The following is a 288,358-nucleotide window of genomic DNA, read 5'->3' on the forward strand; positions in this document are numbered from 1 at the left end:
GGAAAAATCCATTATTTAGTGTAATTCCTAAAGTGATAATAATTATTAAAAATGTATGAGGGATGTTTGTGAATATAAAGATTAATTATACACTTCAATTTTGTGAGTTTTTAAATCATATTTTGACCCAAATATACCAAGCTACTTACTAACTGCTTGATAGCCTGGGGAGAAAAGAACAGTCATCATTCATGAAAATCAATTTAAATAGTAGAACTTGAATATCTGGCTTAAAAATATAACCCGTTGGTTTGTTTAATTATAGATTGTATACTTTGCTCATCTTCTTGTACATATAAGTTAACAGAGAATTTTAAGCCATAAAAGAAATATAAAACAAGAAAACAAATGTAAAAATATGTTTATTCCAATCAATAATTAAATTCAAATTGGAGCAAATTAGAATATATATTTAGGAAATGATACTTGATATCTGCAGGAGGCTGAGCCAGGGAAAGTTCAAAAAGGATGAAGGTAATTAAAGTTGTACAACTGTTTTGTCAATAATTTGCTAATAAAATATGTAAAATTGTGTGTATTTATTCTTCCAAAGTTTATAACTTGGGATTTAGGATAATAAAATCCTAAAAACATGAAATAAAAGAATTAAAGAAAACAAATCCTCATAAACAAATATGTTATTAGCAATATTATTTATCATAGCTAAAAGATTTTAAGCAAATTGAATGTCCAAGGACAAAATAATAAATGAGCATTGCTATATTTACTCAAAGGGTTATTATGTGACTATTAATAATCTTAATAACACAATGTTTACATTGTAATTTTGGAGATAAAACTAGAATTGGAAAATTATATGTATAATTGAACAAATATGTTAAGATAAAAACATTATGCATAGAGAATATAAAGAAAATATTTAAAACTGCATTACAAAATTTTGTCCCTCAGTAATATCAACAATAATTTTCATTATCCTTTATTACTCTTTAAGGTTGTCATAAGTTGTTAAATGTTAAATGTTTTCCTTTACAACCAAAGAAAGAATAAAAATGCAATTACTTTCTTTCAAAGAAATGGTGATTGTGAAGTTACATTACTTTAAAAATTGTAATTTTCCATACCTGCTGTTTCTGTTGAAACTTTTGCAATAGTAGAGCTATTCCTCAAAGATAACATAAAATGTTTATAGGAATGAGCGATAAAGCTGTAAGCCACATAGAGGATGAAATGCTTCTTGAAATATTCCCCATAAAAATGTAACTGTATAATTTATTACCCAAATCTTCCGTTTAGGATGAAATCGCTAATATCAACAATGATGCTGAAACTAAGGCTTACATTAGGAAAACCAGGCAGAATGTTCACATTATACATGAACTCAAATTATGACAAAAACCTGAATACAAGAATATTAAGTATATTGTAAGTTAATTACCTTAATTTTTTCCTATCTTTATTTTCAACCATGATATTTATTTTTAACTTTAAAAATAACTTATAATAAAAAGTATTATTTTAGTAAATATGATAAAAAGTATTTCCTTGTCAATTCACAGAAAAGGAATTATTTTTAAAATCTTGGTGACTCTCTTCTCATTAATTACTTTTAATTTCACATTGTTTACCAAGTACTCTGATCATACTTATTAACATTAAATCATATATTTATTTTTAATGTAAAATAATATTTTAAATAATGTTATACCTTTTGAAGTGCATATTAGATATGTCTGAAAATCTCCATAAAAACAAGAAAAATACTTTCATATTTAATCAAGCATGTGAATTATTGAAGCATTTGGAAATATTCTTAAACAGGAATTATTTTATAGGCAGGCGGATGGAAAGCAGTATAATTCTGACCTTGTCTTTGATTGTTAAAACTGAACGTTTAACTTGCATGGCAAAATATCAAGCAGGATGCCAACTTAACAAACGTTATTGTCACTGATTTTCTCTGGAATGGAAATACAACAAATGAAAAACCTAACTCACATTGTTTTTCAATAAATTTTAGTTTTCTTGTAAAATGTGTTCTCTGGGGGCATCTTAGTCAGTTTAAATTATAATAGTTTGACTGCTGACTATTGCTGCAGCAACTTTTAAAACTGTATGTGTTGCTATAAATTGCCTATGAGTCAGATTCATTGCAAGGTGAGGAAGGGCATTCTGAATGTCCTATATGTTTCTCTTATCTAATCCAAATCTAAAGCAAAGTAGGCACTCATGCATTTTACTTTCTGCATCCAGGTTAAAAAAAAATACCTACCGCTACTTTCTTTAAGAAGTTAAAACCAGAGAAAAACATGTTTCTATAAAAAAAAAAAAGCAAAGTTTTCAGGAATAGCTAGCATTCTACATAACCTTGTGAAAAGTGTTCTGATTAGCATTGACCTTCCTTTTCACAGGGTGAGAATTGTGCTAGCCAGGTAGGAAATGAAGTCTCAAAGGTAAAGTAACAGGTCAGTAAAGTCAAGTGTTTAATCAGATAATGGAAGCCTATGTCATTAATAAGGGTGTCATTTGCTTCAATAAAGGCATCACTTTGAGAAATCAAATCAGTCCTTTAATACCCCATATAACTCCCATTACCCCACCCCACAAACTCTTCCCTGATCAGCTGCTCCCTTCCTCTGAACTCTTGTATCACTACTGTCTGTATTCTGCATTTTGACTTTAAATAGAAAATTCTATTATATTGTCATGTATATATCTTCCATATGCTTATTTTGCCTAGCCAGATTATAAGTCCCTTTAGGAATGTAAATGTGTCTTATTGCCAAGACTAGTGGAAATAAAAGTTTCTAATTTGCCTAATAACATTATTAGCACTTAATGAAGCTAAACTGCTGCGATGAACAAAGAAACTTTAAAATGGATATAGGAAATGTGTAAAACTACAGAAATTATGTATTATAATGCATATATTATCTTTTGTCAGCTGATTATTAAACCTGGTAGTTGTTTTCGTTTAAATAAATATTGATGAGTGAATAAATTATATGAATAACAATTTAACTATTACTTTTGTCATTATAGGATATGATCAAACAAAAATGAACAAAATACAAAGTATTCCTGGATGTTCTGATATTCAAAATTCCCCTGTTCAGCTATATATAAATTTTATAAGATCCAGTTCAGTGCTTCATATGCAAGGGTAATTTAGAAATAGACAGAACACTGAACTAAGGGCAAAAACATCTTGATCTTGTTTCCATTTTATGATCTATTGTTGGATGGGTTGTATTACCTCCCATGTTTAAAAGATAAATTAAACAGAATTGTTTCTTAATATTCTTTTAGCTTTAAATATTTGGAGTTTTCTAATGAATTCCTTTACATTTATGGCTTAATTTTCTTGTATCAAAGGATACATTTAGTGTCCTTTGTGTCCTATTCTATTACAATAGAACCTGACATTAAAATTAAGGTGCATTTGCTCAAAACTAGCAGCCACCCAAAAATATGTTTGAAGCTGTGAATATATGTACTTCTCCCCTACTATTCTGTGACATCTCTAATGATGATCCATCCTATCTTTTGGTATTCCTATTATAAAAATAATTTTCCTGTCTGATTTTGTGTTAATTATTACCCAGTTCTGTTACTGAAATTTACATGAAAATCATATTTAGCTTTCTAAGTCAAATCCCACATATCAACTCTTTTATGAATATCAGATTTTTATATTATTGTCTGTTCAATACTATTGATCTCACATAAACCTTATTCTGGAAAACATGAATATATTTAATGATATATATCCATTGGCTAAACTTGTAAGTAGTACAGATATTGAGCTATCGATGTCCCTACCATTTTATTATTTATTAATTTATTTATTTAATTTATTTATTTTGAGACAGAGTCTCCCTCTGTTGCCTGGGCTAGAGTTGAATGTCATGGTGGTAACCTAGCTAACAGCAACCTCACATTATTGGGCTCAAACGATCCTCCTGCTTCAGCCTCCCAAATAGCTGGGATTACAGGTGCATGCCACCATGCCCAGGTAATTTTTTGATGTTGTTGTTTCTATTTTTAGTTGCCTGGCTAGTTTTTTCTATTTTTAATAGAGACAGGGTCTCGCTCTTGCTCAGGCTTGTCTCGAACTCCTGAGCTCAAGCAATCCTCCTGCCTCGGTCTTCCAGAGTGCTAGGATTACAGGTGTGAGCCACCATGCCCAGCGCCTACCATTTTAGAACTAACACCAAATGCCTATCCAAGTGCCTACCCTAACTCCAAGATCTTTTCAAATTCTCTCATTCAAATATATCATTTTTACAAAAAATAAACACACTGTATCTATGGTGCTACACCTATTGATTGGTTAGTTTAATAACAGGAACAAAATTGAAAAAAATCACAAATATGTAAAAATTATCACACTTCTAAACAATCAATAAGAGAAGAAATAAAAAAGGAAATCAAACAATATCTTGAGACAAATGAAAATGGAAGTACAATATACCAAAACCTATAGGAAGCATCAAAAGTAGTTCTAAGAGGAAAGTTTTAGAGTGATTAGATGCCTACATAATGAAAAAAGAATAATCTCAAAAATAAAAAAACCCTAACTTTATACCTCAAGGTATAAGAAAATAAGAACAAAGTAAGCCTAAAATTAGCTAAATAAATAAAAGAAAATAGAAATAAATAAAATAGAGACTAAGAATGCAATAGAAAAAATCAATAAAACAAAGAGTTGCCTTATTGAAAAGATAAATACTGACAAGCAATTATTAATAGCTATACTACAACTAAAAGAAACAAGACTAATAAAATTAGAAATGAAAGAGAAGACATTACAACTGTCACACAGAAATTATGACAGTACTATTAACAATTCTAGCATTCTGTATAACCTAGAAGAAATGGATAAATTTCTAAAAGGTAAAACCTACAGAAAATGAAGTAAGAAGAAATGGAAAGGCTAAACAGACCTCTAACGAATAAGAAGACTTAATCAAAGGCCACAAACTTCTCAACAAAAATAATCCAGAAGCATATGGTTTCACTGGTGAATCCTATCAAACATTTAAATAATATTTAAGGCCTATCCTTCTCAAATTCTTCCCAAAACAGTAAAGATAAAATAAAACTTCTAAATTTATTTAATAAGATCATAATTACCCTAATATCAATGCCAGACAAAGACATCACAAGAAAAGTACGGACCAATATCCCTAATCAACATAGATGCAAGGATCCACAAGAAGATACTAGCAAACTGAATTCAACAGTATATTAAAAGGATCATACCATGACTAAGTAGAGTTTATTCCTAGGGTACAAGGATGGTCCAACAAATGAATACAATGTTATACATCAAATTAACAGAATGAGGGACAAAAATTTCATGATCATCTCAATAGATTGGTAAAAGCATTTGACAAAATCTAACACACTCTCATGATAAAATATCTCAAAAAACCTAAGTATAGAGTTGAATTATCCAAACATAATAAAGGCCATGTATAAAAAGCTCACTGCTAACATACAATGAAAATCTTTTACTCTATGATCAGGAAAAAAGGCAAAGATGCCCAACATTTCTACCTCTCTTAGCATAGATATGAAAGTCTTAGTCAAATAAATTAGGCAATAAAATAATTAAAAGCATCCAAATTAAAAAAAAATTAAAATTGTTCCAGATGACATGGTCATATATATAAATATTCCTAAAGACTACACACACACACACACACACACACACACGAAGCCCAATAATTGTTAAAAGTAACAGATAGATTTTGTAAAATTTCAGGATAAAAAATCAACATACAGAAATGGATCATAGCCCTATGTACTTATAACCAACTACCTGAAAAGGAAATTAGGATTTGCCAACCACCATCTAGGATACCTGCAAACCAACTACTTGCTACTTGCTACTCTAAACATATCATGTGTTCCCTTCTCTTGAGAGATTTCATTAATGCATTTGGTGGCAGTGACTAAGGAAACAGCAGTATCAGGCACCTGTAAATTAAGCTTTCTGTAGGAACAAAATCAGGGGAAAAATAAGTACAACAATTAGTTTTGTTTAACACCATAGTCCCCCAGCTTGAGTAAGAAGCTGCATGATGTTCCATTAAGTATTTTTCTTGAACATGTACGCTATCAACTACCTTCAGAGAGTAGCTTCTACCTGTATAAAACTCTGAGAGGTCTGACTGGCTGCATAGTCTAAGATTTTTCCTAATTTACAGGTAAGCTTTAAATTCCACACAACTGGGACCCCACTATCACCAATAGTGAGTGCACAGGAACCCACTGGAATCTCTCCTCAGTGGAAACTAGCTTATCTTCATCTATTTCAAAGATAGTGATAATTTTACTTATTGACTGTTTTGGCTTCCAATCATGGGAGCTGCTATGATAATTTTCAGGAGAAGCTACGTGATAGGCAGGAGCAAACCAGGCCAAACAGCAAGACCCGAACCAACAATGAGGTAGTATAGAATAAGCAGATTCTCTGCAGACCCAATATAGACTCTCAGACATACTGGTAGGAAGAGAAGGCTACCTAATTGCAGGTGAGAAGGGGTCAGTACATTTTAATCTTACTGAACTCCTGTGTCCCTGTTTAACATTGCGAGTAAGGGACTCTGATTCCTTCTGTCATTTGGATACTTCTATTGTGTAACACCATCATTTTTAATATATAATTTTTAAGGTAACCTTGGGGAAAAGAATAAGAATAACTGAGTGAGGTTGTTTACAGGTTAGGCACAACAATGCTGTACATTAATTCAGTCCACATTCCATTGGTAAGAAAGACCCAGTGAGACTCTATTGGAGGTATTGTTCATAATGTGAATGAGGATTAATACTGGATCATCTTTAAAATTCTCTTCAATTTGGACAACCAGTTATTTGGATTTTTTAACAGAAGTCTGATCTTTGGAATTTAGATAAGAAGGGGGTTGGCATTAAGATAAGATACAAAAGAAAAGAGTGCAGGGAGATCACCCAAGGAAAGTTTATCAAGGAAAATTAAGTTGGAGGTATAAACAATTTTTTACTACAAATTGTACCACAAGAAGAGGATATCTTCAAGAAGGTTCAATCAAACAATTTATAGAATGTCAATGTAGAAATATACTGAATGGACATAAAATTTAATAATGGTAAGAACTGTTTACTTGATAACAATTAAATATTTTCACCTATATGACATTGTATGAATACAAATGTTTATCAAAGATAAGTATGCCATCTCACTATGGATTTGAGATTACTTAAGATTTTTTAATGTATTTCATTAGAAAATAGTTCTGAAAGAAAAATTATTTTCAATATTTATGTTACTATATAGACATTATTTCTATTTAAAGGACCTTGATACTGGGAAATAAATATCCCTCACCTCTCACAAAAACCAACTCATGATGGATAACAGACTTAAACCTAAAGCATGAAACCTTAAGAATTCTAGAAGAAAATGTTGGGAAAACTCTTATAGACATTGGCCTAGGCAAATAATTTATGAAGAAGAAGGCCCCCAAAGCAATCACAGCAGGAACAAAAATGAATAAATGGGACCTGATCAAATTAAAAAGCTTCTGAATAGCCAAGGAAACTATTACTAGAGCGGATAGACAACCTACAGAATGGGAGAAAATATTTGCATGCTACAAATCCAATAAAAGGCTGATAACAAGAATTTACACAGAACTTAAGAAAATTAACAAGAAAAAATCAAACAACCCCATTAAAAAGTGGGCAAAGGACATGAAAAGAAACTTTTCAAAAGAAAACAGAATAATGGTCAGCAAACATATAAAAAAGTGCTCAGCATCTCTAATCATCAGGGAAATGCAAATCAAAACTACCATGAGATATCACCTAATTCCAGTGAGAATGGCCTTTATCAAAAAATCCCCCAACAACAATTGCTGGTGTGGATGTGGAGAGATTGGAACACTCTTACATTGCTGGTGGTACTGCAAATTAGTACAACCTCTATGGAAAGTAATTTGGAGATACTTCAAAGAACTAAAAATAGAAATATCATTTGATGCAGCAATCCCACTATTAGGCAGCTACCCAAAGGAAAAGAAGGCATTCTACAATAAAGACATCTGCACTCAAATGTTTATGGCAGCACAATTCACAATTTCAAGGATGTGGAAACAACCCAAGTCTCCACCAATATATGAGTGGACTAATAAAATGTGGTATATGTATATCATGGAATACTACTCAACCACAAAAAACACTGGTGAACTAGCACCTCTTATGTTATCCTGGGTAGAGCTGGAACTCATCCTCAGCAGTAAAGTATCACAAGAATGGAAAAACAAGCACCACATGTACTTGCCATTAAATTGGTACTAACTGATCAACACTTAGGTGCCCACATGGATATTAAAAGGATGTAATACTCATTGGGCTGGGGAGGTGGGAGGGGGGTGGTGGGGATAGGTAAACTCACAACTAATGGGTGCAGAGCACACTGTATGGGGGAAGGACACACTTGTAGCTTTCACTTGGGTGAGACAAAGGCATTATATGTAACCAAAATGTTTGTAACCCCATACATAATATTCTGAAATTTAAAAAATAAATAAATAAAAGAGTCAAAACTAAAAAAAGATAATATCAATTTCTGATCAAATATATGTTTCTGATAGAAGTAATGAATCTATTTTATTAATACTTGAGTCATTAAGTTTTAGAAACAATGGAAATGACTACAGTTAGGTCGGGTTTTGATGTATTTTTAATTTCAATTTGGAGATGATCAATGCATTGGTTTTTATAGTCCTCAAGCTTTTTAAACAGGTGGCCAGTTTGCTGTTTCTCAGGTCATTGGAGAGTGTGGGGTACTTTCCACACATGTGCACTGTGCGCCTGGGATCAGTAAGCTGTCAAATAAGACGGGCAGCGGTGGCAATTTGGAGATGATCTATGAAATCAGGTGTTTAGATATGCTCTTAGCAAATTTACATAAACATACGAAAAAGCTCCTCTCACATAAATACAGCAGCTCTTTCCAAAGTAAAAGGTTAACTGTTTTTCCATCAATGTTCTTTCAATTCAATTATATTTTAGAAGGATGCAGGTGGAAAGATCTCTTCATAGCCTCCAGAAATAAATCAAGAAGGTCAGGCTTGAAAAGTTCACAATTATATTGAATATATTGGCATCCAAAAAAGACTAATGGGATGGAATAATGAAAGCTATAACAATTATAATGGAGCGGGCAAAGGAAATTAACAGTGATCATCACATGTTAACAGAGTTAATTCAATAGCAGCTTCTTTTTGAAACTATGAAAAATTACATTGTATATCTATATCTAAAATTGTTTATATATGTGTGTATCTCTATTTGTGTGTGTGTAGAGAGAGGGAGAGAGAAATTAAATATGTAGAGAGATATACATTATATACAACCCTATATAATACTCAAAAATGCATTTTGATCAAATTTAGAAAAATAATCTTCTCTTCAAAACTCAATCTCAACTGAAACATTTAAAGGATAAACATATCAATTTTTATAATAAAAAACTTTGGACTTATAAAACCCAACCCCTTATTCCTTCATGCAATAAATATGTGGATATATTTTACAGGCAAGGAAATGTCTTAAGGCTTATGGAGTATATAAGGAAAAATAAAAGTTACAAATTACTACAAAAAAGTAGCAAAATTTCAGAAAATGTTAAGACTTAGAGTTTGGCAGTTTTACCAGTTTAAACTGTATGTACACGCATGTGCACAGGTAAGTGTTTGTACAAAAGTATATATACATGAGCACACCCAAACATATACATGCATATATACAACCATATATATGTTTATACACAAATACTTTTGCACACATATGTGTTTGCTTGTTAATACTTTCATATACACATATGTGTAATACTTCTTGCAATATACAGGGCTTTGCACTTATATAAAAGACCTTGATGCTAAAGGTATAGCATTAAAATGAAAGGTAAATCAGTATAGGGTATAACAGAACATGAAATTAAAGAAGTAAAATCTAAGAAGTAAAATCTTTGAGTAGAGGGACCATGCCTGATTCCCAACACCTCTTGTAGGTGTTCACAAGATAGCTGTTGATGGCATAAAGATTTTTTTTTAAAGTAAAAAAGAAGGGTAGGGGCATAGAACTGCTAATTCTATATTAAAATGTAATTTGAATTATTTTTCCCCAAAAGACAACTCAGTATTAAAGTTTTGCAAATATGTTCCTTTTGCCTTCTCTACCTGGAGTGCTCTTCACTCCTAATATATCTCATATTTTTGATGGATAACACACAACTGATTATTTCAAAGTCCACTTGTCCCCAATGTATCCTTATGCTATTTTTAACAAAAATATATTTCAAGAAATAGTTTTATATGTCTTCATTGAGAAAGGGGAGCATAACACCCAAAGTAAGGTATATGCTATTATTTATTTGAATTTAAAAAGTCAAATTCATTCAGTCCATAATTAGCTTATAAACTACTATGGTATTTGATCATACTATGGTACACCTAGATTCTTGTATCAATCTTGAAGTCTAATATAGAAAATGTTTGGATTAATTGTTCTAATACATTTTTTATATATTAGAAATTCTAGGTATGCTTAATTTAATTTTATTTGTTTTTATTTCAAAAATTTAGGGCATATAAGTATTTTGTTACATAGATGAATTTTTCCACACTGAAGTTAGAGCTTTCAGTATACCAGACATCAGAGTAGTGTACATTATACCCAATAGGTAGATTTTTATCCTTCACCCCCTACCCCTTCGCCTTCTTACTTTCCAATGTTCATTACACTTCTTTATGACCATATATATCCCTTGTTTAGCTCCCACTTATAAGTGAGAATATGTGGCATTTGTTTATACATTCCTGAGATACTTCATGAATGGGATAAAAATAAATGTTTAGTTCATATAAATGAATCACCTGAAAAGATTCTAGTTGTTAAACAAAGCACCTCCTATGAAATTGAATAGCTCATATCTTATACAAAGCTTAATCTAAATTTCAAGGTAAAGTCTTGGATACCATCTAAACAAAATATGTAATTAGGTATATGGACAATTTTTCTACACTATGAACTAGTAAATAAATGAATTGCTTGCTCTAATGTCATGAATATGTCAAATTGGCCTACTGGAGTATTTTTGCCCTTTTATGAAAAATAATTCCCATTTTTAGAATTAGCAATAGCTAACGTACCTTGTTTTGAGTGTCATGTTATACTTTTTGGTGTAAACATAAGACTCTTGAAAAAAACAGAAAATTTTAACTGACTGTGAAGAGTTAAAAAAAAAATCACCAACTTAGCAATGCATCAATATGTTAAAAATGGCTAAAAATTGTGGGGAAAACATCAGTGGTTTATTTAAGACCAGAGCTTAGTCACCTGTTTTCTATTCTGTAACACAAATGCAGAAACCTATACAATAGTAAAATTGTGGCTTATTTTTCTGATTTCTGTTATAGTAACTGCAATAATAGCTTTGATGTCTTGCCATCTACAGCAGCATTTGTATGATGCTCTAATGTTAGTGCTTTGTGTTAAGCATCTATAGCTTCTATTATAACTACAAGCATCAAACTGAATAGATTTGTCTTTTAACATGATGGAAGTTAATATAGTGAATATTCTTAATATTAGGCATTACCTAAACTATTGAAATACCTTTATTTGTTTTCTCTTTAAATTGCTGACTTCCAAGCTTTGTAAATATAAATAATTACTGACTTTAAATACTCTGCCAGGTTTAAAGACTTACTGGAGACTTAAAGGGGGCTTTATTGATCAACACTATAGTGACAGCTGACTACAAAGTGACACACTCCTGTTAGTCAGATAATTAATGTGCACTAAAGCAAATTGACAAAACTACAGGTTGGAGAGTGTTGAAAAAAAAAAAAAATCACACCTCTTGCCTGAAGAAACTTTAGTACAATTAGGCTAAGTTTGCAAATACCCAAGATTTGCAGCAAGCTTATTATAATCTCTGAGAGTTACAAAATTCAGTGTAAAGATATTTTATGTTTCCAGGACACCCTGCACTGATTGTATAAAGCATAATCACAATATCTTACTGTCATGTTCTAGAAATTCATTTATTCTTCCTTGTAATCCTCGTAGAATATAGAAGATAATTATCTTCTTGTCTTCTTTCTTTTCTTCTTAAATTCAATGCTTACTAACTTATTTCAGAAAAATTAAAGTGTGGAAATGAATAAGAATAAAAAATAACCTAATATTGATTTAAAAGAAAATATATTATTCATATAGTTTTAAAAGTTAAAACAAGAAACAATGTTTTTTCAATGAACAACCAAATGTAGGATTTATCCTGTATTATGTATTAATATTATACATATATAATTATATATGCAGATATAATCATATGTTCATATAATGTCTTTTATAATCTGCTACTTATCAATTGTATTTCTTCTTATCTAGCTTAGATTCTCTTACCTTTCATTAATACCACTCCTAAGTATATCCCTTCAACTGCTTTATTCTTCTTTAACATTTGCAAACCGAAATCCTAGTTAAAGCCAGCTTTCAGCCTATTCCATGTCTGCATATATGCATCTGAATGACACTGGTGAATAGGCTACCATGCAGATTTGCCTCATTTTAATCTTGTGATCAGTGTTCTCCAGTGAGCCCTTAATCTTGACAGGCAATCATACTACATTTCTTCTGTTTGAGTCACTCTCCTTTTTTCCTACATTGTTGCTCTATACCTTCTGATCCCCCTTAAACCTCCTCTACTCTCCTCACAGATGATGACCTTGTTTTCTATTTCACTGAACCATAGAAGCAATTCCCAGAATTATGCTGCTAATTATATGATCGGAAAGGGAAAAACAAAACAGACAAAATAAACAAAAAACCCTCTTAAAAACCATATCCCTTACATCAAACCAAATGTTAAAATCAACAAGAGCATTCATATTGAAAAGTTCAATGGCCATATTTGCTCTTTATCTCAAACTATCAGTAGTGTTTGATACACTTGATCATATTCTCCTTAAAACAACTTCTTTATTTAGCTTTCAGGATATCATATCCTCTTGGCTATTCTGCTGCTTTACTACACATTGACTTACAATATCCTTTCCTAATTCTTTTTTTTTCTTTCTTTTTCTTTTCTTTATTCCTGGATAAGGAAGAATTTCCTAATTATTTTAATTTGCTTGAACTATTAATTATGGCAACTGAATGACTAACTCTATGAACATTTAAAAAATGTATCTTCAATCCATGTGATGGTTAATTTTAGTTGTCAGTTCAACTGGGTCACGTGGAGCTCAGACTTTGTTTAAACATCATTCTAGGAGTGTCTATGAGAGTGTTTCTAAATCAGTTTAACATTTGATTGGTTAGACTGAGTGAAGCAGTTGATTTCCCCAATGTGGGTGGATCTCATCCAATCTGATGGATGAAAGGACTGAATAAAATGAAATGAATGAGTAAGAAGAATTTACTATGGTTTACCTAACTGACTTTGAGCTAGAACATCAGTCTTCTGCTTTCTGACTCAACCTCAGACTAGAACTTGCACCAGTATGTCTCCTCATTCTTAAGGCATTTGGACTCATACTGGAACTACATCTCTACTGGCTCTACTGGATATCCAGTCTGCCAACTGCAGACCTTGGAAATTCTCAGCCATGTGTGGAAATTACTTAGACTGTCTATCTATCTATCTATCTATCTATCTATCTATCTATCTATCTATCTATCTATCTATCATCTATCTATCTATCTGCCATGTGGGGAAATTACTTAGTCTGTCTATCTATCTATCTATCTATCTATCTATCTATCTATCTATCATCTATCTATCTATCTATCTATCTATCTATCTATCTATCTATCTACCTACTTATCTAGTTATCTGCCTACCTATCCTATTGGTTAGATTTCTCTGGAGAGCCCACACTGATACATTCCCTTAATGATTTCATAGAGTTCTACAATGAAGTACCATTTGTCCATAGATAGTTCTCTAGATTATACTCAGAAAAAACATCTCCTGTAACTGCAGGTTCATATTCAGCTGCATGGTTTATGTTTGTGCTCTGGTGTTCTAATAAGAATCTCAATCATAATATGTCCAAAACCAGAGTAAACAGGTCTTCCTTCTTTATGACTGCTATTCCTAAAATTTGCCCCATTTTGTCTTCCAGTTTCTCTGGCCTAAAGTCATCAGTGGAGTTGTCTCTTTTTCTTATAAATCATCCAACACCTTAAGCAAATATTTGACTGTAAATTCAAAATATATCTGGAGTTGACCCATTTTTTAACCTTCTCTACTTCATCTTTTAGGTAAAAAATATTCATTTCTCTATTATTGCAAAAGTTTTCTAAATTTCTATGTTTCTTCTGTTCTTGCTCCATAATAATATCTACTCTTAATGTGGCAATCAGAAAATACTGCGAAGATTTGTAAAATCACATTTTCCCTCAATTCAAAACTCCCAATAGCTATTTATGGCCATCTAGGTAATTTGAATCAACTTTCCCATTGATAAAATCTGGGTAAATGTGGAAATAGACATGTAAAGGCATTGAAGACAATGGAAGTAGAAGGAAAGGAAAAGGAAGTAGAAGAATTCAAGGTAAGACCCAAAGAGAAGAAAACTCAAGACTTGAATGTGTTATTTGGAGTCATTTTTCATTTTTGCTGATTTCATAAATGGTGGGTGAAAGAAAGAGAAGCTAAGCAGAGCTTTGTATAGATTCACAAAACACGTGGGTCAAAATTAGACTTCGATTTTGACAAACTATGGGGTCCTGGTAAAAATTTCTGGCTTTAGTAAGACAATTGATATCATATTATAGACAAAAGAATAAAAAATCATAGATAGGTCTCTGAAAAGATTGGATAACAACTTTGATGTCAATTTCTGATATTAAATAATAATGTGGTTACCTGACTGAATAACTCCATGTCACCTGCAAGACACAAAGGTTAACATCTTTGAAGGACAATGATATCATACAAGGTCTTAAATTACCTTCAATTTTTCTTATATCCAATATTTCAAGCTTAATTAAAAGTAATTTGGCATACAAGAAGACAGCATGATAAAAAAAGAAACAATGGATAATAGAAAAGCCATCTATAGGAGGTCTAAATAATTATAGAAATGAAATTAAAACAATTATACTTCTATGCTCAAGAAATCATATATGATGAAGCATTTTAGGAGTGATCTAGAAATAATAAAAATCATCAAAAGGAAATTCTACAAAGGGAAAGTATAACAATTGATATCAGCCTGTTAGATGGATTAAGCAGCACATTAGTAACAGCTGATGAAATAATTAGTGAACTGCAATGTAGATCAGAAAAAAAAAATCAAAGGGAAGCACAGAAAAAGTAAGACAAAAAATCATATAGAGAAAAATGTGAAATGAACTACTATATGTGGCATAAGACCCAAGTACAGAGAACAGAATTAATAGAACAAAGACAACATTTGAAGAGAAAATAACAGATAATTTTACAAAATTGATAAATATCAAATGAACAATTAAGTCATAGTTTCATTTATCTTAACAAGGGAATCCTTAGACAAGTGGTCATATACAGGCAAATTATTTGGGGAAGATATCTAAGAGAATTGAAGTGAAGAGATTGGTTGATCTACAGAAAAGGAAAGAATGAGAATCCAAGACTGATTATTTGTGATGGTTTCTATATTGAATTGATGCTCTATTCTGTTGGGGACCATATGAGGAATCCTATAGAATATGCCTCAGAATTTTCTGTTTAAAATATGGAAGGTACACTATTTATCTGTTGGGTCTTTTCACCTATTGTCCAAAAAATTATCACAGAGCTGCTATCCCTTTGCAATGTGTGAGCCAACATATCTGAGCACCCACCTACAAGTTACCCATGCAGTACCACCAGGAAATTGCCAGGTAGAAAGTAAGACACTTGTGGTACAGTTGAAGTGAGGTACTGCCAGGTTATAACTATGAAAAGCTCATTGCTGTAATGACAGCTTGAGGGGAAAAGAAAATAGAGGGAGGGAGGGATGCAAATAAAGTTATTTTAATAGATTTAGGGAATTTACCATTTAGGGAAATGCTTTCTAATCCAAAACAAGGTATCAGTAGACATTTATCAAAATGGCTGAAATGAAAGTGAAAATACCAAATGTTGTCAAGGATGTGGACCAACTATTGGTGAGAGTATAAATTGAAAACTGAAAATGCTTTGGAACACTTAGCACTATATAGATGTCAAGTTTCTCAAATTCTGAAAAATTGTGCAACTTCTTAAAACTTCTGCATTTTCTAAAATTATGCAATGTATTTTGTACAAAATGGTATTGGATATTTTTACAGAATTGGCCTACAATTCTAAAGTTTTTAGGAAAAAACAATGGGACACAGTTAAAGGACTTTGGAAAGTGAAAACATAATAGGGCATTCACCCTCCCAAATCCTAAGATATTACAAATCCATGGTAGTTAAAACCATTTTGTTTTTCATGCAGAAACCTACCACTAGAAGTAGAAAACAAAACATGAAGTCCCAAAACATATCCATGTATAAACAGGAACATATTATATAATTGCATTAATATCACAAATAGAGAAATTATTTAGTTAAAATGGTTCATCATAAAAAGACAAAACCCTAGTTTATGTAACATAAAAAATTAAATATATAAGACAAGAATATACTACACAAAACTTATTTCTTAACCCATCAACATAAAGAACAAACCAAAAGGGAAAGAAAAATTAGTAACATCATAGTGAAAATATTAGAAGTTAACAAAGGCATTATAGAAAAGTAAAAAGATAAGTGAAAGTAAAAATATATATTTGCAAGGTATATATACACACGTATGTATATATAACCAACCAAGATATAACATAACCAACTAAAGACTGGCGTATAGAATGTAAGAAATTCCTGCAAATAAGCAAGTGAGTGGCAATGAAATATAAAATGTGCAGATGTACATACACAGGTTTGCAAATGGGGAACCTATTATCTAATAAGCATATGAAGAAGTGCCCATCCTTTTTAGTAATATGACATGCTAATTAAAATGGAGCACCATTTTTTTCCCTACCAGACAGGCAAACTTCAAAGGTAAATGATTTAATATTTAAGCAAGTGGAAAAAGATATGACACTATGTATTAATAATTAGTACATCAATTGTATCAATTTGGGAAAGTATATGATGCTATCTACTGAAATAAATTGTTGCCCACAGGCTAAAACCCAGTAAGTATCTCCAGTACTTACTCACCCCTAGAAAAACCTGGATGTATTAAAACTGAGAATAACTTTTATAAATGAACAGAAAGACGCATAAATGAAGTTGTTGAGAGCAGTATGATTTGCTATAACTTCAATGTATATCAATGTGGAAACAGATATATGGATATTTTTATGTATGCAATGGAATGCTCAAAAATATTTAAAAAGGATGAGTATAGTTTTCATATGTAACTCTGGGTATAGCTCAAAAAGTATAATATTTAGTGAAAAAGTAAGAAGAATATATGTAACACAAAACTGTTTATGAGTATTTAAAAACACACAGAGCAATACTATATCTTTCCTATGAAGATATATCTCAATAAAGATATAAAATATTACTTTTAAGAATCCAAGTTAAAGTTATTAGTGTTTTTGTTTATTTTTTGTTTTGTTTTTTACCCATCTAAGGGTTTAGTGAAATTGTACTTTTTAAAAATTTTAAAAATGTTTAATCGTGGTAAATATACAACCAACTCTAAGTGTACATTCACTAGTGTTAAGTACATTCATATTCTTGTGCAACGATCACCACTATTCATCCAAGAACCCTTTTTATCTTTCAAAATTAAAATTCCCAATAAACAATAATTCCCCATTTCCGTGCCCTAGCAACAACCACTCTACTTTCTGCCTCTATATATTTGACTACTCTTGGTACCTCATATCAGTGGAATAATTCAGTTAGCATAATGTACCCATGATTCATGAATGGGGCTTATGACAAGATATCTTTCCTTTTTTAAGACTGAATGATATTCCACTATATATTTGGACCATGTTTTGTTTATCTATTCATGCCCAATGGACATTTGGGTTGCATACATGTTTTGGCTATTGTGAATAGTGCTGTTATCATCCTTTTTTTTTTCATTTTATTCATTTTGATTTTTTTTTTATATTTGGGGGATTCAAATCTATCCTTATCATCAGTTTTTAGATATTCCCTAGGGTAATTTTTTCTTTTAATGCTTACAAAGTAAATTTTATAACTTTAATTCTTCAGTTAATTTTAGCTAGTTTTACCTTCTTTGTCAATCACTTTATTTCAACATATTTTTCTTTTATTTTAGCCTTATTCTCTTCCATTGGATCTTATTTCTGAATGATAGATGCCATGGTTTTTGTAACATGGTTTTGCTATTTAGAACAATAAATAGTTTGTTAAAATTCCCTTCTGATTCAATGGTAAATAATTTTCATATTTTACACTGTTTTTAAAGTATTTAATATTTATGTTTTGATTCTATTTTTTCTATGTTTTCATACTTCTTATTTTGTTTTTTTTATATATCCTTAGCATTAACTGAAATTTACCAAATTTTTTATTTCAGGAACAAAGCATGCTAATGATTTTTTCCCTTAATCATTCATTTGTCATCCAGTTTGCAGGCCATTTGCACAGATTTTAACACATTTCATTTTCTAATAGATATTCATCTGGTCTAAATTATTCTGGTAGTAATTTTTTCTTTTTTTTTTTACTTTTTCCTATCAGACTCTAATGTATTCTTAACATTTAGTATACATGCGAAGCAGAAATCCTAAATACATATCTACAAACATTGCAACAAGAGATCATCTCATCCCTTTGAATACACAGATTAAATATTCATTATTCATAAATTCCATATTTGAAAATTCTCCTATTATATTAAGAGCCTAAATATATTGTAATCCCCAAACCAATACTTAATGGTGATTTCACAGTCATTTGTGAACTTGTGCAGTGGTGAAAAATTTGAGTCACTGACCTACATGTTCCCAGCTGTGGTCAAACAAAGCAGTGCTCTACCTTCTTGTTTCAACTTTCACACTGTAAATGTGTCATTTTTAGATTTTTAAGTATAATCTTTTTGCATTGTTTTGAATTTTGTTGGTTATTTTGCTGTTTAAAATGGCAGCCAAACATAGTGCTAAAGTGCTATCTAGTGTTCCTTAAGCACAGAAAATGGTGATGTGCTTTATGGAGAAAATATATGTGTTAGATGAGCTTCTTTCAGGCATGAATTATAGTGCTGCTGGCCATAAGTTCAATGTCAATGAATCAAAAATATATATTGTAAAGTGTCTTTAAACAGAAACACACATAAAATAAGGTTATGTGTTGATTTGTTGACAGAAATGTTATAACTAGATGCTCGCAGGAATTTAACCCTGTATTTCTCCCACTAGCAATGATTCAGTACAGACAGTCCTTGATGTACAGTGGTTGGACTAACAATTTTTCAACTTTACAATGGTGTGGATGCCATAAGCATTCAATAGAAAATATACTTCAAGTACCCATACAACCATTCTATTTTCACTTTTAGTACAGCCTTCAATAAATTACATGAGGTAGTCAACATGTTATTATAAAATAGGATTTGTGTTAGATGATTTTGGCCAACTGTGGGATAATATAAATGTTCCGAGTACATTTGAGATAGACTAGGCTAAACTATAATGTTTGGTTGGTTAGGTGTATTAAATGAATTTTCAACTTACAATATTTTCAACTTAAGATGAGTTTATCAGCACATAACCCCACTATAAGGCAAGGAGCATTTACATACTCAAATTCAATATTCACAGCAATTGTACAGAACCTAACTACCTTGAATAAACAGACTCATCTGTACTTTGCTTTATTCATAAATATTATATCTCCTGAGATGCAATAAAGTCCTACTTCTTTTGACTAATTATTTTTCTTTGAGGGAAGGGCATTGAAGGAAAGTTGCTTTCTCCCACTTAAGATAAAAATAGTGATGTTCAAAAAAATTAGTGGTGCTCAGATGAGAGAAGTAAAATGTTCTAATTTTTAAGACATCAACATAAAGGCAGATGTACAGTTTTCTGATTACTAAAATTTGTGTTTCTATGAAACAATGGTTAGAGGATGGACCTTTTTTTTAAATGTCAGATGAACAGGTTGGTCCAACTTTTGGCAGTATTATAAGGGTGAGCTACCAAATCTGTTTCAGGTCACTACAGTTGTCTTTGTTCTTAGCTGATGTTACTCATAGATAATTCACTGCATATTTCACTATCATTATCTTCTTTCATCATCTTTTTATGAATCTCCATCATATTTATGGGGAATATGAGAATTTATTTCAAGAGCATTATGTTAGAAAGGTAATGTTTTATGCTAAATAACTTTTTTCCTTATTTTATAGTATTAAAAGCTGGTATTTTCTGGAGATTTGAGTCAATACACATGATTTATTTAGAAAAATTAATTTTGCCTTTTTTATTTCTAAATGGTCCTAAATTTTTTTTTAATTTTTTTTTTATTTTGGCATATTATGGGGGTACAGATTTTAAGGTTTCAATAAATGCCCATTTCCCCCCCTCCCCCCAAAAGTCTGAGTCTCCATCATGACCATCCCCCAGATGGTGCACATCTCACTCATTATGTATGTATATACCCGCCCCCCTCCCACCTCCCCAATACCCTATTACTGTAGTACCTATGTGTCCACTTAGGTGCTACTCAGTTAATACCAGTTTGCTGGAGAATATATCTGGTGCTTGTTTTTCCATTCTTGGGATACTTCACTTAGTAGTATGGGTTCCAGCTCTAACCAGGAAAATATAAGATGTGCTATATCACCATTGTTTCTTAGAGCTGAATAGTACTCCATGGTATACATATACCACATTTTATTAATCCATTCTTTGATTGATGGGCACTTGGGCTGTTTCCACAGCCTTGCAATTATGAATTGTGCTGCTATAAACATTCGAGTGCAGGTGTCTTTTTTGTAGAGTGTCACTGGATCATTTGGGTAGATGCCCAGCAATGGGATTGCTGGATCAAATGGTAGATCCACTTGTATCGCTTTAAGGTATCTCCATATTGCTTTCCACAGAGGTTGAACTAGTTTGCAGTCCCACCAGCAGTGTAGGAGTGTTCCTCTCTCTCCGCAACCATGCCAGCATTTATTGTTTGGAGATTTTTTGATAAAGGAAATGGTCCTAATTTTTAAAGGGATAATTTATAGAAGTTAGAGACCAGACTGAGCAAGAGTGCAACCCCCATCTCTACTAAAAATAGAAAAAATTAGCTGGACATGGTGGCATGCAACTGTAATCACAGATATGTGGGAGGCTTAAGCAGGATGATCACTTGAGCCCAGGAGTTTGAGGTTGCCGTGAGCTAGGTTGACACCACAGCATTCTAGCCAGGGCAACAGAGTGAGATTCTGCCCCCCCCCCCAAAAAGATGCTGTTTCAAAAGAAGATGTTCATTAATACAGAAAGATTATGGCATAAATATTTCTATCACTAAATTCATTCAATCAATCCCAGATAGTTTTCAAGAGCAACTCTTTATATAAAATAAGCAATCCAACAAAGAAAAGAGATAAGCATGTAAGTGCAGTTCTATATAAAATAAAGCTTTATTTCAAATTTACCTCACAGTTTTATCTTTGGAATTTAAATTCTTCTTACTTTATTATTAATCCATATCTATATGTATACTACCACAGTCTGTGTCTTTTTATAAAGGAAAGGAATACTACAATTTTCATAGACAAGTTTGGTAAATAAAACAAAATGAGTCAATTATCAAGGGAAAAATAAATTCAAAGCCCTGAAACCTAGAAGATGTGGTTAGTTATTCTATCATAATTATTATTTTAGAAGAATATTTAACGTGATATCTACCATCTTAGGAAATTTTTAAGTGTATGATACCATATTGTCAACTATAAGTAGGATGATATACAAATCTCCAGCTAACTTGAATTTTGTACCAGTTGAATGGCAACCCCTTATTTCTCTCCTTTCTCAGTAACTGGTAACAGCCATTTTGCTTTTCACTTTTATGTGTTCGACTATTTCATATACCACATATAAATTATTGTTTTAAAAAGATATTTTTCATCCACATTATTCTTATTTCATTTACTTCCCTAAACAGAACTTACTATACTACTGTGTCAGGGAATATTAAACACATACTACTTCAGTGAATGGCTAAATTACAACATCTTTAAACTATTTTGGCGTTCTATGCCAAACAGATATATATTTTAACTTTAATTAGGAAGACAAACATTTTCTACCTTATCTATTAAAAGTAACTTAAATTAAGAATTCAGTCAATTTGGAATATTCTAATTTCAAATCTCTTTATATAGATCATTAAGCATATACTTTTTAAAAAAGAAAAATGTAGATTTATAAAATTTATAGTATTACTTCTTTTTTTCAGAAGACAACAGTTACAGAAATTTAATCATTTTATGTGTAGATAGATGTCCATGCTTGTAATAAAAATATTTTAAAAATAGCTCTTTGGTCTGGGCAACAGAGATGAGATGACAAGGAAAACATCATCCTTTGAAAAGTGTCACAATAAGATACTCATGCTGTGTTGCTATGTGGCTTTAATGACAACCACCTTGAGAATTCGACCTGTGGCAAATGTGGCTAACCTGCTAAACACAAGAGAAGATATAACTGGAAAGGAAAGCCTAAACAACAAAATATCATTGATACTGGTTGAATAAGACACCTAAAATTGTGCAGTGCAGATTCAGGCATGGATTCCCTGAAGAAACTACATAAATCAGAAAGGGCAGCTGTTGCAGCATCCAGTTCATATTAAAGATTGGAAAGATTAATCACAAAATAAAAGTTCTGGTTTTAAAGGTATTTTTTAAAATGTGTGTGTGTGTGCATGTAAGTCTGTGTATATCTTCAAAGCACTTCTGAAATATTTTCTACTTTACACTTCTATTCTGCATATTAACTTAGACACTAACAATCATATTGAAAAGAACACATTAAAATTTGAGGTTTAATTCTGTTAAATTTCCTTGCCATTTTATTTACATTTAAATACCAAAGTACTCATAAATGATTATCATGAAACATATTTTATACTCATCATGGTCAAAATAATATTGTGTATATTCATTCTCAGGGATAAATACAGTTTTAAACTTATCTTTTGAAAATTATAAATAATACATTCATTTATCTTAACTTTATATAGCATATTGAAGATAGTGTCAGTCAATATGTTCAGAGGTCACAATTCCATTTTAATATCAGTTTAAGATAAGCTAATTAAGTAAATCTCCTCTCAGTAAATCCATTCCAAATCACATATTGGTGATTATGGAAATGACCATACTGTAAAAGGCATGTTTAAGTTTGTGTGCTCATTTTTCAGTTCTGTTGTCATATCACTTATAATGTTACTTCATAATATAATTGGTTATGTGTAACTCTGTGGAGCTTTATATTCTTCTTTCTTTGGAAAGGCATAAAAATAATAGGATAAGTGTGGGGCAGCTAGCTGTTATATGGGTCTCAGAACAAGTAACCCATAAAATAAACAACACCCCCACTACCCATTACTTCAAAATTTCTCCACAGTGTCACATCATCTCATTTAAGATTTTTCTCACTTCCATTTATTGAACTTCTGTAGGTTTTGATAAAAGAAAATTCTTGTGTAAAAATGTTAGATGTAAAAACTAAAAAAAAAAAGAGAGAGAAAGAGAGAGAGAGAGAATAATCCACTAAGTTTACTGACTCCTTGAAAGCTAGCTAAGGAATGTTTTCACTCTTATCATTTGTTCTTATGTCTAAATCTACAAAGCATTTAACATAATACATATTAATATGTCAATATACTGTCTGTGGTATTTGAGACCTAGTTAGCATTTTTATTGAACTTCAGTGTTAACATTTTCAGAAATGGACTGTTATTAATTACCAATTTAAATCCATATTTTTATACCATGGTCACTATTAAATGGGTCATTTCAGCAGTAATAGCTCTCACTAAGAGCAATACTTCAATTTCAGCAGAATTCAGTGTTAAAAATTAAAGTGTGCATGTACCACAACCCATTTGTCATGGTAACTAGACAGCATAAGACATTAACATGATTCTGCTCTTGATGAAAGACATCATTCCATTCCATTGCTGTTTTCAAAGCATTTCACTTCTCTTAATCTAGCCTAATTAAAGAATACTTGTTATTTACCTGTCATGTAAAAATAATAATTTCATACCTTAACAGTAATCTGGGGAGGTATAATTGCTAAATTTGCTTTTTCACTGTGTAGAAAATGTTACATATAATTTATTGTAGTTGTTTTGTTAGTTCTGCAAAATCTACTATCACTGGCATCATTAAAGGGCTAATAGCATTCCTCTGCGCATATTCTTCCTCAAGAAATCTAAAATGTAAAATGTGCAAATTTCTTCTCTCCATCTCTAATTTTTCTACAGCCCACATTGTTTTTCAAGCTAACAAACTTGAACAGCAGGTTATGAGATAGCAGCTCTGAGACTGTAGTTCTGTCTCAATTACTCCAGCTGTGGGATCTAGAAAGTTATTTATCTTCCCTAAGCCACAGTTTTCTTTTGAGGGTTTTATAAACTGTTCTCTTTCTGGCTTTGGAATTCTATAATGCTATACTATCTCTAATAAAGGCTAGAATTAAACAAAAAGTCTCAACTCTAGAAAATTTAATGTCACAGGATAAATATTATTATGTAAGTATATATAAAGAACTATGTTTACCTTAGATATGTTAAAAACTACTATTCTAAAATATAAAAGGAAATGAATATTGAATATTTTAAATCTCATTCATCCAAAACTCATTATTTAATATCTTATATTAAAAGCATAGAAAATTTGTGAAGAGGATAAGTGGAATACAAATAAGAATGGTCCATTTACTGAAGAAGTTCACATCTTAGCCTCTTTGTAGTGAAGAATAATTTTCTTTTAGATTCACATGCACACCCACATAAACATACAGAGTTTTCCATTTTAAAGTATTGCTGTGCTATAAAATGAAAAAGAAAATTATTAATGCCTTTTCTAACTGAATTGCCAATACCTTATTAGTGCTATGAAGTTAACACTACATGTTTTATTGTCTTCTGAATGTATTTGAAATCATTTTTATGGCATGCTAATCAAAGAATTGGCTAGCCATAACTAAAATATCATTAGGTCAGCCATCACAAAATTTATGTCACATTCCTCAAGTAGAAACTGTATTTATGCTGGAAGGTAAAAATAAGACTGTAAAATTGTTAGTATTATTAGTGAGAGAAGGTAGTGGCATTGTTGTCTATCTGGCTTCATTACACCAGCTTGCTCCTAAACAGACTATAATTTTCTTTAAGTTTTGATTCTTCATTCATACATATGCTTCACTAGAAGCTGATATCAGCTCAAGGGATGGTCTAGATAGGTCTATGAGAGGTTTTCTCAACCTTGGCAGTATTGATATTTTGGTCTGGATATTTGTTTGTTGTGGGCAAGGGTTAACCTGTGTTTTATAGTTGTGGTCCCCAATCCGCTGGCCACAGCCTGGTACCAGTCTATTGCCTGTTAGGAACCAGCCACACATCACTGCTTGAGCTCTGTCCCAACCCCTTCTGTGGAAAAATTGTCTTCCGTGAAACTTAGGGAAGGAGGAAAGTGGTGCACAGCAGGAGGTGAGCGGCTGGCGACTGCATTTCCAGCAGCTCCCCATCACTCCCATCACTACCTGAGCTCCGTCTATCCCCTCCCTGTCCATCTGTGGGAAAATTGTCTTCCATGAAACCTGTCCTTGGTGCTAAAAGGGCTGGGGACCTTTTTTAAATAGGATATTTAGCAGCATCCCTGGCCTCTATCCACTAGATGCCAGTAGAGCTACCCTAATTGTAAAGACCAAAAAATGTCTACAGATATTGCCAAATGTCTTCTTGAGGACAAAATCACCTTCCCCCACACACCCAATGGAGAACCACTGGTCTAAGAACACTGGTTCAGAATGGTCAAAGAATAACATAGAAGAGGGCTTCTGGAAAGGTTCTGGGGAAAAGTTTCAGCACTTCTAAGAGAAAGTAATAAGGAGAAGCCAGTTCTCATCTTCCTTTGACTACTGTAATATCTGAATATGGTACCTGGAACTACCGTGGCCAGTGTTCCATATTTCTGAAGATAAAGGCAATGTAATGGATGGTGAGGGAAGACAGAGAAAGATCCTGGAATACAATAGCCATCAGGCAGCTGAATCAGCAATAGTTCAACCCCACCATTTGGACATTTTCTAATGTAATAGAAATTATTTTTTGAGTATTCAAGCCAATATGAAAGGCTGTTTGATATTTAGAGAAAAAAATGCCTAAATGTCACAATAAGGAAACATTATGACATTTACAGAGGGTTTTACAGATCTTTTCTTTGGGTTTCTCCCCACTCCACACACACATTCCCTGATGGTTTAGTAGTTTCAGAAATCTAAAGCAGAACTATTTTATTTTCACTTTATTTGAGTAATTGTATTTAGCAAAATGAAAGAAATCGTTTGTTACCAAAAGTCAAGCTGATTAACATTAACTTGAAAATCTATGACTTATATGTATAAGACTAATTTTTTAAAAATATGTATATAAATACTGAGAAACAGAAAATACTAGTTTCAGTTAAAGCTAATTAGGATACTTTTTAGTATTTACTTATGATGTAGAGAAATATTTTTTTTTGTTGTTTTTTGTTTTCCCCTCACAGAATTTAATTTTTTTCCCAAATGACAGGTGTTTTCAATCTGACTTCAAGGTTTGTAACTTACTTTTCTGTATTAGTTCTACCACATATTGTTAAAATTCAGATATATCTCAAGCCAGTCTACCGTAACAACATGAATCATAACTGTTCATGGTCTCTAAGCTTAAAAAAGTAATTTTGAGGAAAAAGAAATTCCCTTGTCTATTGAGTAAATTGTGACCTTTAACTTAAAAGAAATGGTCTCCTTGAGATGATATTTTTCATCTTCTTTATTCCAACTGAATAAAGAATAAAAAAAATTATTTCTCATGTTTCTAAAAAGGACTCACTTTTATTGTTTTTAAATAAAATGTTTTATTTTATTACCTGACCAAATTATCCCTTTTGAAAGAGATTTCTGATTCATCATCTAGTCAATGCCAAAATCTAACATGAAATCTCAGGAATGTGGAGATCCAGATGCATAATTCCTTCTTTATTCCTCACCTTCTTCAAATACGTGTGTAAACTCAGGTATGTTCACAAATACAGTTAAAAAAGTTTAAAAAAAACGATTTTACCCTCATTTTTAAAGTATTGCTTGAAAATCTCTAATGAAAGATAATCATTTTCAATAATTAGCATGGATTTACAGATTTAAAATTGCTCACACTGGGTAACAGACTGAACCCTAGGTGTGAAACTATTAGAATTCTAGAGGAAAACATTGGAAATACCCTTTTAGACATTAGCCTAGGCAAAGAATTTATGAAGAAGACCCCAAACGCAATCACAGCACCAACAAAAATAAATAAATTGGACCTGATCAAATTAAAAAGCTTCTTTCTGCATAGCCAAAGAAACTGTCAAGAGAACACACAGACAACCCACAGAATGGGAGAAAATTTTCGCAAGTTACATATTCGATAAAGGACTGATAACTAGAATCTATTTAGAACTCAGGAAAATCAGCAAGAAAAAACTCAAACAACCATATCACAAATGGGCAAAGGACATGAACAGAAATTTTTCAAAAGAAGACAGAATAATGGTCAACAAACATATGAAAAAATGCTCAAAATATCTAATCATCAGGGAAATGCAAATCAAAACTGCAATGAGATATCACTTATCTCCAGTAAGAATAGCCTTTATCAAAAAGTCCCCAAACAATAAATGTTGGCGTGGATGCGGAGAGATAGGAACACTCTTACACTGCTGGTGGGACTGCAAACTAGTTCAACCTCTGTGGAAAGCAATATGGAGATACCTTAAAGCGATACAAGAAGATCTACCATTTGATCCAGCAATTCCACTCCTGGGAATCTACCCAAAAGATCAACTGACACTCTACAAAAAGGACACCTGCATTCGAATGTTTATAGCAGCACAATTCACTATTGCAAAGTTGTGGAAACAACTCAAAGAGGGAGGGGAGCATGGGCAATATACATAACCTTAACATTTGTACCCCCATAATATGCTGAAATAAAAAAATAAAATTGTTATATTAAATTGTTACATCTGTTCTGATCCCACATCTTATCCTTTCAGATTATACCCTTTAGTGCCCCAACACCAACATCATTTTGTCACACAAGACTTCTGCATAATCATTCTATTTTTCTTGTCTTCCCTGTTTGACTTCTCCTCTTTTCTATATACAATATATGCCATGGTCATTGATTATAACTTCCCTACTAAATAGCATCAGATCCCTTGCCCTGTCTCACTTTTTTATATCTGCTTGGCAAAGTCAGAATTTTAGCTACATGCAATACTTGGACTCTGCATTAATGCAGTGAAATGTGAATATATCCATATATCATGCTATTGTACTTTATTTTATTGTACTTTGTAGATATCACGTTTTCCACAGAAAATTTGTGGCAGAGAGAGAGGCAGAGTAAGACGGCTGAATAGAATCCTCCAGTGATGGTCCCCTCCAGATGGTCCCCCAAACTGAACAGCTACTTATACAAGAAAGCACCTTCATAAGAACCAAAAATCAGTCAAGCAATTACACTACCTAGTTTTAAAATCATATCATGGAAAGCGACACTGAAGAGCATAGGAAACATAGTTTTGCATTGCCCATGCCATCCATCCTCCACCCCCAACAGAACTGTGCCAGCACCATGTGGAACGAAAATCTTAGAATCTGTGCGCTTGGTGGAGGGAAAGTGAAGTGATTGTGAGATGTTGCATTGGAACACAGGGCCTCCCTGTCACAGGGCAGAACAACAAAGGGCAGAATTTTGCCAGTGCCCACATGGGGAGCATTTTGAAACAGACCTGGCTGAGAGAAACTATCTGCCCTAACAGTAGGCACCTATGTATGTTCTGGCTAGCTCCAACATGGGCTGACTAAAGTGGTCTAGGGTCCATAATAAATTTCAAAGGCTGTCTGGCCACAAAGACTACAATCCTTGGACAAGTCCTGTTGCTGAGCTGGGATAGGAGCCAGGGGACTTGGGGTGCACATGACCCAGTGAGACACCAGATGTGGTGGCCAAGTGAGTGCCTGTGTCACCCCAGTCCCAACTCCAGACAATGCAGCTCTAAGAGGGTCTTCTTCACCTTGAGGAAAAGAAAGGGAAGGGTATAAAGAACTTTGTATTACAACTTTGGTACCAGATCAGCCACACTAATATAAAGTACCAAGCAGATTCTAGGGCTTAGATCCTTGATGGCATTTCTAGATCCACCCTGGAAGAGAAGAGAACCTGCTATCCTGAAGAGAAAGACACAGTACTGGCAGGATACATGACCTGCTGATGCAAGAGCCCTTGGGCCTGGGCAAGAATGTGCTGGCTTCAAGTTTAACCCAGTACAATGCCAGATGAAGTGGCCATGGAAGTGCTCATGTCACCATCCCCCAACTCCAGGTAACCCACCAGAAACTGAGATTCCTTCTGACTGGGGGGAAGTTGGGGAAGAGAGTGAAACACTTTGCCTGACAATCTAAGAAATTCTCCTGGATCTTACCTAAGCCCACCAAAGCAGTATCACCATGAGTCTGCAAGAGTCTCTTTGTTATTGGAATTCGGGCGCCCCCTACTGCTGATACAGCTGCAGTGATCAAAGACTTGAATACCTAGAAAGGCTTTTCTCGTTTTTTATTTTTGTTTGTTTGTTTGTTTGTTTTGTTTTTTTTTAATTTCAGCACATTATGGGAGTACAAATGTTTAGGTTATGTGTGTTGCCTTTCTCCCCCTTGTCCCCCAGAGTCAGAGATTCAAGCGTGTCCATTCCCTAGATGGTGCACATCGCACTCATTATGTATGTATATACCCATCCCCTCCTCCCCTCTCCCACCTGCACGATGCCCAATAAATGTTATTCCTATATGTCTACTTAGGTGTTGATCAGTTAATACCAATTTGCTGGTGAGTACATGTGGTGCTTACTTTTCCATTCTTGGGATACTTCACTTAGTAGAATGGGTTCTAGCTCTATCCAGGAAAATACAAGAGGTGCTGTATCACTGAACAGAAAAGGCTTCTTAACCACTTATGTAAGGAGCTCACCGCTGGGAAACCTTGTGCACAGCCAGCACTTATAGTCCGCAAGATAGTTTGTGCTGTGCATTGACGACGAATCCATTTTGCTCGTTTTACTTTACAGGCAGCTTTACTTGTAATGTAAATCAGAATAGGTAACATATACATAGATGTTTTCATTATGTTATTTTTAAATGTTCACAATTTTATTTTGATAAATGAAAAATTAGAAAAGCCATATCATGGCTGTCGGCTAAAGTTGCTTTGCACATTCATCTGGTGGCTGTTGACTATAGCCGAGGCTGCTCATATTGAAATGGTTAAGAAGGAAGGCTGCAGAAAAGCCCAGACTGCAAAAATCAGAATAAATGCCCAACTCTTCAATGCTCAGCCATCAACAAACATACAAAACCATTAAGACATCCAGGAAAACAGGACCTCACTAAACAAACTAAACAAGGTATGAGTGAACAACCCCAGAGTAATAAAGACATGTGACCTTTCAGACAAAGAATTAAAAATAGCTGTTTTCAGGAAACTCAATGAACTTCAAAATAACACAGAGAAGGAATTCAGAATATATAGGAGAAATTTAACAAAAAGTTTGAAATAATAAAAAATATCAAGCAGAAATTATGGAGCTGAAAAATTTAATTGACAGACTGGAAAATGCATCAGAGTCTCTTGAAAGCAAAACTGAATAAGCAGAAAAAAAGATTAGTGAGACTGAAGATGAGCTATATGAAAATGCAAATGGAAACCAAAAAATAACAGGAGTAGCTATGTTTACATCATATAAAAGTATTAATACTACTTCACTGAACATGTAAATTTTAATAAAGCAAAACAACATTAAGTTTGAAACTAGCCAAAGTTGGTCCAGGAGATTTAAGGAAAGAATCCATATCCATAACATAAAGGTGAAAGGTGAAATATCAAGTGCTGTTGTAGAATCTGCAGCAAGTTATCCAGAAGATCTAGCAAAGATAATTGATGAAGGTAGCTACACTAAACAACAGATTTTCAATGTAGAAAAAATAGCCTTCTACTGAAAGATGTCATTAGGATATTCACAGCTAGAAAGGAGAAGACAATACATGCTTTCAGAGCTTTAAAGGGCAGACTGACTCTCTTTTTAGGGGATAAGGCAGTTTCTGACTTTATTATGAAACCAAAGCTCATTTACCATTCTGAAAATCTGGGGGCCCTTAAGAATTTTATTAAATCTAGTCTGCCTGTGCTCTATAAATGGAATAACAAAGCCCAGATAACAGCATATCTGTTTGCAGCATAGTTTACTGAATATTCTAAGTTCACTGTTGAGACCTACTGCTCAGATAAAAAGATTCCTTTGAAAATATTACTGCTCATTGACAATGCATCTGGTCATCCAAGAGCTCTGATAGAGAGATACAAGGAGATTAATGTTGTTTTAATCCCTGCTAACATAACATCCATTCTGCAGCCCATATATCTAGGAGTCATTTTAACTTTTAAATATTAATATTTTAAAAGTATATTTTGTCAGGCTATTACTGCTACAGATAGTGAGTCCTCTGAGGGGTATAAAAGAGTACACTGAAAACCTCTGGATGCCATTAAGAACATTTATGATTCATGGGAGGAGGTCAAAATATCAATATGAACAGCAGTTTGGAAGAAGTTGATTCCAACCATCATGGATGACTTTGAGGGGTTCAGGACTTTAGTGTAGGAAGTAACTGCAAATGTGAGGGAAACAGCACAAGAACTAGAATTAGAATTGGAGTCAGAAGATGTGACTGAATTGCTGCAATCTCATAATAAATCTTGAACAGATGAGGAATTGATTTTTATGAATGAGCAAAAAGTAATTTCTTGAAATGAAATCCACTTTTGGTGAAGATGCTGTGAACATTGTTGAAATGAAAACAAGTGTTTAGAATATTACATAAACAGTTGATAAAGCAGCAACAGGGTTTGAAAGAATTTTCTCCAATTTTGAGAGAAGTTCTACTGTGCATAAAATGCTAATAAACAGCATCACATACTACAGATAAATCTTTCATGAAAGGAATAGGCGATCTATGTGACAAACTTCGTGTCTGTATTATTCTAAGAAATTTCCACAGTCCCCCCCAACGGTGAACAATCAGCAGTCATTTACATCAAGACAGAACCTTTGGTGGGGGGGGGGGAGGTGGCTCATGCCTGTAATCCAGCACTCTGGGAGGCCAAGGTGGGTAGATCGCTCAAGGTCAGGAGTTTGAAACCAGCCTGAGTGAGACTCTACTAAAAATATAAAGAAAATAATTGACCAACTAAAAAATATATATACAAAAAATTAGCCAGGCATGGTGGCACATACCTGTAGTCTCAGCTACTCAGGAGGCTGAGGCAGTAGGATTGCTTGAGCCCAGGAGATTGCAGTTGCTGTGAGCTAGGCTGACGCCACCACGGCACTCACTCTAGCCTGTGCAACAAACCAAGACTCTGTCTCAAAAAAAAAAAAAAAAAAGACAGAACCTTCCACCAGCAAAAATATTACTACTTGCTGAAAGCTCAGATAATCTATAGCACTTTTAGCAATAAAGTATTTTTAAGTTAAGGTTTATATATATATATTTTTAGACATCATGCTATTGTACACTTAATAGACAGTATAATGTAAACATAGCTTGATATGTGCTGGGAAACAAACAAACAAAAATGTGTGGTTAACTTTATTGTAATATTCACTTTATTTCAGTGGTCTATAAGTAAATCCACGATATCTCTGATGTATGCCTGTAGGGAGAAAAAAAACACTTAACCACTTTATCTGTTCTCTCTTCACTTGCATTATTGTGAACCTCAAGTGAACACTAAATATTTTCCACTTGCCATATAGCATTTCTATATTCCACTGTCTTCTCTGCTGTACTAGAAATTATTTCATACTCTACTTTCTCCCCAAACCTGCATCACTTCCTCTATCCTTCTCTCAAATGATGGCTTGGTTTCCTACTTTTCCAAGAAAATGAAATACAATTTCAGACAGATGCCCACTATCACTTGTATTCATCATGTACTATCATCAGGCCTCCATACCCTTCAAAATTATTCATTTCACATTCTTGCACAGCTATGTTCATGGTTGCTATGGTTTGAATGTGTTGCTTAAATGTTCATGTGTTGGAAACTTAATTCTCAATGCAACAGTGTTGGGAAGTGGAGCCTCATAAGAGATGACTGGGTCAGGACAGCTCTGATTACTGTGTTTATTATGGCAGTAGGTTAGTTATCATGAGAGCTGTTATAAAGCAAAGCCACTCCTAGTGTCTCTCTGTCTTATGCACTCCCTTCCACCCTTCCACCATGTGATGAAACTCACCAGATGCTGGCTGCATGCTACTGGACTTCTCAGCCTCCAAAATCATAAACTTCTTTTCTTTATAAGTTATATAGGTTGTTGTATTGTTATAGCAGCAGAAAGATAGCTAAGATGATGGGAAAGCCATGCTTTCAGTTGATTAGTCCAGAAACCTTAAAGTCATTTTGGGGTCTCTTCCGTCACACCCTGTACTGCATTCTTCAGCATATCTTATAGGCTCTACCTTCAAAACACACATAGAATCTGACTCTTAATTATCACCCTCACTTCCAGCAGCTCATTCTCTCACTGTATTACTGAAATAACATCCAGCTTGCTTTCACCTTCTATATTCCTTCCATTTTTTGTAGCAACTCAGATTCCATAAATATATTTATATAAATCTTCCTCAGACTTAATGAGTTTACTCAATTTCTAATATTGTTTTTCTGTATTCTTTATAAATTTTTAGGATGACTTATAAAGAAAATTAGTTTTTTTTTTTGTTTCTTTGCTTGCTTGCTTTACAAACAGCTGTCTCACTGAGCACTTTTAGGATTTAGTCATGAGATTTTTCTATTTTCATTTTTCTCATTCTGATTCCACTGTACACATTTCTGGGAAAAAGTACTTTATGTTTACAATATTGCAGGTCTTCAGCTCTACTTTCATCATTAGTAGCAAGTATTGTCTCTTTTAATTGTCTCCAATATCAAGTTGTATTTTATCAAGATATCAAACCTCCTCTTAATTTCAAATGTCATAAAAGAAGGCAAATATTTATCTTTTGATTACTACATATTTACTGAATTCTAAGTGTGTGCCATTATTGTGCTATATATATTCTGATATATTCACTTACAATACAGTAAGACTGTTTTAGAAAAGATATGTTAATGATTTTAGATTATATAATAAATATTATGATTCATGTATTTCAGTGGAGGTAATAAAGTGTTAGAGAAGTTGATTTTTTTTAAAAAAATGGCTTTTAAACTCCACACTAAGGAATGATTTAGGCACACAAAGGAAGAAGAAGAGGAAGGGGATCTTGGACAGACACCAAACAAACAAAACTGTACTGGGGAGATGACACAGTGTGTAGGGGTGCCAGGGGATGAGATGTGAAAGACCAGCTATTCTAGCTCATATCTGTTCTCCAGCAGCCATTAAAGACTGAATAGCATAATGAAAACTCTTCTTTCACTGTTTCCTATCTAATTTCTTTATTGTTTTCAGAGACAATAGCTTGTATTTCTTCTCTGTGAATATTTTTCTGTTATCTATTACATGTTACATTCATTTATTTCAGATTACAGCCTTAACAAAGCAGTTTTCTGAGTTCACAATGAAACACATGGCTCTTCCCATAATCTTTACTGTTAATGCTCATAATTAGTCACTTTCTCCTTAATGGATTCACTAAAAACTAGCACTTTAATCACTGCAAAAGAAGTGCCTACAAATAACCCAAAGCAAAGGGGAAAAGTTGTAAGCCACAACCATTTTAACTGACGAAGGAGGCACAAGGGAAATACAATTCTTATAAGTTATGAGCAACCTGTTTTCGCATAACTCATTGTTTTTATTATTAATTCAATAAACATTAATGGCTAAATTGTTACATTTATATCATAATTGCATTATATATTATTATGTCATTCCATCCCAAACTACATATAAAACACTTTCTTAGCACCTGAGATAGTACAACTACTGTTTCCTCTCAATAAAATGAATACCTAGAAGGAAAAATTGTATCATATAGTTTGTTTTTCCATTCTGCTTCTCCTAAATGTTGAAATGAGAGGTTCAGAGAAATATAGTCCTTCTTATAAAATATACATTAAGGAAAAAAACAAAAGGCAGGATCATACAATGTTAATTGGAAAGTGACCAAAAGGTTAGGTTCAAACTCTGGCTGCATTTCTCACCATAAGTATAATCATTGGTAAATTGCTTAACATTTCTAAATTGTTTAAATCTGTAGAAATATCATTATCATCCTTCTATCATAGTATTTTATGATACAGTCTATATTTTACTCTGTGACACCCATTATTTTTCTCCTTTAAACATCTGGTCCTTTTCTACTTGCTTTTCTCTTATTCTTCTCTTCACCAAAATCATTTGATGGATTTTAAGTCAGGTGACACAACTATGTTAATTCGAATTATAAAAAAGGATAGAACACATTCTATTCATATCCAAAGATATAACATGAATTATTGTCTCTCTTAGAATATTAAATATTGTACATTTTTATTTAAAATTCACATCTGACATGTCATAAAATGTATTTTATTATTCAGCATCTCTATTACTTATAAAATAAATATCACCATAACAATTCATAACTTCTGGTTAAGAAAAATATATTTTGGTAATAATAATTTGTGTAAGTAAATCTAGTAATATGAAAAAAATACATCAAAGATTAGTGAAGGCAAAAGGCATTTGCTTATCTAATTCATTTCATAAAGGCCTGCTATTTTCAATATTTATTACTATTTAAGTCCTACATTTCTAAGTGAAGTTGTTTATGATAGCCAAGTAGCATTTATTTTTTAATCTTTTGTAAAAAAAAAAGTACTTTTATTCATCATGTTGCATATTCTGAGAAGTTTTTCACCAATTGGAATACAAAAAAACTAATCAATATTTCTTGGTATAATCTTTATTTTGTTACCATTTTCAGACTAATGTTAATTCTCTTTGACAATTACATTTGTTTGATGTCCTTTATTTTCGAATTGGATTAAAAATTTGGCGTGCCACTGGAATAATGAAAATGACACTGAGAAATTAGATGCATTTTACTTTGGACTTTCTTAAACACCATACTTAAAGTAACTATTTCTTTAGCAATTTGATTAACAAATTTTAAAAGGAAAGACACAGGAAAGAGTAAGAAAGATATTAGAAAATGTACCTTATTAACACATATCATTTATATAATACAGTGCCCAATTTTAATTCACAGACTTATAACCAAAGTAGAAAAATTTTATTAAGACATGATAAGTTTGAGCTGTATTATCAACATTTTTATCTTTTAATTTTCTGTTCACTGAAATAAAATTGCTATTGTTTGAGATATGTTTCTTTAAAATCCTGTTGTCATGTAGAGTAGACCAAAAAACCCAAAACAAAAATGCTTGTCTTTCTTTTGTATTATACATAGTGACAGGTATTCAGTACCTTATTCCTTTTTGCCTAATATTTTACATAGGTTTAGTGAAATGATACTTCAATATTTTTAATTTTTTTTCCTATTACTGGTCTTCCATCTTTATCCCTTTCGTAGTCTTACATGAATCTGATAAAGATCGAGCTGGTAATCCAACTAGCACCATTACAATCTCAAAATTGCCCCTCTTCTTAAAGGATATTAAGTGTTCTCTGATTGGGTCACACCAATCATGCCTGGCTCCACAATCATCATAAGAGACATCTTAGCACTCATACAGTGAACTGTAAGTGCACCTTATTTTTTTTTTTATTAGGCAGGATTAGAAACATCAAACTGTAAATTAGTTGTTAGATGAGGCTAATAAAACAATCAGATCAATGGTGCTGAAATAGCCCTATACATTTCTGTGATCTTTTTTGTATCATGTATATTTAATCATATGGATTTTTGTGTATTTGTACATATAATATATGCAAACATATCTAAATTTCATACTCCTTAAAACCAAAGGTACATAAGAGAAAAGAGAGTTGCATTTGAAATAATAAATATATTTTCTGGCTCACTAATATAGCTCACAGATTCATTGGATCTTTATCCTGATGAAATATTCATATATTTTTCAGAATTTTATAAAATTAATAACTTTTTACATGACTGAAAATAATCGAAATTCAGTCTCTCTTTAAATAGAAACATTATTTCCTACTTCTACAAAAGGACTTAACTTGCCTATAGTATTGTTTTGTATTATAGTTTAATTGTATTCTGTTTTAAGATTTAGAAAATTATAATTTAAACATGATTATTAGATCATAAAATGATTCCTGCTGTTTATAATAAAGATTTTTACTACATGCATGATTAATCTTTATTTTTAACATAAGATTATTATCCAAAATGTAAAACAATTAATAATTAATACACTCTGGGATTTTATCTCTTGTGTAGACTTTCTGAATGTATTGACTTTTTCTCAGTGCTGATCAGAAAAAATTTCAATGAAATTGCTTTGAAATAATTAATTGAGAATCAAATTTTTCCTACAGAAAATATTTCCTCTGGAATCATCTAACTTTAAAGTACCCATGTCTCTATATTTACATAAAAATATTTTTACTTTTTATTAGACTTACGAAAACAAATCAATAATTGGGTATGACATAAAAATCCATGTAGTAAAATCACAGTACTTGTATTTTCTTACACTATTTCTAAAACATGCATTTTTCTCTAAATATAATTAATGTGTCAACCTGTGACTTATGTTTATTTATGAATGTACACATATATAGTGTTATTTTTTAGTTTAGTTTTCCTTGTTTGTTAATATGGTATAACAACATTGTTAGTACAATTTTAGCATAAACTGATTATCTACAATATTCATTTAAAATATAAGTGATCATATCGAGAACTGCAAGTGAGAATAAGGAAATAATTTCTCAAAACAATACAAATATGAATTAATCATATCTTCTGAGTATGAAATATTAGTAATAAAACATATAGTTAATATATTCTCTATACTTTTATGCGTTCAAGAATTTTGTTCATAAATAGTATACAAAATATGCAATTCTGATAGATTTAATCTGCAAGGAAAAGCAAATGAAATGTTTTTGTATTGCCTTATTTATTCATGTACCTTTTATTCAGCAAATATCTATTAGCAGCCACCTTGTGCCAGAAAGTGCAAATTGATACAGTATTATCTGATGATCAGAATATTAATAAAGTTTTAAGTGGATTATCATTTTGTTTCTCTTTTTAAATGTTTTACATTCTTTTTTCTAGTCCGTCTCTCCCATTAATCATGAGTCTCCACCTGATCCTCTGCCTTTTCTCTCCTAGTATTGGGAATTGGATACTTCCTTTAAATATTTAAAAAGGAAAGAATATCAAAAGATTATGTAGTTCATTGGGCAAGTAATTGATATGTATACTCTCAACCTCATGGTTCTTTTAAAGCTATTTTCTATGTCTGACAACCTTATCAACTGTATTTATTTTTAAGACTAATGACTTTTTATAAATATATTAAGAATACTTAATGACACTCTTTTTGTGAAAATAAACCTTTAGATTATGATGATGAAATAGAAGGACAAGCTTCTATGTTTGCTGAACTGTTGGTGACCATTAGTAATTGTGTTACCCACCTCATTTCATTCTAGGCTCATTAAGCTCAGTATGTTTTTAATGCATGGCTTTTCATCGTGTTTAGCAATTCTTTTGTTCAATAAGGATGTGAGTTTCTACTCAAAGCTCTAGTGGAATGACTGACTAACTAGCATAGGCTAATTATTTCCTTTACTTGAGGCCTAAAATTAAAATGTGTGCTGAATAATATAGTTAAATTGCAAAAGAATGATTAGAATATGAAAGAAAAAAATCTCATATTTGAAAAATAAGTATCAAATAGTATGCTTAAAATATTTTAAATAAATGTATACTTCATACAGGACTTTCATATAATGTAGCTAATTTAAAAAATAAGAATTTTAAAATTCAATAAATTTGAAAAATAATCAAAACAGTTTGGAGATCATTAGTTTATGAATTGAATGTGATTACCTTCTGGGTGCCAGGTACCCTTCTCAGAACTACAGAAATATTAATGAACAGAAAAGCAAAACTCTTGTTCTTGATGCTTATATTTCAGCCATAGTAGATATAATAATTAAGTTATAGTCTACTAAGAAGTCAGTACCACGGGGAAAAAAATAAAAATGATAGTCCTAGATATGGGAATAATGAGGCCTTCAGACATATGAAAAAATGCTCAACATCTCTAATCATCAGGGAAATACAAATCAGAACCACAATGAGATATCCCTTAACTCCAGTGAGAAAGGCTTTTATCGAAAAGTCCCAAAACAATAAATGTTGGTGTGGATGCAGAGATATAGGAACACTCATACACTGCTAGTGGGACTGCAAACTAGTACAACATCAATGGAAATAACTCAAAGAACTAAAAGTAGAACCAACCATTTGATCCAGCAATCCCACTCCTGGGTATCTACAAAAAGAGAAAAAAAGACGTTCTATAAAAAAGACATCTGCACTTGAATGTTTATGGCAGCACAATTCATAATTGCAAAGATGTGGAAACAAGCCAGTGCCCATCAATACATGAGTGGATTAATAAAATGTGGTATATGTGTACCATGGAATACTACTCAGCCATAAATGAATGATGAACTACCTTTTGTATTATCCTGGATGGAGCTGGAACCCATTCTTCTAAGTGAAGTATCACAAGAATGGAAAAATAAACACCATATGTACTCACCATTAAATTGTTACTAATTGATCAACTGCTATATGCACATATGGGAAATAACATTCATAGGGTGTCTGGCAGGTGGAGGAGGGGATGGGTAAATTCACACCTAATAGATGCAGTTCATGATGTCTGGAGGATGGGTATGCCTGTAGGGTAGTGCAAAGGAAATTTATGTAACCAAAGTATTTGTACCTTCATAATACTCTGCAATTATTAATACAGAAGGGAGTGCTTTGTAAAGAGGGTTTCAATAGTGTGAGATGAATAAAATCACTAAAATAATTGTATTAATGGGTACCCTAAACATTAATGTGAACTGCTTCGTTCTTTTTTTCTTTTTTTGTTTTCCGTTTGCTTGTGTTTTTAATTTTGGTTCTGAGTTTTGTTCGTTCGTTTGTTTTCAGTAAGATAGGGATTGCCCTGCATTTGAGTCAATGATTATTGGGTTAAGGGCCCCATATGACAGCTCAGCAGTTTATTGACCTATACTGTAGATCTCCTAAAGCCTTGAAGGAGAGTTAAAATCTTCCAGGTGGTAAAGTTTAACATATCTGAGGTTTCTGGGTATAGATTTACAATTTGGAAAGGAAAGTTGCTCTGGAAAACTTTCTACATTATCCTATTTCCCTTGTATTTTCAACAAACTTAATTTAGAAATGCTATATTTGGTTGCATTGAAATAATAGTAATTCTATTTAATTATGTGAATAATTCAAGATTTATGAGATTATTTTTAAAATGATACTGATAGCCCATTGTTATTAAGAACTTGCCATTAAAATTATACTGCACATGTTAAATTAATTAAATCATCTAATTGTCAAAATAGCCCTTTGATTTGGTAATACTACTTCCCTTTGTTTTTTAGATGAAGCACTAAGGTTTAAACAGATCAAGGAAAGCTACCAAGTTTATACAATTAGTAAATGTTTCACACTAAAGTACTACTCATAATGTTTCCCATAAATTCCACTCAACAGTAATGATTCATATTATTAAATATTTTACTTAACACTTAGTTTTTCAGCTAAAATCTTAAATTTATATTCTAGCCTCTAGTTCAATCTTTATAGCTAGCTTCTCTTTATATCTACGAAATCTATAAGCAAATACATGTGAACATTCCATTTAAGACAAACCTCTGAAAGCAACTTAAGACAATGTTTTTAGTAATAAAGATAATTAACAACCACAAGAAAATATGCATCATCTCTGAGAGGAATATCCTGTAACTGTGGTATTTCGATACAGAATTTTAAAAAAACGAAAAAGAAAAAAATTGCCAACATGTGATTCACTCTCTTGAAAAAACCAACACGATAACCTGGCTAGTCAGGCAGTATGATAGGAACAGATTCCTTAGTACCTGCTCTTAGCTACAAACTGATAGCATATAAAACCGTTATCCAAAAATTCTGACAGAAAGTTAAAATGTTCTCCTCTTTTCTGCCTGTTAGCGCTATTCAAGAAGCATGGTTGAAGTCTCTCTTCACACTGCCATCACGTCTAAGGCAGTCTCCTAAAGTATGGACAGCTGCAGAAACTCCTCAGAGGATCTCACAACCAGTGAGAGTCTGAGGAGCGATTCTGAGCAATGAGTAATGTTCGTGCACAGACTGGTAGAGAGAGATCCAAACACTTAAGCACTCCAAGGGCTTTGGGTTTGTCATGTAGGCCAATGCAGAGGAAGTGGATGCAGCCAGGATGCAACATGATACAAGATGGGTGAAAGAGTTGTGGAACCAAAGAGAGTTGTTTCAAGAGGTGTTTCTCAAAAACCAGGTACCCACTTAACTATGAAAAGATCTTTGTTGTTGGCATTAAAGAAGATACTGAAGAACATCATGTGTAATAAATTAGTTTGAACAGTGTAGGAAAATTGAAGTGATTGAAATCATGACTGGCTGAGACAGTGGCAAGAAGGGCTTTGCTTTTGTAAGCTTTGACAACTATAATCTGTGGATATGATTGTCATTCAGATATACAGTCCCATGATCAGCCACAACTGTAAGATAAGGAAAGCCCTGTTGAAGCAAGAAATGGCTAGTGCTTTATCCAGACAAAGAGAGCAAAGGAGTTCTGGAAGCTTTAGTGGTAGTCTGGGAGGTGGTTTTGGTGGAAATGACAACTTCGATTACCAAGGAAACATCAGTGGTTGAGGTAACTTTGGTGCAGCCATGGTCGTCCTGGATATGGTGAAAGTGGGCATAGATATAATGTATTCGATATTGATGGAAGCAGTTTTGAGGGGGTGGAAGCTACAGTGATTTTGGCAATTTTCAAATTTCCAATCAATCTTTAAATTTTGGATCCATGAAAGATGTAAATTTTGGAGGCAGAAATTCTGGCTCCTATGATGGTGCAGGCCAATACTTTGACAAACCATGAAACCAAAGTGGCTATGCTGGTTCCAGAAGCAGCAGCAGCCGTCAAGGAAGTGGCAGAAGGTTTTAAGTACTGCCAGTAAACAAAGGTTACGAGGAGAGCAGAGCCAGAAATGTAACAGGGAAACTATAGGTAACAGCATATTTGTGGACTCAGCCAAGATCAGTGGTGGCAGTTCTTACCTGCTATAAAGAAGACATGTTTTAGACAATTTTCATGTGTATGGACAAAAACTTGAGGACTGTATTTGTGACTAATTATATAATAGGTTATTTTAATTTCTGTTCTGTGGATAGCATAAAGCATTCCAACAAAGAGTTTTAATGTAGATTTTTCTCACACCAATGCTGTTGATTGCTAAATGTAATAGTCTGATCATGACACTGAATAAATGTAACTTTAAAAAAAAAATTAAGACTTTTCTTTAAATCCTTCATTATCACTGATTTTTCAGCATCAATTCAGAGCACATAATTTCCAGAACTTAGCAAGGACAAGGATAGATAAAATACAATGTGCTACATTGTACCTGGTGGTATTGAAAACAGGGCAGACCTGTAAGAGTAGTGGTGAAGCTAATTCCATACTGGTGAAACCTGGAAATTTCTAGAAAGAAAATAGTTTCACTAATAATTATAAATAAATAATGAAAATTACTTCAAAAAAGCAGAGAACTTAAGGTTTGCTCAGACTTTATTTCCACAAAACTAAGTGACAGATATTAAAGATATAATTTGAGATATGAGAATTGCATTTCTTGATAAATTGTCATTGATGCAACAGAAAGCTATTTTTAACACATATTTTTAACATGACTCGCATACTAGAAATTTTTCCCCTTTGGGGCCACAGTGTTTTATTACAAAAATAAAATACAAACTTTGAAAATAAAATGATCCTTTATAAGTTAATGGAAAATTCGTTATTTTTAATTGTTTTCTGTGTTTTTTAATAAAAAATAATATAAAAACTTGAAAAACATTTCGTAAAGGTAAAGTGTTTTTCTTCACTCTTCAGGCTTAACTGTAATTTAAAGGTAAACATAGATAGAAAATGAAATTTATTGACTTCTATTCATTTAATCCATGTTTTTAGAATTAAATTGTCAATATTAATTGTAACAATAAAAACAACAATATTCTCATGAACCATCTGCAGGGTTTTGCCTAGGTTTTCCTTCATGAGGCTCTGGGCTCAAAACTAGTGTGAGTTAAATACAACTCACATGGCAGTTAATTTGTTAAATATGTGAGAGCTCATAAAATAATGGCACATAGAATATGAGATAATAGGAATCTTTCTTGCTTTGCTTGGGCTTTAAAGAAAATAATATATTTTAGGAAGTGCCAATTTTTAAAGCTAAGTGGGTACAGGATATAAAAAAAATGTTCTATAAAATAATGGTTCCAAAAACACAAAAATAATATGGAATCACATATAATATAGGTACTTCAATAAGTATGATGAAGTTTTAGTTTGGTTTTAGGAGGTTAAGGAACTTCTCTTCTATTCTAATTTGCTGGGAGTTTTTATCAATAATGGGTGTTGGATTTTTGTCAAAAGTTTTCTCAGTATGTATTAACATGCATTTAGGGTTTTTCTCTTCTGTCTGTTATTGTTTAGTTAACCTTATTACATCCAAAGAACCTGATTTTCTAAGTAAAGAATATGAGATAAAAGGTTGATTAATCAGGCAAGTAACACTGTCTAACACATCTCCAGATTAGCTTCATGAAAACATTGTTCAAAATTTTCCCCTTATTTCCCAAAACCACTGGTGCTTTCCCAGGAGATGTGAATGCACAAACTTTTAGTGATGCACAAACTTTTAGTGATTACTTTGTCCTTCATGTTAGAGCACGACAGTTTCTTAAATATGCCAGAGTGATTCTCAGCTCCAGCTGTGATCAGGGTTTAATTTCTGAATCACAAATTTGGATTAAGGGATGAATGCTGGCAAATTTACAATAGTTAAAAATTTGCTGATTATTTATCACAATTTTTTTTTTTTTGGTTAGCACACTTGGGGCCATAGAGAAATCTAACTAAATAAACAGTATTACTTGAATACGAAAATGTTCCCATTTTAAATCAAAATTTCTCTCAAAACTAGTATGTATAGATTTTCCTTGGAGAGTGGGCCTATAATGCATATAGAAATAAAGACTGTGTGGGGACAAACTGTCCATGCTGCAAATCAAAGGACAGTTAAAAAGCATAGAGCAATTTCTTCCATCCAATCAGTTTTAAGTTTAGGAAGGAAAAATTTAAATAGACATGCAAGAAAACTGCATGTAAAATATTCAGTTTTGTCTATTAATATGTTACTGACAAGTAACATATACACATTTCTAAAAGTTCTTGGCCTTTTTCCTGATAACATTGATATTTTTTCTGGGTGCAAACTTCTAGGTTTTTTTTTCCAGATTTTTTAAGCATAATTTAAAATATTCAAGATTTTTAGACATACTCGTTGCTTATCTATCCTAATATGTTCATAGTGACAATGGTTTATAGTGATCATCATCCCAGTAGCATTTTTATTTTAATACACAGTTTTCATCAATAAAGATTAAGCCATTGAAATCACTTAAAAATTGAGTTCAGAATATTTCTGTAGAAAATTTTATATGAGAAATTATTTCTTTAAGCATCCACCAAATTATTCTGCAATATATATGATAAGCACATTTGCTCAGAATTTTTTGTTGTTGCTGTTACTAAAGGCTAAAGTATTAAAATGCATGTCATGCAAGAATGTATAATCATTTAAATAGCAAAATAATCATGTTGTATTTAGATAGATTATATTTTACTTTTAAAACCATAATATACTTTTCAATCTGTTATCATACTGAAGGTCTGTAAAAGCATGTGGACAACAAGGCCAGCATCTTTTCACATATATTATCTATTACAGCAACCAGAGAATATTAGATATAACAAGTTCCCAGTATTCACAGCTATAGATACAAATGTGACATTAGTAAGTGTGGAAAAAGGTGAGGAAACAAGCTGTGAATATGCCAAAATCATTGTGGTGATAATTTTTTAGTCTTTGTCAAAGGCTATACTTTCTTTTAATGCACAGAAACATTAAAATATTAATCATTTCTTAAAAATTTGCAGTGTCAATATATATATTCTAAAAAAATTCCAAACAAAAATCGAAAACATTATTCTCCAAACATACGTAAGTTTGGTTTGCTAAGGGCCACAGACAAACTCTTCTGGAAGGGATGCTTTCATATTTTCCTAACATTACCTGTGGCCAGGTACCTCAGTATGCAATCACACCATTCTATTTTAGGAAAATAACATATTTGCGATCATTAACCATATTTATGCTTATACAGTATTTGTTTTATAGCTTGAAAATATCCCTAGGAGGCAGTGCAGTTTTTATTTTATCCCTTTCAAGCAACTTACTTTCTATTTAAAAAAAGAAGAAAAAGCTATGATGAAATGAAGGCCTAAAAATTCAAGTCATTAATGACAGAATTTAGGTTTCTCTACTATTCATCAAATGTTAATTCTATTCTAATTCTCTACTATTCATCAAATGTTAATATACATCTTTTAAGAAATAATTTCCAAACTTTAATTCACAATGCTTACATTATCCATAAATGTTCTACTAATATTTTAAGAAATTATCTAAAAATACAAGTCATTTTTTAGTTTTTGTCAAAAGATGGTCACTTCATAGGTTGCTAATATTTAGTAGCCAAAAGGTTGATTACTAGTACCCTACAGGTTAGTGAGGGCTGTTAAGTATTTAGATTTAAAATTTAAATCTGTGTGTTGCTAAAATTTATGGTAAATAAAAATGAAGTTTTTTGTTATTATTGTTTGTTTCTTTTCTTTGCTATGATGTCTGATCATCACACAGAGTTTGGCAATACTGGAAAGCTTCATATGTACATACATAAAATGGATGCACAATCAGGATGAAATTTCTTCAAATTTGATATAGGCCTCTAAGTTGTATTGAGTTAGACATAGTTTATAATATTGTTTTAAGTAGAAAAGACATTTATTAGAAAGATATCATACAGCTCATGGAATCATCACACAGCATAGACAACCAGGTATATTAAAGGAAAGAGGCGAGTTATCTCTGTTTAGAGGTAGGAAATATTGACAGTTTATTACTGCCTCTGCAATGCTCATTTCCATTTATTGTGTATTTTTATGTTCCTCTAGTTTCATACACATTAGCTTTTCTCCTAATCTTAATAATGAGCTAAAACTCCCTCACCTGAAATTTAATTAACCATTCCCAGCCTTCCTTGTAATCATTGTAACCATGTAAATATGTTCTAGCGAATTATATAAGTGGAAATGCTCTAAAGAAAATTTTGGAAAATTTCTTAAAGGGTACTGTCTCAGCTACCTTCTATGCATCTGTTATCCTTCTGTCATTTCTCTGTGCTACTATATGAAAAGAAAATGGGGTACATGAAGCACTGTCCTTCATCCTGAATCATTATTGAGAATGGAAGTCATATGCTGAGGAGGGCAGATCAGAAAGAAAAAGAAATTGATTCCTGAGATTTATGAAACCACCATGCCAAGCCCAGTCTTCTATCTACAAACTTGTTTGATTTGAAAGACAAATCTTTATGTCTTTAAGCCTTTCCCATTTCAGGTTATCTGATACACATTCCAACTCATCTCCCGGTCAGGACTCAAGATTCCAAGAAAAAAAGTCCAGTTGTTATACCCTTCGTGAAGGCTTCATCTTACATACAATAAAGCTCCTTTGTTTATAGTCCTACTTAGACTGAACATAATCAGGGAAAGATAATATCTCTAATAAAGTTGATGAAGTTGTCATACTGTTAATATAATATGGGAATGGATACTTCATAGGCCAAAGAACAGTGGACATCTACTAAACTCACAAATACACACACACACACAGTCACATCTTTTCAGGGAAACAGAATTATAAATTGTCATTTTAAAGTATCCTCAAGTTATTTTTAAATGAAAGAGAGGGAAAAATCAGATGGGACACTTGGAGTATTTTGATTGCCTAATTAGTTTTCAGCTACATAATCTGAGAACAACACATAAGATAGAAATATATTGATTATGAGCAATGGTCTAGAATCAAATGAAGCTAGATTCACATCTCAGTTCAAATATTTACTGAGTATTTACATTGGATAAACTATTCAATATGTATATGTATATGTATATCTCTGACCTTAATTATTATAAATATCTACAAATAGGCTAGTATTAATTAGAGTTGCTATGAGAATTAAGTGACATGATATACAGTTATCAATTAGTTTAATTATTTGCAAGTAAGAAATACACTTGTGCAAGTTTAAGCCAAAAAACATTTATTATATATTAGGATATTCACAGAAACTTTTGTTTCAAAAGGTTTAGGGCCACAAACTACAGATTATAAGAACAAATGAAAATTTAAAATAAGAGGCTAACTTGTTCCTTTTGAAAATAAGGCAAGAGAGGAGAGGGGTGGAGCAAGATGGCTCGAAAGAGCCTCCAGCAATCATCCCTGAGCACAAACACCTAATCAACAACAATCCATGCATGCAAGCCCTTTAGAAGAATCAAAAGTCAGGTAAATGATCATACTGGTTTTGACATTATATCAAGGAAAAAGACGGTGCAGAATAGGGCAGAAAAGATAGTCTTGCATTGCCTAGACCACCCTTCCCCCAAACCCCCACAGTGACAGGTCCCACACCCAGTGGAGAGAGAACCTGTGTGCCCAGGGGAGGGGGTGAATGAAGTGATTATGGGACTTTGCATTAAAATCCAGCTACCAGAGGGGAACACAGTACAGGGCAGATTTCTGCCAAAGCCCACAGAGGGAACATTTTGACCAGCCTGGTCAGAAGGAAATCCTCTGCCACAAAGCCCAAATTCCCACTTGTCTCACCACCAAAAGAAAAAGAGCAGCTTGGGGTCTGAATTAAATTCATTAGGCAGTTGAGCCACGTGGGCTGCAGTCCATGGGCAATTCCTCTGGCTATGCTGGCTCAGAGCCAGTAGACTTGGGGTACACATGAGCCAGTGAGACACCAGCAGCTGAAGTCAAGCCAGTGTGTGTGTCAACCCTCTCCTAACTCCAGGCATTGCAGGTCAGGGAGAGTCTTCTTTTACTTGAGGGAAGGAAAAGGAAGAACTCAGAGGACTTTGTTTTGCAACTTGGGTACCAGCTCAGCCAGATTAAAATAAAGTGCCAAGCAGACTCCTGAAGCCCTGAGTCTAGGCCTTAGTTCCTGGATAACATTTCTTGACCCACCCCGGGCCAGAAGGAAACATGCTGCCTTGAAAGGAAGTACCCAGTCCTGGCAGGATTTACCAACTGTTGACTAAAGAGCCTTTGGGCTTTGAATGAACATTAGAGGTAGCCAGGCAATAGTCACCACTGACTTTGGGTGAGCCTGGGCTGGCTTCGTGTGTGACCTGGCACTGGTGGCCATGAGCAAATGCCCATGTCATTTCTCTCTCAACTCCAGCAGCCCAGCACAGAGAGTGAGGGAAGAAAGTCAAATACTTTGCCTGGTAATCCAGGGAATTCTTTCATATCTTATCCAAACTCACCAAGGTGGTACCACCAGGAATCTGCAAGGGTCACAGCATTACTGGGTGTGGGCCACCCGCTGTGCTGATACAGCTGCAGTGGCCAGAGAGAGGCCACAACACTCAATTCCATTTGAGTATCTGGAAAGCCTTCTCAAGAAGTATAGGTTCAAACAATCCAGACTGTGAAGATTAAAAGAAATACCTAACTCCTCAATGCTCAGACACTGATGAACATTCACAAATGTCAAGGCACATCCAGGTAAATATGACCCTGCCAAATGAACTCAAAAAGGTACCAGTGATCAATTCTGAGTAATGGAGATAGGTGAATTTTCAGACAAAAAATTCAAAATATCTGTCCTGAAGAAGCTCTGTGAATTACAAGACAACACAGAAAAGGAATTCAGAAGCCTATAGCACTTTCCTACACTCACAAAAGAGAAGTTCTTGAGCATTTGTTCTAGTAAATATTCTAAATATATATATCTTGAACAAATGCATCTGATTGGTAAGTGTAAGTCACATTTCTGAGTTCTAGATACAAAGAAAGCTGGAAGAATGTGTCTTATCTTCTTAACTTGTAGGAAGCAGTACAAAATGTAGCAGATAAAAGGCTCTAGCTTTCCAAAAAACATAAACAGTGTCTTTTAATATTCACATCTTTCACTGTAAAATAAAAATATCTGCCATTCTTTGCATTTAAACTTCCAAACAATAATGCCAACAAAAATAACTACTAAAATAAATCAGGCTAAAAATGCAATTAATGCATATCTACAAATTAAATGAAAATTCAGTTCCACATTTGGACCCCTTCTTTCTCCATTTGTACTGTCAGGGAAATGGCAACAAGTGAAACAACTTTGGGAATAATGTACAAGGAGTAGAATGGCCATCCAATCAGCCCCAGACTGCTTACCCTGAACTGTTATGTATAAGAGAAATAAACTTTTACTTTTTGTAAGGCCATTATAGATTGGGTCTTCTTATTACAGTAGCATAGCCCATACTCCAACTAATAGTAGCTTGATTGCTGTAACAAGAATGGGAAATGTGTAGCATTCAGTTAGTGTTTGGTAGCATGTGATGAGGTAGCAGATATCATAGCCAGAAAAAGCAGCAAACAAAATTGGAAATTTTGCAGATTAGAATTATGCCCAAGAAGGATCTTTGGGTATTGATATTTTCATGTGACTGACTGAAAATGAACAAATCATGAGTTAACATTTTTTTAGAAAATTGCATTGTCAAGGATAAACTACAGCATAAACAACAGAAGCTTGTGATATTTAATTCCTAAAGTATGCCTCAGTCCCCTAAACCTAGAGCAGCTGGAAGTGAGCTTTGAATGCTATGAAGCCTCAGGAAAAGCATACTTGATAACATCCACTTTTGATATGGTCATAAAGGATAATACTAGGTAAACTTTCCTAAACAGAAGGAAAAATCCAGGGACTATAAATGGTAACATATACAGAGGAGTTATACAAAGGAGCATTCTGAGCCATCATATGAGACACCAAAAAACAGCTCCATTATTAGTCAATTCTACCCTTAGTCCTAGTCACGGGAAGTCTTTACACTCTCTCTCTCTCTCTCTCTCTCTCTCTCTCTCACACACACACACACACACACACACACACACACAAACATAAACACAAACACAAGGTTCTAAAGAACACATGGGCACCAATATAACTGAGGGTGCTAACCTTAGTAAACCATAACTGCACTTGAAATACTGTGAGTGGTTTTGAGGCTAGAGGACTAGAGGACATTGGTTCTGGGGCCAGAAATAAAGTAAGAAGTGGAGACATGTAAGTAACATAAAAACAATTAATACTATTGTCATATCCTTTCAGATGGTAAAAATTCAATAGAGTCTTCTATAACAAAAGTATCATTTTAGATAGTGCCTTGCTTTCAATTTGTTGCCTCTTTGTATCTATTTCATGAGTTTGGAAGTATTTATAAATTAAGGTAGTACTATTCCCAACAATTTCACACAGTAATGGTTATACATTTTGAAATACTAAAAAAATTATATTAATTTAAATACAGATGATGATAGGTTGATCAATTGAACTAGACATAAGAGCTATGAAGTGTGATACTATTTTTTTCAATTGGTAAATTCATGGACAATAAGAAACATAGAGTACATAGCTTTATTTTGCTAATAGGAATGAGACACGATCTCAAATATGTTTATAGGAGTGGCATTTTCTAGAATAAATCAAAAAGCAAATATTATATTTTCTGCATCTGCACGAAATGAAACATCTTGCTGATGTTCTACCACATTTGGCATTAATGCCCTAAAAGAAAAAATATTGTGAATGTTGACTAAATGCTATTAAAATGAGTATGTTTAATTTAGACTATTTAAAAATTTACATAAGATGTAAGAGAAGAGGTAAAACATATAACAAAAAGCTCTTATAGTAAAATGATATTTTAGCAAGTGGCAAATATAAAAATTAGTTTTGAATGTTCTTAATAGCTATTTAATATGAAGTCTTGATTTTGAGTATTACTACCAGTAGTATTACCAGTATACTATAGTAATGAATATTACTAGTAAAAGCTTACAATATGGATTTATATTTAGTTATTCTATTCTTAAACACTATTTAACAATTTTTTTAAAATGGTTTCTCTTAATCAAAAGAATGTGCATGTGAAACATCCAGCTAAAGTGAAAGCCCAATAAAATATAGAGATCTTAGAACAAGGAATTGAAAATATACCAATGAAAGGATTCACATATAAATAAACTCTAAATTAAGTTCTATGAAGATTATTTATAGGGACACAATAGTTCAAGATGTAGTCTTGATTGAGGAGAGCATAAAAGACATTAAGTACCCACAATAATTAAAAATTTAAAAAAATTAAATAAAAATATAAGATTAAAAAATTAAACACTATATAACTATTCTCATTTTAAAGCTATTCCAGGCATGACTATTTATTTTATTTTATTTTTTTTAATTTATTTTTTTCATATTATGGGGGTACAAATATTGTTAGGGTTACATATATTGCCCCTGCCATTCCTCCCCACGCCCCCCTTCCCCCCCTTACCAAAACATCAAGCATGTCCTACTCTCAGGTGGTGCTCATCGCACCTATTTTGTAAGTGTAAATTATTCCCCTCCTTCCCCCTCCCATTTGCCCACCACCTGATAAAAGTTTGTTTGTTTGTTTGTTTTTTCCCTTTTTTTGACCTTTGGGTTACATTGTATATCTTAGCCTTTCCCTTGGAAGGTTTAGATGTATTCCCTCTCCCCCTCCCCACTATGCTCACCACAATAAGAATTATAGTGTGGCTCTGGATGTTCACTTAAAAATCATCACAAAAATGGTATAAGTAATAATAATTTATATGATAGACTCAAAATATTTTTGTAAATCTTTTTGCAATTATAAGACATAATGTAAACATATGGAAAATTCATGATTCATTTCTGAATATAAATACTTCTCTACAAATTCTATTAATAATTCCAGTTGGTACTGACTCAACAGGGACTTTTTTTCCAAACTGATTTTAATCAAAAACTACAAACTGAAGTGATTCAAGAATAACTGTTTAACAAAGCATACTGCCAACAGAACACAATTTATGATATTTGATTGTTCATTCAAACATCAGTGAGCCATTAGCAAAACACCCAAACCTGTGCACTAATCCTGTGTTATATTTTATAGTTTTATTTTTAATAATTAGCTGCCATTCAGCCTTACCTCGCTTATAGGTTTGCATTATTTTTAAATGTTCTTGTAAGAAAAGTGTATTTTTCAAGTATGTCCATGGAACATATTTTATTTAACTATTATTATATATAACTTTTAAATAGCTATTTAGTAAAACTGTAAAATAATTATATATAATTTGATATGTGGTCTTGGTACTCTTGGTACTACTGCTACTCTTGTCCTTGAATCGACACATTTTAAGGATGTGTTTATGCCATTTCTGACAGTATTTACACAACCTGACCATCAATATTTTATGACTGCTGTAAATATCTGACTACTGTGTGTTTCCTATTTTTCTAGACAATGAATAAGAGCATTTATTGCAGTTATCCTGTTTCTGCCTCTTTTTGAATATTGAATTAAAAGAGAAGCAGACAACTTACTAAGTTATAGTAGCTGGATTTCAAAAAGCCACATCCATGTGCAGGGGAGAACACTTGGCCTTATGCAGATATCCCAGATTTCCAACCAGATGCAGTAACTGAATGAGATTTTGGATCATCTCCCTTAGAGAAAGAATAAAGGTCCTCGAGGTGAGGGATACATGGAATGAGGCAGAACCTGGTAACAGCCTCCCAATATCTATTCTCCAATTCTTCCTTTTAGTTACATGGTCCTGGATCTTTCCTCATGCCCATGAGTGCCCAGTTAGTCTCATTCGATTGGATCACTGGCTAAATATGAGCCTGGGGTAAGTAAGTAAAGAACATTGGAGTCTTCTCCTTACAGACTATTGCTTTAGACACTCTCTTCTTCCCTTCCCCACTACAGATAAATACTTGAGTGATTTGCTGGTATTGGTGATGTCTGGAGGAACCACAACAGCCTTGTATTGAGCATGACAAAGCTGCCCTGTCAGCCCTGGCCTGCTTTTCTCTACATCAAGTCGGCCAACTACAGCCTGCAAGTGTAATTTTGCCTGCAGCCTGTTTTTGTAAATAAAGTGTTATTGGAGCACAGCCATGCTCATTCATTTGCTTATTGTCTATTGCTACTTTTATGCTACAACAGCAGAACTGAATATTTATAAAAGGGACCATATGGCTTTTACAGAAAAACTTTTCTGGCCTCTGTTGTAGAGTATTAAATAAAAATAAATACATTTTGCACAAACTATTATATCCTGAGTACCTTTGTCTAATGATTAGCATTTATCCACATTAATACAATCACTGCAAATGAAAAATATTCATGACTTTACTGGAGAGTAAAGTATCAGTCTTTTGGGGGGGGGCAGCAATCAGTCCCCCCCACCCCTGAAAAAAAGCACAGAATTGGAATATAATTTAATTCAAGTTTTAAAATACTCTGGGAAGTCCAGAAGGGTAGAAGACATGAAGGCTGCTGTGTGATAGGTGCCAATTGTTGCAAGAAATACACCATTATTTAATAGCTATTATAATGCTAGACACTAGCACAGTGAGAAAATGTTCTCATAGAATTTAAGTTTACCCAATTAAAAGAAAATGAAAGCATATTGAATTCAAGCTCTGAAATACTCCAGGAATGGAATATTGCCTAATGTGGAAGCTAAATCAAGGTAGAAAAATAAAAGACAACACCAGCAACAATGTATGACTAGCAGTGTATTAGAGTTTCTAGGAATATGCTACACTTACTCAAAAAACTATTTAAGATAAAGCATTTAAAGAAAAAAAATGTGTTGTAGAGTAGTACTTAAGTGAATTTCCTCTTAACGGTTTAAGTGGGGTGTATGACACAAAGGTATTTCTCACTAATAGTTTTTGTTATATACAAAATTGTTTCTAATATGTGACTTAGGTGATTCAAAAGCTTTATGGATTGCTTAATTCTCCAGCTTCCAACTAGAACTATTTCTTTAAAATATATTCAGGTACATGGAATCATAAATGTTAACATCCATTGATTTAGAAATAATTAAATTATTTCTAAAAAAAAAATTTTGTTAAAGCAATTGTGACCTGTAAATGTTTGTGTCACTTTTAATATCTACATACTGCAGAAGGAAACTATCTTGAAGTTTTTGAGGTTTGTTTGCTTGTTTTCTTTCATAAATTAAATATACTTACTGTAGCTGTGGCATTTGCTACAGAGACCACAGTTGAGCTGAAGGGGTTTGGGGGTAGGTTATTTAGAAGATGACAACTAGGTGGTGTGTGAACCAATGGAAGGAGCAGTGCCACAGCTGGCAGGCATGGCACTATCTCTGTCTTGCATGTGAAGCTCATCTGATAGTGACCCCGGCACCAGAACTTGACCAAAACCACAAGAATTTAATTCCAAGGAGGAAGAACTTAATTCATAGGAAGTAACCTTTGATTCAGTTTGAAGATGGGAAGTAGGCAAAGGGTGAAAATTCCAAGCACCTATTCCAGATACAGTGCCTGAGAGTAAAAAATTGTCATCCATGAATCTTGCAAATACAATTCAGAAGCTACATGGACAGAAGTGTTCATCAGCATCCATCACAGAGGGATATACTTAATGGACGCCGTAGACCGAGAAGGTATCTGAGCAGCTTGCTCCATTGCAGAAAGATGCCATCATTCCATTCCAAAGACAAGAACTCCCTCAGAACAACTCTGCAACAGGTAGCCAGTTGGGATTCAAAGGACCTTTATGTACTTTAAGGAGTTATGTTTGTTTTTAAAGAAATCCAAAGGGACTGACACGATTACGATAAGGACAGTCATAGGACTTCCTGATCTCTAGAAAATTAAATCTGTCTCAGAGCGATGCGGGCAGCAGCCACTCAGAAGTCTCCACATGTTTCCAGAAGCCACAACCTGTTCCAGTAGAGATGCTGTCTACTTCCCTGTTTCAGAAAAGGATTTGGATTAGATGGACTCTTTAATGAATAAAAAAGCTCATCTATTTCACCTCATATTGCAAGTACCACTGACACCGAACGGTCATTTAAATCTCACCCGTGAAGTATCTGCTGCCAAGCGGTCTCTGCATTCTTCCAGCAGGGGCTGCCTTTCCCATTTCTCCACCTCGAACTTCACCCCACCAGCCCTTCTCAAATTTTCCTCCAATTATAAATTGTGACTCCAATTCCCTTAGTACTCCAGAGGCCAATGGACATAAAACCCACTTGCCAACAGTTTTAATCAAAACGAGGGCGCCGGTGTGCCGCCGCACTGCATGGGGTCGCCATGGCGGAACTGTGGCACCTTCCTGTCCGGGCGCAGGAAGGGGTGGGCTCTGTGGAGAAGGGTCTGGAGAGAGAGGGAACGCCCCACCCGGAAGGCCCAGGAACTCGCCTCCGGACCAGCGTGGGCTGCTGTGAGAACAGCCAGACGTCCATGAAGCAGGTGCCCTAGTGCTAAGAGCGCGGCCATGCTCCTCTGGCTCAAGCTCAAGTTTTGGTGACCAAGGAGCTGGAGAAGTTCCAGGGCCGCCTGGCCGGGTGCACCTTGCATGCGTTGCAAAGACAAAGCCAAAGACTGAGTAGATACAGGAAGTAAGGAACTTCAGGGTGGACAGATGTGTGACTAAGTGTGCGGATGGTCACATGCACCTCATCCCCAAAAGATGAAGGAGTCTGTCATCCATTGGGAAATAAATTTGTCTTTACCAGTCTCTGTTGGGGCTCTGAGCTAAGGAATGTGAATTTTAGTCTTCATACATAAACTTTGCTAAAGTTTATGACGTTAAGGATGGCAATGAGTTGAAGGCATATGTCGCTTGCCTCTGGACACTGGTTCCTTTATGCTTCAAACCTGAAAAGTGAAATGGTGCTAAAATTTGAGTCAGAGATAATACAGGAGAATGTTTATAGGCTATGTTTTATGTAGCAAGTGCTTGTACCAAGACAGAGGCCTCCAAGGCACTCAGGCATCCTCAAACTATGGCCTGCAGGCCATATGCCACCCTCCTAGGACATTTATCTGGCCTGCCAGGGTGTTTATGCTGCTGCTGCCTGTCCTGCTTAGCAGCCGACCTGGTTCTGGGTCCACAGTGCACACTCTCCAAAGGGTCTGAGGGACAGTGAACTGGCCTGGCCCACTGTTTAAAAAGTGTGAGGACCTCTGGACTAAATTCTTACTCCACAGGTACTAATAGGCTAGCAGGTGCCTCTAAACTGCCTACGATCTGGGGGAGTTTAAGAATTGTTTCTGTTTGCTACCAATCCCCTGTTTTCCAGAAGTGTCACCACGCCATTTTCCAAATCCATAAAGTCACTAATTTAAAATGATCTCTGGGTCTTTGTTTTATACACACACACACACACACACACACACACACACACACACACACACACAAACACAATGGCCTGAAGTTGATTTAAGATGTGAAATTGGGAGGGAGTGTAGTTTGTATAAGAAGTTTGAATGGTTCCTTGTGAGTATCCATTTTGGCCATCAAGAAATGAATGTACAGTTCTTAAAATTATTACACACTGTAAGTTTCAGCATGGAGACCATGTGAAAACATGAGAGGTGACTTCACACTGACAGTGGGAAGAAGAGCTTCCCTTTCACTAGCTAATGGGCCCTGAGGCCCTCTGCAGCAGAATGACAGGACAATCCTCAGTAACACTTTCTCTTTGAAAAGAAAGGGGGTTTCGATTGTGATATATATCAGTATCCAGGGAGGACCAGTAAAAGAGGAACTGATAGATATCTGATCGGAAGAGAATTGTAAAGTACTGGATTTGGAAGAACCTGGCTTTCAGAATGGAATCAAAACAGAATGGAATGAAAGCTTAAACCCAGCATTGCTCATTTAGCCCCCTGAATTAACGGAGTCCTATTAAGACAATCCCCTGGCAACGGGAAGTTCAAGGGAGAGAAAGTAAGCAAATTGGGATACTTATGTCATGACTCCCTTAGAGCAGAAGAAGGGTAGTCCCTCACTACCAATACCGCTTCTGCCAGGTACCTTTGCAACATGCAATGTTCCTGCCCAGCATGCCACGTTATCATTTTGATAACCACCTCATTGTCTTTTCACCAGTTTATTACCTGAAACGATAATACAGCCTGACTGATTATTGTTTCTAGGCCATTATATATTTCCCTAGTGGTTTGTTTTTTTTAAAAAAAGATAACGTTTAATTTTCCCTTCTCCCCCCCAAAAATATTATCTCTGAGGACCAGCAAGACGAACTTCTAGAATTTTCTGGAAATGTATTTTCTGATTCTGCTCTACTAAAGTGTCCAAAGCCTCTACAAGAAAACCATTTAATGTCTCACATGAATTCTAAAACAAAATCTTAAAATAACTAAGGAAAGGGACCAAATAAAAAAACCTCATTTTGAGACTATTGATGAAAAGGAAGAAGACTTTAAAAGAAAGAAAATCACCAAACTAAATAACTACAGTCTGAATTCCAATAAACTTAAATAAACCCTCTGATTCCGTGGAGCCTTCATTAAAAATTAAAATCCCAGATTATTTGATAAAATATATTGCTATTGTCTCCTGTAAGCAACACTAGAATTCCAAAGATGATTTCAATGATGAGTTTGATAAGCATGGGACCTTGTATGTCAGGACGGAGACTGTAACAAGATTTATTAAACTTGATTCACAAGGAAGTCACCTTTCTCCACTTCATAAGAGTGCCAAATTGTTTATAAAGAAGTCTTACTTGTACATCAAAAGATCAAGCAATCTAGTCACAATTATAATATAGAAAATATGTGTATCTTCATAGTAAAGTGGCTCAGATTAAAAGACAGATTGATTTCACCAAAGAGCAAGTTCATAGCAATAACAATCTTCTGCTTTTACCAGAAGATGTAAATGCCACTTAAGCTTATGTATATCATATGAAAAAGCCACAAACAGTTAAACAAATTTAAATGGACTAAAGTCATGTGTTTTATAATATTTTATAAATGTGTTGACAGTAGTGTTTCTTATGTTTAAATAAATTTTAAAAACAAAATATCAACTGATTTTATGGCTGAATAGTTGAAACACAAAACATCTCAGAAGTCATCTATGTAAAATAAACAAAATAAGCTACCTTGAGGTAAACACTTTAGAGATTATTCGAAGATATATGGCAAAAAAAAAGGATTCTACCAGGAAAATAGTTCAATTGAGACTGATATATGCCTCCTCATCCATAAAACATATGAATTCTTCACTAACAAGATAATATAGTAAGTTTATGTCAAGTATGAATGTATCAATGGAAATATATAAGCATACAACTTTTCATATTTTCACTTTCATTCTGAGTCAAAAAATGATTGAAAATATCCTGACAGAGTACATTCATAATTGGATTTAGATAATCAGTTAATTAATTAATTAATCATCAGTTAATGCATAGCATAGCAATAATCTAAGAAACTTCTTTCTCTGATCAGAACCATTGAGAATATATTTTTCCCATGTTGTTAGAACACTCTTTGCTTGCCTAGTTTCCAGTTATTTTGTTATTAATGTGCATATTTTAGTGAGATTTCCTAATATCTCCAGGTTAAAACTGCCCATTCCCTAGGCTCCTCATCATAGCTTATTCTATTCTTCCAGTAACACCTAGAATTCTTCGTTTTCTAACCTCTCCTCAAGACATTATTCTCACTAAGGGAAAGAAATACCTATTACATGTACTATTTGTACTTAAAGCTCAGAAATACAAGATAAATCACAGGAATGTATCTTTTTTTTTTTTTTTTTTGAGACAGAGTCTCGCTTGTGGACCAGGCTAGAGTGAGTGCCGTGGCATCAGCCTAGCTCACAGCAACCTCAAACTCCTGGGCTCAAGCAATCCTTCTGCCTCAGCCTCCCGAGTAGCTGGGACTACAGGCATGTGCCACCATGCCTGGCTAATTTTATATATATATTAGTTGGCCAATTAATTTCTTTCTATTTATAGTAGAGACGGGGTCTTGCTCTTGCTCAGGCTGGTTTCGAACTCCTGACCTCGAGCAATCCGCCCGCCTCAGCCTCCCAGAGTGCTAGGATTACAGGCGTGAGCCACTGCGCCCGGCTTCAGGAATGTATCTTTATGGAAGGTATGAAAAAAAAATAATAATACTTTGAAGTTCTGCAAAACTGAAAATATCAATGGCATATAAATATTAAGAAGCAATTTTCATAAGACTATGCCATTTTCTGAATAGAAATTATCTTATAGTAACAATCAGGATAGTCTCGGGTGTGTATTGATGTCACCATTTTACTATAACATTTTAAATAAATATTTAAGTTATATGAAATCAAAATTTGGACCCATATATATTGGTATAATTATTTTAAATGGAAGCCTTGTTTCTAGAGTTTTATCTTCAAAATATCTAAAGTATATCTTACCTACTTGCAAATAAATAGTATTAGACATTTTTATTGTATTCACTCCAAACATTCATGAAATTAGAAAAAACTAAAAATCTTTTGAGATGGTAGGTGAGAAATCTACTCACCTGTTTGGCACGGGAGAATATGATATGGATTTAGTTAAAAATATAATATCAATTCATTTAAGATTTTTAAAAATGTATAATGCACAATGATTCTAAATAATTATATAATTTTAAACAATTTTATTTATGAATTAATGAAGAAATTAATATATCATCTGGTATTACATTATAACAAAAGGCATTCTTTTGTTAGTACTGTTATAGCATTTGACATTGTTCCTCAGGCATTTTTCAAAAATCTGCATTATTCTGGAAGTATTTATGCCTTATTCCCTGCTTTACAAATTTTATGAGAACCATTAAGTTACTCTTTCAGTAAAGGAAGTTTTGGAATCCAGTGATATTTTCCTACTACAGTGATCTTTCCTCCACTTAAAGCATCTTGATCAATTTTTAGAGCAGCACAGACGTCCTTTTCGGAAGTATGAAAAAATTAATATTAATGAAACAATTTCATGTAGAAGGTTATTTCTGCACAATAATACATAGTAGCATGAGACTGTATAACTAAGCAACCAGCAAAAATTTTTAAATAACATATACCTCATTAAAAAGTTCATAATATAGAAAATTTTTAAAATGGAATGTTATAAATAGATTAGAACAAAATGTTTTACATACCTGATACAGCTTTGTTTTATAGATAGCAATATAGTCATGAGTGAGAAGGAAACTTAGAATTTTTCAGAGTTTATGAGAAAAGAAATGAGAAAATAATGTCACATCATTTTCAGTTTTCAAAATTCTGAAAATCAGAACAGAACTTACCTTTGAAGTGGTCTTTATCTTTGTTCTGGAAAAACTCAAAGCTAGTTGGCCTTTAGTAATGTTAAATAAAAGTAAAAAAAATCATTATTAATAAAAAGTTTCCCCCAAAGAGTTAAACGTTTCTACATGATAATATAAACATTTTAAAGTTATGAGCAGACTTTCATTTCAACAAGTTGTGTTCCTAAATGTTTATTTTAAAATCTGAATTAAAACAATATTTTGTCTAAATATTTTTTTTTTAATTCAGAAAGATTTTCACAAACAAAAGCACAGATTCCTGATGATTAGAGTAAAATATGAAAACTCTTTCACTTTTTACTGAACAAGAGACTGAAAATGAACTAAAATGAGCTGGATGCAAATAAAGGGAAACATGATTTTTATTTCCCACAGGTAGTGTGATTTCAAATTAAGTAATTGAAACCTTGCTTTTATCACACTGAAAGTGCTTCATGATGTTTTTTTGTTGGTAAGGCATTAAAGGAAAACCATATTCTTCAAGAATGAGGGAAAGATCTCTGCCATGCTGGATATAGAAAATAAAATGGAAGAGGATTGTTATCTTTAGAAAAGTGAGAGTGGGATGCTTACTAACAAAGGCTAACTTCATGTAGCTCATGAAGTTTATCAACAGCAGAAGTGGGGTGTTATGATGAGAATGTCTTAGCAAAAGAACTTTTCTGAGCAAACATAACCTAAAATACAGGGTAATTTTCTTAAGTCCCTGAGAAATATATCGAGAATTATCATTTTCTGGTAATTAAATCATGTGTCTCTGAGCATTCAGAATTTGAATATTATATTGCAATGCAACCTATATTTAGTCACAAGGTTAGTGACCAAGGCTTTGATAGTCCTACTTCATACATCTTGCTTCATCTGAGCCTTATCCCTATCCCATATAACAGCTTACCTGTTTTTCTACTTGTTCCAGGAAAATTTTAGAAATTGAGGTCACTATTCATGACTGAAACAACAATAACTCTGAGTATCAGAGTGGCATAAGAAGAATCTGTTAGAATCAGGGATGCCAGATAATATACAAGATGACCCATAAGAACAAATAAATATGCTAATATTAATATGCCCCACATATTGCTTGAGACATGCTGTACTTATACAAAAAACATTCACTCTTTTTCTAAAATTAAAATTTAAGTATCTTTTATTTTTATTTGATACATCTGGCAATCCTAATAAAATGCCTAAGAAATATATTCCAGTAAGTATAACACAGTGTTTTGCAAATATTTGCACAGGATGACACAGAGGCTATGGCATATGTATAGCACATTTGGTAAATGAGAGAAGGTATCTGTGTGTAGAAGCAGCAAGCCTAGGGGCTGTAGCTATTCCAGGGTTCAAGCACACCAGTAACATATCATAGCCCACTGTGCAAGGGTGAGACTATGCTCTCACAGATGCAGAATACATTTCTGGAGGAAAGATATGTAACTTGAATTGCATACATATATAACTTCATTTCCATTCATAAAATGCCAATTCCTGAGAACCTAGTGTTGTTTTCTATATTTTCAAATATTTTTTTTCTCTAATCACCTAATAAAATACTTAGGAAGTGTTTTAATAAAGAGAGCGGAATTTTTGTAATCAAATAGATATAAGTTTGAATTTTAGTTCCTTTACCTATGAACTGTGTGACCTGGGTAAAATAAAAATAGCCTACTTTGGTCTGTTTCCTTATGTATAAAAGATACAGAAAAAATCAACTAATATTGAATTAATGTCAAAATATATGTAAAATCACATGTGTAATGACTGATATAGGCACTCAGAATTGAAAGATATTTTCACTAAATACCGTGGTATGGTTTTCTATGTAGTTTTCTTTTTTTAGATTTTTTTAGATATTTATTTTTATTTTTATTTTTAGACAGGGTCTTCCTCTATTCCGTGAATTAGTGTTCAGTGGTGTCATCATAGCTCACAGCAACCCTGCAACCTCAAACTCCCGGGCTTATATATATATATATTTTTTTTTTTTCTCGGCATATTATGGGGGTACAAATTTTAAGGTTTCAAAAAATGCCCTTTCTCCCCTCTCCCTACAAGTCTGAGTTTCCAGTGTGACCAGCCACCCAGATGGTGTACATCTCACTCATTATGTATTTATACACCCGCCTTCCCACACCCTCCCACCTGCCCCATACCCTATTACTGTAGTTCCTATGTGTCCACTTAGGTGCTACTCAGTTAATACCAGTTTGCTGGTGAGTATATGTGGTGCTTGTTTTTCCATTCTTGGGATACTTCACTTAGTAGTATGGGTTCCAGCTCTAACCAGGAATATATAAGATGTGCTATATCACTGTTGTTTTTTAGAGCTGAATAGTACTCCATGGTATACATATACCACATTTTATTAATCCACTCTTGGATTGATGGGCACTTGGGCTGTTTCCACAGCCTTGCAATTATGAATTGTGCTGCTATAAACATTCGAGTGCAGGTGTCTTTTTTGTAGAGTGTCATTGGATCTTCTAGGTAGATGCCCAGTAATGGGATTGCTGGATCAAATGGTAGATCCACTTGTATTGCTTTAAGGGATCTCCATATTGCTTTCCACAGAGGTTGAACTAGTTTGCAGCCCCACCAGCAGTGTAGGAGTGTTCCTCTTTCTCCGCATCCATGCCAGCATTTATTGTTTGGGGACTTTTTGATAAAGGCCATTCTCACTGGAGTTAAGTGATATCTCATTATGGTTTTGATTTGCATTTCCCTGATGATTAGAGATGTTGAGCATTTTTTCATATGTTTGTTGGCCATTCTTCTGTCTTCTTTAGAAAAGTTTCTGTTCAAGTCCTTTGCCCACTTTTTGATAGAGTTATTTGATTTTTTTCTTGCTGATTTTCATGAGTTCTAATTAAATTCTAGTTATCAGCCCCTTATCAGATGCATAGGATGCAAACATTTTCTCCCATTGTGTAGGGTTTTTTTAATGACTTTCATGACTATTTCTTTGACTGTACAGAAGCTTTTTAATTTGATCATGTCCCATTTATTTATTTTTTGTTGCTGCTGTGATTGCCTTTGGGGACTTCTTCATAAATTCTTTGCCTAGGCCGATGTCTAGGAGAGTGTTTCCAACATTTTCCTCTAGAATTATAATAGTTTCATACCTTAGGTTTAAGTCTGTTATCCAGCGTGAGTTGATTTTGTGAGAGGTGAAAGGTGTGGGTCCTGTTTTAGCCTTCTACAAGTGGCTATCCAGTTTTCCCAGCACCATTTATTGAAAAGGGATTATTTTCCCCAGCATATGTTTTTGTCTGCTTTGTCAAAGATTAGATGGCTATATGAGGATGCTTTCATATCAGGATTCTCAGATCTCTTCCACTGGTCAGTATTTGTATTTTTGTGTCAATACCAGATTGATTTAATTTAATTTTTTTTTTTTTTTTTTAAGACAGAGTTTTACTCTGTTGCCCAGGCTAGAGTGCAGTGGCATCATCATAGCTCACTGCAACCTCAAACTCCCGGGCTCAAGTGATGATCCTTCCTCAGCCTCCTGAGTAGCTGGAAATACAGGCACATGTCACCATGCCTGGTTAATTTTCCTATTTTTTGTAGATATGGGATCTAACTATGTTTCTCCAGCTCGTCTCAAATTCCGGGCCTCAAGTAATTCTCCTGCCTCAGCATTTCAAAGAGCGAGGATTACAGGCAAGAGGCACCACACTTGGCTTGTAGCTTTCTTTAAAAGGTTTTATGTCACCATAGAATAATTTTATTCCTCATGGTGGGCAAGTAATACAAATTGGAACTCTTAGTTTAGATAAATAGTATTCATAAACATTTCTTAAAGAAGATAGGTCCTCTAAAGTCTAAGAAATTAAAACAATTTCTCATATTTTCCTCTTTGGGGCATATTATAGCACTGTCTTCCTCAGACTTACTCTTACTGAAGGTCCTTTGTGGTAATGACATTGGCCTTTGGTGAGGACTAGCATAAGAAAAAGATTGTTAAATTAAAATTCAAGAATGCTTTTCCAAATCCTGTTATTTAAATAGTATTCTCTTTATGAGGATCCTTGAGGTACATTATCTACCTCTTATCTATTTATCTATCTTCCATCTATTATCTATCAAATATATAGATATATGCATATATATGCTGAATATTTATAGTATGTGTAGAGTATATAGTGTGTATGTATATATATAGTATGTACGTGTGTGTATATATGAAGTAATTATGTGCATTGAAAACATTTGTTCTACTTTGGTCCATATTTCTTTTATAGATAACATAGATTGGATAGCTATTAATAAATGTGTCTTTATCTTATCAGCATTTAGAAAGTTTGGGCATATGAATACACATAGATTGTGGAAGCAGTTGGTGGTGTTGTCCCAATATATGTCATATTTCATCTATGATGATAAAATATTTGCCAGGCACATGAGCTAACAGACTAAATATTGCATTATTTTTCCTAGTCTCGCTGACATTTGATGTGGTCATATAACTCAAACTAATGTCATCATGTGGCTTTTGGACCATGTCTGGAAGGAAATATCTCTGAGGAGCTTTGCTTCTTCTCCACTTCTGTTTCTCCTTGGAAAATGGATGTTTCTATGCTGGTACATGAAAATGAAGGCCATAACCTAAAGATTATGAAATAATGAGGGAAGTGAACTTGGTTCCCTGCCTACTTTGTAGCATGGAGTTATCATATAGCTCATACATATTGGATGTATGTATGAGTCTAGCTGGCCATGTGAATAAGAATGAAACTTTTATCTTGTTTAAGCTACTGTTATTGTGTAGTTTTCCTCCTCACAGAAAATCAACATATTAGCATAATGCTAAATAATTCCATAGAGGATTATCTCCCCCCTTTTTCTTTTAATGCATACATCAAAACAATCTCCTTTAGAGAATTATAGTCCAGATAAAATTTCAATACTACTCGAGTGACAGTTACACTAAAAGCTCTGACTTTGCCACTGTGCCATTCATCCATGTATCAAAAAACCACTTGTACCCCTAAATATATAAAAATAAAAAATCTATTAACTTTAAAATGAAATTTAAGGGTGAGGTGAAATATGCTAAAAAATTAGTGTTACAATAGTATTTGTGCACATATAGAAGTCAAAACCTACCTAGGAAATTTAGCAAAGATCTTCAGAGGAGTATTTAAAACCAAGATTCTTGTTTCAAGTTCTGACTCCCCCTCTTATTGTAATGTGATATTGTCAAAGTTATTAATATCTCTACACCACAACTCTCTTTACTTATAAAGTGAGGATAATAATAAAAATATGCAAAAGTGCTGTGAAGACTAAAAGAATTAATACATGTAAAGGTTTTACAACAGTAATTGACATTCATGATAGATACTTTTTTTTTCATGATAGATACTTTTTAAGTAATAATGGTATGATTAGTTTTATTTTACAATCAATCAAATAATTACATGTGTTGGGACAAGCAATGAATAAAATTAAAAAATATGGCTCAAAAGAAGTTTTCCTCATTCAAATGAGTTGTCCACTGACATTTCATATCTTCAAGATAATTTACAAACAAATCATGGATATTATCAAAAGAGTTTGATAAGACTTCTGGATCATGAAATCAATCTATACAAAATATGTTCATGCCTGTATATCCCCAGAAGAAAAAGCACATATAATTTTAAATATGTACTACTTATACAACTGGCAAACATATAAAGCATTTAAGAATAGAAAACAACTTTCTAGATTGTTGTTAATAAAACTATGAGAATTTATTGGAATAGATTTAAAAGTCTAAGAAAATGGAAGGATATATAAAATATCATTGTTTAGGAAGACTTAATAGCATAGAGATATCAGTACCCACAGATTTTTCAATGTAGGCAGTGCAATTCCAATAAAGATACTGAGTCTTTATTTTTGTGAAAATTTTGTAAATTAGTACTAAAATTTATTCAGAGGTATACATTTTTTAACAATAAGCAAGACATTTCCAATGAAGAAGATCACACTGTGAAGATTTGCCATGTCATGCATCAAATGTAATTTTCAAATGTGTTGCAAGTAAAATCATTTAATATTTGTATAAGGCTAGAATGACTGTTGAGCAGAATAGAGAACCCCCAAATAGACTCAAATCTATATGAAACTTCCTGTATGACACAGGTGACATTACTAAGAAAAGTAATATGAGAACCAGGGGAATAGCACTGGTGTTACTAACTGCATGGTTATTAGTGCCTTTTTAAAAATTAACTTATGAGGAAAAAAACTAGATTATAAGTTCAGAGAAGAGTTGAAAATGAGGAAACAGAGAGGCAAGTATAGACTTAATTTTTTTTCTTAATATCAGAGTGAAATAGTTTATGTATATTATATGCCAAGTATTGTTCCAAATGCTTTCTAATAAGTGATGCTGGGTTTCACCATTAAATTACCCCAAAACATATAATTTTATAATTTATAAATGGCTGTTTCCTACCTGGAAACTGATTCCATATCCTGATCAATAGGAATCTCCTATATTATAGATATTTATCTTGTGACTGAAGGGAGATCTTCCACCTAAAACCTGACCAATCCCAGTAAATTTACAAGTAAATGTAGCCTAGAGATTTAAGAATGCCTCTCTTAGCAGGTGATTTCATGAGGTGGATTCTGAACATTTTATCCACATCCGTTTTTTCTGCAAAATTCTTCACAATAAAGCTAATAGAAACAAAGCTAATACTTTTCAAAGATGACAGGAATTCAAACAGAAAGAAACTGCCTGAAGCAATGAGTTTTCCTGATTTTTTTTTTCTAAGTCTTTCAAAAATGTTAGCCACAAGAGAAAATGGTGTCCTTCAAAAGGCTCTGCAGCATTAGAATTCTTACAGCCTAATGCTGTAATGTTGCCAGGGCTGTTATTCCTAAAATGTAAATAAGAAACAGCAATAAAAGAGCAGTTCAACCAAGGAATAAAACAGGCAAAAAAAAAAAAAAGAATATGTTTATGAACAAAAGTAACAAATAAAACATGGCACGCTGATGGGAGACTAGAGTTGCACATATCAGTGATCATTGAAATAAACCATTATTCCATATTTAATAATGTAATAATTTGTGAGTAACCAGCACTCATTAAAACAACAATCCTTTTATGTGTCAAGCACTCTACTAGAGCAATAATTTGCCTGCCTATGGGGGAAATATTGCCTAGTAAGGGAGAGAACTTGACTGAGCAAAGAAATCATATATAATGAATAACCCTACCTGGAGCAGATAAGTAAGGTTTCCTAGGGTTGGTGCTAACATATTGGAGCCTTGCAGTAAGAAGAGAAGAATGCCAGGTGTCTATAATATGATATATACATACATACCTACACATGCACACTTACACAAAAAAGGAAAAAAAGTGCAAATAATCTAGTCATATTTAGAGAACAATAAGGAATTTAGTTTAACATAGTGTTGGATATGCTTATAGAAAGAATGATGGGGATGCCAATTAATAAGTAAGGTTAGCATTATATTTTGCTAGGTAAATCTTATGTAATATTACATGTAAGGCATTATTTTAAACATTTCACATATATTAACTCATCTAATCCTCACAATAATAAGATATGTCAAATAAAATGTGCCCCAAACAGTTAAGCAGGCAATGAAGACTTTATTCAAGATTATTGCAATAGGGGAATGAGATTGGACTCAACTCCACTGAAACAAAAGGCAGGAGAGTTTTTAAGTACATATGTGAACTTGCAGAAAAGTACCAGAGGAAGTTGGGGGGGGGGCTTGGTCAATGTGAATAGGTCATCAATATTCACTAATTGGCATGAATGGAAGTTAGCTTTTTATCCTTCCACAAAAACTGGGACATAGGAACACTATTTATCTTGATGATTACATTTCAAGAGGATGATTCTAGGGTCTTGAGAAAGACATTCCTGAGTTGGAAAACTGGCAAGAGGCTGAGGGAAGACTTTCATCCCAGTGGGGAGAGTGGGTGCAGAGAGAGATGAAATGCTCTAAAAAGTGGAAAATAAAGGACAATAGTTAAGAAGAAATCTCTCTAAAGTTTAGTCAAGCTGAAAAAAGTTAAGATCATCTTCGTCAGGTAAGTGCTACTATTTTTCCCATTTTATTGATGAGAAAACCAGGACACAAAGAAGGTAAATATATTGCCCAATGTCATTTGTTAGTATATGATGGTTCAGAATTAAATCCCAAAGTGTCTAGCTTCAGAATTCACTGTCATTTTTAACATACCACAATAGCTACTGTATGCTATTGGGTGCATTATTAATCATTGTTCAATTAACCATTTGTGGAGCTATTAGGAAAATAGTGACATTTATGTTCCAAGAAGATATATCTGGAGTTTTGGATGCTGGATGGAAATGCACTGAAGTTCATGACTCTGGCATAAAGAATTGTAGGTCATTTGTATCAATCTAGGTCAATTGTAGGGGGAAAGAGAGCTAAAAATTTCATTGAAAATGCTGGAAATAATGATCCATGCTACAGAGTTTAACTTGAAAGTACAGATAAAAGATGGACATGTCTTTAAAAGGAAATAGTCAAGATCCATCATAATTCATTTGCCATGTTTGAAATTCATGTGGAAGAAAAGGAAGAAAGGAAGGTAGGGAGGAAGGAAGGAAAAGAGCAGATTGAGACAAAATCCTTGAAAACTACATTGATAGATGCAATGAAGCTGTTTTTTGGTTTACAGCATTAATACTTCACTCATCATTGGTTTAGGAACCTCTCTGAGACTGAAACTCTGGTAGACAACAACCTTACACCCATTCTAATCTCCTTCCTTATGATCACAATAGGAAATGTGTTCCTTCTCCAAGTTAAAGCCAATCCTACTACCTATAATTTGACTTTCATTTCTTCTGCCTTCTTTGGATTCGCATAGCCTCCATTTTCCCTTTACTTCTCTTCCATTTTACCTAATTCTTATAACTGGATTTTTACTGTTGGAGGATGAATATATTCAAGGATGTCCCCAATAAAAAATATACACAAACAAAATGAAACAAAATTACTAGACTAATAAGTATGAAATGTCCAATTTCCTTAAGTATTGTTTGACAGTTGATCTTTCTGACATTTTACCTTGACACTTCTTGTTTTACTTTAATTGTGAAGGTACACCCTCATTCTTTCAAAGGCGTGGTTTGGTATGCAATTATCTTTCAAAAAAATTTTTTAGAGAAATTTTTGTGAGATCATGGATAAGTCAAAACTCCTTGTTATTTTCAAATATAAGTTCCATCATGGAACCAATGCAGCACAGACAGCTTGAAATATCAATGAAGTGTTGGGAGGGATGCAGCTAATAAATGTATTGTATGCCATTGGTTTGAGAAGTTCCATTGTAGTGATTTTAATCTTGAAAATGAGCCACGTGGGTGACCTGAGAGCAAGATGGATAATGATGAGCTGAAAGCACTAGTGGAAACAAATCCATCTCAACCTACACATGAATTAGCAGCAAGGTTTGACATTACTATTCTAGCAATATTAGACCATTTGAAACAAATCAACAAGGTAAAGAAGCTGGATAGATGGGTACCACATGAATTAAATGAGCATCAGAAGAGGAATCATCTTGAAGCTTGCCTTTCTTTACTGTCATGACATAAAGGCAAACCATTTCCACATCATATTGTTACATATGATGAAAAATGGATTCTTTTGGATAATCGCAAGCATGAGACACAATGGTTGGATAAAGATGAAGTGCCGAAACACAGTCCAAAATTAAATATTCATCAGCAAAAGCTAATGGTGTCTGTTTGGTGGTCCAATGGTGTTATTATTCATTACAGCTTCATGAAACGTGGTCTATTGATTACAGTGGATATCGACTGTAACCAATGGGACAAAATGATCAGGATGATTGTGATTAAGCAATCAAGATTGATCAATAGACACAAGCCAATCCTCTTGCAAGATAATGCTCAACCACATGTCACACAAACAACACTGCTCAAACTACAGCAGACGGACTTGGAAACTTTCTGTCATCCACCACATTCACCAGACCATGCGGCAACTGACTACTACTTCTTCCAGGCTTTGGACCACTTCTTGCAAGGAAAAATATTCACTTCTCAACAAGCTTTGGAAAACACCTTTTGTGGTTTCATCACCACTCGCTCTCCAGGCTTCTTTGCTGTTGGCATAAATAAGCTATCATTCAGATGGCAAAACTGTGTGGATAGATCAGGCACATACTTTGAAATTATACTGTTCTTTGTTTGGGATATTATAAACTAAACTTTTGATTAGAAATTGGACATTTCATATTTAATGACCTAATAAACTAAAATTTGCCTTGATTTCACTTTCTCCACCGAGCATATCATTCCTTTCATCCCATTATGAGATGAGAAGAAATAGCCATCTATTTAAAATGGTTAATGATATATCCCTATTTATTCAGGCCCAAGTCACTCTTTGACCTATACTAATCTAGTTTGTCCTTGTGACCCCAGCAATTTCCTTTCCCACCAAAATAATGAATATCTAAATTAAGTCAATAAATTTCTTAAAATCTCTCCTAATTTTACCTCTTAGCAGTACTCAACCATTTTGATCACTTCTAAATACTTTGTACATTTTCTTCCCTTGTTTTTTATGACACAACACTCTTCTTTTTTTGGTTTCCCTTGCAAGCTAAGATTCATTTTTTTTCCATCTATTAAATGCCGGAAATTTCTCAAGTTTCTATACAAGGAGTTCTCTTTTCACTCTATATTTTCTCCCTAGGAAACCCAAATTAGATTCAGAGTTTCAAATAGCAGTCACACACAAGAAAGTCATATGTCAGAAATTTACATCTCCAAAAAAATTCTCCCCTGACCTTCAGACTTATATACCCTACTAACAAAATTTTACTTCTTATCTTGGACATTAAACTAAACATGTCAGAAAGTGAATATCACATTTTCTCCACCAAAAATTTTGGTCTTTAATATTGTTCACAATTCAATGATGCCACAATCTATTCAAATATAAAATTCAGCTGTCATCTTTTACCCAGTCTTCTTCTCTACTTCTCATATGGAAAATATCCTTTTTTCCCATTATGTTACTTTAAATATGAAAGCAACATCACTTTGGGCACCTTAATTGCCTAAAGCAGAAAGAAATGCTGGATTTTTACTGTTTCTTGTCCCCATAGTCTAGTATAAAAATGCATAATTTTAATCATTTGTGAATCATTATTTCCTCTCATAATCAGTCCATCCAGGGAACAGAAACTTGTATTCTACAAGACAAAGTGTTTAAGTCAGGTCTGTATGTATGCTGTGCATGACCTATTCCAATGCAAACACAGGAGCCCTAGTTATTGATATTTCTAGGATTTGAGCACAAGTAGCTTTTATCCAACATTTTCTCTCAGTGTTGAAAAATCTATGGTAAGAGGTTACGACCAGGTCCCTAGTTAAAACTCCAAACTCTGACACAAATCCAAAAGGGGTGAAGAATGCAAGACTTAGAAATCCTGGCCAATAACTATCAGCACCTCACTGACCTCTTCTGACTTGTACCTATAGTATTGCAAAATGTTTGAGAAACATTTTTTCAAATAGAATTTCCTGGTTAATTATTTTTCTTAAAAGCACAATTAGTTATTTTTCTTGTAATACTTTTTATTTTAAAAATATAAACTTCAGGTTGAAGCAATAAAAATAGTTTCATTCCACATAAGTCTTTCCTTTCCCACCTAAACCTTCACATTTAAAACAATGCATTAGGGGTTTCTTTTGACTACACTAAAAAATGTCAAAATATTAGCAAGGAGGTTATCTATCAATGGATTTAAGGGCTTGACTATTTCCTTTATTATTTTATGGATACAATGTTCAGAAAAAGAAAATTTCATTCAATTAAAATTTTTAGGTTTATATAAAATAAGGTAATTATGGGTAAGATTAAAATAAACCAGATTTACTTTTTTAAAAAGTGATATTTAACACATAACTAATTGTTTTGCCATGATGATATGCCTATATCCTAACTCCATAGGGAGGATAAGATGTTCTAAAGATAAAATGATGTTTCTTTCTGTAAATCATCCTCAGAATAATATGATATTAATTAAATATTAAGACTGTGTTTATAGTGGCTTGAAGTAGAGAGGAAGAAAAAAGGTCCTCTACCTTTTGGGGCAAAGATCTCTGCCCTGATCTCTGAAGGAGCATGGTAACATCCCCCGCCCCCAAGAGGAAGGATTGCCTTTGGCTTTTTAGAATAAAGGTAGGACTGAACAGAGATCTAGTGTAGTAAATTAAGATTTGACTCTCTCTTTTATTTCTCTTTCATATCTCTGAAACTGTAAGAAATATAATCTCTAATTGAGGCAAAACTAATTATCTTTCACAAGTAATTTGGGAACCATACAAATTTTACTAAAGTTTTGTTGTATGACACAGAAGGTTTAAATCACATATTAAAACAAAAACAAACTAAAGTAAAAGAAACAAACAATCTATAAAATCTCTAGTAGGTATCTCCTCTTCCAATATGCTCCTTAAGCACCAGTGTATCTCTCTGGACCAGGATTTCCTCTATGAAGCATTTATATCTTAATGGCCTGTTTTTAGCGGCAAGGAGAGGCTACCATGAACTTTTTTGGGCTTGTCCAGAACTTTTGTTTTTTCTTTATATCAATCACTCCTCTCATCAAACTTATCATGATCAAATGTGATTCATCCCAGGGATACAAAGATGGTTCGGCCTACTCAAATTAATCAATGTGATACATCATATCAACAAAACAAAGAACAAAAACTATATGATCCTTTCAATTGATGCTCAAAAAGCTTTTGTTAAAATTCAACATCCTTTCCCGATAAAAATCTCTCAAAAAGCTGTGTATAGAATGAACTTACCTTAACACAGTAAAAGCCATTTTTGACAGACCCACAGCCACTATCATACTGAATGGGGAAAAACTGAAAGCCTTTCCTCTAAGAGCTGGAACAAGATAAGGAAGCCCATTTTCACCACTGATATTAAACATTTTACTAGAAATTCTAGGTAGAGCAATCAGACAAGAGAAAGAAATGAAGGGCATCCAAATTGGAAAGGAAGAAGTCAAATTATCCTTGTTTACAGATTATGTGATTTTATATCTAGAGAAACCTAATGACTCCACCCAAAAACTATTAGAACTGATAAACAAATTCAATAAAGTTACAGGATACAAAATCAACATACAAAAATTAGTGTTTCCATATGCCAACAATAAAAACTCTGAAAAAGGAAAGTAATACCATTTATAATAGCTACAAATAAAATACCTAGGTATAAAATTAACCAAAGAAGTAAAACATCTTGTAAGGAAAACTATAAAACATTGATAAAAGAAATTGAAGAGGACAAATAAAAAGATATTCCATGCTCATGGACTGGAAGAATCAACATTGTTAAAACGTCCATACTACCCAAAGCAATCTACAAATTCAATGCAATATCCATCAAAATACCAATGACATTCTTCACAGAAACATTAAGAGAAAAAATAATCCTAAAATGTATGTGGAACAGCAAAAGAATACCCAAAGCCATCCTGAGTAGGGAAAACAAATTGGAGGAATCATATTACCTGACTTCAAATTACACTACAGAGCTGCAGTAATCAAAACAGCATGGCAGTGCCATAAAAACAGACACATAGGCCAATGGGACAAAATAGAGAACCCAGAAATAAATCCACATATCTATAGTGAACTTGTCTTCAACAAAGATGCCAAGAACATAGATTGGGGAAAAGACGGTTTTTTCAATAAATGCTGCTGGGAAAACCGGATAACTATAGGCAGAAGAATGAAACTGGATAGGCCCTTCTCTCCATATATATAGAAAAATCAAATAAAAATGGATTAAATATTTAAATCTAAGACCTGAAACTATGAGACTACTAAAAGAAAACATTGGGGAAATGTTTCAGGACATTGGTCTGGGCAAGGACTTCTTGTGTTACACTCCCAAAGCCCAGGCAACCAAAGCAAAGCAAAATTGCACAAATGGGATCACATCAAGCCAAAAAACTCCTGCACAAAAAAGGAAATTGATCAACAAAGTGAACAGACACCCCACAGAATGGGAGAAAATATTTGCAAACTACCCATGTGGCAAGATATAGCCTTTAATGTAAACAATGTTTCTTCAGTGAAAAATTCCCCAATAATTCCAAACAGATTTAAATAATTTCTCCATTTCCCTATTCTGCAAATTAACCCAAGTTTATATAACACACATAAACAGGGGCAATGCTGAAAAATGTTATAGCCACTGTCATGGACATGATCTTATTGGTATCCATGCCTTTATTTCTATCTAAATAAGTTCCTATATGTAATTTTATTTATAGTGCAATATGTACCTGAAATTGTAGGTTCCCCTAGTTCTCTCCACTTTCTTTTTGTGTTCTGACCTAAAATCACAGAGTCCCTTGCTGCTCTGTAACGCAGCAGGTGTAAACCCAACCAAGGGCCTCAAACATGCCATAAAGGTATCTAGGTTGTTACCCAAAACACTGAAAGAGAATGGACATGGCCCTTAGCCAAATTTCTTAAACACTTATATAAACTCCATACCCTGGATCGCTGGCCATGGGCAAATCTCTGTAGAACATCCCTTTCTCTGGCTGTCTGTCCTAAGGATACACTACAGCACTCTGTATATAAGTTGCCCTAATAAGGCTTTGCACTGATGACTCTGGTGTTTAGTGCTTCTTTCTTTGGAATTCCAACGAGCCCCATCTTAGGGTGGTTTGATGCACTCCTTGTACGAATTCCCCTGCTGCTGCTTTGGGGGCCAACTCCAGAGTGGGTCAAACAGTACCAAATAGCCGTTTAACCACTTCGGAACCAGCACAGATGAACACGTACAGCCACTTTAGCCAACAGCCGTGATAGGACTTTTCTAATTTTTCATTTATCAAAATAAATTGTGAACATTTAAAAATAACGTAATGAAAACATATATGTATATGTTCCCTATTCTGATTTACATTACAAGTAAAGCTGCCTGTAAAGTAAAACAAACTTTCAGTACTTTAAAGCTTTCCTCATCACACAAGAGCAAAATGGATTCATCATCAATGGACAGCACAAACTATCATACGGACTATGAGTGCCGGCTGTGGGCAAGGTTTCGGGGCCGATGAGGACAGTCCCGAAGTGGTTAAAAACTTTCGTCTTCCATGAAATCAAAGATTTTAAATATAACTGTGTTTATTTCTCAATGGTAATGCAAATTGACACCCACTGTTATTTCTAATACTGATAAATTTGTAGTGAGATCTTTTTATTGTAGAGATTAATAGAAGTAATTCTGATGTTAGACTTAAGTTTGGACTATATTCCAACTTTTAAATTGAATACCTTTCTAAAATAAGTTAAAATTGGTATTTCCCCAAGTTAACAACACTTTCAACCATAAAACAAAGGGCAAACACATTCTGCTAAGCATTGCAGTAGGTCAGGAATGCTTTAACTAAAAAAAGAAAGTCCATTTAAATTATCCCCAACCCTAATTAAAATGGCCTTAAGATAATATAGCTTATAGTAAGAAAGAGTTTATATGATTCCTATCAAAAATAGAAAGTAACAAAAGTGTCTTTAACATAAGCCAAAGGAAATATAACCTAAATTATCATGAATGTAAATTTTTTTTTAGTTTTAAGGCTAATTAGGAAAAGTTTCTAAAGGTGAATATAAAGTAATATTAACTTTTAATGAATAACTGTAGTTAAAAGAGAAAAGAATTTGATGAATAAAAGTTTGCAATTAAAATATAGCACAGAAATATACAAGTGGAGAATAAAGTCCTGCTTAGCATGCCTTATGGCTTTTTCATTCCTTTAAATATTGGAAATATGTTCAATATAGTAAAACATTTGAAGGTAAAACATGTATCTAAAAAGAAGAGCAATATAAATTTGTGCTTTCTTCTGGAAAAAATATGGAAAAGAAAAAATAGTAAGAGAAAATTTCTAAAAATATTCATTTTCCATAAACTATGTGCCAGAAAATGTGCTTTGCAATAATAATTCAATAAGGATAACTTCTGTGGTTACTATTAATAATTCTTGTTAAATAAAAGAAGACTACTTCAAACAAATTATTCAATTAGAATCATGATGATTGTATGATTTGAAAGAGATACATGCAACACTATTAAAGCCTATAATCGAGAATAGGACCTGATCTCTGTGAGGGATATGAAATGGATCCAGATATTATTCTCTGGGTTAGTAACATGTAAAATAAATTGGAAGGTTTGGAAAGAATTAAAAACAGCAAACAGTTTGTTTTCAGAGATTATTAACATAGCTTTTGAATCATTTTGTCTTTCCTGTGAATCTTCACTACTAGACTATAATGCTTTTGTAATGTATGAAGAGTTTGAATTGATATTTCCCACCCCCTTTTCCCAAGTGAAGCCACAGACCCATCACCTCATAGTGTCCCACGATATCAGAATTCTAGCTGATATGGAGAAAAATATGGCGAGTAACAGGACACATGAAGAAAAATATCATTCTCCTCTCTCCTGTCTTAATAAAGATTACAGTAGAAGATGAAAAGTTCAGAAGTCCTCATGTCCCTCTAAGAATAAATACCATAATATCCGAATATCTTCTAGAGCCCTGATACAAAGGTGTAAAGTTAGCAAAGAGATAAGAAAGTGATTGAACAAGTAGGAAGGTGTATTTTTTAATATAGAGGACACACATACATTAGAAAATTAGTTTGCCTTTTGATAGAAGTATGGCCCTTCACATCCTGTTGAAATGATAAATGACCCTAAAAGGCTTAAAATGTTTTATTGTGAAACAATGAGACTGAGTCTCCTGACAGACCAAGAGGCAGGACTGTAAATGAACATGAGGACTATAATTTTCCACGATGGCCTTTGTGTGAGGTTGGTCACTGCACTTGTTTCTCCCAGCCTTCTCTTGTGCTTGACCTTAGCGTTCGCCACTGCCCTACTCCTCTCACCTTGCTAAACCTGAATAACCCAATGAAACAAGTGTTAAACTTCAAGAATCTTTTCTCCCTCTTTGGAGAACCATTTTTAACTGACTATTCCTGAAACTTGTTGAACTTTGACACCTCTTGCTAAAGCCTTGTAAAAATTGATTCTTTTCTTTCCAAATTAGACCATTCCTTTGCATCTTCTCATGCTGAAATATTGTGAATAAAGGCTTATGCTTAACAATAGTCTGGCCGATTATATTCCACAAAATATAGTTTGGCTCATGCTCTATCACCAGGTCATGCAATCATTGCTCACACATCTTATTTTTCAGCTGGAAAATCAGTAAAAGTAAGAAGATGCCAACTCTGATCTTATTCATTACTGTCCTTTTCTTTTAGTCTCTGAATTTTTGGTTTCTAGAATGCTAAGATATTAACAACGTACTGGGAAAAAAAATCCTTAATTTTTTTTTGTTGTTGTTGTCTGTGTGTTAATAAGTATTAAATAAACTGATATTAATTTTAATAGTGCTGAAAGTGTATTTGCCCTACTGACAATTACATGTTTTTTATAGTATAGGGAGATGGGAATAACAGATCCATAAATTACAAATACTGATATCCTATTAAATTCTACTCAAAATATTAAAGCAGTTAAAATTAACATGCATAATTGTTACTTTAAAATGTGATTAATAATAAATTATTTTCATGATCTGTACCACAGAGAAACTTTTTTATAGTATTACGGATTCAAGCATTAGATTAGGGGATGTGGATGATATATAAACGGGCTGGTTCTCAATCTCTCAAATGCAACAAAGAATGGATCAATGGATATCACATTTCACTAAGAAATTTTTTTAAAAGTAAGTATTTTGTGATGTCTTTACTTTTATGTTTGCCTTTAATTTGATTTTTTATAAAAGATCTGAATCCAAGCCTTTGTTTGCCTTTTAAAGTTATATTTTCTGGATTAGAACTGGAGTTAAATAAATAATAACATTTTAAAATTGGTAAATAAATTAAATTTAAATGATGCTACATTATGTTTGGCTGTTATAGAAAAGTAAATAGCTTTTATAATTTATTTAGTATATTATTTAATGATCATATTAAGACAACTGCAAGATCTTTTAAAACTATACAATGTTAGTGTGTTTATATTTAAGTTATAGGGAAACATTTTATCACCGACTAAATTTAGTGTACATGAATCTATATCCAAAAAATCGTTCTTAGTCTATTTGCATAACAAAGCCTTTCTCCATGCTTATGGTTGAATACATAGTTCCAAATTAGAACAATAAGTCAGGTTCTACATAATTTCGATAGAAAGCTCTTCTAAATAACATTCATAAAGTTAATAAATGTTATTGTTTTCAATAAAAAATTATCAGCAAAAGACTATTCAAAACTAAGACTATTGTCTTCAAGTAATAACTGTGAATTGGCCTTAGTTGCATGACTCAGTTAATTCTGTTTTCATTTTCTGTTCATTCCTATATCTATCTGAATTGAAGATAATGTGACAGGAGTTACATTGCTAACTAAAGCACTTCACTGTTTTATTTTTTTTCCCCAGTGCATTATTTTCATAAATTAAATTCTTGTTTGCTACAAGGTCAATAAAATTTATGAAAAGCTGTGAAATTAAATATACAAAAAAGGCTCTTTCATTTAATCCAAATAGGAGCATTACATGATGAGGTATTGTGTGGATGGGAAATGGTGCAGAAGGCATACAAGGTTCTTGTTGCAGAGAACTGAGCTGGAAATCAGGAGACGATTATCTTAGCACCAGTTCTGCCAATAGCTAACTGTGTAGTGGCAAGTCCTCTAGACCCCTTTGTCCTCACTTTTCTAATTTGTAGGAAAAATATATGAAAAAATTCTATTTCAACATTTCTCAAGGTAGGAATACTATTGATATTTGGAAAGAAGAGTTATTTGTTGTGATAGTGACCTTGAAATCACAGATCTTACAGAATAAATTGTTGCATTATTCTTGGTCCATTAAAAGGCACAATAAAGCATTTTGTATTACATAGTGCTATCCTGTTTTTCTTATGAGAGACATGTAGCTACCACATGAGTAGATGGGCTCTGAATCCAGGCTACCTTCCTTCAAACCTCAGCTCTGGCTTTTATAGACAAATAATTTCTGGAAAATTAATAAATAATATCTACTTCATAGGATTATTATGATAATTAAATTAAATTATTCAAAGTGCTTAGAATAATGCCTGTAAAATATAGGTATTAATACTATATGAATGTTAACTTTTAGTATTATTTCATAATACATTGAGGTAAATGTATTCCTCTTTCTCATATTAACAAGAAAATATAACTTATTGTGCCACTATTCCAAAAACCTATGCTGCACAACAATGTCCTACTTGCCAGCTTTGAAATAGTCCTACCTATCACACATGACTTTACTAAATAGCCAATATTTATTAAGTTTATTTGAGCCAGGTGCTAAATCATTAAATACTTGAAATACATTGTCTTAATTAATCCTCTCATCAACTATTGGATATATATAGCATAATAATTTCCATGTTAAAAATGAGGAAACTAAGTCAGTGAAAGATTAAGCAATTTGTTTAAGATGAGAGAATAAAGAAATTAGCAATTTACACCCAAGTCAGGATAATTTCTAAGCCAGGACTCTTACCATTTTTTTTTTTTTTTGGTGCTTGTATCATAATTTTCTTGATCTTAAGCCCCATATCCATTAATCAGATTTTTGCCTTAATTTTTTAAAATATTGCATATATTGTATTCATGATTGAATCCATATATGCTTTGGTTTCCAGGACAAGATGCTGTGACATTTTTTTCTAGGATGAAACTTTTATAGTGTTTCTAGGCCCTATAAATTTGTTCCCAAATAGTCTTTGCAGCTGGGTGACCTCTGTAATTTTTTTTTCTAAATTTGATGCCAATTTCCATTTTTAAAAGTTCCAGTTACAATCAGTGATGTATTAAATAATGCAGATTCAGAATGTATCCCAAAATTTCATTTTCAATTCATACTTACTTCACAACTTAAATATAAGTTGCTTAGTAATAAATGTATTAACTTACCAACCATTCAATTTGGAGACATTATGAAGAGTCAAATTTTGTCTTTATTATTTTTTCAATAGAAGATAAAACACCAATTTATTACATATAGTCCAGAAGTTTTTTTTTCAATATTTATTTTGGTCAGGTAGAATTTTAAAAGCAATTTTCCTGAAAAAAGCAATTCAACACACATATACAACAGAATTATGGTGTCAAGATTCTATCAACTAAAAAAAAAAAACAGTTGAAATCCAAAATTCTGAAAATAGAAAATGTATTTATTAATTAAATAGTGCCTGAGTCATAGACTTAAGAAATTTCTATAATCACAATACCACTTCTCATTTTTAAATGTAGATGTAGATTTAGATTTATAAATTGACAGAAATCTTAGGTCTAGATGAAAGTATATGGAGAGAGTAAAGATGATCCGCAGTTATATGAAACACTTTTTCATAAAAAGTAAGTACTTTGTATAGAAAATCTGCTAATGTTTCATATAACTTGGATATTTGAATTTCATTTCATTAAAATTTGTTCAATAAATAAGCATTTAGTCTATCAAATGACATCATAGAATTTAACTTTCAAATAGCTGAGAAGATTTTAGGTTCTAAGTTCCTCAGCCAAATCATTTAATACCAGCAGAAAACTCAAGAACTCTGGTGGTGCAGGCCTTACTGACTTCTAGCTCTCACGCTGCTCAATAGGCAAAATGCCCCCCTGTTGGCTTTACCTTAACTTTTGCAGGCCCAGGACAAACGTATAAAAATGGAGGCCCACATACTACGAGTCAAATTATTGAAAAGTTTTAAATAAAGTTACAAGATATTAGATGAAATGTGGTTTATCCTCTCAACTTGGAAAGGGCATAATTGTAAAAATATAATTAGTAAGAACAAAATAGAAAAATAGATATAAAAATATGTTTTTTATTTTATAAAAAGGTATAAGCCAATCAAATAAAATTATTATTATCTATGAGAAGTGTATTCTAGTAATAGATCAAATATATTTGGGATTACAGTAACAGTGAGAAATTTATAATTCTTAAATTATTATATATCTAGAATACAACATTTTCTCATCTTTTAAAAAATGTTAATGATTTAATACCGTGTTTCCCCCAAAATAAGACCTACCCATAATATAAGCCCTAGCAGGATTTCTAAGCATTTGCGCAATATAAGCCCTACCCAGAAAATAAGACCTAGTGATGGGCGTGGCTACGCAGCGTCTGTGCACAACCCATGCATTTCCTTGCAGAGTAGTAAAGAAGAGCAGCCCTTCTCATCTGCCCCATCGTGACAGCTACTATCCCAGAGGTGACCAGAAAGGTGCAGGCAGCCCCACCAACAAGGTCCGCTCCCCCTGTCAGGTCCCGGCCATCCTGTGCATGCTGCAAGCTGAAGCTTTGAGGGGAAAGTCTCTTCAGTGAAGTGAGGAGCAGGATACTCCGCTTTAGGTATTGTGTGTCCCCAGGGGGAAGAAGGAAAGCTGTGGTTGCCATTTTACTCAGCATTGTGGGCCTCTCTCACCCCCCACAAATACCAGGGGATAGGGGAAAAGCTTCAGCAAGCAGTCTCCTACTGAGCCCAGAGAGATCATTTTTGCTCCACTGTGAAGATTGGACCCTGCACTCCAAACAGGTTACATGGATAAGAGCTGCTCATTTAATGAGAGCTCTACATGCTCGACATGAAGAGATTGGGTACAATGGTTCTAAAGGAAATAGAGTTGCAAGAAATTCAAAGTGGAATTCGGAGTTTGGAAAGTTATGATGATGTTCCAGAGGAAGATGACTAAACTATATTTGAATCAATGTAGATTGTTGTATCATACTTAAAAAAAGTTAACACATCTCCTGAAAATAAGCCCTAAGGTGTCTTCTTGAGAAAAAATAAATATAAGACCCTGTCTTATTTTGGGGAAACATGGTATAATCAGTAGTTTTACATCAATTGTATTCTATAGAAAATAATGACTTTAAAGGTTAAAAGCAAAGTGCAACTATTTCTAGTGTGTGCATATATCAACATATTATAATAAAAATATAAGTCCAAAAATGTAAAAATTTTTAAAAATAAAGTTATTTTTCAGACATGTTTTCATATAAATTGTTGACTTCTAAAATGTTCTGAATTATCTATTGCAGTTAAAAGTAAGATAAAAATTATATTTAATTAATATCAATGTAGACTTTTTATTTTAAATTTAACTGAATCTTACTAAACATTGGTAAGAACATATTTGTAATTCTAGCACTCACTTTCAAACTAGTTCTTTCATATCATGTCTAGACTTACACACATACACATTTAAGAGTAGTATTATGAATTGTTCAATACTGCAAAATACAGCTCAGATGCCCTGTGCAAATGTTGAGAGTACTGAGCTGAAAATCCCTCTGTAACAAAAAACTGGAACACAGATAGATGCTCCTAGGAAAGATTACTTTAATAATCTATTGCAGCAATACAAGCTAAGGGGAGAGATTCAACAATTTATTTAAATTTTGTTCTTCCTACATAAGTACTTCTACTTTGGACATCATCCCTATACTCTGAAACATTGGTAATGAAGAAACTCACAAATTTTCACAAAAATTGGACACAGTTACCTTTTGTTCCAAATGATCAGGGTATGCAAAGACCCATTTCCCTAAAGTCCTGCAGATGCTAATGTAAGAGGGATATTTAAGGTTATCGGTTTGCCCTGCCAATGCATAACACTAGATCTCCGGTAAGAGAGACCACATTTGTGATTAAATATATTTACTTTTGTGTATGTTTGGGATATGTGGAGTCTCTAAAATGAAGAGCTCAAAGCAAGAGCCCTTTCTGCTCAATTTTAGGGTAATACTATGCCTTAAAGTAGAACATCTTCTGCCTAGAGGAGGAAGGACATTCTTTTAGTCTACATACACAAAGAAACATCTCACTAAGGCTTGAGCTTATGGGTTGCATTTGCCCAAAAGGCATTACCTTTTTCTAATTTGCAAAATTATATCATATGAGCTAATGAAGTTCCTCAGAAAACCAAACACTGTGCTTGCTTTTAAAAATCTAGAAAATTTTATTTTGGTACATATATAGATTTTTAATTAAAAAATTGTTCAGAATAAAAACTTTAAATTGACTGAATTAAAATGAAAATTTTCAGTTATCTTTTCAGAACAATATTTCATTTGTTAAACATCTTTTTTTCAGAATTGTTTTCTATTACAATAAAACAAAACTACTTTATATTATAATACTGCCTTCCTTAAACTTACTAAAGTTGACTCAAAGGAAAGTTGCTATCTAGAAAAGTACAATTCTAATTTTTTCCCATCAGTCCTGCTATTTCATATATTTTTTTCTTTCTGATATCATATGATCTGCAAGAATTCACATAAAATTTTAAACTATAAAAATTCAATATGGGATATGAATGGTGATTGGTTCAGATCAGTTTTAATCCTCAACTCTAAGATTTGTGTGGACATGATTAAGTTGCTTATTTCTTTTAGTTAAATTTTGCTGTTATTATAAAAATAGTAATTTGGGCAGATTCATTTAATGCATGCAAGCAGACTGTTCCCTTGATTCCCCATATTACAAAAACATTCTAAGTAGAAATTCTGATTAGAATTTGCTAGTGTATTAGTAAAATAAGCATGCTTTTGAGTTTGGTTAAGGCTTCCTGCTCTATATTTCTAAAGCACACTAAGCCTACCATGTGTTTCATAATAGTCATCTAAGTCTACAAAAATCCCTCATTTAGAATATGCTTTTCTGCCAGGCTGTAATCTTTGCGAAGACAAGAACAATGTCTGTTGTGAACATTTCTTTATTCCCAGCCTCTAGCACAGTGCCTAGTACTCACAATAGTTGCTCAATAAATATTTCTTGAATTGAGGAACAGAAAAAGAAAAGTGCTGAACTGAGGTTAAGTTGCAATTGACAGGAAAGCAGCTATTTTAAGAGTCTATGGCCGCAGGCTTATGCTCGGGGTCGTTTTGGTCTGCACACTTCGGTTCAAGATTGCCTTTATGGAGAATAGGCATGCCTGCCCAGGCCTTGGAGCCAGAGAGATGATTTCTTCTGTCTATTATATGTCTGACTTTGCCATTCCTCTTACCTAACCTCAGCATCAGCTTCTTCTCAAAGGTATTAACGTGAAAATGTCCTCTCCCCCAAGGGCCCTGTGACACCTAAGAGGCAAATCTAGTAGCCAATATCAGCACGTTTTGGATTGTTAGCTAACACTTTCATCCACTGCTTAGTGCAAGTGTGAGTTGTACACGTTAAACACCCCTGCAGAAAAGCCAGCTGTGCTTCCTGCTGATGTCCCCTTCTCCGAGATGCTCAGTTCCAAGAGTCACTGCTATATAATAAATCACACCTCCATAAGATGCAGTTGTTTATAGGCACAGTCTAAATGCATGACAGTTAAAAACCTATTTCACAATGAAGCTACAAATCCTATGTAGATGTAAAACTAGATAAACCATACAGATTTTTGTCTTTGCTTTTTTAGTTTTTTAAGTATCAAGGTAGTGATTTTCTTAATGTCTAAGCTACTTTGCAGATTTCATTCACAGAACAATTGGGCACCTACTTTAAATTGGTTTAACATATGTCACCATTGAAAAGATTTTCTTAGAGAATAATCTGCTTCTGTGATAAATTCAAGGCTTCATCTTTTTCTTATACCCTCCATTTTCCTCTCGTCTGGGTTTCTAAACATTTAATGACTCACTTGGCAAGCTGGATATCTTATTTTAATATAATTATCTTATTTTATATGATATACATTTTTCATACTTGCTTATGGGTTGTATGCTTTCTATGTTATACATGCATTTTATTATGCATAATTTTAGAATTTTAAGTGAAAAAAATCAAAGTATATTATATAGTAAGGCCCATTCAGGTCCACAATTTGATTCACCTGCCCTGGAAATAAATGTCAATTGTTTTCTAAACATCTGTAATACAAAATTACATATTTCAGTATATGTTCACATGTACAATATGGAATTTTTACAAATCTCTGATTTGCACATTTGGGCTTATAATAGATCATTTCTATTGAAATAACCATGTTAAAAGTCTAACCCTGATGTAAGGCCAAGTCAGTAGAGGTTCTCTATTTGCCTTCATGCTGTAATCACTTTGTTTCATTTTTCTTATTCTTTTATTTGGAGCAAAATCGGTTGGCCTTGTACTACTGGTCTTTCTTTACATTCTCTCCTTGCTTCATGGAAAAGTGTGGGAAGATGAAAAAGAAGGAACTGTACATACTTTGGGTTACTAAGCAACCATTTTTAGTCCTGCTACTACTATGCCAAAAGTTCTTATCACACCTTTTACCTTTTATCCTACTTCCCATTTTTCAAGAATTACTAAACAAATTTTAAATTATACTTTTTATTTTATGAAGCTAATGATCATTCATGTACTACCAATGCTCCAAAATATTCTTTATTTAAACTTCTAATTACAAAAGAAAAGGAGTCTCTGGAAAGAAATAATATTACTGTTTACTTCTTTTTACCAGCAATAGATGTATATAGAAATATCTGTATACTTGGCAGGGACAGAACAAAGGAATGAATGCTGTATAATTTTCCACAATAACTTAAAGAAAAGCATACTGTACTTTGAGTAAAAATGTGAAAAATAAAGGGAGCAGTTGATTTTGGGGGGATGACAAAAAAAAAAAAAGTCAAATCTCACCCTCCACCTCAGCAAAAAAGGTAGAAATGGTATCTATCTGAAGATGTTTCCATAATAAATTCCTGTTCATGCTCTTCACCAGAACACACTCATGTCACCCAATGATAACCTCTATTCTCAAATCCCATCTTGCAGGAAATGCTTTTATTATTTTTAGGAAAATTCTTGATTCATGTACTAAAGAAAGCTCTTCACTGAAAATTTCTTCCCACTTGCAGGAATCCTCTTTGTATCCTTTGGTAATAGGAAGTAGGATGCTGTTCTCTAATGATGGTGGTGGGGGTTGGGCTTTTACCTGGATATGTCATTCTGCACAGAGGCCACTGTACCTCCAAACCGTGACAGACACCACATGCTCTATGACTGAAAGAGAATTAACTTTGGGCGTGATGATCAAATCATCATTCATTACATAATATTTACTGGGAAAATATGTTTTAGGATTTAAAGAATGTCCTAAAATATTTCAAAATATCACAGTTGGTTTTTCATTTGGGGCAGCCTATACTTTATTCCAAAATATGGACTTTTAATAACCTTTTTAAAAAGGTTATTACCTTTTTTTTCATACCTCTGTTTTCAATTGCTAAAGTTATGTTGTTATAATTTGTTTCTCTGCTTTGCCTTCATCCTGGTTGGCAGCTGCCCAAAAGTTTCCAGTAAATTTGTTTTAGTGACTTACTTTTCTTCCCCTTTTACTTCTCTTCATCTTTTGCTTACTTCTTTGGTTCTGGCTAGATGCCCACTATACTCTGGTAAGCTGTACTGAAAGAACAGGCCAAAAAAGTCTGTCCATGGTGTTTTAGACAAGGGTTTTATTTGGTTCACACAGTTGATAGGGTTTTGCAGCTTCTTTCTGTGGTAGATTCAATCCATTCCTTTCTCAAATGCCGAGTTTAGCAATTTTACAAATTTAGATTTTTTTAAAAAAAGTACATACAGAAAGGCTTTTGTATTTTCTTTAGATAATCTTCATTATTCTTACCATCTTTACTTAATCTTCTGAATATGAAGACAAAATAGCTTCCTAGTAGAAGTATTTATGTGTGAATTATGCATATATGGAGACATATAACATAATGAAATTACTGGAGCAGATGATTTAAGGCAGAAACTTACTAAATATTGTAAGTCTTAGGTCTTCAGAGACAGTTAATTCTTAAGGATTAATAGGCAATCCTAAATTAAGAATGATGGTAAGTGATTTTCTATTCATGTTGTATATATGAAGCATGCATGCATCAAAAACACATTCTTATCATTATGATACAATGAGAGGGGTACACACTTTTGCTGTGTCCTATACAGTGGCTTTGCTTTTCAGTGACTCATAATGTTTGAACTCATGCATTTACATCATTTAATATTCCAAGGGTTTGATTTGAAGGGCTATAAAAATAATTCAACTCTATTGTGGTTCATTTTATTAAATGGAGATGAATAAAGTGAAAAATAACTTCATCCAGTTTGATTATTGAGGTTAACTCCGCAAGCCTGTACTTTATGTAAATCCTGTAGGAAATAGTGACAGGCAGAGTTAAGCTAAATTATATGAAAGAATATCGGGTCATATTTTATTTTAGGCAAAGAATTGGGAAAAAAAACAGACAACCTTTTTTTCATCCCCTGCTTAATGTCAATGTCTGATAAGTGTTGGCATTAAAACTAAAATTATGTGTACAATATACAATTACAAAATAGAACAAGGAATTGATAAGCATGAAATGAGATTGAGAAAAAGGGCAATTTCTTCTAGCTTTAGCCTACATATTAAAACTATATTTTCTGTTTCAGAGTAGATAGCTTCTATAATAAGGTATATATCTATATATAGTTTTTATAATATAGTTACATAATATAGTTTCTGTAGTAAGTAATAAGTTTCTATAATTGGGTCCTAGAACAAAGTGGCAGATGTACTAAATATTGAGCCTAAATCTTTCAATGGTCATCCCTGTGACCTTGAGCAAATCATTAGGCATATACTCTGATAAATAGTGAAAATTCCTTTGCCAGTATTTTGATATCTCTGTTCAAATAGTCCTAAAATATATAATCTATATCTGTTTCCATACTCTCTTTTTACAACTAACTGGTTATTTTAAAACTGCAATGTGACACATAGCACAAAAATTGTAGATAGTTAGAGGAAGAAGGGGCATTAAGCATTATGCTATTTGAAACTTTAGTCATTTTTATATATAGCAAATCTTCAGCAAATGTCAGAAGCTATCCATTGCCTGATGGATCTGGTATACTGTTTCACTGGACCTAAGACTAGAAAAAACAGTCTTGTGCTAAGATAAGAAAAATCACAGCTGATAGGTTCCCTGCCCCCACTAATTCTGTAATTTCAATATGAATAATCCCTAATTAAATAACAAGTAATTACTATTGCTTATATAAGAAATTGTTAATATCTTGTCGAATGAAGTCTGACTTTCAACCCTTTATTTCTTTAATCTAGTGTTAAATAAAAAAGAACAATGCTTTAAATTGAGGCCATGTCATTCTTAATCAGAATGACAATTGTGATTTATATAATTTTTACTCAACAAGCATCCACTCAGTGTGATTGCTCTTTTCCAAGTTTTATTAAGTAGAAAATGTCAGTTTTTATCTTAAAGGTAAAATTGAGAGATACTGTGGCAAATAATAGAACATTTAACACATTTGAAACAGTACCAACTAATATGAGTTTCTTTTTAATACTACTAAGTTTTAGTGTAAAAATTTATTTGAACTTTTTATAGATCATACTTATCAACTCATTGTCTTTACGATCAATAGATTTTTATTTTCCAGTAGCAACACATTAGTAAAAATATGTCTTTAGATGAAATTAAACAGAACAGAATTATAGCTTTCAGAATACATATGTTTCTAAAGAACATTGTGTTTCTTTACATAACTTTCTGTTTGGGAAAGTATTATGATGCGTTGCAAAATGAACTTTTTATTGTGTGTCATGATCAGAAAGCTTGAAAAGCATGGATTCTAGAAGAATTTGCCTGTAGGAGAAATGGGAGAGAAAAAGAATGGTAGATATTAACCTCTAGGGAAACAAAGTGAAATCAGTGCATTTTAGTTGTGTCTGCTCATTGTAATATCCTTGTGTCCCAGGGAAAACTCAGAACAGAAGCAAGCTAGTCTTCTGAAAGAATATTGGTGAAAATGTGAGAGCTGTTAAACCTAATATGTATCCCAGCTTCAATGAAAACAATTGTAATTGATAATTATGGATAAAATTAACATCCATAACCAGATAAAATTAATACCCAGTACATATCATTTATTGAGGGTTTACAATGTCCCAAGATCTGTGTTAAATTATTTGTGTTTATATTTACTTCTCACAAAGATCCTATGTGGGAATTACAGATTTACTTATTTTATCATAGGGCATTTTTGGTATGACTATCCTGATTTGGTTAGCTGAGGAGACTGAAGTTAAGAGACATTAGATAAATTGATCAAGATCATGGAACAAGAAAATGGATATTCCTTGATAAAATTCATACCCATCTGATGCATCCATATTGATTTCAGAAAGTACCACAGGTTTTCTTCTATAAAAATCTTTTAAAAGCCCCCTGATGATATCATAGGCTAATCAGACACCTAAACTTCCTTTTTCTCCTGATATTCTATGATCGTTCTCTGCAATCATTGCTAATAGGATGAAATAGAAGATATTTTCATCTGGAATACTTCTGTTATAGTTTTCTTTCTCCAACTCTGCAGTGCTGGAGTTTTAGGGCTTTGGGTACAATCTATCAAATCTACTATGAATAAATCGCAGTACCCAGTGTTAATCCTATGTACAAATATAATTTAGTAAAGTAAGACCTGGATATATTTGATCACTTTTGTAAAATGTAAAGTGGAATTCCTGCATTTCAAAACTTTTAACTACTAAGGAAAAGTTGATGCTCTGGCACATTTCATGCATTGTTTTGTATTTGATGTGGGTTTAGATTTCAGATAGTAACTTAAAGAAGGATCTCTTTGCTTTCTGATAACCAATCACATATTGATTTTACTTAATGACTATTTATACCTTTTCCAGAAACTAAATTTGGTTATCCTTTGGTACAATGCTGAATTCATTAATACAGCCAATTGCATTGTGATGTCTTTAGATCATGAGTTCCCAGGCATGACTCCTGTCCTTCAGCCTCACAGTAAAAATACGATAGTTCTTTCTTTCTTTCTTTCTTTCTTTCTTTCTTTCTTTCTTTCTTTCTTTCTTTCTTTCTTTCTTTCTTTCTTTCTTTCTTTCTTTCTTTCTTTCTTTCTTCCTTCCTTCCTTCCTTCCTTCCTTCCTTCCTTCCTTCCTTCCTTCCTTCCTTCCTTCCTTCCTTCCTTCCTTCCTTCCTTCCTTCCTCCCTTCCTTTCTTTCTTCCTTTCTTCCTTTCCTTAAACTAAAGATGTATTCAACTGAGTCTTGTAGCACAGTAGTTAAATTTTATGTTTGTTATAATCATGGCTCAAATACATGTGTCTTTAAGTATAAGTGAGACCTATGCACCAATAACAGAGGTGGTTTCCTACAACAGAGAAAATTCTCTCACATAAAATATAGTGAGCCATTCTCATTCTACTTATGGAAATAAGTGCTTTCATTTTATTCTCTTGCTGCTGACTTAAAATCTACTTATTTTATACCTTTCAATCTTTTAGATGCAGATTCCAAGTTCCTTATATTCCATTTCCAAATTAAATATCTCTGAAACCATTGTTTTCCTTATGTTTGTGGTATATGTATTGGTAGCAATATGTGGACTGAACAGGTGCACATGCATTCATAGTCTTTATTTATATATTCACTGTGAATATCCATACATTTTGTGTGCCACAGAAAAACTAATGTGTTTGAATAAAGATTGTTGCCCCAGACTTCACACATATTATGGTGCGCTTGTGGCTTATACATGGTTCATTACTATATATTCATATTACTTTTCTAAGATCTGAAAACTTCAGAATTTCAACTGACAACTGGACCAGAGGATATAAGAAATTGGAGGCTAGTATCAATTTCTAAATATATTTTACATGAAATACAAAATGTGTTTGGTATTTTCATGCTAATGGGAATAATTTTGCAAAAATGTCCTAGAGCACCAAACGGAGGTGTTTCTTCATGAAAGAATTTTCTTTGCTTTCTGAATATCTGTAGAAATGTAAGAATAATAAAATCAGCCAGATAATTTCATTTTAATCATAGCCTTAAAAATAATATGCATGGCATATTAGCTCAAATGTCACCTCTTTGGATAAGGCTTTCCTAGCTATTTGCTCTGCTCAAGGCAGAATTTATTCTGTCTTATCTGGGCTCTCATGCTTCATGCTTCTCTCTTACAGGACTCACCATTTTGCATGTGAAATATGTTCTTCTGGGACTGTGTGCATCCTCTCTAGTCTATGAGTGTCTCCATGTCCCAAGTGTAGCTTCTTCCACAATTGAAATCTCAGCACCAATGGAGCCTATAGCACTTAATAAGGACTCAGTAATTTAGTTACAGGAATATTAAGCAAGTTTTTCAAAATAAACCATCTTCACAAAATATAAATTAAAACTGCAACTCTTAACTTTTGAAAAATTACTTGAATATTTTTGTTTATATGCATATGTATTCTTGTTTTGTAGTTTGCCAAACTAATTTCAAGCAAGTAAGATGCTTGAATGTCTTCTGTAGAATACCAAGACAAAGGAAAGAAGGATGGGGAACATTTAGAAAAAAAATCTTTGCTATTCATATATAATCTTACTCTAAAAGCATACTACTACCAAAATAGTTTCTGTGAATTGTTAACTACAAAGCCTAAATGTAAGACATTAGAAGCAACGTTCTAGGAAAATACAAAAAAGGGAGGCTTATGTGAAATTGAACAAATATTAAATTTTATATCATTGCTTTAATCTCTGTGACTACAAAACAAAATAATGGGCAGATTATTTTCATTCCCTCTTAATGCCTTAATTTATGTTAATCACTGATATGCATCAGACCTTAAATCACTTCCAGTAAATAATGTATTATGTCTTCAGAGGTTTTATCACATATGGTGACCTAAGGATTTTAAAAGAATCCTTCACTGCTCTTGGAAGTTTTTCTTAGTTATTAGTTAATATGACCTGTCTTTATTTCTTATACAATGATAAAATATAAATACAAGTGCTGTTATAAGTAAATATAAAATATAAACTTTTTTAGGAAATTGTGATATAATCTATTAGAGTAGACATATTTAAAAGAGTTATGACATAAATTCCATCTGTGGAGAATCTTGATATTTAATCCTTTGAGATGTGAACAATTTAGTCATACATTTTTATTCATTTATGTTTTTTCTTAATTTCACATTAACACCATGCTTTTCTGTTCAGTTTGTACTTTGCACATAGCAATATTAATGGTGATTTCTCTCTAATGTGCCAGATAGATTTTCATTTCCATTTGCCCATAGATGGATAAGAAAAAAAATACTGATTTGTATCACTAATCTTAAAAATTTAGTATTATTAAAATTGGGGCACAATGAAAGTAGATTATCAATATGGAACATAATAAGAGTGCAATGGCAATAGTCTTTATCATTTTGAATATGGAGTACACCACCTGCTTATATTATAGTTCTGATTTAGCTTCAGCCTTTTCATGGTATAGATACTGTTCACCTTTACCAGGTTGATCCAGGTGATATTTCCCTAAATTCTCATAGTACTCTGAGCACAGATTCTCATAGCACTCTTCCCATCACGTGTAATCAAATTTTCTTTAAGTTATGGTCCTATTGTTCAGTAAGTAGGACATTGCTCAGAACTTAGTATATACTTTTTTTACTCTTCTATAGTTACCATTAAATAAACATAAACTTAAGTGTAGAATTTGTTGATTTTTGGCATATGTATATTTCCACAAAAAGATAACTATAATCAAGATTGTAAATACACTCTTTACTCTCCAAAAGTTTCTTCAAGACCATTTTAAATTCAGCCCTTCCAATAACAGCCTCTTCCCCAGGCACTGATTCACTTGCATTTTTTACAAATTTTGTTGCATTTTCCAGCAATTATATGAATGGAATCACACAGTATTCTTTTTAGTCTGATTTCTTTCCTTCAGCCTAATTATGTTGTTGTGTGTGTCAACAGTTTGTTCTTTTTTTATTGGCAAGTAGTATTACACTGAATAGATATGACAGTTTGTTTATTCTTTCATTGAAAGGCATAAGGTTGTTTCCAGTTTTTGTTAATTACAAATAAAGTTACTATATAGGTTTTATAAAATTCTTCATGCAAACATATATTTTGATTTTTCTTTGGCAGATAACTAAATGTGAAATGTTTGGTGTATGTGTAACTTTTAAAGATGTTGCTAAACTGCTTTCCAAAGTGGTAATACCATCTTATATTTTAATTCACAATGTATAAGAATTTCAATTGCACCATATCCTCAGTAACACTTGGAATGATCAGTCTTTTTAATTTTAGCCACTCTCATGGGCATGCATTGAAAATTCATTGTGGTTTAATTTGCATTTCCTGAATGATATTGAATGTCACTGCATATGCTATTTTGCCACCTTTGTTTCTTCTGTGGGGAAGTTTCTGTTCAAAGATTTCACCTATTTTTTATTGAATAGTTTATCTTCTTGATATTGAGTTATAAGTGTTCTTTAATACTCATGATGTAATTTCTTTTTGAATAGAAGCTTGACAAATATTTTCTTCTAGTGGGTAGCTTGCCTTTTTTATTTTCATACCAAAATGTCATATGAAAAACAAACTGTTTAACTTTTATAAAGTCAATTTTATTTTTATGTTTTTAGTTCATGTTTTCTGCATCAAAATTCAGAAATTATTGTCAAAATATAGGTCACTAAAAAATTCAGTTTCTTCTAGCAGTTGTACAATTTCAGCTCTGATAGCTACATGGGCTATTTTTGAGTTAATTTTTTTATATGGTATAGGTTGAGTTTCATTTATTTATTTAGTTTTTACATATGGATAGCCAATTTTTTTCAGTGTCATTTGCTGCAAAGAATATCCTTTCCTAATTGAATTGCTGTGGTACTTTGACAAAAATCAATTGACCATATATATAAACCTACTTCTAGACTCTATATTCTGTCCAATTTATCTTTGTGTATATTTTTACACTGATATCATACTTTCCCAATTTCTTCAGCTCTAAAATAGATCCTAAAATCAAGCAAGTAGTGTAAGTTCCTCAACTGTGTGTTTTGTTTTGTTTCATTTTCAAAGTCATTTTGGCTATTCTAGGTCTTTTGCATTTCCAAATAAATTTTGGAATCAACTTGTCAATTTCTAGATAAAAACCTGCTGGATTATGAGTGGGATTGGTTTCAATATATAGAATAGTTGAAGATAATTAGCAATAATAAGCTTCCAATGTGTAAATATTGCATAGCATTTTGTTATATATGCCTTCTTTCACTTTTGTTTTGCAGTTTTCGATTTATAGGTCTGGTATACCTATATATCTTTCAGCAGATTTGTCCCTAACTTATTTATGTTATTGTAAATGTTATTGCTTTTTTATTTCAGTTTCAAATTGTCTGTTTCTAGTATATAGAAATATAACCAACTGGTATATTCTCTGTGTAGATAATTATTTTATCCTTAAAGACAGATATATTTCTTATTTCCAAAATGAATGACTTTTATCTAATTTATTTAATTTGTTGACTTATTTCAACATAGAGTCTCCAGTGCTATGTTGACTAGAAGTGGTGAGAGCAGGCATCCTTGCCTCATTCTTAATTTTAGTAGGAGGACATTCATATTCTTACTGTTAAATATGATAGCTGTTGGCTTTATAGATGCTCTTTATAATTTTTAGTAGATACTTTTCAGTTCTAGTTTGCTGAGAGTTTTAATCAAGATAGAATGTTAGATTTTAGTCAAATGACTTTTTCTAAATCACTTAAGATAATCATATGGTCTTCATTTGCATTTTTAATATGGGAAACTGCAATGATTTCCAAATATTAAACTAACCTTAAATACACAGACTAACATAGACTATTTAGACATACATAAACTAACCTTAAATACATAACCATAAATATATAAACCCTAGTTGGTTAAGAGGAATTACTATTTTATATCTTGTTCAACTTGAGTTGTTAAAATTTGGTTAAGAAAATTTGTGTTTGTTTTGTCCTTAATTGTGCCCTTCCACCAAAAAATTTCATCTGTTAAAGTCTAGTACCTCAGGATGTGACTGTATTTGCAGGTACCATTTTTAAACATGTAAAGTTAAGTGAGGTCATTGGTGGTGGACCCCAATGTAATAAAATTGGTTTCCTTATAAGAAGAGATTAGGATACACACATGCACATGGGAAAGATGATATGAAGACAGCCATTCACAAATCAATGAGAGAGATCTCCAAAGCAAAAAAAAAAAAATCTGCAAACATCTCGATATCAGATTTCTAGTATTCCTGACTCTGAGAAAATAAATTTCTCTTATTTATGCTACCCACTTTGTGGTACTGAGTTATGGTAGCCTTAACAAATTATTGTAGTAAATTGCCTGCTTCAATGAAAGATATGGGCATATAGTTTTATTTTCTTGTAATGTCTGTATTCATTTTCTGTGTGTCTAATAAATTACTGAAAACGTAAAAACATAAAAGAGCCTGAATTTATGGCCTTACAGTTTCTGTTGGTCAGAAGCTAGAGCACGGCTTAGCTGGGTCGTCTGCAATCCTATAATAAAGTGGCTCTCATTTTGAGGTTCAAATGGGGAAGGGCCTGCTTCCAAGCTCACTCAGGTTGTTGGCAGAATTCATTTCCTTTTAGTTGGTTAGGACATATTACTTTTGTCTTATTCTATTGCTTAGAAGCAAGTTCACTTGTCCTTTCTACACCCAAGGGGAGGACATTAAACAAGTGATTACATCTCCATGAGATGGGGGATCATGGAAGCCACCTGCAATTCTCTTCACCACTTTCCGATTTGGTATCAGAGTAATGCTGGCCTAATGAAATGAAATGGAAACTGCTTCCTCCTCTCAAGCTTTTTGCATTTATTTATATAAAATCACCATTTATCTTCCTTAAATATTTGGTGGACTTCACTAGTGATGGCATATGGGTTTGTTTTTTTTTTAATGGAATGGTTTACTTTATTTTTTTTCCCAAATAACTATTTTTATTATAATGTTTCAAGGATAAATCAACAATATTAATGGAACTGTTCTGGTAAAAATTAAAAAGCTAAAATTGAGATTATAGATACTAGTTACATTTTATTATCTACTGTGTTTTCTGTTTTATTTCTGTGTTTTTTTTCTTCTTCTTCCTTGCTCGAATTCTTTTTTTTTCTTTTTTTTAATTTCAGCATATTATGGGGGTACAAATGTTAAGGTTACATATATTGTCCATTCCACCCCCTCGAGTCAGAGCTTCAAGCGTGACCATCCCCCAGAGGTTGCATATCTCATTCATTATGTTTGTATATACCCATCCCCTTCTCGCCCCTCCCACCCATTCAACACTGGATAAATGTTATTCCTATATGTCCACTTAGGTGTTGATCCATTAATACCAAATTGCTGGTGAGCATCTACCCAAAAAATCAAATGACACTCTACAAATGGGACACCTGCACTCCAATGTTTATAGCAGCACAGTTCACAATTGAAAAGATGTGGAAACAACCCAGGTGCCCATCAATACATGAGTGGATTAATAAAATGTGGTATATGTATACCATGGAGTACTATTCAGATTTAAGAAACAATGGTGATATAGCACCTCTTGTATTTTCCTGGATAGAGCTGGAACTCATACTACTTAGTGAAGTATCTCAAGAATGGAAAAACCAGCACCACATGTACTCACCAGCATCTGGGTTTGAAGTTTTCTTTGTTTTAGAATGCATTGTAGTTGCAAATTGATTTTCCTTAATGGATATAGTTTTATTTAGGTTATCTATATCATGTTGAGTAACCTTAAGCAGTTAATGTGCTTAAAAATGTATGTATTTTACCAAATTTTAAAAATGTATTGTTATAATACTCTAAGTTTAATGTATGAAGTGTGTGTAGTAATATACTTTCATTTCTGTTATTGATAACTCATATCCTGTGTCTTTTATTTTTTGTTTTTTACTGTACTCTGACTAGAATGACAAAGATCTTACTGCTCTTCTCAAAGAATCAAATTTTGGTCTCATTGACTTTGTTATAAAATTTGTTTTCAGGTTCTGTTTTTCCTCTGTTTTTATCATTTCCTATCTTCTGCTTACTTTGAGTTTCATTAACTCTTTTATTATAATAAAATGACTCCTTTACCTTGAAAATATTCTCTCTGAAAACACCTTCTGTGTTCCCTAATAATTATTCTGATGGCTAATTTTCAATAATTTCTTTCCTTGGCCTCAGGTGCTTTCTTTTCACATGTGCTAATTAAGACTCAACTTATACATCAAGGTAGGAGTCCTGTGCAGATCTCTGGACAAACTCCTTTTTCTTTGTAATTCTTACCTCATAATGATATTTTCTTTTTTTTCTGTACTCTGCTCTGTAAATTCTAATTGACTTGACCTCATTGAATTCTGACCTCTCCATCCTCAACTTAGGGAGCCTTCTGGGCTCTGTTGGCTTCTTGTTCATGTCCTGTGTCCTATACACCCTCTCTAGGAAGTAAACTGGCATAACAATAAGAATCACTTCTGTTACAGGGATCAAGGCCCTGTCCTAGCTACTTCAATGGAGAAATATCACACATTTTATATTTCTCGCATTTGTGTGTGTGTGTGTTTAACACGGGAGGATGCATCTATTAGTTCATGCTATTCTGTCATGGTTGGAAGTAGATTTCAATGGATAAATAATAACTGTTGATGTTTTGAATCATTCCATATTACAGATATAACAGGAAGACCTAAAATTGAGAGAATTCATGTAAATCTGAAAATTCAGTAAAGTTAATCATAGTGTCATAGTAGACCCAAAAAAGTACTAGAAAGTGGCAATCAATGATAAAACCAACTCCAGAGTGAAAAGTCAAAATCATTCTTGGTACTAAAAGTCATAAACAAGGCTGTAAGTTCTAACATGGTAAGAAAGCCGTAGAGTAAAAGTAGAAATAAGGCCTATGGGAGCAGTAAGTCATTAGACAGAATCTTGTCACAGATACTACTTACAAAGAAGAGCATTGCCGCATTCAATTTTTTCTGAAGTCCAGACAAAATGTCAAAGATACATATACATTTGAAAATAAAGAGCAAGATATATAACACAAAGTCATGAATTAAGGAAAAATAAGTAGGCAATTTCATGTGAAGAAATAGTATAAAATTAGAAGAATCAGGGTTTTCATATGACAATTGTGGAGGCAAAAAGAATAATTTCAAAGTGATAAATTGTGACAAAGTAGATATTAGTAAGACCCAGTGGAGGTGAGGAATAGGTGAAAAGTGTCAAAAACCTAGAATTGGAAAGTAGAACATGACTTCTAATTGGGAAATTGATTTGGTTAATTTTGATTTTCATGTTCAATGTTTTGCTTTGCTTTATTTACATCATTTAAAAATAATGATACATAAATAATATATGAAAAACAACTAAAAAAGTATTCACTTCACCTCCATTATTCATTCATTAAAAATCAAAATGAGTTACCTGAAATTTTTCATCTATATAAATATTTCTTCAAATTTGTCATCTTTTCAGAGAATTTTAGTCAATATGATATTAACTGAATACACTTGAATATATGTCAATATTTAATAGGAAGAACACATAAAATGCATTTGTATTATTGAGTTTACTTTCACTGATATAAAAATGCAGAATCAGAATTTATCTTAAAAATTACAGGAAAATAAAATTTAGATAAGAACAAGTGTGATACGTTTTAATAAGAAAGCAAAAAATTGATTAAAAGTCTTTAAATTTTTCAATAAGGGCAGCAGAAGTAAGGAGATCTCAAGGAAAGGAAACGTTTTGAATGGGAGAAAGAAGGGAAATTGTATGGGGAATAGGAAATACATAGGCTCTTGTTTTGTTTTAAATAATAGAGTCCAAATCTTAACAAAAAGCAACAAAGTATATTTTATGAAATTAAATAATTTTAGAGTATTTTTATTTTTATTAAAATTTTCTCTTCAATCAAAATACATTTTTATTGAATGACACTATGCACCATGCATCATGCTAGGTGCTAATGATACCACAGGGAACAATGGCAACATGCAGACCAATCTGGAGAGAGCTTTTAAGCAGCAAGAAGTCCAATTAATTTTATCTCTGCTCTCAGGCCACACTTGGTGAATGGGTTTGGTGGGGTTCCCACCTGCCCAGTGAGTCTGCAAAGGTCTTCTCTCTCCGACCTCCTATTTTAGAGACCTGTAGAGGCTTATCCTGGGAAAGCCATGATAATTCTAAATTGTCTTTCATTTATAGCCACATTCTTTTTTGTTATATGCATTTAAAGTATACAATATAATGTTTTGATACATATACCTAGTGAAATGATTACTATAGTCAAATCAATGAACATATCCATCATCTCACATAATTATTTTTTTATGTATGTGTGTAGTAGGAACACCTGAAATCTACTCTCTTAGCAAATTATCAGTATGCAATACAATAATATGACTATAGTCCTCATGGTGTAAAGATATTTTTACAAACAATGTGCAAACAAACAATGTGCATTCAAATTTTGTGTATTCCATAGTTTTGAGGAGAAACAATTTCAAGTTTTATTGAATTTTTGATTTGCTGTATCAGATATGGTAAATAAAAATTACTGCCAGTTATAAATATTTTAGAACAAAAAATTACATAGAAATATTTATGAATGTAACCAAATTTTTTACTTGGATGAATTAAGTTTGATTAGGAAGGAATTCAGTATCTTTAATATTGCTATGTAGTACCATAATGCTAAAATTTAGTAAATTATTCATTAAGCTTTTATTTCCAGTTTTAATGATGGTAATGTTAGTGTATGCACCTGGACTAAAACAATATTAGATTCCACCTAAAGTTATACCAGATGATGCAATAAATAAATACTGTAACTATTTTTCTTTAAGAAACAGCCTACCAAATCTTAATCTTATTTTTTCATCACCTATTACATTCATTAATAAGTAGCGATTTTTTTTATTTTCAGCTCCATAAATATTGACATTTGGACAAAGAAAACTGCACTTCTGATAAAATTTGACTACCATCTTATCTTGAAAATCCTTTCATATCTAATTATTGACTTTTAATAACTTAAGAAACTTGATTTTTTCCTGAAAAATGTTTTATATTAAACACATTGAAATATCTGACTGATGCATTCTTCTCCTCAAAAGAAAAAAATATATACTTAGCTATAATAGAATCGAAAGATTTTTTTTTCAAGCAGACAATAAACACTTAAAAGTACTGAATGTTGATGAAGGCTTAATTTTTATAGTTTTCATTATTGTATAAAATAAAATAATGATAGAAAGTACAGCATGTTCAGTGCTATACATTATAACAGCAATTGCAAGGGGATGTGGAACATGTTAAATTTGTTTTCTAGCCTCTAGGATTTGAAATGGATAATGTGTTTGACCCGCTCAACACAGTAGACTCACTATCCCCAGAGAGCACCTTCACTGGTTTGTTAATCTCTGTCTAAGGAGTAACCTGTGATCAAGTTGGTTAAAGTATATCTGGTCTTAGTTTAAACCATAAATACTTCTGGCAACAAAGATAAAACCAGAAAATACCCTGATGTATCTAAGGAACAGCAGAGTGAAGATAAAATTATTCAACTTAGTGGAATTGCTGAATTTAAGGCCAAGGAAATTGTATTAGTTTATCCTGAAAGAAATTTAAAAATGTAGTACTTCAAATAATATATTATAGAAAATGAAGTACTTAACTTGTGGTTATGGGTGTAGCTGTCTGTAGACTTACTCCTATACTGCTTAGTGAAAGGAGAAAGTAAAGATGAATCTTTCGCAGATATAACTGCAATTCTTCCGAGCTACCTTAAAGAAAAGTAGCAGCTTACTCTATATTTAGTGTTCAAAAATATTTCCAGCTATAAGAATATTAACTATTGTAAAGGTAAAAATTAGGCTTATGGAATTATAGATGAGTTGTACATATAGATGCCAATTTTCAGATTTATTTCATATAGATAACCAAAGTTTAATAATGCAAAGGTAATTATTATCAAAAAGTAAATTGTTTACTCTTAACCTCATGAAAATTGCTTAATCGCTTTGGGGTATGCAGTAATTAAGAAATCAGAGATTAGATCCATGCATATAATTAAAATTACTTCCTGCTAGTTTGTTAATATATCTTTTTTCTGTAATTTGACCCTAGTCAGGCATAGAAGCCCATCATCCCAATGTAGTTATGTTTCTGTCAAATAATGATGATATATCTTTAGAGGTTTATGACGCTTTCTAATTTTTTAAAGTAATGTATTATTTGGACACAAATGTATAAATTAAATACAGCTATTTGAAATAGATACAGGAGTATTTATCATATCAATTTTACAAATCAAAATACAAAGGATAGGAAGAGGTAATTGAAATAGTCTCAGGTTTCTAGAACTACTCATTGATTTAACAAAAACTAGAAATTTTCCCATTGTGTTATACTTTCAGTTAAAAATATCTAACTGGAAATGTTTATTGTCCATATCATAGTGTGATTTCCTATAAAGAGAAGTATATTTGTATTGAAGAGGTAGTTTTGAATCCTAAATTTATGGTGTTTTGTATTCCTTAATGTTTATTCAAAGAATTTGAGATAGTATAGCTATTTTTCATTTTTACTTTTTAAAAAAACTCTTGATGGTTGAACAGGCTGTAAATAAACTATATTTTATTTTCTCTTTTTGGTTGTATTATCTATACGTATTGTCTGAAGTCATTCAGCTCTATAGAAATGTGCTTATGCATTGTGTTAGTCTGAAACTACTACACAACCCAGAGAGATAAACTTTCCTCCAGAAGTTAAGAGAGGTAGGGGCACTGTCAATATATACTCACATCCCATGTTGTATCCCTGTACCTCTCCTCCAACTTTGGAGTGTCTTTGTGTCCAACAGTGCATCCCTCTGACTCCTTGTGGAGGACTGCTCCTGAGCCTTTGGAGTGTCTATCCGTAACCCACAAATGTAGAGAGGTAGAAGTGCCTGGTTGATTTTGTCCCTGAGAATATGAAGCGTCTTCCTTGACTCAGTGCAAGACAACTCGAAACCATAAAATTCTGCTGAAGTCACTCTGAAATCAGACTTATCCTGCCATTTTGCTCTATCCTAACTTACTTACCAACCACAACAAGCTTTTCCTATTCTTTCACCAGACTCTTCTAATATGTCACTTGCACGTGAAATTCCTATCTTACTGATACGCTTAGGCATTCAGCCTAAGACAGTAAAAAATTCTACCCACTCTGTTATAGCTGTGGACCTAGAGAGTTGTCCTTAAACCAGGTCACGTTCTCCTCTCGGCAATGCCCAAGACACTGTGTCAACATTTATCTGTGTGCTTCTCCATTGTCCTGTGCTTCAAAGGTGACCTAATCACTTCTATTTTTTTTTTTTTTAAATTTTCTTCTGAAGAAGAAGTTAATAGATTTCATCATTTATAGTCAAGTTTTACTGGCTTGGCAGTCATTCTACACAAATTGAATTTAATATATTTGCTTTCAACCATAATATTACTTTCAAAGTTTTTGAATAAGATACGTGGAACCCTTTAAACAAAGAGCAAAAACTAATGGTGTGGGTATAATTTCATATAAATGAGTAATCCTGGCCAATATTTCAATTGGAAGTGCTTAACAAGAAAAAAAATTACAGACATAGGGTAGCAATTGGTTATTTGAGATACTTTATTAAATCATTCAAACTCTTGAAGAATAAAAATCTTTCCTAAAATGTCTTGAAAGAGGTAATTAGCTTGCTTGCAGATTCATTGGATTGAGCCTTCTTGCTTTTGATTAGACTATAAAATCTTTTTTTTTAATTGAAGTGACTTTTACATTATTGACATAAAAATTTCTAGTAAACTAGGCACCATTATTCATATTTTTAAAAGAAGAAGTAATGGGAAACACAAAAAATTCCAGGTTATTCAAGTTGCATGGTAGTAAGTAACCTAAGGAGGTCTTAAGTGCAAATAAGGCAGTTTTGCTCATACAGATAGCTGAGAGAAAAATCGAAGGGATATATTTTCTTCCAATAATCTGGATAATTTTACATCTGCAGCAGGTATGCATCTTGATGGCAACATCAAATGTGAATGATATAACATTTTAAAATGCTCACACTTAAGTAACAAAACTTACTTAAGGAATTCAACCCTCAAGGGTGTGAAGGAAATGATCTATATCATTACTCAGGAATTTTCAAATTCTTTATCTACCCAGAGGTTTTTCAGACTCTAAGGTCATATTTAAAGTTAAACTTCAGGAGACCTATCAATTAATCATTTGTTTACTGGAGTTTCAGCAAAAAATTCATTATTTCAGCTTTTAGGATACAAACAGGTAAAGTATTACCACTGTTAGTGTGCAATGCAGATTAACCAGGTGGTTGCTAGTGAGACTTGGTGGCTAGTGTCCAGCATATAGCTTACTCAATTAGGCATCGACTCCCTTTGATCTTTTGGTATCTGCCCTGGATAATGGCACATAGTAAGTTTCCCACTGCTTTCTGGGCATATCTATTCTATTAGTTCCTAGGGCTGCCATTAAATAAATAAATAAATAAATAAATAAATAAATAAATAAATAAATAAATAAATAAATAAATAAAACCACAAGTAAAATGGCGTAAATTAACAGAAATTTATTATCTCACAGTTCTGGAGGCTAGAAGTCTGAAATCATGGTGTCAGCATGATTCCTTCTGAATGTTCAGAATCTGTTTCATGCCTCTGCTAGCTTGTGGTGATAGTTGGTAAGCATTGGTGTTCTTAATGTGGCAGATATATCCTTCCAATCTTTGTCCCTAGCTGCACGTGGTGTTCTTTCTCTATGCCTCATCTCCTCTTCTGATTGATTGGATTGATATTGGATTAGAGCTCCCCATAATGACCTTTTCTTAATATGATTGCTTCTGCAAAAGCCCTATCCCAAATAAGGTCACATTCACAGATACTGGAGGTTAGAACATCACTGTGTCTTTCTGGGGTATACAATTTAATCTATAATAACAATTCTTCAGGTACCTTCACCATTTAGGGATCAAACTTCTCTCTCTCTTTTTTTTTTTTTTTTGTCAAAGGCAATTCTATCTACAGCCCTTCTTCCCCTCATTGTATAGTTGCATGATTGTTTTGACAAGTTCAGATTTTACCAAAAACCATATATGGAAAAAGTTAATTAATACTTGGGTATTAATAAGATGAAACAAATTTGAAAACTGTTTGAAAATTTTGCTTCGGGGAGTAATTTATTTGATTGTATTAAGTTTGCAAGAATAATATACCATGAACTTTATTTAAACTTATTTCTGTGATTAAATTCATTTAAGAAATAAAATAAATTGGTTTTATTTTTATGTATATGGAAGTATTTAAAATATCTAGATCTATTGCCAAAAATAAACAAAAAGTTGAGTTTTTCAATAGTTCTTTTTTATTATAAACTATTAAAGGGATATAAGTGTTTTTGTTACATGGATGAATTGTATAATGCTAAAGTCAGGGTTTTAGTGTGCCCAGCACCAGAATAGTATATGCTGTAATCAATAGGTAGATTTATCCCTCTACCCCTTTCCCTGCTCTGCCCTTCTAAGTTTCCAATGTATATTATACCACTTTATGACTGATGGGTATATACCAGAAGAGGGAAACCTGCAGCCTTAAGGCCACATGTGACTTTCTAGATCCTTAAGTGTGACCTTTTGACTGAATCCAAATTTTACAGAACAAATCCTTTTAATAAATATATACTACATATGATCAGGAACTATTTTAAATTCCAAGATTATAGAATCATTTTTTCAAAACCCTGAATAACTGCCTCAGAGAATCTATGATATAACTGCTAGTATTTAAGCAAAAATAGAAATTATGTGAAATATTGTAACAGCTAAGGCAAAAGAAAAGAGGTGTACAGAATGTTCCATGGGTCAGAAAATTGCAAGTTCGAGAAAGAAGGCAACATTTAAACCAAGATCTGAAAAGATGAGTGAGTGATCTATGTGGGTGTCTTTAAGCTTAAGGAAGCTTAAAGGTCTTGAGGATGGAATGTGCCTAAAAAGTTTAAGACATCAAAAAGGCGAATATGCATTGAGTAGAGTGAGTTAGAGAGGAGAGGAGTTAAAATAAGAGGTAAATTTAGGTAACTATAAGGATTGTGCTTTATTTTCTATGTGAGTTGGGAAGCCAATGAAGGACTTTGAGCACAGAAGTAACAGATCTTTATTTTATAGGATATAAGGGCGTATTCTGGCTACTGTGATTAGGATAAACTTGAGGAGCAGAAGTGTTGAGATCTATTATGAGGCTGTTGCAGGGTCCAGATGAGAGATTATAAAGGTTTAGACTAGGTGTACTAGTGGAGGTAATATGAAGGTATGATACATACTCAAGGAGAGACAATGGAGTTCATGAAAGATTAGATGAGAAAAAGGAGAATTAAAAGGAAAATTCTAAGTTCTTTGCTTGAGCAACTTAAAGAATGTGGTTGACATTATACAGAAATAAAGGTTGTAAAAGTGATAGGCTTATGGGGGAAACAAGTAGTTTAGTTTTATACATGTTAAGTTTGCTATGACAATTTTACTTTTAACTGAATGTGTCAAGCAGTTGGATATGACCCTGAAGATAAAGAGAGAGGTGTAGGCTGTACATATAAATGTGCTAGTGTCACTGTCTACAGAGAAGTAAAGCCATAATACTAAAAGAGATATTCAAAGAAGTGTGAGTAGAAAGCAAAGGGAAATGTTTCATGACCAAACTCTTGAATAAGGACTAGAGTCTTAGCAGATGGGAAAGATGAGAAGAAATCTGCAAAAGATACTGAGCATAAACATCCAGTGTGGGAGAATCAAAAACATAATGGTATTGTTCTTGAAGGTAAAACAAGACCTTCAAACTGAAGGAATAAGTGATTGAAAGTATTGTCTATAGATAATGAGAAATAAGATCTAAGAATTGACTACTGAGTTCAGCACTTTTTAAGTCAAACTTTAACAGAAGCTGTTCCAGTGGATTGATACAATCAGAGTCAAAGAAGTGCAATTTGAGATAACAAATATAAGAAATATTTTCAAGGAGTTTTGCAGCAAAGGTTAGTGTAGCACGGAAATAGGATTGATGTCAATAGCAGCAAAGGGTCTACATTTTACCCTTTTTTAAATCTAACAATTTAGCTTGCTGCAGTTTCATGAATGCTGGTAAAAGCCCAAGACTACTGGATCAGAGTTGAAAGATGGTTTGTTATTCACAGACATAGTAGTAGCTAGAGTTTTAGGGTTTTTCTTTCTGTTCTCTGAAGCATCCCAACTCCTACATGAAGTGAGTTGAGTTACAGAAGAATATGCCTGAGTTTAGGGAACATGAGCCTTTTATAATGGGTTGTACAAAGTTTTTTGTTTGTTTGTTTGTTTGTTTTTGGCTTAAGCAGGAGACACTATCTTTATTGTCTGAGGTTGATTTGTATGCAGATATTCTGGAAAATATTCTGTAAGGAAGAACATTTAGTGTCTCACTATGCAAAATGTGTGCAAGTATGATAGACCTATGGAAAATTGTCTGCCCAAAACTAGTAGAGGATGTTTCATAATAAAATAAAATAAAATAACTATTTCTGTATGCTAATGAAAATTATTGAATACAGAGGGTAACATTATGATGCAAGAAAGATAATACAATTTTTAGATTAATATGCTTGAGTAGATTCTGTATTGTACATGAAATCTAATGTACAAGTTAATAATTTGGCTTTAAATACTATAGGAACAGATTATCTGTGGTGATCAGAAACAAAGAAAAGCAGAGCACATACACACATATGCTGGTAGTGGAATATAGGTGAGATGAGGAGATGGTGGAAATTCTTTCCTTATCGCTCCTGTTTTCTCAGTAAAACTAGAAAGACAGCTGAAAATGAGTAGTAGACATAAGAAATTTTGAAGAGAGGAGAAGATATAAAAAGGTTATACAGGAAATGCAGAGAAATAAAGTCAGAACATCCAAAAGCATTTAGAGCAGACATGGCCCTGGCTGACCCAGATACTGTACTAAATACCTGCCATTTGTTTCCCTGGCTCCTTCACCCCTCTTTCATGACTTTTATTTATATAAATTATACACTCTTCTTTAGGCTTCCAGTTAGGTTCTTCCAATAAGAAGCCACTGAAGATGACTAGAGAGACAGAGGAAAGTTAGAATTTATTCAACAGGGTACGCCTCCCTCAGGAGCCCCTTTGTTTGGCTGTATCTCTTAAGTAAAAATCACTGCTCTTCTTAAGACAGGTTCTTCTTCATTTAGTTTCCAGTAAGATTTCTCTGCCTTTGGCTTTTCAGACTAGGGGTGGTAGAAAGTTTGCTACCTCTACTTCTAGACTATTGCATAGTCCTTTGTGGTTACCATACACCCTGTATACACTTTTGAATCACTTCTTTTAGTTGAAAAAGTAGTGATGTAAATTATCCTTACATTTGAGTGTGTGATCTCTTTTCTACTGGAACTTTATTATGAATAATAAAACCATGAATACTATTTGTTTGACATTTTGTTTACTGAATAAGTGAATTTATTTTGATTCTTTATAGCTGGGATAAATCCAGTTATATTAGACTTAGTGGACCCCCAATGTCAAATCAGGTTAGTATATCACATTCATTGATAACTTGCTCTGTTCTTTCTAGTTGTTCTATATGTCCTAACATGTTTAGTGTCCCCCAGAGACAACTGCTCCTTCAAACTCATTACAGGACTTATGTTAGGAGAAGCATGGCAGCCCAAGCCCCCTGAGAAATTCAATAGTTTCACTACCTCTCTTCTAGCTCTAAGTCATAACAACTTTCTTTGACTCAAACTAAAATAGATGTATTTTCTTCATAACTTTCAAGAATGCATTATTTTCTTGAAACTCATCATATGACAATATTTTATCACATTTAACTTTTTCCATCTAATCTCTTAAATGCCTTCTTTGCATTCTTCTTAATTGATCCTTTATCTTTAACTTCCAGCCTATTCTTTCTCTTCTTCATCATCGTCTTTCAATGTTCTAACTGGAAATCATGCTAGGCTTCAAAATGGGAATTTCTTTGGTTTGAATTCTAGACCTGGCTGACTCTTGCTACCTCTGCTTATTTGTGCATATTAGTCAATTTCTCTGTACTTCTGTTTTTCTCATCCATTAAAACACGCAATAATATTTTTCTTAAAGTATTTTTGTAAAAATTAAATATGGTAATATATATTAAAGAAATATTACCAAACAAGAAAGAATTCACTATATGGTATCCTCTTTTACTCTTCTATCTGTTCCTCTTTCCATAGTGATTTATGCAGCTAAACTTCTAACGTCAGTATAGTGTAAGAATAGGATTTATATCATTTAGCATACTTTTACAAGTACCATAAATGCATCACCACAGAAAGAATTTGGAAACATTTTTAAAGGAAGCAGGTTTATAATTAAAATACAATATATATATTTTGTTGCTGCAACATAAATTCCTCTGTATCTGCTGGTGAGAGAGAAATAAGTAGATATTCTTACAACTAAGTAAGCATCTGAGGATGGTGGATATTTAATCTTCAAAACCAAATATAGTCCTACATTAAAGTGAGAAGAATTCTTTTTGAGGAGAAGAGAAAGAAAGCATTTTCAAAGATGTGATAAAAATATGATTTTATATTTGAGAAAAAACACTGTGCTTTGAGTTTCATACCTAAGAAAAGTAAACCAACTACAAAAAGTTGTCTTTTTTGCCTATCAATGTTTAAGAAAATATGCCATGGTTCCTTTTTAATATTGTGCTATGCCAGATCATCCCACTGGACAAATACCAACTGAGCTTTTTCTGAAATAACATAGTAATGCAAGGCTTGACTTCAAAAAATACTAGATTTGATTCTGTACATGGCAACAAAAATCCTAAAGTACTGGGAAGAGAATGCCAAGTTCTATCTTGGTCTTCATACTTTAAAAAATATTTCAAAATGAATAATTATATTTATTACTGAAACAAAATATGATGGATTGATAAGAATAAAGTTGATTTACATGGATTAGATGTATAAATTTAAGCTGTATGCTGAAATGATTAGATTTAAGGTGCAGACATTACTTTCTCTCAGCAATGCTTTCAGAAGAAAAGCTTTCTGTATCTAAAACTCTCTGAAGAGAAGGAAGTATTTATACTCTACAAATAAAATGGTAATATTCTACAGTTTATGATCTTTCATTTTATTATTAGGGAATAAGAAAATATTCATAAAATTGAATAAAACATTCAATTCAGATAAGAGTATCGATTTACTATTACTCTTACAGTTCTAACAAAAGATAAAATTTCACTAATTGGAAATTTTGGAAATGGTATAGGAAAAATATATATTATGTCAGAATGAGAGTTTTCTGTAATTGTGACTAATAGATAATAATCCCAAAATACTTACAAAATGGTACAAGTAAACAGTAAGTATAAAAATAATGTTAAAAATAATTTAGCTATATTATGCATGTTTATATATTCAAATTAAGAATTTAACAATTTATATGATGCTCATTCATATCAAAATGTAATCCATGATCCTTACTTCCTATCATTAATCAAAATAATTTTTGAATCCTCATAGTATGAAAGACATTATTTTTTCCTCTGTATACTTGGCTTTCAAATAGACATTCTTAGACGTCCTGTAGTTTCAAGGAAAGTATATTGTTTATGGTTAAATGTTACTTAATTAAGCATTAAATAATGGACACCATACAAATTTTTTTAAGTTGTAGTATTCTACTGATTCTATCTGGCTGTGTGACAAGGTATACACCATTCAATTATGAAGCTTTAATTAGTTACTATCTAAAATTAGTTAGTATCTAAAATTAGGGAGTGGTTTAGATTATTTCTAAAGTCTATTTCAGTTAAAGAAGATCAAAAAACAGAGAAGGATAGAATTATATTGTTTTACAGAAAGAAAAAGTATAGCTTGTAATATGGAATTTGAAAAAGGTATTAATTTTGGAGCACATTGCAAATATCAAAAAATTTCTTATGGATGGACAATTTTTCACCTAGTTATCATATTCCAACATAAAGGTTGCTCAATGACTTTTACCCCTAATTTTTAGAAATATTGTTGATTTTCTTTTTAAAAAATTATTTTTAATTATTATTGGTACACAATAGATACATATATTTGTGGAGTACCTGTGTGATGTTTTGACATAGGCATACAATGTATAATGATGAATCAAGGTAATTGGGGTATCCAGTGCCTCAAGCATTTATCATTTCTTTGTGTTATGAACATTCCAATTCCACTTTTTAGTTATTTTAAAGTATACAATAACTTGTTGACTATAGTCACTTTGCTGTGCTATCAAATATTGCTCATTCTATATAACTAACTATATTTTTATACCTGTTAACCATCACCATTTTATCTTCCCCATGCTACCCTTCCTGGTCTTTGTTAACTATCATTCTGCACTCTATGTCTATGAGATCAATTATTTTAATATTTAGCTCCCAAATATGTGTAAGAACAGATAAGATTAGACTTTCTGTACTTGGCTTATTTCACTTAACATAATGTTCTCTAGTTTCATCCATGTTGTTGCAAATGACAGGCTTTCACTTTTTATGGCTGAATAATATTCTATTGTGTATATGTATAACATTTTCTTGATCCATGCATTCATTGGTGGATGCTTAGGTTGATTCCAAACCTTTCTTCTTGTGAATAGTGCTGCAATAAACATAAGAAGTGCAGGTATCTCTTCAATACATTGATTTCTTTTCTTCTGGACATCTATTACCAAGCAATGAGATTGCTGGGTCACGTGGTAGTTTTATTTTTAGTTTTCAATGATCCTGTTCTTCACAGTGGTTGTACTAATTTACATTCCCACCAACAGTGTAAAAATGTTCCTTTTTTCTCCCCATCCCCACCAGAATTTTTTATTGCCTATCCTATCCTATGGAGAAAAGTCATTTTAATTTGTGTCTAATATCTCATTGTAGTTTTTGATTTGCATTTTTCTGATGATCAGTGATGTTGAGCATTTTTAAATATATTTTTAATATTTGTTGCCCATTTGTATGTCTTCTTTAAGAAATGTCTATTCAGATATTTTGCCTTTTATTTTTTTTCAGAGATAGTGTCATAGCTTCCACATCTCCCTCCCAGGTGGCTGTAACTACAGGGCTATGCCTGTAGTTTTCTTATTTTTTGTAGAGATGAGGTCCTGCTATATTGCCCAGGCTGGTCTCAAACTCCTGGCCTCAAGTGATCCTCCCACCCCAGCCTCCCCAAATGCTGGGATTATAGGCATAAGCCACCATGCTTGGCCTTTTTGTCCATTTTTAAATAGGATTTTTAATTTTTTTCCTATTGACATTTTTGAGCTCCTGATATATTCTGGTTATTAATCCCTTGTCAGATGGGTAGTTGGGAAATACTTTCTCCTATTCTGTATTTTGTCACTTCATTTTGTTGATTGTGTCCTTTGCTGTGCACAGGGTGCTTAGCTTGATGTGATCCCATTTGTTCATTTTTGCTTTGGTTGCCAGTAATTTTAAGGAATCTTTGGATTCCTTAAAAGGAATCTTTGCCCAGACCAATGTCCTGGAGCATTTTCCCAGTGTTTTCTTTTAGTAGTTTCCCCGTGTTTTCTTTTAGTAGTTTCATAGTATTAGGTCTTCCATTTTGATTTGATTTTTGTATATGCTGAAAGATCATGGCCTAGATTTACTTATCTGCATATGGATAATCAATTTTCCCAGCACCCTTTATTAAAGGGACCATCCTCTCCCTAATGTATATTGTTGGTACCTTTGCCAAAAGTGAGTTCACTACAGATGTGTGGATTTATTTCTGAGTTTTCTTTTCTGTTCCATTGGTCTATGTGTCTGTTTTTATGCCAGTATCACACTACTTTGGTTACTACAGCTTTGCAGTGAAATTTGGAGATTGATAATATGATTCCTCCAGTTGTATTCTTTTTTATTAGGATGGCTTTAGCTATTCTGGGTTTTTTGTGGTTCCATATAAGTTCTTGGGTTGTTTTTTTTTTCTCTTTATGTAAAGAATGTTATTGGTATTTTGATAGGAATTGTAATCTGTACATTTCTTTGGGTAGTATGGATATTTTAACAATATTCCAAACCATGAACATGGAATATCTGTCCATATTTTCATGTCTTCTTCAATTTCTTTCATCAGTGTTTTGTAGTTTTCCTGATAGAGATGTTTCATTCCTTTGCTTAATTTTGTTGGTAGGTATTTTATTTTATTTGTACTTATTGTAAATAATTTTACTTTCTTGGTTTCTTTTTCAGATTTTTTGCTCTTGGCATATAGAAATGCTACTGATTTTTGTGTGTTCATTTTGTCTCCTGCAACTTTACTGAATTTGTTTATCAGTTCTAAAGGTTTTTGATGGAGTCTTTAGATTTCTCTAAATATAATGTCATACCATCTGCAAACAATGATAATTTGACTTCTTCCTTTCCAATTTGGACACCCTTCATTTCTTTCTCTAATTGCTGTAGCTAGAACTTCCAGCAATATGTTGAATAACGGTGATAAAAGTGGGCATCCTTTTCTTATTCCAAATATTAGAGGAAAAGCTTTCAGTTCTTTCCCATTCAATATGATAGTAGCTGTAGGTCTGTCCTATATGGCTTCTGTCATGTTGTGGTAAGTTCACTTTATAATCAGTTTTTTGAGATTTTTTTTTTTATCTTCATGTGTGTTGAATTTCATCACATGCTTTTCTCCATGAAATGAAATGATGATATGGTTCCTGTCCTTCATTTTGTTGATATGATGTCTCACATTTATTGATTTATGTATATTGAGTCATCTTTGTATCCCTGGAATGAATCTCACTTGGTCATGGTGAATATTTTTAATTTGTTCTTGAATACAGCTTGCTAGTATTTTGTTGAGGATATTTCCATCTATGTTCATCAGATGTATTGGCTTGTAGTTTTCCTTTTTGTGTTTCTGTCTTTCCCTGGTTTTGGTGACAGGGCAATATTTGCTTTATAGAATGAGTTCAGAAGTGTTCTCTCCTCATTGATTTTTTGGAATAATTTGAATAAGCTTGTTATTAGTTTTTTAAATGTTAGGTGGAATTCGGCAGTGAAAAGCCATAAGGTCGTTGGCTTTTCTTTGGTGGAAGACTTTTTTATTATTATTATTGCTTCTATCTCATTACTTCTTCCTGGCCTATTCAGGTTTCGAGCTTCTTCATGGTCCAATCTTGGTGGGTTCTATGTATCTAGAAATTTATGCATTTCTTCTAGGTTTTCCAATTTATTGGCATATAATTGCTCATAATAGTCTCTAATGAGTCTTTGTATTTCTGTGGTATCCTCTCTGCTTTTTGACTTTTTCTTGTTTTACTTTATATCTTTTTATACTCTATCTCTTACAAAGCTGTTGTAGTTTATTATTTTTGTTAAATTTGTCTTTTAGTCTTCCAACTAAATCTTCACCTTGATTTTTTAAATTAATGCAGTAAAACATACTTTACTGTATTTTATTAGAAATGTATTAAATGCTGAAGGAGTAAACAGACAGAAATAAAGTATTATAGAGTATATTCAATTCAATTATTGTATAAAAATTTTAAATGCTATTAGTACTTATAGTTTTAGCAGCATATTTACCTTGAAAAATATTGTACCACATATTCATTAACAGGAAGGAATTTTTTAAAGATATATTCAGTTATCTAGAAATCACTGAAGTTTATTATTCTCTATGCAAATTCTTATTGACTTTCAAAGATACTTTTTGAATATAACATTCTTGAATTCCCATTGCTATTTTGAGAGCACTCCCCCAAATGCAATGTGGTGCTATTAGTCATTTTAAGTTAAAATATTAAATCATTTTATTTTATTTTAATGTGTACATCATGAATTTTATAATATAATGCTATAAACCATGGAAATATAAAACAACTTTCTCAGTTGACTTAGAGAATTTTTATATTTGTAAATGATTAAAGAATAAATTTAACAGATATGGAGAAAACAGTTTTGAAGAAATAGCACTTAATCAAATGACCTAAGTATAAATGCATTGTGAGATATATATATAACATGATCATATACATATGTGTGTTTGTATATGTTTTCACTACATCAAATGTTTCTGTACTCACTCATCCTGAGTGCAGGATGCCCTTGAATAAAATGTGTCTCTGAGCCCTTTTCTCTATAATTTAGTGACTGTCAGAGATTAAGAGACAATTTTGCCCCCCCTGCACAGGGAATATTTGGCAATGCCTGGAGATACTTTTGGTTGTTACAACGAGAGGGGACAGGTGTTACTGAAATGCAGTGAGCATAGGACAAGAATGCTGCTAAACATCAAACAACAAACAGTGCAGCACCCAGGTAAAGAAGCATGTGGCTCAACCTGTCAGGAGTGCTGAGGTTGAGAATCACTGCTATAACCTGAAGGCCACAATTTTGTTTCTATATCCAGAAGGAACTTTTGTACAATGAAAACATAGGTAAAATCTAAATCGTTTATCAAATTTAGAATAAACAAAGACTCTTTTTTACATATAACTTTGACATCATGTCTGCCTTTGCAGACAATATATGGAAAAGTTCCACTCTTGGTTTAATACTCTGCTCTTGCTGTCTTAAAATTCTTAATAATTTTTGAACAAGGGGTCTTTTAATTTATAAAGCTGATCCTGACGCCTTCCCTTATTTCTCAAGGCTTGGTAGCCAAATTTACAACCTCTGGGCAGTGGATTGCAGAAATTCTCTCTGGGGGAAATTTTCTTGCTTTAGAGAGAAACAAACAAACAAAAGCACCAGATACTAAACCTGAGGTTCTTCCATGAAATGCCCAGGCCTCTGCCCAATCAGCCTAGAGAAAGGGCCACACATTAATTAAGTTCCTTCTCCTACCCCACAGACACGCGAGCTTCAAACAACATGTTGATGCCTCATGGTCACATCTGAACAAGGAACTAACAATCATGAAACACTGAAGAAAAATCTGAAATATACAAGAGAAAAAAAAAAACAACTTAGAAACAGCAATGTGATAGCAGAGATTTGAAAAATTATAATAGATATTAGAATGTGTAATTGATTATATCTGCCCAATTATAGGATAAAATAGACACAGAAATGAATAACAAGAGAGATTAGATAAGGGATATGAATTAATATAAAGAGTACAATATCCAAATAACAAGTTACAAAAAAGAACAAAATTGAACAGGAGTATGTTATAAGAAAAATATCTCAGAAGTGAAGGGGAAAACTTGCAGATTGATAAACCCCAATTAGCATCTAGATGATTTCAAAACATAAAAATAAGAAAAAACTGCTTAATTACAAGATTTATCAGGAGAAGTTTCAAAGCACTTAGTTATTCATAAAATATTCTAAATAAGGTAGATGATAGAAAGAGAGAAGAAAAACCATTAGAAATCAAAATGTCATAAGACTTATTAAGAGCAAAAATAGAAGATGGAAGGCAATAAGGCAAATCTTTGAATGTGCTAAGGAAACATGATTTTTGTACAAAAGAAAAATATAATATCAGAGTGAAGATAGAATAAAGACATTTCTAAATGTATAACATCAGAATATATTATTCTCCCATGTACCCTGTCTGAGGAAGCTCTTGGACATTGTTAACACATAAATTGAAGTAGTTTATCAGGAATGATGATGATATCACACTCACAGAAGGAAATCAGGTACAAGTAAGAAGGAGATTTTCAGTGTGATGAAAAGGCAAAGTCCAGGGTGAAAGTTCTGAAGCACATATACGGCATTTTTACTTTCCTGCCAAAAAGTTTGGGATTTAATTAATCATAGTACATAGGAAAACAATATTAGTAAATGAAAAATACATGAAACAGGAAAAACAAACTAAAATTGTACCAAAATGGAAATAAAATCCTCATAGACTATTTATAGGTGAGCTGTGAATTAAAATTACAAGTCATGATAACCCAAAAACTAGATATGGATTCAGTTACAAATTCTAATCTAATTATAGTAAAAGTATAGCAGATGGAAAAACACAATTTAAGACTCCCTATGGGAAAAAGTTATTTAATGTCAACTCTCCTTATAAAAATGTATCCATTGGACATAGACATCGACAATAGATAATGTGTAAAATTGAATAAAAAGAGGTGGAATGAAAAGTAGAGGAAGGGAGGATGAAGGGTAAAAATGGAGGGAAAAGGAGAAGCATAAACATGTTCTTTAGTAATACGGAATTAACTGAAAACACAATGAAACACCTGTGATTGATTTCTTATGGAGAATGAAATTTAGGATTGGAGATTATTTTTATTTATTTTTAATTAGCCTTGTCTTTTAGGCCATATATAAATGTAAATTTGAAAAAAATTTAAAAACTCTTCTATTGGACTTATTTCTCAATTGTTTATGACTGTGTAAACTCCACATAAATTAAATTTAATAATTTTTCAGTTATAATTTTTACATGATATTTCTATTTATCACTATAGCACAATATCAAAATTGTTAGATGATCTTGAAGTTTCAAATTCTTGTAAAACCACTGTGCATATAGGTTTGGGTACATAACTTAAATTATCTAAATCTATTCCGACACAGAAATTTATAAGAAGAAAATGTGAAGTACTTGGATGGCTGTTTTGAGACCTATTTCTTCATTTCTCAGACCAGAATCACTACCTTAAATTCAAAAAAATCCAAGCAAGTTATGTTTAGTGAATTAATATTTTGATGCCTCTCAGAGAATAATATACCTAAAGTTCTCTTTAAAATATTCAAGATGTTCCACAATCATTTCAAACTTAAAGATATAAAATCAAATAATTCATTTGAGTTTGTCAGTTTGAAGCAAGGGATAATCTGTTGTTTTGCTGTGTTACTTTTATGTAGATCCTCAGTTACAAAATCTATTTGAGGAGCCCTACACTGAATATAGAAAACAAAAAAAGAAAAAGAAGAACACAAATAAGAAAGAAGGGCAAAGGACCAAGAACAAGGGCAAAAGGACAGGAACTGAGGAGACAGGGCAAATAAATTTCCTGAAATGCAGGAAAGGGAAATCTCACTGTCTAGTAGCCAAAATTAGACATTTGCATGAAGTGAAGCTTCTTAGAGTGGACTTTTGCATATGGGCACAATGATCATGAAAATCAATTGTATTCTTGATAATAAGAGGCATTTTTCCATTTTTATTTTTACCTTTTTAATAGGACCTCTGAGTGATGACAGCATAAACGCCAACTCTTAGTTCTGCAGACATAATTCAGCAGTGGGGGTGGGTTCAGGTATAACATTTCCAGTGAGCTGATTTAATACAGGATGCATCTTGGAAATTTTTGAGCCATCAAGAGCAGAACCATTCCTCATGCCCTCCCTCTCAGGTATCAGCTGTATCAGCAGACTTTTGAAAGTAATATATTTGAATAGCAGAGAAATCACATTTAACATCATTAGCAAGAAACTGAATAGCATATAGTCTATGATCCACATTGAAAGAAGTTCTATATAGCCTAAAACCCATATAGTTGACAGCATAGCTAATGCTTTATTTTGAAAAAAAAAATCTTGATTTTTATTATTATATTAATGAGGATTACGCCACCTCTGCATGAGATTTAGCTACAGATAGATTTATTTACAGGACTAATACTAATAATACAACAATTTATTTTAGGTTTAATCAGTTGTTCAATCAAATATGTACTCAATTGTGGCTCTACATATTTCACCATGAAATGGAAATAAACTAATACTACTGAAGAGGTATTGTAGGTGATAGCACTTATTAGGTGTTTTGTATACTCTGCAGTATTCCAACTTTTGGCCTAATCAAGACAGCCAACTAGTGGAGCTCCACTAGAAAAACCCTCTTGACTCTGCAGCCTCAAACTCTTCTCATTTCCCTCTTTATCCATGTGAGATTTCAGATTAATTATTATAAATACACAAATCTGTGCTTTTCTTTACTTCTTTTGCCCTCCCCTATTATAATTACAGTTTCTTTCTCTGTGCTTACAGCACTTGGAAAAAAAAAATTGTGAGTTGTTTAACACTTACTTCCTAGTGCCATCACTACTTTTCTTTACTAATCCTAGTTTTTCACTCTCCTCAAGGTTGATCTAGCACTTTTGCTAGGAGCTTTCCTTTCCCTGTAATATCTTCCCCACTTTTATCCTACAATTTTCCTTTTTCTCATAATTCATTACAAAAAAACAACAACAAAATGTCTCAGTGGGGACTTTCTTGTCATTTCTGGTGTGTTCAACCTCGTCTTTTGAAACAATGAAGAAAGTGTCGTCCTCCCCAATTGTTCATAATGCCATCGCTCCTCATTATCAAGGACAGGAAGGCCCCTCTGGTCATCCCTCCCTGCTCCATTACTACCTGCCAGTTCTTCCCAGAATCTGTCTAAAAAGAAAATGGCAACTCTGCTAAAGCCATTAAGTTTTTATCCAAGCAAATGCCAAGGAGTTTCTGAAACTCACATCTCACATGCTACTTTTTCCTCACTATTTTTCAAACTGACATTTCTCTGATTGGATCTCTGGCCTTTGACTGACTTTAGTTCTGCTTCTCTAGCTGTAGGAATCTGTCTCAGACTGAATGGCCCCCTGTGGTCAGCTGAGTTTTGTGAGGTCTCTGGACAGTTTTTTTCCTTAGAAAAATAATACATTTTTGCCATGTTTCCTTTCCACATTTATCCTTCAGCAAATAGCCTTTATGCTATAGTTTCCTTGGGTCAACAACACAATTTGTCTAGCCCTCCTGGAGATAGTCTGTTTTCTTAATTTTACTTTTTTAATTATTTTGTTTCTTTTTATTTATTTATTTTTCCTCAATGTTTGCCTCTAGGGCGTAAATCTCATTTTCATTGGTACAACCTGGCTAGGCCAAGAGTTTTCTGTAATAACACTGAATCCTTGAAAAGACCTTAAAACTAAGTCAGGCTCCAGAATAAACCCCCATTGTTCTCTGATTATGAGATGACTTTCAGATTGCTAAAATCTAAAGCAGACACTTATGCAAGATCTGGCCACATAGCCTTTATAGTCCCATTGACTTCTAAATTTCCTCAAAATTATATACTCATGCTCTTTAATATGTACTGTATAGAATAATAATACAGCATTCTTCATATATTTCTTCATAGTTTCTCATATATTTCTCTTTTCTCTAACTATAAAAGTAATGCATGCTCATTGCATTAAATTAAAATAACAAAGTGGAAATTACCATATTCTATTTTTAATTCACTTACTAAGAAATAAGTTAAAAGGTTATAATGCATAACATAACATTCTTATATTTATAAAAATTTTCATTTGAATTTATCTATGTTTAAATTATAAACTTTATAATTACTATCATGCCATTATATAGTTTAATAAGGTGCTGATTATCTCTCAGATATCAATAAAGATTAGAATGACTGCTCCATTAGGTTTTATAAGGTACAAATCATTTAGGATGGGTCAACATAATATATATTAGCCTTTCTAGAGCAATACTGTTCTTTTCTTAAGAGTGATGACTCCCAGTAACATACATTTCAGTATGGCCTGTGATATAATTTTTATGTGTCTGACCAGCTTACCACACAGATACTTTTGAAGTTAACTAGTCTGGGTATTGTCACATCCTCCATAGAGGGTCAGTCAAGCCACTAGCTTATTGCTTATTTTAAAAGTTCAAGTTAAATATAAGAAGAAGTCAAAGAATCCATGAGATAGATTTCCTTAATACACTGATTTGGGCATTATCCTATATTCCAATATCCAGTTATTCCAAATGTTTTTGTTTTCTGACTCATAATTTTTGTTTTGAAGTTGCTTGTGTTCTTCAGAAATGGTTACTACTTCACTTTCTTTATCTACTTTAACATCTCAACATTATTTACATTGGTGCACAAATTAAAATTTTTTTTTTTCAATTCTAAATGTCCTAATAGAATTCCTGGCTCTTTGGGAAATATCATTACACTTGTGTTTCAGAATTTATATGTGCAAATTCAATTAATTCTAATTATATATTCAAAGCACATCCGCTTGCATTGTGCCTTTATTACCAATAACTTAATGTTCTAATTAAAAACTTAAAGTTCTTAATGTTTATAACCTAAAAAAAAATCTTTTAATTTTCAACTACATTAATCACCAAAGCAAGTGAACAAAATGAACACATACAAAATTTTGATGAGCAGCACACCAAAATAAAATAAATTTGTTACAGACAATAATTTAGACATAGATTGCACATGGCTTAATCTTTTAGGATACTAAAGTTAATTTTTTAGTGGAATAACCAGCATACTGATATCAGTTTTTTAGCTTATATATTCATACTGGAATTGATGATATGGGACATTATGACAGAGGGAAGTACTCCAGAGTGCTTAACAGTGTCCATTCAACATAATGAGAATTCCATGAAAACACTGTTTGGGGCCACACATGTGAGATTATACACAGACATAGTACTTCTCTTCATACTATGAGTTTGAAAGAAAATACATTGAACCTCTGATAATTTAAACTGCTGAAGAAAATATTACCAAGACTAATTCAAGTGGTAGATAATCTTCCCAAGGCTACCTTTTCTGTTTGGTTTTATAGCAAGAGTGTTAGAGATATCAAACTAAGAGACCCTGGGAGCGCACAGATGATCATTTTAGGTTTGAAGATATTGTAGGATGACAAATCTTCTGTTGGGTTTTGATCAGTCCATTTCGATTGTGTCATTTCTCAAAAAGTAAGTTGGTATCAATAGTCAAACAATATTATTTTTTGCAAAATTTAATGTAATCAATGATTAAATATTAATAGTTCAAAGGAAAACTTCCTTTTTAGGATGTAAAGACAGTTATGGAAAAGACCTGATAGTCTGAGCAAATGACATCTGAATTGAGCTAAATAGGTATAGGCAAATAATATTTTTAAACCTTTAAGAAACATACAAGTTGAGTGTAAAAAGTTGATAAAAACTATTTATACAATAGAAGTGAGATATCTGCCCCACCTCTTCTTTTAAAAGGACTCCTGGGAAAAAAGGGCATAAATGTGTGGTAAATATGCAATTTGTAACTGGAACTTTTTAGTTTTTTTCTGATGTTTACATTAGATGATTAAAAGAGATTTAAACACATTACTGCCTATTTCTTGAACTGTCCCTTCAGAATGTTTTTTTTACTCAAAAATAATTTCCACACTATATACAAAACTAGGATATATACCAAAATGTATTTAACTCAGGATAATAACATAAGATGAACTCAGAAAAAATAGTCTTTCTACCTATGTCCCATCTTAGCTTTTGTAATTAGCTGAGGCAAACATTTTCTGATATTTTAAAATTACATCCATAGCCATCCCATATATTCTACTTTTCTGTAGGAAGAATAAATGCTCTATAATTTCCAGAATCTCCATTTAGTAGAGTCTTCAACTATGTCTCTTCAGTTCATTGGATAGGTGATTTCTTTTTAAATAGACAGTTCTAAATTATGTTATTATTTAAAATAAGGGTAATAGTAGCTGCAATGTTGAACATTATAAAATTTGTTACATGCATTATCCTATGTTAAAAATTATGAGTTATTTTTTAAATCTCTTTAAATAAAAGTATATTATCAATTAGCTAATTAACCATAGGCAATGAGTTCTATATGTAAGTAACAGTTAAGTAGAACAGAATAGCCATTTGCAATGGAATGGAGATACATCCCCACTTTTGTTCTCTATAGTTTTCAAAATGTATGTGTACATGCACACACAGACACACACACATTCCCTTTTGTTGGGGAAGTTAAACTAAAAACAAAACTTCTTCCAACTCAGAAACCTCTCCACAAAGGCATAGAGAAAGAAAACAGTGTTATTACTAAATACGCATTAAACACGAATGTGATGCACATCACAGGTAATACCCTAAAAGCTTGCAAAGTGAGAAAGAAACCTCATCCTTCTACACAATCAAGCAGATATAACCCATTACGTATATGCCGTCAAGATACACAGTGGTCCTTATTTAAGACAACTTGACAACACCATGTCACACATAGTTTATACTAAGTTCACCTGGTAATTGGGGTGACCATCTGTGTTGGCTAATTGGCTTTATGCAGAGGAAAAACAAACTTCTCGTATCTTTGTGACAGGAGACAGAGTTATATTTTGGAAAAAAGGTGTAAGGCACTCACTGAAGCTAGGCTTCTCGTCACTCACAGAAACTGGGAGATTGAAACTGGGTGCACTCTCCTCTGATGTTTATATTTCAAAAAGATGGATCCTAGGTCCTTGAGAAAGATATTCCTAGATCCTAAAGCTGACAAAAGTCCAATATAGTCTTGAAAAGAGTTTGTAAACATTTCGAAAAGAGAAGAATGTACTAATAATTGTAAGTTTTTCAAAGACAAATGCTCTTAGAAAATATGGAGAAAATCTCCTTTCTTATTTTAAATAAGAAGCAACCCTCACTTTAAAGTTGTATTTGTCCTTATACTCTTCAAATGCACTTTTTTAAAAAAAATTTTCTTTTGGCTTTATTTTGGAATTGAATACCCAAGGCTTTCTAATTTTAGGTGTTACTTTGGTCAAATTAGGTTGAAAGTGAAAGACACTCGTCAGTACCTTAATCAAGGCCAGAGGCTGTCTAGTGACATGACTTATACCAAAAATTGTTTCTAAGTACAGTACTCTTTCCCATATGCAGCCCATTAAATTCAGTGCATTAAAACTGAACCATAAATTTACTGAAAAGAACAATAACAACTCAGAAATAACCTCTAGAATTGATGATTTACTTCAATAATCAGCAAAATTTTATATGAAAGGTGACATAATGTCATAATGTAGACATACCAGTAAAAGGATACAAACCTATCTAGTGTAACTTGCCTTTTAAACATATCATCAACAACATGATACCAAATATTGGGCAAACTTTAAAGAATATCATATTTGCATTACATTTCCTTGTTTTTCTTTTTTTAGTAATGAAGAATAGCATGTGCAAGTACCTAGTGAAAATATTATAAAGATTATAAATCTTCATGCATCCCTCACAGAAGACTAAGGTCAAAATGCATTGGTCCCTGTTGTATAGAATTAATTGAAATGAAATGAGAGCAATTTACTACAGATAAATTTCTGGTAAAGATCAAAGTGCAGCAGGGCATTATCGATCAGTTCTCTATTACTTTACAATGTACAGCAGAAATAGGAACACTGTGTGGTTAGTAAATTTAGTCTTAACCAAAAATATTTATACATTTTTAAGTTTAGTCTCTGAAGACTTTGCCAACAGTATAAATGTGTCATTTGCAGCAGCTAACTTTTCTAAATATCCTTCTCTATTAAACCCCAGGTAGGGAGAGAGAAAGTAAGAGGAAGAGAGAGGAGAGAGGAAGACATAGAGAGCCACTAAGTTAGAGACTAGCAGGTCCCCCTTATTTTTCAAATTCATACCACCATAGTAAAGTTATATTCTCCAAAGTTATGATACTAATGCCAAATATTTTTCCTCTCCTAAAGTAGACAAACAGCAATAATTTGCTAAATGATATTATATTATAGAGAAAACTAAATGAAACACAACAAAAAGAGTAAAGTTCCATAGGAATAAAAGTCAACAGTGGATAGTGTGATTAAAATAATGAATTCCAATTAATCATAAAAAGCATTTTTAATGAACTTTTAAAAAGCATTTTTAAAAAAACCCTCTTTCATTTCTAGTTTAAGACATAGAGCAGTGCCCAGTAATTATTTATTGTACTACCAAGTCTTTTCCAAATCTTAGGTATTTTTGTGCTATTTTACTTGTTTTTTAGTATCTCTTTCTATTATAAAATTATTCTGTTCCTTTCTTTTAATTAATAATAATTTTATTATCTTATTTCAATAATTGATGGAAAATGTCTGAGAAGTCCCAATGGGATGCAACATGTAAACAGGGAGAGCTTTCTATGGAATGTGATTTCAAATACACAAAAACACTCTATTCTAATACACTTGATGCCAAAATTCTGATGGCTAGCACTACTTTCCTTAGTTTAAAATTGCAGACTAACTGGCTTTAGTCATTATTTATTTTGTGAGAGTCATTAGCAAATTGGCTGATGAAGAGTTAGTCTAATGTTATGGTCACCTGCATAGACAGATGGGCACCGCTTAAAATGTGGTTTGGATGTTGAGATTGCCTTATACAAACCAAAAATTGCAGAGAAGTCAGCAGCAATTTTGGTTTAGTTCGTAATATAACCAGCCAAAAACAAATCCACTAACAAAGCCACTCTTCTCCCCAGATAAGGCCTGGATTATACTATAAGCATTGTTTTTCTTAGTCTCAGTGCTTTAATAGCTATTTTTAAAATGTGAAGAGCCCTGTTAAATTAGTGTTAAGTTATTTTAAGTTTGAAAAACAAAATCAGACAAAGTATGAGGAACCACACCAATTTAGAGTGTGAGGGGACAGGAAAGAGGGTAGGGACAGCATGATGGAGAGGTAAAAAGAAAACAATTAGGAAGCTTAAGGAAACTCAAATGATTTGGCTAACTGAACAAACATAAAAGAGCAGCTAGACAAATCAGACTCAGATGAATCAGAGGTCTTAGTATCAATGTTTATTAAATCTTTTCAAGGATAAAGATGAGACAAAGTTGCTCAGAAGAAGCAGAGCAAGGCCAGGAACATCAAGAACAGTTCTTCTGGTTTTCTTTTCCTGCCTCAAATAAGATCACTTAAGTGGAGTCCTAGAGGTCCCTGACACAGCAGAAAGCATTTCTATTACTTAAACATCTCCATTTTATAGTCCATCTTGTTGGATAGCTTATGTAACATTCTCCAGAAAAACCAGCTTCATAGATAATGGGTTGTATTTATGATAATTGATCTGTACAGAGACATCTTGCCAAGGACATTTCATAGACAATGTTCTCTCTCCCCAGGGAAATATCATCATTTGTCTATTTAGCAGGGGGTCTTGTTTACAAGGAGACTAAAATTGGCTTACTTTTCTTCTTTTCTTTCCCTGAGGCATCCTCCTGGTGAAGGGAGTCAATGAATCATGGAACAGGCGATTTAACTCCTTTCCCCTAATAATACGTCACAATTTTGCTTCCCTTTGGTCTCTGTGCTTGAGGGTGCAAGGACAAAGATAAACAAAACAAAACAAAACAAAACAATACAGGAGCCATTAACCTAAAAACAAGACCTATGTATAGTTTGAAGACAAAAAGAATGGAAGTAAATAAATTTGATTTGCTATGTCTATAAACTCTAAATGTTCTTTTTTGTTTCTCCTCCCTCTCCTTTCCTGTCTTCAAGTCTATCTACAACATCTACAAGGAATCTTTAAAGAACTTGCCTAAGGGCCAGCTTGGTGGCTCACACCTATAGTGCTAGCACTCTGGGAGGCCAGGTGGGCAGATGGCTCGAGGTCAGGAGTTCCAGGCCAGCCTGAGCAAGACGGAAACCCTGTCTCTACTAAAAATAGAAAGAAATTAATTGGCCAACTAAAAATATATAGAAAAAAAAATTAGCTGGGCATGGTGGAGTGTGCCTGTAGTCCCAGCTACTCAGGAGGCTGAGGCAGAAGGGTTGCTTGAGCCCAGGAGTTTGAGGTTGCTGTGAGCTAGGCTGATGTCAGGGCACTCTAGCCTGGGCAACACAGTGAGAATTTGTCTCAAGAAAAAAAAAAGAACTTGCCTAAGATAACCCAGTTGGTTATGTTACTCAATAGTTGGATGGAGACAAAACTCAGGGTTCTCTAAATTAGAAACAATTGATTTTTTTCAGTCTTTCCCCTTTATTGCACTACCTCCATATGTTATTGATCTCTTACAAAACAACTTATTACATGATTTATTCAAATAAATTAATCCAGAACCTAACATAGCCATACCATACAGGAACCTAAGGACACAATGTTGAACAAACTATATTCCCAGACATAAATGACTACCTTTCTAGTGGGATTAAAAGTCAAAAAATATAAGAGTAAACAAATAAATATTATGGGGGCACTGACGAGGGGATTGTACCCTTGTCTTGGTTGTCAAGGTAGGCTTCCTGAGAACCAACAGTCATAGTCAGGCATATAATGGGGAGAACATTCCATCCAGGTGGAGCAGAAATGCATAGGCTTAGATGTGAGAAGATAGATTAATGTATTATCATATTTTTAATATAGGTTGAACACATAATATAAAGAAGGAGGAAATTTGAAGTGTGCTAGATAAGTATTAAGTTAAATACTAACAGCTGTGAATAAAATGGCAAAGAATTGAGAATTTATTCTGTAGTAAACTAGTAGTCTTTGAGGTGTTATGAACATCACAATGTCATGATCTAACTTATCTTCTAAAGAATAAAATAAATATCTGTCATCAAATTCATAAACAAGCCACTGGGTTAAATACAATTAAATGGAATTTTAAAATTTATAACATTACAGTGTCATTAATGCATTGTCATTCATCACCAATGCCACAGAGGGCGATTTAGTATTCAGTGTTTTTTAAATTCATTTGATCTTAGACTTCCCCATCATCCTTCCAGACTATTTGTTGCCAAAATTGTTACCATAATGTAAAAATAACTAGAATCAAGAAAATTAGGAAACTGTGTGTTACCATAAGCCAATTGAGAGATTTTAAAGACATGAACCAGGATACTGGGGGAGGGGTGGAAATATAAATGGCTTTAATAATAGTAAGAATGTGAAATTTATAGGAACAGAGTAATCTTCAAATGGATTTAGCATAGGTTATTTCAACCACCTTGCCAGATAATTTGATGACATTTCTAAGAATCACGCTTCAAGGCCTGATATAGGTACCAGGTTGTGATCCTGACTTCTTATCTTGCGGCCCACCCCAAGATAAAAAGAAACATCCAATAACCCAGTGACATCTAGACACATGGACGCCTTCTAAATCTAGACAAAGAAGATCTTATTCTCATTCTGTCACCCATTCCTGTTTTTCAATTGCAGTTCCTTATCTGAGATGTGTAACATTTCTTTTCCTTCTTCAGGAGAAACTTATTTGGCTTTAACCTTACAACTCATCCTGTCTGCCATAATATAGTGCAATAATCATAAAGCACTGCAGCCAAGTAACAAATAGTAACAAAAAGAGCATTAATCATGCACAGTATGCTGTGGGTTTAAGTAATCTAGTCATGCTGGTTTTAGCATCAAAAGGATTTTTTGGGGGGTATGGTGATATAATATTAAGTAATTTCTTAAACATTTTATCAGGGATTGCAGCACTGTGTTGGTAAGCTGTGGATCTAAAAGACATATGTCAAAAATTTAATGAATCAATAGAGTGGATAAGTAAGAACAAATGTAGAATTATGACCCCCAACGGATTCACATTTCTGATTTTCCTTCTTGTCACACATGACATTGCTAGGATCCACGTAAATGGGAAAGAATAAAAGATACTTCTCATACTGACAAATATTTAGAAACCTATTTTGAGGTTAATGTGTTATAATTGCTATTTAAAGTTTAAAGCACAGTATGTTTTAAAAAGTAATTAAGATTCTAAAAGAGTGAAAACAAATGCCTAAATTTCTAAAATGAGCACAAAATAAAGAAAAAAAATGGGTCCTTTGATGGCAAAACTGTAATAATAGTTTCAATATTTAAAAATTACTTTTGCCAGTGTTGAAAAGATAGGTTATATTAGAGACATAGAAAGAGAAAGAGAGGGGGGGAGAGAGACAGCTTCTAACCACATATTTATTTTGTTTTATAGATACCTTTGTTTTAAACTGTATTTCATTTTAAAGTGCTCTTCAGAGCACTATTCCCTGGGAGAAATTATTCATAAATGGCACTAATGAGTGTCAAGCTGCATTTCAAGGCATTTTGAAAATTGTCCTATTAATTAATGGTGTAATTAAGCTTTTGTCAGTGACATATCATATTTCTGACAGGAATAGATGGCCTGTGTAAGTCAGTGCCAGGCAGCCATCCAGGCAGCCACTGTGTATAATGGATGGTAGCAATTTAGTGCAGGTTTACAGAGATGGGCCCACCTACGTGAGAGAGACCGGCAACTTGCATACACAAACAGGGCTTTGCACTATACTTGGGGAAATAACTGTGGCTCAGATTGATGTGGGCTCCTCCCTAGGATGACACATTAGCCTCTTACCATTAAACCACAAATAGTGTTTCTCTGAACTTTTGTGACAAAAATGTCAATTAGCGTCCAAATTTCATTTTCATTTAATTTTATATTCTAATCCATTTGCATATTAATGTGAGCACGGTTCAGAACTGTTAGATTAGAATACTTGCTAAGGCTAAAAGGGTGTAATACACACTTATTGGGGGTAATAGTTATACACATTTAAATGTTGCCCCCACCACCATTGATTTATCTATGTGAGAGATATGCCACCACTTAATACCTCTCGAATATCAATGTGTCACACAGCAAGATTTAAATGTGGGTACTGAGAAATAAAAGAACAAAAATTGAAAGAAAAAAAGATCCAAGTGCACTCATATCAACACAATTAAATATATATCATTTTATTCTGGTCCTCCCTTTGCAACAGATCTCTATTAATTCTAGAATTAATAATTTACATTCTGGCTCCAGCTGTCAAGGTCTTAAAATTGAATAAAAATCAAATACTAGGATGGAATTTCCTTGGTAGAAACATTTCACATCAATGAAGTTCACAGGCTTAGAAGGACTTTTTTACAGAAATAATTATTTTTTCTCTTACATATTCTTATGTTTTCTGGTTTTTAATACTCAAATTATTATTTTATTTTAACAATATCTATTTTCATGAAAAAGTGTAAATGCGTATTTTATTTTACATGATCTATATTTAGGCTCTAGTTTTCCAAATATGTTTCAAGGTTTAAACAGAGTTATAAAATTGCTGATTGGCACTGGTTCAGAAATTAGTGTTACTATTCTTGGATTCATATTTTTTTAAAACACAGAAAGGACATTAAACATCACCAAGTTCAACCCACTTCATTTTACAAATGAAGAAAAGGAAGCCTGAGAGATTATGGAATTTGCCCAAGGTCATGCATTAAGTGTCAGAGTGAGGACTGGGACCTGACAAGTTCTACTTCTTTTTTCAGAGGTTGTTTTCAAAGTCATTTTTTAAAGAAGATAGCAGTTTAGATTTAAACAGAAGTAGAAATATGAAATAAACAACATGACAGAAAGTGAAAGCAAAGAAAGTAAAATGGAAGGAGGGAGGGACGGAGAGAGAGGAAGGTAAGAAGGAAGGGAAAATTTGTATGATGTCATGAGAATTTTATTTCAATCCTTTAATATGCCTCAGTAATTTGATAAAGTGAATTGTTCATCTTTTGAGACAGGGATTGATTGCATTACATTGTACAGTAAATCCCCAAGTTACAAATGAGATGTGTTCCAGAGTTCTATTTTACAACTTATTTTTTTAAACCACTTTAGTCATAGGAAAAAGACTGTACCAGGTCTACTCACAGTAGTTTATTTAATCTATTGAACTTTAAGTATTTGGTGTAAGAAATGCTAAAGTTGTATGAATAAGAATCACTTTGAGAATTTGTAGTGCAGTGAAGAGCAAGTTCTAACAAGCTGAGAAATGTGGGTGCTAGGCAAGTTTAGCAGTCGCTCAAAGAAATATTCTTTTAACAATTTATCCCAAATTTAGAGAAAAGATTGACCATTGTGTGAGAAAAGGCAGAAAGCAAGGACTGCTGATGGCACCTTTCAGCTCCTCCGTGTTGGTCAGGATGCTTCAGGTTTGTCGTAAAATGTACATATTTTACTCAGAAAATTGAAACCCTCCTTTTAACCTAACTCACCTTCTATCTAGAAGGTAGTTATTATTTAACATTCCTTCTTTGAAGAGTCTTATCCAGGACTCAGTACAGGTTAGCAAAGTCTGTTTTCCACTGAGAGAAGTCCCCATCAAAGACATTCTTTATAACAATAACGATTATGTATGTGGTACTCTCCTGTGCTAAGTATAATTCTTAATTTTTTCATACATAGATTCATTTAATCCTTACAGAAACCCTATTTGATAGGAATTGATATTATTCTCATTTCACAGATGAAGAAATTGAGGCTTAAATGTTAAGCAAGTTGACTAAAGACATCCAGCTAACAAATAGCAGCGATGAGATTCAAACTTAAACCACTTAGTTCTAAGATTCATGGGGAAATGGTACCACTGTTGCCTGTTGGGAGAGGGAAGAGATTAGTAAATCTACAGTTAAATGAGAAGTGATTCTCTTCTCCGGCCCACTACCAAAACCAATCTTGACAACTTGATCTTCGAATTCTAGCCAAGAAAATATTCATTATGAGACAATTAAACAAAACGAAACAAAACAGAAAAAATCTGAAATCTTAAAATCTAGTCATTCAATAACCTAATTCTATTACATTTTACTCAAATTATATGTGTCCTTTTCTAGTACAAATCCTTCCCTAACATTCACGTTCAGATAGTGGATATAAATCTTAGTCTAAATTTGGAAGTATTATGGAGACCATAGTACTTTATATTTTTTAAAAAAGCAATTTAAATTAAACTCCAGTCCCATCCCACATAAATCTTAGGGTGTTCTTTTTTTGCCATATAGATGAAGGAGCAAGGTTTGGAGTCCTTTTCAAGGACTATAAAAATATGGCATGTTTATTTTAAAACAAAGGACCTCTAGACATTAGTTACTGATACCTATATTTTTCAAGCCCAAATAATTCATTGAATCAGGAATTTAAATGGCTTATCTACCACTCTTAAGCAATGCAAACATTGCTGAATGTGTCATAGTTGATAACTAATTCTAGCCTCCTAGGGAATATATAGTATTATTTCCCTCTGATGTCCTGGCAGCTCGCAGAGTAATACCAGAAGACAGACCTGCACCAAGATCTACAATCAGCTGACTTTTGCTATCTTGAGGATCTTTCTGTCCAGCCAGTTGCATCTACTAACCCTCATCTTAATCTTAATATAATACCCTCATGTTGCTAGCTATGCTTTAGAGTCTGAAAGAAATCTTCCCTGAATCAAGGGAAATAATTTGCTCTGGAAGACATAGGGGGGATTCTTAGAATAAAAATTATGTAAAGAGATAATGCAACACAAATGAAACATCCAGGCAGAAAAGACCGATTCTAGCAGAAACTAGAGGAAAGAAGCAAGAAGACGAGCATACAGCGGACAAGGGCCGGAAGGAGGGGTACCTGAGACCCCGGGAGACTCCACGGGAGGAGGCTGCGGAGGAGAACTGGAGGCTGAGACCACTGGAGCAGCCCGGAGACCAGCGGCAAGGGTAGGTGGATTTGCTGTTCCCCCTCCCCTGCATTCGGGACTGCTGGTGGGCTCCCCAGCGGGTGGAGAGACCTGCGGACATCAGCCCAGAGACTGCCGCCGCCTGCCAATGGTGAGCCTGTAGCAGACGTGGCACCAGGTTCCCAACTTCCTCCGGGCACCTCCGTGTGCACGGAGAGCCGCGCGGCAGGCGCCATATTGCCTCCTCCCCCCCTCCGCCGACCCTACCCGCGGCTGCCCAGAGAGACAATACAGCCACCAGCCGGAGGCACCTCCAGGGAACGGGACCTTCCCGTTTGGGACCCCGCCCGCCCTCCCAGGTGCTGCTGGCACCGTGTTCCCAGGAAAACGGTGCCGACTCAGAGGCTGAGAGACATAGACCCAGCTTGGGCTCCCTGTGGGTGAATTAGGACCGGAAACGCTCTCCCTGGTGGGAATACAGTTTGAACTCTGGGACCCAGAGGTCGGACCTGCAGACCAGATCCCCTGCACCGAGGGCTAGCATTGCCCGGGGCACAGAAGGATTATACGTGAACAGCCTACTGAGGTCTGTGTGCCTCCAGGGGCGGATCGGGCAGAACGGCGTCCCAGGAGGAGGCTGTGCGCCCAACCCAGGTGGCGTTCCTGTGCAGGGAAACTCCCCGCCGGCATCACAGTCCGGGGAGGCCTGGTGGCTTGTGGTCTGGCCTGCTGGCAGAGGCTCAGGAGTAGCTGCGGAGTTGGGGAGGGTGGAAAGAAGCGAGGCCTGCTGCAGACTGGGGGTCTCAGACAGCCCCACCCCCACACCCAGACTTTCTGGCTGAGCGGGACCATTCCAGCCCTGCCCTGACAGCAGAGAACAGAACTTTGACCCCTGCTAACGGCCTGAGGGCAGGCTTACCCAACCCAGCTCCGCCCAGAACGAGAGCTGATAACAGGACTCAAAATCAACACCATAGCCTGTTCCTCCAAGCAAACGCCACCTACTGACAGGGGCGGCATCTTGCACAGCCTTTCCACGGCATCCACTGACTCAATATACAGGGAGTGGTCCAATTTCACCCACAGGCACCACCTAACGCCTCAGAAACTAAACAAGGTGTGTGAATACCCAAACAATAACCTAAGGAAAGAAACAACAACTGATCGACATGGGAAGAAGTCAGCGAAAGAACTCAGGAAATATGAAGAACCAAACGGAAAACACACCCCCAAGGAGGAGCACCAGCCCCCTAGAAACGGACACCGACCAAAATCAGGCAACCAATATGACAGAAAAGGAATTTCGTATGTGGATCATAAGAACACTCACCCAGCTGCAACAACAACTCAATAACCAACACCAAGAAAACACAAAAAACCTCCAAGAAATGGAACAAAGGTTCAACAAAGAGATTGACACAGTGAAGAAAACTTTAACCGAAGTCCTGGAGATGAAGAATCAACTCAGAGAACTACAAAATACTGTGGAAAGCCTCAAGAACAGGGTAGATCAAGCAGAAGAAAGAATCTCAGAGCTTGAAGATAACACCTTCCAATTAAATAAATCAGTCACAGAAATACAGCAGAGAAACAAGAGAAAAGACCAAAGCCTACAAGAGCTGTGGGATTATGTGAAAAAACCTAACGTGAGGGTCATAGGTTTAGCCGAAGGGGAGGAAGACAACACTCAAGGGCTGGACAAGCTTTTTGAAGATATAATAGAGGAAAATTTCCCAGGCCTTGCTCAAAATCTCGATATACAAGTTCAAGAAGCCCAGAGGACCCCTGGGAGATTCAATGCAAACAGGAAGACGTCACGTCATGCAGTCATCAGACTGACCAAAGTATCAACTAAAGAGGCCCTTCTAAGAGCTGTAAGACAAAAGAAGCAAGTGACATACAAGGGAAAGCCAATTCGAATAACATCAGACTTCTCTAATGAGACTTTACAAGCAAGGAGAGACTGGGGCCCCATTCTCACTCTTTTGAAACAAAACAATGCCCAGCCTAGAATATTATTCCCTGCAAAACTAAGCTTCATATATGAAGGAGAAATAAAAACATTCTCAGACAAGCAAAGGCTCAGAGAATTCACCAAGACAAGACCAGCCCTACAAGAAGTACTTAAAACAGCGTTACGCACGGAACATCATAATAATAATCCACGGATATAAAAACAACCAAAACCCAAAGATATTAAAGGCCAGATATTACAATGGCTCAAGACAGAAATCATAGCAACAACATCCAACCCAACAGAATGATCAGTAATCTACCTTACCTATCAGTTCTCTCAATAAATGTGAATGGCTTAAACTCTCCACTCAAGAGACATAGGCTGGCTGAATGGATAAGAAAATACAGGCCAAGTATATGCTGTCTTCAGGAAACACATTTAACCTGCAAGGATGCACATAGACTAAAAATAAAAGGGTGGAGATCAATATTCCAAGCAAATAGAAACCAAAAGAAGGCTGGTGTGGCAGTTCTAATTTCAGACGATTTAGTTTTTAAACCAACAAAAGTAGTAAAAGACAAAGAGGGTCATTATATAATGGTGAAGGGCACAGTCCAACAAGAGGAGATAACAATTTTAAATATATATGCACCCAACTTAGGTGCACCCAGATTCATAAAGCAAACCTTACTGGAGCTAAGCAAATGGATTAATAGCAACTCCATAATCGCCGGAGATTTCAACACCCCACTGACGGCACGAGACAGATCCTCCAAACAGAAAATTAATAAAGAAATAATGGACTTAAACAAAACTCTAGAACAATTAGGTCTGACAGACATCTACAGAACATTCTACCCAAAATCCACTGAATATACGTTCTTCTCATCAGCTCACGGGACATTCTCTAAGATTGACCATATCCTAGGACACAAAGAAAATCTCAAGAAATTTAAAAAAATAGAAATCATACCATGTACCTTCTCAGATCACAGTGGAATAAAACTAGAAATCAACCCTAACAGAAACTCACATTTCTACACAAAAACGTGGAAATTAAACAACCTCCTACTAAATGATTACTTCGTAAATGAAGAAATCAAGACGGAAATAAAAAACTTCTATGAAGAAAACGACAATGGAGAGACAAGTTATCAACTCCTCTGGGACACAGCTAAAGCAGTTCTGAGAGGAAAGTTTATCTCCATAAATGCCTATAACCAAAAGGCAAGAAGATCACAAATAGACAATCTAATGAAACGACTCAAAGAGCTGGAAAAAGAAGAACAGACCAACCCCAAACCCAGCAGAAGAAGTGAAATCAACAAGATCAAATCAGAACTAAACGAAATTGAAAACAGGAAAGCTATTCAGGAGATTAATAAAACAAAAAGTTGGTTCTTTGAAAAAATAAACAAGATTGACACGCCGTTGGCTAAGCTAACGAAAAGCAGAAAAGAGAAATCTCTAATAAGCTCCATCAGGAATAAAAAAGGAGATATCACAACTGATCCCAAAGAGATACAAGATACAATTTATGAATACTACAAAAATCTTTATGCACACAAACTGGAAAATGTGGAGGAAATGGACAAATTTCTAGAAACACACAGCCTCCCTAGGCTCAACCAGGAAGAAATAGATTCCCTGAACAGACCAATCTCAACAGCTGAAATAGAAACAGCAATTAAAAATCTCCCTAAAAAGAAAAGTCCCGGTCCAGATGGCTTCACACCTGAATTTTACCATACTTACAAAGAAGAACTAGTACCTATCTTGCAGAAACTATTCCACAACATCGAGAAGAACGGAAACCTCCCCGACACCTTTTATGAAGCGAATATTACTCTGATACCAAAACCAGGAAAGGATGCAACAAAAAAAGAAAACTACAGACCAATATCCCTAATGAATATAGATGCAAAAATTTTCAACAAAATCTTAGCTAACCGAATACAGACACTTATCAAAAAAATAATCCACCACGACCAAGTGGGCTTCATCCCAGGGATGCAGGGATGGTTCAACATACGTAAATCTATAAATGCAATTCACCACATAAACAGAAGCAAAAACAAAGACCACATGATCCTTTCAATAGATGCAGAAAAAGCTTTTGACAAAATTCAACACCCTTTCATGATACGAACACTTAAGAAAATAGGCATAGAAGGGACATACCTAAAAATGATACAAGCCATATATGACAGACCCATAGCCAACATCATACTGAATGGGGAAAGATTGAAATCATTCCCACTTAGAACTGGAACCAGACAAGGCTGCCCACTATCTCCACTTCTGTTCAACATAGTGCTGGAAGTCTTGGCTACAGCAATCAGACAAGAAAATGGAATCAAAGGTATCCAAATAGGGGCAGAAGAGATCAAACTTTCACTGTTTGCTGATGATATGATATTGTATCTAGAAAACCCCAAGGATTCAACCAAGAAACTCCTGGAACTGATCAATGAATTTAGTAAAGTCTCAGGATACAAAATTAATACACAGAAATCAGAGGCATTCATATACGCCAACAACAATCTAATTGAGAACCAAATCAAAGACTCAATTCCCTTCACAATAGCAACAAAGAAATTAAAGTACCTAGGAATATATTTAACCAAAGAGGTAAAAGACCTCTACAGGGAGAACTATGAAACACTGAGGAAGGAAATAGCAGAGGATGTAAACAGATGGAAATCCATACCATGCTCGTGGATCGGCAGACTCAATATCATCAAAATGTCTATACTACCCAAACTGATCTACAGATTCAATGCAATACCTATTAAAATCCCATCAGCATTCTTCACAGATATAGAAAAAATAATTTTGCGCTTCGTATGGAACCAAAGAAGACCCCGAATATCAAGAGCAATTCTAGGCAACAAAAACAAAATGGGAGGCATTAATATGCCAGATATCAAACTATACTACAAAGCTGTAGTAATTAAAACAATATGGTATTGGCACAAAAACAGGAATATTGACCAGTGGAACAGATGTGAGAATCCTGATATAAAACCATCCTCATATAGCCATCTCATCTTTGACAAAGCAGACAAAAACATACGCTGGGGAAAAGAATCCCTCTTCAATAAATGGTGCTGGGAAAACTGGATAGCCACCTGTAGAAGGCTAAAACAGGACCCACACCTTTCACCTCTCACAAAAACCAACTCACGCTGGATAACAGACTTAAACCTAAGATATGAAACTATTAGAACTCTAGAGGAAAAAGTTGGAAACACTCTCCTAGACATCGGCCTGGGCAAAGAGTTTATGAAGAAGTCCCCAAAGGCAATCACAGCAGCAACAAAAATAAATAAATGGGACATGATCAAACTACAAAGCTTCTGCACAGCCAAAGAAATAGTCATGAAAGTAAACAGACAGCCTACAGAATGGGAGAAAATTTTTGCATCCTATGCATCCGATAAGGGACTGATAACTAGAATATACTTAGAACTCACGAAAATTAGGAAGAAAAAATCAAATAACCCCATTAAAAAGTGGGCAAAGGACTTGAACAGAAATTTTTCTAAAGAAGACAGAAGAATGGCCAACAAACATATGAAGAAATGCTCAACATCTCTAATCATCAGGGAAATGCAAATCAAAACCACAATGAGATATCACTTAACCCCAGTGAGAATGGCCTTTATCAAAAAATCTCCAAACAATAAATGCTGGCGTGGTTGCGGAGAGAGAGGAACACTCCTACACTGCTGGTGGGACTGCAAACTAGTTCAACCTCTGTGGAAAGCAATATGGAGATACCTTAAAGCGATACAAGTGAATCTACCATTTGATCCAGCAATCCCATTGCTGGGCATCTACCCAAATGATCCAGTGACACTCTACAAAAAAGACACCTGCACTCGAATGTTTATAGCAGCACAATTCATAATTGCAAGGCTGTGGAAACAGCCCAAGTGCCCATCAATCAAAGAATGGATTAATAAAATGTGGTATATGTACACCATGGAGTACTATTCAGCTCTAAGAAACAATGGTGATATAGCACACCTTATATTTTCCTGGTTAGAGCTGGAACCCATACTACTAAGTGAAGTATCCCAAGAATGGAAAAACAAGCACCAGATATATTCTCCAGCAAACTGGTATTAACTGAGTAGCACCTAAGTAGACACATAGGTGCTATAGTAATAGGGTATTGGGCAGGTGGGAGGGGGGAGGGGGGCGGGTATATACATACATAGCGAGTGAGATGTGCACCATCTGGGGGATGGTCATGATGGAGACTCAGACTTTTGGGGGGGGGGAATGGGCATTTATTGAAACCTTAAAATCTGTACCCCCATAATATGCCAAAATAAAAAAAAAAAAAAAAAAAAAAAAAAAAAAAATGAAACATCCAGCCCCTCACATACCATTCTCTGCTGGATATCTCCACTTCCAACACCTAAAGGTTCCTTAAAATCAACATAACCTAAAAGAACTCCTCATACTGTACCAACCCCACCTACCAAGGCAATACTAATTTGCTCTTATTTCATGATGGGCCCTGTGATACACCCAGTTGCCTAAAGCAGAGACCTATTTGTTATCTTTGATTCTTTTGTTATCTAATCCCCACATGCAGGCAATTAGCCATATCCTCTCTCTTCTACCTTCTTTATAAATCTGTCTTAATTCTCTCAACTGCCACTACCACAGGGAATCATCATGCTTGACAGTGTCCTGCACTGTGTGAACCATTCGACGGCTGAACCCATCAACATCACCATACAACAGCATGCTGCATCCTCCTGTTGGTCTCTGTGCCTTAAATGCTGCCTCTTCAATCCATCTCCACATTTTGTTCTTTTAAAATATCAAATCTTGTCAGGGCATTCCTTTGCTTAGGACCCCCACAATGGGGGTCACACCCACTTTGATGAGCTGTAGGGTGATGTCTAAACTCCTTACTATGTCACACACCAGTCCCTCAAGTATCCAGTTTCTGGTTATACTTATAGCTTTCTGTCTCACCACTATTTTTCTCCCTATCCTACTCATATAGTCTATAACTCATGTCTCAGACTTACTGAACTATTTTTGTTATAAATATTTTCTAGAATTTCTCTTGCTTCTAAGCTTTTGAAAATGTAATTTTTTTCCCTAGAGAGTTCCTCATGACCTCCAAGTACATCTCCACTGCATCTCATCCCCTCACCTTATTAAGTGCATAAAAATCCTTCAAAATCAATGAAAGAATAATTTTTTTCTGGAAGTTTTCCCTGAACTCCTAACACTCCGAGTTAGAAGAATCTTTTATGTGCTCATATAGCCCCGTGGCTTCTCATTACTGCATCACACTGTGTTATAATTATCTGTTCACTTGTCTATCTTCCTTAGCTAGATTATAAACCCTTCCAGAAAAGCAATGATGTCTTATTAATCATGGCATCCCTGGTGCCTTATAGAGTTTTGTCATTTAGCAAGTGCTAAGTGTTGAACAAATGAACGAATACCCCAAGGGCATAAATGAGTGTTACACAGGTAATTCAGGAACTGCCTATTAAACTTACTTTATTACCAAATCTTATAATCTCTTTATAAAAATCTTTATATCATTTTATTCCCTTATCAAAAATAGCTGAAACAAACAAAATTATTTCTAAGAATGAAAAAAAAAAAAGGCAAGACAATAACACAATACCTGGTATGAAGTGTTTGCCATTATTATTTATTTCTTCTTGTGATTTAGGACCCAAAGTATCTTTATCAGGCTAAAAAGTCTTGTAGAATGGCTTTTTAGGTATTCAGTAATGATCAGTTCTTCACTAAATGCATAAAAAGAGTTCAGTATCCATTTGGTGAATATCTAATATATTTAAATTAAATTGGCAACTCATTATAGTGACTAAGACATAGAATTACTTTGTCATAAATTATAGGTAATCTGTATTTTCACATTAACTCTATTACCAGTAATAGAGTTTTAATGTGGTACTTACACTTTGATAAAAGAGAAATCGTGTTGCTACTAGAAATATGTAAGACGTGCATAGAGAAAAAATGGGGAAGTTGGGGGGGAAGAATGGAAAATGTGGGTGAGAATGAGGAATTATAGAAAAAAACAGAATGACTAAGAAAATAGCAACAAAGAAAGAGAGAAATAAAAAAAGATTGACAGAAAAAAGTAATGGTATGGGCAGGGGAGATTTTAGGGAAGGAAAAACCATTAAGAAAAGATAAAATAGAAAAATAGAAAAAGAGCACAGAAATGTGAAAGATATGTGGATCACTACTATACCAAGAAAGTGAAATGATGAAGACAGATATGCATATATTATATGCATAAATTTAAACAGGATGTTTTCACATGAATAGCAAACAAATAGAAAGTGATAATATTATATTTTTGAACAATTTGATAATGACTCTCTAGCATGTTTATTTTACAGCCTGAAATTACTCTAAGGATCACAGTTATGTTGGTTGTGCAGTAGGGGAAATGCATTTCCTTTTCTCAAGGCTGTGTGAAGGCAGAAAGCCACTAGGTAATGCTGTCAGGTTCATGTTTATCAAAGTGATTCTGTGCACCTTCCTCAGGGTGTGCTAGGTTCTGCACTGACAATACTTATCCACGGTCAGATGAAGGCAGGCTGGGCAACACACCCATTATTTCAAACATTAACAAAAAGACATGCACTGTGTTCCCATTTTATAGAAGAATTTTTCTCCTTAAGAACAAAGTATTTTATTTTCCCAATAGATTTTCTTTAAACCCACTTTATGTGTCTACTGTAATACCCTTGGAATTCACTATTTGATATCTTGTTAGAGAATTAAAAAAAGAAAGCTTTCATGTGGATTTTAGGAATTGGACATTTTAGAGGCTCGTATTGAAAAGAATAAAGGAAAGAGGTTTTCTGACTCACTTTCTATCTTTCTCATATGATTAATTTTAATTCTGTAGTATAGAAAAAATGAGAAATGCACATATAAGCTTAGAGCACACAGAATAAATTACTATGCTGAGAGAAGAATGCTTCTGTATAAAGGAGAGGAGCTGATTGAATAGCCAGTCTCTTGTTCTGTTTAGTGTTGTGATAAAAGAATACCTGAGACAGGTTAGTTTATAAAGAAAAGACATTTAACTGGCTCACAATTCTGGTGACTAGAAAGTTTACTGTTGGGCATCTGCATTCAGTGAAGGCTTCAGGCTACTTCAATTCACTGCTGAAAATGGAAAGGAAGCCAGTGTGTGCAGACATCAAGTGGTGAGGGAGGAAGTAAGGGGGAGAGGGAGAGGTGTGAGGCTCATTTTAACAACCAGTTATCACAGGAACTGGTAGAATAAAGAGCTCACTCATCCCCAGAGCAGAGCATTAATGTATTCACAAGGGATCCACCCCAATAACCCCAACACTTCCCGCCAGGGCCCACCTTTCAACACTGCCACATTGGGGATGACATTTCAACATGAAGTTTAGAGGAGACCTATGTCCAAACCATAGCACCCAGCATATCACAAATTTGGAGACAATGGTGATAAACTAGATTTCTGTAAACATGAATATTGGCTCAAGACCTTAAAAACATAAATTTAATAGAAGATAAAAAACAGTCTACAATGTCACATTTTCTCTATTAGCTTTATTTAAATGTTTACAATTTGTATGTGTAAGAAGGGGGCAAATTTTAGTTAGATGAGTATAGTAATATTTGGAAAATAGGCCCTATCTCAACAAGAATAAATATCAACATGCGTATACATTATTCTGGGGGAATTCATTTCTTACGATAAATTTTTATTTAAGAAAATTAATGCCAGAAGACATATATTGAGTCCAAAGCTCCTTTTTTTCACGAGGAGACACATTTGAGATAAGTTTTTTGTGTGTATGGGAGTGGAATGAGATAGGGTTTTTAAAGAGAAAGGTATGAGATTATGTACAGGTATTTGACTACTGTACTCTGATGTTTCCTCCATGTTCCTTTCATTCACAAAGAGTTAGACTTATGAAAAGGAAAATTGCTGACAATAAATGTACATACTGAACATAATGGTCTCCCCATGTTCAGTTTCTTAAAATAGCCTACATTTTTGCATTCCAGGGGAAGAATTAGGCTAAAGAGTGCAACGATATTTTAAAAATTATCCTATCCTCTTGAGGAAGGATGAACATTAGCACATTAGCAGACAATTCATTTGGGAGACTTTTGTGGCCATAAATATTCAGTTCAAGATTAATTCTCTGACCATTCACCTATTTGTCATAGCTTCCTTAATTAAGGTCATTAATTGAGGAAATAAATATATCATGATATTGAACAGGTATGCTTTCTAAAGCTTTTCCTCCAACCTAACCAACTCTAACTTTTAAAATATCATGCAATTAAAAGCTTTCCACTGAAAATTAGAAGAATAATCTTTCAGCATATTTACAGTTTCCTGGAAACAACATATTCATATTCACAATTGTCTTAAACTTTTCCTGTCTCTCATTCACTTCCCTTTTGTCCATCACCACTATGCTAACTAACTTACACCATTGTTAGTTACATACACATTAACCTAATACCTACATTGGAAGTTCTGTGAGTATTTGAAATATTTCTTATTCATTTTTCATTTACTCATTCTTTTTATTCTGATGCTTCACACAACTCCTTTCATACTATATATGTATAATAAATACTTGTTGATTTTACATGCTTAAATATAAGGTGAATATAGGGTACACTCACCAGGTAACAATGATCAATATGAGTCTAAATTAAATTATTAAATTATATTCTAAAGACATGTGTTTTTTGATTATAGATTTTTCTTAGAGATTGGATTACAGGTCTTTATATGTCTTTGAAATGGATCTAGAGCTGGAAGTAATACTGGAGAGTAAACAGAGATTTCTGTGATCTATACACACATGCTATCTTTGAACTGGGATAGGATTCTGTCCAGTGAAACCAAATGCCAGAAATTTTATCTGTGTTATTGTCTAACTTATAAGAATGCATGTTGCTTAAGATTATCCAAGAAGCAGACACCTATATGGGATTAAATATCTAATCAATTTGTCAGGGAAAACATCTGTATGAAAAACAAGGAGGCAGCCCAAAGAGGCTAGAAGAACTGTCAGACCAGAATGTAGGTCTTACCCTTGTGAGGGAAAGAGAGAACGAAGGAATGGTAAATGAAAGAGTCTTAGGCTGAATGGAAATCCTAAAGAATTTTCACGAAGTCAGCTGGAATCCTTGAGCCAAAGCTGCCCATTGGAGGAATCCAACTCTTCCAGAAACAAGCCTGCCTTGATGTCCCTGCTAAGCTCAGTCATTGGTTGGGAGCCACCTATAGGAAGAATGACCTCAGCACAAACTAAGTTATGGATTTCAGAAAGCAGTAGCAGGGATGGTTCCTCAGTTTTGGTCCCCACAGTTGAAGATCTCAGAGCAATATTTGTTTGGCTGTCAACAAAGGAAATGAGACAAAGGCTGTGATTAACTGACAATGTTTTCCAAATTTATAGTGTGGTGATAGAGAAGAATAATAATGGATTGACTGATTAAAAAAACATTAGAGCTCTGATATGATCTGAATGGGAGCAAGTACCCGGCAATCGGTGGTTCTTGCATAGACCCTGGAATCCAACTCTTGGATTCAGATCCTAACCTAAATTTGCTAGCTATGACAAATTAATCAAGCTTACTTCCCCTCTATTTCTAACTGTAAAATGAGATTAATTACTGTATGCCTCATATTTTAAAGGCCTATTATTCCCTCAGACTGTTAACATCAGAAGGCACTTTAAAGGTCAGAGTATTCAGCAACATATATTCCCATGGTTTAAGCCCATGGAGACTCCAAGTTGTGTGTTTTAATTTATGTGTGAGTTAGGAAAATAGGGAATGGATAAGGAAATCAGCTCTGATTTAATGGAGTGACAAAACCAAAGAGAAAGTTATCAAAATTTCTCCCAAATACAGTAATGTGGTGGCTAGCAAAGGCTGGAGATGGAGGGATTGTGTCCTTTTACACAAAATTTCCATGGTTTAGTTAGGAAGAATAAGATCAACAGCTCTATTGTACATCATGGTGACTATAGCTATTAAAAATATATTGTACACTTGAAAATTGCTAAGAGGGTAGATATAAAGTATTAAAAACTAGGGTGCGTTAGCTTTTTTATAAATCTACCTCATTGCAAAAAAATAAAAAAGGATTTTTTCCAAAAAGGCAACAGTTTTATATCTATATGCGTGTTCCAAAAATGCACATTGTTATTAAATTAAAAACTCATCATTGACTATGGGAGCTCAGTACTCTTGACAACTATTATATCTTGGTTTTACTTTTTCATTTTTATTATCTAAGTCAAAATACTGGATATTTTCCCAGCCTTATTTACACTGTAGACTTTCAGTATTAGGTCATGAATTTGCTTCACAAACAAGGATACTGGTGTATAAGATGCCTTTACAAAGGGTTAATTTTTGAATTCTAAACCAGCATGATGTTAATATTCTTGCCTTCTGATCAGAAAATAACTGGTCTTCTTATAGGAAATTTATAATTTGATATAGACAATAAATTTAACTGTGCTTCTATTTACTTTCACATTTATATTGATGAGTGGTTCTGAATTTTTTCTGTCATTGTTATTTTTTGGTTTTACTATGAAGAAGGTATATATAACATATATATAGCATATATATATCTATAACTTATATATGTTATATAAAATCTCCCATCAAATTTACAAACATTTGTTTTACTATCCTGTTTAAAAGCAACATCTGAATTTCATAAGTATTAGGATAAACATTAACTAGTTCATAGTCATATAATCGATTCAAAATTCAATAGTTCTTAACAAGGCAATTTAAGATATTTGATGCAGTTGTTCAGCACTGTTTTCCTTTAATCAAAGACACATCTATGATATAAAAGTAAGATGTATTGTTTAAAACATGCTGCTTTAGTACAACATCTGCTCATAATGCTGTTTCTTTCCATTAAAAAGTGAACTGAAACAAGTAATCATATAAAAAATATAGCTACTTGGAGAACTAGACTAGCTCGTTTTTTTTCCCTGCAAATTGGGAAACGATTGGAATTGTTTTACATATTTCACAGAGCTCTGAGTTGCAAACATTTGCACTGTGGCAAATACCACATTTAAAAAATTAGACTGGCAAAAAAAAAAACACACTTATTCTGTCAACACCTTGTTATATGTGTAAAACAATTAATTTAATCTACAAAATGCTTCCTTGTTATACTCTGGAATCCTATGGATTACTCAACATTAAAAAGCTATATTCCACATCACTAACAGTTTGTGTGTAACTGCTAAAGTGCTTTTTTTGGCATAAAGGAATTAAGTGCCAAGGTTTCAGCATATTTACAATTTTAAATTGAGCATTTTAACATATGCTTAAACTGGTAATCTGACTTATAAAAATAGTTAAAACAATGTTACAATAGTGATAGATGTATATATAGAACATAAACTACAGGAAGTTTGCCACAACTATTAGCAATCAGAGAAATACAGTACTAGAATTAAATTGTGAGATTAAAATGTAATATCAAGATACAAATACTGCAATGCATAGTCACCTAATAGAAATAGAGTAGTGTCACCAACCTCTTCTGCTTAATCGAGCACAGATAATCATGTATATATTAATTAATAATCTTGTATATACTAATATCCTTTTAAAAAAAACTGTGTAAACTGGAAGAAATACTGATTGGCCTTAGAATTGGAGAAAAATCAGCATCACTAAGGTCCATGGTCCTTATATGTGGGAAAAGAGCATGCCAAATATTATTGTATTTTAAATCTATATTTTGGAATATGTTTGCATATATTATAATACTTAGTACAATATACAAAATAGGATGAACATTTAAAAATGTTTTGGTAGTAGAGGGATAAGATAAAAATATGTGGACATCACTCACTTAGACAAGACTGTACCCAGCTCAACTCTGTCCAGGGATTTAAAGAGCCTTAGTCAATAAAATATGAATGCTCAGATCTCATAAATAATGTGATCCTTATTATGAAATGGGTGTCTTTACCCTGATATTATGCCAGTTCAAATCACAGTTATTATTCTCTATGTACATATCCAAAGACACCTTCTAGTTTTATTAATTAATTCCATGATTTTCATAAGTATGTGTCAACTCAGAAAAAAATATAACCTAACAGTGACTCAGTGTTTTCAAATACCGTTTGTCAGGAGAACAACAAAGGAGAGATTTTAGACTTTGTTAAATTCTCCAAAAGGAAAGTGTCTTCAACAAATGCTGTTGGAAAAACTGGATATCACATGCAAGAAAATGAAATTGAACTTGTATCTTATACCATACACAAAAATCAATTCAAAATAGATTAAAGACTTACATGTAAGACCTGAAACTGTAAAACTACTAGGAAAAAATATAAGAGAAAAGCTTCATGACAATATTCTTGGCAATGATTTCTTGGATATGACACCAAACCTCAAATGAAAAAAGGAAAAATCAACAACTGGGACCATTTCCAACTAAAAAGCTTCTGCACAGTAAAGGAAGCAATTCACAAAGTGAAAAGGCAACATATGGAATGGGAGAAAATATTTGCAAACCATGTATCTGAAAGTGGATTAATATCCAAAATATATAAAGAAGTCCTACACACGCTTGAGGCTCTGACTCGAGGGGGTGGGGAGGGATGGGGAATATACATAACCTTAACACTAAAATACACTAAAATAATAATACACTAAAATAAAAAATAACACTAAAATAAAAAATAACAATAATAAAGGCTTACATTAAAAAAAAAAGAAGTCCTAGAATTCAATAGCAAAAAGAAAACAATGAAATTAAAAACTGGGCAAAGGACTTGAATAGACATTTCTCCAAAGCAAATATACAAATGGCCAACAGGTATATGAAAAACGCCAAAGATCACTAATCATGAGGGAAATGGAAATGCAAACCATAACAAGCTATCACTTCACACTTGTTAGCATGTGCTATAGTTTGAATAATGATGTTCCCTCATAATTCATGTCGAAACTCAATCCCAATGCATTTGTATTAAAAGGTGTGGACTTTTGGCGGTGATTAAGTCATGAAGGATTTGCCTCCTGACTTAAAAGGTTTAATGGAGTGCTCTCTTACCTTTTCATCCCTTCTGCCATGTGAAGGCACAGTGTTCTTCACCTGTGGAGGATGTAGCAACAAAGCACCAACATGGAAGCAGACAGCAGCCCTCACCCGACACCTATGCCTTGATCTGGGACTTCCGACCTTCCAGAATCATGAGAAGTAAATGTCTTTTCTTTATAAACCACCAGGTCTGTGGAAATTTGTTATATCAGCACAAATGGACTAAGAAAGGATGGCTAACAACATCAACAACAAAAAATAAGTATTGAAGAGAATGTAGAGAAATTGGAAACCTTATATGTTGTTAGTAGAAATGCAATGGTGTACTCCCTATGAAAAACAGTACAGAGGTTCCTCAGAAAGTTAAATATAGGACTACCACATTATCCAGCAATCCCACTTCTGGATATGTATCCAAAATAATTAAAATCAGGATCTTGAAGGGATATCTGTACTCCTATGTTCATTGCAGCATTATTCACAATAGCCAAACTATAGAAGCAACCTACAATGGAATATTATTCAGCCTTTAAAAAGAAAGAAACTCTGCCATTGTGACAACATGGATAAACCTGTAGGACATTATGCTAAGTAAAATAAGCCAGTTACAGAAAAATATTGAATGATTCCACTTCCATGAAGTATCTATAATAGTCAAATTTATAGAAACAAAGAGTAGAATGGTGGCTGCCAGGGACTAGGAGAAGGAGAGGATTTGGCAGTTGCCCTTCAACAGTTACATAGTTTTAGCTTTACTGCACGGATAATTGCTGTGCTAGCCTGCTGGGGTACATGGCCCAGTCAACACCCAAGACAAACCCCAGACATGAGTGAGATCATATCAAGTCATCCATTCCCACTCAAGCCACTAGAAATCAAAGCCATATAAGTTATCCTAAGAGTGACCAGTGGAATAATTGCCAAACCGAGCCCAGCCTAAATTTCTGACCCACAAAATAATGAGCAAATAGAGGCATTTTGTTTTAAGGTTTAGGATGCTTTGTTACGCATCCATATGTAACTGAAGCAAGCATTCTAGTAGTCTACCAGAAAGGGCAATGCTACTTTAACTTTCAACTCTAAGGTCAAAAACAGAGTTGAAACAATTTCCTAAGAAAGAACAACACTTGCTTCCTCAGCTAGGAAATACTGTAAGAGATTTCATATCTATATGCAACTATAATTATATGATTCTGAACCGAAATGTTTCACATGATTTGCTGAGGAATGCCCCAAGGAGAAAAGGATGACATGGCAACCATTATTCAGTTTTTACACATTTACCCACAAATTAACAGAGGATTTAACCGAGGATTTTAAAGGGAAGTGTAGCAGTGACCTCAAAAGGTCAGGTGGATCAAAACAACAAGTGGGAAGTTCTACTTCTGGTTATCAGAGGGAAGTCTTAAGAAGCAGTCAGCATTGCAAGGGAAAATAGTGGACCCCAAAGACAGGTCCTTGAACATCAGTGGTAACATCAGTTACCAAGAGAGTAAGAATAGAAAGATTAAACAATAGTTGAATAAAACAAGAGTTAGAAACAGCCAATCAGTGAAAACAATGATGGCAATATTTCTAAAGGCATATACTTTATTATCATAAATTAAGTTTATCCACATAAAGATGTTATTTAAAACTTAAGAATTGTTTAAATTTTTGCATTGTTACATAATTTTCTCAAGATTCTTCTACTTATATTCTCCTATCTCTTTAGGAGCTGCTATCGATGAAGGGCTAACTATATAATTATTTGCAGCTGTGAGTAACTATGATCAATTCTTGTAATTACGATCTTTTAAATATCTGCACCTGCAAACATTTGAGGCATAATCTCAGAATGGATCTTCCAAAAATCAATAAAACAAATGAATTTGAGTGCATCTGGTGCTACTTTTGAACACACACACATATAATTCCTAAAACAAATAATTCCAAACATAACTAAGGTAGTCATTTAAGACTTGAATGAGAATCTCATTTTCGTTGAAGGATATCTATGGGTAAAATCTTTGTAGAAACAAATGAAAATGTGTATTATGTGACTATAATAGGGTAAGTGAGTAAATTTGGGGAGATTTAGTCAAATAACACTTTATAAATTATTAAGAAGCTTTGAATTTCTGAAAATTAAAAGCTATAATATTAGCTACATAGAATAGATAATCTGGATAGAGATAAAGAAATTGCAGACAATTCTACTATAAATAATTTTTTACTTTTGAGCATGATGAATTTTTTGTTTGTTTATAAATAAAATGTTTATAAGTTTAGAGAGTGGTATCTTTATGTTCAGTGACTTGGGGGGTTAAAACAGAGTTTTATTCATTATCATAAAAAAGTCCTCAAATTATATATATGCACAAACACATAGATAAAATATCCTGAAGCCATAAAAATAAACCCAGTATTTTCTTTTTTGAGCCACTTCACAGGTAAATCAACAATTAAATGTCATTGTGAAAAACTAATGTAGTGATCTGAATATGGTTCTTTGTGAATTTGTGAAATATCTAAAGCTCTTCTTAACACTGGAATGAGAGACAGCCAATTAGGGCTTATCCAGTATCTTCCCCTTGTTCACTGGGAGCTGGGAAAAGAAAGAGAACCAGATTTTAACAGAGCAATCTCCATGCCTGTCAGGGACCAGGGTAGTTTACATATATTAAATTTTTTAATCCTAATAAAATGAAACATGTCATTATTACTAAATTTAAAGATAAGGAAAAAAGCTTAATGAGGTTGTGTATTTTTTTTTTCCCAATTTTACACATTAGGTAAATTGGGTAAAAGGGGATTTTAGTTTAGTCTGAAACATTAAGCTGGGCTCTTTATTACTTTCTCTTAAATCTTGGTAGATCATGGTTTCTCCTTTAGTAGACAGTATTTTTATTGTTGTACTGACACCCTATAGGGAAAATATCATAAATAATATTCAACTATTGTATAATTTTAAGCTAAAATTAAAATGATACTTTGTATATGTCATTTGAAACATTTTGCCATAATTTTAAGGCTTGATGCAAAATATTTTATCTTTAATTTCATATAAAAATTACTAGAGTGTTGGCATAAGGATGATAATAGTTTTTCTTTATTTCTTTTCTCCAGTGAAATCACTGTAATTAAAGCAGCTGTTTCTTCTACTTACTATAAAACAGGCTTTATACTTAGGTCATTTTTGCAAAGGAATATACAGAGCTCTTGAATACAAAAATTACTTCCAAAATGTTGTGTTTGGAGACTTGAATTTTAAAATGGTTCACTGCTGGGAAAGGTAAATTCTACAAGAGACACTAATTTTAAACAGCTCTAATACAATCTGACGCTTGAAATATCAACTCATAAAATATTAATAATCTTAATTCATTTAGTACCACTGATATTAAAGCATATAGAATGTAATCAAGCATGTTAATTTTAATAACTTGATTTTGATATTCAGAATACTGAAATTCGGTAAAAATAAATCATTCATTCTGATGATATGCAAAAAAAATCTCTAAAGAGATGGCTGAACTAAAGAAAGTATTTACAAGAAAATTGAAATTAAAACAGCAGTAAGCAAGCAAACAAACGAAATACAAAAGGACCCTTCCCTAAGGGTTGATTTTGGAGTTCTTCAGATAAAACTGCCTGGTTGATTTCTATTACTTTATCAAAGAGAAGTCTTAAATCCAGGATCTATGTTCAGATTCTCTACTGCAAATTTCATGCCCTGGAAAACTCTTGAATGATCTATATGGTTCAGGATTAGAGTTGGATGCATTGTTATAAGCTCATGTTTAGCTTAATTATAGACAGATTGATACAATAATAATTATAGATATATGTAACTGCATGGATCAGTATGCATCTGCATGGGTCAGCATGCATATATATATTTCCTACTTCTGCATATTAAACAGCCTCTGAGGCAATGATAGATACCTCAATAGCAGTGAACAAACATGGCACCCAGATCTTGACATCTAATACAACTTGCCAGTATAAAGATCGAGAGTTTCTTGAAGAATGGCCGATTCTAGAGCTGGGTCAGGGAATAATATGACCATGAGAAATTTGATTGCTAGAAAGCAAGGAAAGAAAGAAAAGAAAGAAAAGAAAGAAAGAAAGAAAGAAAGAAAGAAAGAAAGAAAGAAAGAAAGAAAGAAAGAAAGAAAGAAAGAAAGAAAGAAAGAAAGGAAGGAAGGAAGGAAGGAAGGAAGGAAGGAAGGAAGGAAGGAAGGAAGGAAGGAAGGAAGGAAGGAAGAAAAGAAAGAAAGAAAGGGGACATAGTGAAAGGACATAGAAGCCAATTGAAAGAGTTCCCAGTTACCAATGCTGAAACCATTTGAACAAGAATATAAATAATGTAATACATCCAAGAGTCCTCAGTGATGTGTATTAAATTAAAAATAGATATTAAAAAGAATCTGTGTGCATGCGTGTATATATTTGCACATATAAATATGCAGTCACGTACCACATAATGATGTTTTGGTCAATGATGGACCACATATAGGATGGTCTTATAAGATTATAATGGAGCTGAAAAATTCCTATTGCTTAGTGACGTAGCAATCATAAGGTCATAGTGCAAGGCATGTGTGTGGTTACACTGGGATAAACAAAAAACCTACTGCTCTGTCAGTCCTATGAAAGTATAGTACATTCAATTATGTTCATTATATAATACTTCAAAATAAAAATAAACAACTATGATACTGATTTATGTATTTACTATATACTACACTTTACAAAATTATTTTAGAATGTACTCCTTCAAGGTGCTAAAAAAACAAATGTTAATGGTAAAACAGCTTCAGTCCTGTCCTTCAGGAGGTATTCCAAAAGAAGTCTTCCTTATCATAGGAGATGACAGCTCCATGTGTGTTATTGACCCTGAGGACCTTCCAGTGGTATAAGATATGGAGGTTGAAGACAGTGATATTGATGATTCTTAACCTATGAAGGCCTAGGCTAATGTATGTGTTTATATCTTCATTTTTCACAAAAACGTTTTAAAAGTATAAAAAAGATAAAATAGAAAAAAATTTTATGGGATAAGGATATGAAGAAAGAAAATACTTTTGTATAGCTGTACAATGTGTTTTAAGCTAAGCTAAGCATTTTCACTAAAGTCAAAAAAGTTTAAAAAACTAAATGTTTATAAAGTAAAAAGATTACAGTAGGCTAAGGTTAATTTGTTTTTGAATAAAGAATAATTTTTTAAATAAATTTAGTGTAGTCTAAATGTACAGTTTCTATAAAGTCTATAGTAGTGCCCAGTAATGTCCTAGGTCTTCACACTAACTCACCACTCACTGACTCTCCTAGAGCAACTTTTAGTCCTGCAAGCTCTATTCATGGTATACAAGTACCATTTTTATATTTTATACCATATTTTAATGTACTTTTCTATGTTTAGATACATTTAGATACATACTTATCATTGTGTTGCAATTGCCTACAGTATAAATTACAGTAATATGCTATACAGGTTTGCAGCCTAGGAGGAAGCAATAGGCTGTCCCATATAGCCAAGGTGTGTAGTAGGCTATGCTACTCAGTTTGTGTAAGTACACTCTGTGGTGTTTGCACAAGAATGAGACATTTCTTAGAGTAGATTGTGTCCCCATTGTTAAGTGGCACATGACTATACATAAGGAGGTATGTATTATATATATAGGGAAGATGAGAAAGAGAGAAAGAGCTAACGAATGCCCCCATAGAAAACAATTCACTGGGTATAATAAATCTATATGCTGTTTTAGCCATTTGTTAATTGTGAAAGAAGTCTGTATTCATATGAAGTCAACAAGCAAAGGAAGGCAGATTAGACAAGATGAAGAGAAATGTAGCTGGCACACTGATCTTGTCATATTTGAAGCCAAAATCTATAATATGCCTTATTGTATATACATTTATGTTTGTGTATGTATAGATACATATTTATGTTTGTGTATGTATAGATCTGGATTTGTAAATATCTATGAATATAGACATGAAATTTTCAAAAAGACACCTACCCACCCCCATTTATGACAATGTTTAGTGATAAGGAAATAAGGATACAAACAACTAGTAATACAAAACCTTTGCAGTAGACACCCTCCTAGATGGCCCTGGGTGACCATCACCTTCTGGTACTCATGCCTGCGTGTGGCTCCTTCTCTCACTAAACCAGGGGTGACATATGTGACCAAATAGAAACCTGTGGAGGTGACAGTGCACACATTCTGAGGCTAGAATTTATAAAACACATTTCAACTTTCACTTGCCTTCTCAGATCACTTTTTCTAGGGGGATCTAACTATACTGCACTGAGGATACTCCAGCAGCCCTTGGAGAGGCCCTTGTTAGGGAGAAACTGAGAACTTCCACCAATAGCCAGTTATAACTTGTCAGCCATGTGAATTAACAACCTTCGAAAACAGATCCTCCTACTACTATGAAGCCTTCAAATGACCAAAGGGCTGGCTGATGTCCGACTACAACCTCAGAGAGACTCTAAGCCGGAAGCACCCAGCCAAGCTCCTTCTGAATTTCAGATTCACCAAAACTATGAGAGGTAATAAATGATTATTATCATTTTAAGTCACTACGTGTTGGGGTAACTTGTCATGCAGTAGATAATGCATTCATCCTTCATAATTTGTGGAAGGCTAGCTTTCGGAAAGTATTGGAAAGAGAGGTTCCTACTTCAGGGACACCAAATACAAATATTAGGGTGATAGTAAGTGCTGAAGCCTCATTTGCCTCTTTGCCTCTTTTCCACCGTGGCTTCCAAAACAGAGGCAAACAGGCTTATATTCAGGGGAATGATTGAGAACTTTCACGTTGGGAAACACGCTAACTGGAAAAGCAAAGACCTACAGATACTGACCTTTCACAATTGCTCAGTGAAATAGCTGGACCACTATCTGATCAACAAATACTAGAGCTCATCCATCAACAAGTTCTGTCCATGCACATGGAATTTTTTGTAAGTTTCTTAGAGCCTCACACTTAAATGTGACAGGACACATAACAATCACCAGACAATTAAGGAAAGTTCCTACCGTAAAAATTTAAGCCAGACAAAATGAAACAATGAAAGAAAGAATTTGAAGAAAAAGAGGAAAAAAAAAAAACAATCAGAAGAAAGTTCAAAATATGAGATCTTGTATCCAATAAAAAAACACACTATTCTAGAAAATATTTTAGATCATGAGAAAAAATTATTAGGATTTTAAAATAGGATTCATTATAATAATTTGAGTGACATATAAATTTGATACTATCAGTCAGAAAATAGAATAAAAATGAGATTTAAATGGAAATGATAAGAAATTTGAAGATCACTGCACTTGACTGAAATGATTAGGATATCAAGAAAAGGGAAGAGAAAATGAAAGTGAGGGTATTATCCATGTAATAATATGAAAATGATTCCCAAACCTGGATAATATAAGTTTCCAGAGTAGAAGAGCCCACAGAGAATCCAGCAAAATAAATTTTAAAAGACCCATAACAAAGACAAATTATTGTGAAATTGCAGAGCAGCAGGGATAGAGAGAAAATCCTAAAAGCTTCTGGAGACAAAGATTAAAAAAAAATAGGTCATCAACCAAAAAGCATAAAAGGAATTGCATTTCTAAAATAGCAACCATGGGATCCAGATTTATGAGGTCATTATAGGCTTAAGGCTTTCAGCAGCCATTGTGTTTTCTCACTGGAAGAGCCTGTCCAAGAATAAAGGTAACTGAAACAAACATGTGAAAGGCATAAAAGAGGTAGATCAACTTCTAACAACACCACTGAACCCCAAATTCTTCAGTGCTAAAGGCCAGCCCCACTGTTTGGACATGCTAAATATATGTGATAGTGAATTACCTTTTTGTTTTAGGCTAGTTTCATTTGGAATTCCGTCATTTGGAATTGAAAATTTTCTGACAAATACAAGTAGATTCATTATGCTATTATACACACACATATATACACATATGTGCATGAATATGCATATATAAAACATTTATCTCTTATACATTCAAAACTTAAAATGTTTATGTTATATAAATTTACCCATAGATCAGAAATCGGACCATCTTGGGAAACATCAGGCATTTTGTATCAGATTTATGTGTTAAGATGGGCCTCCAAACATATCAATGGTTCCTGTGAACAGATCTGTAGAGGAAGAGGGGAATTGCCAAGGTAAATATGAAAACAGTATGTTTTAGGACAGGATCCCCAGTAGGGAAGTCTAAGATGAGCGTTTGTGAGCAAGTGACTTATCAAGGGACTTTTTTCAGGGGATAAACCAAAATGGGAGTCTAAAAAGTAGAACAGTGGGAAGCAAACCAAGCAAAGATGTTATCTCAGGCATAGTCCTCAAGATAGTAGCTATATCTCAAGTCTAAGTTACAGCACACAGTTACCCTGACCTCTGCCAAGAAATCTGGAGTTTTCTTGTTCCCATATCTGTCAGTCCTTGAATAATGGCCATTCCAAGAGGATGCAGATTCACAGGCATTCCTGGCTTTCTGGGCTGTCAGCAAAGTAGGCTCTGCAGACACAGGTGATGGCTCTTGGAGGCAAAGTCACTGGATATACAAACACGTCGTAATCAAAAAGGCATGGGAGACTCAAGACCATGTGAGTGAGACATCTGATACAGTTTTGCGTTAAATAATAGACAACCTTGGTCTTTTAGGTCAGAAGCAAATAAACAAGTCTTCTAGGTCAGAAACAAGTGAAAACAATAAACAATACTAAGACATCTAGATCAGAAGATTAAGAAACTAAGAAGTTTGAAAGAATGTCTACTTTCTTCCTGTTCTTCTCTGCCCATAATCTAGAGGCAAATTGCCAAAAGTTGATGTTTTTTCACCTCTCCTATCAACTACAATATTGCAAGTTTGAAGCCCAGTGCCTGACTGGCAAGTGGTCATTCCTTTTAATCACTCTGTTCACAGGAAGTATTTTGCACACTGATGCCTTTCAACCCCCTCCCACGAGGCTATCTTCCCGGAAATCTCAAATTCATAATGATGAAAACTGAACTTCATCTCCTCATGTAAATAATAAACTTGTTCTTCCTAGGGCTTTGATCTTGGTGATTTGAACCAATAAACTCCCAGTCATCCAAGTAGGAAATGGTAGTGCAATCCTTGAATTTATTCTAATTATCTCTTTGCTAAATCTGGTATCCCTTTATTCAGTCTTCGTTTTAGTTCTCCCCATGTCTGGAAGAGACTTTTCCTTTTTATTTTTCTTTTTAAAGTACACATCTGATCATATCACTCCTCTAATTAAAAATGTTCACGGGCTCCCTGCTGATTCAAACCTCATACTCCATCTCCTGAAATCCTGCTAAACTGTCACATCCCAATTTTTGACACATTTGTCTTCACTCTTAAGTTGTAGCATACTGAACAATTTTCAGTTTATGGATTTCATAAGGATCTGATTCTTTTGACCCTCTGTATATGATATACCTTCATTAGGAAATAGTTTTTCTTTTGTTCTCCTTCCTGGTCCTATACAGACCAACTTTTCTGTGCAGTCCAAACTTATTTAATTAATTTTTCCTTTGGGAATTTCTCTCTACTAATTAAAATTTGTTTAGTTGCTCCTCCTATGGGCTACTTTAAGCCCTTTTTATTCTGACTATACTGTTTTTAAAACGTTTGCATTTGATTCTCTTCTTTTTGGTCTTCACAATCAAGTTCTAAAACCCTTGACAGCAAAGTTAGGTTACTGATTCTTCACTGAGTCTTGGTAACCAATTGTCTTATTTTGTTTTTTTGTTGCTGTAAAGGAACACCTGAGATTGGGTAATTTATAAAGAAAAAAGGTTTATTTGGCTCATGGTTCTGCAGGCAGTACAAGAAGTATGGGACCAATATCTATCTGTTTCTGGTGAGGGCTTCAGGGAACTTCCAATCAAGGCACAAGGCAAAGAGGGAACAAACACTTCACTTGGAGAGAGAGAGAGACAGAGAGAGAGAGAGAGGTGGAGAATGTGCCAGGCTGTTTTAAACAACCAGCTCTCCTGTGAATTGATAAAGCAAGAACTCACTCATCTTTGCAGGAGGGAACCAATCCATTCATGAGGGGATCTGCCTCTATGACTCAAACACCTCCCACCCGGCCCCACCTCCAGCATTTGCAATTTGGAATTTAAACATGAGATTTGTATGGGACAAGTTTTCAAAATATATCACCAATATAGTTCTTGACATGGAGTAACTGCCTAGTAAGGTTTTGAATTAATTAATTATATATATAAATACACACATATATATGCACACACATACCTTTTTCTATTTTTACTTGTCTAAAAATATGAGTGCAGGATCCTTGTAAAACTCTTTTTTTTTTTTTGACCTTCACCAGTGGTAGCTCCTGGGCATTCTGGTGTCACTGAATAACCTTAAATTTAATTCTGTCATATCAGCCTCTGCCTAGAGTAAAATAAATTATAAAAAAGATCATCAGGGTTCTTAACAGTTTCGAACACTTTTCTAGATAGTTCACAGCTTGACAGGCATTTGTCATAATCAACAGTAGACACTTTCGTGCTCATAATTACTTTAAAAACACATCAAATAATCTAATTGTCCAATGATGTGAGGAAATGCAAGTGACAACAACAAAGTACTTGCATTAAATTTTGAGTGTTTATAAAGCTGCAAAAACTGTTGATGGATGAGCTTTTTTCATGATTTCTCTATCTCTGTACACACAAATTTTCTCAAAGTCAAGCAAAGAGAAATATATATGCAGGGGCCCGAAAGAGGGATATTTATTCTCTTCTAGCAGGAAGGCAATGAGCTATCATATATCTATTCTTTAATTCTTTTTTCTGACTTCCTCTTCCCCAGGCATACCACATATAAATACAAATACATATACAACCATGTAAACATGCATAAATACACACACAAACATACACAAGCACATCCTCTCCTCTATATAACCTCATGCTGCTAAGGAAGACTGAATGACCCCGTGGCTAAAATTAGCATATTACTATAAAGAATTCAGGTAAAGAAATCAGAGATTTCTGAAATTCCTCTATAACATAAATATATTTGTATCTTTTCTTTCTTAGCAGAAAAAAAATATATACTACAAGCAGTACTGGTAAGCTCACTTCCTCAGCAATTTCAACACAAAATACTACAGACTGTTTTCTTTTGCCTACATTTCTTTTTCATGGAGCTGTGAGAAATTCCACACATAAAACTTATATGTCTGAAGTGGAGAAGTTTGTGCCTAATCCCCAGACTTTGCCAAGCCTCCAGCAAAAAAGGTGGGTACCTAACTCACAAGTAGAATAGTTTTACACAGATTTTACTCATTAATCCTTCAGAAAAACAAAGATGTCTCACATGTATATTCCTACTTTTACACTAGCCTCTCAACACTACTGCCAGGACACGCTCACATTTCAGTACTGTATACTCAATTCATTTCTTACTTTAGAATTTCAAATATTATCCTAGCCATTGAAGATGTATTTTCCCCTGTAAAGACATACCCCATGAGACTAGTGTCAGAGGGCTTAGGGAATTTAGGAGAGTTGGTACATAACTATTCCCTCTTCTGTGTACTATTGCCTAGAACATCCACTTTTGTTTCAAAAATGGTCAAGCTTAGGGAAGGGACTTGTGACGTTCCTTTTGCTTGCCTCCTTTGCTCCTTTAGAGATAGTATCTCCTGTGTACATCTGTGTCTCTCCCTCATGTTTTCCTTGCTGCCATGAGCTCCAGAGGGAGAATGCAATCACTATACTTCCCCTGTGTGCTCATTGCCTCACAGGAATCCAAGTTGTGTACAAAGGGGCTCGCTCCATATTCCTTACCCCCCTGGGAGCACACACCTAAGACACAAGCTGACTTCACCTTTTTATTTATTAAGAGATGCTAGAAAGGGTATATCTAAGGAGCATAGACATATAGACTCTATTACCAATACCATGTTTCCCCGAAAATAAGACAGGGTCTTATATTTATTTTTCCTCAAGAAGATACCCAAGGGCTTATTTTCAGGGGATGTGTTATTTTCCCCTCAAAGCCTCAGATTGCAACACGCACAGGATGGCTGGGACATGACAAGGGGAGCCAACCTTGTTGGTGGGGCTGCCCACACCTTTCCGGTCACCTCTGGGATAGTAGCTATCACAATGGGTCAGATGAGAAGGGCTGCTCATCTTCTTTACTGCTCTACAACGAAATGCATGGGTTGTGCAGATACCCTGTGTAGCCATGCCCATCACTAGGTCTTATTTTCGGGGTAGGGCTTATATTGGGCAAATGCTTAGAAATCCTGCAAGGGTTTATTTTATAGATAGGTCTTATTTTCAGGGAAACACGGTAATAAAGATTAAATTTTGCAATAAAAATAAAACCATCAGTATATATTCCAGGATAGATTCAGTGTTTGCTACACACCATTATTTTTTGCTTCTCCTCTGAGAATACAGTACTAATAGTTCAGATGTATGCAAATTGGTTAAAATGTAAATACAATATTCAATTTATACTCATGTTTCTTGCTAAACTTAAAGATTTCTATTATGCAGTTTCCTTATTCATTTCTCATTATTCATTAGCAAAGGATCTCATTTATAACTGCCCTCACAGTGTTTCCTGATGAGGATCAAAGTTTACCTAGTGGACCAAACCCAAGTACTGAGAGTTTTGATATTCTAACTTATTCAGGAATTTGGTTTGTTTTAGAATTCAAAGTGCCAGAATGCATAAAAATATACTAGCTAGAAATCAGTTCGGGGTATGCTCTAGGAGAGAGAACAGAGAGTTCTGAAATCCATATGGAGAAATGAAAGCAAAAACTCTCTCTAGAACTCATGTTTTATTTAATTGGTAATATTTCAGCAGGAAGAGAAATGGTGCTATGAGTTACCTTCTATCAATGAAAAATAAATATTTTATCTTGACAGTGTTGCATGACATAAATGTGAAAAAAATCATCTTTATTCTCATTATATTTAGGTCAAAGTTTCTGACTTTTTAAGAAGCTGAAATACATTTATTCAGAAAGCATATAATATCTGATACTAGTTAACATTTTATATTTTGTGTCCTATTTATTCAAATTAATTCTTAGGATTATTAAATCACACACTTGAATTTCAAAATTAAGCAGAACTGGTGAAAGTTATAGCCATAACTAAATGTATTGGGAGTTGAGAAAAGTAAATGTCTTTACCCAAAAGAGTAAGTATCAGCAGCAATCATAAGAACAGGAAAAGGTGATATTTTATTTTTTGAATACTTCATAGCATAAAAATTGGAGGTCTGGTGGGATTAGTCAGTTTACTAAAAATCACACAATTCACAATTAACTAACTTTAGATGCTAATCCATGTGCACTGATATCTAGTTCACTGTATGTTATGTTTTTCATTGGAAATATTTCCTGATCATAAGAATTATTTGGGATACTTGTTAAAAAACACAGATACTGTAGCCCCTGTCCTTAAAATACTGATTCAATAAGCTGAAAAAATAATACTGAGGCATTGTCCTTCAATATCTCATAAAATTAAACTGAAATAGAAAAGTCCTATGATATTTTTATTCATGTTTATATAAACATAAGTAGTATTATTAAGCTAAGACAATAAAACATGTGTTAGGCACTATGATTGCCAGAAAGAAAACTGAAACAATTATAGCAGAAATATGGGGAGGTACTGAGAGATACATAGCAACAAATCCAGAAGCTTTCATGCCTAGATCTAATCCAAGTTCAATTTTTCAAACAAGGACAAGGACACCAAATCCAGAAAGGAAACAAATGGAAGCATGCATTTTTACTTTTTCAATTCAGGAATGACATAGAAAATTTTTCTTATCAAAAATTGAAAGCAAGACTACATGTAAAGTTCAGAATAGTAATTTTAGAGTATGATAAATAAAATATGCCAGTGTGAATTATAAATACGTTAAATACTTTATATAAGATACACTTAAGTAATGTGAATCTCTGGGAAAAGACGCCATTACAAATAATAATCTTGGAGGATTTTTAAAGAAACTGGATGTTATGAAACACTTGTAACTGCGTAACACAGTGGTACAAATAAAACTACATTACATTCCATACGATAAACTGATTGTGTTTAAGAACATCCTTGTTTTCCTTGGCTATTTTACAATTTACATAAGGTTTAATATAGGTAACTTCATTTTCATCTGGTGCAAGGGGAAGACTCATTAAGGTTAAAAGAATATAAGACAATATTGGCACGCTTGAAGCTCTGGTAGACCGGGGTGGGGAGGGGGGCAGGGGCAAGATATGTAACTCTAACAATATTTGTACCCACAGAATTTTGGGGAAAAAAAGACAATATTGACAAGTTAACGGTACATCTAAATGACGATTAGAGATTTTCCAATATTCTTATTAATTTCTCAATGCCTTTAAAATTACATGGCAAATAAAAAGAGAAATCTAAGAATAGTAAATGCAATAATACTAAATAAAAATAAAGTATCACATATTTTTATAAGGGTTTAAAATGGCACTTTCTTAAACATGTTTGATGTGATTTTTGACTTTTCAGTCAGAGGCTCATGACAATTAAAGGTTGTTTCTCTTGACACTCTTTCAAGTTAAAGATTATCTTGCTGATGACAAGAGGTTAGATAGTATTAAATATTAATAATAAATAAAATAAAAATAAAAATTTGTACTTTAAATTACCCAGGAGAAACACAGAATTAGAATGTAACAGAATTATCACATACATAGAATGATACACTGCAAGTAAAACTATTTGAGTTACTCTGGAATAATCAAGTATCATTTGCTTGTTTATTTCAATATATCATTTACAACATTCTATAAGAACGAGGTGCTAGGCAGGAGATCTAGGTTCCAGAGACAAATCTGATTTTTAATAGTAGATAGTGTTCAATAAGCCCATTACACTCTCCATTGCTCTGTTTCCTTTTCTGCAAAATAAGAGATGAGCATTGGGAAAAAAATTATGGATGTAATAGTATGGCAGATTCAAGCTTAGTCCTCAAGATATTTTGTGTAGGCTGGGCATGGTGGCTCACACCTGTAATCATAGCACTTGGGGAGGCTGAGGTGGGCAGATTGCTTGAGGTCAGGAGTTCAAAAGCAGCCTGAGGAAGAGCGAGACTCCGTCTCTACTATAAATAGAAAGAAATTGGCCAACTAATATATATAGAAAAAATTAGCCAGGCATGGTGGCTCATACCTGTAGTCCCAGCTATTCTGAAGGCTGAGGCAGTAGGATCACTTGAGCCCAGGAGTTTTAGGTTGCTGGGAGCTAGGCTGACGCCATGGCACTCACTCTAGTCTGGGCAACAAAGCAAGATTCCGTCTCAAAAAAAAAAAAAAAAAAAAAAAAAAGATATTTTGTGTCCTTCCCTTCTCAAAGGGATTCCAAAGGAAAGAGGGAAATTTATTCTAGCATGAGAGATCACGTAAAGCAGAGATGAGTAGTCTTAGCTGAGAGCATCCTATATCAGCCAGCCTGCAGCTGACTAGCCAGCTGGTTGCAGATATATAAAAGAACCCAGGCACGATGAACCAAGCTCAGCCCAGATCAGCAGCACCATGCAGATGACCAAATAGGCTCAGGAGCAATAACAAATGGTTATTTTTTAAGCCTCTGAGTTTTGGGGGTTGTTTATTACCCAGCATTATTGTATCTATAGATAAATTATCCATCTATAATATATGAATTATTATCCTTTCCTCAGTTTCATAAATTAGAAAACTAGAACTCACAACAGTCAACTAACTTACTCAAGATTAATAAGTAGAAAGCTATAATCCCAATCAATATACTTTCCACTAAAGAGCAGTGTATCTACATTTTTATGGGGCTGATATTCATGACTATCAAATTATTATAAGGCACAAATGTCCTTCACAAACTATAAGAACATATAAATTAGTACTAATAATACTTCATTAATTATATTAATATATATGTTACAAGAAATATGTAAGCATATATAATATTTATGAGGAGTTTTTTATAAGCTGAGGAGAATGGTTACAGGGGTCCTCAAACTTTTTAAACAGAGAGCCAGTTCACTGTCCCTCAGACTGTTGGAGGGCCAGACTATAGTTTTAAAAAAACTAAAAAGAACTATGAACAAATTCTTATGCAAACTGCACATATCTTATTTTGAAGTAAAAACACAAATGGGCAAAACACCTGTATGTGGCCCATGGGCCGTAGTTTGAGGATGCCTGGTACATGCTTTAATTCCAAAGGAAGTATGTGTGTATAAGATATATATATATATATATATATATATATATATATATATATTCTTTTAGTTCTTTCTCCCAATTGTATCTACCTGCATGTGGGCCTTAGGAAAGAAATTAGTAGCAAAAATGAGAAAATATAAATATGTCTATAAACTATTCTAGTAGTGGATTGCATAGAAAAATGAATAAGAATCCATTTTGGTGTGTTTCAACAGACTGAAAAATAGAAGATTGTAATGACTCTAACACCTATCTTTCCTTAAGAATTGTATAAAAATTGGTTATATGCGTGTGTGTGCATGTGTGTGTGTTAAAATTTAAAGTAATAAAAATTTGGATCAGAAGAATGACTGATAATTAAATGATTTCTTCAAGGAGACTTGTGTCCTGTATCCATGTTGCACTGAGTGTACATACCAGGTTTCTATTATATTTTAGAAACACTCTGAACCACAATTGAAATTTAGCCATTAAATTTTTATATGTCATACTGTAATATGTTCAAATATGAGATTCCAGACATCATTCTACCTATCTCTGGGTGCTCACATTTATTTTTTGTGGTGGGTCAGAGATATTTTTCTCCTGGTGCCTGGTCAGATAAAAAGAAATTTGAGAACCGAAATTGGATTAAAGATTTTGATTATTGTCTAAGACCAGAAAGATAAGAGGAAATACTTTTATTTAACCCAGGGGGAAAAATTATTTGAAAATATAGTAAAATATACTGAAACAAAACTGATTCCTATATATATATATATGTATATATATATATATGCATTTATTCAAAAGATATTTATTGAGCATATACTCTGTTTCATCTAAGGTGATCTCTATAGTTATCAAAGATTACCGATCGAGGAATTTAAAATATGGGATGTAGTAATAATAATATTAATAGCTAGATAATTTGGTATAATCCTGGACCATTTTTTAAAAGTGAATAAATTTTGTTTCAATTATCTAGATATTTCAGAGGAAATTACTTTTTTGTATCATAATAAAATAAAATTAAATTTAGGAAATGGTATCTATTTTCATTTATCTTTACTACGATTTGTTTTATTATGACAGGTTAATGAAATGTACATATGCATATACTGTATACCAAGGGTGTTGTCAGCATATAATACAATGATGTAAATGAGTGGGAGTTGTTAAATAATACACATTATTTGTTATATCCTCATGTCTTTAGAATCTATATTGCAAAGTACCTGACTTGGCTCAGAATTTGTTTTAAATAAACTCAAACTTGAAAATGTGTCTTTCCTATTAAAATAGTTATTTTATACTAAGATTTCTATTAAGGAATTTCTTTCAATTAAAAAAACTCCTGGCCAGGTGCAGTGGCTCACTCCTGTAATCCTAGCACTCTGGGAGGCTGAGGCAGGTGGATTGCTCGAGGTCAGGAGTTTGAAACCAGCCTGAGCAAGAGCGAGACCCATCTCTACTATAAATAGAAAGAAATTAATTGGACAACTAATATATATAGAAAAAATCAGCCAAGCATGGTGGCTCATGTCTGTAGTCCCAGCTACTCAGGAAGCTGAGACAGTAGGATTGCTTGAGCCCAGAAGTTTGAGGTTGCTGTGAGCTAGGCTGATGCCACAGCATTCACTCTAGCCTGGGTAACAAAGCAAGACTCTGTCTCAAAAAAAAAAACTCCTCAGTGAGTTACATATTATAGATCTTTACTTGTTTCTTGTGTCTTATCAGAAATAAATTGTTCTTTTTGTTGTTCTCAATAGGAAAAATAGTGGCAAAACTGAAATTTCTTCCTTCCAAGAGTAAATCCACAAATGAAAGCCATCCATGGTTTTCTAGAAACTCAATCCCTAAAAATTGTGGAAGTAGGTAGAGTGTTTATCCAAGGCCAATGCCAAGAAAATTTTTTTCCATAATATTTGGTGTAGTGAAAAATAACTCCTTAAGATATTATTTCTCTTCTTGCATTTGTGACAACCTCTTCATCAGTGACATGACATTAGTGTACAGAGTGTCCATCATGGGAAAATGCATTATTCATTTACATTTTGAATGAAGTTTCAAAACAAAAATGTTATAGATGGTCTGCAGAAACTGAAGAAATTACATCTAATTATACAAGAATGTACTGACTGATATATAACATCATTCTTCACATTTTTTAGTACCTGATTTATTACTTACATACATTGTATGTGCGTTTTATTTTAGGACAAGGTATCTTTCAATATAAGAGACAAAATAGACACACACAAATCAATGAACATTTCTATACACAAGCCATTTATTATTAATGCAATGTGTTCTGTATGGATATTTTGCTAATGAAAATAGAGAGTAGTTGAAGGGCATAAATCTTAATTTTTGACAACTTGCTTCAATGTTATCTTTCTATTAATAGTGTATTAGTGACAATTAAGTCACTATTGGGTTAGGAGCATTCCTGAGATGTGAAAGAATCCTGCCGTTATGTATACTTTATGCTATAAAAAGCAGAGCTCAACCCTTCTTCAATAATTCATTTAAGTATAAATCTTTTTCTTTTCCCAAATTTTCTTTGATTTAGGTTTAATCTGAAATGTATGTGAGTTTCATCAGACATGCCAATCTTATAGAATGCATACATATATTTATAAGATATCTAAAGCCTATATAATGGATATAAATCTGAAAAGTAATAATAATAAAATTAACTCCCACGTACTCACTAGCAGTTGAAGAATTAGAACTTAAACAGGAAGAATTAGAGAAAAAAATTACTAAGGTCGAATAAAAGTGCCTCAGATAGGTTTTGAGGGAAAGGAAAAAGTAACTGGGGTTCCTTGAATGTCATTTAGTTTAACTAAACATTATTATGTTTTGATAGGCATCATTATTTTTTCAACTCCATTTGGCTTCCAAACTCTGGGTTATTTGTAACATTTTATTACATTTTTAACAACTTTGGATATACGTATATAAAATTCTTGCTCATCTAAATTATGATAGAAGTGATAGTATTTGCTCTTTTTATATTCTAACCCATGTTAGGTAGGGAGCAGCTAACCTGCACCACCAAGCACCAAGAATAGGGAAAAAATGTGAACAAATCAGATTATGTATAGAATGCAAGCTGCACAAAATAAAGGCTAGTACTGGAGTCTCTTCTCTCTTCCTGGGTGGCCAATGCCCATTAATATATTTCTTTATCATCCTTACCCTAAAATTTCACTCTTAACATTACCTTATTCATAAAGATTGGTGTGTTTTTTTTATCATTTTAGTCAGAAACAACTAGTTCCTGCAAATGGGGAATGAAGTCCAATTCACTACTGTGTTCCTCTCTGCCTTATCTATTATAATTGTTCTTTTACTGTAAGATCTTTATATATGAGCTTCTGGCAGTTTAGGTTTTTATCTTCTGGAGTGAGTAGAGTACTGATGCTTTGTTTTGATGCAAGCTTCACCTAAATATTCCTGTTCTTTTAGCTCATGGTTGTACGAACACTTGTTTGTTGTCCATCATCCTCACTACTTTTTGAATTACATGATAATAGTAACCATGCTGTTTTGATCACCATTGTGTATCTTTCATCTAACACAGCATCTTACTTGTAAAAGGAGTTCAATAAATACAGTATTTGTTGAATGGATCAGTTTAGGATCAGAATGATGATATCTTTCAAGAACAAGAAACAGAAACAGTTCCTCATAGACCGAAATTTGTAACTTAAAATAATTGTTGAGATGTGTGTATATATGTATCCATCGACTATACCCAGGTGTTTTTTTTCATGTAGATAGCTAAGTCCTTTGCAAATCTCTTACTAACATATTTTTTTTAATGACTAGATTTCCTTAAAATCAAGGCACTCTTCCAAACTTTTGTAAAAATAAATTCAGGAAATAAATAATGGAGAAGGAGGAGAAAGGAAAAGAGAATGCTTTTTGGATTAATGAAAATTGGGAATGTCATTCTATCTGACTAGATATAGGACTTGTGAGTGAGTGGCTGACTCTCTGGTACATGCTAACATTTCAGTCACCTTTGCTCTGTAAACCCTTAAAGAGACTAGACCCTAGGTACTGCTTTTTTCAGCATCCACATACCTCCAGGTAAATTCTGACATAATGAGTCTCCAGATTTGAGTGACCTTGTGACATGAACACTAAGAGAATATCAACAGCTTGCTCTGATTTTCCACCTCTGAAATTTTGTAATAGCTCTGCCACATGCTGACAAACAGGAACCATGACAACTTTTCAGATCAGGCAGGTAAAGGCATATTGTCCAACTCAAAAATAATGCCACCAGTAGTTGAGACACACAAGTGTTGTGCATTTATAGGTAGTACCTCATCATAGTAGTGTTACCATTTCAATCAGTTTTAAAGCTTTTTTAGCTTGCAAGCCACAATGCTTCCCATGAGAAATTTTGTTTTAAAGTATTTTTTTTTTTTTTTTTTTTTGAGACAGAGTCTCACTTTGTTGTCCAGGCTAGAGTGAGTGCCGTGGCGTCAGCCTAGCTCACAGCAACCTCAAACTCCTGGGCTCGAGTGATCCTTCTGCCTCAGCCTCCCGAGTAGCTGGGACTACAGGCATGTGCCACTATGCCCGGCTAATTTTATATATATATATATCAGTTGGCCAATTAATTTCTTTCTGTTTATAGTAGAGAAGGGGTCTCGCTCTTGCTCAGGCTGGTTTTGAACTCCTGACCTTGAGCAATCCGCCCGCCTCTGCCTCCCAAGAGCTAGGATTACAGGCGTGAGCCACAGCGCCCGGCATAAAGTATTTATTTTTAATATTATTTCTATTAACATCTATTACATATATTATAGTAAAGCTTAATTTAGAACTGTGTTCTTTCTTTGAACATTGGTCCGTGTTCTATTTTACTGAGACTCTAAGGGAAATTACAAAGATATTTTGTTTGCTTTACAGATATTAATCTCTCAGTGTACATGTGTATAGGGGAGACATTTTTTAAACTGTGTAACCTGAAAAATTCTATTAAAATAAACACTGCACTAGAAAAATCATTCCCATTCAGTTCAATTTTCTCGTGTATTGGTGATTTATGTGAGTTTATAAAATCCTCATGTGTTTATTCAATACAATTATATATATATATATATATATATATACACATATTTATATTTAGTTAAAGCTTCTCTGTTAAGTCAAGAACAACTTCTGTACTGGATAGTCTTATTTTGCCCTTCAGAATCCCCTCTTCTAATTCTGTGACCCTGAGGTTCTTACTCTACATGCTTCTTTATGAATCATCTGGGAAATTTTCCAAGAGTATTGAAGCACAGCCAGGAAGCTCAGGAAATGTTGAAGAGAGCTAGAGAAAGACTGCTGAGAGGGTCAGAAGAATGTCAGAGAAGGTCGGGAAACATCAAACCTAGGAAGACTCTAAACACATACCCCGAGGTCAATATCATAGCACAGCCAGAGCTTCAAAAATATCAAGGTTAGAAAAGCTGCTTTGCATCACTTTCCCTATCCCCCTTCATTAATTTGGTGTTCTTTTTTTTTTTTTTTTTTTTTTTTTTTTTTTTTTTTTTGAGACAGAGTCTCGCTTTGTTGCCCAGGCTAGAGTGAGTGCTGTGGCGTCAGCCTAGCTCACAGCAACCTCAAACTCCTGGGCTGGAGTGATCCTTCTGCCTCAGCCTCCCAGGTAGCTGGGACTACAGGCATGCGCCACCATGCCCGGCTAATTTTTTTTTATATATATATCAGTTGGCCAATTAATTTCTTTCTATTTATAGTAGAGACGGGGTCTCGCTCTTGCTCAGGCTGGTTTTGAACTCCTGACCTTGAGCAATCCGCCCGCCTCAGCCTCCCAAGAGCTAGGATTACAGGCGTGAGCCACAGCGCCCGGCCTAATTTGGTGTTCTTAACACTTGCTATTAAGGAGATAAAAAGGACAGTAATAAAATATGTTAGGAACAATATCATGATCAGAAAGCAATGCCTGCTTAATACTATTCATAATATAATTGCTATTAATTTTTGAATGATAATTAATAAATATATAATAGTCATTATTTATCTATGTTAAGCATCATATTGATCACTTCACATGCCTAATCTCATTTGCTATCCACAGCAATCCTGTGGTCCAGGATTGGTCCATTTTGCTGATACAGAATATGAAACTGCTGGCAGGACTGCAAACTAGTAAAACCTCTGTGGAAAGCAATATGGAGATACTTCGAGTAGCTTAAAGGTAGAACTACCATTGGATCCAGCATTCCCTTTACTGGACATCTACCCAAAGGGAAAAAAAAGACATTCTATAAAAAAAAAAATCTGCACTAGAATGTTTATAGCAGCACAATTCACAATTGCAAAGATGTGGAAACAACCCAAGTACCCGTCAGTGCATGAGTGGATTAATACAATGTGGTATATGTATGCCATGAAGTTCTACTCAGCCACAAAAAAACAATGGTGATATAGCATCTCTTGTATCACCCTGGATAGAGTTGGAGCCCATTCTACTAAATAAAGTATTACAAGAATAGAAAAACAAGCAACACATGTACTCACCATCAAGTTGGTATTAACTGATCAGCACTTAAGTGCACATTTAGTAGTAACATTCATTGAGTGTCGGGCAGGTGGGAGGGAGAGGAGGGGATGGGTATATTTACATGTAATGGGTGTGGTGCGCACCATCTTGGGAATGGACATGCTTGAAGCTCTGACTGGGATGGGGCAAAGGCAATATATGTAACCTGTGAGATGCTTAAATAAGAAAAAAAAAGAAGAAGAAGAAGAAAAAAGAAATCAGAAAATTAAAAAAAAAAAAAAAGAAAAGAAAAGAAAAGAAAAGGAACACAAAAACAACAACAACAACAAAAAAAACAGAATATGAGATTCAAAGGATTTACATTAATTTACTTAGGTCACTCAGCCAATAGGGAAATTCAGAATCTGATGCACCTGACCACAGGTGTTCCTTATATAGTTTCTTTAATTGTGTATGGCCAGTGATACCTTTGCAATTTTCTAATGTTGTGAATGTATACAGCTAATAAATTAACTGCAGGTATCATTTTATTTTCCTTTCCTATTAGTATATAAACCAAATTTCAGGACAAAAAGAAATTATTCAGCTTATTCTGGCTTATTGAAAGTCTAAACACACTTAATATTATTTATCCAATATAAATCATCATGTAGAAAACCTTTATATTCTTTACATAGTAATCAAATTTTTTATCAGATATGCTAGAATAAAATATCCTTATCTCTGAAAACAATCTTAAATTGTACTGTTTAAATTAATGATAAAATTTAGAATCTTTTTTATTATTGTTGTACGAAATTATTTCAACCAGTATCATCAAGAACTAACAAATAGGACTTATGAAATTCATATGATGGAACAAGTTAGCCCATCCAAGTATAAATTCATGAGTAGCATGGTTTATAGAAATTGACATTTCTTTGATGTCAAGATGACATAGGGCTATATTTTTAAGCTATAAGATTACAAAAATTTCTTTAAAAAGCTTGTATTCTGATCTTGAGCAGATCTCCTTATATTGTTGAACTAGCATGGGATTATATATATATATTAGTTTCACTTGGATTGTTATCAAAGCAAAATTGTAAATCTCTAAATCATTATTTAAATCTCTAAATCATCACTTTTAAATGATGAATGTATCATTTCTCAAATTTTTACATGTTGAAGTAGAAGTAAAATAGCATTAGCTTATTATAAATCATTGTCTGTCAATATAATTTAATTCCTCTAAATGATATTTTATCTCTGTTTAGCTTAGTTAAAGATATTCAATGTTTACTATAATACATATACTTTTGATATTTCTAGAAGGGACAAAAGAATTTGTAGTCTTTTCTCCTAAAAAGCTTGTATCCTAAATGAAAGACAGGTGTTAAACAAATAGTTTTAATGAAATGAATTACGTGATCAGATAGAATATACAAGAAGTATTACCATGTGCTAGAGGATAGGACTTTAATCCTATGAATTTGAATCCCCCACCAGCTGCCTTTTAGCATAAATTGATAACATGTGCTAATTGCCCTTTTTCACATTCTATGCACAATTGGCTGTACTGATACTATTATTTATGTACCATACGAGTTTTTTCATCATGCCAGATTGATATAATTATTTAATCTGTTCACTAAAGCAACAGACAATAAAATAGGATTTTGTACATTGTGAGAGAAAGTATATCCATCATAAACACCACTAAAACCCCAGTACCTATCCCAATGCTTAAAAAAAAGCCAATGTTCAGGAGATATTGGTACAAAACTCTTATGTACCATAAGAGTTTTTTTCATCATGCCAGATTGATATAATTATTTAATCTGTTCACTAAAGCAACAGACAATAAAATAGGATTTTGTACATTGTGAGAGAAAGTATATCCATCATAAACACCACTAAAACCCCAGTACCTATCCCAATGCTTAAAAAAAGCCAATGTTCAGGAGATATTTTCTGAATGAATGAAGGAAGGAAGGAATTGAAACTATCAAACAAGTAACCTCATTCAAAAGTGTTGTACAAAGTGCTTTGATCATGAAACATTTTTAAATATGAATAATTTCCTCTTATTTCTCTCAAGCATTTTTAAGAAATATCAACTTCTTAATACTGATATGGATAGAATTATTATACTAATATATAAAAATCTAAAATTACAAAGGGGCAAAATCACTAAGCAGTGTATGGATACTAAACAACAAATGGTCAGAAACACAATTTTAAATTCTGTAGAATTATTGAGGACTCTTCCTTATATATTATGCTTGAAATATTCTAAGGGTCTCAGAGGGCTGAAGAAAACTGGTATTCTCCATACACATTTAAACAAGTGTTTTTACAGTATTCAGAGCCTAAAATATAATGTAAGAAAATCATGAGCCATTTCTGGAGGTGGAAGAGAAAAAAAGAAACCCAGATTTTCTTCTGTGTTTTATTCTTAACATCTCAATCAGTAGAGTATTCTAGATCATTGGTTTGAATTATAAAGCTCTAGCCACACTGGTCTTCTTTCTGTTCCTCTGAGTTTCTTGTTGTCCCCTATTTCTGTACCCTTGTATGAGGCAGCAATGGACTCAGTGTTTGTATACCCCAAAATTAATAAGTTGAAGCATTAATCCTCACTGTGATAGGATTAGGAAGTGGGGTCCTTTGGAGGTAATTAGGTCATGAAAGTGAAGCCCTCATAAATGAGATTGGTGCCCTTACAAAAGAGACCGTAGAACAACCCAGAAGAGGGCCCTCACCAGAACTGCACCATGCTGACACACTGATCTCCAACATCTAGCTTCTTCCAAAATTATAAGAAATAAATTTCTGATGTCTATAAGCCACCCAGTCTATGGTCCTTTGTTATAGCAGCCAGAATGGACTAAGATAGTAGCCTTAAGAGAAAACTATCCCTTGATTTCTTCACTAACTGAACTGTACACTTCTTCCAGATAAGTACAGTATCGCAAGCTAAGAAAACGTTCCCTGATCCAGATCAAGTCTTCATGATTTAAGCACTCATAACACTAGAAAATATTCATAGCATGTCTTACAGTTTCTGAATATATATTTATTTGCTTATTCATGCGATCAGCATGTCTCTTCTACAGGTTTTAGATAATTTGTGAATAGAGATAGCATGGATGACAGAATAATGATTCTCAGTAATGTCCACCTTCTAATACCTGGAAATCATTAATATGCTATGTTACCTTGGAAAAGTGAAGTAAGGTTGCTGATGGAACTATATTTTCTAATCATTTTGCCTTAAAATAAGGAGCTTTTCTGCATTATGGAGATAACGGACCATGTAATCATAATGTCCTTATAAGTGAATGAAGGAGGTGGAAGAGTCAGTGTCAGAGTGATTCAATGTGAGAAACACTAGATTGATCACTGCTGGCTTGGAAATAGAAGACAGCCAAAAGCCAAAGAATATGGGCAACCTCTAGAAGCTAAAAAGCACAAGAAAATGGATTCCCCTCTAGTACCTCTAGAGAAGAATGCAGCTCAGCCAACACTTTGTCTTTTGCCTCGTAATACATGCCAGACTTCTGAACTACAGAACTATAAGATAACAAACTTTGCTTTTCAAGTCACTGTGTGTGTTGTAATTTCTTACAGCAGTCATAGAAAAAAAAAAAGCAAACAGCATTCCCAGCACCTAAATCATTGCCTGGCACATGATTGGTGTTTGATACTATTTCTTAAATAAACAGATAGTTAATGAGCCTGAGAGATATGCCATATCTAGTATGTGATATTAAGGTCCTGGCCATTTCCTTCTCATTCCATTTACATTCTGTGAAAATAAATTAATTAATTAAGCTGAGTGAAGAAAGAAACACTTTTTTAAAAGGCTCTATAATCAGGATTTGGGGTTTTGAAAATTACAGGCCATGTTCTACTAGGCCTGCACAGATCTAGTAAAGTGAATGTCTTTAGAACATGACGATCATGTTTGTTTAACGGGAGCAGGGCATCATGACAATGTGGAAGGGATATTGCTGGTCAAATACTGGAACATTGTTCAGAAATGAAACAAATACATTTTTGCCATAAATTAATCACTTAGGTTATTTGGGAGTGACTATATTACAACTTTTTATTTCATTTATGTTTTCTAATTTACAACAAGCCAATGTACTACTCATTTCTAATCTTATTTTCATCACTTTGAATCTGAAAACACCTAGTGAGTGTCAGTCTTAGTAATATCATATGAACAAAAGAAGGTAGAGGTCATGGGAGAGGCGGACCTCAATGGGAAGAGTCCTTTCTACTTGACATTGTTTAAAATAGTCTGTACATAATAATAATAAAAATACAGAACAACTTTTTGTTAGTTTGACTGTTTTTAACTTCTCTACAGACAATGATCTTCCTCCTCTTCTCCCTCCATGAAATTATAATGTGGAATTTAAATCTAAGCTCACTGGTGGCCAAGGCGTGTTGATCGTTTGTGTTTTGGAGTTCGAGACCAGCCTGAGCAAGAGCAAGACCCCATCTCTACCAAAAATAGAAAGAAGTTAATTGGACAGCTAAAAATATACAGAAAAATTTAGCCAGGCATGGTGGCACATGCCTGTATTCCCAGCTACTTGGGAGGCTGAGGCAGGAGGATGGCTTGAGCCCAGGAGTTTGAGGTTGCTGTGAGATCAGCTGATGCCATGGCACTCTATCTGGGGCAACAAAGTGAGACTCTGTCTCAAAAAGTAAATAAATAAATAAAAAATTAAAAAAATAAATCTAAGCTCACCGAGTCCAACGCCTAATTTTTTTTTCTTCAATCGTATTATGTCTTCTTTCTGGAACTAGGCTGCTTGTGTTCAAATTCTTTTAAAATGTGAATATTACATGTCCTTTTTCTGCCTCTGTTTCATTATCTAAAAAAAGAGAATAGTAACAGAATCTATCTCAAAGATTTTGCTTAGATTTACAGCTAATTCGTTGACTACTGTGTTTGTGCTTCATAAAAAACTTACAAAGCCATCTAACTGTGTCAAGCCTGATTTGTTGAGCCACACCACCACCTGAGAGTTCAAATCCCAGCTCTGCCACGTACTATGTATGTGACTTTGGGCAAAGTAATTTGGTGCCTCTACTACATCATTTGTAAGGTAGGAATAATAATAAAATCACCCTCATAGAGTTGCTGAGTGTTAAATAAATTTATGCTTAAAATATGCTTACAATGGTGATTTTCACACATATAGTATGATAGTATATTATCATGCATATCATAATACAGTTATTAGGTAATTTTATCATAATATCCAAAAGTGGTCTTTCAAAAAATCTTAATAATTTTATAGCTAAAAGCATTATTTTCTTTCATAGTAGCTTTTTAATGGTTCAAATGCCTAAAACAATAATGACAAAGTAAATAGACACAGATTTTCAGAGACAAGGTCACCTACCAATTAGCAGATTGTAAATATATTTACTAGTCACTAACTAGTTAAGCTACAAAAATCAATTTTAAAAACTTTTGTTGAAATACCAAAATTAAAACTGGCATGTTTGTGAAGCCTTTTGTTTTGTTTTCTAGTATATGAAAATAACTTTCAAAAAGCTAAGTGGTATGCTTTTGTTTCCTGTCAAGTATTTTAAATGGCCTTTAAAAGTCTGTAGCTATTACTCAAGAATAATGAGGTATATTATTCTCTCAATGCACATGCAAATCTCCAATTAACACTAATGGGATTTATGGCAGTAAAACCAAAGGAAAATCTACTTCAGTGTCTCAAAATAAAGAATCTTTATTTTTTTGATACTTGCCTTTTTACCACGTAAGTGCAGTCAAGCATAAATAAACAAATTAGTATTAAGCATCAATTTGACACTTCCATTCATGTTGACTTTCTGAAATACTGTCTATAAAAGGTAATATGTTTTGAAGCAGAGATGTGGCTTTAGATATCAGTTAAGAATTTGCATGTGCCCTTCTCCTCTGTCATTAATTTTAAAATTGTAAAGAATAAGTATGAGCTGCCATAGTTGTACTCGAGAAATGCAGAAATGATGGGTTTTCAAATATGTGTGGTAAAATATTTCTGAGAACAGCATTTCAAAAGATTAAATCTTTTTATGTGTACACAAATACATAGAAGCCTATTATCTCTTTGAGACACAATTATACACCCCCTCTAGTATTTCTTTCTTAGATTTTTATAATTTTAGTCTTATTCATGCATTCAATTTTCCTATGAGATAATTTTAAATAGAAAAATTTTAAAAATAGATAGGATACTATTAAATTGAAATGGAATGTTAAAGAATATGTATTTGAAGTATTGGGTAACCCTCTGAAAAAGATGTGAGAGCAAGATTAAAATATTTTCATTGGTATAAATGTAGAATGATGAATAGGGACTCTGGGCATAGGTGTTTGGTAGAATTTAGATCTTTATGATAATTCTAAAGAAATAGACATTAGACTGTATAGTCAAAGTATAAATTCCTATGTAGAAAGAACATACAGGAGAGCTAAAACTCTGTTTAATAGAATTCATTAAAAAGAATAAAAGGTATGATTATAAATATAAAGTATATGTTGATACCACCAAAGCTTATTAACTTGTTATTTAACAAAATTATTAATTTCTGAATCCCAGAATAAACATATCTTTCATAAAAATTGTCTTAAAGCAACTATAACAATTATATAACTTATAAAAACATAGCAAAACATATTCCATGAATAAAAAAAAATTTCTTTGAAAATCTTGGCTGATATAGTAGAATGGCCCTCCAGCTAAGATATTTACCTAACGTCAATTCATCTGTGATGTAGCCATGTCTAAACAAGGGATTATCACTCTATTCCAGGTTAACAGAAATTGACATTTTAAGCAGCTAAATGATTAGAAGGAGAGGTAGGTTTTATTTTACCTGCCTACTAAGTAGTCTGTGGAAAATTTATTGACTTCTGTGACTAGGCCTGGAAGAGTGCCCAGAACACAGTAGGCACTTGATAAATATTTTTTGAAGGAATAAATTAATTAACTTTTCAGAAATCCTATTTGCAACATCAAAAATGTATTTAAGTCTCTCTTGTACCTAGACTTTCAGTGACAGCACTGAAATAAGACATACCACCTGGTTTTATGAAGCACAAAGTCTGACTGGATATAAAGGAAAAAATAAATTATTATAATTTGATATAGAATAAGTATAATGCATAACATGGTAAATGACATTTGGATGGATTTAATTAATGCCATAGTATTATATATATATATATACACAAAGAGTTTATTTTGGATAATATATTATGATTTATTTTTAAAAGTATTCTTCTATATTATTACTTTGTTATTTCATCCCTATACATTCTAACATATCAGATTATGTCAATTAATATATATATTTTTGGCTCTTTTTCATCTTTTTTTTAATAGACTTTATTTTGTAGAACAGTTTTGGGTTTACAGAAAAATTGAGCAAAAACTACAGAGAGTTCCTGTACAGCCCCCTACCTCCATACACTCATACCTCCCTCACTATCAACATCCTCCACCAGAGTGATACATTTGTTAGAATCCATGAACCTACTTAAATAGACTGCTATTACCCAAAGTCCATAGTTTACATTAGGGTTTACTCTTCATATTGTACATTCTATGGGTTTTGACAACTTTATAATGACATACATGCAGCATTATAGTATCATACAGCTGTGGTCGCCAACATCAGGGCTGCAGACTGTCACTGGTCAGTGGACTGTTAGGAACTGGGCTGCACAGCAGGAGAAAGAACCTGGCGCCTTCCTCTTCTCTCTCTCACTTCCTTCCTCTCACCATGTAATGCTTGTTCTCCTTTACCTTCTGCCATGAATGGAAGTTTCCTGAACTTCCAGATGCAAATGCTAGTGCCTTGCATCTTGTAAAGCCTGTAGAACCAAGAGCCAAATAAACCCCTTTTCTTCATAAATCACACAATCTTGGGTGTTCTTTTATAGCAATGCAAATGTAGTAAGACAGTTGCTACGAACACCATGTGCAGGTTTTTGTGTAGACATAAGTTTTCAGATCAGTTGGGGAAGTATCAAGGAGTGATTTTTCTGAATTGTAGGGTAAGAGTATTGTTTGGCCTTATAAGAAACTACCAAACTGTTTTCCAAAGTGGCTATGTCATTTTGCATTACCACTAGCAGTGAATGAGGGTTCCTGTTGTTCTACATGCTCACCAACATTTGGTGTTGTCAGTGTTTTGGATTTTGCCCATTGTAATGGGTGTGTAGTAGTATTTCATTGTTGTTGTAATTTTCATTCCCTACTGGCATATGATGTTGAGAATCTTATCATATGCTTATTTTTTTTTATCTGTGTATCTTCTTTCATGAGGTGTCAGTTGAACTCTTTTGCCCATTTTTCAATTAGGTGGTTTGTTTGCTTATTGTTGTGTTTTAAGTGTTCTTTGTATATTTTGGATAACAATCCTTTATTAAACATGTGTTTTGCAAATATGTTCTGCCAGTCTGTGATTTACCTTCCCACACTCTTGATAGAATTTTTAAAATAAAAATTTGAAGGAAAACTAGGACAATATGTCTCTATGAAAAGAGGACAGATTCTCAAATCTCCCACAAAAGCACCTGATCAGTTTAGACATTTGTAGTTAGGGGTATTTTTCTAAAGCATAAAGCAGTAGAAATAGCAAAGGGTTTGAAGTCAAAAAATATGTTTCAAGCCATGCTAAAGAGCACTTGTAAATGATTAATTATATTTCTGTGTTGTTTTCGATTAATGAAAAGTTAAAAAAGGAGTACTGACAGTGTCTTGAAATATAGTCATACAAATGAAATTATATTTCTTTATTCAATCTGATTGCATTTCCATGAAATTAGCAGTTTGCAATAATTTTATTGATGGTAACATCAGTTTCTAATATGAAATGCTGGTTAGACATATTTTAGGGGAGTACAGGAATATTTTTGCTTTTTTATGTGATCATATTTATGAGCTGGTGTTTTATTTATATGTGACTAGTAGATTAGATTGTTTCATATTAATTTATAACAGCACAGACTCTTTGCTCTTTCCCTTTTTAACATGATGTGCAACTTATCCTGGTTGACATCCTTCTATCCATGCAGTGGTCATATCTTTAATTGGTATACCGTCAGAGTCCATTGGACCCAATTTTAGATTTTTAGTTTCTTTTTTGAGCAGCTCTCTTTGTACGACTTGACATTTTATGGCATTAATCTTTCTTAGCTGCCCTCCAAAAACTAAGAAGAAATTTATTTAGTATTTGAAACTAAGTAAAATTCCTATCTTATAATTAAAATATAGGTCCATTGCATCCTCTTTTGACTCTAGGATATATAGTGGACTTTAGTTATCCTATATTTCCTATAAGAATCTATAAAGAACTCAGGCAAATCAGCAAGAAAAAAAAATCAAACAACCCCATTAAAAAGTGAGCAAACACATGAACAGAAACTTTTCAAAAGAAGATAAACTAATGACCAATAAACATATGAAAGAGTACTCAACATTTCTAATCATCAAGGAAATGCAAATAAAAACCACAATGAGATATCACTTAACTCCAGTGAGAATGGATTTTAATCAAAAAGTCCCCAAACAACAAGTGTTGCATGAATGTGGAGAGACAGCAACACTCATACACTGGTGGAACTGCAAACTAGTACAATCTCTATGGAAAAGAGTATGAAGACACCTCAAAGAACTAAAAGTAGAGTTACCATTTGATCCAGCAATCCCACTACTGGGTATTTACACAAAGGAAAAAAAGACATTCCATAAAAATGATAGCTGCACTCAAATGTTTATAGCAGCACAATTCACAATTGCAAAGATGTGGAAACAACCCAAGTGCCCATCAATACATGAGTGGATTAATAAAATGTGGTATATATATACCATGGAGTACTAGTCAGCCATAAAACTGGGAAACTAATACCTCTTGTATTATCCTGGATGGAGCTGGAGCCCATTCTTTGAAGTAACACAAGAATGGGAAAACAAACATTGCATGTACTCACCATTAACTTGGTACTAATTTGTCAACACCTATGTGCACATATGGAAGTAACATTCATTGAGGATTGGGCAGGTGGGATGGGAGAGGAAGGGATGGGTAAATTCACACCTTTTTGGTGTCGTGCGTGCAGTCTGGGGCATGTACATGCTTTTAGCTTTGACTCAGGCACTGCAAAGGCAATATATATGACAAAGCATTTATACCCCTGTAATATCTGAAACCATTCAATCATTCAGTAACCACTCTTAGCTCCATGGCCATATAAAAACAGGCAGCAGGCTGGGTTTGGCCCAAAGGCTATAGTTTGCTGACCCTTGGCTGACATTATTTGAAGTCAAATTTATGTTGAAGTGCTTTCTACTGCAATTTCCAAAGTTCACAGCAAATACTTAAAAATAAAGGAATAAATGACCTAAATGAAAATAAAATATAGTCTTCAAACACACACCTCCTGTAATACCCTACCACAAATATAATCAGAACCTGTATCCTAAATTTCACTATGTTGATATATACTGCAGAGCTATAGTCAGGATTCTCAGGCTTTGACTAGCATAATTATGTTCTTCTATCTTTGACCTTTATCCTCTCACATAAATCCTATGCATGTACCAAGATTATATAAATGTAACAAATACTGGCTGAAAAATGAGTGATTGTTTATAGACAAAATAAAAGGCAATTTATAATATAACCTCATGTAACAACCAGAAAAATAATTTCAATGGAAAATTTCTCACTCAATTTTTTACTTGTTTATATTAGGTTCACAATAAATTTTATCTGTTATTATTTTACTTTCAAACTTACAACTAAATATTGCAAATACATGATGTTAACCTGTGGAAATATATCTGAAAATTTAGCTTATACATTCATCCTTAGCAATTATAAACGTACCTAAATGCTTCTCTTGAAAAGAATCTAAGACATCTCAAATATTTTCCCTTCACTAAAAGTAAGTGCCTAATACCCTCTGTGTCTGATTTTGTGCATTAAAGGAGGGTTATTCAACTGAAGCAAATCCACAGCTATGTTAATTTCTCTGAGGGAAAAAAAAGTCTGTTGAATAAGATAAACCCTTTCCTACATTCCCTTTTGCAGATCAAAGGAAAACATACCTTTCGTATTTTTGAAAACTTGTCTGAGAGAAAGAATTATAACCATGTATTGTAAACTTTATATTAAATCACAGAATTTTGAGCAGAAAACAATCAAACCTTCTTTATAGCTTGCATTAACATTTCTACTGTTAGTATTTGAATACTTTTGCTGATGAGTCAGAAAATAGTGTGAGTTATATATAGCTGGATATCAAAGGAGCAAAAATAATGGAACAAAACAAGAATTTCTGGAAGAGCTCTCAGAAAATATGGCACCAATTATCATAGATGTGAACATTTTAGTATCAACAAAATGTGCTATTAGCCTTCTTTTTCCTTTTAACATAACTCTATATATTTTCAAGGTGACTTAGAATCATGATGTGATTCACACAGTTTTCATAGTTCCAATAGACATAGATGTTATTTGTTATCAATAATGTGATGCTGGAAATGATGCATTTCCTATTTACCTCTAAAGTACATCCTTTGAATTTCCAAATTCAAAGGCATATTCTCTTAGTCAGACACTAATAATGAGTACCTATAGGAAAGTAGGGAAATAAACCAAGATACCTATTATTAAGTTTCAACAACATTCATTCTCTTTGGAATTACTAATTCTAAAGAAATGTGTTAAACATTTCTAAAAGGTATGTTATGCCTTTTAACATGAGTTATAAAGGTATATAAACAAGGTAAGCAACAAAATACTAAAGAAGTTATTTGAAGTTTTTATGCTAATAATGCTTACATGAGATTCAGAAAAAAACAAAAAAGATGTACAGAGAGACAATTAATATTATGTATCATTTAAGTAAATAAAAATTTTCCAAATCAATATATTACTTATTGGCAATGTAATATAATCCATTCATTTTGTATTAAGTCATACACAGGAAAATATATTTTTAATGGCAAACTAGAAATGTTTGATGACCAGGAAATGATTAAATTTATATTTACTGGATATTAGAACACAATTCTAATTATAAATAAAAAGAATAAATGCTGTAGTACCTACTGCATTTTGAGGCACAGAATGAATACTGAATATATTATATTTGGAGAGAGAGGGAAAGAATGAGGGGAGAGAAAAATGTTATGGTTACTGGGTAAGGGTTGTGGTTACTTGTCTCCAACATACCGCCCGCCATTCATTCCTATACTCTCAGCATACACTTGTCTTTCCTCTATCAGATAGTGACGTCTATTCTTACTCTTTTGTTACGGTCTGCCATGTGACTGCTCTGAAAATCAAATATGGTGGAAGTGACTCTGGCCAGTTAAGAGGACTGGGATCTCTCAGAATGCTATCCTTTGGAAGTAGCCACCATGTAGGAAATGTGAATGTCCTGAAACCATCAAGCTGTAAAAAGCCCCACCGAGCTTTGAGGAGTAAAACACTATGTGTTGAGGGGTGAAAGAGAATGAAGGCACCAATCATATGAGTGAAAATCTCTATGTTGGATATGCAATCCTGTGGAGACTTCAGAGCTGCAGCTCCAAATACTATCTGGCTGCAGTTACATGTGAGAGAGTAAGAAGGAACCACTCCAACTCCCTGTAAACCCCCAAAATTAAAGAGAGATAAAAACTAATGTTATTTTAAGGCACTAAGTTTTCACAGGATTTTGTATTTAGTGATAGGTAACTAAAATAAGGGCTTATGTTCAACATTTCCCTGAAACTTGGATAAACTCCCTTCAAACTGATTTATGTGTATGGATGTGTCTTTGCTGTGATGCAAGAACCATGCATCCTGTCCCCAATAGCCAGATGTTCTTACCCTGAGGGAAAGGAAGCACTCAGCTTATATATTGGTGCTAAATTGGACAATGTTAAAATTTATCTTACTGTAAATTATGGTTTGGAAAGTGAAAAGTATTCTGTCAGACATAACAAAAAACAGAAAGACAACAGCTAAAAAATAGTATCAAAGCCAAGAGGGGGCACCTGTTCAGCTGAGACGAACTTAAAGCACGAAATAATAAAATGTGTGTATGAGGGATACATAAACATTAAAAAGTCATTGAAACCTGGAATTATAGGGACTAGCCAATAAGGCCAGTGGATTCTCCCCAAGAAGTAAAGCCTCTTTGGGGAAAATAATGGCTGTTATTTCAACATGAAAATTGGTTGAAATAAAAGGGGGGAAATTTGGGGCAATAGAGCAATAGAGCAGCACAAGTAGTCTTAACCCTAAAAGAAATGAGCTGGGCAGAGTGGAAGGTTGAATATAAGAAACACAGCCCATATAAGGAAAATAAATAAGACATCACATACATGCTGCAACTATAACTCCTAAGCCCTACTTGATTATTTAAGATCCCTCTAAGTTATATGCCTGAAGAACATTTATAATAGACTCAAAATCTTATATTTTCTAAACATATTTTAGTCAGGTAACATTCTTAGGCTTATCCAGTATGTGTCCAAACATACATCATGGTACATAGCAGCTATAACTACTATTTGAGAATTTCTCAAACCTGTACTATTCCTTGAAAAAAAAATTATCGGTTATCTGTCTTTTTCACATTCTCCACTACTTACATGTCTCATGTTATTAGTCTTCATAATTGTTGCCTGTACTTACTTATTATGTAATTACTTATGCTTTATGGGAACATAAAAATAATACAAAATAATGCACCCAACAATAATAGCTAAAATTATTCATTTGAATACATATTGTATTCAAATTATAATATATTGATAGCTTTACACAGTTATATTAATTAATTTTCATAACTCTATGAGATAAGTACAATGGTATTATTTATGCTTAACTCTTTAAGTGTTAAAATAAGGAATACTTAATTTATAGATGAACAAGAAGAAAAAATTAACCAGCAACTGTGTAAAGATATCTAGGGATAGGCTACTTTAGGATTTGAACCCAAACAATCTATTTCTGGAGTTTACCTTCCATTTTTTAGAATACACTAGGTGCAACTATTAATGGAATTTCTGAACATTGCTAAACATACAAAGTACTGAGGAAATCCCTTGGCTAATCCTCTGTTATTTTGAATCCTTCCACCAATGAGCTCTTTACCACTTAAAGATATGTGAGAATATGCAATTCTGCAAACATATGTGTGACCCTTGTTAAGTTTACAAAACAAAAAAAAATGTAAGAATTAGAAAGAAGCAAAATGAGTGAAGGGAAGTTATTACTTAATATATTATAGATAGGTTTAATTTATACATTTTGAGATCAAATGATGTTAAATACCATATTCAATTAATTCTAAAATGTATTTTGCACAATTCAATTTAATATTTGTGAAAATTTTATTTAAATTTTATAATTAACATTGAGAGTTTTTAAGATTTCTTATGTTTCACTTTATTTTTACCTATGAAAAGCTGTTTTAAATTTCTTCATTTTGCTGCTGTAGCTTAGATTTAATAGCATGTCTGAAGGACAGAACTACAGTCAGAGTTGGTTTTATGGATGTATCTGAGCATAAGACACTGTATTGGATGACCCCACACTTAGTTTAATTCTCTGGTGTCATCAACTTAAAATTGTTAATAATTTTTGAATAATGGGTCCCCTATTTTCCATTTGTACTTGGCACTGCAACATAAGTAGCCAGTTCTGACTACAGTAAATATTTAGTCTAATTATCATGTGTAACTTAGTAACTCAGAATTTAGACTCAAATTTAATGATTTCTAATATATTCTACTTATATCCTTAACATAATTTGGCATGTAGTACTTTATGAATTCAGTGGCATGGAAGCTATCACATACTAGAAGGAAGATGTTTATCACATTACAGAATCCTCACAAATCATCATGAATCTTTGGATGAAATTGACAACTAGTTAAACAGATGGAACTACTAATTTGAAAGCAAGGAACATACGGTATCTCTCACTGTCCCTCATTATAAGAGACATACCTCATTTTAGACACAAGTGTAACTCCATCCCACACAGACCCGATGTTATCTGACATTTATTATGGTAAACTATTTACATCAGAAATGCTACATTATGAAAATAAGGCAACAGAATGTCTTATTTATGCTTAGACATTAATCATACAACTTTAAACCTCCTACATCATACTTTCCATGTGTTCTTCATTCTGTTTCTTTACTGCTTATTCTTCCTGCCCTTTAGTCTTGGACATCTAAGAAATTTAAAGTAGTATGTCAGGTCTGTGTTTGTGATAGCGTTTTGCCAAATATACATGATAACCTATAACAGAAGGAATATTACACACTGTGAAAATAAGCTCTATTTTTAAAGGAGTGACTATAAATCAGAAGTAACAACCTCTGGCAAAACTAAGGTAATAAGCTCTTAAAACACTGTGTTTCCAGATTTTTTAATGTTTTGCTCTGGACCTTAACTTTGTACTTTTTTTGCATAATAGTTCCTGTTTTAAGATAAAATATTCACAATTTAAAAAATCTATCTATAAATCTAACTATTTATCATCATCATTTACATCTATCTATTTATCTATCTAAGATTTTTTGTTTCCATCCCTCACCAAAAAACCATAAGCTACTTTGAAGGAGGTTGTCATAAAAAGGATTATCACTTCTTCATTTTTTCAGATTCATCCTTCTATTACTAAGATAATGACTGAGGTAAAAATCATACAATCACATCTAAAGAAAACTATTAATAGAACAAAAAAAGAAGTTAACACCACATAATCCCAGGAAACAAAACCTTAAAAAAGAAAATGACATGAAAGAACTTTTCAACTTTGAATTACATGGAAGATGAAAAGAATTAAACATTTAGTTTTGAAAGAGTAACAGGAAAGATATAATTTAGAAACACAAACATTTAGATTCTTAAAACATTTAATATTATTCTTTGCTACAGAATTCTCCAAGTCTTAATAAATAATTTTCCCTTTTAAATCTATTTTATACCTATTTAATTTTTTAGTAAAAATATTTTAAATGTATATATATTTAATATACATAAACACAGCCTTTAACTGTGTTTGCAGCTAACTGTTGCTGTTTTTAAAATTATATTAGTGGTTCTAATGGCTGACATCACATTAGAATCACCTGAAGACACTTAAAACTTGTACTTCAGACAAATTAAACCAGAATAGTTGGTGGACTCTGGCATCCTTATTTTTTAAAGTTACACAAGTAATTTCAATATACAAACAAATTAGAAAACTACTGCTCTTAATCAAGATATCATTAATCATCTAGTGCCAGTTTGTCTTTGTAATGACAGAGTAGATTGCATCCTATATCACAAACAAACAAACAAAATAAAAAACAACTACACTGTCTATTTTTTAAAATTACTCTTGATGTAAAACTTATATATGATAAAACACATCTACCACAAGTGTACAGTTTGATGAGTTTTGACAAATGAATATATTCATATAAACATAACCTCAGTAAAGATATTAACTGCTTCTATCACCCTCTAAAAGCAATCTCATAGCATACAGCACCTGAAAATGATCTGATTTCTATCACTATAATTGGGATTTTTTTATTACTATTTTATTTCAGAATATTATGGGGGTAGAAATGTTTTGGTTACATAAATTGCTTTTGCATCATTTAAGTCAAAGTCATGTGTGCCCATCCCCCAGGTAGTGTGCATTATACACATTAGTTGTGAATTTACACATCCCCACCTTTCCCCACCCACCTGTTTGATTTTTATTTCCATATGTGCACAATAGTATTGGTAGATTAGTTCTGATTTAATGGTGAGTAAATATGGTGTTTCTTTTTCCATTCTTGTGACACGTCCCTTAAAAGATTTGTCTCCAGTTCCATCCAGGTTAATACAATATGTATTAGTTTCCCATTTTTTATAGCTGAGTAGTACTCCATGGTATACATATAGCACATTTGATTAATCTACTCATGTATTGATGGGCACTTGGGTTGTTTCCACATCTTTGCAATTGTGAATTGTGCTGCTATAAAAATTTGAGTGCAGGTGTCTTTTTTATGGAAAGTCTTTTTTTTTTTTTTTCCTTTGGGTAATACCCAGGAGTGGGATTACTGGATCAAATGGTAGTTTAAGTTTTAGTTCTTTGAGTTATCTCCATACTCCTTTCCATAGAGGTTATACTAGTTTGCAGTCACACCAATGGTGTATGAGTGTTCCTATCTCTCTGCATTCATGCCAGCATTTGTTGTTTGGGGACATTTTTATAAAAGCCATTCTCACTGGAGTTAAGTGATACATCATTATGGTTTTGATGTGCATTTTCCTGATGATTAGAGATGTTGAGAATTTTTTTCATGTGTTTTTTGGCCATTAGTCTATCTTCCATTGAAAAGTTTCTGTTAATGTCTTTTTGCCTGTAAGTAGAAATTAACATTAATTGAAGCTGTTGCTTAGCATGTTTTTGAGATTCATAGATACTATTGCTCAGCATTATATTTTTGGCCTTTAACAATAATTCATTTCTTTTATTGCTCAGTAGTATTGTATGAATATGCCAGAACTTGTTTAACCATTCACTTATTGGTGGACATTTATATTAGTTTGAGTTAGTTTTTTGTTAATATAAATAAAGCTACCATGAATATTTTTATAAAAGTTTCTATAAGGAACTAAATTTTAATTTCTCTTAAATACCTACAAGTGAAATTGATGGATCATATACTTTATGCATGTTCAATTTTATAGGCAACAGCCAAATTACTTTTGAATATGTGTTATACCATTTCATGTTTCCAACAGCAATTTATGAGAGTTCTAGTTGCTCCAATATCTTTACCAACAATTGATGTTATAAGCCTCTATTTAATTTTAGATATTCTAGTAATTATATAAGAAGGATCTCATTGCAGTTTTAATATACCTTTTATTGATAAATAATTTGATTGTCTTTGGTTGTGCTTTTTGGCCATTTGTATCTTTTATTTTGTGAAGTATCTCAACAAAATGTTTCCATTGAAAATAATGGCTTGTCTTCTTATTGAGGTATAGTGTTCTCTATATATTTTGCATTATAGGCCTTTGTCAGATAAATGTATTCTCCATGTCCATAATTTGGTTTTTCCATTTTATAATGTAATTGTTTGACAATGAGAATAATTTATTGTTTAAAAGTCCAATTTTTTAAATTTTATGCTTAATTTTAGGTTCTAAATAAACATTATATTTTTTCCTCCTTTATTCTATTCATAAGGAGAAATAGATTTATTGACTTTCCAATTTTAACTAACTTTGTTCTCCAGGTGTAAACTGAACCTACTGGAGAAGTAGTATTCAAGTTATTCATTGTTGATTTTAATTTCCTGATATTATGTGGTATGTTTTTAAATGTTCGTCAAGGATATTAATCTGTAGTTTTCTTGTAATATCATTGACTGGTTTTGTTGCTAGGTAACATAATAGTCACCTCAAAAAGTGAGTTTCATAGTGTTTACTTTTCCACTATTTTCTGGAAGAATGTATGTCAGATTTATATTATTTCATACTTAAATATTTAAAATAATTCACTAGTGAGGCCAACTAGACCTAGAGTTTTATGGTGGAATAGGCAGGGAGAAGGCCTTTAATTATAATTTTTTTCTTATAGATATAAGGCTATTCATATTTTCCTATATTCTTATATCAGTTTTGTCAATCATATTTTTCAGAGATGTGTTTATCTAATTATTGAATTAATTGTCATAATTTTAAATAATAGTCTCTAACCATTCTTTAGTGTTGGTAAGATCTGTAGTAATGTTTCTTCTGTCATTTCTAATACTAGTAAATTGTGTTTTCTTTCTTTAGTTCATAATCATTATTCTTAGAAGCATGATTAAGAAATACACTGTGAATCTCAGTGAGAATTCATTGTATGTAAAAAGCCATTAATCTTGCTGCATTAAAGATTATCTCTCTGTGTTTCAAAGTTTGATTTTAATTCTTCTAGATTGTTATGTCTTTGTATTTATTCTATTTGAAATTCATTGAGCTGTTTAGATATTTGCATTCATATCTTTCATCAAATTGGGGAAGTTTTCAGCTACCTTTCTTAAAATATTTTTTCTGCCTTCTTTCTCTTTCTCTTCTGAAACTCCTGTAAGGGATATTATGCTTGTCCACTTTATGGTGTTCTACATATTCTTATATTTTGTTCACTTATCTTCTTTCTTTTTTCTTTCTAGACTTTACCCCAAGCCTTAAACAGAATGATGGAAGAGTCACTGCTGGAGTTGGCGATCATGCTTAAAGAAGAAAAGGAGGGTGTGAAAGTATCTCATGCAATAGAAAATGCCAATAAAAAGATAGATAATTTAAAGAACCAAAGGTGAACAGGACCTAAGAAACAGAGATTTCACTGATCACACATGACAAGGAATATAATCGCTGAAAAAAAATAGTAAAAGTCACTAGACAAACAGACCACTATAGCCTTTAACAATATTTTTTAAAAAATAAAAATAAAAAGCAAACTCTGAGAAGGATAAAACTCTGATTTCCAGTTACCATATTAAAATACTCAAATGTCTAACTTCAAAAACAACAAAAATCACAAGACATGAAAAGAAACAGGAACATATGGCTCATTCAAAGAAATAAAATGAATTGATTGAAAATATCTTGAACAAGCCATGATTTGGGATTACTAGGCAAATACTTCAAAATAACTGTCTTATATATGCTCAAAGAATTAAAATAAAACTTGGACATGTAACACAAATATTTCAGGAAAACAATGTAAAAACAAAATTGAAACATCACTAAAAAGATAGAAATTATAAGAAACCAAACATAAATTCTAGAACTGAAAAATGCAATAACTTAACTAAAAAAATTACTAGGAGGATACAATAGCAGATTTGAGCTGACAGAAGAAAGAATTGGTATACTTAAATATAGAATAACTTAAATTACCCATCCTGAAGAGAAAAGAGTTAACAATTCTCATATCTTGAATCTCTGCCCTGAGTAGAATCTCTGTATTGATCAACCAAAGCTTGATAATCTGGAAAAGATGGCCTTCTTCTTCTACAGTTATTCCTCTGTCCTTTGTGGAGGACTAGTAGTAGAGTCTCAACCCTGGATCCCTCTACTTTTTTTTCTAGCATAGAATCTTCACCATACAAGTGAGAGCTGGGGAGGATGGTGAGGTGATGGGCTTTTAGCCTACAGTTATGGCCTACCACTCTCACTCAGGATAGAGCCTTTCTCTAAGAGTGGGAGCTGGAAAGATAATAAGAGTCCTCAGTATTCCTGGCAGTGCCCACTCATTAACTATTTTACAACATAAAGTTGAAGGAGAGGGTTAGAGATTAAAGCAGTTTCTATCTTAAATGTCACAAATTCCAACTGCTTTTTCTGAGATTTTGTGGATTTTCTTGAATTAATGTTTTTTTTAATTTGTTGCATGTCTTTCAGTCAATTTCTTTAGATGATTGTTTTTGATAATTTTCACCACTGTAATGGTTTTTTCACTATAGAGATGGTCCACAGAAAATCCCTCACTGCCATTCCCAAAGTTCCACCACCTCCAGATTTATTTCAAATAACGTTTACATGTTATATATATTTACAACATTTTACTTTTAAAATACCTGTACCTTTATACTTCAAGTATATTTTTGTACCTATTGACTGACATACATTGTGTCTTTCATTGATTTAATCAATATCTATTTTATGTATTTTTATAGGTTTTGCAACATACTTGGTTAGTTTTTCACAATCTTTCTTCAAATAGTATAACTTCACATAAGTATAAGAATATTATGACATTTACTGTCATATCTCCAATTTTAGTCTCTAGACAAGTACTGTCATACTTTTCACTCCTGCATGAGTTATAAACTCCATATTATAGTTTCATAATTTTAATTTAAAAGCATTTTATTTCTTCAGTAAATTATAAATTTTAAAAAGTACTTTTCCACTAAAGCATGCATTTATAATTCTAATGCATTTCAGTTAATTATGTAAATTTTTATTTCCATCTGGTATTTTTTTAATTTGGAATATTTCTCTTCAATATTTTTTTTAGTGCAGGTCTCCTAGCAGTAAAAATTCTTATCTACTTTTTTATTGTTTTTTTTTGCCTTAAATTGTCTTTATCTTGCCTCATTTTTGAAGAGATTTTTTGCTTCACATAAAATTCTACCTTAAGAGTTAATATTTTACTTTCAGAAATATAAAGATATCATTTCACTGTCATTTCCTTTTCCTATTTGTTTTCTCCTGTACATAATACTTTGCTACACACACACACACATACACACACACACACACAACCTGGAATTCTCTTAATGTTTTGTATTAATCTCTGGTTTTCAGAAATTTAATAATGATGTATTATGGTATAGTTTTATTAACGCCTTTTTCTTTCCTCCCTTCCTCCCTTCCTCCCTTCCTCCCTTCCTCCCTTCCTTCCTTCCTTCTTTCCTTCCTTCCTTCCTTCCTTCCTTTTTTCTTTTTCTTTCTTTCTTTCTTTCTTTCTTTCTTTCTTTCTTTCTTTCTTTCTTTCTTTCTTTCTTTCTTTCTTTCTTCTTTCCTTCTTTCTCTTATTTTTACTTAGATCTTATTTAAGATGCTTTGAGTTTTCTAGTATTTGATGTTGTAAAATAGTTAATGAGTGGGCACTGCCAGGAATACTTTTCATATTTGATTTTCCTCAAATTTGAAAGATATTTGGGCTTTCCTCCTTCAAATTTTTTTCTACTGTGCTGCTTCTATTCTTTTGGGACTCCAATTATTAACATTTAACATTAGAAAATGTTAAATAGTTCAAAAGCTCAAAGTCTCTGTGTATTTTCTCAGTATTTTTTAGTCTCTGCTTCGTTTTAATATTGATTATTATGTTGTAATCATATCTTCTTTGCTCTTAAAACTATTCAACTATTTTTAATTTCAGATATAAATGTTTCACCTAGAAGTTCTAATTGGTTGCTTTTTATATTCCCATTTCTCTCCTTATTGTGGTTATCATTTTTCATTTTATCCTTGAATATATTTACAAAATATTTTGTCTTGTATCTTTCATGTCTATATCTATTTTCATTGATTGAAATTTCTCTCGTATTTCTATGATATTTTAGGATGATGATCTTGTACCCTTACATTATTTGTAATAGATGATGGAGATGGTAAATATTATAATGTTGATGATCTATATTACTGAGTATCTATTTTAAGTATCTGTATAAGTGAATCATATAAGTTATAAGTATTAAGATAAATAAAACAAAGATAAAAGGACAGAGACACAGAGTATGGATACTTCCTTTGTTTATATTATTAGAAAAAAATTCTTAGCTCTAAATAAAGTATAGAGCATGAACAGAAGATAAACATTATTATTTTCCAGCTGCTTGATCAAAGAATCAGCAGTAGGAAATTGATTATCTTTTCTTGGAGGTGCTAAAATTATACTAAGAACTAAATATATTTCATCAAAAATATTCATCAATTATAGTTTCTCAAATCTCCAACACACTAAGAAATCATACTCCATTAGTCAGAATTAACTACAGTGGAAACTGAAAATAGGAAAGATGTAGAGACATTCACAAGCTATAGTTTTGTTTCAGCAGTTTCTAATCATTTCCTGAATTGCCTAAGAAAAGGGCATTTGGGGACATTTCTGTTTTTGTCACATCATTTCATGTTAATTTTGGTGGAGAAAAAATTTGATTAATAGAACAAAACTAATTTCCCCTTCCATGAATTCCATTCATCTCATGTGGGCTCTGTGGGTTTTGTCAGTTTTAATGTGCAGAATATTTTGCTGGCATGGACTCAGGTAAAATACTTGCTTATTTCTAGTGATCTATACCACTGGAAGATGACTGTAGTTAACAATTATATATTCCATAGTCTCTGATAGCTAGAAGGAGGATATTGACTGCTGCCAACACAAAGAAATATTAAGTGTTTGAGATGATGGATATGTTAATTACCTTTATCTGATAATTATACCTTATATGTATCAAAACATCACTAGGTGACTCATGAATATGTAAAACTATTATTTGTCAATTTAAAAATAGTAAAAACATATGTTTAATTATTTAATTAGCAACCTCCTCCTTTAGCATTTATTTCTAGTCAGCTATGGTGGCCCTAATATTTCACATCATCTCATATTTTTTATTGTTTTCTCCATGTTCCTACAGATCTAGAATATAAACATTTCTGTTTGTTTGCTATAATATTTTTTTTAAACATAACGGCATAGTAACTTAATTGAAGTAGCAGCTCCTCATTTACACTTTATTTTTTTCTACTCTAGTTATCTTACCACTTCAAAAGAAATTGCCAGACCCTTTATATTACTGTACCTTAGAGGATGATTAAGTTTTAGAGTCAAAAGCAGAAGTTCCTCTAAAAATTTTTTTCTCTGAATTCTGTGAGGGAAAGAGGAGCTTCATTCCCTTGAAGGGATTATTCTCATAAGAATGTGTACATGCAAGGCAGAAAATAAAAAAGAAAGAGAGGAGACTCCCTAAAACTAAAAAGAGCAGAGAAGTCTAGTTTACCATGAGAAGTAAGATTCTTAGGCCTTACTCCATTATAACACAAGAGAGAAATGTCAGGTTCTCTACCACAGTCAAAAGTATCCATATTGGTCACCAAGTGGTAGGACCTTCAGTACCAAAACATCTATGGAGGTGGGACTCTAGCAGTAGGGAGTACTGTGAAAAGTATAAAACTCAGGGATAAGGTCTTTAGCTTCAAAAATATTTGCTTGATGTCACCAGCATGTCCTAAAAAGTCATAGACCTTCATAAAAAAATGGTAACTTGGTCATTGAACATATAGTGAAAACCATAGTAAACCAAAGAGTGTATGTGTGTTGTAGAGTGTATTACTTTTATTTTTCTTCCTAATGCCACAAGTATATGATATAGACATTGGTAAAGTGAAATGGCTCCAGTAATGATCAGTTCTTCATCTCTATATGCTCTAATTATATTAAAAGCAGAATCAAATTTAATTTGATTTAAATAGAGTGAATAACTGTAACAAATCTTGTGTCTTCTAGTTCATTGAGTAACATTCTTATACAGTACAATGACACTTTTCAGACAAGTAAATAGGTCAGGAAGACTTCTGATTGATGATACTTGCTGGAGTTTTGCAAAGTAGTCCTTGTAATTTTTTTTTTATATATTGTTGCCTGATTCTGGTTGGTTTCTTACATATTTATTCTCCTTTGATAGCTGGCTTCACCAGAAATCTTAAAATCTATCATTATCAACAGATTAATATATTTTTGCAATTGCCTTACTGAGTGCAATGAGCCATGTGCACCACAGCCATTCTGAAGAATCTTACATCTGTTGATGGATGCTTAGATTGATTTCATATTTTGGGTATTGTGAATAGTGCTGAAATAAACATGGAAGTACAGATATACCTTTGGTAAACTGATTTCCTTTCTTTTGGCTATATACCCAGTAGTGGAATTGCTGGATTATATGGTAAATCTATTTTTAGGTTTCTGAGGAACTTGCATACTGTTCTCTATAGAGGCTATACTAATTTACATTCCTTTTAATAGTTTGTGAGTGTTGCCCTTTATCAACACCCTCAACAACATCTGCCATTGCCTTTTTTTGGGATAAAAGTCATTTTTACTGGAGTGAGATGGTATCTCATTGTAGTCTTCATTTGCATTTCTCTGATCATTAGTGATGTTAAGTATTTTTTCATACATTGGTTGGCCATTTGTATGTCTTCTTTTGAGAAATGATTTTTTTCAGATCTTCTGCCCATTTTTAAATAAAACTATTTTGTTTTTTTGCTATTTAGTTGTTTGAGTTACTTATATTCTAGTCATTAATATATTGTCAAATAGGTAGTTTGCAAATATTTTCTCCCATTCTGTGGGTTGTCCCTTCACTTTGTTGAGTGCTCCTATGTTAAGTGCATTTATAACTGTTATATCCTCTTGCTGAATTGACCCCTTTACCATTATATAGTGACCTTCATTGTCTCTTTTTTAGTCTTTGACTTGTAGTCTGTTTATCTGATACAAGTTTTGCTACTGTTGCTCTTATTTTTGGGTTACAGCTGCACGGAATATCTTTTTCCATCTTTTCATTTTCAGTCTTTGTTTGTCTTTATAGGTGAAGTGGGCTTTTTGAAGGAAGCATATAACTGAGTCTTGTTCTTTATTCATCCAGTCACTCTATGCTTTTTAATTGGAGAATTGAGACCATTTACATTCACTGTTATTATTGATAAGTAAGAATTTACTACTGCCATTTTCTTGCTTCTTTTCTGGATGTTTTGAGACTTCTCTCTTCCTTTGTGGTTAATTGACTTTTCACTCTTATTGTTTTGTAGTCTATCTTTCTTATTAAATATATTAATGTTAGCTTTTCAATTGCTTCTATGACAATGTTCATTTGGTTATCTTTATTCTAGGTAATAGTAAAAAGCTACCTTGTTAAATAGTAAGGTTGTAGACATTATATGTCAGGTCTGATGAGAGGTGATGGAGATTGGAGATAAATAAGATATAAGAAATGAAATAGAGTCCTAAAAGCCCCATATTTGTCACTTTCCCAAATTTCACAAGAATATTGAATTTAAAATGAATAAAAGCAATTCCTATTCTCTGTGTTCCTAAAATCCTATACATGTTTGGGAAAGAATGATAAAAGGATATGTGGAAAATTTCCAGCTAATTATTATGAAGAAACATGTATGAGTTTTAAGGTAATGAAAGGAGTATTACTTAAGTTTAACAGTAGACAGAAAAAAACATATTCACTAAATGCTACATGGTAGTGAACACAAGCGATATTTTTGAAGAGAATTTAAAATGAACAAAATATTGGGAAAGTGGTACTTGAAAGGAAGGAGTATTAAGAAAGATTAGGACTATATTCTTAGCGGCACAGCTTTTAAGTGTCTTTCTGCATAATTGCCTTTTCTTGTCTTAGTAAGTACAAGAGCAGCACTTTATTATTTCTTACCTGACTTAATCACTGCATTTTCAGGAGCTCTCTCCTAGTAATCCAATTGTCTCCTCATTAGATTTACTTCATTTGTGTTTCATTGTTTGGAACACAGTAAAGGTCGTTATGGCTTCAATAGCTTCTGCCCACATTTGTAACCTCTTTCAGTAATTCTCTTTGTTTCATTGGCAATTGTTGAACATAATTATCTGTACTTGCTTGGAAGAGTCTTGTATATTTTCAAAAATTACTTACCTTAATGATATCAATCTAAATGTATATTATTTTTAACTGTTCATGGAGATTGCAAATATTTTTAGAAACAGCTAAATTACCAATAAGATTATTGCCCATGAATATTCTTGTGTAAGACTCATTGAGCAAAATAGGTGGTGTATCATGTATTTAAAATTTTATCCCTTGACTGAACTATTATGAATCATGTCACAAAATGTCCTTGTCTCTTAATATATTTAATATATTGTAATGTATATAATAAATTTAATATAAATAACAATTCATTCTAGTTAAGCTATGTATTCGTCAGTGTCAGTTCAGTTATTTCTTTGACAATATTGATTGATTTAATTAATTGACTAATTAAATGTAAAATCTTGCTGTAGAAAATATTTGAAGCAGGGTGCAGCCTATATTATTGGCCATAAAATTCCATTCTTGAAAGAGGCTTATAAATAATCTTGCTTCATGTCTCAGGTATAAAAATACAAAAGCATTGGCCCAGAGATTTTAAATTATTTTTTTCAGGTTTAGTTCATGGTAGAATGTGAATTGGAACCTGGTTCTTCTTACTTACAATTTGGTATCTTTTCAATATCCTGAATATAAAAACAGTTTAATTTTATACATTTGACACTTAACACATTTCTGCAAAAAAGGAAAATTTTAATAAATGATGATATTTAATAATTTTGTATGCAATCTGAAGTATAAGAGAATCATAAAAATACTTTAACTCACTGTATAGTCATGTTATATTTCCTTTGAAAGGTATCCTATGTACATTTTAATGTAGAGAGGGTACAGAACTCTGACCTTAAAGTCAGGTCTGTCAAATATTCAACATTTTTTATTTTCATATTTCTGAACTTATTTTCACTTCAGTGCTTATTTCAATGATTGTAGGACATCAATCAAGTTAATTCAGTGTTTCCCCTAAGCTATAGATTTGCTGCTATATTATGGGGAGGATTACATATGACCAAGGTTCTGGGGAAGGACACAGAGTGCATTATACTCCACTATTCAGCTAGTATATTTGATGGCGTTCAGTATTACACTTAATTTCTCTTGATTTCTTTCTGCAGTATCTTCCCATCCTAGCATCTATGGCTTTATTGGAAATCACTTGTGTGCAGTCCACGGAGTCCTGCAGTGTGTGGGCATTGTCAAAATCTGCTTCAGCCTTCTTTTCCAACTGACATCCCATATCCATTTTTAAATGCCTGCTTTATCATCAGATTATTTCCAAGAAACCTGAGGAACTCTCTTGTTTGTTTTATTGATCCTTCTAACAGGGAGGCAAGTTCCTTTAGATAATTTCTTCTTCCATTTTCTTCCATTCTACTACCTGGTCACAATCTGCAAGTCAGCTTGGAAATTAGTAAAATAAAGAATCTTTTCTCAAGGATTTCCAGCAGCATCCATTTCACGTATATCTCTAACTCTCCTCTGTTCTGACCTTATTGAAACCTCAAATGACAAGTTTATAATTACCAAAACACTTGTTTGCCGAATTTTGTCACTAAAACTTAATTAGAAAATAAAATGCTGTGAATGCTCATCTTCATGTTTTGTTGAAGTATGATTTATGAACCATTAAATACACCTGTCACAGATGTGAAATCCGATACCTACTTAGTAAATTTTTAGATTTAGACAATTAATACCACAATATAAAATTATAATAGTTCCATGACTCCAGTGATCTCTCCTGTACCCATTTCTAGTTAATCCCTGCCTTCACTCTCAGACTCAGGTGAACACTAATTTACTTTCTGTCTTTATAAATTCTCCTAATTTGGGAACTTCACATAAATGGAATCATAAAATATATGGCCTTTTGCATCTGGCTTCTATCACTTAGCATAATCTTTTGGAAGGATCATCTATGTAAAAGCATGTATAAATAATCTGCTCCTTTTCAGTGCTGAATAGCATTCCAATATATGCTGCATTTCATTTATCCACCCATCAGTCAGTAGACATTTAGATTATTTTATTTATTTAGCTACTATGAATGATGTTGCTAAATATTACTATGCACAAGTCTTTGTACAAACATATGCTTTCATTTCTCTTGAGTAGATACCCAAGGGTGGAATTGCTGGGTTGTATGGTAAATTTATGTTTAAACTGTTAAGAATTTCAATAACATTCTTCACATTAATAGAAAAAAAATTAATTTATATGAAACCAGAAAAGAATCCAAACAGCCAAGGCAATACAAAGCAAAAACAACAAAGATGCAGACATCACTACCAGACTTTAAAATATATTAATACTACAAAGCTACAGTAAACAAAATAGCATGGTAATGGCATAAAAGCAGACACATAGATATTTAGAACAGCATAGAGAACTGAGAAATTAATCCACTTTCTTCAGTTAACTTATTTTTGACAAACACACTAAGTACACTCATTAGGGAAAAGCCAGTCTCTTCAATAAATGAGCTGGAAAAACTGGATATCCATGTGCAGAAGAATGATCTAGATGCCCAGCTCTCATTCTGGGCATCTAGAATGGCATCTAGAATAGCAACTCAAAATGGATCAAGCACCTAAATGCAACAAGTGAAAATATAAAACTACTGGAAGAAAACATTGGGGAAACACTTTAAGACATTGTTGTGGGAAAGATTTTAGGACTTAAATCTAAAAAGAACAGGTGAGTAAAACAAAAATAAACAAATGAGATTGTTTCAAATTATAAAGCTTCTTCACAGGAAAGGAAAAAATTAACAGAGTGAAAAGGCAACCTAGAGAATGGGAGAAAAATATATTCAAATTATTCATTAAACAGAAGATAATATTCATAATATACAAGAAATCCAAATATCTCAATAACCAAAATAAAATTATATAATCCAATAAAAAATGGGCAAATAATCTTGACAGATATTTCTCAAAGAAGGTATATAAATGGCCACAAATATATGAAAAATAGTTCAACATAACTAATCATCAGGTAAATGCAAATCAAAACCAAAATGAAGTATCATCTCACCTTAGTTCGGAAGGCTATTATCAAAAAGACAAAAACTCCACTATGTACCCCATTAATATGTACAATTATTGTATGCCAATTAAAAAAGAAAAGAAAAAAATAACTTCATATCAGCCCAAATTGCTATACTAGGAGAAAGATAAACTGTTTTTTAAATGGCTTTACCATTTTATAAGCTCACAAGCAATGTGTGAATCTTACGGCTTCTCCATATCCTTCCCAATTGTTAATATTGATGTAAACACTGTATGTGATGAGCTTTTTTTCTTTTGTAGCTTTTCTGTCTTTGGCTTTCAACTGTTTAACTATGATGTGTCTGGGTATGCATTGGTCTATGTTTTTCATACAATTCCTAGTTCTTGATTTATAAATTTGTGCTTTTTCATCACATTTATGAATTTTCTACTATTATTTCAAGTTTTAGCAGAGGAGACAGAGAAATGGTCAGAAACATTTTATTAGAAATAATACATGCGCACACATGCACACAGACACTTGACATAGTCTCACAAGTCTCTCAAGTTCTATGGATTGTTTCTCTGATTTTCAGAAAGTCTCTATTGATCTATTTGCAAGTGCATTAAATCTATACTGTGCCATCTCAAATCTGCTGTTGAACACCTACAATCAATTTTTTTCAAATTTCATTTGTTGAACTTTTCAATTCTATACCTTTGGCTTTTCTATAATTTCTCTTTCATTAGTGAGATTTGTTGAACGACTGTCATATTTTTAATTCTTTAAATTATTTTTTCCTTCTTTAATCATATTTATAACAGCTGCTTTGAAATCTTTATCTGAAAAGTCCAATGTATGTTCTTCCTAAGAGACAATAGCTACTTTTTTCCACTGTTTATGGGTCACACTTTCCTGTTTCTTTGTGTCTTATGCTTTGTTGTGGTTGGAAACTAGGTATTTTAGGTAATTCATTGTAACAAATCTGGATTGCCATTTTTTTTTTATTTCAGTATATTATGGGGGTACAAATGTTAAGTTTACATATATTGCTCATGCCCCCCCCACCTGCCCGACACCCAGTAAATGTTATTCCTATATGTCCACTTAAGTGTTGATCTGTTAATACCAATTTGCTGGGGAGTACATGTGATGCTTGTTTTTCCATTCTTGAGATACATCACTTAGTAGAATGCGTTCCACCTCTATCCAGGAATATACAAAAGGTGCTATATCACCATTGTTTCTTAAAGCTGAGTAGTATTCCATGGTATACATATACCACATTTTATTAATCCACTCATGTATTGGTGGGCACCTGGGTTGTTTCCACACCTTTGCTATTGTGAACTGTGCTGCTATAAACATTCAAGTGCAGGTGTCCCATTTGTAGAGTGTCATTTGAGCTTTTGGGTAGATGCCCAGTAGTGGATTGTCATTTTTTATAGTCATGTTTTGGGACATTCTAAGTATTGCCTGGATGAAGCAGAGGCAATTGAGATTGGGGGAAGAATTTTAAGATTTAAGAAAATGAAGATAAAAAAGAAAAATTCTGCCACAAAGTTAACACTGGAATATCTGATATCCCCTTTCATGCTATAGAGATTCTTTTTTCTTACATTCAGTTCTGTTTAAAGTTTCACATTCAGCACTGATAATATGTTAGCAGCCAGATTCTCGCCTGAAATGTTTGTTTCTCCTTCTAAATGATGCTTTGCACCGTTCCCTGAAGCACTACCACATACTCACCACTGTCCATGTACTTAATATATTGATATACTCAATAAATAGTAACCCAGGGGAAAAGAGTTATTGGTTATTTGAGTAGAAAATATCAGATGGGGAACATACGGGCATAGATGACCCTATGAGATATGCATGAATTAGTTAAAAATCCAAAAGTATATATTTAGTTTTCTATGTTTATTCTGTATATAATGTTTTTAAATATACCTCAAATATATAAAAATACATTTTAATAAAAATAAAAATTAAAGGAAATGCAGCAGTGCATGTAATACAAGTGAATTACACATTTTTAAAATTTACTCTTCAGTTTCAGAGTTCATAGATTATGAACTTCCAGCAATAATTTCACAGAATCATTTTTTAATAGAAGTATTTATAGTAAACTGCATTTTTTGCTAAATATTAATAGTACCTCAGGATATAAATGAGAATGGTGACAATTTTGTAGCTTTGTTTTGTAAAGACATTTAATATTATTTTTGTTATTAAGTACTTTTAAGGACTACAAAAGATGATATATTATTCCATTTTAGATTTTTTTAGATTCCTAAAATTTTCTGGTGCTGAAGTACATAGAAGCAATATTTTCCAAAGTATAAATAGGAAATGATGCAGGTTTAAAAAACCCTGCTGCTAAGCAATAAAGCTGTAGTTCTTTACAAAATCTCTCAAAGACTACTGGGGCAAATTCACACAGCATCAATGGGTTGAAAAAATCTTTATCTCATTCTCTTTGGATAGTTTTAGATTAAGAAATTCTATCAAAAACCCATGCTGTTTTAAATTATAGCTCACAGGAAAATAAAACAACCTTGATTTCTTTATTGGTTTACCATTTATATAAGAAAATTCTTTGTCTCTTATATACTTGCTTTCAGATATAACAGTAAGTTTTCGAATATCTTGTTAGCTCATTTAATTAAATTGTTTTTCTCACATTTTGGCTTTTTAAGTATTTAAGCAGGTACAACTGCAAAGGAGGAATAAAGGGAAATTGCTCCTTAGATATTATGTATCAGAAAAACGGTTTCATGCACATATTTAATTCAAAGAACAATTTAGGCCCATTCAAAATCATTAGGTGTTTTGCTCTGATATGTTTTTTAAATAGAATAATGAGCCTCTTTCCAAGTGAGAAGTAGCTTTCTTTGCCTTTTAAAATACACAGGAAAGCTCTAAAATACACAGAAATGGTTTCATTGTTTTATTTATTTTTCTAATAAATATTATAAGTGACTTGACATTTGTATTACACTAGCAATAAATCTCTTTAAAGTGTCAATGTGCTTTGATCTTAAAAGGCTATGGCTTATTTGTAACTGTACAAAACTGTTATATATATAATACACATCCATATACATACATATATGTATATAAAATTCTACCTTTACCAATGGTCTGTTTACTTTGCATTGTTTCCACTAGCAAGTGGAGTTGCATGTGCATAAGATTGTTAGTCTTTCTTTTTATTGGGTAGCTTACTACTTAAATTTTTGTACATAGTGATCAGTATAATTGGATCAATTGTTTGAGAAACATTGAAAAAACATAGATGAACAGGTCTCACCCCCAGAGACTTGGTTTCAATTGTTCGGTGGTGGGGTTCAGACGTTAGTATTTTTAGGAAAGTCTTTCATTGATTTTAATATGGACCCAATCTGAAACAATTTGGTTCATTATTACTGACCCTAGGATTCCCTAAATACTTAATACAGTATGTTACATAAGATGAAATCTTTTCAATTTTCTCTTAGGCTTCATCCTAAAAACTTGCTTTTCTACCCTAGTAAAATAATTTGAACAATGCTTGGATCTTAAAGGTAGCAGAACTTGTGACATTCTTTATCACTAAAATGTAATTTAAAGTCCAGAACAGCCCTGAAAAGTTCAGTCCTCTTTCCCTTTCTCTTACATTTAATCCTGATGCCATGTTTTCCTCTTGAATTGAAAAAGTTTTAAGCAAAACTCTATTCCAAAGCTTTCCAAAGGAAGAAAGGCAAGTATAAACAGAAAATGTGTTCATCCCATTTCAGACTCCTATTAAAAGCTACAAATTTAAGCCCAAAGGAAATGTTTAAGCATCCTATTTTAGGGACAATGACAATATTTTATTTTACATATCCTATGGAAGGAGAAACTGCATGGATAACTTATTAATCATTATCATAATACAAATAAATTAGGAGCATACAAGGGATTTGGATTTGAATAACATGTAAAAACATAACAAAAATGAAGAAAATTAGTAAAAGAAATATTTGTCAGTTATTTAAATGTATATAACCTACATTTCACAAAATCACATGATCCAAAATATGTTCATGCCCTTGGTAGCCTTTTAATAAATATTCATGAAACAAATGAATATGAGTGTAAACATCACTCAACAGAATATTAGTTCAACAATGAACACAAAGAACAAAATGAGGCAACCATTCATTCATTATATATTAGTTGTATTCTTACTCTAAGTCATTTTAGTTGGAAAACCATAGGCAAACACTAAATAATGAGCTCTTCCAATCTAGCCCTGCCGAAGTCTGAGGACTATTGTGAGGGTTAATTATACTCTAGTAACATGAATGAAAAAGTTCTTATAAGTTGAAAAGTACTATGCAACTTTAAAATATTATTAATTTACAAATATATTAGCGTCTCAGTAATACTGAATTTCAGAGATATGTATAGTGTCCCACAGTATCTATAGAAGCTCTACCAATGAGACAAATTTACTTCTTAGAATTTATCTTAATGCAAATTTATCATATCAAATTGGAATGTTCATATTTCTTAAATATCATTGACATATTGAATTATTTTGAAATTTCAAAATATATTTTAAATTTACGAAAGAGCAAAGAATCAAATAGGATTGATTCTATTAGATAAATGATAATCCCTTTAAAAATCATGAATGGAAGTCCAGGTTTTATGAGAAAAAACTGGTAAAATGTGAGTACATAATTTGCCATTCTCATAAAATTTATAATAATAATCTAAAACCTATTAAATGATAAATATTAGTTTTTATGTCATATGAAACTTAGACACTTTTCATAAATGATAATATTGATATTGCTTTTACATAATGATACTTATATAATTTTGTCTTCCTGATTTTTAGTTCTCACGTTTTGATTTTCTATACCTGTAACTATCAGAAAGGCAATTAATATTCTCTGAAAACATCTTCTTATAATACATCAAATTATCATCACTCATTTTCCACAATTAAATGTAATAAAGCAAAATTAAAAATAAACTATTTATATCTGTGTCCTGTATGGTGGTATATGAACAAAAAAAAAATCAATAAGGATATAAAGCCTCAACAAATTTTATAAAACTGAAAATCATTAAAATATGCTCTCTAACTACAATATAATTAAACTAGTAAAAATAACAAAAAGATAACAGGAACATTTCCAACCACTGGAACATTAAAGTCATAAATAACCCATGTTTAAAAGCAATTAGAAAATATTTTAAACATTAATAAAAATATAAATATAAAAACTTGAACAAATGCAGCTAAACCTCAGGGAACTATATAGCCTTAAATGCACATATTAATAGGGAAAAAAAATAAAGTCTAATCTGCATCTCAAGAAGCTGGAAACAGAAAGCAATATCAAGCCCAAAGAAAGAAAAGAAGAAAATAATCAAGATAAGAGCAGAAATCAGCCCACATCTACATGGCTTCACTGGTATTATAATAAGGAATACTATCACTCTTTCACAAACACTTCTGTACTCTAGTAATACAGGAAAAATTCCACAAATAATTTTCTTAGGTGATCATAACCTTGTTACAAAAACTAACAAAAATATCAAAAAATAAAATTTTACATAATCTCTTAAAATTTGCATATAAATATCCAAAACAAAATGAGTCAGTTGAATCCAGTGATACATAAAATGATAAAATAATTTGACTAAGAGAGATTTATTCTGGGAATGCAAGAGTAGTTTAATAAAATTCAAATTAAACAATTTGAATCACATATACAGAAAAAATTAGATAATAACATGACTTTTCACAGATAAAGGAAAAGTATTTAACAAAATTTAACACCTGTTTGTATATACAAATTATTTTTCTTTCCTTTTTTTAAAATTCAAAATATTATATGCAGCTACCTTATTGTGTTGTTGTAAACAATAAATGGATTAAATTATATAAAGTGTTTACAGCTATGTCTGGAACATATTTATCATCCAATAAATTTTAGATATTATTACTCAAGAGAAGAAGAAATAAGTTACATGGGAAATAAAGGTAGTTAAGGAATAGTGATCAAGGGAGAGAGTGCTAGAAGATGATTCAATGGAAGAAGACAGACACATGATAGTAACTGGTCATGATGAATGTTTAGGAAGTCAATGTAATTGCAAATGGCAAACAATGGAGGGGTTTAAGCAGGGCAGTGACACAATCAGATACATGTTTAAGAAAGGTTTCTGATTTCTATGTGGAGAATAAAATGGGCATGTACTCACCATCAAATTGGTAGTAACTGACCAACACTAAGGTGTTCATGTGGTAGTAATAATCATTAGGTGCCAGTCGGGCATAGATGGGGGACAGGTAAACCCACAACTAATGGGAGTGGAACGTATGGGGGAGGGACAGGCTTATAATCCTGGTTTGGGCGGGGCAAATGCATTACATGTAACAGAAATGTTTGCATCCGCATAATATTCTAAATAAGTTAAAAGAAAAAAACTGGACTTGTGAAAAACCAGAAAGAAGGAGAACAGTTATAAAGTTGTTGTGTAAGTCAACATGAAAGAAGCCTGGTTTAGTGTTTTTCTGTGGAAACGGTGAGAATTGGCTTGATACAGGCTATATTTTAAAACCAGAGCCAGCAAGATTTGCTGATGGATTGAATGTGGATAATAAGAAAAAGAGAAAGATCAGGGATCACTCTTAGGTTTTTGGTGTAAGCAATGTGTGGGAATGGTGGTACTGTTCAGCAAAATGAGGGGAAGAAGGGAACAGGAGATTAGGCAGGAGTGACAATTTAGTGTGCTAGATATGAGTTGTTTATGTTGTACCCACATGGATATGCTGAAAAGACAGTTGTAATAGAGGTCAAGAGAGAGATAAGGGCTGGAGATAATGGAAACTATGATAATAGATGTTTAGTTACGTTAATCCTCTTGCTTTAACCTCTGTGCAAGCATATAAGCGTTATCTCATTAACCTCTTAAAAATGACCCTAAGGGATATGTTTTCTTTAGTGTCCATTTTAAAATAAAATTAAACCTGGAGTTGGAGTAATATTCATGTTATCACAAATAATAAGTAGTAGAGGTATGATTTTAATAAATGCCAGTCTAAAAGCTTTTTTTCCAATTATATTACTTTTTTAAAACATCAAATAACCTCTCCCAAGTTAGAGAGTTAAAAATGTGGCTTTTGAACAGCAGATCATTATTTAAGTTTGTCACTATGTTGTCTCTAATATTTAACTTATGCCACATCATACAAAAATTAAATCTCTATTTGAACTATTTTGTATAAAGAGAATAATAGTTTCTTCATTATATAAATTTATGTTACAATATGTCATTGATATTTTATAACCTTCTAATGCAGTAGCCATGATTTCTGTCCTTGAAGAAGAAAATTGAAACAGAATTATATTTCTTATTAGAGTCTAATGTAATGAGTGGCAAAGCACCACCGATGGGAGAAAATTATTTATTACACTTACTAAAAGTTTGTCTTCTTACATGATGAAACAATTAAGATTTTAGCCAACTGCAATGACTATGAATTCTTGCTTGTTAATCCATCAACCTCCCATTTTAAATTCTTCTATCTACTCCCCTTGCAGATTTCCTTTAGTGGTCTCTCTGGCACACATTTTCACTTTAGCTGAATCTCTCCTGTGATTTTTTTCTTGTGCATAACCTAACTTTATCTCAACTCTCCTTTAATTAAATCAATAACTGACATTGTACTTTCCACTAAAAATATTGACCAAGTCTGATGGACAGTTGTGTGTTTGGGGGAAAATAAATTTAACCCAGCTCAGCTGTGGAGTCAGACATTTTTCTTCTTTTTCCCACTTTCCCCTACCCTCTTCACTCTCCTTCTTGTTCTCCTCTTTCCCTAATCACTCAGAAAAAAATTTATTGGTGTCTTTGAGATGATGGGATGCAGCCAGAGCAAGGTATGGTGAATAATCAGCATCCAAACAGGATTTTGCAGTTACTCAAAGATCCTCTTGGAAGATGTGGAATATAATCAGACCTACTACTGCTAACCTGGAGGAATGACTGTAAACTGGCTACAAGGGGTACAGTTCTATGTATTTAATTCTTTAGATATATGCTGCTACAAAGAGAAGAAGTGAGGATACAAACTCCTATATTTATGATGCTTTTCTTTTGAAATCTGCCAAGTCCTTAGATCTACCAGGTTTGGAAGCCCTTATCTAAACAGGTGTAATGATTTTAAAAAGGATATTTTATTGTATGTTTTGATGGACCTTATATTGCAGCCCAAATAGTGAAGAAAATGGAGCATTGGAAGTTCTTATATATACTAAACTGAATAGTACATTTTCTGCAGTACAAATGTTTTAATACCAAATGTTGGATAATTATCTTTACAATCTTAAGATATATATTAATATATATTTAGTAATAAATCTTTTTCATAAAATGAATGAATATTTCTTCTAAATAAGGAACTCACTTTCTTTTTTTTCTTTTTTTTTTTTTTGAGACAAAGTCTCGCTTTGTTGTCCAGGCTAGAGTGAGTGCCGTGGCGTCAGCCTAGCTCACAGCAACCTCACACTCCTGGGCTCCAGCGATCCTTCTGCCTCAGCCTCCCGAGTAGCTGGGACTACAGGCATGCGCCACCATGCCCGGCTAATTTTTTATATACATATCAGTTGGCCAATTAATTTCTTTCTATTTATAGTAGAGACGGGGTCTTGCTCTTGCTCAGGCTGGTTTTGAACTCCTGACCTTGAGCAATCCGCCCACCTCGGCCTCTCAGAGAGCTAGGATTACAGGCGTGAGCCACCGCGCCCGGCCTGAACTCACTTTCTAACAGCAAGAAAACAACGTAATATATCAGAAATGATTTCCATTATTCATATTGCAGAACAATTGCTTTTATATCAGTTTATATAAGAAGATACAGTATTTCAGTTCTATTTGTGATTTCCATCATGCAATTCTTTGAATAAGGTTTTTATAAGCAATGTTTACATTCTTACGCTATTTATCAGAGAGATACTACACAATAATTCATTAATTTTGGGAAGGGCAAAATACACATCACCACCCATTTGTGCTCTGGCTCAGAGTATTATAAAATCCAGCACAGCATTGGGAAAATATTATAGGTCTGGAACTAGACATACTTGAGTTAAAATTTTAGTTCCATCATTTACTAACTGTTTGGTCTTAGGTTCCTTAGAAGTTCAGCTTCCCAATTAGGATAAGAATATAAATACTTCAAAACATATTTATGATAATAATAAGAAATCTATGACATGACAGTCCTCATTTAATATACGGTTCCCAATTTGTTGTCATTATTACCACTGACTGTAATTACATCCAAGCATATATATCTTGCCTAATTGTTTTTAATCACATATCATGACATATATGGTGGTATCATGACATAGTTATCCAAGAATATTTTGAAACTGGAATTATTGGCTAACATATGAAATCAATAGATCATCATGCAACATCCAGTCTAAGACTCAAGAGAAGCCACTCTGATAAAACCAATGAAGCATCCAGTATACAAGAATAGCAAGCCCAATGAAACAGTCAACTCTAGAAGTTTAGGTCCTGAGACCTTTGTTCCAAATGCATCACTACTTTGAGCAGACGAACACTATGTGTACTGGTACAATTTTTCTATTCTAATAGACTCTGTTGGTTTACCTATGCCATTTTTAATTTAGGCTCTGTCAGCAGTAGTAGCTATCTGGACAAATGGGTTCATGATGAGCATTACTTTTTGGTATAGAGAGGTATAAGTGATCCCTTGTCAGTGTAAAGCATGTGCCAGTGACACAACTACTTCTTAAGCCTCTCAGAGCCACAAAACCCTGAAAACTGATTAAATGTGTAATAATTTAATCTAGCCCACTTTCTGCTCCTGAAGTAAAAAGTGTTGTGCCACTGGGATATATATATATGACTCTCTTTAGACCAAGTCCAGTACACTATACCTTGATTGTGCTATCCTTTATGGTATCTACTTAATTATTGCAATAAGTAAAACTTCAGAGATAGGAAAACTCTACAGATTTCCTGTTACATATACCCCTGATATTATGATAGTTTAGAATGTGTAAATTTAAGCCAAATAGGAGAGGAAAGGAAAAAAATAAGGTCTTCCATGGGCCTCTAGTGTGTAAACATCTGCTGGTGTTTTAGGAGTTTTTTGGCTGATTTCAGCAGAAGAGAAACTGGCAATTAGTCTGAAGTGTTTTGGTTTCAAGGGAAATTATTATGGAATGTTTGTATATATGGATTAAATATTAGAAGGCAAAAAATTAACACATTTCTCTGGAATGTTTTCTTAAGAGAAACCTCAAATATCTAATCTTGAAGTTTTAGTCTACACACAGAAGGTATAATCCAACTTGTAGCCTTATGAACTATATAAAATATTAGACAATATCTAGATGTACATGAAATGTAAGCAGACTTCAGTTTCAATTCCTCAAATTTCCCATTCTCCCAGCATTCCTAGATGGACTGATTTCATGATTTATCAGGTGACTTCATGGTCTTTCCTTTCTCTTATTTTCAAATCCTTAATTTATTTATCCTATGATATAAATTGAAAAAGTTCTGATAAATATTTTCTTTGTATTTCAACAGATAAACAAATGAGGGCCTGATAGTGATTTTTAGGGCATTATTCACTATGTATTTATGATTGTGAGTCTGGGTAAAGAAGTGGACATGTTTAAGAACATTAGTATAACTTTTTCTAGCACTCTTAAAATCTTACTATTTATATTTGAAATTAATCCAAATCCTTAGATAAGGATTTTTTATTCATCTGCTATGTGATATCACCTTTAGAGGAAAACAAACAAATTTTTATTGGAAAATGATTTCCTTTAGACTATAATTTATATATTAATAAAAATTGTTAGGATCTAATTTTCACAAAGGTGGAATACATTATTATTTATCCTAAGAATACTACCTATTTTATAATGTCTTCTTATTTAATAAATAATGCAAAATATTTTATTAATCTAACTCCTTTTCAAATGAAGTTTGAAATAGTAATTTATTCATGTTAATTGGCAATGAGATATTGTCTTACCGGCAGCAAAATGAATTATTAGTCAAAATTTGAAGACTCTAGTTCTGGCCTGGGGCAAGTTGATTGCCCTCAGTAGAACTATATATGCGATGACTGTTTTGACCATTTAACTTGAAAATTTAGAAGCAAGAGTGCTTAAATGTCTTTCTCATTTAAATTCTAAAATCTCATTACCTACAAAAGTATCCTATCTAAATAAGTAGCTGTTCCATTTTCTGCAGGCAAAATTCTGCAAACCGAAAAAGAATATAATATTGCTGCCAACAGTGAACTATTCCAAAGCTACCACTCTAACTCTCTATTTAAAAATATTTTAGTAAGTCAGCTTTTGATCAGTAGAGTTTTGCAATGAGCAGAGCAGATTAATTTTCTTTCCTTCACAGAAGAATGCCAAACCTGTGAGAAGTTGATTGGAGAGTCAACATTTATAATGGGAGGAATCAGAAGGCAAAGGGAGAAGCAACGCTCACTCTGACAGTGCATACAGATGAATTAAATCCAGTAGACATGCTCCACTGAACATAAACTGCAAGTAAGCAGGGCAAAAGAAAGTTTTTAACAGTCTAATCAGGGTCAAAATCAAACAGAAGAGCAAGGGTTAGATCCAGGAAGCATGAGATGGCAGGAAGTAAAAATTAGGCAGGGCAGAATAGGAAATGCTGGGGAAATCCTTAATTTAATTGAAAAATAGAAATAGGTTATGTAAAACTTCAGAGTAAGATAATGAGAAAAAATATTTTAAATGCAATGCAAAGACTATTTTAAATGCAAGGTATAATTATGAAAGAATAAGATAATAAAAGACATTTCAGCAGCAAAAATCAGAAACTGGAAGCCACATGAATTTGGCTGCACATAGGAGTGTCTAGATTGAAACTCACAGTGAAGAAGAAGAAGAAGAAGAAGAAGAAGAAGAAGAAGAAGAAGAAGAAGAAGAAGAAGAAGAAGAAGAAGAAGAAGAAGCAGCAGCAGCAGCAGCAGCAGCAGCAGCTTGAGATTCGACTTCGAGGAAAAAAATACTTTTCAATGAGTCCCCATTTCATTAAGAAGCAAATTATTTACAATTATGTACAGGAACCTACAAGAATTGCTCATACCATAGCCTTGCCTCTCCAACCTCATTGCCTGTTTTCTTCACTTTGCCATGGCCAAATTCTACCAAACCTACAAAGAAGAACTGCCATCTATCCTACAGAAATTATTCCACAACATTGAGAAGGAGGAAATCTCCCTAACTCCTTCTATGAAGCCAATATCACCTTTATACCAAAGCCAGGAAAGGACACAATAAATAAAGAAAACTACAGACCTATATCTTTTATGAACATAGTTGCAAAAATCTTCAACAAAATACTAGCAAACTAAATTCAACATCACGTCAAAAAGATAATTCACCATGATTAAGTGAGTTTCATCCCAGGGATGCAAGGATGTTTCAAAATACACAAACTAATAAATGTGATTTACTACACAAAGAAAGAGAAGCAAAAACAAAGACCACATGATCATCTCAATAGATGCAGAAAAAGCATTTGATAAAACCTGGCAAGTTTTCATGATAAAAACACAAGCAGACACTATTGGGTTTCCTCAGATCAGTCATTTAGGGAGCCTCTGTGAATAGAAAACCACATTAAATCAGTGGTTTTCTTCAGATCCTGGGAGACTGTCTGTCTCAAAGAAATCTTTTGAAGATGGCCAAAACTCCATTAAAGCAACAAGGACCCAATCCAAATAGAGCCAAGATTGCCATTCTGCCCCATTTTCTGCTAAATGAAAGAATCAAATTTTTAACAATTCACCTGGTTTCTGTCTACAATCCTGGTAAATTTCACTTCATGAATACTCAGTATGGGTAGATACCTATGTATATAACTTTTTTTCTCATTAGGGGCAGACTCTACTGCTCGTATAATATTATGAGAACTAATTGTTAAAATGAGGCTGACCTTCTGCTTGGTAAATACACTTGCCCAGATGATAGCTAGCAACAACCCACATAACTCCAACCAGCTGTCTTTGAACTTACTTCCCAGTACTTGTCCTGCAACTCCTTCATTGTAGGAAGAAAATTTATTGCCCCATTGATCATATGATATGATCAATTTGAATGCCACCAATCCTAATTAACTTCCATGAAATCCCTGGATTATCTTGTTTGTTTGAAAGAGTTCTAAATCATAAGGATAATGACTATATGCTCAAATACATTGCCAAGTTCCCCTATAGTGGGCCAAAGTGGGTGGGGTCATAATGGGTCTTGGTAAAGTTTTTAAAATTCCTGGTCATTCTTAAACTGACTACTCCTGATGAAATATTCTCATATGACTAGAGAATGATTGGAAAAAGAGTGAAATTTTACCTATTGTAAGGGAACACATTGATTTTGTAGCAGAGGAAATGGCAACTCCTCTGAGGAACATTTCAAACCAAGAGAGAGAGGAATATTAAGATATTAAGATATCTTGTTAAGATTCACCCCTGAAATATTCCTCAAAGAAGAAAAGTATTCTGAAGCAGAAATCCTAACTCTTGCAGGTATACTAAATACCACTGACTGCTAGGTTTCCCATTTTGTTAGAATGCATTGACCATGATTTGATCACCATTCATCTGAATCATTTTTTTTTCACTTTTTATTTTTATTTATTTATTTTTTATCTTGGTTATTTTATTTCAGAAAATTATGGGGTACACATGTTTTGGTTACATGGCTTTCTCTTGCAGAGCTTCAGTCAAAGTATAGGTATGCTTATCACCCAGAGAGTGTACATTGTACCTATTTGGTGTGATTTCACCCATATCCTCCACCCTACCTGCTTGATTTCCATTGAGTTTTACTTCCGTAAGTGCTCATAAGTGCTGATCTCCAATTCAATGGTGAGTACATGTGGTGTTTGATTTTCCATTCTTCAATACTTGGAAGAATGATCTCCAGTTCCATCCGGGTTGTTATAAAACGTATAAACTCATCATTTTCTCTTATGGCTGAGTAGTACTCCATGGTATACATATACTACATTTTATTAATCCACTCATGAATTGATGGGCACTTCGGTTGATTCCACATCTTTGCAATTGTGAATTTTCATGTAATAAACATGAGAGTGCAAATGTCTTTTTGGTAAAATGGCTTTTTTTTCCTTTGGATAAATACCTAGTAGTGGGATTTCTGGATCAAATCGTACGTCTACTTTTAGTTCTTTAAGGAATATCCATACCGTTTTCCATAGATGTACTAATTTGCAGTCCCACCAACAGTGTTTAAGTGTTACTTTCTCTCCATATCCATGCCAGCACCTGTTCTTTTGGGACTTTTTGATAAAAGCCATTCTTACTGGAGTTAGGTGAAATCTCATTAAAATGTGTATCAGAACAGTAAAAAATGACCCTCAGCCTTTTTACAACTTCCCACATAAAATATGTGTTGACACCTCCAGATGTCTTCTACATACCAATTCCCATGGCTATAACTCAGTTAGTCCATGAGGTAGATAAATTCTACTTACGTAGAGATGTAAACAAACACAACTGTCCCCAAGCATTCCTTTCAAAAGAAAGGACTTGACTTAGATATTTGAAATAGGCTATCTTGCTAGGTCACAGTATAGGCCCTGTAAACTTGTGCTCTTATCTAATATAGATCTCACTTCAGAGCCCCTGACAGTTGATAACATGACTTTCTTTTTGGGCTCACCATGTGTACTCTCAGGACTGTAATTTAGGTCAGAAGACCTAATTTTGGTCAGAAGACCTGGTCTTGACTTGTCTCACTGTTGGAAACATGAGGGTTTGCATATTAGATGTGGTTGTAGATATCTTCTTCAAACGTTCAAGTAAGCACCATCAATAGATCATGTACCTCTCAGATGGCTCTAAAAATCTCCCCAAAATGAGACTATCCTTGGCTATTTAGGCAACCATCCTGGAAAGAAAGGTAACACTTTATTTATGCACACCTTATGAACCATTATCCCTGTGATGGGAATCATCCAACTAAAAAAGCAGAATGGAATTTGTCCCTAAGTTTAGCTGAAGATCAGTGATATCAGTTTCACATTAGAAGTTGTTCAGGTCAGTTTCAACTTATCAGTAAGGATTTCTATGAATTATGGAATTGTCCTATATTTCCTCTTTACAGGCCAAGGTGGAATCTGGATGATTGCTAATACATCCTGCCCAGTATGGATTAATGCCTTGGGAAAGCTGGAAGGATTAAAAATTTAATGGAATTTAATAAAAAAGTCACACGATGTCTAAGGTAGGCCCTGGTGGTTTATGGGATTTGTGTAACAAATTGAGTCCAGAACACTGAGGTCAGTACTCAGGTTGGCTTTATTTTGCTGCTGGGAAACTTGTTGGCAGTAACCTTAATTAAATGTTAAATGAGACAATTTAATAGTTATGGTCCCAGTTTGGCTGACCAAGTGGTGTACTCATGGAGAATCTTGTCAGAAGGCTAGAAAGATAGTATAAAAATAAGGAGTGAATATTGTTGAGAGATGTGAGCAAGACACTAACTGCCTCTCATTTTTTTTAACCATCTGTTTAAAGATGTTTTCATAGTGCACAGCCTTGAAATAATATAGTGTCTCATTTCAAAGAAAAAGGCAGATATGCTTACTAGTATTATAAATATATAGTATTATGAAGATGATGTTCTCCTTCAGAGAAGAGAGTAAGCATACTTACTACCCATTAAAACAGCCACATTCGCTAAGCTCAGGGTTTTGTTTTGGTTTGGTTTGTTTTTTTTCCTAAGACACATTCCAGGGTATGTGCTAGCATCTATCTGTGCTCATTCTCATTGCCTCTGTAGGACTTAGGGGCAAAGCAAACTAATGCAAGTATGTGAATGCTCATGTTATTAATACTTTTTGTGCCATAAGTAATTAAGTCTCTGGTCTTGGACCAGGAGTCTCATATCTTCAGCCAAGATCAATGAAGATATGGCAAGCTAACATATTAATTTGCAAGTCTGAAAAAATCTAAGGCCATTCACAGTTCTTGACATCCTTGAATCACTTATAGACTACTAATTCATCTTGAAAAATACAGTGACCAAATCTTGGAAGCAGAAAATTTGTCATTTCTGCATGCATTTATGCATTAAGTATTTACTAAATACTCAATACATTTTATGTTGAGAATCTCTTAAACATATATGTGTATACACATACACACACACACACACATATATATAGAAAGGTTGCCCTATAAGACTATCAATTAAAAAATTACATAACACTTTCAAAATCATACACTCATCAATTGGAAATAATAAAAAAGAAATAAAAAAGCATACTTTGCTGTTATATGAGGACACAATATTTAGTTACCTTGTTAAGACTGAATGTTATAATAATCTTTAATCTTTCCCCAGGCAACCTCATTTAATATTAGAAGCTTCTTCTAGTTAAAACAATGTGGTCGAAATTCCCAAGAAAGGGATAAAGTAGGTATTTATGTAGTTCTATTAAAAATGAAGGTCAGCTTTGCAGCCAGTAAAGGATTCATTAGTAGCAGGCTGCTAGCTCCTGGAAACCTTCACTACCTCGGATTCATTATGGAACTTATTAGTAGTAGGAACTTTATGTAATGAGTCTGATTACCATGGTCCTGCAGTATATTCTCTTCCTTCACCTCCCCACAATCTTCATATTTTGTTTCATATAAATTGTCATTTTTCTTGGTTGACTGCCAATTTGCTACAGTAATGAAAATGTTACAAATTAAATGCCACTATTAGGACAGGATGCCCATGTAAAAGACATTGAATATAGACCCTCCTCAGTGGTTGGAGAAGAGAGCTCATAACAAAGATATGTATTTGGAAGCTTATGATGCTTGTGTCATCCTAGATGTATCAAAGGTTAAAGATAACTTTAGACTTTCAGATTTCCAAGAAGGGGAAAATAGAGAGGGGGAAATAATTTTTGAAAAGCTTTTGTTTTTCCTAAATTAATTTTCCCTATAAGAAATAACGTGTATATAGTAGCCCTTCCATACTTCCAAAGTTAAAGGTTAAAAGTGATTTTCCAAAATGTTCCCATAATTTCCTGTCCATCATCCAATCCAAAAAAAAAAAAAAAAAAAAAACCTACTTTACTGTATTGTAATTATTTATTAACTTTTTTTCCCTACTCTTGACAGTAAACTGTCTTGGAAGCAGAAAATTTGTCATTTCCAAATGTTTATTTCAATTCCTAGTTTTTGGCATATAACTACTTGGAACTTGAACAACAGTTTTAAATAATTAAGTCTTCGTTTTAGAGAGCTATAGCTGGTTTTATCCCCAGCAGTTCCACTGACATTGTCAAGTTTCTGTCCATGAGGCTATCTCAGATGCAGATGGATGTTATAGGGCAAAACAAAGAAGTCTCAATAGCCATGTTGGACTGGTAACAAACGGTGTCACCCAGAAAATGTACTGCGGATGCACAAATAAAGATGTGTCATAATTAAAGGGAAAGACTGAAGAACAACTACAACAAAAAAGGCAAAAGTAAACCAACCAATCAAGCAACACCAACAACACTACCAACAACACCAAGAGTCTTTCTTACTCCATTACCATCTGGGACCTTAAAACCAAGAGTGACAGGAATCAACATTTAAACTGTAGAACTGAAGCCAGATCATGTGTGAGATAGATGGAGAAACACGTGACCTTGACAGAAAAAAAAGAATGGAAGTTTTCAATAAAGCATTTAATATTTTCTTATTGACAACTCAAGATCTGAACATCCATAAATCAGGAATATCCCTGCCTTGTAGGGGGAGCTTCAGGAAAGACTCTCTGAAAGTGGACAAACTTAGCCTGACTGCTCACCACTGAACTCAGCCAAAGAACTATTAATAGTAGGTTAACAATCGTTTTCTTCCAGATCATCCAACAGGTGAGATCTAGCTTCCCTGTGATTTTGACAAGGAAAATGATGATTAAAGGGAAATTTTAACTAAGAATATGAGGCAAAATGAAGTAAATAAAACATCAGTAGTTAAAAGAAAGCCTTGTTTTCAGCAGTTAAACGTAATTTTATTATTGTTTTAAGACATTCAATACATTATAAATATGTATGGCTAGGAAGAAAAAATTCCTTCTGGATTTCAATTATACACCTCAAATCTTTGAACACTTTGTGTCTTCCTCTTATTTTCCATTTTTGGTCTATTCACAACTCAGGGCAATTGACCTATTTTCAAGTTTACTAGTTCTTACTAGTTCTCATTTTAAAATTATCTCTGTTAAAAACATTTATTGAGTTTTTTAATATATATTTGGCATACATTTACTATATTTATTTAATATATTTACAATACTAATTTATACTACTGATAAAAACTCTCTTTCAAGTTGCTGGGCTTTCCTTGACCTCATCCTTCTAAAGGCCAAATTATTTGTTTATTTTCTCAAACCCAGCAAATATGAACGCTTGTTTTCTGCTGAGTCATGGCCTTATGAAGTCTACTATTAATTAGCTGTATTGGAAACAGCAATATTTCTTTTTCTTCCACCCTCAGCTTTATAAAGGTATACTTGACAAATAAAAATTGAATGTATTTACAGTACACAACATAATATTGTACTCTGTGTATGTGTGTTTATATAGCATTAAGATATCCATCATTTCATATACATATATTTTTGTGGTGAGAGCATTTAAGATTTAGTCTCTTGGCAATTTTCAAATATACAATACATCATCATTAACTATATTCATTGTGCTACATAATAGAACTCCAGAATTTATTAATCCTGTGAGGTGATATAATATTGTGGTTTTAATTTGCATTTTCCTGATGATTTTTGAAGGTGAGTATTTTTTCATATATGTGTTCCCCATTTGTATGACTTCTTTTGAGAAATGTATGTTATAGTACTTTGTCCATATTTTAATGGAGTTATTTGTGTGGCTGCTCCTGAGTTGAGTTCCTTACACATTTGGGACATTAACCCCCTTATTAGACACATGGTTTAAAAATATTTTCTTTCAATGCATAGGTCTGTTTACTGTGTTGATTATTATTTCTTTTTTGCTATACAGAAGCTTTTTAGTTTTATATAATCCCATTTGTCTATTTTTCTTTTATTGTCTGTTCTTCTGAGGTCTTATCTAAAGCATCATTACCCTGATCAATGTCAAGAAGCTTTTTCCATATGCTTTCTTCAAGTAGTTGTACAGTTTCAGGTCTTTTTTTTACTGTTACTTTTATTTATTTGTGTTTATGTTTTAATTTTTTTATTTCAGCATATTACAGAGGTACAAATGTTTAGGTTACATATATTTTCTTTGCCCCACCCAAATCAGAACTTCAAGTGTGTCCATCCTCCAGACAGTGTGCACCGCACCCATTAGGTGTGAATATACCCATGCCCTCCTCCCTGCAACCTACCCGACAGCTGATGAATGTTACTACTATATGTGCACATAAGTCTTGATCAATTAATATCAATCTGATGGTGAATATATGTGGTACCTGTTTTTCCACTCTTGTGATATTTCACTTAGTAAAATGGGCTCCAGATCTATCCAGGATAATACAAGAGTTGCTATATCATCATTGTTTTTTGGGCAGTTTCAAATCTTATATTTTAGTCTTTGATCCATGCTGAGTTGATATTTTTTTGGTAGGAGGTGAGATAAAGGTCTAATTTCACTCTCTTGCAACATGGATATCCAGCTATTCCAATGACCTTCATTGAATGTCCTGCCCTTTCGTCATTATATTTTCTTGGCACCTTTGTTGAAGACCAATTGACCAGAATTTTATGGATTTATTTCTGTTCCATTAATCTATATGTCATTTTTGTGTCAATACCATGCTATTTTGATTACTATGGCTTTGTAGTGTACTACATATAAGTGACATCTTGTAGCATTTGTCCTTTTTGTGCCTGGCTTATTTCACTTAGTATAATGAGATTTGGTAGTGTGAAGCATCCTACTTTGTTCTGTTTGCTCAAGTTTGTTTTGACAATTTAGGGTCTATTGTGATTACATATGAATTTAGGAATTTTCCTATTTCTGTGAAAGATGTCATGGGTATTTTGATAGGAATTTTATTGAATATGTAGATTATTTTGGGTAGTATGGACATTTTAACAATATTAATACTATCAATCTATGAGCATAGGATATATTTCCATTTATTTTTATTTACTCCATTTCAATAATGCTTGGTAGTTTGCAATATATAGATAATTCACCTATATCTATAATATCTATATAATATAGATCTATAATTCACCTATATCTATATCTATATCTATAATTATAGATATATCTATCATATAGATAATTTATTCCTAAATATTTCATTTTTATATAGTAAATTAAATTGTTTTTTAAAAAATTTTAAGAATAATTCAATTTTTATAGAAACACTGCTCATTTATATAAGTTGATTTTGTATCCTGCAACTTTTTTGAATTTGTTTATTAGTTCTTACAGTTTTTAGGTAGAGTCTTCAGTCTTCATCTATGAAATATCTAGTTTTATTTCTTCCTTTCATATTTGAATGACTTTTGTTTCCTTTTCTTGCCTAATTTCTCTGCCTAGGAAATCCTAGTACTATGTTGAATGGAAGTGTTAAGAGTAGGCGACCTTGCCTTGCTCCTGATGTTAAAGGAAAAACTTTCAAATGAGTAAATACATAAATATACAGACATACCTTGTTTTTACGGTAGTTTGCTTAATTGTTCTTTGTATATTTATTGCCTTTTTACAAATTGAGGTTTGTGGCAAACCTGAGTCAAGAAAGTTTATTGGTGCCATTTTCCAACAGCATGTGCTCACTTCATGTCTCTGTATCACATTTTGATAATTCTTACAATATTTAATACTTTTTTCTTATTGTCAAATCTGTTATGGTGATCTGAAATTAGTGATCTTTGATATTACTATTGTAATTGTTTTGGGGCACCCTGAACCATGTCTATATTAGATGGCAAACTTAACTGATAAATGTTGTACATGTTCTGACTGTTATACCCACAGGTCTTCCCCCATCTCTCTCCTTCTCCTTAGGTATTCCTATTCCCTGAAACATAATAATGTTGAATTAAGGCTAACTAATAACACTACAATGGCCTATAAGTATTCAAATGAAAGGAAGAGTCCTACATCTCTCTCTTTAAAGCAAAAGCTAAAAATGATTAACTTTAATGAAAGAAGCATATTGAAAGCTGAGATAGGCCAAAAGCTAGGCCCCTTGCTCCAAGCTGTTAACCAAGTAGTGAATGCAAATGAAAAGTTTTGAAAGGAAATTAAAAGTGCTACTTAAGTAAACACAGGAATGATAAAGCAAAATGACATTGCTGATATGAAGAGAGTTTTAGTGGTCTGGATAGAAGACCAAACCAGCCACAATATTTTCTTAAGCCAAAGCCTAATCCAAAGGAAGGCCCTAACTCTCTTTAACTCTATTAAGGCTGAGAGAGGTGAAGAATTTGAGGAGATAAGTTTGAAGACAGCAAAGGCTGATTCATGAGGTTTAAGAAAAAAGCTATCTCCATCACATAAAAGTGCAAGTTGAAGCAGTAAGTGCCGATGGAGAAGCTGCAGCAAGTAGTCCAGAAAAACTAGCTAAGATAATTGATGAAGATGGCTACATTAAACAACTGCTTTTCAATGTAGATGAAACAGACTTATATTGGAAGAAGATGCTATTTAGGACTCTCAAAGTTAGAGAGACATCAATGCCTGGATGTAAAACTTGAAAAGACTGGCTGATTCTCTTATTTGGGGCCAATGCAGCGGTGACTTTAAGTTGGAACCAACGCTCACTTACTATTCAAAAAACTCCTTGAGCGCTAAAGAGTTATGCTAAATCTACTCTATCTGTGCTTTTTATTTTATTTTATTTATTTTTATTTTATTTTTATTTATTTATTTTTTTTATTTTAGTGTATTATGGGGATACAAGTGTTAAGGTTACTTATATTGCCCATGTCCCCCTCCCCCCTTGAGTAAGAGCTTCAAACATGTCCATCTCCCAAACATTGCACATCTTACTCATTGTGGTTGTATACACCCATACCCTCCTCCCCCTCCCCCCTCCCACCTTCCCGACACCTGATAAATGTTACTCCTATATGTCCACTTAGGTGTTGATCCGTTAAAAAAGCCTGATGGCAGAACATCTATTTAGAGCAATGTTTCCTGAATATTTTAAAACTCAGTGTTGAGACCTATGGCACAAGAAAAAAAAATTCTTTCAAAACATTATTGGTCCTTGACAATGCTCCTAATGTCATGAAATATCTCTGATGGAGATGTGCAAGGAGATTAATGTTGTGTCTATTAACACAATGGTAATTTTTCAGGCCATGGATTAAGGAATAATTTTGAATTTTAAGTCTTATTGTTTAAGAAATACATTTTGTAAGGCTATCCCTGTCATAGATAGTGATTCTTCTGGTGGATCTGGGGAAAGTAAAATGAAATACTTCTGGAAAGGATTTACCTTTCTAGATACCATTAGAAACATTTGTTTCATGGGAGGACATCAAAATATCAGCATTAAAAGGCATTTGGAAGAAGTTAATTTCTACCCTCGTAGATGACATTGAGGGGTTTAAGACTTGGGTGGAGGAAGTAACTGCCAAAGTGGTAGAAATAGAAAGGGAATCAGAATTATTATAGAACTGCAGGCTGAATATGTGACTGAGTTGTTGCAATCTCATAATAAAGGTTTAATGGATGAAGAGTTGGTTCTTATGAATAAGCAAAGAAAGTGATTTCTTGAGATGTCAGCTACTCCTGGTAAAGATGCTGTGAACATTGTTGAAATGACAACAAATGATTTAGAATATTATATAAACTGAGGTGATAAAAAGTGACATGGTTTGAGAGGATTCAATCCAATTTTGAAAGTTCTATTATGAATAAAATTCTATGAAACAGCATTGTGTGCTACAAAGAAATATTTTATGAAAGGAAGAGTCAATCAGTATAATAAACTTCATCATCATCTTATCTTAAGAAATCTCCACAGTCACTCAACCTTCAGAACCACTACCCTGATCAGTCAGCAGCCATCAACATCAAGACAAAGCCCTTCATCAGCAAAAATATTATGACTTGCTGAAGGTTCAGATAATCTTTAGCTTCACCTAATAATAAAATATTTTTAATTAAGGTATGTACATTGTTTTTTAGGCATAATGCTATTGAACACTTAATAAAGTACAATGTAGTGTAAATATAACCTTTATATGCACTGGAAAACCAAAAAGTTTGTGTAATTCAGTTTATTGTGATATTCATTTTATTGCAGTAGTCTATAATGGAACCCTCAATTTCTCCAAGTTATGCCTGTACTGCCCATGTCTTCTTCAAGATTTATAAAGGCAGCTCTAAGTACAGTAGTACCTTCTTATCTGCAGCTTTGATTTCTGCAGTTTCAGTTACCCATTGTCAACCATGATCCCAAAATAGTAGGTGGAAAATTCCAGAGATAAGAATTCATGAGCTTTAAATTGCATGCTGTTCTAACCAGCATGATGAAATCATGTGTCATCCAGCTCCTTCCTGCCTGTAATGTGAATCATTCCTTTGTCCAGCATATCCACCCCATACAGTATGGATATTTAGGAAAAAATAAAGTATGTATATAGTTTGGTACTATCTGTGGGTTCAAGTATCCACTGGAGGTCTTGGAACATGTCCTCCGAGAATAAGGGGGTCAATTGTATTACTCAAAAGAAAGTACAGAATACTGTGCAGCAACATGTTAATGATCTCTTCCAAAACTCATGGCTTTCTTAGCAATGCGTCATCTATCTTACAGTTTAGGGCTCTTTTCCAGTCACATTGTGCTCCATATCTCCTGTACATCTTTCATTCAGGTATTTCTCTTTAGTTTGTTATCTTATATAACTGGTAATATACTAATATCAACTCAAGACTATTAATCAAGGATTTTATCAATACATAACTATTTGTTCCTATAACTCCTATAATTTTTATTAAAATTCACTTACATCCATTTTTTAGAACAATTGAAAGGATCATTTCTCTACGTTATTTATTATTTTTGCTCTTTTTCATTTCACTGAAGACAACGGGAATGAATGTGTTCATATATATAATCCCTATTGCACAAAGTATAAAAATACAGTTGGCTTGGAGTTGACTTTATTCTTAATTCACAATGTAGTTCATTTATAAGGATCAAATTGTATGGATGAGCTACGTATATTAAATGAGCCTTTTTGTTCATAATTAAAGGTAAATGATTTATTTCCAAATTGTGCTCTTATTTTAACAGTAAATCTATAATATATTGCATGGAAAATAATCAGCTTATTAAAGTTTTGCTGGCATTGTAAAATTTTGAATTGATAACCTAATAAAAATAATTAGCAATTCCATTGTTGTTTCAAGCATTTTACCATGTACCTTAATTTTGTTTCATCCTAACAACCATCCTATGAAATATTAGTTTCATTTTACCAATGGGGAAATCAAGACTTAAATAAGTTATATTATTTTTTAAGGTCACATAGCTAGTGTGTGGCAGAGTCCAACAGTGACAGTTTTAATCACAATGTTATTAGTACATTAGGATAGATTTGATGATCTTGGTGTAGTAGTCACAAAATAGATACTTTTCCAATGCTTACATTTCTTTAATTATTCTAATATCATCATCAATAAAACAAATTCAATCTAAGCTATTTCAACTATTTGTAGCCTCAAATTCCAGCGCAGTATGTACACCTATTACGTGCTCTGAACCAGCGAGCGGTCCCTAACATTTTCGACACCAGGGACTGGTTTCATGGAAGACAATTTTTCCACAGATAAGGAAAAGGATTGGGGTTGGGGGCCTTGCACAGGGTACAGGGTGGGGAGGCGGAGCTCAGGCGGTAATGTGTGACCATGTTTTCCTAACAGGCCACCGACTGGTACTGGGTGTGGGCCAGGGGCTTGGAAACCACATCTCTAAACCATTGGATGAATACCTTTTCTATGCAAATCACTTTGCGTCTTTTTAATATAGAAGTTTGTGGTCAATCATAAATATCACCTTTGAAAAAGGGCTCAAGATTATTTGGAAAATAGGAAAAAAGGATGAAGACTTGTTGACAAACATTTGTTATTCTAAATTCACATATCATGTAATGAATTCTTGATAATTAATTTTACCTGAAGGGAAAAGTTAAAATGAGGAAGTGGGTTTATAAGGGAACCATTCTCAGCTGTGTAATCTAATGTTTCCCCCGATAACACATTTTGTTACTTCAAATTTTCTAAGGCTAGATTTACTTTTCAGATTTATAAAAAATTAAGTTGCTTTTGATAGGATCCTTCAGTGCAGGTACTAAAGGTTTTAATTAGCATGGAAATTACTTTGGAAATTAAATAGTAACAATGAAACAAAGGTCTTTAAAATTAACTGGAAGCAAGTGTTTATTGCTTTTAGAGACCTTTACACCACAGCAAATGCATAGTAACTAATTGACTATCTTAAAACTGTAATTATTGTTTTCTGCTGAAATCATCTTCATTAAAATAACCTTCAAAGTGAGGAAAAATAACCAGGGTATCCAATATTTTCCTTGGTAGTTTTTTTTTAATGCTACAAGATAATAGAAACAATCAAACATTACCCTCCTGCCTTTTCTTTCTCTGTCTAATCACTATACTAAATTTAATATTTAACATTTTTGTGCCTTCATGTTATTTGTGCTTATGAATATTTTGAAAAAGAATGAACTGTATTTTGAAAAATACTTATCATTCCACAGTGTAATTTCCTTTTAGCATCATGTTTTAGAAATGTATCTATTCTGATGCACTTTGTATGTCACTTAAATTATGTATATGATTTATCGCAAAATATCCACTGTATTCATCAGTTTACAGTAACTAAGTTATTTACAACATTTGCTGTTACAAATAACTCTCTAATGACCATACTTGTATATGTTGGTTTGGGCAGATGAGTGACAATTTCTCTGGGGTCTTTGCTCAGATGTGAATAGTTGGGTCATTATCTTCCAGTATTATCAACTTCTAGTTTCCTATCAGCAAATTTTTACAAATTCTTAACTCCACTAGAACTATTCAACCATACCACAAATACTTGGAGTCATCACACATTTTACACATTGCTAACTGAAAATATGTGAAACGATCCCTCAAGATTATTTTGTTTTGTATTTTCCTAATTATTTGTAAGACTAAACATTATTTTTTACCGAAAGCTTTGTCTTTTGAGTGAATTGTTTTATTTTTTATTAATATTATTTTATTTTGTTTATTAATATTTTGAATTTTTTGTCTTTTTTTGTTTGTTGACATTAATTATGTGGTAAAAATAAATTGTTCCATTCTCAGCTTATAATTTCACTTCACTGATGATATTTGTGAAAAAATATAAAATTAGTACATTAGTTTAATTAGGTGCACTTTATTCTTTTACTAAGGTTGTAAAGTGGTCTTTCTTATTTTTTATCAGTTTCAAAAATTTGTCCTTCTTAAGTATATTAGTTTCTAATTGTATGGAGAATATATTTCATCTCAAGTAGATTTTTCCATAAAAAGATTCCATTGCATTGGCACGTATTTTAAAGAGTACATCCTTTCTCTATTAACTTGAAAGCACTTTCTTTGAGGCACTCATCGGTTCATGCTTTACAGTAGATTTTATTAGAAAATATTTAGAAACAATTATGCTGTTTTAGTTTTTCCACACAGATATTGTCTCAATTTCATAAGGGGACAAGATTCTTTATTCTCTTATTTCATAAATCTTCTCCCTCCAAGTCATTTTCTTTTCTTTGCATATTATACTTAACAGGGCCTCTCAAATAATGTATAAAATAGCATTTATATAAGACATTCATACTTTCTCATTACATTGGTGAGAAAGTTTACAAAGTGTCACCATTAAGTATTATAACTAATCTGCTTTTGATAGATGCCCTTTTTCAGGCTAAGCAATTCTCTTTTATTATTAATTTTTTAACAGATATTTTACTAGAATTTATGCTTTATGAAAGTAAAGTGATTTTTTTTATTTTTAACACATATTCTCAGTGCCTCAAATTGTAACTACCTGCTACAAAGTAAGCCCCTAATATATAGATGTTGAATAATTGACTAAATATCCTTTAAATTTTTATTAACTTTTTTTCTACCTATGGAAATAACCATACATATTTTTCTTCTTCATCTATTAAATTGGTCTTTTATATTAAGGAACTTTCTTTTTCTATTGATGAACCATCTCCAATGTAAATTACTAAAATAAACACACTGCTAGTGTGTGTATGTTTCTGTATATGTGTGTTAGTATTTTATTTAGCATTTTTGCATTTGAGCATTTGAATAGATTGCTCTATATTTTATTTTCTTATATTGTCCATATCTGGTTTTAGTTATTAAAATATGTACAAGCTTTAAATAAAGGAATCATGTGGTTTTTTTTTAAGAGTTTGTACAAGATTGAAAGATTGGAATGATCTCTTCTGTAAGGTATAGTAAAGACAATTAATATTCCACTAATATGCATTCTCTCCTTCTTTCTCAGAAATAGAATTTTAACTGGACATATAACCACTCAGGACAAATACAAGATTTCCTACTCTCTCCTGCATGCAGCTAGATCTGGCCACGTACCTAAAGTTTGGTTAGTGAGATATAAGCAGAAGTAGATTTTTCTGGTGTCCTTTTAAATGAGGAGTGCAGACCCTCCTCTTATACTATTTCCCTCATTCTGTTCCTCTGAATGTGGATTTGATGGCTATAATTCCATGAAGCATGAAGAAGTCTGCCATATCCTATGGATGAAGTATTAATTAGTAGGAAACTGGGAGCATGATGGGTCCTTGTTGATTAAAAATGATCATAACCAGACCTGAACAGCCTACTGCCGGAGATCTACATGAACTTTCATCTTGCTTCAGGTAATATGCTTTGGAAATTGATTCCATGCTGCTAAACATATTTCCTAAGTAACCTGGACATAAGGGGCTGAATGAGACAAAATCTAAAATACATGCATGCACATATATACAAAATGGTGTTGGCTTAGTCTTCAAATATTAAGTCAAATATTAGTGAGAAAATATTAAGAATTCAATATGGAAAGCTATAAAGCTGATTATCTTTTTTTTTAATTTTTTTTTATTTTGGCATATTATGGGGGTACAGATTTTAAGGTTTCAATAAATGCCCATTTCCCCCCCTCCCCCCAAAAGTCTGAGTCTCCATCATGACCATCCCCCAGATGGTGCACATCTCACTCATTATGTATGTATATACCCGCCCCCCTCCCCCCTGCCCAATACCCTATTACTGTAGTACCTATGTGTCCACTTAGGTGCTACTCAGTTAATACCAGTTTGCTGGAGAATATATCTGGTGCTTGTTTTTCCATTCTTGGGATACTTCACTTAGTAGTATGGGTTCCAGCTCTAACCAGGAAAATATAAGATGTGCTATATCACCATTGTTTCTTAGAGCTGAATAGTACTCCATGGTATACATATACCACATTTTATTAATCCATTCTTGGATTGATGGGCACTTGGGCTGTTTCCACAGCCTTGCAATTATGAATTGTGCTGCTATAAACATTCGAGTGCAGGTGTCTTTTTTGTAGAGTGTCACTGGATCATTTGGGTAGATGCCCAGCAATGGGATTGCTGGATCAAATGGTAGATTCAGTTGTATCGCTTTAAGGTATCTCCATATTGCTTTCCACAGAGGTTGAACTAGTTTGCAGTCCCACCAGCAGTGTAGGAGTGTTCCTCTCTCTCCGCAACCACGCCAGCATTTATTGTTTGGAGATTTTTTGATAAAGGCCATTCTCACTGGGGTTAAGTGATATCTCATTGTGGTTTTGATTTGCATTTCCCTGATGATTAAAGATGTTGAGCATTTCTTCATATGTTTGTTGGCCATTCTTCTGTCTTCTTTAGAAAAATTTCTGTTCAAGTCCTTTGCCCACTTTTTAATGGGGTTATTTGATTTTTTCTTCCTAATTTTCGTGAGTTCTAAGTATATTCTAGTTATCAGTCCCTTATCGGATGCATTATGCAAAAGTAAAAGTATTTTTAAAATTGACTTGTAATATTGAAAGCAAATTTTAAGTCAACACCATGTTTGTTAGCATTCAGAAGAGAAAAAGGAAAAATTTAGAATAATAGTGTGTGTTGGTTTCTTTCTGATGCTTTTAACAAAGTTCCCTAAAAGAGACAAATTCATGTGAGAACTATCCAGTGGGCAAGCAACCATGAAAGAGAATACATCTCTTCTTCTTAGAACAACAAAGTCTGCCTGTGGTCTGAAAACTAAAATGATTGAGAACACCATAATTTTCAGCCTTGAAACTTTAAAAAATCCAACAGCTTCTGATATTTTCAATGAATTAGTTATAAGAAATATCTTTAAAGCAGCAGCAGCATTAGGATATCAAAATTATGTGCTGCCATACAAAAGGTGAAGAGATGCTGGCAGATTCAGGACTGAGGGTACATGTTCCCAGTCAAAGCTAATAGTTTCTTTTAGGCTCAAAGGTGGACTCCATTTAGATGAGTCAAATATAGTGGTAGAAAGAGTTGAATGCTAAAATCCAATGCCCAGTCAATGTCATTCACCATGATTAAGAGAGCAGAAGCAAATAGACCAAAACCCAATCATATTACTGAGGAAATTGTATTATCAAAAAAAAGCAAACATCCAGTCTTCAAAACTTATTTTCACCTCCTAAAAACTCCTGGGTCTTCAAACTATGCTAGCCCAAATAGTTTTCAAAGACTGCATGCTTCCCCAAATGAGCATTTCATACATGCTCAAAGAAAATAACACACCGAGTTATTAGATGGGCTAACAAGGAAATTCATCCAGTCATTTTGCCTCCAATTACACCTTGTCACAAGGTCAACTAGCCTCTGTTACAGAATCAAGAGCTATAATCAACATGAGGTGTTTGTAGCACAGTGGATGTGCAAAGATGAAAACTCAAAGTATCATCTTGACCAGAAATCTTCCTCAATTCTTTCATTGTTTACTAAGGTCCTCTTCCAAATTTTCCTTAAAAATTCAGTATTTAACTGACACACACACACACACACACACACACACACACACACACACACTACATTCATTCATGTAAAAATAATATCTTAATTTTAAGTGATAAAAATAGGTAGAATTTATCCATCAATATATGTAAATATGATCATCAAGAAGATGATAATGAAAGGAGACCAAAAGGGAATCCTGTTGAAAAGCAAATTATAAGTTTCAGAAGATAACACAAGAGAAGGAGAGGACTGAATAAAACTATATGTAAATATTAAGGTAGCCAAAAAAGATTTATGTCCTCATAGAGTTTTATATGAAAACATTGCAAGAAGGAGATGTGGTCTGATATTGTGATCAACATAACATACCACTAAGCAGGGTTAAAACTTTGAACAGAGGTGCAGAGTTAGAAGTTTGTAAAAATTCAATCTGTACTATACTCTTTTTATGAGAATATATCTCAATTAAATTTGAAATACAACTTTTTAAAAAGTATTTTAAAATATAGAAATAGAAGAAAGGCATACGAGTCTCTGGAGGGCTGCTAAGCTCCTAAATAAGTTGATTGGGGGAGAACAATATTCATAACTTAAGCTATTATGAAAATATGAGCTTATTAAGTTTTTCTATATCTATATTCATTTATTCTGAAAGGAAATGTAAGTCCTCTAGATCAGAAGAAAGTGATTTTATTTACTCATAGATCATCTTAGCATCACTAGTTCCTTTTATGACAGTGGTCCACAGGGTGACTTGATGTGGGCCAGATATACCTATATGCAGAGCACAGTTTGCACCAGAGAAGAGGAACCCTGAAATGATGAGACTTGGAGTTTATACAGGACAGCTGTCACATCTGCTGTTCCTCCACCAGAAAGATACAAGTAGACCTTTATTCTCTAATGTAAACACATCTTCTCTGGGACGGGTGGGGAACTTCTCTATCCTGGAATATAAAGAAAAATGGCTCAGGAAAAAATAGGAAAGTTGACCCTGGGTTTATTACCATAGAGTGTAAACAAATCCTATATTTGAATTCAATAGGAGTCACATTGAGGAATTTGGGGAAAGCTGTATTATTTGATTGGGAAATAAAGTCTACTGCTAATGATGAGAGGAACTGTTTGGTATTACTTTGTTTTAACTGAAACTAGCTGAATATAGTTATACTTAAAAAGATATGTTCTTTGCATTTATCTAGAAAAGCAAACCAGATTTTTATGTATTTGGATTAATTTTACTGTCCTGTAGATTGATCTGTCTGATTAAATTAATGAAGTAAAAATAGAATATATCCAACCTTTAATGATAGGTATATTCTAACCTATTACTCTACGTTATAAACATCTTGAGTGACAGGTTAATGTGTAACTTACACTGTCAGTATAAGTTCAATAAGGGAAACATAAATCACTCTAAGTATTTTGAATAAGAAGAGATTTTATATAGATAATTACATAGTAACAAAATTGTTGAAATGTCTGTAGGAACAGCCAAAACTGTATGTGTAGTATCACTACTGGAAAACTAAAACAACAGACTCACTAGTAATCTACTACCTATTGAAATTGCAACACAAGTCATGAGTTCAAGAACAAACATCTTTAGCTGTACTCACTAAACTGGAATTAAGAATCCCTCATCTTCTGCTGCTGCAATTTCTTCTCAGCATCCATTTTTAAGCTAAAACTCTGTTTACAAACAAAAACATAAAACTTACATCAACTAATTTGCCAGCAGAAAAGGAGATTAAGAAGGGCCGAAGATGGCTCCCATTTCATTTCAGATTCTAAATGTTCTGAGAGTTCACCTAACAGGTACATATTATGTTTTTTTTTTTTTTTTTTGAGTTATTCTATTTTATTTTCAGCATAATATGGGGGTACAAATGTTAAGGTTACATGCATTGCCCTTGCCTCTCCTCCCCCCTGAGTCAGAGCTTCAAGCTTGTCCATCCCTCAGACAGTGCACATAGCACTTATTATGTATGTATACACCCATCCCCTCATCCCCCCTCCCACGTGCCTGACACCCAATAAATGTTTTTTTTTTTGTTTGTTTGTTTTTTTTAACATTTTGGTTATATTTTATATCTTTGCCTTTCCCTAGCAAGAGTAGAATACTAGCAATAGGGAGTCTGGTATATAGTTTTTAATACTTTAGCCTTTTCAGCATGTGATGAAACCTTAGAAAATGGTTAAAAAGATGTGATCATTTATTCACTAAAATGTGAATGTCAAAAGATTATAAATATTTACTTGTTTTGTTCATTCAATATCCTTAGCCTCAAGAACTCTTACTGGCTCATAATAGACACTGAATAAATATTTATTAAATTAGAGGTTATTTTGTTGAATACCTAATGTCTAGTAAATTATTTGGTGCATACTCACAAAATATTTAGTATTAATATTACTTTTCAGCAAATTATGGTTACTTTCCTATAATCCATAGCAGACAGACACACATACACATATGCTTTTAAAACTAAATTGGAAATATTGTCCTATTATGTATATTTACTATTTTGCCCTTTTATTTAATATCCATGTTGCTTCAAAGCCAATTTCTCATATCTGTTTTGTTCCCAATCCTTTTATCCATTCTTTCTCTTCCAATGATACAATGCCCCTGAAACTTTTAATATGACCTACCCACGGCTAAATTCTCCTTTAAGTGTTCATCTCTCATTCTAAATTCTTCTGATGTCTGATACCAACTCTTAGTTTCATTCCTCTTACTTATCATTTCCAACACACCTTTCCCATGTTGCAAAACTGCTCTGGACCACCTCATTATCTCAGATCTCCACTGATGATGCTCCCACCTGCAGCCTATCACTGAGTCTTGACATTTCATTATAGTGATACCGATCAGCCAGTTCACACTCTAGAGCTACCACCATATGATTACAGACCTTCACTGTCCTGTCAATAGGAACTAACATTGCATTAAGGAAAGATTTTACAGACTAAAGTCTATTTATTTGTTAAATATAATATATAATATATGATATAGTGGACTCTTGCATCTTACATGGTAATATTAGACTAAATGTTTTTGCTATTTTTCAGCATTTCTTTAGATACCCAAGTGCTCCAGAAAGTTCAAAAGAAACAACAAAGCCATACTTCTGTTTCCTGAGACCAGGAAATCATTTATATGCTATTTTATGCTATTATATATCAAGATGCAGATTATCAAACAGGAATTTAATAGGGAACATGCTTAAAGGAAAACAAGTGTGTAACAGGAAAAAAAAAAGATACAGATCTGAGCAGATGGAGAAGTTGGGCTGCAATGCAGTCTTGAAAAAGAACCCACACAATTCCTTGGGAAACTCTGAAGACCCCCCCAAAAAAAAATCTGAGGTATTGTTCTGATTTGCAGAGAGGCACAGATATAAATGCATTTCACATCCTTTATTTGTTTGGGCATAATTTTCCATAGCTCCATATTGTGTCTTTGTTAATATAGATACATTTAGGTAAGTTGTATCTCTGACCCAGTTTTCATTTAAGGCTATATGGTAGATACTGTGATGTGCCATCTATATCTCTATTCCAAACATGAGGAATTAATTCCCTAGTTGATGTGACTGCCAGCAGAAACTTTCTTTTGTCAGTTCTATTTACAAATTGACCTTGACTTGAGAGATGCTCCTCACACACCTTCCCTGGACAGTTTACATCTATTGAATGCTCAGTGAGAGAATGTAAAGTCCTGCCTCCCTTGTCCCTTCTTCAAATACGACCTATCTGAAGAGCCAGCCCAGTTTCAGAGCTCCCTCCCTATAGGGTTATCTGAGATGATTGTGAAACTAAATCACTACCTGACTCCTTTAACTCCCCAATTCTTCTCTCTGCTTCCCATCTACAGAGGTTTATCAGAGGATAAATATCTCCCTAATAAATATCCTGCATAATAATCTCTGTCTTCAAGTTTGTTTTCCAGGAATTTTAACCTACAGAAGTTCAAAATGTTTTCAGATTGAAGAAGCTTTTAGAATTTTGCATGTACTTCCAAATAGAAGAGGTTAGTAAGTAATTTTGTGAAACAAGATTATATTACTAAAAATAGAAGTTGAAAACAAGGTACTATGATGAAATGCTTAACAAAATCATGTAGAGTAAAATTGCTATCGAAATTCAGAGAAGGAGGAAAATATTGAAGGCTGTCAGAGTCAGAAAGATTTTTATGGTAGAAAAATATTGAGCTGAAACTTGATAAGTGGACAGGATTTTGATAGATGAAATAAATGAAGAACATTCCAAGCAAGGTGTACATTGTTGAAATGAGCATTGAGCCTGGTGAGTTTCTGGTATTCATTATCCATCAATATCAGAGTGACTTGGTGGTACTTGGAAAGGTGGCAATCAAATAGCTCTTATTCAGTTGTTTTAAAGCATACTTTTATGATTTTTCCCTGAAAAGCCCTTAAGTTGATTGTGTCTCTTATCACAGTTTCTATGAAATCTTTAGATTTAATGAGCTTATTACTGGTTTAAGTAAGCTGCCACTGGAGAGCTGTCAACCTAAAATAATCTCACATGTTCTCATTTGAAGAACTCTCCCAGGAAATGAATGATCAAGGAAATGATTACTCTTAAAATAAAGTGTTTTGTGAGATTCTAAAGAGACAGTGTGTCCATATTCCTTTATCAGTATCATTTTCTCAGACTAGATCCTGTCTTTAGCAATTAAGCCATAGCTAAATCTAATCATGTGGACATTAAAATATGAGTAACATGTAGAATCAGCTTTGACATACTCTGTATATATCAAACTTGGGTATTTTAGGAACTCCACATTTCTAAATGATAATTAATGAAGCTATGTCCTCTCTTTAGGTACAGAAAAGTATATATAATGAGGCAATTCAATCTTTGACATTTTTGTTGTTACATATGCTTGTTTCACATCTTAAATGGTCATTCCAAGATTTACAAAATAATATGCATACTTGTTAGCCCTTACTTTTTTGTTTAGAATATATATTAAAAAAATAAGAAATTTTCAACAATGATAGTGGTTCACTGCAGTAGACATTTGTATAAAGGAAATAGAAAGCAAGAGGCTGCTGTGATATTGACAAGGCTCTCTTTTTTTTAATATAATGCTTTAAGACCTCAGTCATTTATTTCTCCCTTGAACAGATAGCTAAATCGGGGTAGCAATAATACAGTTAAGCCATGGTCCAAAATAAGTCATTACTACCTTGCCTATTACCAGCCAGATATATTTAAGGAGTTAAGAGAATCTTATGCCAATAATATAAGGAAAAGAATGACAGTGGTTATTATTACATTCCTTTTTGTCTAATCCATTGAATTAAATAAGCTTTTGCCCCTTCTATCTGATTTTTGAGGCCATGGGTGTGAGTTTGGTAACTATTAGATAATGTTATTTCATATCATCCACTTCCTCCAGGTAACTTAGACAATTTCAAGACCCCTGTGTATCTATGTTTGTCAAAACACATAAATCTAATCCTCAGCTACTTTATATAGAAATTTTAATTCAACTGAAATCAATGCAATACAATAAAAAGTAATAAGTATTCACAGTGTGATTACTGTTTGCACAGCATTCTCTAAATATCATGGAGGGCAAAAAAAGTAAAAATAAATGGAACTTATGTAAAAAAATTAGAGAGACATTCTAATATTCACGCACACAATTTCATACTGTAGGCTTTTGAAATAGAATGACAACAACAAAACACCACCTAAATATGCATTAGTCTACTTCTATGAAAGCACATTGAAAATTGCCTTCCAATGCATAATTATTTAAGTCTAAAACCATCTTGTTTTTTAGAATAACTCTTAAGAAATAAATATGATGAATGCATTGCATTTTAACACATAAATAAGAAGTGAGGGTGACAAAATTAGTTTTGAATTTGTGGACCTCTCATATCTGTATTAAAGTGTTAGTTTGTTCTTGAATGTGAAAATAATAAACCAAAACTTTAAATGTGAAAAAAGTAAATGGGGGAAAATGTATAGAATAATCATATAACCAGCAGCTAACACAAATTCCAACTGGCTCTATTTATTTATACCAACACTATGAGATAAGTACTCTTATTATTTCCATTTCACAGATGAGAAACTCTAGAAATAGAGCTTAAATAACTTTCTTGAGATGTCAGAGCTCATAAGTATTACAGCTTGGATTCAAACATCATTGTTCCAGCTCCTGAGCCCATGCTCTTAACCTCAACTCTATGTTGTGTTTTTAGTGTTTTTTATCAACACAACTATACATAAGCCACCAATATTAGGGAATAAAAACTAGAATTATTGTGTTAAATATGACTTTTATTTTGGTACTGTACAAAATATATTTAATCATTTTATTCAGTTAGGTATTTGTAGTTCAAATTTGTAAACAATGTTTTTATTTAAGTTATTTAGTAGTCTGTATGTGTTATAAAATTATCTGGCAAGAGAATCAGGAATTATGTAATAATAATAAAGAAATTCTATAAAATGAGCTAATCTATTTATAGTTTTTCCAAAGTGATTAAATGATTGACCAAAAAATACACCACTGCTTAGGAAAATCATTTCTAGATTTTAAGTCTTATAACTTACATCTAATAATTTTGTAGTTTTCTATTGTGTTGCTATTAATATATCAAGAAATGGAAATTCAACATTCTATTCCCACATGTGTAAATAAAAATTTAATAATGCTTGTGATGATGAGGAAATGATAAAAGTAATGTTTCATGCCATTTTTAATTTATTCTGCAGTGTCTGTATCTCATTGCTGGGATTTTTAAGGAAATTTTGAATATAAATTACTGCTACTGAAAAATAATTTTCCACTTGAATGGGTTATATTGATATGCACACAAAATGGGGCATCAATATGAAAATAAGGAGAACAATATTGATTATCATGGCATAGTTGCCATTCATCATTTATATATTAACATAAATCAGGTAATTGTGCAGTTCAATATTATGAAACACAATTTCAGGAATATAATGATTTTCCACACTATTGGAGAATTCCCAGAGAACAATTAAGATAAGATTTTCACTTACATATCTGGCAGTATTTAAATATCAGTCTCACTTGGGGGAACATAATGCATCTAAGATTTTTCAAAATGAGTTTAGATTCACTTTCCTATGTAAAAAAAATAGGTTATACCAACAATCTCTAGAAATTACTGTGGATTGTTTGAGAAACCTAGAATTCTCTTATTCATAATTAAAACTCCAAGTATTAACATCGGTTTTTTTTTCCAACAAAAACCTTTTTATTTCTTTGATGGATCCATTCTTTATCTAGATTCAATCCATGAATTCTAATTTGTTCTGTAATGTGCATAACGTAATTTTTATTAGAATGAAACTTGATTTACATTTTCAAAGGCAAAAATTGTTGTCTGTTCTCAATTCTCTCAAATACCATTCTTGGACTTGAATATAAACTATTTCCAATTTTCCTTTTCAGTCATGCCCTAGAAAATATCATCTGCTGCATTCTTCACGTTGTCTGAAATAGCTAACAGTTATTGTATTTATTCTATGCTCACTGAAAAAGAAATGTTGGCCTACCTTTTAATTTAATAACAAAAATTCTTCCTTACACAAGTCAGAGAGATTCATGTATATAGTTGAGTTGGATGGATAAGTATTCTTTTTGGAATTGTGGGTCATGAAAGCACTTTAGATAAGTCCCATTCTTGAAAATTGATAAAAAAGGAGTGGTAGAAAATAAGCATTTGGGGATTTTTTAAAAATATGGTAACTGATATCTCAAATTAAACTTCATGTCAAAATATCATTCAAAAATATGATGAATAACACATGTTCTGCAAATTACTCCTCAGCAATATCTTTATTTCATAGCAAAACACAATTCTCTTGGTGTCGTTCTTAAAATTGATCTTGGATATATGAATAATGTTTACAAATATCATAAACTACTTTGAATATCATTTCTTTATTTTCTCCTAAATACTCTGTGTCCTTAAGAGATCATTTCTGTTTCATAGAACAACATAGAATAATTGTCCAAAATACATTGCTGTGAAACATGTAACACTTTTATAGTTAAATTTTTCTAACATGATGGTTTATAGTACATTCAAGATTAAGATATTATAACAGAGAAAAAAGGAAACTTTCATCTGTCATTAGAGATAAGTATAATAATGAGTTCTTATTAAGAGACTTTATTTACTCTCAATTAAAATGATGGTCTTCTAAAATGAGATTTAAAATCCTGATTAAATATTATGAAATTATAGACTGTTTACCATCTGCAAATTGGTATAATATCATTTTATTAAAATCACTGTGGAAATGTTTCTTTAAATGATATTTAAACAATTAAAATATATGAATATATTATTTTTAAAATATATTAAAATATTAAACATTTTAAAATATATAAGTATATGAAATATATTTTTGGTTATAATAGATATATCCCTTAAAAACCTGATAATTTTTCTATTTATATTTTCAAAATCCTTCTTTCAATTTTGGTATATAAATCATTCAGCTTGGCATATTTCCAAGATAGTTTTTCTTTATCATTTTGATGTCCTAAGAATTTCTTATATTTCAAGTACTTTTGTGACTTTGAGGCTGTGATTCTTTCTCATAGATACCTTAGACTTTATTTCACAGCAGTTTGTTTGTTTGCTTGGTTTCTATTCTTTTTCCAAACCTATATCCACCTTTTCCTTACCTCTCCTTGTATCTCAAAGGCACCTTACAATATATGCAATAATAAATTGGTCTTGCATCTTTAGCTACTGCCGCCCTTTCTCCTACTTTCATAAATGAACCACCTGGCAAACATTGTTAACTCTCAAAAAGATCCATGAGCTCATCTATATTTGCCAGACTCCCTTGCTTTTAGGTTAAGTCCATGTGACTAGGTTTTGTCCCATTTGATTTGGGTATGAGTAATTCAAGCCACTCCCAGGCATAGCTAGTAAGTCATCCCATGCAATCCTCTGAACTTAATTTCACCTGTCAAATATTGCCTGGCCAGGGATACTTTGGAAACAACGTATTCTAGAAGGCATAGCTAGAAGAAAAAGGCAGAGAGCCCCACCTGCATTAGACTTTATGTTAATGATAAAAACTTTTTTTTAAGTATTTAAGGAACTGAGAAGTAGGACTTTCTTTTTTATTTAATTGTGGATATGCTAGCATTATTTATCTTAAAACAGAAATTGGTATCAGAATATATATAAAGTCATATCAAATACTAAAATGTTTAGTATCTGTAGGATGGTGGTATAGAGTGAATAAATCACTATCAGAATGCTGGAAAGACCATGATACATACATGTTATGTAGTGGCAACACATATGGTAAAAGGGACAACTGCCATAACTTGTGAGGCCCACCACATGCTTCTTTAACTTTAGAGGAAAAGTTGCAAAAACATGTAAGTAGTCAATTGGTTATTACTTGCTACATTTGGCAAGATTTATATTAAGCCAGTCTGCTAGTTATAATACAAAAATAAGAGATTAAATTCAGAATCTTGTAGATTTGGGAAAGCTAACTGCTTTTGGACAGAATTTTTAAAATCTTTTCAAGGAAACCTTCATAAAATGTTTGTGTGAATGCAAATTAGTACAATCATTATGGAAAATTGTACAAAGATTCCTCAAAAAATTAAAAATAAAATTACTCTATATCCATGAATCCCACTTCTGGGTATGTATTCAAAGAATTTGAAATCAAATGTCAAAAAAAATCTGTTCTTTTGCTCATTGCAGCATTATTCACAATAGCAAGGATATGGAGCCAACCTATGTGTATATCAGTGAGTGAATAGATAAAAAATATGTGACATATATACGCAAGAGAATACAATTCAGTCTTAAAATAGAAGGAAATTTTATCATTTGCAACAACATAGTTGAACCTGGAAGACATTCTGGTAAGTGAAATAAGGTACATAAAGACAAATATTGTATGGTCTAACTTATATGTGGTGTCTTGAAAAGTTGAACTCTTAGAAGCAGAGAGTAGAATGATGGTTATAAGAGGCTGGGGTTTGGGAGAATAGGGAAATGTAGGTCAAAGGGTACAAAGTTTCAGTTAGACAACAGAAATAGGTTTGTTGAAGTCTATTGCATAGCATGATGACTATACTTTATAATAGTGTATTGTGTATTTCAAACTTAAGAGAGTAAATTTCAAATGTTCTCATCATAAAAATGGTAAGTATTTGAGGTGATAGATATGTCAATTATCTTGATTTAATCATTCCACATTGTATACTTACAGCATTACTTTGAACCTCATAAATATATACAATTACAGAAGTCTACCTTTATCCATAATTTTACTTTCTGCTATTTCAGTTACTTGTGGTCCAAAAATAGGTGAATACAGTACAATAAGATATTTTGAAAGAGAGTCAAAGAGAGAGAGAGAGAGAGAGACCACATTCACATAACTTGTACTACAGTATATTATAATTGTTCTATTTTATTATTTATTGTTGTTAATCTCTTACTCTGCCTAATCAATAAATTAAACATTATCATAGGTATGTATGTATATGAAAAAAAGACAATATATGTAGTATTTGGTATTATTTGCAGTTTTAAACATTCACTGAGGGTCATGGATAAGGAGAGACTATTGTAAACTTTGTCAAGTTAAAGTAACATTTAAAATCTTTTAAATTAAGGTTCAATAAAACTTTTCATTTGGAAAGAGTGACAGAGATAAAGAAGATAGTGTGGTACAATCCTACTATGTAAGACTCTTGGTCTCAAGGTGGCCAATACCAAAGTATTTAATAAGAGAGAAGCAAGTGGATGTAAAAGAAATGAGACACCCAACCAGGACATGGTGACCATATCGAGGGAAAACACTTTGAGTATGATTACTTGCACAAGGACTAGATATAAGTAAATACATCAGAAGCCAATTAAAGAAACATATTACCAGGGAAACTATGATCAAAGATTAAAATATGCCTTTGACTCTTTGAGCTGTAAAGCAGGTTTCAGGCTGCCAATCCTCCGTGCAAGAGATGCAGGCTTCAAAGGGCGGCTAGCCAAGGTGAGCAGGTTTTCCAACACTGTTTCAGATGAGCCCAAGAAGGATAATGACAAAAGAAACTATCTCTAAAAGGGTTGATCCAGGAGCAACAGAAAAAATCTGGCAACAGAGATTCTAGAAGAAAGGAAAATCAGACTCTGCTCAAGATAATTTCTCACTGCCTATGTATTTTTTAGCAATTTAGGATTTTTAACAATATCCATTGAAAAGTTAAGGTTTAAAAATATTATTCTCTAAGTTTTTGTTTTGTTTTATTGAATCTATAATATATTTATTCTAGTAAACCTATGACAACTACAAAGGGGTAGCCATTAATTTGAGGAAAACAAGAAAATTTATTATTCCTTGTCCTGGAAAAATTTCAGAAGAAATCTACTAACCTTAGGTATGTGCCTTACCATAATCACATTTTTAAAAAATGTCATCCTAATTGTTTTTTCATGTCTAAGCTAAGTTATGCTGTATGAATGTGAACTAAATATTGGTATTTAATATCAAAAAGAGACCGGAAAATGAGTCAAAAGCTGCCAAATAGGTTTTCATCACAAGACTAACCATTTTTTGAGGTCACATTTTATAGTGTTGTAATAAGAATGACACTATTACTTTTGGGAAGTTAAAATTCAGATGAGCAAAGTGAAGGTGTTCACTCAAGCTCACACTAATTTTGTTCTGCTTCCCATTAACTTAGCTGTGCATCTTAATCTTGGTAGCACTCAAAGTGATATAATGACTCACAAGACATGCCTTGATATCCCAGGTTCATGTACACATTGGAATTAATTGTGCCAGAATTTTATGGTATTTTTATTACGAATATACAAAGTACTGACAATATGACACCATAGGTGTGTTGGTGTATTTTGAAGGCCTTAAGAATGCAGTTGATGGAAAGTTGGTATAATGTGATATTTAAGAAAAGACCATCAAAAGTAGTCTTTCTCCATAAAAATTATGCCATCTGGAAGGATATAAGGTCTGGAGAGATTCTAAATAAAACATGTTGAAATTTCATCTGTGGTCAGGGGACCAGGCACACGGAAGGGATTCAGCACTGTAGAGACTCCTAGGGGAAAGTGGAAGAAACAGAAGACCTTATGTTCTCCCCATAGGTTTTAAGTTAATGTTATAACCCACATGACTTTTTCAGGGGAGTGAATAGAGATATCCTTGAATGTTCCTTTGCACCACAATTAAGATCTATTTATAATGTAGGGCTAAGAAGCACATCTGTATCATACTGAAAATAGTCATAGAGGAAGTGGTCATCTGCTGCTGAGCCCTGCCTGGTATGACATTGCGCCAGGTTATTGAATATTCTGGAGACAAAAGTTATGGAAAGATGATATATAGCATATAATAATTATGGGTAGAGAATACTGTTAAATAATTACTTCACATATATGTATATTTTTGTTTTTCTTTTTGAATAATTATATAGGAATTAAGTCACTTTGAGTGCTCAACCTTGGTAGCACTCATGGATGTAAGACCAGGCACAGAGGCTTACGCCTATAATCTTAGCACTCTGGGAGGCCAAGGTGAGGAGGGAGGACAGGCATTGCTTAAGGCCAGGAGTTCAAGACCAGCCCAGGCATGAATGAGGCCCTGTCTCTGCAGAAAATGGAAAAAAATTAGCTGAATTTGGTAGGATACACCTGAAGCCCCAGCTAGCCGGGAAGCTGAGGCAGAAGAATTGCTTGAGCCCAGAATTTTGAGGTTGCAGTGAGCTATAATGAAGCCACTGCACTCTACTCTAGCCTGAGTGACAGAGTGAGACCCTGTCTCCAAAAAAAAAAAAGAAAAGAAAAGAAAAGAAAAGAAAAGAAAAGAAAAGAAAAATGATCTGAATAAAGTTACTTTAACTTTCCTACCAGCTTTAAAAATAGCTACTAATCCATTACATATGAAATTCCATCACTAAGCAATAATCCTAGCCATTCATTTAACAGATTTTATTTATTTATCTATCTATCTATCATATGCAGGCCTCATTCTAAGTGCTACAGTAACATAAATGAATAATATGGACAATATTCGTGCCTGGATTCTAGCAATGAAGTTAGGCAATGAACTAAAACACAAATCACATTAAGTATTATGGAGAAATATATAGCCATGAATGAGTAAATATATGCTCTGAGGCAGGTTAGGGAGAACTAGTCTTTAAGGTAATATGTGAACAGAGCCACAAAGGAAGTGAATGAGAGAGACTGACAGATTAGCTATCTGGAGAAGAGAGTTGCTGGCAGATGAGACAACAAGTACAAGGGCCTTGAGACATGAGCCTGTACACAGAGGTCAAGGAATAGGAAGGCTAGTGTGCAACTGATGTAGAATATACCAGGAAAGGGCTGGAGGTATTAGGTAGGGTAGGGGTGTTAGGGATGTACTAGTAGACAGTAAAATCACAGTGATGGCATGTGTAAAGAGCATGCAGGTCCTTGTAGGTCATAGTAACAACTTTACTTTTATACTGCTTGAAATGGGAAACTGAAAGAGATATAACATTATCTGATTTATGTCTTAAAAGAATATCCCTAGCTTCTTTGTTTTAAAGTAGACTAGAGAAAAATCAGCCTGAAAAAGTTATGAAAATCTTGCAATAATCAAGGATAAAGGTGGCAGTGGCTTAGTCTGGAATTGTGGGAATGGAAGTGACAAGGCATGATTATATTCTAGATATGTTTTGATATATAACCATGTTTTCTTGATATTATAAATATGTACTATTTTAAAAATATTTCCAGAATTATGTTAATCTATAAGCTAAAATGAATCAATCTGTCTACATTCTGTCTAAAATTATAGTTCAGAAAAATGGGGAAATAGGTAGGGTATATCAGTTATGGAAGGAAGACATGTAACATAGGAAAACACTCACCTATTTAGGGGCAATGGTTAGTGGGGAGAAGAAGGCAATCTGATATGTGACCAGGTGTCTTTGCCCAGAGGCATTTATGGATACATTTGCATTTCTTTATCTCAGTATATAGACGATTATTCCATTAGCAATATCCCACAAGAGTTTAAATTAGTTGATCATTTATATCTGGGCCATGTGGATATTATGACTTCTAAATAGTATTGTACACTCCTATGATTCAATAGTTTTCAAAAATACATTGTCAGCCAATCTAGTTCAACATAAACTGTATCTAGGAGATTCTCTAATTCATCACACTTCTAAAATCTCACAAGATTGGGACAACATAAATTAAATAATCTACATTTCCTTTGTTTATGTGTCCAGAATGTCAGAGATCAGTGTTTATGGGGGTAATCTTGGACTTGGACCACACTGACCCATTAGAAATCACAGATGTGCATAGACCCTAGTTTTTCTATTTTTGCAATCTGACCCAAGGAAGTGTCATATATAAAGGAGAGTTTCTGAATCTTTTTTTTTTAATTTCAGAGTTTTACAGGGGTATACATGTTTTTGTTGCATAATTTGCTTTTGAAGAGTTTATGATTCTTAAAGAAAAATTCTTACCAAAATCTCAAGAGATGGACAGGACTAAGAACACTGTAGATAGAACAAGCAGAGCTGTAGGCATTTATTCAGAAAGGGCACAAACCTTTGGCTAATCATATTAATTCTCTGCTGCAGAGAAACAAAGCTTGAAATAACATCCAAATAAGATAATCAGCTTGACGACAGTAAAAATAAAATTTGGTCTCATGCTAGCTAGTATTAAGTTTATGTTAAGAACTACTTTGTTTTCAATGCTAATATAAAATGCATAACTATAACAATACAACTCTAAAATTAGTTTCATTGGACAATATTGCTATACCAAGGATAATAGCTCAGACTTATATTCAATATATTAACTTACATCCACCAAAATGCATGGATTATGAGATTGGAGAGACTATTTATTATAAGTATTAAGAGAAGATAAATTAGAGGCTAGTCAAAAACTCTCTTCACTAGATGTATTTGGTAGCTGTTGGTTTATTTTAATCATGTTCTGAGGTGAGAGAGAGAAGGTGCTACATTTTACAATATTGATTCCAGGTCCCATGATATAATTGTTGTACACTAGTGATTATGCACCTCATATAGTGTTAGAGTTTCTAGAAACTTGTCACATTTTAACTGATATTTTTATAACAATCTAAGGTAAATTTAGTCTTATACGTGTCCTAAACCACTTCTCTGCCTAGTTTTTCAGGAGGCTTACTAAAAATATAATTAAGACATTCCCAGGGAAGTACATAAAGTGTTGTCCTATGCCTTACATTTTTAGCATGTCATGTAGAATAAGAATTCCAGGAGTATACCTGGAAACTCTCTTCAACCCTTATTGAATATTTTAGCCTTGGCTTCAGAGAAATTAGAGAACAGAACAAAAGCAGCTTATGGTGATGTGCAACCTAAATAAGTTACCCTTTCTGGGCACAGGTGAAATGCCACCAGCTCCTATAACACATGCTGTATATGAGTACTTGCTGTTGATGTTAAAGTTGAATAAAACTAAAGATTCTCCAAGCTTGGATTAAGCACAGAATCATGGAGGTGATAGAAACAAAGAAGTGAAATTGTCCAGACATCAGTTAAGGTTGCTAAAGGAAGGATGAATTTGAAAAACAAAAGTAAACCAGGAATAATCAAAGGTAAAGAGTTAAGTTAATCTTAGAGTAGGAATTAAACAAACCAACTCAAGTTCAATGTGAGGAACTTTTGATAATGCAACTGGTGCAAATAAGTAGAATTCAAAATGGTACTCACTAGAAGCCATGGTGCTGTTTTGGAGGATTTATACACTCAGTGTGCATGCACTTTTTTTTGTTGGAACAATTCGAATGTGTTCAGAAACATGTCTGATGAAGGATAGATAGTAGAGGTTGCTTTATGACATGGGAATGAACAACATGATTTATTGGGTTGGTTTCTCCCTGCTTATGCTTCAGAAATAACAAGATCTCTATAAGAGATCTAACAAGATAACAATATTTTGTATATTTACTTGTTTGTTTTGTATTGTTTGCTCTTCTGGGCTTTTCAGAGTATGAACTGATGTTTTGACTGAAATTGGTCTTTAAGAAAGATCTGTGATAGGTTTCTCCCATCTAAAACCTTCTATAGGAATTAGATGGGAGAGAATTGCTGTTTTCTTTTCATAGAGCTCCTTTAAGAATTCTTTCTAATTTCACATTTAAGTATCCTCTCTGTTCTTTCATTCTTACCTTTCTGCATGTTTATTAACAAATCTTTTTTAATCAAATATTTTTATTAATATTTTCATCTCTAGTTTTTAAACCAACTTTGTTTTGTTTTCTGTCAATTTATAGATGATCCAAAGTTAGTGTTTATATGCTTACACATAGAGATATATATTTATGTATGTTGATCATACTATGGAAATAGCCTTCAGAAATAATTTCCGTATTTAGAGTGTAGCAACTACTCTTCCTACCATTGATTTCTATGTACCAGAAAAACTCCTAGATATCATTATTCATGGTTTGATACATTCACAGAATGACAAAATATAATCAATCTCACATAAATTGATCACTCAAATGCTTTTAAAGGCTTGTCACCCATGATCATGAATATTCTAATCACCACATATGACTTATATTATTTATAATCTCTGATTGCTTTGGTTTGAATGTGTCCTCCAAAGTTTATGTGTTGGGAATTTAAGCCACAATGTGGTGGTGTTGAGAGTTGGGGCCTCTTGGAAGGTGTTTGTGTCATGGAGATATCTCCTTTATGAATGAGTTAATATTGTTTTCAAAAAAGTGGGTTCATTCATAGGAGTAAGTTTCTTATAAAAAGAACAATTTGCCCTCATCTTGCTCTCTCTTGCCCTGTCATTACCTTTCTGCCATGAAATAAAGCATCAAGAAAGCCATTGCAAGAGTTAACTCCTCAACCTTGGACTTCCTAGTCTTCAGAACTGTGAGCCAATAAATTTACATTCTTTGTAAAATGCCCAGTTTATGGTAATCTGTTATAGCAATACAAACAGTCTAAAACACCGAGGAAACCAGAACCAAAGATGGAGAATGACAAAAAGTTTGCTTTAGAGAGAGATTAAAGTCACGGCTATTAGCTAATTTTCTACAAAGATTGTCTATGAGCTTAAGCTATTTCCAGAAAACTATCCTTCAGAGTCTGGGCTTCACTTCCAGGAGATCAAATGAACATGGAAATTTCTGCTTACTGGTCTTTCCTGGAAAGTCAGTTCTTGGTAGAACTAAAATTCTTGTTGAGAGACAAAACGAATCATAGGCTAATCATTATACTTTAACTCTTCTTGAAAGTAAAAAAATCAGACCCTGCTAAAAGGTTTTATGATGACCATCAGAACATTGACAGGCAAGTAGTTGTTTTTTCAGCCTATACACTCAAAATCTTCTCAACTCTAATTTCAAAGAATTGACACATCATGATGACCTTTATTTTTTATTTCTTTCTCTAGTTTTATGCACTGTATCCCTTCATTTCCAGCTTCAATATTTCATGGGCATATAACAGTGATAACAAACAGATTATAAGCTAATATGTTCAGTGCATTCCACAAGTACAGCTGCAACAGAAATTCTTAAATCAGTCATTACTTCTCAAAGAAATCCTTCTTCCATCTCTGTGCAAAGTGCTAAAAGCAGTGAACGATGCTACTATCTATGAATCATCTGGCCCAGAAATATAGATGTGATCCCTCATTCTTATACATCATTTGTGATAGCTAACTAAGCCTTATTATCTATGTTCCAAAGAGATTTCTAAATATTCATTTCTCTTCCTTGTATCTCCCACCACAATTCCTGAGCTTTTCAACTCTTGCCTTAAACATTACAATATTTTTGTAACTTGTCTTGCTGCCTCCAATCCAATATTTCTTGCCTCTAAACTGATCTTCTAAAAGGTGAAACTAGTCCCTTTACTCCACTAATATAGAAAGTTTCAGAACTCTTCATGTTGGGAAACAGAAATGGAAACTACAAGTTTATTTCTATACAATGAGCACTTCCCAATCAGATTATGGTCCTATCCTTGCTGGAGACGGCCCCTGCCATTCCTCCCTCAGATTGTTTGTGTTTATTCATAAACAGTTGTTCTATCTCCAGAACTTGCCAGGATTTTTTATGCTTCCATGTTTTTATACATATTATTGTTTTTCATTCTTTAAGAGTTCTTCCCAAATCCCTCACTACATCCATGAAGAAAATCCTTGCAAATCATGCAAGACTAAGATTTGACACATCTATGAAGCTCTCTTTGCCTCCTGGTAACAAACTCAACATTTGCTTTGTGTCAGCTCTTTTTATATGGGAAGACTTCAATTACAGCACATACCACACTTTACTTCATTTGTAACATGGCTGTCTCTTAAGATTCTTTTTATTGAGAGAATAACGCCGAGCGTGGTGGCTCACGCCTGTAATCCTAGCACTCTGGGAGGCCAAGGCAGGCGGATTGCTCGAGGTCAGGAGTTCGAAACCAGCCTGAGCAAGAGCGAGACCCCGTCTCTACTATAAATGCAAAGAAATTAATTGGCCAACTAATATATATATAGAAAAAAATTAGCCGGGCATGCCTGTAGTCCCAGCTGCTAAGGAGGATGAGGCAATAGGATTGCTTGAGCCCAGGAGTTTGAGGTTGCTTTGAGCTAGGTTGACACCACTGCACTCACTCTAGCCTAGGCAACAAAGTGAGATTCTGTCTCAAATAAATAAATAATAAATAAATATAGAGAATAAGAATGTCTTGTTCATCTTTGTATATGCAATACATATAAAATAAATTTTAAAAAATTCCTAGAAATTTAACATTTTTCATTGAATTAATTACATAATGGGTTAGAAAGCTTTTCTATAACTGAGTCTCTTATACTCTAGTTCTAATAATTAGGTCACTGTCTTTTAAGCCCATATTCAAGTTTCTGCCTTGTAACATGTTTAATTCTTTTTCTCCAACTCTACCTTATACTTTGATATTCCTTCTGAATAAAGTTATGTTGTTTTCTCAGTACCTATAAGTGGAATATTTTCTTCTTCTCATCTATATAAAAGTCCATGAAACTACTTCTAGTTGCATTGTTTTCTTACTAGATGTCACTAATATCCAATTGCGTACTTGTTTTAATGTGCTCTTTGGATCTTCAATGGAAGTTATATTCACTTCTAAAAACTTAACTAGTGTCTCAGACCTGGATTATATAGTATCTTATATTTTTTATCACTTATAACTTCTATTCCTCAATAAATCCAGGAAGTATGTGTCACCTAATAGATTGTGAGAAGGATACATGAGTAAATCATTTGGGAGTGCATCTGTATATATGTGCATGTATAAAAATACAAATACTAGGCAACTGGGTTGTTAAATGGTTGTAATATATTGAGTTCTTTTCAAAGAGACTTGTCTTCAATAACAAGATGACAGCTCTTCAATAACATATAATTTATTTTATGTAATTCATTTTAAGATTACTCACTGAGGATCAAATATTTGTTCAATGTTATTTCCTACACATATACTTCAATTTATGTCTTCATTTTATACTTAAATATGAAGAGCAGCAAACAATGTCACCAGTTCATAAAATATCACATTTCACATCTCAAATTATGGAGGATATAGAAGGCTTAAACTGACAGCTTAAAACATTGTGCTAGAGAAAATTATGTAGCTGAGAATTGTTATTTTTATTTATGATGTATTTGTTCTAGTTACACTAGCTTTTAAAAGTCTGTCAGCATTGGTTGAGAGGTATAATTTTTTTGTTGCTCAAATAGACAATGCTATATGTGAATAAAATAGCATCATACTTAATATGAAATAATTAGAACATTTCCTTCCACAGAAGGAAATGGTGGACACCAAATTTTCAAATCACACATTTTATAATGTCATGCTTATGAAAATATGCTTCAACTAAAAGAAAGTCATTAAACAGCATTTAAGCCAATCAATGTGATAATACCTTTTTGTGAGTTTAGGGTAGAAAGTGAGGAAAATTAAAAGTAGAAATTTTTTGTAAAATTCATCTCTATTTGATTGTGATGAAAATGATGTTGGTGATGCTGCTGAATATTTCTGCATTTCTCTTACATTTCAATTTTGTTTAATGTTTGTTAGTTAAATTTAAGTGACTGATGATGAAATGGTATCATAGAATAGTATATCTGGAGGGAATTTTAGTGATAATGATTCTTTGGGTAAAGAGAAATTTATTCATGTGACTTATTTATAAAGATCTATAATATTAGATGATAGAAGCTCCCAGACTAGTATTTTCACAAATAGCAATGTCATGCATCTGAAAAGATAAAATTAATTCATTCTATAGAGGTTACTTTATATATACTGCATTTTGATTTATAAAAGGCCTTTATGTAGAATCTTTATTCATAATTTTATATTTATTTCTTATACTATTTATTGTTGAATTAAAAACATAGAATATTTGTTAATTAAATATAAACCAGAATATCTAACATATGATTTACAACAAATTAGACAATTTGCAATATATATGATAGATATGTTATTTTTAACAATATAGGATTTGGGTAGTTGAACAAAATTATAACCTGCATACTAGCTCAAATATCTAGAATAGGGGAAGAATGCAGAATTGACTATATTAGAAGGAAATTCATACAGACAAAAAATATCCTAAAGTCATAGATGAGTCTATCCATTGGAATAGGGTTAAAGAAAACTGAGGACTACCTGAAAATTGATGAAGTTACTTTCCTAATTCAAGCTTTTGTTTTATTTTGGAGACATGGTCTCACTTTGTTGCCCAAGCTGGAGTACAGTGGCCCAGTCATAGTTTACTGCAACCTTGAACTTCTGGGCTCAAGCAATCTTCATGCCTCAGCCTCCCAAGTTGCTAAGTCTGTAGGCATGAGCCACCATGCTGGTCCATAATCACGGCTTTTAAAAATGGTGCTTAGCAATGTTTATTTCACTGCATACCCTCACCAAAAAAAGAACCAAATATTGAAAACAATCATATAAAAGCCTTCTTCCGGCATCTCAATCTTAAGAATTCATAATACATGTAAGCATATTAAAGAGGTTTAAGAAACCCTATAATAAAAGAACCAACTTAATTTTTTAAACCATTAGTTTGTAATTTATTTTGCCCAAGGTTTAGTGGCATTAACACATATATCTTGGCAATAATATTTAAGGATCATATGTTTAAAATTATTCTTTGGAAATTTATTCAACATTGTGGAAAAAATCTAATTGTGTGAATTCTGTATGTCTATTTCTAAATGAGCATCAATAAAACCACCAGTTGATACTAAATTTTACTTACTAAATACACAGGCTTAATGTAGGTAATGAAAAAGAGACCTAGAGATATTAGTTGACCGGTATATATGACCCAGAAATCTTTATTAAATAAATGTTAAAAGGATAATGTGTATGTAGTACTGAAATTATAAGGAAAAAAATAGTCAAAGTTATCCTTTATTCTATAAGCTTTAATAGAATGTCTATGTGTTCCAGGCACAGAAATACCAGATAAAAATAATGTTTATGGCAGCGCAATTCACTATTGCAAAAATGTGGAAACAACCCAAGTGCCCATCAATTCATGAGTGGATTATTAAAATTTGGTATATGTATAAAATGGAATATTACTCAATTACAAGAAATGACAGTGATCTAGCACTGCTTATATTTTCCTGGATTGAGCTTGAGTTGAGGTCATTATCCGAAGTGAGGTGACACAAGACTAGAAGAATGGGCTCCACATGTACTCACCATCAAATTAGTACTGACTGATTAACACTATGGTGCTCACTTGGTGGTAATATTCTCCAGGGATTAGGGGATTGGGGGATAGACTTACAACTGAGGGATGCAGTGAGCATTGTAGAGGGGAAGGGCATGCCTCAAACCCTTGCTAGGGAGAGGCAATGATATAAACTGTAACCAAAACGTTTGTACACTCATAATTTCCTGGAAAAAAAAAGGCAATAGAAAGTGGGGGGTGGTTATAGATTAAAAGAAAATTAAACATATCAGAAAAATAAAACAAATACAGTCCTTGAAAAACTAGAGTATATAGAGCACATAAACTTAAAAATAAATCTGCACCATATGACATATAGATATTAGTGTTTTTGCACACTTTGCATGTGATCAGCCCATGCTTGCTTGGTATCAATTGGCCTTAGGCATCTACCTCTTATGCACCTCATGCACAGAAGAAGATATTACAAGTCTTTAGTGTCTCAAATTTGATCTGCTGATGGATAATATGTCTCTTATGTGCTTTGGCACTGAGATATAGATGATTTACTATAGATATGGTCCAGCAATTCCACTTTTGGGTATATACACAAAAGAATTAAAAACATGGTCTCAAAGAGATATTTGTGTACCCATGTTTTCAGCAGCACTATTCACAATAGCTAAATCATGGAAGTGGTCTAAGTGTCCATGAATGGATGAATGGAGAAACAACTGTTACATACAATCAATGAAATACTACTCAACCTTACAAAGGGAAGAAATCCCAACATGCTACAATATGAAGGTGGATGAACCATATGGATATTTTACTATGTGAGATAAGCCTGTCATAAAAGGACAAATATCGTATAGTTCCATTTATGTGAGGCACTTAAAGTAGTTAAAATTAAAAAAAAAAAAAAGGCAGTAGTATGATGACTACCAGGGGCTGGGGAAGGGGAAAATGGAGAGTTATTGTTTGATAAGTATATAGAGTATCAGTTTTACAAGATAAAGAACAGTTATCAAGATGTATGGTGGTGAGGATGGCACAACATTATGAATCTATTTAATAACATTTATCTGTAATTTAAAAGTGTTTCAGATGGTACACTTTACATTGTATGTATTTTAACATAAAAATGGGAAAAAAGATAATACTAGGGGTTTTAAAAAGTACATCAATCATAGATAAGAAATGTAGGAATCCTTTATGGTAGTAAGTATTTGAAAATATAAACTTTGCTTAAACAAAAGACATTACTTTTTTTATTACTATCCTTTCCTCCTCCACTACTTCATTTTATCCATGTTCAAGAACCTGTTTCTTCTAAAGTTTTCTCATATACCTAATAAGTATTTTAAATTCTAGCTATAATTTAGAATTTTTTGATAAATCAAAATCTATTTTTATCACAATCTATTGAACAGAAAAATAGCAATGTGTTTTGGCTGAGATGGGAGAAGGAAACACAGAAAAGATCCCCTTTTCCTAAGGTAGCCCTTGTGGCATCTCTGGGAGAACTTAATTTTCATGTATCTAGTCAGAAAAACCATTGGATTAGGTAATTGCTAAGACCCTTCAAGCCATTTAATAATTGCTAAGATCATTTGAGCTCTATAGTGTTATTATTCCCTGAGGATATGATTATTCCAGTGATTGATTTATATTTTTATGCAGAGTGACTATTCCCTGCAATAATGTCACTAACTATGAAGAGTGGTAACTTACACAAATAGGTGAAAAAAGCAATATGCAGTCATTTCCTTTTAAAGTATGAATGATTACACTGTGGTGTAATCTGTCAGTTAAAACACTCAAAGTTTGAAACTACAACTGAGTTGTTTCAGTGAATGTAGAGTAAGCCAATTTAGTCAAGTGAGAATTAAATAACCACTATCTGTTCAGATAGGCAAAATAGGGTGTACAAAAGGAAAGAAAACTATAGCTATAGAATATTTAATGTTAAACCACCCTTTCAAGTAATAATTATGTATCAAGACATATTATTTATTAAAATCTTTCCTAATTTTGTCCAAACAAAACTATCAAAGACAAGACTCCCTGTTTTACTGTCTGAAAAAGATATGAAATGGATTCAAGTGATAACAGAATAAATGTGAGGAGCTAGCACAGTCCTATTTCTTCCCTTTGAAATTGCCTAATTTGACAGGAGATCATTCTTGCTAATTTTGAAGTTTCTGGTGGTTTCAAAGGAAAGATTTGTATAAGCTTTGGTCATTAGGATTTTTTTTTTAATATCTCAAAGTGTAAATGGATTGTTCAGGATAAAGAAAAAATAAAATATAATTTCATACCATATACTTAACTTTAGTTCCTATTTTTGAAAATATACTTTTCTACACAGAATGTGTGCACACTGATGTAAGCAGACAGAAAAAAAAAAGTTGAATGTATGTATTTATGCTGTTAAATAGGCAACACTCATGGAACACAATGTGATACTTTTCTGTCCTCTTTATCCATCTTATTTTGCAAGACTAATTATTCCCCATCTATCTAAAGGTAAACTAGGACATGTCCTATATTCTTATGATTATTTTAGATAATCATAGAGTTTTCTGAATACTTGTAGTCAAAAAGACCACTTCAATACAATAATTAACATGAATCTTTATTCTGGCTTGTTGTCATCAACTCCTTTGTTGTTGCCTACGTATTTGTAAGTACATCTCTGTGTTCTTTATTTTGAGGTCTCCTCATCATCTTAGCAAGCTGTCGTGGACAATTCTTTAACAATCTATGCTAGTTCCCTCCCTATGTTCATAGCTTTTATCTGATATATATAGTATACATACACAACAATAGAAAATCCAATACAGAGGTGACAAGATTTTTATTGAATTGATTAGGCTATAGTCTTCCCTTCCTTCAAAACTTCTTTTATGGTACCCAGCTCAATAAAGAGCATTTTCTTCCACTCAAAAATGCAGGCCGCAAACTTCTGAGTTTTCAGAGACTTCACCTTCTCTCTTAAACTCATTCTGCAAAAAGCTATCAAAGACAGTATGTCATATTTCCTTAATATTTCAGATCGCTATCCTTCTCTTCATCTCTACTGCCACAACCTTCATTCATTCTTTTCACCTGTGTATAAATAGCTTCCTAACTCTAGCATCAACTTGTAATTCCGACCTGCTTGAACTTATTCTTAACAAGGTTGACAAAATGACATGTCTAAATATCAAATCTAATTGTAGCACTTTCCATCTGAATAGCCTATGTTACATCCCTATAGAATTCAGAAAATAAAACTAAATCACTATCGTGAATATGTAAAATTTGCATTTATTTTAAAAGTAAAATAGGGAAATTTTGTTTTCAGTACACAATCATTTTAAGCCCCTGAGAATATCCTCTGTAGTAAAATGAACTGTTATGGAAAAGGATGAGAGCCCTGCGCTAGCCTGTTCATATGGCACCCTCTACCCCTCCACTGTGATCTCAAATGTCTGTGAGGACTAGATGGTCAAATCACAAATAACCCCCCTCAGAATTTTTTTTTTTTTTTTTTTTTTTTTTGCTAATCCAGCTGAAATAGGCTCTACTTTGCCTTCATAGTTATTCCATCATCGTTGCTGAATATTTTCTTACCTAAGGGCCATGTCATTGTTTTATTCTTTTATCAATATTCATGGTCTAATAGAGTGTCTGGCATGTGGTTGTTTCTCAGTAAATGTTTATTAAGGGAATAAGGATGTAAATTAGGTAACTCCTGAATATGTTGGGTGTTTGTTTTTTTCTGGCTGAATTCTAAAGAATGTTTAATTCATGAAATAGTAATTCTTTCACTTTCATATATTTCTCAATTTCATAGAATTTATAAAAATGTACCACAGTGCTTTTTTATTGATCAGAATTGTGCAACTCTGACTTACAAGTAGCTATATGCCCCAACACATATCAGACTATCCTATGCATATTACTTATTTAATAATAGTTTGACTTCAGTAATGCACAATAAAAGAAAAACAAGAAGGAATGAAGAAATATTAATGAATTAAAGAGAGGCTAATGAATGATTTCGGGGAAATTTGATGTTAAAGAGAAATGGCAGGTAATGTGGTTGGAGGTGGAAATGTGAGCATTTTTTTCTTTGTTTATTTTATTTTAGTCTCCTTTTGAAATGTGTGTTTATAGGAGTGAGCAAGACTCATTAGAGATCCAAAATAAAGAAATGTATAACTGAAAGATCAAGTTTACCAAGAAGATGCAAGGTGGCATAATGACGTGTACAGAGGGGCTACTATTTTCTCTAGGCAAGTTTAATAATGAAAACGAAGAAAATTTAGGGAAGTTTCAACAGAGGGCATATATATATATATATCATATATATATATACCATATATACATATTTATATAATTTTTTCTTTTGTTTTTTACTGAAACAAGAAGCAAGGTTGTCTATTGGGAGTAGGAAATGCTGGTGGGATTCTCTGCTTAAGGATGGGTTTTTGGGAAAGATTTAAAACAGTCTCTTTGGGCTAAATAAAAGCAAAATCTGGTGATCAAAAATGAAGGCTTGAGATTCAGATACTATAGCAAAACTACAAGAGGCAATTTGCAGTATTTTCTTTTTAATCATTTATTCTTTCTACTGGCAAATCTCTTCTCATGTTTACCAGATTAAGCATAATGAAAGATAGTTTTTTTTTTGTTAAGATAATGGCTGCATTTCTGATACTGCTATATAATTTATAAAATAATTACTTAATAAATATTTTATAATAAATAATGACTATAGAAACAATACAAAATAAACCAAACTTATCTTACTAGTTAGGTTTATGTAAAGCCAAAAAAGACTATTCTATCATACCCCCACACACACACACACTTCATTATCACATGTTACAAAGTATTACATGCTAATGAATAGACAATATTGATTATAAACCTAAACAAAATAGGGAGCTATTAGAAAAGTGGACAAGGAGATCACACCTTCTGGTTAAGAATTGTGTATTTTTCCATAACAGATGCCCAAATGCATCATTATATAAGCCCCATTGAGTTCTCTACAATCCAACTTTGCAAAAAGGTTTTTAGAATGAACAGGATACCATTTCATCAAGGGATTGAAGGCAAACAAAAAAGTTCTGGATGGTGAGACTCAGCAAATTCAAGGGTTACAGTTTGAACTATAAACTATCTATACCAATGGGAGTCATTGCTTTGCCTCAGGGCACTGATTCTAGACATAAAAAAGCATTCAAAGCCCAATATGTTGGTTTCATTTTAAAGACTATTAAAATATAAGAGTAATTGGATCTGGATTAAGTCATCTTCTGTACATTTAAACATGCTTCAACAAATTTTTCTAACTTTTTGTTTCTGGGAGTTTGATTATTGCAGGGTATTTTTATGCCTACTGTACAGTGATAATTATTCCCGTCACAAAGAGCAGCACTTTTATCAAGAACTCTGCAACAGACTCAGTGCTACAATTCCTTCATTAAAACTGTTAAGTGAAATTGCCAATACTTGCTTTATTGACAAGGATTGTAAAGCTGTTATTTTTCACTTCTGAAAAGTTTCTCATTATAAAAAATTAACACCTGCTTAAAATTTAAAAATATGTATGTACTAATACATTGAAATAATTTTGTTATAATTGCTATTTCAAAATACATTTCTAGGACCCCTAGGAATTCTAGGACAGTAGGATTTAGCAAACCTGTCTCATGAACCTGACTTTGTTATTTAGGCAATTCAAATCATCTTGGAGTTAAAATGCCCCAAGACTACGGAACTAAGTAAAACTCAAAGTCGGAGAGTGAATGCCCCATACTTAGGGAGAAAGCTTTCAGAGAATAAATAAATATTGGGTGAAGCACCTTAGGTACAAGAAATATTGAGAAGACAGGCTGTTTATTATTTTTTTCAAGAAATATTTATACCACCATGCTGCTAATTGTTGAGAAAACAGTAGGAAAAAAGAACACGGTCCCTGGCTTTGATGCCAACAAGTGGAATTCTATGATATAATTGTGATATTTTAAAAATTGCAAATACTATATTATATAAAAGAGAAAGTAAAGGTTTGTGGCAGGAGCTGGGGCTGGATAGATGGCCAAGATCTCTATAGTGAAAGGCCTTTATAAAATGAGAAGTCCTCAACAGAGGGCCTTCTTATTTCTATAGATCATATACATCTGATCATAAAAAGAAATATGTCAAAAAAGAGACATTTACTCTAAGGATCAAAATGGGATCCTTTGGGATGCATCCAGAGTTTAGACAGAAATTAATATAATTATTTTGATTAAATAAAACAGTGTATTGTGTGTGTATATTACAGGTTTAATATCCTTTATCTGAAATGCCTGGAACCAGAAATGTTTTGGATTTCAGTGTTTTATTGATTTTGGAACATTTGCATTATACATACTGGTTGAGCATCGCTCATTTGAAAATTTAAAATCCAAAATGCTCTAATGAGCATTTCCTTTAAGCATCATATTGGTGCTCAGAAAGTTTGGATTTTGGAACATTTTGAATTTTCAGATGCTCAACATGTGTGTTTATAATATAAATACACTATTTACATTATCATAAATAATATATACACAATATAAAATATGTAATATATAATATAATTCATCCTCAGAAAATCAGGAAGATATATCAAAAGGTCAAATGGAAATGGCAATCAAATATTATTCGTTCTTTTATTTTAAAATGGTGTTAGAGAGAAATGTGTGCCACCTAGTTTAATTAAATAAAGATTGGATTAAAGAAAATTATTATGGTACACTTTGTAGTGAAATAAAGTTCAAAAGTAAAACCAATTTAATAGAAAGGACAAAGAGAGTATAACTAAAATGTGTGAACAGAGAGAGGCTAAAAAATTAATTAGAAAGTAAGTTCGAAAAAAGCTGCCCCATGACAATTCTTGAATTAATACAAGACTTATCTGTGGTTTGACCAACAAGGAAATATCTTTCTAAACCTAAAAACAACTGGGGAAACAATCAAAAATCAATCACTCTATCAGTTCCTAGAAGGAGGAGGTAAAAAATTAATAATACTAAGTTAATTTATAGAATAAACAAGTTATCAAGAAGGAAGAAATTAATAAGGATATTGGTGGAGAAAATTTCCAAGTTTAGCTGTGGAAATACATGATTGATTACATTAAAGATTTTTTTTTAATCACAAAAGAAATCTGAGTAAATGAGTGACAACAAAGGACATTAAAATAGGAAAGAATTGTGACATTTTTCAAAGGTTATTTATATCTGCTGATTAAAATTAGCAGAACCACAAATAATAGAAGAAAGATGATATTAAAGATGCTTGAAAAAGAACTGGGCCAAATCAATTGTCATATGAATTGCTTAATATAGCAGCCACTGTTAGCTCAAATACAACATGTTGTTACAAAAGAAATTGCACATGTCCACAGAGCTGTGGGAATGACAATGTGGAAATATACCTGTTCTCTCAATGTAGCATAGTGAAAGAATGCATGAGAGTGATTAAGATGAACAATTGTTTCTCTATTGACAGAATGTGAATCAATTAATGTAGCTGACAGAGATCTTTCTTTTCCATACTTCCCATTTCCACACTTCCCTACCAGTTAAAGGAATATCAGCTTTGAGGGATGAAAATCACTCTTCCCTCACAATAAGTACTTCTTTCTTATTAAAGCATCCATAATGAAAACTATTTTAGGCAAGTTCCCAATAAGACATTCCTATGTGATTGCAAATATCCTTTGATGTTCTAATTTTCTACTTCCAGATATCTTTTGGCTTTTCCCAAAAAGCAGAGATCTTCAAGGGCACAATTCAAATTTAATAGAGCAGGAAAAGGCTGTGTATTTTTAGGTCAGATCACCATGCCTAGAAACAGTTTAATGTCCTTAATTAACTTACTTTTATTTAATGACCCCTGATTGGTTTCCTGCTATGCCCAAAGTACATACTTCTTATGTAGGTTTTCAGCCTTATAGTTTTAGAAAAACACATCTTAATTAACTTAACTACTGTTTAATTCACATAGAAAAGAAGAATTATTAATTAGAGTCATTTGTTGAGGCAGACTGAATAAAGAAGCATAGAATTGTAGTTAAGAAATTTGAATTTAGTTTAAACACGATCTGTAAGTAAGTGTTTAATCTTAGTTGAGGTACTTATTTTCTCTAGGTTTAGTTGAGGGACATGATAGAGGGATTAAAAGCACAGAGTTTCAAGATAGACCATGGGTTTATACATTTTCTCTACAACTGATCACATAAATTTGGAAAAAATATTACTTAATTGCTTTGATCTTCAGTTTCTTTATATGTAAAATTGGACTAATATTATTAATAATAAAATAAGGGTTTGGGGAATGGTATATGTTACCATGATATATGTTTAATAAGGATAACTAGGATACTTACCTCCACATTTATTGTAAAAGTCTGTTCAATCTCTTCACATAAATTGCTCTTGAAATAATTTGCTCAAGAGCACCTGCTCAATGTTAACTATTTTTATTAGTGTGATAGAAACAAAGATGTCTGAGAACTCTTCATATTTATAAGCATTATTTTGAGTATCAGTGTATTTATGGAAGGCATCTATGAATTTCATCACATTTGAAAAAGGCTATATATGCTTTAGTTATTGCTGCTGGATAATATGCCACCCCGTTTAGAAGTATAAAAATATTTCATGATATTCATGGATTCTGTGGATTAGGAATTTTGACAGGGGAGAGTGAGTATGATTTCTGTCTGTTCCATTATGCTGGGGGCCTCAAGTGGGAAGATCTTAAAGAATGAGAGTGACCAATAGAGGCTACTCTGGTTAATATCATGACATAACATGGAACCTTAATTTCGGTGTGTAAACCAGCATTGTTTTTTTTTTTTTTTTTTTTTTTTATTAATCTCACAGTTTCTGTGTGCCATGAGTTCAAAAAGGACATCACAACTGAAAAGACTCAGTTGGCAAGAGGTATAAGAATGGAGGCTGGAGGATTCACTATTAAGATGTCTTTGTTAATTATGTGTCTGGAACCTGGACTCCAATGTCTATAGGATGGATGGGGCCAGCTGGAACTGCCAACGGCTTCTTCACCTGGCTTTGACTTCTTACAGCATAGTTGTGCTGGGGTGCTTTCTTTCTTTTTTCTTTTTAAGGGATCATTTGAAAAGAGAGCATCCTGAAAGAATGGCAGTCAAATAGTGTCACTTCTGTTGTTCTCTGTTGGTTAAAGCAGTCACAAGGCAGTCTAGATTCAACAAGATGGCCATACTCTCCACCTCTCAATAGAAGAATGCCAAAAATTGGGGGGCCAATGTTTTAAAACCATCAAAGAATTTGATACAAAATAAAAAGAGCCACTTTTGTTTTTGCCATGTCTAAAAGTTTATGAATAAATGCTTAAGTTTATACTCCACTGTTGAACATTTCAATTTCCTTTTAGTTTTACTTTCAACTTAAACTTCTTAACATGTTGTAAAGTAAACTCATTAATAGTCCCTAAAATCAGCTTATTCTTTGGACCTCCCATTTTCCAAAAGAGGCATCAAAATTTTGTTGGGAAACAAAATTCAGTGACATTCTTGACATATCTCTTGTCATCTACCTCCACATTTATTTCTCAACTATTTTCAAATCCTCCCTCCTGAGTTCTCTCATAAATACATTTTTTTCTTTTTCTTTTTCTGTAACACTATTGCAAACCTGTATCACATTTTATGGGGATTATTAAATAATCTTCTTTCTGTTCGGCCAGGTTTTGTTGACCCTCTTCCTTCAACTGCCCCCCCTTGCAAATCTACTTGATTTAACACAGTGCAAGGTAAATATTAACCTCTGATTAAAGAGCTTTGATTACTCCAACATTCAAAGAATAAATTTAGGATCTCTTTTTCTCAGCGCACTTTAGTCAACAACTTTGTGTCTAACCTTGCAAGTTGTGTTATTAATATATGATGTGAATTATTATTTGAATGGGCACTTGGGAATAGATACAGACATAGAACCACAGAAAATACAAGCAATAGCCTCAGGCTCCTGCAGAATCAAATTTACTCCCGTTGATGTTTTAAGACAACATTGACACTGACCTTGAATTGAAAGAAAAGCTACTCTCAGAACAACAAAATCATGGCCAGATGGAGCTCAGTTGACAGCAACTTTAAAATCTACTCATTTAACCTTGTCCAGAATAAAGTCCTACATGTTCTACTCAAGTCAAGTTTGTCTGCACGTTGTTCTTTTACAGCAAAACCTATTCAAAAATCTTTATTGTTTCTCCTCACATTTTCAACCTACATGAATTATCTCTTGTGTACTTTTCATTTAGAAAGCCAGCAGTTCTTACATTTGTTTAGACGTCAGAAGTTTCTTAATCTTAGAAAGTTTCTTTAAAGATGCACATTTTTATGCAAATCCCAGAACTATTAATTCAGTTATGGGACAGAGATTAAAAATATGTATTTTGTCAACTGAAAATCTGAGGTTTTGTCAACCTCAGGAGATTCTAATGAGGCTGACTAATGCCAGATAGATATTAGGGGAAAATGTTCTAACGATAACTTAATAGGCCTCTAGTCAAAGCAAAGTTCAAATATCAATTTTTTAAGAATCCATCTCCATCTTATGAAAATGAAATTGAAAACTATCTAATCTTTTCTAATACTTCCTAACTCTGACATTGTAACAAAATGGCCAGTGGTCTAGGGAGAAACAAGACAGTTTTGCTTCTACTTCCAGCTTGGTATAAACATGGAAAGTTAAATTCCTTTCTGAGGATCCTTTTCTAGGTTTTTTGTTTGTTTATTTTTCATCTAAAATACAAAAATGAGAATTACCTATTTATTTCCTAAGTATATTGTAAATGTAAGTTGAATTAATAAGCTTGAGAAAAAGTTAAGTATTAAACATATATATTGCACTTATTTACAAAATTATAGCCACTCTTTTGCTATTTAAACTATCTGTTTTTGTTTTTGTTTTTTTCAGTTAATTTTTGTGGTAGTTGTTCTCCCAATAAATTTTAATCCCTTAAAAGGAAGAATTTGGTGTTTTCAACCTGCAGTATTTTCTCTTTTCCCGGTATGTGCCAGCAATAAGAGTTTTTAATATTAACTCTATGGCTCATATTGGACAAAACTAGACTTATGTTTGTGAAAATCTTTCTCACATTTAAAACCCAGTAGAATGCATATGTCCATGATTCTCAATCAAAGTAATAACTTGCTTCTTTCTTTTTCTTTCTCTTTTTTTCTTCATTTTCTCTCTTTTTTCTGTCTCTATCCCCTTTTCTTTCTATCTTTAACAGCATTTTGTTAAGAGATTTTTTAAATAATAAAAAGTAATATATATTCCTTTTAACAAGTCAAACAATACATGGAAGTATAAAAACATAAAAAGTTAATAACCTTCTCACCATTCTAACCTAATTATATCCCCTCAGAGGCTAGTGTTACCAGTTATATTTCCTCTTCCATTCTTCTATAAGCTAAAAAAATAATAATAAAAATAAGACACATACATGCACAGATACACCAGAGAGAGGGAGGAGGTTTCAAAGAGGTATAAGAATACATATTTGGGAGCACAGACTCAAATGTCTACAGAGCCAGGCAGATAACATACATAAATAAGTGAAGTGGCTCAGAAATATAGCAATAGACAATAGAAGTGGCAGAGATCAGGGCTCACTGCAGACTTCTCTTTGGCTAAAGGCAGCAGTCACCCCATGGAGCACTACTCGCCATAAAAAAAAAAAAAAAAATGGTGATCTAGTATCTTTTTTAACAACCTGGATGGAACTGGAGGCCATTCTTAGTGAAGTATGGCAAGAATGGATAAACAAGCACCACGTGTACTCAATACTAAATTAGAACTGATTGATCAACACTATGTGCATGTATGGAAGTAAAATTGGGAAATCAAGTAGGCGGGGGGGGGAGAGGAGGGGTAAATTCACTTGTAATGGGTACAAAGCATACTAGCTGACTGACTTGTACAAAAGCAAATTATGTAACCAAAATGTATGTACAGCGTAAAATTCTGAAGTAAAAGAAAGGTAGGATGGCCAGATTTTCCAGGTTTTTCTAAAGAAAACCAAAATCGCTTACAAGAAAAAAAAAAACAAAAAACACTTGATTAGATTTTATATAAAATGTCCTAATTTTGAAAACTTTAGAAAGACCACATAAACACATTTCTAAGTAGCGTCAGATCTCCTAAATAGCATCTTTTGGGTTTTCTGATGTCTAATTTATTACTAAACCATGATTAAGACTCTCATTATATAACACGCAAAGGGTATGCTATGGAACATTTGGTGACAGATTTTCTTTTGTTAAAAACAAGATTTTCTTTTGAGACACTGGTGATAAAGATTTTGTTAGATGTTTACCTTAATCAGTTGGTTTAGTTGGTATCTATCATGTTTCTCCATTGTAAAGTTACTATTTCCTCCTTTGTAGTTGATGAGTATCTTGGGAGAGATACTGAGATTATCCAAATCCTGTTTCTCCTCAAACTTTTGCCTGTTATGTAGCAGAGTGATGAATATAAAAGAACTCTTTGTAGTGTTTTATCTTCCTGCAATTTTGTTATAATTCTAAAATCAGTTCAAAGTAAAATATTCTTAAGAATCGATCTCTTTTGTTGTTTGAAATTAATACTAATTTGTACTTTGTACTTGGAAATACACACTTGCTACTTATTTGCTTATAAAATTTCATTGCTCAAAATTGATTCTCCATACTATATCATTTTCTCTTAAATGACTTCTCATATCTTGCCATTATGAAGTATTTATTTCATATCTCTTTTAGGATAAAGGAGCATCAATACTGCCTAAAACCCAAGGTATAGTGAGAGAGATTATCTAAGAATCAGGTCATCACAATGTTGAACCAAATAATTCAGCTATGTCTTTCCATAGAAGAATATTTCAGGATTTACTGAAACTATTGGATTCTGGATTATTTTACTTTAGTAGTGTTTTAAAAAGCGTAGATATTTGATTATGGAATGGTTTAGTGCTCTTTTGGCTAAAACTTTTATTATTTCTGTCATTAAAAATGAAACCATTCCCAGATAGAAATGTCAACATTGTTACAGAATTTGGATTTTCAACATTGATGAAAATTTGGATATAGGCAATAGCATGACAGTTGTACTATGGGTACAACATTGATTTATTATTTTCCTTTTATGCACTATACAGCTACATGTTTTTTCAGTCCACTAACACTTGCCACTGTTTTGAAATTATCATTTTAATTAATGTATTAGACAACTGATATCACTTAAAAGATAGTACATTTTGAAATCATGGATAAATTAACAACCTTACCTAAAAGATCACTTTGTGACTGTTAATATTGAATTGACACAGTAACAGAGTACATTGTTATGTTTATATACTCTGATATAAAATGTATTAATATAAAACAATATCTTCTTATTTATGGTTTATTTGGTGATATGAGTATAATTCTTTTTTCAGTCAGCACCTATCCCATTTGTTCTCTTCTTTAGACATTAAAAGAATAATTGCAGAATACATTTCATCAAGATGTCTTTGAAGTAAAAATAAAAACCAATTCAAAACTTCTCAGGATGGCTTTCTCCCAATTGCTTCTGTAATTCTGAGCCTCTTTGTTTTGTGCTGATTTTCTTCTTTCAAAAATCTCCTTTAGGCTCCCTTGCAGCATGTTTTATGGATCAGTGATTCTCCTGATTGTTTTTCTCACCAAGGTCTTTAGTGGGACCTGTCTATCCCATTCTCTAATTTTCATGTAGACTTTCATCTGTTTTACAATACATACTCCTAATAACTGTATCTTTGGAGATCTTCAACTAGAGAACCTGGTTAGTTAAGGTTAGTTGATTTTTTAAATATTGTTTCCTGTATTATCAATTATACTAGTTCCTTCTTTATTAGAGTTAATAATAGCAAATATTTATTGAATATCTATTATGTTCCAGGCACTGTGAAAATTTACTGTAACTTTTGTTTTATTCAATCCTTTTACCAACTCTAAGTAAAAAGGATTACTGCTATCCCTTTTGTAGAAAGGTGAATATTCAGTATAATATTGTCCAAAGTCACAGGTTAGTAAACATCAGAAGTGAAAGCTGAACAAAAATCTGTTTAAATCTAGACCCTGATATCCTAATCACTTCTCTTCTAGGATTAACTTTACTATGTTATTTCTTCTAAATACCAAAATGACCAAATTCCTGTTAGTCAATGCTTTGAATAAGTTTACCTAGGAATGTACTTACCTACAAGGAGTTAAAATGTAAAGAAACTAGGTGATTCTTGAAAAAGAATTATTAAATTCAAATACTCTTGTTAGGTAATTTGGTAAAATAATGAGAATCCAATGGAAACAGACTCAATAAATACTCTATATTTCTAAAACATGAATAATTTACAGTTGATTAATTTATTTTTAATGCATGGGTAATTTCTATTATGTTATATGCTAGAAATTACTTAACTTCATGATTCTAAAATATTTTTTCAAAATTCTCCTCACATTTTCTCTCATAACTTTTCTTCTCCTTATGTCGAATAAGGATAGAAAAGATTTAATTCATTTATATAGTGAATAATAATTTATTCTATGTAACTTATGCTGTGACAGCAATGTAACATATAGAGGTATCGTTTCTCTGTGAGAATGAATATTTATCTTGGGAAGAAGTATGTCCTAATACAAGAACGTGGAAGTAAAAATGTTCAAATTAGTTGGTAAGTATATATTCTTCTTTCTTCACCTCATGCCAGGTGAATAGAAGAAAGAATAACCTGTGATATTTATTACAGAGCTGTGATAGTCCAGTTGAGGAGACTGAGAAATATCTAACTAACCAAGGGGGCCATAAAAGCTTCCCTAGAGATTTTGACACTGAATTTGTAACATGTAGATGAGGAATAGACCAGATAGGTTTGGAGTAGGGAATACTTTTCCCTATAGAGAATAAGAAAGAATGTGGAGTTTGGTTTGCTCAGGTGTTGAGTAGAGTGATGTTGATTGGTCAGAGTCAGCTCAAGGAGAACTTCACATTCTTTCAACACATTTTTGACTTTACCCAATTGATAATCAGAAGCAATATCATGATAAGATGGCATATGCTACATTGTAGCATAATTTTCAAATAATGCTATAGGAATTACCATTGCTTTGCCTCAAACTACTTTATGTTTTAATATTCTTAGCAATATAACTCTGGCTGCAGAACTATTGTTTTTTTCAGCTTTATCAACATAATTTAACGTATTTTAGATCCTTAATATTGAGTGATTTTATGTGTACATGATATTAGATTCCCTACGAGGGCTCTAATTCTTTTGTCCCTCACCATCCTCACTTGGATGATTTTTTTTTTTTGTGTGTGGTTAACCTGGTTCTCCTCTTATTTTTTTAAAAGTTGATGAACCAGGAATTTTTAAAAGTAATATATTTGAGACATTATCCCTTCAAAAATTGCTGTTCTTTGAATTGAATTTACAAAGCAAATCATATTTTAATGCTATTTTAATGCAACTGTAATAATGCTGAAATCTTATTAAAAATAAGAAGACATCAAGACCCCAATATATAAAGAGCCCAGTGCCAATATAAAAAAGTGTGTGTGTGTGGTGGAAGGTAGTGTATATTTGTGCATGTTTGTTTATAGGGCAAATACTACATCAACAGAAAATAAGAGGGAAATAAGTTTTACTGTTTTATGATGCAGTAAAACCGAGATAGGAAAGCCACATCCATATATCAAGATCTATAGAAGTTTACACAGAGTAACATGACATCATGTAATTTGGCCTATTAATTACATCCGCAGGTTGTAATCTACTCTGGTGGTCTCAATTCTCTCATTCCTCGTCAGCATCAATAAAGTAGATGTATGTTCAATTTGAATTTTATTTTATAGTCAGAGATGAGCAATTTCCTCTGCTCTTATCTAATGTCCATGCAGATTTATCACCCATGCAATATCTGAGATGACATACTTCTTTCATTCTTCAGTGATTAGTGCTAGAAATATTTACTGTTCCTAAAAAGTCCTTTATTTATTCATAAAGCCATTGAACCCTGAGTAAACTAAACTTTTAAAAAAAATCTTGTCTGAAATAAATACATCTGTGATAAGAGGGACATTTTAGCTTAGCAATCACTGAGGAGGTATTTGCTGTTGGGGACTGTGCTCGCTAGGTCTTAGGAGTGAAATAATGAATAACATGTGATCTTTGCTTTCAAGTCTTTTACACTCTAGGTCAGGATTTTGAAGAGATTGTTAGAGCTGACATATGAAAGGCACTTGAAAAGCAATACAAAGAGCACATTGTTCTGAAGGAGAGGATCTATAGTTGTCACCACATTGCTAAATTTTTTTCCATGATGGTCACAGATTCTTCTAAACCACAAGGCAAAAGTAAAGCACTGTTGATAGTTATATATCCAGGTGATGACACGGAGCACTTCTGAAATACATTAGAACTAAAGTGTGGTGGGTCGTCTAGAAAAGTGTGCCTAGTTTAGGATGTGTTATATAAGGGAATGTAAAGAGATCCCAAAGCTTAAACTTTTATTAATGTCATAACAAAACTTTGTTCCTGCTTTAGTAACTTGTTCTCTTTAAAGTTGCCTATTCCTATATTTAGATTATGTGGCATAGTTTTAAAAGTTGTAGAGAGAAGCACAATCCCGGCACCACTATGGATCTGCTCTTTAAACTTAGATAAATTACTTTTTAAATTTCAATTTCCTTATCTAAGAATATAAGATATAAAACAGTTCTGAGGATCATGTAACAAAAAAATATATACCAAAGCACTTTAGATTGATACACAGAATAGAAATCAATGATATCGTTTGTGGATTTGAGATCACTTATGTCATTGTCATGGAGAAACTTTTACACATACACAGTTAATTTGTATTTGTAAGCAATTCTACTACACAGATACACAGTTAATTTGCCATGACATTGTTCAGTGTTACAAATGAAGGTAGGTCAGTTAATTTATCATATACCAAGCACTAGTGAAAAGACTGAATAGTGTGGTTTTCATGCATGGTTTTGCACCCACAAGGTTTTACAACAGTCCTTGCCATTTCTTTTGTTGCTGTACCCAACAGACTATGTGAACTGAAGAAGTTTTATTTATGTTTCTATGGTTATATCCTCAATATAACATGTAAAGTAGCAATCGTTTCTTCAGAAATTTCCTCTTAAAACTTGATTTCCATTTTTAAAGATTAGCATATTAGCTATTTTCTTCTCCAATAAATAGACACATAAATATAAAAATACCAAGAAAGAAAGCCTAATTCACTTTTATATCACCATCTGTTACATATCACATTTGGTGTGTTATGTTATCTGTGGCAAACTACATACTGCTGAAATGAGCATTATTTTACCACACTCATTAGTGAAACTTTACCCAATTCACTGATTTTACTCAATAAATAAGTAGAAAAGCACCATTTTTAAATTATACAAATGTATTTATATTTACTCTATACCTTCTTTGTGATATACAATAACTTTAAAAGGAAACAACAGGATAAAAATCATTACCTGTTTCTAGACAATTTTATATTTGAGTGAATGTAAGATTTATTTTATGATTAGTTTAGTGAAAACAAAAGTCTTTAAAATACTAAACAGATATTTAATTTTGTCCTGATTATTATGGCATGGAAATTTAATAATGGCAATGACCAAGAAACTATATTTGCTATGTTTACATCAAAAATTTAATTAGTATATAATTTTAGACATTTAATGAACATGCAAAATATTTTCTTAGTGCAGTGTAAAGGTTTCATATTTGAACATAAACATGTATGCAATGATAGAAAGAGCAGGTGAATTGCTTACAAAAAACTCTACATTTTATATAATTGTCTAAATGGAATTAAGAACATTTATGAACTCATCATGGGCAATGTTGGAGAGTGATGTAAGCAAACTAGTCACTTTGTCCTTGAGAATCATATTTATTTGTAGAGCAGAATGCATGTGCAGAGAAAAGATCAAGTTAAGTAAAATCCAATATACAAAGAGAAAGAGATTCTCAAAAAGCTTGAGCTATATCCAAGAAAATATGTATTAATAGGATGAGCGTAAGAGTGAGAAGTTTACTCTTTCTGTCTCACCATTTCTTCCTTTTTCATAGTGAATTCAGACATATTGAGAAACTAACTGATTTGAACCATAACTTATTCTTTTCTATTCCCTATACTCTGAAAGTAGCAGAGAAATAAAAAGAAGAATATGTAGTGTCATGTTCTGGTTCTGCTACTTACTTGCAGTTATCCTGAGGAAATCAGCTAACTTTATGGTCCTTACATTTCTTTAGCACCAAATAGAAAATAATGAAGTCCACCCACCCTGCCTCACAGGACTGTTGTCAAATAAACTTAGATATTTCAAGCCAATACATAAACTTGAAAGGTAACAGTGTTTTATTTTATTAGCTAATACCTGAAAGTTAGTGTTTAGGTAGACCATTGAAAGTTGGTATCTACATAAAAACAATGATCAATCATAACCATCACTATCATTTCATATTTACAACAATGCAGGAAACAGTAAACATAAGTAGAAAAAAGGATGGGAAATCTCTCTCTTTCTCTCTCCCTCTCCCTCTCTCTCTCTCTTTCTCTCTCTCTCTCTCTCTCTCTCTCTCTCTCTCTCTATATATATATATATATATATATATATACACACACACACACATACACATATGTATATGAATGTATGTATGTATATGTAAGATTTTTGCCTCTCCACATTTTATGTATATATATATATATATATATATATATATATATATATATATAATTTCCAACATGCAAAATGGTGGTTTTAAAACTTGGCAACAAATATTTTGAAACCCTTGAACCTGAATGAGGTTGCCACTGTTTTGACCCATAAGCAACTGCAGAAATGACTTCTAAATCTAAAAGGTCATATAGTCTACATTTTCGGTCAGAACGTTAAACAACCATGAAAGAAATTCACCTACCCTGATGCTGCCATCCTGAAGATATCATATGTAGACTCTCTGCTAGATAATCCCACCCTTCAATTCAACTCAGTACTTCAATTCAGTACTCAGCCAAGGTGCCAACCATAAGGATAAAGAAGCTACCTTAAAAGCTACCTTAAAAGCTACTCTACCAGCATTGCTCTAAGTCTTATGCAAATGAGGTTACCTAAAATTGAGCTGCTACCATTACAAAAACCTATGTGGCACTGGCTTTGGGACTACATGGTAGGCAGAATGTGGTAGAGTTTTGAGGATACCATTAATAGAAATCTCATACGCCACCAAAAGGTGGTTAATGAGAATTTAAAGTAAGAAAAATGTCATAGGAAACTGGAGGAAAGGAGATGAATATAATGTACCACATTACATTTAGCAAATATTTACCTGGATTAACTGGAAAGTAGAAAAACATATCTATTGAACCATCAGGAACTGGCTAAAGAAAAATGAAAGTATCATTAATAGAAGTAGAAATGGTTTCTTTTAGTTCCATATTATATGGTTCAGATACAGAGATATGATAAAGATGAAATTCAATTTTAAAAAAGAAGTTAAAGTAAATCATAAACTTAATTAGACATGCTGTTTTAAAAAATAAAGCTATTTCTCATCTGCAATGTCTCCTGGGAGAAGATTCTTTAAATAAGAAGACTCTCAGTATAAAATGCAAAGTGCTATCAGGGAAATGTCTGAATCCCTTTAGTAAGATCATAAAAAAGATTTAATTTTTCAGGTAGGAAAAAAGTTCTTCAGGCTGTGCCTTGCAGTACTTCTCTCTTAAACAATAGAATGTCTAGGCATATTTGAGTTGTTTTCTCATAGAAAGCTCAGAGGAAGCTAAGGAAAGAACAGCGAATTTCAAGGAGATTTGCATGTATTGCATTTGTCTAAGGGATTGAATAAAAGGAATTACAAAACACTCATTTAAAAAATATGTAACAGCTTGAACTGAAGAAACAGAGTAAAACATTACAATGGACCTCTAACCTTGTATGGGCAGGAAGGAGGCTGATAAAATTATTTAGATATAGATATAGCCATATTTCGGATCGAAAAGAAAGGATGACTAAGAAGGAACCAAGAGTTATGAAGTCATTCCTCTGAAGCAGGACTGGAGCGTAATCCAGAAACTGGTTATATCTGCTTGGCTGGATTTCATATTTGCCAGGACCAGTGACTTCTATGCACTTCAATTTCTCCATTTTGAGTATGAGTGGCTAATGCAGCTATGCAGTGTCTGCTCTTCAATTTTATGTTCATTATGAGATGGCAGATAATTTGCCTCTTTAGTTTATTAATTTTTAGGTTGTTATAAATTGTACTAAAGAACAAAATCTGAGGAATTTCATATGCATTTTGACCTGATTTAGATGAAGAGACCCTAGATTTTAATCCTGAGCCTTTTTTTGGGGGGGAGGGGCAGTTTCATTCTGTTGTCCCGGCTAGAGTGCCATGGCGTCAGCCTAGCTCACAGCAACCTCAAACACCTGGGCTTAAACAATCCTTCTGCCTCAGCCTCCCAAGTAGCCAGGACTACAGGTTCACCATGCCCAGCTAATTTTTTCTATTTTTAGTAGAGATGGGGGTCTTGCTCCTGTTTAGGCTGGTCTCGAACTCTTGACCTCAAGCAATCCTCCCTCCTCGACCTCCCAGAGTGCTAGGATTACATGTGTGAGCCACTGTTCCTGGCAAAATCCTGAGCCTTATGAAAGGATTGGATTTTGGGGAGATTATGGGAGTAAGGGAGTTTATTTTATATATAGGAAGCATAAAAATAATTTGTGAGCAGAGTGTAGGTTTAAGGGCTTAAAAAAATTGGCTGCATATTTTGTGACTCATTTCCTACCGAAAGGTTGGCTCTATGACACTTTGCCTTGAATTGGTGTGATTTTATGCCTCCATTGACAAATAGAGTACAGCAGCTGTGATACTATGTGACTTTCAAGACTCGGTCATAAAATGCCATGTAGTTTCCACCATATTTGCTGTAAAACTAAGCTGAGTTGCATCTGAACTATGCAGAGGCTGTGCTGCTAGAGAAGCTATGTTTATGTGTCTGAAAATCAGACCCAGATGAGCTCACATTAAGGAACCAGGCATATAAGTGACAAAGCTTTATTGGAAATAGGTCCTCCAGCATAAACTCTGCCACCCTCAAAATCACTAACATTGTCCCAACTACATTAGAACATAACAACATGACCTTTGTGCTCTTCAGTTATTATTTTTATTTTATTTTTTCCCCAAGTATTAGAATCAAAGAACATGCCTCTTCAGTTTTTATCAATACTTCTCTCAATGTTTGCCATATGATAGCATCCCTATGTCTATGATTCAATCACTCAATCAAGCTTGAGTCAATCACTAATAATCACAGTGTGCTCCACATTTTTTTTTCTGTTAATCATAAAAAGTTGAGAATGGTCAAGTTTCTGTCTCAGAAGTAATCTCTAGTGAAAGTATTCCTTGTTTTAATATTAGAACATCTATACCAACTTAGCACACAGTTTCATATAAGAAAGGAAATATTTAGGAAATGTATTAGGTATAATTGTAGGAGACTCTGCCTCTAGCTCAGAACCTTGGTTCTAAGTAATATGTACTCTTGACATGAAGGAAAAAGATCACATGTAAGTTAATAATTTATAAAATATTCTACATTTTTCTAGAAAGCATCACAGCATCTCAATGTATTGTCACATTGCTCATACTATAAATTGACTTTCAAATGTCAAATCACCATTTGATGCTAAAACCAAATGAAGTTATGGTTATGACTTCATTAATAAAGTTATAAAGTTATAAAGTTCACTAATAAAGTTATGAAATGTATATTATATGGCTATTAGCATATTAAATGGAAAAGTATATTAAATGGCTACTAGCTCCTCTACTGTTACATATGAGATATGATCAATGCTGTGTGAAAGATCTAAAAATATTTAATGAATTCCTAAATTATAATAGTGGCAGAGGTATGAGAACAAGTAAAGGCAAAAAAAAAAGTACAAAATAATTATTTTGTATGAAATACAATAAAATGCAGTGAAATACAAATCATTAACTACTCTGACATATTAGAAGCTTCTAGAAAATCAAGAAATAGCAGAGGCAAGAATATCTACAGTGAGAATAGCCCATATCCCTACTGTTTAGCCCATTTGTAGGTAGTATTTTTGTCACACTTCTCATTCTATTTAACATGAAGTAATTGAATTCTCACCTTCTCTAGAAAATTTTAAAGAACTTATTCTATAAGGCAAATGTCTTGATAAATATATATATATATATATATTCCATAAATAGTCTACTTTCTGGATAATTTAAAAAGTTTTATTTTATTTTATTTTTTTTACTTTTTTAATATAAAACTTTAACATTAGCCATCAACTTTTACTACATAGAAGTTACATCTGGCTGGATAATTGGCCACTGCCCAGAAAGTTGTTTATATATTGATCTCACTTCAGCTCTTTTTTCAGGTTATGTGAGAAGCAAGACATATTATTTGAGATATTTGTTTTCAAGAATATGATCCACTGGAATATTTATATCTATTCTCCCACTGAAGACAACTAAAAAATGTGGATGAACAATTTGAAAAATTTTTCTCCCACTCTTCGGAGATAGCCCACAAATATTGGAAGAAAACAAAGGACAATTTGAAATAAGTTGAGGGACAAGAGAGCAGAAAGACATACATAACATATAAGGAGAATGGAATTATTGACACCAGTTGAAAAATTTATATTTACTAAGCTTGAAAAAAATAAAATCAAAATTAAAAATATGTGGAAGTTTAAGTGAACCATTAGATGTGACATTCAGGAAATAAAGCAATGAAAATGAAAGAAAAAAAAACAAAATTAAATGCAGGACAAATTTGACACAGCTAACAAATGAATTTATAATTTTAGACCCCAATTACATTGTAAAATCTTATTTTCCATAGAATATAACATAATCATGGAAGTGATAGCTTATTATATTGATAGATTTTGCCCACACTCAACACAGGGGTGAAGGTCATTGGAGGTCATATTAGAAATGTCCAGATGTCACACATTTAAGAATCCATGTCACAGGTTTATATCAGGAATGGCCCTGCTAATCCACACAATCACTTAGGGACCCAGGAACACAGAGATAATGTTCAATATATGATTTCCTAGATTTCTCTGGGCTTCACTATCCTAGAAAAATGAAAAGAAAAAGAATATGAGGGATAATACACTGGGAAGAATAATGGCTCAGACATGGAGGTGGTGGAACACATATTTTTATAAGCATTTCATTGGCTAAACGTCAGTGATATAGCCATTCCTAGGAGTTATAGAAATTAGAAACATCATTTAGCTCTGTGCCTAGAATGAAAGGAAGAACGTTTTTAGATGGTTAGCTTTTGATTTTGGTCACAAGAGATACCCTTTCCAAAGTCATTTTGAAAATTTGTATTTCCCAAAGATGGCCACAACAATATGTCCATTCCCACACACACTTTGATACTGCCACTCTTTCATGAAGGAATGACATTTTATTTCTCTAGGTCTTTGGCCATGAGCAGGCCCTGGAGCTGCTTTAACTAGCAGAATAGGGAAAAATGGCACTGTGCCAGTTCTGGGGAATATTAATTGATCCTTAGTCAAGATTGCAGCTTCACACACACTGACTCTTGAGATGTTCCCCATTGGGACACAGGTGCCATCCTGTTTGAAGTCCAAGACACATTGAGAGACCATGTGTAGATACTGTGGTAGAAAGCTCTGGCTAAGCTCCCAGCTGACAACCAGCATCAACTACCAAGTCAATGGCCCTTCCTGGTGACTAGCCCTAGCTGCTAACTGACTGTAATGAATGAGAGACCTAAGCAAGAATCACTTAGCTAAGCCCAGGCAACCTACAGAAACTGAAAAGATAATAAGAAATGATTGCTTTTATGCTGCTACATTTTGGGGTAGTTTGATATGCAAGAATAGATAACTGGAACAGAAATCTATTGAGCTATTTGTTCCTGGAATTGAGTTATTATTATAAATAATACTCTCAACATATGACATTATTATTAGGACTGGGAAATGGGAAGAGGGTTGAAGGCCTTGAGGAGATTGGAAAAAATGTAAGAAAAATAAAACTATTGGAAGCTGGAGAAAAATATGACATATTATGTAGTGTTGGAAAGTTTAACAAAATAATCGTTTACAATAACGTGAAAAATAGAGCATGCACTTAAGAAACTGGTAGATGCAGTGAAGAAGATGTTTAACCTTGCATTTCCCACCTCATATGCTCTTCTGCAACATGCCTTTGTCACTGTACTATCAGGACATGGATTTTGGTTTTTAACCCTTGAATCTGAGAAGGCTTGCTACTGCTTTGACCAATCATACGTGGCAGAAGCTACAGTGTAGTAGTTCAAAGAGTAGCCCCTGATTTTCCCAATAGCTTCAGATTTCTGCTTCTTGAGACTCTTGTTCTTGGCATGCTCCCTCTCAGAACACAGCTGCCATATTTTGAGGGCCCAGCCGCATGGAGAGGTCGTGTGCAGGATCCAGGAAAGAGCTCCCTCCAATGGTAAACATCCATGGCCAGTTTTTTCAGCAGGTCATCTGGGATGCCCAGACCAGGTGAGCATTCAGGGGACTCCAGCCTCAGATGCAAACTGTTTGTAAATGCATGAGAGACCCAAGCAAGTACTACCAGCTGTGCCAAGTTAATCCACAAAACCTTTAGATATAATAATAGTTGTTTAAGCCACAAAGATATGAAGTCCTTTATTATGCAGAGGGTGGGGCCAACACTGCTGTGAGAACCCAAAGGACAGAATATCATGCCTCAGAAGATTATTGAAATAATCTAGGACTTGAAATATGATGGAACTTGCTCTACTTGGTTTTAGAGCAGTGATCCCATTATTTTTTCCATTTGTTCCCCTTATAATGGGGAATGCCTACTTACGTCAGTCCCACCATTGTATTTTGGAAGAAGATAACTTGTTTTCTACTTATACATGTCTACAGATGGAGAACAGTTTTGCCCAAGATCATACCTAGAGTCTCACCTTTATCTAATTTAGATAATAAGATTTAGAATATTTTGAGTTGATGTTTAGATGAGATTCTGGATTTACAGTTAATGCTAGAATGGGTTAAATTTTTGGAATATGCTGAGATGACATGAGATTAATATTTTGTATATAGTATGGATATGAATTTTAGGGTACCATAAGGAGCCTATAGTGAGCTTAATAATGCTGTACAAAAATTCATATCTACTTGGAACTAAAGGATTTGACCTTATTTGGAAATAGTGTCATTGCAGATATAATTAGTTAAGTGGTCATAGCGTATTAGGCCTTAAATCCAATTATTGATATCTTTATAAGAAGAGTAGAGGAAACACAGATAAACACACAGAGAATACTATGTAAAGACAGAGGCAGACATTGGAGGGCAGCAAGGAGCTAAGGAAGCCAAGAATTGCCTGGAGCCACCATAAACTGGGAAGAGGAAAGGAATGATTTTTTTCACAGAGCAGTCAGAGGGAGCATGGCCCTGAGGACACCTGATTTCAGAATTCTATTCTAGTCTCCAGGCTTATGTAAAAGTAAATTTCCATCGTTTTAAGCCACTCGATTTGTAGTCATTTGTTACTGCAGTCCTAAGAAAATACAGAACATTATAAAATTAGAGAAAAATTATTTATCATGCTATCTCCACTAATTTTAGTGTCAAGAAACAATGGAAATAAAGAGTAGATTATTGCCTCTCAAGGCATGCTCTGATATTTGCTGGATGTATAGAAAAGGGGTAGTGATGTATTGCTGGCTTCTAGGAGAAGTTGTGTCCTTTCTTGTAAGTCAAGACAGGAAGATTTCCAACAAAGCATTTTTGTAAATGTGATTGATACCTTTGCCATCAATGGCATACATGTTGTGTTCCTTCACACTCATCTGAAAAGATGACTATATAATTCCCTATCTTTGTGGAGTCCACTGATGGTAGTCCTAAATTTGGGGATTCACTCAGTTTAAAAAAGGGAAATTAACTTCAAAATTTTTTAAATAATTTATAGCTTAAAGCCAATCTTACTCAGTATTTTAAATACATTTTGTCTAAATTCAAACTAAGATATTCTAAGAAAATTTTATGAAATACATATTTTAAGCCATACATTTTTTTAGTTCATTTAAAAACATTGCACCAAAAAATGTCTCTTTACAAAGTGGCTGTGTTAGCTGTTAGCTATTGCACAATAATGCTTATAAACGACCCCCTCTCTCCAAACTTACTGACACCCAGTAGTAAGTTTTTATCCTCTTTTATACATTTTTCATAGCTCTCCAGTTCAGCTAGTATGGTCCTGCCCCAAGTCACAAATCTGCAGGTTAGCTAAAACTTTTGTGAACTTGGCTGGCCTCAGCTCTGCTCAACTCAGCTGGGCTTGGCTTCAGGCTTCAGGGATAGTGGCTGTCTGGAGTATTTCTTGCAAGTTGCAATAGCAGAAGCACAAAGGCACTAATCCAAATATTCACACATATTTCATGCTGATACTTTCATCTCATTCACTTAAGTAAGTTACATGGCTTAGCTGAAATTCATGGTCTTAGAAAGGGAAAGAGTACACCACTCACAATGAAATTATTGCAAGTATGTGGCCTATACTCTGCTAAAGAGGAATGAAGAATTGGTTAAAAAAAATAAAAAGCTCAATCCACCACAATAATATAAGTAAATGGGGTCCAGACCACCAAGTGGACTTATTGTGAGACTGTTAGGAACGTAAATACCACACATTTTTTAGATCTAACAACAGGATCCCATTAGCACAGTAGATGATTGGCACATTCTGAGAAATTGTACAGATTCAGATAGTTGACATAATGGAAAGAAGCTATCGCTGTCTCAGATAAGTATAATAGAAATATATTTTTTGGCTGTGTGCTGGTTTTATACTTTGTCAACTTAGCTAAGTTGGGACTAGATTTTCAAGAATCCCTTCCCTGAATACTTCTGAAGTAGGTTTACAACATAAAAATGTGAGCAAGATTTGGAGGCAGAAGTGAATGTTTAACAGTTGGCTTTCAGAAAAATAAAAGCTCTAATTAAAATTTGCCAATTTGCAAGGTGAGAAATCTCCCACCATAGCCAATTTCTACCTGCCAATGTGATGTAGACTATCTCAACAATTTCTATAAATTTAACATTGACTCTCATGAGCTAATATAAGTCCACTCCATATTTCCACTAAACATATATGGAGTTCTTGTTTTTCTTCTACATTCTATATTTTCTTTGATGCTTCCATATTGTTGTGCGTTTCAGTTTTTCCCTGAGGATTCTAGTTTCCCTTGTTCTCTGCCATTTCGTACTTAGGTTTCCTTCCTGATTGAAGCTTTGAAAGAAAAACATGAACCTAGATTAAGTATGGTGACTAAAATTCTAACATGGTATGCACAGACAACAGCTTTCTAGATCATTTTCCACCAACCACCACAACTGCATAGTTTAATCCCTATAATAAATGTCCCACTTCTTTATAGCTGGCTTGGCTTCTTCGATCAATCCCTACTACTAATATAGTATACTTTATTTTTCATAATACAGATGAAAGCATCTGACAAACTGATAACCTTACACTAGGAGCCAAAGGGCCAAATTAATTTATAAGAAGTCCATATCTGAAGAGCAGTTATCATTGTAGTCACTGCCTGATTCAGCAGTTAAAAATCTCACTCCTGAAGGTTTCAAGTAGTTTATGCAGGAATGTACATGGTAAACAGTAAAAGATTCAATTACTTTTATTTAGCCCCACAACCAAAATCATTTTAATTATATGCTAGAATTCTTCTAGAGCTGAATATATCTCTTCCTGCCATGTTCTCAAAAATGGAGGATATAGCTTTGTGTATGTAAAGGATTCCTCTATGAAATCAAACTACATTGTCACCTGTTTCCCATAATATCAACTCTGCCTCATGAACAACAGTGGTATACAGATTTCTGAGAGATTCAAATAAGCTCAGAATTAATATACACTATTTCCTAAAAATATTTACTTTGCTCAAAGGTGCAGTCACCTATCTTAATGACCATAGGACACTTCAACAAGGATGAGAGAATAGTACAAATATTGACTTGTGATTTTATAGTGGAGATCTTCTTCAAAGGTGCTTATATCTCAGAGACTCAGTTTGTGAAGCAACTCAAGCCTGAAAATTATAATTGGAATTATTTCACAGAGTGGCTCAAATCAGAGCTGTCACAAGAACAGAATTTTTCTTTCCTTTGTCTTTTACTGATGGTGGAGAGCTTATATACAAATTATTTATCCACATCTAGAGATTTCTGGGATTTGGATTGTGCTTGTAGCTATCTATGATTATCATGTTGTTCCAGCCTCCAATAATAATGAAAAAGACTCAATTATTTGTTGGTGCTTTTATGATTCCATTTAGCCTCTACCATCACTATGCTACACACTTACTGAGATGAGGAACACGTGATAAATTGCAAAGTAATAAACAGGGGTGGACCTTAGGAAGCCTTCCTAATTTTGTCTTACAAGGAAGGAACAGCTCATGAACTGTAGAGTATGTTTAGAGGCAATGGGGAGTTTAGATGTTTCCAAGTCTTATTCTAAGGATCTTTACTCCAGTTGAATATCTTGGGTTATAAGCCCATTCTGGAACACAAAATAGAATCTCATTGTCTTTTACTCTACCACCACATTACTGAACCATCTACCTTCCCCTATCTGTTCTGAGCAATCATTCTCCAGTAACAATTTTTGCATGATTAGAATTGATTGCCAGTAACAACAATTATAATGCCTACAGTAAGCATAAGGGATTCTTTGGAATGATGTGAATTATATCACAGAATTTAAGGGAAAATTTATCCATTATTAAATAGAAAATGAGCTATGATGTAGAATTTAATGCTCAGTATCTTTAGAATAACATTGTAGAAATAAACTTATAACTTTTTTGGTCCTATATATCTTACCTTGAATTTAAGAGAGCATCTATTTAGCCTAGCTTTGTCAGATGCACATCATTTGGCAGTAAACAGAGCTATATGACAATGTAATTATTGGATCAAAAAGGAATATATTCAATGAAAGTATTGTTTTTAAACCAAGACAGAGGTTCTTACTGAAATTAGAGATGTGGACCCTATGACCTAAAGATGGTGTCATAAGGACAGCAGAAACTTAAGAATTAGAAGACAAAGATTTTTTTATGCACACGTGTGTGATATTAAGAAACTTTGCTACTCTGAGCCTTCGTTTTCTTATTTTTAAAATAAAATTGTTAAAATACTTCACTTTTAGTTCTAAATTTCAATATTTCATTTTTTAAATTTCTAACAAATTTTATGGTGGCAATTTGACTCATTTACAATTTATTTATTTATCATTTATTTATTTTTCAACCCCAGTAGATATACCTGACCCCTATTCCCCAGAGAAGTTTTTTTTCTTTTTTATTTCAGCATATTATGGAGGTACAAATGTTAAGGTTATGTATATTGCCCTTGCCTCGCCTCCCTCCTCAAGTCAGAGCTTCAGGAGTGTCCTTCCCCCAGATGGTGCGCCTCCCACTATTTATGTATGTGTATACCCATCCCCTTCACCCCCCTCCCATCTGCCCAATAACCAATAAATGATATTCCCATATGTCCACTTAGGTGTTGAACAGTGAAACCAATTTTCTGGTGAGTACATGTGTTGCTTATTTTTCCATTCTTGGGATAATTCACTTAGTACAATGGGTTCCAGCTTTATCCAGGAAAATAAAAGAGGTGCTATATCACCATTGTTTCTTATAGCTGAATGGTACTCCATGATATCCATATACCGCATTTTATTAATCCACTCATGTACTGATAGGCACTTGGGTTGTTTCCACATCTTTACAATTGTGAATTGTGTTGCTATAAACATTTGACTGCAGATGTCTTTGTTATAGAGTGTCTTTTTTTCTTTTGGGTAGATGCCCAGTAATGGAATTGCTGGATCAAATGGTAGATCTACTTGTATAGCTTTAAGGTATCTCCATATTGCTTTCCACAGAGGTTGCGCTAGTTTGCAGACCCACCAGCAGTGTAGGAGTGTTCCTATCTCTCCACATCCATGTCAACATTTATTGTTTGGGGACTCTTTGATAAAGCCCATTCTCACTAGAGATAATTGATATCTCATTGTGGTTTTGATTTGCATTTCCCTGATGATTAGAGATGTTGAACATCTTTTCATGTTTGTTGGCGATTATTCTGTTTTCTTTTCAAAAGTTTCTGATCATGTCCTTAGCCCACTTTTTGATAGGGTTGTTTGATTTTTTTCTTGCTCATTTTCCTGAGTTCTAAATAGATTCTAGTTATCAGCCCCTTATCGGATGTGTAGCATGTGAAAATTTTCTCCCATTCTGTAGGTTGTCTGTTTGCTCTCGTGATCTGTTGACAGGTGACACACCTAAAGTTTGTAGCACTTCCTGTAAAGCTTCTGTAAATCAACACTTAGACTGCTGAGGTGGTAAAGGCAGGTGGATTGTTGATGACAACTTATTAGGCTTTTGTTTCATTCTTATTTCTCAAAAGCATGATTCCTTGGACTAGAAAGTTATGCTCATTTCAAATGTTTTTCTGATGACAAATTGAAGGTCTTAGCTAAGTTAAAAAATCAATGATAAAAACTAAAAGAGAAAAGTGCTGATTTATCTATAACAGTGACTGTCCTGGGGGTCAGGAAATCTTGACTCCTTTGATAATATGGATAAATAATGCAAGGTTCCTCTGCTTTTGCCAATGCCAAATATTTGCCACTAGCTTTTTTGGTTGCTTCTTGATGGTTTCCTGCTCTTCTTGCTTTCAAAATAATATAATCACCTTCATCCCTTAGGCTTTGATCTGAGGTTTAGATCAAAGAGTCGCTTTTTTCTCCAGAAATAGTTTATTTTTATGCTTTTGTTACAATAATTCAGGGATAACACTAAGCACTTTCCACCATAAATTTCTCTTCTCTTCTGTTCTTGCAGAACTTATTTGCTTGACATCTGCTGATGTTTTTTGTTCTCTTTCCTTTTCTCTACCTTGCTGTCTCACTCCTCCTTTTATTTTTTTTTAGAAAAGGCTATTTTTATGTTGTTCTCCTTTATATTTTAGTGCTAAACTCATGTGGATATAAAGATTATAATATCCCATGGTTCTCAAGCTCTGCCACATAAAAGTCACAGAGGGAAATATAAGACAATTTATTTGGGAATTGTTAAAATGGCACTGATATTTTTTATATTTTCACTGAAATAGAGGCTTCAAGCATCCATTAAGATTGTTCAGTTTTCATGTCTTATAATCCCTATTTCCAAATGGATTTGTTAGTGAGTAGAAAGGATTATTAGATGTGATTGAATAGGTTAGGTTGTGTTTCTTTGTTTAAAGGAGTGGCTGAAAAAAAATATATGCAAATAAGTGTAATCATTTAAACAGTGGAGTAATTTATACCATAATTTTTCATGGGCATTTTGGCAAAATTTTACAGTAAAAACACTTCTTAATTTATCAAGACCATAATTCATGTTTTGACCACTTGACCTCAATGAATGGGCAGATTTTATAAGCTTATCATACAACTATTAATTAATACTTCTTTTAGAACTCTGTTGAATATTAGCAGAACTATATATTTGGGATCTACAAAAGATCTGGGCATAAAAATTTCTATTCTTTAAACATGGCCCTTAAACATCTGCCTGCACTCTAACATGACTGGCATGCTAGCCACTCACTGAAAGATCTATCAGATCAGTCTTATTTAGCATGAATTCATGGGGCTTGAAACAAACTTACAATTATAAATATTTAAGTTAATAGATTTTAGTTGTGTTAAGACCATTATATGTGGGGGGGGTGGAGTGTATGTATGTGAATGGAAAGAGAGAAAGAAGAGACATACCAAATAAACTGGTTTGAATGAATTGAGCAGTTAAAATAATATGATAGCCTCCTCATTTGGACAGAAATTCAAGGCTTAAAAATATTTCAGATATAAATTTGTGTTTATATTTAAGTACCAATGTTTCTAAACACAATACAAAGCACAATTATTCTTGTGATTTACTTTTATTTTCTTTAAACTTAATTCGACATTTGATGGTGGTTATAGAGTATAACATATATAATCATATTAATCATCCATATCATCGATTATACTTGCTCAATTCACATATCCATAATCACTGTCTTACTCTCTATTGGCAAAACGGATCTGTCTTTTATTCTCTTCTTTATTCAGTCTGTGACTTTTTAAATGTGTTTTTACATTTATTACTACAAATGGTATTTTATTGTTAACTTTTAATTTAAGTGCTTCAATATATTGCTTATTATTTTCATACTTTTAAAGTATTTCTCCTGGAGTTAGGCTCCTTTCACAAAGTAAGGAGCAGTAAATGGTCAGGAGCAGTATATATATTTGCCTGTCCTATAATTTAGCCAGCCAGGTTGTCTTCAGTATAATTATATGATATGTATTTACTGTCAACCTAAACAACAAACAGAGAGAGGCTCTCATTAAAATAAAATGATATTTATTCGGGAATAGGACACTGCAATGGAAATACACTTGCTATAGTAAACTATATGCATATTCAGGAAAGTAAAGGAAGACAAAGGTTATTAAAGGGTAAATAAGGATTACATAATTGTTTTGAGATAATTATCCTTGGCAACTAGGAGCAATAACAAGGGTGACACCAGGTTAGAATTGGGCAGGCAGTTTCTGGGAAGATGTCCTCAGAAGTATGTTTTGCATAAGGTTGCAATGGCCTTTTTCCAAGGTTGTGGCTTTTGTAAAGACTTTTGGGATAGTTTTTGTTATCAGGCATTTGTAAGTGAGAAAGCTTTGGACTTCCTTGGCACTGTTAGTTGGGTTTTTATTATTATCATCATTTTTCTTCAAATTCCTAAGCTCAAGCAATATTCCCACCTCAGCCTCCCAATGTGGCTGTCAGAGTTTTGTGCTTTTCTTTTTTTTCTTTTTAACACAGGTGGTGACTCCATTTTGACTCAGAAAACTTTCACATCACAAACTGGGGAATGATCCTTACAGAATTAAGTGAGGCTTTTTTGTCTTATTTTTCATATTATAGCTTATTTTTTTAAGTTTTCCTATTTCATTAAACAAAATATTTTAATTACTGGTAAAAATAAATAATAATACATATTGTTACTTGATCCTATATTTTCTGGAGTAAGCTTCTGAGATTTTTTTTGCACAGCATAATGACTATAGTTAATAATAATGTATAGCATGTTTCAAAATTGTTAAAAGAGTACAACTTAAATGTTTTGACCACAGAAAAGGATAAGCATGTGAAATGATGGATATGTTAATTAGCTCAACTTAAGTATTCTGCAATGTATACATATATCAAAACTTTATATCATTCTATACAAATATATATAACTATTGTCAATTTAAAATAAAAATAAAATATTTCATTTCTAGGGAGATTGTCTGTCATTCTTTCTCATACAGGAACCCCTACTACCTTATAACCATGTCTTTTTGAATTAGACCTTGAAATGGTCATTCATGCTTTTGTTATTTCAAGATTAGATTACTGCAATCCCCTACTGGCTTCTGGCCCAAAAGGAAGCTGCATAAACTCCAGCTGGTGCAGGATGTTGCTGTCAAATTCTTCTTGCAAAAGACATTAGTCTGAATATATTTTCATTCCCCTTTCTGATTTTTACCCAAATTACCAGTTAAACAGTATATTGATTATAAAATAACTCCTTGTTCTTTAAAGTTTTCAGTGACACTGACTCACTGAATATTAGCAAGTCTTTTTTTCAAAAAGTACTCTGAAGCAAACTTTCTGTTAACCTCAAGGTTAGCTTATTCTCATCATGTAAGAAAGCCTTGCAAAGTTGTTCTGCACTTTTGCTTATAGAATTCCTTCAATAAATGGTGTTTTACTATTCTGTATATAAATAAATATATATATAATTTCTTCACAAAGTTATACCTTCAGCATTTATGAATATAAAAAATAGTTGCATCGTATTTCAAGGTTATCACACATTAACATTGCTTTCTAAATCAGAAGGTATGTCACATAAAACTGAGACTACAATAATATTCCACAGTGCAATATAAATTCTGTATTTAAGTGTTAGGTTTAATGACCAAAAAATAAAATTATCTGATTTTCATTTGGGAACTGATTTATTTCTGTGAGTAGAACATGCTTCAGGCAAGCTTAGCATCACAGTATTACTCTTCAGAAAAGGATATATTTTATATAAAAATGTATATACATGAACTAGGGTTACATGTTTGTTTAAGACAGTATTAGGGCCTTCGTATCATTTATAATTTAGGAAAGTATATAAAAAGTTTACACAATTGCAACATAAAGCAAATTGTTATGTGTGCTATATAAATATTATACACAAAGGCACAGAGGAAGGAATATCTGAAAAAATAAGAGGTCACATAGTTTGGCAGATGTGTATGATTAGGAAAGAGAAATAGTAAGGAAAGTTAAAAATAAATTTGGGGTAAAAATAGTAAAAGTCCTTGAAAATCTGACTAAAGAAATTAAGAGAAAGTTTGTGAAGAGTTGGTGGTGTGATTAATATGCATCCCTAAAATAGCAAATTAATGATGAATGAGTAGTGACAGAAGCATGTGTTAGAGCCAGCACAGTACAAAAGGACAATAATAAAAATAAAACAGCAATAGCCTATGTATTCAGAGGTGCATATTCTTTAAGGGATACTATGTATTAAGGGCTTTATGCAAGTTTTTAGTTCCTAACTATTATTAGAAATTATTATTACTCTTATTTTATTAGATGGGCTAACTGAGCATCAGAAAGCTTTAGAAATAACATGCTCACCTTCACTTACCTTGATAAGTTTCAGGACCTGCAGTCAAATTCAGGTCATTCCAACTTCTTCCTCTAAATGATGTCTTCCTCTAAATTGAAAAATTACATATGATAAATTCCTATTTATCTAAGAAACTATCATTTTCCCTCTTTAACATATCTTTTCTGTTTTGATAGACTGGGCTTTATGTAATCTTACTATTTTTAAGTCCTCTGGGGAGAACAAATTCCAGGGTACTGAGGGACACTTACACACTTAAGGCCTTGGTATATTCATCAGCTAATCGCTCTTAGCATTGGACTTCAAGAAAAATCTTTCTAAACCCAAAGCATTTAAAAATACTTATCAATTATCCATCCACATACCTTTGAAATGTTTATGCTAAAATTTGTTTTTTTAGAACCCAGACCTCTGGTTAATTTCAAGACATGAAAGGATTTCTTTGCCTACCCTCTGAAAAGCAGTTGCTAATATGTCCCTGAGTTGGGGGTAAAGGTTCTACATAATTTATAGACTGAAGCTTGAGGATGTGTTGCAGTATAAATCTTATTTAGCAGGACTAATGAGATATTGACCGCTCCTCCATGCTACACAGTGCCTTGATTTTGTACCCTACACTGGTGATAATGCTAACAATTGGGAATTTTTATCCTCAACAAGGTGGGAATAGGCAAATCCTCTCATAAGGAAAACTCTGTACTTAGTGACCATATCAACACAATATTTACATGACAAAGAATAGTATTGCTGCATATTAATTTGAGAGTACATTATTTTTTAATAAAATGCAATTGTTTCTAATAAATTGCTAATACATTCAATTACTTGAAACCATCAACTAAAATTTTAAAAATTACTAACATGCAAAAATCATTCTCAGTAATTAAATAATTTGTTAGGTAATGTTAATTTTATAGCATTTCATTTTTTGGCAAAGAATAAATTCCTTTTTATGGGAAATTATTTATATGTGTTTAAATTCTAGTACAATTACAGATATTTTTAAATAAGAAATTTTATAATGAAATTATTTTCTGTTCACATACTAGTAGTAATATTTTAAGGAGTACATTTTATTCAACCTGAAATAGGTTTTATTAAATTTTTGTTTTCTACAATACATCTTTATTAATCTAGTTTCTTTTTCTTAAAAAATGTTGGTAGTTTTAGAATGTTGAAAAAGAAATCAGGGGCATGGTGGCTCATACCTGTAATCCTAATGACAAGGGAGGCTGAAGCAAAATGATTGCTGGAGCCCAGGAGTTCAAGACCACCCTGGGCGACATAGCAAGACTTTGTCTCTAAAATACACATGCCTTTAGTCCCAGCTACTCAGGAGGATTGAGGCCGAAGGATTGCTTGAGCCCAAGAGTTCAAGGCTGCAATAATCTGTGATGGTGCCACTATACTCCAGCCTGGGCAGCAGAGCTAGACCCCATCTGAGATGCTCTAGCACCACCAGCAGCTTGGGTTCCTACCTAGGCAGGACACAACTCAATGTAGACAGTAAAATGAAATTTAAGCTTAACCAATCAGAAACTACCAAACCATCTTCTGTCTGAACACTTTCCATTTTAACCAATCAAGTATATTTTCTTTGTCTTGCTTCCATAAACACATTATAAAAATTTCCCCTTGCACCTCCTCAAAGGAGCCAATTGCTGGCTTTCTAGCACTGCCCAATTCATGAGCTCTCTGCTCAAATAAACTCTTTAAAACTTTAATGTGCCTAAATTTATCTTTTAGAAAGAACAGCTAAGGCTGTCTTCTTTGGTTGCTGTTTATGTTGTCTAATTATCAAGTGGCAGTATGAAAACTGTTTACTGAAAATTCATTTCACTGTGTGTATGTTCATATGGGAGAGAAGGGGTATAATGAAACTCACTACCTTGGAATTTTGTGACTGCAGTTTACTTTTTTCACATTAGTTTTGTATAAAAAATTGGTAACAGGAAAGTAAAATTGCCTGAGAAATATGTAACATACCTGAGAGAATATTCAAATTATAGTAATTCATCCTTATTAATGTGCAAATATAATGTTAATTAAGCTTATCTACTCATTAGAAAAGGGCATGGAGGACCTCCACTTGGCAACATTTTGTTAGCACTTGTTTGGAATGGATGAATATGATAGTGATGGAAATGTATCATTTCACAAATTCCATAATTC

Source organism: Microcebus murinus, chromosome 13 (assembly GCF_040939455.1).
Source record: "Microcebus murinus isolate Inina chromosome 13, M.murinus_Inina_mat1.0, whole genome shotgun sequence".
Taxonomy (NCBI): domain Eukaryota; kingdom Metazoa; phylum Chordata; class Mammalia; order Primates; family Cheirogaleidae; genus Microcebus; species Microcebus murinus.